Here is a 278,244-nt window from a genome sequence, read left to right as displayed (position 1 = left end):
TGCATGCGGAGACTGCTCTAAAACGCTCACATGCACATCGTACTCATTTGTTTACATCCTGTTAAAGGTGCTTAGGAAGCCTAAAAATATTTTCTGTTGGTTTGCTAAACAAAGGAAGGCGACAAAAATAAATGAACAAACAAATGTTACCCAATCATGTAAGCAGTACCATGCATCAAAAAGCCTTCACAAGCCTGCATGTAATCGTTTACAAGGATTCCGCGATATATTTGTGATAACGCGCGCATGGCAGAGCGTTCACTACAAGAAGTTCACAATTATGTCAGCCTCACATAGTATAAAATTGTGGTACGCTCCATGCTCGATATGCGGACATGAAAATGCTCGAGGTCTCGTTGGTTGTAAGCAATCAGCCGTAGTCACTTCTAGTGACTGTCTCGCATGGATCGCGAGGAAGTGACAACCGCTGAGCACAGCAGCCGTAACACAAATGCTTTATTCCGATTGTGGTCCACGAAAACCACGCTATTTGGAGCGAAGTTCAACAGTAGCACCAAGGCGGTGTGTAATACACGAACTGACGGTAAGCGTTGTCCGCTCGCACGGCTATGCACTGCACAATATGCAGTAGCGTTAGTCGTCTTTTTTTTTGTGACGTTTCGGTGGCGGGACAGCTTGTTCATGCGGCTATGTTGCGCACTTACCCTCGCAGATTTTCCAAGATCGAGACCTTTCTTTCTATATTTGCTGTCTAGCGCTGGCGAACATGTGTGCTGCGTTCGCCCGTTCGGAAAGGGTGGATGTCCAACGGGCGCGAACAGGGGCAGTACGTCCTAGTGCAGTTCGGTTCCGTAAAGCTCGCAAACGATCGCATCCCGCCCCTTTAACTGTTTGTCGCAATTCTCGCAATCCACAACAGAGCACGTATTTTCTCTTTCCACATTTCCACTGCTGCGTCGAGGCATACACGCCGGCGACTTACGAGGAAAGTAATGGCGCCGTGTTCTGAGCGCACCTGTGGCGCCATCTGGTCTCAAACAGAAGAACTGCGCGCTGTAAACGGTCTATTGTCACATAGTTTGACTTGCATACATCGAAAGGCCCAACTGCTTTTTTCTAGTGCCATACAAAGAAGGTGCTCATGTAACAGTGAGATTTTCAAGAAAGTGGATGCCTTGCTATGGCCTAGGTCTTTTCTGCTTTCTTGAAAAAGATAAGGTGGAACAGGGCTGATTTCACATCCCCAGCACTTACTGTGCCAGTCCTTGCAGATCCAATGTAAGGATCTCGGGTTGCTGTTCGTGCAACCGAAACAAGCTCCATTAAAGGTCACTGGCAGCCACACGAACACAGACTGATTGGACACTGGCACTGTTTTGTTTTGGAGGCAGGTATTCACAGCATTTGCTGCTCAGTGTGGTCAACTGCAGAGTGAAATTTGAAGTATTCTGACTCCTGGGATTGTCACTCTTTGTGCATTAAAGGAAGTCCTGCGTGTTGTTTTGAGCTGGTATTTTTTGTGATACCTTTGGAATGCATCGTTCCTTTGAGGCTTGGAAGAACAGACTAGCTGTGAGAGCTATTATTGGCGCATGCGCGGTACTGTTATGGCATGTAATGTTCTCATTAGCACCAGATAACATTAAGCTGCCAACTGCAAGCATTTCATGCTTGTGCATCTGCCATTAGCAACAAGAATGGCAATTCTTTCCTTGTGATTGCATGTTTCTGGCCGCTCTTTTCATAGTGTTCTTCCAGGAAGTGACCTCTGATTCCGAGCAGCAAAGTCACAGCGGCAGCTCAGGACCAGGACACCCTCGATGATCTCATGTTACGTGTGGCTTATGTCAATTTGCGCGACTTCCCCACACCTGGTCGTCATACTGTTCTTGTGGCCACTACTGTCATGTAAGTATTTTGTCGATATCCAAATTGTATGTCAAATAGGTACGCAGGAGAAGTCTGCAGGTATTCAGGGATAATCCATGGATATCCGGAATCGGTGCCTTCTTGATGTCCAGTATGTGCACGTGGGGTGTGGGTTTTCGGGAACACTGGATGTTTTTTCTGAAGCCAAAATTTTGCAGTTGGTGCTTGTAGTTTGAAAATATATTGGATCCTTTCGATCAAACTACATAAATGCATGTTCACTGTGCTGCTCTTTTTGAGTTCAGCCAGTATGGGGCGCAAACATATTTCAAACGTTTCTCATTGGCTGGCATGCCATATAGAGCTCACCCAGCAGAAGGCCTCATGGGCCTGCAAACAGTCTAAAGGTGGCAGTAGATAACTTGCACATTGCACCTGCTTTTAGCTCGCAAGCTGTGCTTAGTCCAGGTAAAGTGTTGCAGTTAATCAAGTTAATCAGAACTTCTCTTGAACAGCAGCTAGGTCATTGTGGACTAGGACAGCACATCAGAGGCCCTGAATGGAGCCTAGTCATTGCATGTTAAAGGACCATTGTTATTCTGTACTGAAATGAAGGCATTTCGAATTGGATGAACTTATTGAGTGCTGTTAATTTCATTCTTTGCTGTTTTCACTATGGATTGAATATTAGCACCGGGACAGAGGAAGATAAACACGTGATATTTCTCTAACTATGGCAGCAGTGCTATACAGCCACTGCCTTTTCTGCATTTAGCATTCTTCATTCTGGACCACAGTGGAGAGAAAATGGCAAAAAGACTAATTGTCACTTTCATGTGCGTCACAAGCGAAGTGGCTCATTCCAACACATATTAATGGAGTTCTAAAATACATTGAGCCAGCTTCACAGTAGTGTCAAATGCCCAAGTAAGGGTGAAGTACCTAAATTTTCATGCAGAAAATGCACATGTGGTCATGTGTTTTGTAACATAAATGGTGTTGACGCTGTTCCTTTGACTGCAGCACACACAGTTGTCAAGTGCTGGCAAAGACATTCAGCACTTTGTCTTCCTCTGACTGCTGGCCAGCAATGCTATTTCCTGATTAATGCACTATGTGGCAAAGCCAACTTAGTGACTTTTGAAAGGGGTCTATTCTAGAGCACATGCTGTATATATCTGCTTGTCTGTTTTGCGGTCAATACTGTAGTGAGGTGCAGTGCCGGAAGGGTGAACTCCGTGACACAAATCATGCACCTGCATGCACCCAACACACCTCTCTTATTGTGTTAATTCCTTTCATGTAATGCTGCACATTTTGTGCATTGTGTGGACCACTGGGAATAAGCTTTTCCTTCAGGGTAGCCTTGCTGCGTTCCATGAGATTATTGGCATGTTTCTCTGACGAGTTCTATCTGTACGAAGTGCGGACTCTTCTCATGGCATTGGTTCTAATTTTTTTTTATCGTTATTCCTCCCCCCTCCACCCCCCCCCCCCCCCGGTGCAGCAATGGAAAAGCTCAGGAGGTTCCACCTGTGGAGTCATGGGTAACCATTTTGAATGCTGAACTACCAAGCATCACCATTAATGGCACACCCAACCTGGCACGCGAGTACGAGCCTTTCAAGCAGGGCATCGAGTTGTTTCCCTCAGTCTTCATCTCGGTTGGCTGCGAGCATCCCACCACTACACAGGCCAGCACGGCTTCATCCTTCTCGAAGGTAGCAACAATGGAACTCTCTGCATCCTGAAGGCTGCTAAGGTATTCAGTCTTAAAGCCAGCTGCATGACTTATTGCATGCACAAGAAGAGGTCACTTTGCATTGGAATTTTTTACTGAAAGGAGTCGACATACAAGCACGTCTCAGGTGGCTGGCATGCAGCTAACACAGTACATGTGTAGCTTGTCCCTTGTAAAACATTGTCACTTATAAACAGTCTATAGGTCTTGCACACCCCATGTTTCAGAGAGAAGAGTGCCAGTTAAATAATGATTTTAGATTTTGTGTATTATTGCACCACTTGGCACAGTCATGTGCCTTCCATACCAACAAAACGGGCTGACATATCAGAGACTGCTGGTTAGGTGTCAACGAACCTGTCCAATTGGCAATCCTTTTTAACTTGACAAGCAAGTACCACACAGAATCAAGGTAAACACCGTAGCTACTGCCATGAACAAGTGCCTTTAGCACCACTGCATCTACTGCTTTCATATTTCTTCCCTGTATTAATTAACCTGACAGAACTCTTGACCAATAAACTTGACAGAACTCTTCACCTTTACTGAGACCAGTCGTGCAGAAGGATCAACTGAACACTATTAAGGGGGTCATAATATGGTCTACCAACAAGTCATGCTTTTACATTGCAGCTACTAGCCACGACATTATTATGCATACTTAAAAAAAAAGTAGAGCCCTACGTGCGCACCTACGTACACATTTCAGTCAGCTTTACATTCCGTGGTTTTTTACCTGTCGTTTAATGCTGTTTCTTTCGGCATCATTCTGTCCTGCATGCTTACCGGTTAGGTTCCCTGTTCTTTTCCGCCTTGGTAAGGAACCCTCCTATATAAGTACTTAAATAGATATAAAGCTCTTTCTGTTGTCTAATTTTCTCAGGTGCTCTTATAATATTTTACTTTGAGCTTCCCGTGCTTCGAATGATGTCCAGCCCGTATCCCCCTGTACTGCTTCATTAGTGGATTCGCCGTGGGCACCTAGCGCTAATCTTCCAAAATATCTCTGATTTGCGTCTAATCTCGACGTAACTTCTCCCCTCAAGCACAGAATCACATTTCCGAAAGGAAGACCTGGCGCCATTATTCCTTTCCAAATGCATACCTCTTAGTACTATGTTTGTTGTACATCCATAATGTTGTATCTTTCATTATCTCGGCATCCCTTAAGTCTTTAGCCCTAAGAGACTGCTCGTGCTTTTTTGTGCATATCTTTCCTTTGTTTATCCGAATCCCAATATATTTGTGTCAGGATGCTCAGTGTACTTTATGGCCTTGTATTAACCCAGCCAAAAAAACCATTGGGTTCCAATTGCAGATTGCCAATTGGAACAAATTGGATATTTTCAAATGTGCTTTCAACACCATTGGGGAATACCAATTGGAAAATACCATTTGGACCACTCCAATTGGCTGACACCAAATGGTCAGCTCCAATTGGGCATGCACCAAGGGGTCCACCCCAATTGAAAGACCTCATTTGGTCTGATCCAGTAGACATTTCTCGGCCAGTTTTAATCGAATGGTATGGAACTAGGTGGATTTTCTCCCAGGAGTTTAAGGCGATGTGCGTTTATTGCTAACATTTTTACATGGCAATTGAAATTATCATAATTCCAAGCCTTTTGGGAACTGAAGACAAACGAGCCTGCGATATCACACAGAAGGAACAGAGACACAGTCAGTATATATGCATAAGGCATACTTTTGCTCCAACTTAAATACCCTATTTATGAGGCACTGCTCCTGGAGCCAGTGGCACTTGTCCATTGAGCAAAGTTATTTCATTGATTAATGCCCGAAGTGACAGTTCAAATGGTTAAATTAATTCAGTAGATAAAGCAGCTCACATCTTTTTACTAAGACCTCATTATTTCCCAGTTTTGTGTTCATAGAGAGTAATATTCTGATCCCAATCAAGACAATCATTGGGTTCCAATTGGTTTTTTCCAGCTGGAATTTTTTTTTCCAATTTCCAATTCAATTTACACAGTTAGCTTTTATGGTTCCAGAATTTCTTGGCCCTTGTTTAGTTGCATCACGCACTCCAGCCAGCCAGCGGTCAGTGGACTGCTTTACTTTAGCCTGGATGAGGACCTACACTTTCTGTTTCTTTTGTTGATCAGATTTCCATTTTTGGTGTATTTCCTCTTGAGATAACTGTGCCTTCTTTGCTTCGCTGTGTTCCCTTGAAGCCACCCATCAATGTTCGATGGCCTCCTTAATTTCCTTATTCACCGATTCATAGCTTCCTCTTTCCTCTCCTGTGCATTGCTCCTTTTACTTGTTTCAATTTAGTACTGATGAGTAGTTTTAACTGATTATTAACACTCTTTTAACACTCTTCCCACTTCGAGTTACTGATCAATTCGCACTCGCCCTACCATAAGCTTGCCGTCCCGGTTAGCTCAATTGGTAGAGCGACTGCTCCGGTGTGGCGGTGGTTCCGGGTTCGAACCCCGGACCAGGACGAATTTTTCTTTAACTACGAAGTTTCTGAGAAAGCTGTACAGCTTTCCTTTGTAGCCGTATGGCTGCGCTTGGGTGGATGCCAATGAGTAATTACTCCCTTATTATTAACTGATTATAATCCCACTTTTTCATGAGGCATTTCTCACTTGCGTCTTCTCTGCCTGCTGCCATTAGTGCTATTTGTTTGTCATTTCATTTGTCTTTACTGCATTTCTCATTACAACAGATCTCCCAACTGCAGACTAATACAAGTAAGATCATTTCCCCAGAGTGTATTCCCCCTCTTCGTCAATTTCCATTTTTGCAAAATTGCTATAGATTCCGTGCTGTAGCTTCGCTGGCATAGCTCGTGTTCTGTTTCAGCTTCCTCTATGTGCTTCTACTTTTTCATATATATAATAATGGAGTGGGTAACACAAGACGATCACTACATGTGCCATGAATGATCGCCATGTCGTCCAAGGTCGCCATGTTACATGAGAGTAAGAACTTCTTTTGCTGGTTCACAGATCTGATATCATTTGACGTGCCTACTAAAATGAATATTATATTGGATGAGAAAGAGCGACTCATTTAATTTTCAAAGATGCATGCTAATGAAAATAACAGGGTGGCGTATATTTCTGTAACACGTCTTGCTGGCAGTTAGATTTAAGAGCCTTCTTAATCATTTTCCTCTGGTGAGAAGTGAAGGATAGCTAGGAATGTTAGCACCATTTTTTTGTCCTTTCAGAGAACATCAAACTTTGTGTGCAGACCAGTAGCTGTTCTGCACCCTTGCCAAACCTCTCTTCTGGCTAGAATTATAGAAATAAATATGAAATATTTGTCAGTTGACTTCAACATGACATAGCCCTTGTCCAGAATCATATTAATGAATGTCTTATAGGAAAGACACATCATAACAATCATCACTGTGAGTACCCAGGTAAAATCAGAACTGCCCGGATTTAAGTTGAAGCAATGTCACTTTTGGTTAAAGAGCCGTACCGTCCACCACTTCCAATCTGGGACTAACTGAAACTGGCTAAATTTGTTTCCCATATGTTTCTTAGCTTTGTGGTGCCCCAAACAAAATGCATATTTTTTTCTGCCTCGTCTCGCATGTCTAAAAAAATGTAAAAGATATACACATCTAGCAAACCATGAAATAACTAGCATAAAACATTGCCAAAAATTGTACCAAAAAACGAAATGATAAGTGTGGCTTGTAATTAGCTCTCTTAGATGTATAGGCTGTCACATTTGTACAAATCACAATAATACGAGTTAAACAAATATGATAACGAGATCACATAATTAGATCATAATTAGGCCGACTTTAAAAGGTGCTGAAACAATAAAAAAATTTGCCAAAAATATTTTGACGGAATAATATTTTTATTTGCGCCAGGAGAGCACTATTTAGAGCCATAAATCAGCAAAGTAGACGAATGGTTGAACAACGCCAACAGGGTCGAGAATAGCGTTTCACATTAGACCGCCCATTCATCTGGATCCCCCTCATGAATGACAGTATATACCATTTTTTGAAACATCCAGATTTTTTACTTGAGAAAACTCCCACCACACCTGCACTTGCAGACACATGACATGTCTCAGAATTAGTCACGTCAAGAAGTATAGTGCTGTCTGCCACTGTGGATACGAGGCGTGCCAGTTGCCATTGACTATTTGCTCCACAGCCACTGCACTTCTAGCTCATGTGTCCTTCGAGTCTACAGTTCTCACATGTAAAAGTGTGCTCACTGTGCTGCAGTTACTATAGTCGACGCTTGAGGGTCTGTTCTGCAGCGGCTCCTTAAACCAGACAATTTGTACCATAAACTAGCCTAAAGCTAAACACAAGCTATTTGGATAGTCTATGCAGTACACTTTTCTTCAAGATTTCCTCTCCCATGTCTCTTCAATTAATCCTGTTCTGCGCCAGCCGTGGCCACCTTATTCCCGCAAATTTCTTAATCTCATCTGCCCACCTAATTTTCTGCCGCCCCTGCTACGTTTGCCTTCTCTTGCAATCCACTCCGTTACCCTAAAGGACCAGCGGTTATCTTGCCTTTGCATTACATGCCCTGCCCAAACCCACTTCTTCCTCTTGATTTCAACTAAGATATCATTAACGCGCGTTTGTTCTCTCATCCACTCCGCCCTCTTCCGATCTCTTAACGTTAAACCTATCATTTTTCTTTCCATAGCTCGCTGCGTTGTCCTTAACTTAAGCTGAACCCTCTTTGTTAGCCTCCACATTTCTGCCCCATAGGTGCGTACCGGTAAGATACACCTGTTGTATACTTTTATCTTGAGAGATATTGGTAAACTGCCATTCATGAACTGAGATAACCTGCCATATGCGCTCCACCCCATTCTTATTCTTCTAGTTATTTCCCTCTCATGATCTGGATCAGCTGTCACTACCTGCCCTAAATAGACATATTCTCCTACTACCAGAACCTGGCTACCAACTGCGAACTGCTGTTTTTCTTTAACTACGAAGTTTCTGTGAAAGCTGTATAGCTTTCCTTTGTAGCCGTATGGCTGCGCTCGGGTGGATGTCAATGAGTAATTACTCCCTTATTACAAATCTACTCCACCTTGGGGGATTCCCCTAAACATTTGGTCAACACTGTTCCCACTTCGAGTTACTGATCAATTCGCTCTCGCCCTACCATAAGCTTGCCGTCCCGGTTACCTCAATTGGTAGAGTGACTGCTCCGGTGAAGTGGTTGTCCCGGGTTCGAACCGCGGACTAGGACGAATTTTTCTTTAATTACGAAGTTTCTGAGAAAGCTGTATAGCTTTCCTTTGTAGCCGTATGGCTGTGCTCGGGTGGACGTCAATGAGTAATTACTCCCTTATTACAAATCTACTCCACCTTGGGGGATTCCCCTAAACATTTGGTCAATGCTGTTCCCTTGCTAGGCTGTTGAACATTACTTTGGTTTTCTGCATATTAATTTTTAGCTCCACCGTTCTGCTCTGCCTGTCCAATTTATTGATCATGCTTTGCAGTTCATGTCCTGAGTGACTTAGCAAGGCAATGTCATCAGCGAATCGCAAATTACTTAGGTATTCTCCATTAACTCTTATCCCCAACTGTCCCCATTTCAGGCCCCGGAATACCTCCAGCAAACAGGCAGTGAATAGCATAGGCGAGATCGTGTCTCCCTGCCTGACACCTTTCCTTATTGGAATTTTATTGCTGACTTTATGGAGAACTATGGTAGCTGTGCAATCATTATAAATATCTTCCAATATTTTCATATAACACTCTTCTACGCCCTGATTTTGCAATGCCTGCATGACTGCTGAGGATTCTTCTGAGTCGAATACTTTCTCGTAATCAATGAACGCTATATATAGGGGCTGGTTATATTCTACGCATTTTTCTATCACCTGATTGATTGCGCGAATATGGTCCATTGTCGAGTATCCTTTACGAAAGCCTGCCTGCTCATTTGGTTGATTGAAGTCTAAGGTTGTCCTGACCCTATTAGCGATTACTTTATTAAATACCTTGTAGGCAACAGACAGTAAGCTAATTGGTCTGTAATTCTTCAAGTCCTTGGCATCTCCTTTCTTATGAATTAAGCTAATATTACCATTTTTCCAAGCTCTAGGTACGCTTGAGGTCACAAGGCATTGCGTATACAGGGTGGCTAGTTTTTCGAGCACAATCTCACCTCCATCCTTCAACAAATCTGCTGTTATCTGATCCTCACTAGCTGCTTTTCCCTTCTGCATTGTTCCCAAGGCTTTCTTTACTTCCTCCTTCGTTACTGGCGGGACGGCCCATTGCTGTGTTCCACTGCCTCTCTCAGTAACATTCTGATTGCAATCGCTACTGTACAGATTTGTGTAAAATTCTTTGGCTACTTTAACTATCTTATCCATATTTCTAATGACATTGCCCTCTTTGTCTCTTATTGCATGCATCTGGCTTTTACCTATGCCTAGTTTTCTCTTCGCTGCTTTTAGGCTACCTCCGCTCATTAGAGCATGCTCGATTTTCTCCATGTTAAACTTCCTGATGTCGGCTACCTTGCGCTTATTTATTAACTTCGACAGCTCTAATAGTTCTATTCTATCTATGGAGTTAGACGTCCTCATGCTTTGCCGTTTCTTAATCAGATCCTTAGTCTCCTGAGATAGCTTCCCAATATCCTGTCGAACCATCCTACAGCTACTTCTACAGCGCACTCCGTTATGATATCTGTGAGACGATTGTTCTTTATTTCAACATTAGAGTCGTCATCTTCAGTTAAACGGAAAATCTGTTCTGCAGCAAAATCCTGAATTCCTCTCCTTTCCCTCTTAATGCATGCTGACTCGTTAATAGACTTCCGCTTCACTAATTTCCTGCGCTGCCTTTGCAAATCTAAGCTAATGCGAGATCTTACCATTCTGTGGTCGCTACAACGGACATTTCCGAGGACCTCCACATCCTCTACGATGCCAGGCTGAGCGCACATTATGAAGACTATTTCATTTTTAGTCTCACCATTGGGGCTCTTCCACGTCCACTTCCTGTTGGCTCGTTTGCGAAAGAAGGTATTCTTGATCCGTAAAATCTATCTGCGAACTCTACTAATAACTCCCCCTGATATTCCTAGAACCTATGCCATAGTCACCTACCGCCTGGTCCCCAGCTTGCTTCTTGCCTACCTTCGCATTGAAGTCGCCAATCAGTATAGTGTACTGTGATTTTACTTTGGTCATCACCAATGTTAATTCCTGCAATAAATATGCTCTCACATGACAGGTTTAGTGCTTTGTGTACCTGTATGATTATCATTTTTAATTTGATATAGAACGAATTATCCATTACAAGCACATCATTTAAAACACACAGTTCAGCAAATGAGATGACATGTTGCACAACAAGAATGTCCAGCAACATCAGAAACAAGCGGCCATGAAAATAAGCCATTTTAATTTTCAAGTCACAATGTCAGCTCAAGTCCCTTCCTTGACACGTCTCAAAAACGGTCACGTCGAGAAGGTGCTGTCTGCCACTGCTGCTACGGTGCGTGCCAGTTGGCGTTCACTATTTGCTCCACAGCCACTGCGCTACTAGCTCATGTGTCCTTAGAGTCCACAGTTCTCACATGCAGAATTGTGCTCACTCTGCTACAGTTAATACAGCCGACGCTTGAAGGTCCATTCTGCAGCGGCACCTTAAACCAGACAATCCGGAGCATAAACTAGCGTAAATCTAAACACAACCTGTTTGGATCATATATGCAGTACACTTTGAGATTTGCAATAAAGTGTCTTAATAAGCATTCAATGCATTCAAAATCTATTGCAAGCTCAGTAAACTGTGCTACATTTGATATAAACTTGTGGCAACAAGAACCTTTGGTCACTAATTTGTAAATATTTGCAACAATTTCTAAAGAAAACAAAATGCTTTTAGTTTGTTACTGCAAAATAAGCAAAATATGATCCAAAGCTTACATCACAATTTTTGTTTGTTTTCAGAAAATAGTGGCCACCCTGTGACAACCTAAAAGTCTGGCAACATAAAAATAATAAACAAAGCTCGGTGTGTGCTTACAACCATTTTAATGTTTTGTAAAAAAGGAAGAAAAAACCACGATTGCCTACGACTACAATATTGGAGGTTACCAATGGAGTAAACCTACACCTTCTCCCTCACTTCAAATGTCAGGGGGCACCACAAACTAGATGAGGAGAAAAAGAAACTGTACTATATACAGAACGAGTAAATATTGGCAGAAAAGGTCAACTGAAATATAAAAACTGGTTGTAATTACAAGAAAAATGCATTCTCAGTAGAGAGATTGAGAGAAAAAATTTTGAGCAGAGTTTGAAGGGAATCTCCCAGAAGAAACCTCAACTGGCTCAACCACGCCGTGAGGGAAGCGATGGAGGAGAGAGTGAAGGTAAGTAAGAAAAATATACACAGTGGTGGATGACTGAATTTCGACCGTGTACCTTGCACTTTGGTTTCAGAAAACGAAATCTGCTTTCTGGAAATTTTAGAAAAACAAGCCCACTGCATAGATCAGGCATCGAAGATAACCTCTGCAAAATACTAGAGCCATTTTAGCTCTGAATAGCTGTAAAAATTCAATCAAATCTTGTGTGCTGTTTCTTTCGAGAAGCAGTTTATTCTACGGATTGTGCATTCAAGGTGGTGCTGCAGCCCGGACCGTCAAGCGTCAACTGTAGTAACTGTAGCAACGTGAGCACAGTCTTGCTTGCGAGAACTCCGGACTCGAAGGACACCTCAGCTAGAAGTGCGGTGGCTGTGGAGCAAAATGTCAATGGCAACTGGCACTCCCCGTAGCAGCAGTGGCAGACAGCACCATATTCTTTCACTTGACTATTTCTAAGACATGTCATGTGTCTGGCTGTGCACGGTTGGTGCATGTTTTCAGATGTAAAAATCTGTATGTTTGAAATAGTAGTGTATATTCTGTCATTTATGTGGGGGATCCAGAGGAATGGACGCTCTAATGCGAAATGCTACTCTCCTGTCCATTTGTTTTGTTCAACCAGTCATATGCCTTGCCGATTTGCGGCTCTAAATAGTGCTCTCCTGGAACTAGTGAAAATAATATCGTGTCAAAGTCTTTTTGCAAATTTTTTAATCATTCTAGACCCTTTGAAAGTTAGCATAATTATGAAGTAATTGTCTGATTTCGTTATCACTTTTGTTTCCTTCGTATTATTGACACTTGTATGAACGCGACAGCCTATACATCTAAGGGAGCCAGTTACGATCCGAACTTATCATTTTGTGTCTAGGTGCTATTTTTGGCAATGTATAACGGTAGTTTCGTTGTTTGCCAGTGTGTATTTCTTTTATATTATCTTAATCAAGCGGGTGGGGGAGGATGAAATATGACTTCTGGTTTGGTGCTGGTGAAAGCTAGGAAGCACGCAGGAAACAAGTCAAGCCTATTTCAGTTAGTTTCCGACTGGAAGTGGTGGAGGGTTCGGCTCGTAAACCAAGCATGACAATTGCTTCAACCTAAGAATCGGACAGTTGTGACTTTACTCGGGTACTCACAGTGATGATTGTTATGATGTGTCTTTTCTAAGAGACGTTCATTAATATGTTTCTCGATAAGGTCATCTGAAAGTCAACTGTAAAGAATTATTTCATAATTATTTTGAGAATTTTAGCAAAAACACAAGGTTATTGGCAAAGTTGCAGAATAGCTACTGCTTTGCACATAAAGTTTGATGTTCTCCAAGAGAACAAAATATTGCACTAACATAGCTATTCTACACTTGTCGTCAGAGGAAAACGATTAAGAAGGCTCTCTATTGTAACTGCCAGCAAGACAGGTGTTATGGACATATATGCTACCCCATTTTTTTGCTAGCATACATCTGTGAAAATTAAATGATTTGCTCTTTCTGAAGCAAATACAATAATCATTTTAGTAGGCACATCAAAAGATATCAGATCTGTGAAACAGCAAAAGAGGTTCTTATTCTCATGTTCTTCAAAATGCAGTGCACCTAAGTGCCGCGGACAACATGGCGGTTATCGGTGGCACTTGTAGCGAGTGTCTTGCGTTACCCTCTCCATTATTATCTATAGAAAATGTAGAAGCACACACAGGAAGCTGAAACATAGCGCGGGCTACGCCACTGAATTTTCTATGTAGGCCTCCCCCCTCCCCCTCATCATTTTTACTGAGTGTACTTCCATCGTTGAAGGATATCCAGCAGCGGTAGACATTACAGCAGTGTGAAGGCTTTGTTCAATTCAATTAAATGCTCTTTTACATTGCGCACCGTATTTGATACACAAATATTTCACCCTTGATGTAGACATCCAGAAAGGTCTTCGCTGATTAAGAAATGAAGCTAGGAGAGTTGGTAGTAATTCACCATAGAGCAGCAGTACAGAAATCGTGCATAAATGACCAAATAGCTTTGTTTTTCCTTCTGTGCGAGCTTTCGCATGGTTTCTGTTTTTTGTTTTGAAGTGAAACTTTCTGCCCATGGAAGACGCACTTACCCTTCTCCAAACATCACTTTAAGCCATCCCTTATGCCCTCCGCACCGTTTTCATGATACTGCATTTCTGTACAGAATCCCAAATAGCTGAGCACCTTGGCGTCAACTTGGACTTCTGTTCGAGGTTCTACCCGAGTTTTATCACGCGCCGATAAGCATAAACCAACAAATGTAATAACTCCTCGAAAGTTTCCCATAATATGCTCTGGTACAGTTGGAATCTGGCAAAAAACTGCGCTGCTTTGCCGTGCGCAGCACATGTTACCTTTTTCATTATATTTCTTTTTGTAGGTGCTCGTTTTAAGACACCCTTCAAACAGTAGAGAACTGCTTCTTGAATTATCATGGAACGATTCCTTCCTGATCTGCCTTTTCCAGTATCGATGTAGTTCTACGCTGTTCTTCTTCTTCATTGAATTAATCTAGATTTTACATTCTGTGGTTTTTTACCTGTCGTTTAATGCTGTTTCTTTTGGCATCGTTCTGTTCTGCACCGGTTAGGTTCCTTGTTGTTTTTTGCCTTTGAAAGGCAACCCTCCTATATAAGGAATTAAATATCTATAGAGCTCTGCACCTTTGGTGGACTAATTTTCTCAATTGTTCTTCATATAATATTTTACTTTGAGCTTTCCGTGCTTCGAGTGATATCCAACCCATATCCCCTGTACTGCTTCATGAGTGTTTCTCCCGTGGGCACCTAGTGCTTATCTTCCAACAGCTCTCTGATTTGCATCTAATCTCGACTTAACTTCTCCCCTTAAGCACAGAATCACATTTCCGAAAGGAAGACCCGATGCCATTATTCCTTTCCAAATCCATACATCTTAGTACCATATTTGTTGTACATCGATCCCAGTGAAAAAAAAACATTGGAACCAATTGGGAATTCCAATTGGTTACAACCGGATGCAACTTATCCCATGTGGAACCAATTGGACAGCCAACTGGTTCCAGTTGGACGCAGGACTTCAATTGGTTGGACCAATTGGATTACCCATTTGTTCCCGTGATTCCAATGGGAGATCACCTCCCAAATGGATAGTCCAAATGGTTTTGCAATTTTCAATTGGGCACACCAATTGGTTTTGAAGCTCCTAGGAAACTGGTGTCATATATTTCATTTGTGTCACCCAATTAGGGTTTAGTAGCAGGGAGCAAAGGGGAGTTTTTCTGAACAGTTTTTGCATTTTCAGAATTTGCCATATTCCCTTCATCTGGCTGGCAAAAAATCATCACATTTACATGTGAATTCCTGCAATAAATATATCTCACATGTCAGGTTTAGTGCTTTGTGTACCTGTATGATTATCATTTTTAATTTGATATAGAATGAATTATCCATTACAAGCACATCATTTAAAACACACAGTTCAGCAAATGAGATGACATGTTGCACAACAAGAATGTCCAGCAACATCAGAAACAAGTGGCCATGAAAATAAGCCATTTTAATTTTCAAGTCACAATGTCAGCTCAAGCCCCTTCCTTGACGCGTCTCAGAAACGGTCACGTCGAGAAGGTGCTGTCTGCCACTGCTGCTACGGTGCGTGCCAGTTGGCGTTCACTATTTGCTCCACAGCCACTGCGCTACTAGCTCATGTGTCCTTAGAGTCCACAGCTCTCACATGCAGAATTGTGCTCACTCTGCTGCAGTTAATACAGTCGACGCTTGACGCTCCATTCTGCAGCGGCACCTTAAACCAGACAATCCGGAGCATAAACTAACGTAAATCTAAACACAACCTATTTGGATCATCTATGCAGTACATTTTGAGATTTGCAATAAAGTGTTTTAATAAGCATTCAACGCATTCAACATTTATTGCAAGCTCAGGAAACTGTGCTAAATTTGATATAAACATCTGGCAACAAGAACCTTTGGTCACTAATTTCTAAATATTTGCAACTCTCTGTTAAGAAAACAAAATGCCTTTAATTTTTTACTGCAAAATAAGCAAAATATGATCCAAAGCTTAACATCACAATTTTTGTTTGTTTTCAGAAAATACTGGCCACCCTGGGACAATCTAAAAGTCTGGCAACATAAAAATAATAAATAAAGCTCGGTGTGTGCTTACAACCATTTTAATGTTTTGCAAAAAAAGGAAAAAAAACCACGATTGCCTATGACTACAATATTGGAGGTTACCTACAGAGTAAACCTACACCGTCTCCCTCACTTCAATGTCTGGGGCACCACAAACTAAAGTCCCTAGATCAGCTTTGCTAAGTAGCGACAAGTTCCTCCTCTTCTAACGCCCTTTCCCCTGCGGCTCGCGTCGTCCGCCATGTTCTTCCCAACGCGCTCCGGCGGCGCGGTCGTGTGCACTGGAACGGCGGACCTTGCAGAGTCGCGGCTTTGCTGTAAGGGGCAGTAAAGAATGTAGCAAATGAGCTTGGTATGAGGAGAAGGGAGACATGCCAGTAATGCACTCCGAATGTGATTTGTGTTGAGTTTTGTCGGAGACGGCGAGTGCGGTGAAACTGCAGTCGTGGTGCAGCGGCCAAGTTCGCGAGAGAACACGGACGTGCGCGCAGCTTTATATATGGCGTATTATTTTAAATACTATCAACAGTCACTCGCATATAGTAGAATTCATAACTGCGCCTGGAGAGTCACGCCCGAGCGGTGCGAACTTTTGTACCCGATAAATAGTGTAATTGCTCTTCCCTGTCCATTCTCGCTCACCCCTTGCCGAGCTCTCCCTTTTGCTTTTATTTCCGCCGGCCGCAGCTCGTTTGCGCAAGACATCAGGTAGGAATTGCCGCAACCGGAAGCATCTTTTTGTTTTTTATTGCAATGAAACTACTACCGCTACAGCACCTCTTATATGCTGCTGTTTCAACACAGCATCCCCACTACGTGGTTTTGAATAGTATGCCACAATGCACGATTACAGAAGCGTCACTCGCGCTCAGTCAAATTCACGTACTATCACGAAATAAAATTTGCCGTCGGTAGGGGAATCTGTTTCACGCTTTTCAAAAAGACTCTGATGCAGGGCCTTTCGAAGTGTGCATTGCACACAGATTTGTGCTACATGTGGCTCTAATTTGCATAAATCATAGTTCGAGGTGAACCTACAATATAACATAACCAGTATTGCCGAAGTTAGAGGTCAAAGAAAAACATGATGAAAAAATTCAAGGATTCACAACCAGTTTATTTCACACATAAAAAGATGCACATTAAAATTTTGCTGGTTTCAGTGGAAACCAGAGTGTATTGCAAGTTTACATATTTGGCTGCTGTTCTTTCGTATGGCCACCTTGCAAAGAACTTGTGGGACTCATTCCTGCCACGGTATTCAATTAATCAAGAAAGGCCTGATGCATTATGTGCCTTGCTTCAGCAGCTGAGAAGCTGCATTAAATGCCAAATAGCTGTTTTTATAACCCTGTTTCACTTAATGTCCTTTCTTAAGTTTTTCTAAAAAAGCAAAGCCATTTAGGGGCTTCAGTTTGGCCAACCTGGCTCAAGCTCTTACTGCAGTGCAGAAGCAGCACATGTAATTGTTAGGCAATGTTCCTGCTTGCAACATAATTATTTCACACATCACACAAGGTGGTGAAGGTCACATCAATGTTTATTTTTTTTAACAAATAAATACACCAAGAACAATTCTTTTGCTTAGAATACAGACCAAAACGACACCTCCAGTGGGCCAATTACACTGACCTGCTGCTTCCTGCTAGACAGTTTTTTAATGTGCACAAGTCCTAGACACATTAATGTTAATACCTACAACAAACATGAAATTAACTGCAGCTAGTAGTGCTATTCCATGCTGAAGAATTGTCCCAGTGCTGGGAGTTTCTTCTCAGTTCGGGTGCCTCACAAGGCCCGAATGGTTTGTGAAGCAACAGCTATCACGTTCCAAAGTAGAAAAAACAGTTCCCTATTGTCTTTCACTGCACTTTCGTCCTCAGCACCACACTTCACCACTTTCGCACATTGCCCTGCAGCAGTGGCTTAATGGTTATGGCACTTGGTTGCTGGCTCCATGATCGCAGATTTAATTTCAGCTGCAGCAGCCGCACTTTCATTGAGGCAAATGCAAGTGGTCAGTGTATTGTGTAACATCGGTGTACACCGAACCCCAGGTGGTGAACGTTTTTCCAGTCTACATATATGGTGTCCCTCATAGCTTGAGTCGCTTCATGACGTTGAACCCCACAAAGCAGAAACCATCTGCACACTGCATGGCTTTGCTAAATTTGCAATACCACTCAAGTTTCATCCAGTGAACTTGCTGTTGCTACATCTAAGCAATGGACTCCGCTGCTTTTGGCATCCCAATGCTTTTGCTGCCACACCTGGCAGACTGCTTCTCGGCAGAAATACGGCCATTCTCTTTCCTTAATAACAAGTACACCCGTGTGTGCAGAAAACAATGGAGCAGCTTGTTTGGAACGTTGTGGCACACAGGTATGCTGGTAGGCACAACTTTAAGCACCGCCTTCTTCACAGCAATAATACGTGCGCGATTCTGAAGAAGTGCTTCTCTGTTGCTCAGAAAAAATGCTTCCGTTGTTTTCAATAGCCTGAAAGCATCTTCTGTCAGGACAACCAGGGGCATACGTGCCATCTGGTCTCCTGTGTAGTAAGGCTTTCTTTTTTGTTCTGGATGTCATCAAACCAAACCACTTTTCCATTTGGTCAACAAACCAAGCAGTTGTGACTGCTGTCTCATCTAAGTGCCCCATTTCCACATGATACCGGAGCGCTGCAGCAGTACCATGATGGAAGAAGGTGTATGCTGGCGCCACTTTCATCTTGTCAAAGTGGCCTGGACTGATGCATGCTTTTTTGAGTCTTGGCGCTGCTTTAAAATCAGCCCCTGATTCAAGCTCTATCAGCTCTTCTATGGGTTTGCGACATACTTTATTTGCAGGAAGTTTGTTGGCCTCAACAATTTCATCTGGTAGATATATGTTCTGGCCTCTTGTGAGATGACTTCTCAAGTTTTTCAGCAGATGAGGCACATCTGCCATGAAATACAGGCGCCGTGCAGTATCCTGCGGATGATTTATATAACACTTCCGCTGAGTGCATTTGCCCACTGAAAGGCCAAAGCACCGCCATAGTGCCTGATTGCAGGGTCCATGTCGCCAACAATGGCATGCACTTTTATGCAGATGTTTTCACATGCTGCTATCACAGCTTCAAACTTCATTTTGATGGTAGGAGCATGAAAGCTGTTTTCAGTAAATTCATATGCGACTGTCTGCTTCCATCGTGTTGACAGCCCTCCAAGCATCATTACAAGGCCATGTGTTGCCACACAGTCTTCAGGAACTGTACCATTTGCAAATGGAACTGATGGCACACCGATGATTCGGCCGGTCAATGGGTCGAAATCCAGACAGACCTTTGGTGATTTGGAGCTCATCAATCATGAGTACGGCATGCCTCTCTTCCTCAGAAAGAAGACCGATCTGAAAAGTAACAATAGGAAGAATGTCTAGAAAGCCACTCACCGAACAAAGAAAGGGTACTAGAACCCATATACACATTTTCTGCGCATGGCTACAATAAAAGACTACTTTTAAATAATGACGGAAGCCAGCAGTCATCGAAACCAAGGAGCATAGGGGATGTTCTTTTTTTGGAATTGGTGGTGTTCATCAAAGGGAGGTCAATAAAATGGATATTTTTTAAATATCACTGATTACAAAGCAAAAGAAAAAAACACGTTGCCAGTGTGATCTGAACCCACAATCTTCGAATTCCACGTCCAGTGCTCTGCCAACTGGGCTACGGCAATGGCTGTCTAATCTTCTGCTTTCGGGGGAATTCATGTGTAGTGGCGGAAGTAGTACGCTTAGTATGACTGGTTTGGATCCCACCAGTGGCATGTGCTTGTTTTTTATTCTGGTTTGTAATCAATTATCTTTTCAAAAATAAAAAAGTAATCACCTTATTGGCCTTCCATTGATGAACATCACAAATTATTAAAAAATATATATCCCACTATGCTCCTTCGTTTTGGTAACTGTTGGCTTCCATCATAAATGTGATAACGAGCCCCTCTTTTCCGTTCCCTAATCTACTTTCATATAAGGTAAACATACACCTTTGAGCTAGTGAACATTCTCTGTAAACAATTTTTTTTTGTTTGCCAACCTTTATTTTCAGCAGGTCCATCATTTCCACAATGATCCCAGGCTTGAATTTGAAGCTTTCGATCCTTCGTTGTAAAGTCCGTTCTGTGGGAAGCGGGCTGGCCAGTTCCCGTACAACATCGTAGCCCCGCGATCCACAAGCCAACCTCAGTTTCAATGCCTTCACCACAGTATCGTTGCTCCATGTTGAGCCTTGCATCGTGCTCATCTGGAGGCTTCGAAGCTGGTCTTGATTGAAGTATTTGCTGATGCCTGCATGTCTACAGGACAATAATTGGGAATATAAGGCACAGCAAAGTCGGAGGTGTATCTATACGGATGGATGCTCAAAGAGGGCTTGAAACAAAAATCGCATGGCCTGCACTGTCAATTTTCACCATCAGCTTCCATCACTGCCATTTTGAGATCAAATGTGAATGTACAAAATAATAAAAACATTCTGCTTTTAGTGTGACAGCACTACTAGGCACATTTTCTGATTTTGGGCTTTATGAGGCATCCCACCTGCCCACTGGGTTGTGGGCAACCTGCTAGGTGTGCACACCTGGCATGACTTCACCTAGGCGAAGTCCTTCAAGGTAAAATACTTTCAGGGCAAACAACTTTAGGTCAAGGGCTAAGTCAAATGCCTTCAGCACATATGGACCTTAGGTGCCCACAGTAACTAGTGCTACTACATGATATTCCACCTTAGCCTTGCTAACCTGCCTGCTCATTTATTATTCAACACTGTACACGCATTAAATAGACAGTGAAGCTTTGTTTCGACACCAAAGTAGAATGGATAACAGGCATTTATATGGACAACTCACTTCGAACAGATATGAAATAATCAAGGCAACTGTAAAAATTACCACATATGAATTTTCACTTCTTTAAGTACAGACCTGAGTGTATCAGTGAAGGTTTTCCATGCAGGAGACATGCTGTGGTATTAAAGGACTATAGACACCTAATTTTGGTAGCATGCTTCCTGCAAATCATGGGTTATATATTAGAATAGATGGAACATCGTGTGGTGTTCACCTACGACCATTAAATAATTTATAGCCGAATTTTTACTCTCATGCTATTTTGGTTTTATGAACTGAACGATGGCTGTGACGTGTAGTTGACCTTTAGGTTGAGTGAGGTACAAAAAAATCTGCGATATAAACACTGCTACATAATTTCAATTCCCTACAACGCTCATACCAGCTTGCTTCAGGAGCTGGAATGACAACAAATGATATGTCAGCAATATATTCCTGCTTTTTTGCGCCTTATGTGATCTAAAGGTCAACTACATGCCACAGCCATCGTTCAGCAAGATGAAACCGCAACAGCATCAACAAGGAATTCAATCAAATTATTTATCGGTCGTATGCAAATGTTACACTGTGATTCGTGTATACGAATGTCTGATGCATCATTTGAAAGAAGAAAACATGCAAGGAAAACTTTTGTATTCCTTTAGCAATCTCCTTCCTTTTTTGTGCACTGATATTAATGTCTCCATTGGAATGATATTACCTTTCACAAGTTTCTGGTTCTGTCTTTCCAGTGTTCTTGCTCGCTTCTGACATCCAGCAAGCTTTCTTTTCAAGGTCTCCATCTCCTTCTGCACACTTTCAACCTGAGGGTCAGCATCATCTGAAACAGAATTAGAAATTGATCACCTTTACAACAGTCATTAATGCTTTAAAGCCCAACATTTCACACGAATGACAACTGAACATTTTTCTTCAATATTACCTCATTTGAAATCTTTCACATCTGTTCTGAGAATAGCTCCTCTGAACTTCATAACGTAGAAAGAGACGGCATGTCTCACTTTTTTATTAAGAAACATGAATGAGGAAGGTTGGCCAACTATTACAGAGTGGTAATAAATTTGAGCAGCAAATGAATGTTAAAATACAACATTGTACAGCTATAAATATATTATTCCTGTCACATCAAAAGAGGGTAAAAAGGAAGCTGAATATTGTGATCAACACAGTACAGCATTGGCTTCTGAGCGTGACTGGAACAAAAAAAAACACCCCAGTAGAATCGTCTTATTGTACAGTTGCGAATTTAGCCAACTTTTAGTGCCATATTATTGCTTCGTTATACACTGGCGATTACAATGGAAGTTGTCAGCTCATGGAGCAATGTGAAATACTGGGTGTCAAAGGGTTATATTTCATGTAAATTCAAAGATCATTATGTAAAAAGACAAACATTACTTGCAACACATTGCTGTGGAATTGATATTTGAGTGGGTCCTGTAAAGGTCATTAAATGTTTTTCATATTGATGCACAGACAGCTTGACTGCATGAGCCACATGGCAAGGGCTCTACATTGCAGATGTAATTTTAACAAAACTCATCAACACTAACCAAGTGTGCAGGAACAAATAGCCGTGGACGCCATTGTTGTGCTGCCAGGGGTATCCATACGTCGCCTCTTGCTTGGTGGCTGACTGATGCAGTTCTGCACGCATGCACCAGCGCTAGGCATCTCTTCTCTATCATCACATGCCTGCTTGTCACTAGATCCCGTGTGAATGTCAGTTTCTGCAAAGTAGAAATAAATTGCAGCCATTTGGGGTTAGCAGTTGTGGTGGTAGAATAGAGCTGGTTTCTGTGAAGAAAATAGCACTATGCAGTTATCTTACGCTGCAAAGCAGGCACATCCACTACTGATAACTGAGAAGAATGGCCGACCGAGGAAAATGTGCTTACTCATGGCAGGTTTCTTCTGGAATTTCAGAAGAGAACGGCTGACTGTACCTGCAAATAGTAGCAAGTTATGACTCTTCTACCCATTGCTGAGTCTTCCTATGTGAGGAAATGCACACTAAATGTAATAAGTATGCACCTTGCATTTGTGACGAAGACTTCTCAACTGTAAATGTTGCGTTTTCAGATGTACAGAGATCAGTACTGTCTTCCTGGGATGCTCAATTATAACACGCTGCACAGCCAGGGCATTAATGCTTGAATTCTCAAAGCCACATGGAGCCTCCTGTGATGTGTTTCCCTCTATACAAAAGAAAAAACATGTCATCACCAAGGCTGTCTCTTCATGTATGCAGAAGCTAGTGTTATAACTTTGGAAAAACCACACAACACGATACGGTGAAAGATTTAGAGTGCCAGATTTAAACTCACCGCCCTGGTCAATAGTGTCTTTCTGCTGAAGACCAGTAATGACAGCTAATTATAAACCAGTGCAAGACCGATATTCTTTGCTGTTTTCTAGTGAATTCAAGTTCAACAAACATTATTTTCAATACAGAACCCCCTGTATAGCATGAAGTTGATACTGACATAAAGAATGGCATACCTTCTGAGCATGACTGCAGGGAAGGTAGAACATATGATGGAGGTTCAGGAGCACGCTCAGCTGTAGAGCCTAGCTCAGAACAGCTGGGAATGTTTTCCAGTGCTACAAGGAAAGGCAAAATGCACTTCTAAGTTTGGGCATTCACATAAAACTATAGACTCATTAAGGAATGAAGCATTGAACTAAAAGTGTTTTGACGGGACACTGATAATGCACAGCTCTCTCACCTGATGCATTCGGCACGCCTTCAGCAGATGGCCCTGAAGAACAAGCAGCAGGGATAGCTGTGTGTCGGCAACAAACAGTGCAGTCTAGTTTAGGTCTTATGTAATGTTGGCCTTAGTCAATAAGGTAATGCAGAAGTCAGAATAAAAAAATGAAGAAATTCGGTAACATGCTAGGTGTCATTTTTCAAAACGCTTAACAATGAGGCCCCACTTACCCGAGGCGTGGACAGTACCACGAGGATGTGGTGGTTTGCGGGGCAGCTTTGCTGGCCGGTGAGAGAATATTGATGGGACAGCAGTGCATTTCAGTTTCTTTATGCCAAGCTTCCTCAGAATTATGGGCTCGAATTGGTCTTCAGTATAATGGAGCTGTAAAGAAGGGCAATCGTATTAGTAATATATATGAAAATAAAAAATACAAAAACCCAGCTGTGCAGGTGAACACGCTGAAGTCCCTTGATGGGTTTCTAGGACAGATTGGGAAGCTGATGTCTGCGGGTGGCTGGTAGGCACGAAATAATTACGGTGCTGCCTTTCGGATTATTTGTATGGCGGGAATATAATGAAAGGAATATTATGGGCAGTGGACGCTGAGACTGGCCGTTGGTTTCGCACAGCAATAAAATTCCTTTGTGCCCGCGTCACACAAACTTTTGGCACGTAGAGCACTTGCACAGCTAACACTCCAATAATTCACACATGCTATGCGCGAGAGCGAACACATGTAAATTCATCTAATTGGAGCGCAAGTTATGTACACACCGCCAATTTTTTAGCAGTATCGCGCAACCGTCGACCAGCCGTCGGCGCAGAGCGCGAATCAAGCGAGAATAAGCGCATTAGTTTCATATGAACAGATTCTCGCTCATTTTGCCGCTCTGCGCCGTCATCAGGCGCTGACAAGCAGGCTGGTTGACAGTCGCGCTATACTGTTAAAGAATTGGCTGGGCGTACAGCAGAACACTTCGCAAGAGGCAACGGTTTCAGTGCGCATTACTGAGCTAAAAGGTTTTGGCTACTTAATCTCAATGGACCAGCTGCAGTGGGTGCCGGAGTGGGGCTGTAGGCTGAAATACGCGTGCATACTTGCACTGACATGCATGTTTACGAAACGACAAAGGCGGACAGCAGCGCATAATCAAACAATCGGCAAACACAGTGCGAGCTGGGTGCTTTACCAATTCTTACACACCAGCCGAGGTTTGCTACTAGAGCATCGAATCTCAACGATAGAAAGCCGGAATTGAACTTACCTCACATAGCTTACTTGACTTCGTCGGATTGAAATTTTTTCTCCCACTCCTGTGGAGCCACGCTTTCTGTCGCGCAATGTCGTTTTTTGCAAGCGGCACTGAAAACAATGCCAGCGCTTTTCCTGACTGGGTTGAGAACCCGAAGGCGCAACAACCCGGCATTTCGGCTGCTGCTCGGGCACAAAAAAGTGCCTGAAAAACTCAGGTTACTTCCAGCGCACAGCGAAAGTTACTTCCAGCACACAGCGACAAATATAAAAAAGTCACCTCCGCTGAATGTCCGTCGCCAGCACAACTATACGAGTAGCGTGCAAGCGCCGTCGAACTATGCAGCCGGACGACTTAGGAAGAACATGGCGGAACGGAACCAGTTCCCAACCGGAAGTGGGCACTGTCCAATCGTGTGCGTCGGCGGCGCCGCAAACGTTTTCGGTACTTAGCTTTTTTTAGAAAAGCTCATACAGGGACTTTACCACAAACTAGACGAGGAGACTGCCTCTTTTGACCTCACAACAACAAACCAGAGTTTGGAAATCTTCGTGGCTATCTGCTAACAGTAGAATATCATGGAGAGGTTGCTCAAGAACCTGTTCGCTTAATCTGTGCGCCAGATTATAACCTAGATTACTTTCTTGTAGCATTCTTTCCATATTTTTTGCATAAAGCATAATCATTAGCAATGATGGAGCACAACCTTGCCTTAATTATTTACGTACCTCAACAGCTTTTCTTTAATACCTTTCCCTATCTTAAAAATTTTATTATCTCGCTGTATTTCCTGCAGGAAATCAGCTGCCTCGTTACTGATACCTTCATTTTTTAACACGTTTCAGCGGAGTTCTCTGCTCACATTGTCGTATGCACTGCTTATGTCCAAAAAGGCTGACTACACAGGTCTGTTTTCTGTCTTAGCTATATCTATGCCTTCGGTAAGCAGGAACAGCAGGCTATCATACAAGCGCCTTTTCCTTCTGAACCTGTTCTGAGGTTCTCCAAGTATCTTATGTAATTCTACCCATGAGTGCATTTTTATTTTCACCGCTTAGATTGCCATCTTGTATACTCCGGATGATGTCATAATCAGTGTGAAATATTTTATGCGCTACCTATCACCTTTTCCTTTATAAATAACATTCAGTTGTAATCGGTGTGAAATAATTTATTCGCATTATATCTCCTTTTCCTTTATAAATAACATTCATTTTTCCTGTTGCCAGCTGTGTGGACTTTGCTTATTTATTGGGACGGTCTCCAATGCTTTTAAAAATGTTTCCTTGCTTCTAGGGCCAAACTCATTCAGCTTGATTGGGATTTCGTATCCTACTTCGGATATGCATTTAGGAATACACGGTCTGCTCTGAAAGTAGTAGGACTGATTTCTTTTTCAAAATTTTATTCATGATAATAGTACAAATGATTAGAATTTTTCAAAGGAGCACCCTTCCGCATCTACACACTGCTGCCAATGAGTTTTCCAGCTTTCATACGCCTCCAGGAACGCCTGGACCGGAATGCTGTTTAGCTCCCTCATCACGGCCTGTTGAATCGCCTCTACCTATCCGTGATGCTTCTCCTTGAGCGTCGACTTTATTCTCGGAAATAGAAAAAAGTCTGGCAGGGTCAACTCGGGGCTCTAGGGGGGCGAGGCAGCGTTGCCACCTTGTACTAGGCAAGATACTACATTACGAGGAACCCTGTCTGGCTCGGCGCGTTGTCATGGTGCAGCCGCCATTTGTTGGCGATGGCTGGGCGGACACGAACAATGCATTTTCGCAGTCTTCTGAGGACTTCCACGTAAAAAACTGCATAAACTGTTTGTCCGGGTGGTACGAACTCTTTATGGGTGACTCCATGTCGATCAAAAAATCAAATGAGCATGGACTTTTCCTTGGATTTGCTCTTTCGTGCTTTCTTGGGGTTGGGGAAAAAGGGGTGGGCCATTCTGAGTTCTGCCACTTGCTCTCTGGGTCATATTCAAACACCCACATCTCGCCACAGGTCACTACGTTATCCACAAAATTGGGGTTCTCATTCGCGCGATGAAGAAAATCCTGGCAGATCACTTTCCGGCTGGCCTTTTATTCCTCTAACAACACTCGCGGCACCAACTTCACACACACTTTCCTCATGGTTAAGTTTTCTGTCAGGATCTCAAAAACTTGGGTTTGAGGAATGCTACAGTCATCTGCAATCATTCTGATACTCATCCTGCGATCACTGTTAGGTACATTTTTCATTGCGACACATTTTCGTTGGTCTTGCTGGTCGATGAGCGTCCGGAGTGGTCGTCGTCTTTCACTCTTTCCCTACCTTCTTGGAACAGCTTGTGCCAATCAAAAACACCTGATCTACCCATGGCAGCATCCCCGTAGGCCTGCTTAATCATGTCGTGAGTCTCTTGGTCCGTTTTACTAAGCTTTACACAAAATTTGATCGCGTATCGCTGATCCAGTAAACACTCCATGATTCTGCGTGACGAGGCGTTTCAACAGGGGTGCACAGTACAAGCGATCTGCTCTCTTCAACGGCCAAGAGCAGACTGCTGATTTTCTCCAGTGTTCCCAATATCCCCCTTCACCGATCCTGCACTCGCAGACAACCTTTCGTCTGCCCGTTCTCCCAGGAAAAAACAAGTCCTACTACTTTCAGAACAGACCCTGTATTTGCTTCCACATTTTCCTGTTAGTACTGGTCAGTTCTAAGCTGTTTTCTATTATGCTGTCCTGTGTTCCTCTCTCATTTGTGGAGATTACACTATCGTCGCTCTAAAATGACACAACTATAAATGATGTAATGTAGTTCGCAGCATTGTCTTCCTCTCAGAAATCTCCCTCAGCATCTTGAATCTGTTCCTGCTTTCTTTGATTCATTTATCACAGTTAGCTGTTATGGTTTCAGAATTTTCTTGGCCCTTGCTTAGTTGCATCATGCACTCCAGCCAGCCAGCGGTCAGTGGAGTCCTTTACTTTAGCCTGGACGAGGACCTGCACTTGCTGCTTCATTTGTTGATCAGATTCCCATTTTCGGTGTATTTCCTCTTGAGATAACTGCGCTTTCTTTGCTTCGCTGTGTTCCCTTGAAGCCACCCATCAATGTTCGATGGCCTCCTTAATTTCCTTATTCACTGTTTCATAGCTTCCTCTTTCCTCTCCTGTGCATTGCTCCTTTTACTTGTTTCATTTTAGTACTGATGAATAGCTTTAACTGATTATAATCCCACTTTTTCATGAGGCATTTCTCACTTGCATCTTCTCTGCCTGCTGCCATTAGTGCTATTTGTCATTTCATTTGTCTTAACTGCATTTCTCATTTGAACAGATCTCCCAACTGCAGACTAATACACGTAAGATCATTTCCCCAGAGTGTACTCCCCCTCTTTGTTAATTTCCTTTTTTGCAAGATTGATATAGATTCCGTGCTGTAGATTCGCTGGCGTAGCTCGTGTTCTGTTTTAGCTTCCTCTGTGTGCTTCTACTTTTTCATATATATAATAATGGAGTAGGTAACACAAGACGATCACTACATGTGCCATGAATGATCACCATGTCGTCCAAGGCACTAAAGTGCAGTGCATTTTGAAGGACATGAGGGTAAGAACTTCTTTTGCTGGTTCACAGATCTGATATCATTTGACGTGCCTACTAAAATGAATATTATATTGGATGAGAAAGAGCGACTCATTTAATTTTCAAAGATGCATGCTAATGAAAATAACAGGGTGGCGTATATTTCTGTAACACGTCTTGCTGGCAGTTAGATTTAAGAGCCTTCTTAATCATTTTCCTCTGGTGAGAAGTGAGGAATAGCTATGAATGTTAGCACCATTTTTTTGTCCTTTCAGAGAACATCAAACTTTGTGTGCAAACCAGTAGCTGTTCTACACCCTTGCCAAACCTCTCTTTTGGCTAGAATTATAGAAATAAATATGAAATATTTGTCAGTTGACTTCAACATGACATAGCCCTTGTCCAGAATCATATTAATGAATGTCTTATAGGAAAGACACATCATAACAATCATCACTGTGAGTACCCGGTTAAAATTAGAACTGCCCGGATTTAAGTTGAAGCAATGTCACTTTTGGTTAAAGAGCCGTACCGTCCACCACTTCCAATCTGGGACTAAATGAAACTGGCTAAATTTGTTTCCCACATGTTTCTTAGCTTTGTGGTGCCCCAAACCAAAATGCATATTTTTTTCCGCCTCGTCTCGCATGTCTAAAAAAATGTAAAAGATATACACACTGGCAAACCATGAAATAACTAGCACAAAACATTGCCAAAAATTGTACCAAAAACGAAATGATAAGTTTGTCTTGTAATTAGCTCTTTTAGATGTACAGGCTGTCACATTTGTACAAATCACAATAATAAGAGGGAAAGAAATATGAGAGCGACATCAGATAATCGGGTCATATTTAGGGCAACTATAAAACGTGCTCAAACAATAAAAAAATTTGCCAAAAATATTTTGACGCAATATTAATTATTTCTGCTTACACCAGGAGAGCACTGTACAGAGCCATATATCGAGAAGATAGACGAATGGTTGAACGATGCAAACAGAGACGAGAATAGCATTTCACATTAGACTGTCCATTCATCTGGATTTCCCACATGAATGACAGATTATACTACTTTTTGAAACATCCAGATTTTTTACTTGAGAAAATGCCCACCACCCCTGCAGTTGCACACACATGACATGTCTCAGAATTAGTCGCATCAAGAAGTATGGTGCTGTCTGCCACTGCTGCTACGGGGTGTGGCAGTTGGCACTATTTACTCCACAGCCATTGTTTTTCTAGCTCATGTGTCCTTCGAGTCCACAGTTCTCACATGCAAAAATGTGCTCACTGTGCTGCAGTTACTATAGTCGACGCTTGATGGTCCGTTCTGCAGTGGCACCTTTAACTACACAATTCGTAGCATAAGCTAGCATAAAGTTAAACACAACCTTTTTGGATAGCTCTATGCAGTGCACTTTTCTTCGTGATTTCCAACGAAGCGTCTTAAATAAGCATTCAACGCATTCGACATTTTATTGCAAGCTTGGGAAACTAGGCTAAATTTGATATAAACATCTGGCAACAAGTACCTTTGGTCACTAATTTCCAAATATTTGCAACAACTAGTAAACAAAATAATGTACCTTTAGTTTTTTACTGCAAAATAAGCAAAATATGATCCAAAGCTTACATCACAATTTTGTTTTTTTTCATAAAATACTGGCCACCCTGTGGCAATCTAAAAGTCTGGCAACATAAAAATAGTAAATAATGCTCGGTGTACGCTTACAACGATTTTAATGTTTTGTAAAAAAAGGAAAAAAAAACCACGATTGCCTACGACTACAATATTGGAGGTTACCAATGAAGTAAACCTACACCTTCTCCCTCACTTCAAATGTCAGGGGGCACCACAAACTAGATGAGGAGAAAAAGAAACTGTACTATATACAGAACGAGTAAATATTGGCAGAAAAGGGCCCTGAAATATAAAAAGTGGTTGTAATTATAAGAAAAATGCATTCTCAGTAGAGAGAGAAAAAAAAAATTTTTGAGTAGAGCTTCAAGGGAAGCCCCCAGAAGAAAACTCAATAGACCCTTTCGAAAATTCAGCGCCATCTGGTGTGTGGTGCGCAAACCGCGGTGCCTCCGCCATTACTTGGGCATACGCCTGCCGGTATGCGCTCGGGCCAGATTGAAAAGTACGCGCGCCCGGCGAAGCCACAACAAGCGCAATTTTATTGTTTCTGTGTCCTAGCCATGTTCCTTGACATTGGCTCTCTGCACCAAGCTATAGTCGCGATGCCGGCATGCTGCTGTGTGCCTTTCTGCAGCCAGCGCGGTGAAGAGACGCGCACGGAAACAAGCTGTGTTACCAGAGCACGGAGCGCATGGAGTAGCTGCATGCTTCTTTCGTCTCGTCCGTGACCTGTTCGTTTTCACATTAAAATAAATCATATAAGTATTGAAAGAGCAGCGAAAAGTTCCTTCTACCGTGTAGCCGCTCCGCTGTATAGTGAGCACAAAAAATAAAGGTGCCACCTTCGGCGCACTCGAGGACATGCATTCCGATGCTGGCGACTGTTTCGGCGCGTCACAAAATCAAAACGTAGCTCAAACGCGCTTGTTTTGGATTTTCAAGCATCCACATCCATTCGTAGAGAGTTCCGTGTGCGCGAAAAAGAGCACGACGATGCGGCGCGGCGAGGAGCGCCGTCGTTCTCTCCGTTGCGAACATGCAGCAAACGACGGCGACATAGGCGGAATGCAGCAGCAGCAGCTGTGTGTTTTCGTTCGGTCAGGGCCTGTGCACTCTGGCTAAGGCAGGAGACACATGTCCGGCAACACGTCCGTCGCGCCGCTTCCGAACTACCACACCACAGCAAGCAGGGACACACGCAGCGGCAAGCACTGCTGGCTCGCTCTACCCAAGCTCCGCCCACAACCGGTGTCGCACTTCGCCGCAGCGCAGCAGTGCCCGAGCGCTGCTTGGCTTGGTGTACAAATATTGCAAGAAAAGACGGCATCGCCTTGTTATCAGAAAGACTGCCAGCTATACTCGAGCGGCGACAAAGCATGCCAGCTGATGTTGCGGGCTTTGGGCAACGGCACCGCTCGCGGGCGCTCCGGGCGAAGAGCTCTGCGGCTGCCTGTCTGCCGTGGTCGTCGCTAGGCCTATAGCCTGCTTCGCATCGAAACGGCAGGGGCCGGCGCTTCGGAAGTCGCCTGCGCTATAATTGAAGGCCTATTCTTCACTCCGCTTTGCTGTCAACAGCATAATCTCACAATAAAATAATAATATGGTCAATTTCTACGGCGCCTTCAGCAGCGGAGCTAGCGGGCGCCAGTCGAGGCGGACCCCAGCGTCGGGCCAGCGGCAGCTTCGAGGCGGTTCTCGCAACAAATTCGCTCGTACCACAGTTGTCACTTTTACCAGCAACTCGGTATTGACCAATGACCCAGAAAAATGATATATTTTCTCATTTCCCTATCACAGGGTTTATTATTTACGTCGAGAACACTCATTAGCTCGTTTTTATGACGCCGGCAGGGGATCAAGGCTGGCCGGCCGGTAGGCTCAGCTTACTTCACGTTCGCACAAGAAAATACAAAACAGCCATGCTACCAGAAAGGATGCTTGCTAGATTCTAGCAACGACAGCATGCCTGTGCTAGAGTGGAGCTTTCGGCAACGACACCGCCTGCGGCAACGCCGGGCGACGAACTGCGCGCTGGTCCCCGACTGCCCTAGTCGTCGCTAGGCCTAGATCGCTGATCGAGCGCCCGTATCCGGATCCACACGCATTTCGCCCTGCAGTGCGCCTGCTCGTAGTCGAGTCCGGTCCAAGTGTTGTTAGCCCTCCTTTATCGACAGTAGATTCGACCTGCAGGGTGACACGGCAACGCGCACTGTCGACGGATCGCAGTGATACCGGCTTGTAGCTTCGCTGAGAGGTGCGGCCGGACGATAGGAGTCCAAAAGCCTTTCCGAAAATCCGCCCGGGATGACAGTCAGGTCCCTCGACCACTGCAAATTTTCCGCCATCGCTTTCACAAACGCAACCAGACATGCCACAAGGTGGAAACTAGTGCAAAGGCCGTGCAGAGCGCTATAGCTGCGCGTCTTCCAGCCAAAGGTGCCCAAAATATGGCGCACGACGCCGACGAAAGTTGCTGATGATGATGCCTGCCGAGTTGCCAGACTGAATTTTCTAAAGGGTCTATTGGCTTACACACTCCATGAGGGAAGAGATGGAGGAGGGAGTGAAAGAAAGTAAGAAAAAGATACACAGTAGTGAAGGACTCTGGATCGATTTCGACTGAGTACCTTGCCCTTTCGCTTCATAAAACAAAAACTTCTTTCTGGAAATTTAATAGAAACAATCCCACTGCATAGATCAGGCATCGAAGATAACCTCTGCAAAATACTAGAGCCATTCTAGCCCTGAACAGCTGTAAAAATTCAAATGAAATCTTGTGCACTGTTTCCTTTGGGAAGCAGTTTATTCTGCGGATTGTGCATTCAAGGTGGTGCTGCAGCCCGGACCATCAAGCGTCAACTGTAGTAACTGTAGCAATGTGAGCACAGTCTTGCTTGCGAGAACTCCGGACTCGAAGGAGACCTCAGCTAGAAGTGCGGTGGTTGTGGAACACAATGTCAATGCCACTGGCACTCCTCGTAGCAGCAGTGGCAGACAGCACCATACTCCTTCATCTGGCTATTTGTCAGACATGTCATGTGTCTGCCTGTGCACGAGTGGTGGGCGTTTTCTCAAGTAAAAATCTGGATGTTTGAAATAGTAGTATATTCTGTCATTAATGTGGGGGATCCAGATGAATGGATGGTCTAATGCGAAATGCTACTCTCGTCTCTGTTTGTGTTGTTCAACCAGTCATCTGCCTTGCTGATTTACGGCTCTAAATAGTGCTCTCCTGGAACTAGTGAAAATATTATCGTGCCAATATCTTTTTGGAAAATTTTTAATTTGTTCTAGCACCTTTGAAAGTCAGCCTAATTATCAAGTAATTATCTGGTCTCGTTATCATTTTTTGTTTTTGTTTCATTCATATTATTGTCACTGGTATGAATGTGACAGCCTATACATCTAAGGGAGCCAGTTACGAGCCAAACTTATAATTTTGTGTCTAGGTGCTATTTTTGGCAAGGTATATCGTTAGTTTCGTGGTTTGCCAGTGTGTATTTCTTTTACATTATTTTAATCAAGCGGGTGGGGGAGGATGAAATGTGCCTTCTGGTTTGGTGCAGCTGAAAGCTAGGAAGCATGCAGGAAACAAATCTAGCCTATTTCAGTTAGTTTCAGATTGGAAATGGTGGAGGGTTCGGCTCATAAACCAAGCGTGACAATTGCTTCAACCTAAGAATCGGGCAGTTGTGACTTTACTCGGGTACTCACAGTGATGATTGTTATGATGTGTCTTTTCTAAGAGACGTTCATTAATGTTTCTCGATAAAGCCATGCGGAAGTCAAAGACATGTGGAAGTCAAAGAATTATTTCATAATTATTTTCAGAATTTTACCCAAAACACAAGGTTATTGCCAAAGTTCCAGAGAAGCTACGGGTTTGCACATAAAGTTTGATGTTCTCGGAAAGAACGAAAAAATTGCGCTAACATTCATAGCTATCCTGCACTTCTTGTCAGAGGAAAACGATTAAGAAGGCTCTCTATTGTAACTGCCAGCAAGACATGTGTTATGGACATATATGCTACCCCGTTTTTTTTGCTAGCATGGATCTGTGAAAATTGCATGAGTTGCTCTTTCTGAAGCAACTATAATAATCATTTTAGTAGGCACATCAAATCATATCAGATCTGTTAAACAGCAAAACAAGTTCTTATTCTCATGTTCTTCAAAATGCTGTGTGCTTAAGTGCCTCGGACGACATGGCGGTTATCGGTGGCACTTGTAGCGAGTGTCTTGTGTTACCCTTTCCATTATTATCTATAGAAAATGTAGAAGCACACACAGGAAGCTGAAACATAGCGCGGGCTACACCACTGAATTTTCTATGCAGCCCTCTCCCCTCCCCCTCATCATTTTTACTGAGTGTACTTCCATCGTTGAAGGATATCCAGCAGCGGTAGACATTACAGCAGTGTGAAGGCTTTGTTCGATAAAATTAAATGCTCTTTTACATTGAGCACCGTATCTGATACACAAATATTTCACCCTTGATGTAGACATCCAGAAAGGTCTTCGCTGATTAAGAAATGAGGCTAGGAGAGTTGGTAGTAATTCACCATAGAGCAGAAGTACAGAAATCGTGCATAAATGACCAAATAGCTTTGTTTTTCCTTCTGTGCGAGCTTTCGCTTGGTTTCTGTTTTTTGTTTCGAAGTGAAGCTTTCTGCCCATGGAAGACGCACTTACCCTTCTCTAAATATCACTTTAAGCCATCCCTTATGCCCTCCGCACCGTTTTCATGATACTGCATTTCTGTACAGAATCACAAATGGCTGAGTGCCTTGGCGTCAACTTGGACTTCTGTTCGAGGTTCTACCCGGGTTTTATCACGCGCCGATAAGCATAAACGAACAAATGTAATAACTCCTCAAAAGTTCCGTATAATATGCTCCAGGACAGTTGGAATTTCGCAAACAACTGCTCTGCTTTACTGTGGGCAGCACATGTTACCTTCTTCATTATATTTCTTTTTGTAGGTGCTCGTTTTAAGACAGCCTTCAAAGAATAGAGAACTTCCTCTTGAATTATCATGGAACGATTCCTTCCTGATCTGCCTTTTCCAGTATTGATTTAGTTCTACGCTATTCTTCTTCTCCATTGAATTAATCTAGATTTTTTATTCCGTGGTTTTTTACCTTTTGTTTAATGCTGTTTCTTTCGGCATCATTCTGTCCTGCATACTTACCGGTTAGGTTCCCTGTTCTTTTCTAAAGCCTTGGTAAGTCAACCCTCCTTTATAAGTATTTAAATACATATATAGCTCTGCACCTTCTGTTGTTTAATTTTCTCAGGTGTTCTTCATATAATATTTTACTTTGAGCTTTCCGTGCCTCGAATGATGTCCAGCACGTATCCCACGTACTGCTTCATTAGTGTTTGTGCCGTGGGCACCTAGCGTTAATCTTCCAAAATATCTGATTTGCGTCTAATCTCGACTTAACTTCTCCCCTTAAGCAGAGAATCACATTTCCGAAAGGAAGACCCGGTGCTATTATTCCTTTCCAAATGCATACCTCTTAGTACTATGTTTGTTGTACATCCATAATGTTGTATCTTTCATTATCTCGGCATCCCTTAAGTCTTTAGCCCTAAGAGACTGCTCGTGCTTTTTTGTGCATATCTTTCCTTTGTTTATCCGAATCCCAATATATTTGTGTCAGGATGCTCAGTGTACTTTATGGCCTTGTCTTAACACAGTCGAAAAAAACCATTGGGTTCCAATTGCAGATTGCTAATTAGAACCAATTGGATATTTTAAAATGTGTTTTCAACACCATTGGGGAATACCAATTGGAAAATACCATTTGGACCACTCCAATTGGCCGACACCAAATGGTCAGCTCCAATTGGGCAGGCACCAAGGGCTCCACCCCAATTGAAAGACCTCATTTGGTCTGATCCAGTAGACATTTCTCGGCCAGTTTTATTCGAATGGTATAGAACTAGGTGGATTTTCTCCCAGGAGTTTAAGGCGATGTGCGTTTAGTGCTAACATTTTTACATGGCAATTGAAATTGTGATTACTCCAAGCCTTTAGGGAACTGAAGACAAACGAGCCTGCGGTATCTCATAGAAGGAACAGAGACACAGTCAGTATATATGCATGAGGCATACTTTTGCTCCAACTTAAATACCCCATTTATGAGGCACTGCTCCTGGAGCCAGTGGCGCTTGTCCATTGAGCAAAGTTATTTCATTGATTAATGCCCGCAGTGACAGTTCAAATTGTTAAATTAATGCAGTAGATAAAGCAGCTCACATCTTTTTACTGAGACCTCATTACTTCCCAGTTTTGTGTTCATAGAGAGGAATATTCTGATCCCAATCAAGACAATCATTGGTTTCCAATTGGTTTTTTTTTTCAACTGGAACTTTTCCAGCCGTGTATCTTCAACCAACTGGAGCACCGAGTTGGACCTTCCTGCTTGGCTCATTAGCAGTATATATAAGCTATGGACTGTTCATTTAGCACAAAGCACTAACTCTACTACCCGGCTAGTGAACTAGCCGATGGGTAATTGAGGAATCAACTCCTTTACACAATTTGACCTTTAGTTTGGAACACAGCTAGGGGACCAAATGGGCAGTCCAGCCGAAAGTGATGAAGCCAATGGAGTCCTGGGGACCAGTTGGATAATTCAGCTGAATTGGCAGAGCAGACTGAAAGCTCATCCCAGTCGAAAAAAATCATGGGGTACCAATTGGCCATGTCCAATTGGAACCAATTGGATATTTACAAATGTTTTCAACGCCATTGGAGAATACCAATTGGAAAATACCATTTGGAACACTCCAATTGGACGACACCAAATGGTCAGCTCCAATTGGGAAGGCACCAAGGGGTCCACACCAATTGAAAGGCCTCATTTGGTCTGATTCAGTAGACATTTCTCAGCCTACGTCATCACCGCACGCAGTTTGGTTAAAAGCAATGAGTCAATTCATTTCACATTCAGTTGCAGTTTGATTCGAATGGTATAGAACAAAGTGGATTTTCTCCCTGTAGTTTAAGACGCTGTGCGTTTAGTGCAAACATTTTTACATGGGAATTGAAATTGGGATAATTCCAAGCCTTTAGGGAACTGAAGATAAACAAGCCTGCAATATCACATAGAATGAGCACAGAAACAGTTAATATATATATGCACAGAGCATGCTTTTGTTCCAACTTATATACTCCATTCATGAGACACTGCTGCTGGAGCCAGTGACGCTTGTCCATTGAGCAAAGTTATTTCATTATTTCATGTCTGCAGTGACAGTTGAAATGATTAAATTAATTGAGTAGACAAAGCAGCTCACATCTTTTTACTAAGACCTCATTATTTCCCAGTTTCGTGTTCAGAGAGAGCAATATTCTGATCCCAATCAAGGCAATCATTGGCTTCCAATTGGTTTTTTCCAATTGGAAATTTTCCAGTCGTGCATCTTTAACAAACTGGAGCACCGAGTTGGACCTTCTTGCTCGGCTCACTAGCAATATGCTATGGACTGTTCATTTGGAGCAAGGCACTAACTCTATTACCTGGCTAGTGGACTACAGCCACCTGGTAATATAGGAATCAACTCTGCCTTTATACAATTTGACCATTAGTTTGGAACACAGCTAGGGAACCATCTGAGCAGTCCAACCGAAAGTGATGAAACTAATGGAGTCCCGGGGACCAGTTGGATAATTCAGCTTAAATGGCAAAGCTAATTGAAAGCAGAGACACCAAATTGGACTGGTCAGTTGAAATTAGGGAAACCAATTGGACTTCCCAATTGGATTCCCGAGTCCAGCTAAAGCTCAGAAACCAGTTTGACTCTCCAATTGGATTCCCGAGTCCAACTGGAAGTTCAGAAACCAATTGGACTCCCCAATTGGATTCCGGAGTCCAATTGGAAGTTTAGAAACCAATTGGACTCCCCAATTGGATTCCAGAGTCCAATTGGAAATTCAGAGGCCAAATGGGCTGTCCAATTGGAATTAGGTAAACCAATATGCCTATTGGAATTGGAATTAGGTAAACCAATTGGATTCCCCAATTAGTTTTCCTCAGTCCAATTGGGTCCATTTGGCTTCCAATTGAGTCCAGTTGGGTCCAATTGGAAATCTCAATAGGACCCAATGATTTTTTGACTGGGAAGAGACCAAAGTGGACTGGTCAGTTTGAATCAGGGAAACCAATTGGACTCCCCAATTGGATTCCTCTGTCCAGTTGAAAGTTCAGAAACCAGATGGACTCCCCAGTTGGATTCCCGAGTCCAATTGCAAGTTCAGAGGCGAATTGGGCTGTCCAATCGGAATTAGGGAAACTGGTTGGATTCCCAAAGTGGTCTTCCTCAGTCCAATTGGGTCCACTTGCGCCGAATTGGAAATCTCAATTGGACCCAATGATTGTTTTTGACTGGGTTGTAAATGCCTGATCATTCAAAGGAAAGTGCCACACCTGACTTTCTTGCGCCAAAACAGAAACTGTGCCTCTTTTGTCCTCACAGCAACTAACCAAAGTTTGGAAATCTTCCTGGCTATCTGCTAACAGTAGAATATCATGGAGAGGTTGCTCAAGAACCTGTTCGCCTAATCTGTGCAACACACTATAACCTAGATTACTCTCTTGTAGCATATTCTTTCCATATTTTTCACATAAGGCATAACCATTAGCAATGATGGAGCACAACCTTGCCTTAATTATTTACGTACCTCAACAGTTGTTCTTTTATCCCTTTCCTTGTATCTTTAACTTTATTATCTCGCTATATTTCCTGCAGGAAATCAGCTGCCTCATTACTGATACCTTTATTTTTTAACACGTTCCAGTGGAGTTCTCTGCTCACATGGTCGTACGCACTGCTTATGTCCAAAATGCTGACTACATTGGTCTGCTTTCTGTCTTAGCTATATCTATGCCTTCAGTAAGCAGGAACAGCAGGCTATCATACAAGTGCCTTTTCCTTCTGAACCTGTTCTGAGGTTCTCCTAGTATCTTATGACTTTCTACCCATGAGTGCATATTTAATTTCACCGCCTGGTTGCCATCTCGTATACTACGGATGATATCGTAATCAGTGTGAAATATTTTATGTGCATCCTATATCCTTTTCCTTTATAAATAACATTCTGTTATAATCGATGTGAAATATTTTATGCGCATCCTATCTCCTTTTCTTTTATAAATAACATTCATTTTTCCTGTCGCCAGCTGTGTGGACTTTGATTATTTGTTGGGATAGTCTCCAATGCTTTTAAATATGTTTCCTTGCCTCTAGTGCCAAACTCATTAAGCTTGATTGGGATTTCGTATCCTCCTTTGGATATGCATTTAGGAATATTTGCTTCCACCTTATTCCTATTAAGACTGGTCAGTTCTAAGCTGCTTTCTGTTATGCTGTCCTGTGTTCCTCTCTCATTTGGGGAGATTACACTATCATCGCTCCAAAATGACTCAACTATAAATGATGTAATGTAGTTCGCAGCGTTGTCTTCCTCTCAGAAATTTCCCTCAGCATCCTGAATCTGTTCCTGCCTTCTTTGATTCACTTTATAGAGTCAGCTGATGTGGTTCCAGAATTTTCTTGTCGCCTGTTTAGTTGCATCATGCACATCAGCCAGCCAGCGGTCAGTGGACTGCTTTATTTTAGCCTAGACAACGACCTACGCTTTCTGTTTTTTTTGTTGACCAGATTCCCATTTTTGTGTAGTTCCTCTTGAGATAACTATGCCTTCTGTGCTTTGCTGTCTTCCCTTGAAGCCACCCATCAATGTTCAAGGGCATCTTTAATTTCCTTATATACCTGTTCGTAGCTTCCTCTTCCCTCTCCTGTGGTTCGCCGCTTTTACTTGTTTCCTTATAGTACTGATGAGTAGTTTTAACTGATTATAATCCCACTTTTTCATGACACATTTCTCAATTGCTTCTTCTCTGCCTTCTGCTATTAGTGCTATTTGTTTGTCATTTATTTTGTCTTTTCTGCATTTCTCTTTTGAACAGGGCTCCGAACTGCAGACTAATACACGTAAGATCATTTCCTCAAAGTATATTCCCCTCTTCGTCAATTTCCATTTTCCAAGCTTGCTATAGATTCCGAGCTGTAGATTCGCTGACGTAGCTCACATTCTGTTTCAGCTTCCTCTGTGTGCTTCTACTTTTTCGTATATATATAATTGCGGAGTGGGTAACACAATACGCTTACTACAGGTGCCACGGATGATCGCCATGTCGTCTGAGGAACATAAGTGCAGTGTGTTTTCAATTACATGAGAATAAGAACTTCTTTTGCTGTTTCATGGGTGAGATATTTTTTGACGTGACTACTAAAAGGAATATTATATTTGCTTAAAGGAAAGAGCAACTCATTTAATTTTCAAAGATGCATGCTAGTGAAAATATGTGCGTGGTGCATATTTTTGTAACACCTGTCTTGCTGGGAGATATAATTAACAGCCTCCTTAATCATTTTTATCTCGTAAGTGTAGAATAGCTCTGAATGTTAGCCCCATTTTTTGTTGTTTCAGTGAACTTCAAACTTTATGTGCAAAGCAGTAGCTGATCTACAACCTTGCCAAACTTCCATTTTGGCTCAAATTCAAAAAATGTAGATGAAATAATTTTTGACGGATGACTTCCGCATGACGTAGCCCTTGTCGAGAAACATATTAATGAACGTGTCTCAGAAAAAACACATCATAACAATCATCACTGTGAGTACCCTAGTAAAGTCAGAACTGCCTGAATCCTAGGTTGAAGCAATTGTCACTCTTGGTTAATGAGCTGAACCCTCCACCACTTCCAATCTGGGACTAAGTGAAGCAAGCTAGATTTGTTTCCCCTGTGTGTCCTAGCTTTTCAGCTGCACCAAACCAAAAGGAATATTTCTTTCACCCCGTCGGCATGTCTAAAATTATTTAACAGAAATGCAAACTGGCAAACAACAAAACAACTACCGCAAAATACTGCCAAAAATAGCACCTAAAAAAAATGGTAAGTTTGGTTTGCAACTGGCTCTCTTAGATGTATAAGCTGTCGCATTTATATAAATGACAATAGTATGAAGGAAAAAAAAGATAAAAATATTAGGTAATTAGATCATAATTAGGCTGACTTTAGAAGGAGCTGAAACAATAAAAAAATTTGCCAAAATTATTTTCACAGAATATTTTCATTTGTGCCCGAAGAGCACTATTTAGAGCCATAAATCAGCAAAGTAGACGAATGGCTGAACAACGCAAACAGAGTCGAGAATAGTGTTTCACAATAGACTGCCCATTCATCTGGATCCCCTACATGAATGACAGTATATACCATTTTTTCAAACATCCAGATTTTTTACTTGAGAAAACGCCCACCGCTCCTCTGCTTGCAGACACGACACGTCTAAGAAACAGTCGCGTCAAGAAGATGCTGTCTGCCACTGCTGCTACGGTGCGTGCCAGTTGGCATTGACTATTTGTTCCACAGGCACCGCGCTTCTAGCTCGTGTGTCCTTCGAGTCCACAGTTCTCACATGCAAAATTGTGCTCACTCTGCTACAGTTAATACAGTCGACGCTTGATGGTCCATTCTGCAGCGGCACCTTAAACCAGACAATCCGGAGCATAAACTAGCGTAAATCTAAACACAACCTATTTGGATCATCTATGCAGTACACTTTGAGATTTGCAATAAAGTGTCTTAATAAGCATTCAACACATTCAACATTTATTGCAAGCTCAGGAAACTGTGCTAAATTTGATATAAAGATCTGGCAACAAGAGCCTTTGGTCACTAATTTATAAATATTTGCAACAATTTTTAAAGACAACAAAATGCTTTTAGTTTGTTACTGCAAAATAAGCAAAATATGATCCAAAGCTTACATCACAATTTTTGTTTGTTTTCAGAAAATAGTGGCCACCCTGTGACAACCTAAAAGTCTGGCAACATAAAAATAATAAATAAAGCTCGGTGTGTGCTTACAACCATTTTAATGTTTTGTAAAAAAAAGGAAGAAAAAAACCACGATTGCCTACGACTACAATATTGGAGGTTACCTACGGAGTAAACCTACAACTTCTCCCTCACTTCAAATGTCAGGGGCACCACAAACTAGATGAGGAGAAAAACAAACTGTACTATATACAGAACGGGTAAATATTGGCAGAAGAAGTCAACTGAAATGTAACAACTGGTTGTAATTACAAGAAATATGCATTCTCAGTAGAGAGATTGAGAGAAAAAATTTTGAGCCGAGTTTGAAGGGAATCTCTCAGAAGAAACCTCAACTGGCTCAACCACGCCGTGAGGGAAGCGATGGAGGAGAGAGTGAAAGAAAGTAAGAAAAATATACACAGTAGTGGATGACTGGATTTCGACCACGTACCTTGCACTTTGGTTTCAGAAAACGAAATCTGCTTTCTGGAAATTTTAGAAAAACAAGCCCACTGCATAGATCAGGCATCGAAGATAACCTCTGCAAAATACTAGAGCCATTCTAGCCCTGAACAGCTGTAAAAATTCCAATCAAATCTTGTGCGCTGTTTCCTTCGAGAAGCAGTTTATTCTACGGATTGTGCATTCAAGGTGGTGCTGCAGCCTGGACCGTCAAGCATCAACTGTAGTAACTGTAGCAACGTGAGCACAGTCTTGCTTGCGAGAACTCCGGACTCGAAGGAGACCTCAGCTAGAAGTGCGGTGGTTGTGGAACAAAATGTCAATGCCAACTGGCACTCCCCGTAGCAGCAGTGGCAGACAGCACCATATTCTTTCACTTGACTATTTCTAAGACATGTCATGTGTCTGGCTGTGCACGGTTGGTGCATGTTTTCAGATGTAAAAATCTGTATGTTTGAAATAGTAGTGTATATTCTGTCATTTATGTGGGGGATCCAGAGGAATGGACGCTCTAATGCGAAATGCTACTCTCCTGTCCATTTGTTTTGTTCAACCAGTCATATGCCTTGCCGATTTGCGGCTCTAAATAGTGCTCTCCTGGAACTAGTGAAAATAATATCGTGTCAAAGTCTTTTTGCAAATTTTTTAATCATTCTAGACCCTTTGAAAGTTAGCATAATTATGAAGTAATTGTCTGATTTCGTTATCACTTTTGTTTCCTTCGTATTATTGACACTTGTATGAATGCGACAGCCTATACATCTAAGGGAGCCAGTTACGATCCGAACTTATCATTTTGTGTCTAGGTGCTATTTTTGGCAACGTATAACGGTAGTTTCGTTGTTTGCCAGTGTGTATTTCTTTTACATTTTCTTAATCAAGCGGATGGGGGAGGATGAAATATGACTTCTGGTTTGGTGCTGCTGAAAGCTAGGAAGCACGCAGGAAACAAATCAAGCCTATTTCAGTTAGTTTTCGACTGGAAGTGGTGGAGGGTTCCGCTCGTAAACCAAGCATGACAATTGCTTCAACCTAAGAATCGGGCAGTTGTGACTTCACTCGGGTACTCGCAGTGATGATTGTTAAGATGTGTCTTTTCTAAGAGACGTTCATTAATATGTTTCTCGATAAGGTCGTGTGGAAGTCAACTGTAAAGAATTATTTCATAATTATTTTGAGAATTTTAGCAAAAACACAAGGTTATTGGCCAAGAGGCAGAATAGCTACTGCTTTGCACATAAAGTTTGATGTTCTCTGAGAGAACGAAAAAATTGCACTAACATTCATAGCTGTTCTACACTTGTCGTCAGAGGAAAACGATTAAGAAGGCTCTCTATTTTAACTGCCAGCAAGACAGGTGTTATAGACATATATGCTACCCCATTTTTTTGCTAGCATACATCTGCGAAAATTAAATGATTTGCTCTTTCTGAAGCAACTACAATAATCATTTTAGTAGGCACATCAAAAGATATCAGATGTGTGAAACAGCAAAAGAGGTTCTTATTCTCATGTTCTTCAAAATGCAGTGCACCTAATTGCCTCGGACGACATGGCTGTTATCGGTGGCACTTGTAGCGAGCGTCTTGTGTAATCCTCTCCATTATTATCTATAGAAAATGTAGAAGCACTGTGGGGTTTAGAGTAGGGGAGATAAACACGTATTCCCCGTTTAACCGCGGCTGACGTAGTTCAAAACCGCGCGGACCCCACCCCGTGGTCGTGTACGCTACCGAGCGCTCGCCGACCACGGCGGGCCTTGCTCTGCGGGAACAAAGGAACGACACACTGGCTGACACAAACAAGGCATTTATTGCTATAACAACAATAACGCCAGCTAGCAACCACCAAAATACACTGAGGAATCGAGGATGTCCGACTCACCAGCACGGCTACGAGCGAACGTTCGCCCACGCTAGGGCAAAGGGATAAACTCCGAGGCCGAGCGGGACGGGCTCGGCAGGAGCAAGTTCCAACCAAGAGGCGCGCGTCGACGAAGAGCGAAGCTGCGAGCGAAACGTCCGCTTGCTTCCCGGTCCCAGGGAGAAGAGACCCCGTTGCTCCCCTCGACCGCGCAGCAAAACACCATCCGTGGCGCTGGTGTCGCTGCGACACGAGCGCCCTTCCCTGTTAGTTAAAGTAACCAAACTGAGAAGAGCGCGTTTCATGGGAGCTAACTACAGGGAACTAGTGCGTTGAGGGAAAGCGAACGCAGGGGACGGAGGCGTCCCCACAGCACACAGAGGAAGCTGAAACATAGCGCGGGCTACGCCACAGATATTTCTATGTAGCCCTCCTCCCTCCCCCTCTTTATTTTTACTGAGTCTATTTCCATTGTTGGAGGATATCCAGCAGCGGTAGACATTACAGCAGTGTGAAGGCTTTGTTCGATTCAATTAAATTCTCTTTTACATTGCGCACCGTATTTGATACACAAATATTTCACCCTTGATGTAGACATCAAGAAAGGTCCTCACTGATTAAGAAAAGAAGCTAGGAGAGTTGGTAAGAATTCACCATAGAGCAGCAGTACACAAATCGTGCATAAATGACCAATTAGCTTTGTTTTTGCTTCTGTGCGAGCTTTCGCTTGGTTTCTGTTTTTTGTTTTGAAGTGAAGCTGCCTTCCAATGGAAGCTGTGCTTACCCTTCTCCAAACATCACTTTAAGCCATCCCTTATGCCCTCCACACTGTTTTCATGATCCTGCATTTCTGTACAGTATCACAAATGGCTGAGTGCCTTGGCGTCAACTTGGACTTCTGTTCGAGGTTCTTCCCAGGTTTTATTACATGCCGATAAGCATAAACCAACAAACGTAATAACTCCTCAAAAGTTCCCCATAATATGCTCCGGTACAGTTGGAATCTGGCAAAAAACTGCGCTGCTTTACCGTGCGTAGCACATGTTACCTTTTTCATTATATTTCTTTTTGTAGGTGCTCGTTTTAAGACACCCTTCAAACAGTAGAGAACTGCTTCTTGAATTATCATGGAACGATTCCTTCCTGATCTGCCTTTTCCAGTATCGATGTAGTTCTACGCTCTTCTTCTTCTCCATTGAATTAATCTAGTTTTTACATTCTGTGGTTTTTTGCCTGTTGTTTAATGCTGTTTCTTTCGGCATCGTTCTGTTCTGCATACTTATCGGTTAGGTTCCTTGTTGTTTTTTGCCTTGGAAAGGCAACCCTCCTATATAAGGAATTAAATATATATAGAGCTCTGCACCTTCGGTGGACTAATTTTCTCAAGTGTTCTTCATATAATATTTGACTTTGAGCTTCTGTGCTTTGAGTGATGTCCAACCCATATCCCCTGTACTGCTTCATGAGTGTTTCTTTCGTGGGCACCTAGTGCTAATCTTCCAACAGCTCTCTGATTTGAGTCTAATCTCGACTTAACTTCTCCCCTTAAGCACAGAATCACATTTCCGAAAGGAAGACCCGATGCCATTATTCCTTTCCAAATCCATACATCTTAGTACCATATTTGTTGTACATCGATCCCAGTGAAAAAAAAACATTGGAACCAATTGGGAATTCCAATTGGTTACAACCGGATGCAACTTATACCATGAGGAACCAATTGGACAGCCAACTGGTTCCAATTGGACGCTGGACTTCAATTGGGTGGGCCAATTGGATTACCCATTTGTTCCCGAGATTCCAATGGGATGTCGCCACCCAAATGGATATTCCAAATGGCTTTGCAATGTCCAATTGGGCAAACCGATTGGTTTTGAAGCTCCTAGGAAACTGGTGTCATATATTTCATTTGTGTCACCCAATTTAAGTTTAGTAGCAGGGAGAAAAGGTTCTGCCAGAATTGAGTTTTTCTGAAAAGTTTTTGCATTTTGAGAATTTGCCATATTCCCTTCATCTGGCTGGCAAAAAATCATCACAATTACATATTAATTCCTGCAATAAATATGCTCTCACATGTCATGTTTAGTGCTTTGTGTACCTGTATTATTATCATTTTTAATTTGATATAGAATGATTTATCCATTACAAGCACATCATTTAAAACACACAGTTCAGCAAATGAGATGACATGTTGCACAACAAGAATGTCCAGCAACATCAGAAACAAGTGGGCATGAAAATAAGCCATTTTAATTTTCAAGTCACAATGTCAGCTCAAGTCCCTTCCTTGACACGTCTCAGAAACGGTCACGTCGAGAAGGTGCTGTCTGCCACTGCTGCTACGGTGCGTGCCAGTTGGCGTTCACTATTTGCTCCACAGCCACCGCGCTACTAGTTCATGTGTCCTTAGAGTCCACAGTTCTCACATGCAGAATTGTGCTCACTCTGCTACAGTTAATACAGCCGACACTTGAAGGTCCATTCTGCAGCGGCACCTTAAACCAGACAATCCGGAGCATAAACTAGCGTAAATCTAAACACAACCTATTTGGATCATCTATGCACTGCACTTTTGAGATTTACAATAAAGTGTCTTAATAAGCATCCAACATTTATTGCAAGCTTAGTAAACTGTGCTAAATTTGATATAAACATCTGGCAACAAGAACTAATTCCACTAATTTCTAAATATTTGCAACTATCTGTTAAGAAAACAAAATGCCTTTAATTTTTTACTGAAAAATAAGCAAAATATGATCCAAAGCTTAACATCACAATTTTTGTTTGTTTTCAGAAAATACTGGCCACCCTGGGACAATCTAAAAATCTGGGAACATAAAAAAAATAAAGCTCGGTGTGTGCTTACAACCATTTTAATGTTTTGCAAAAAAAGGAAGAAAAACCACGATTGCCTATGACTACAATATTGGAGGTTACCTACGTAGTAAACCTACACCTTCTCCCTCACTTCAAATGTCAGGGGCACAGCAAACTAGACGAGGAGACTGCCTCTTTTGACCTCACAACAACAAACCAGAGTTTGGAAATCTTCGTGGCTATCTGCTAACAGTAGAATATCATGGAGAGGTTGCTCAAGTACCTCTTCGCCTAATCTGTGCGCCAGATTATAACCTAGATTACTTTCTTGTAGCATTCTTTTTATATTTTTCGCATAGAGCATAATCATTAGCAATGATAGAGCACAACCTTGCCTTAATTATTTATGTACCTCAACAGTTGTTCTTTTATCCCTTTCCCTATAATCACAATTTTATTATCTCGCTGTATTTCCTGCAGGAAATCAGCTGCCTCGTTACTGATACCTTCATTTTTTAACACGTTTCAGCGGAGTTCTCTGCTCACATTGTCGTATGCACTGCTTATGTCCAAAAAGGCTGACTACACAGGTCTGTTTTCTGTCTTAGCTATATCTATGCCTTCGGTAAGCAGGAACAGCAGGCTATCATACAAGCCCGTTGAACATGAACCTGAGTAATTTCTGAACTCGAAAAAAATAAAAACGAAAAATTAGCGTATAAGACGCACCCTTGTATAGGACGCTTCAGCAAGATTTTTGAAAAAAAGCCCCGTCTTATACACCGGAAAATACGGTAACCTTTGATGGCATTACAACTCTCCATGTTGAAATGGTATAGTTTTACAAGAACACAACTCAGTCCGCATACATTCTATTTTTTGCTAGAAGCACTGCCAGCAGCAAGGAGCGGAAAAGTGATTCTAAAGGCCTGTTAATGCAGCTGTGTGTGCATATTCAGTGCTTTTTGTGGGGTTGGATCGTTTCCAGTTGCATTACTCTGTAACCTGAAAATTATCTCTGTGCGCTGAAGTATGGTTGTTGCAATTTAACCAACAAGACCGTGGTTTTGTGTTTGTGCAAAAAGGCAATACCAGACTTCTCATGTATATATTACTGATGCATATGTTACCACTACTCTGATTCAGCAGATTATTTTTATGCTTGTGACAACAGACACACTAGACTCCATTACGTGTAATGGAGTCTAGTGTGTCTGTTAGCCAGTGCTGTTTTGTTGATCTGCTGTAGAGTTTAGCCCTTGTTAAATATTGTAACTTAATGTAATATATTTATATTTCCAATGCACTGTCGTGAGTAATATTTAACACTTATGGCAGGGTAGTATGTGGGGTTTCAAGGGGTAGAGCCCCCTAATTTTTTTACTGTTTTTGCTTTGGAATAATAAACATCGATCACTGCACTTAATTCGTGTCTCAGTAATAGTAACTGAATTTCTTCTCTTGATTTAGTTTTCAGTTTCAGTCGCCAAACAGTGGTAGTGATGTCACAAGTATGTAAGTGCGAGGTCATGTAGAACGAACAAAACCATTATACATCTGCTGCTTTGTCATTTCAATTCGCTCCCACTCTTGTGCTAGCCCGCTGCAGAAGCCGGAATGACAACAGGTGAGCGAACTGCCATTATAAATGTATGCTCCATGTGATGTCATATTTATGACATCACAACTGGCATTTAATTGCTGAAACTGAAACTACAAATAAAAAGAACAATGATGAATCATTCACAGAGTGCCAGCAAAGTTCATGTTGAGATCCACCCTCACGAATGTCTCAGGCGTCATTCCAAAGCAAAAACTGAAAAATAAGGTATGCCTACTTTTACTTTTGTAGTATCAAGTACTAAACTTAGTGGGGAACCTTCAGTCAGTACGCACAGAGAAGTGTCCAACCTTTTCAGATTTCTTTGCTAAGGTTGTTTGATTGAGTCACGACACAGATTTAACTGTGCTTTTATTATATGTAGTGTTAATCTGCTGAGGGTGCAGTTGGTCTTTAATAAATTATCTGAGCCTTCAAAACTTGTCTTGGTCATTAACTTAACACATGAAGTGACAAGGGCAACCTTGTAAAACAGGATAAATTTATTTTTCTTTCAGCATGTCATGTGAAATAATTACTCCATTTTTATTTACACATTATTAAGCAAAACAATTGTTTCAGTTCTTCCACTTGACGGCCTGAAAGAAGAAAAAAAGAGATTGAGCACATCACTGAGAGTACCTTCTAAAAATACAAGCATGACTGCCGAACTGCAATGCACTACAACATGAATGGTATTGTTTCATCCTTTACTGCCATTTTCTTTATAACCTTTATACTTGTTCAAGGTCACACATTAAAGCAAAGCAATTGCACACGCCCTACATTCTGTTGTGTATCATATCAGAATTTTGTATAGTGACAGTGGCATCGCATTACCAACAGGAACCCAAACAGGAAAGCTGGGGGGTTTCAACCATCACAAGAAAATGATCACGCTAATTTGAGGGCAACTTATGCTTGTGAAACAAAACACATTTAAGTGAGGAAAGAATGCCAACCAAGTTGAGATGACATGTTTCGGAACCTACACAGTTCATTCAATAGGTGTGACTATGGGTGAATTGCAGCTTGGCTTTTTAAGCCCACGCATAATCAACCGCCGGGTCACTAAACGTTAACTGTGAGAGTAGAAAGAGGGAGGGAAGTGTTCCGAGGGAGCCGTTAACATCCCTCCACGTTTGCTGAATGCGCCGTAATTGGCATTCTTTTTCCAGTTAAATTTACTTTCCCAAATAGAGAGTCCTCTGTCAACTGTTTTCCTTTTGAAAACGTCACATGCTAGAGGTAAGCTTACCGTGCCATTAAGGAGCCTTTCAATCTCAAAGTATGGAATGGAATGTGGTGGTAACTCACTCTTGTACCTAAGTAACTGCTGCCGGTCTCTAAGGTAAACTAATATCTGCAAAGAAAAGTGCACACAACAGGTGTCATCGATGTCAAACTCCTGATGAAGTGCAGAGAGTCTATAAAACTAATGCAGTTTTAATTATAGACTGTGTGATGCCGTTTTGCACATAACACGCGCAACGCTAAAGCGCATGCATGCTAACTCGCTAAAAAAATAGCTTTCCTAAACCTCTCAATACCACAGCAGTGGATTGACTTAATTATTTAAGCTGTTGGGCCCCTATGCCAGGAATTTCCAAACAGCACTGTGAAAAAAACAATGACCTGTCCTCACTTGTTCACGCGCAAGCGAGGCGGATCCGCCGCGCCGCTGCTGTTTCTCGCTTTTCCACACCGCGTCGCTGCTAGCGGCATACACAGATATAGTGAGAAAAGAGCATAAATTTACGCTGTCTACGTATCATTACTGGTTTAGCGAGTTGAAGCGATCATGTTACACGCAAGTCGTCCTATCTTTGGATGCATTATTCCAACATACACAACAACGCAATGGATAAAAATGGCACTTTTTAACAGCATAGCGCTGCTTTTCGCTTATTTCGCTCCTCTAGCCTTCGGTGGTTTCCTGGTTCTGCAAGTCAAACTTTGGTTCACCACTTGTGTTAGGCACATACACACACACAGTTGCCAACCTAAAGACAGCCTTTTGAAGCTGAAATCTAGAATTGGTGGCCAAAACTCACCTCAATGGCAACACTGCGGCACTTATGCAATTTTGCCAGTGTTAATCGTTTCTCTGCGTCGTCAACCATTTGGAGGTACTTCTCGAATACCTGATAAGAAAGAGAAAGGTGAGAGCGAATGGAAGGAAAAGGGTTCTGAATTGCTTCTAAATTTCACTGCACTTTACAGGGTGCACATGGTTACAAGGTCTTGTAAGTGCTCCAAGCCGCCCAAGGAACCAGCCATACAAAGGAGCTTTGTTGAAGCTCTTGTGAAAGGCTTGGAGCGAAGAGAGAGTTCAAAGAATGCTGGCAGTGAAAGCTAAAAGCGCTTCATGCTGGGCGAACTTCTAGACATGAGTGAATTTCAGTCCTCTAAGACAAGCTGAAATGCCAAAATGTGGGGCCACCATCACACATTTAGTATGCATTGTTGTGCGAAAGTCGCAACATTTGGGTCTCAAATCCAAGCTTTGTTTCAATGCCACAGTGCGATTTGCTGTTCACAACACGTGCGCCTCAAAACGTTAAGTTCTTTCTCTTTTATCACTTTTCTTTTTTTTCTCAAGCTATTTCAGTCTCCCTGAACTTTTGAGCAAGGCTGTGACCGTTTCAATACTGCACGTGACAAGTTTCTCAAACATTTGGAAGATGACAAGCCCACCTCAGGTGGTGCATGTGCCTTGGCCAGGATTTCAACAGATCTGTCGAAACCAATGCAGCAACGCATTTTTGACTTGACAAGCCAGGACTGCAAACGAACAAAAAAATATAAAAAAATATTTCAATAACATTCTCAGGTCACTTGCACTCCTTTAACCCTTTATAAGGTGCAAATTTTATGCATATTGTATGCATAAAAATTGTAAAATTGTACTTGGAATGACTATAGAAATTGAATGAAACCTTGTAAGTCGTTTCTACCACTGGTTTTATAAAAAATGGGGGCACACGTTTGTACTGAAGACTTCATAAAAATACCTCAAATGTGATGCGTATTCGTACCTCAGTCTCATCGACTTGTAAGACAACACATTAGAACTGAAAACTGTTTCAAGAGGTATAGTGAGTCAGTCGATGTATTTTTCTCGCCAGCATCGCCCGCATAGAACTGCACACCTTCTCTTGTTAAAAACACACAGAACACCAAGTAGGCCAATTAGCAAAAGATAAAAACACACTGAATGATTTGTTTGAGAGTTAGGCAGTATTGAGCACACAAAAATACGGCACCCAGATGTGCCAATGTCCTTTTCCTAGCACTTTAAGCAAGAGGGACAACAATTGTCCCGTTGTCATATAAAGGTTGTCATATAGGGACAGAAAATACAGAGAAGCATTCCTAATCCACAAATTTAAAACACTGCAACCAACAGGGATTAACGTGTCCAGAGGAAACCTGGAATCTCTCAGGTACATTCCAGGGTTAGCATAATTTTAAATTAACAAATGTCTTGCACGTGGTCAGACCATTTCCTAGAACCTCGCATAAGTATATTATCGCTCTTTGCGCCCTTCCCACGTCATATCTTCCACCACATTTCCGGCCTTCTCACCCTCTCCCTTTGTTCACGTTTTCCTTTTTTTTCTCCTAATCCCCTACTATCAGTTCTCGGAAACCATGACATTCCTGTTAGCCTCTCCGCCCCCACCTTTTGGCTTTCTCTGAACTTGAGCCATTTCCCCCCCCTGCCTTGTCCTTCCTTGGAAATGCCCCCCCCCCCCCCTTTCTTTCTCCTTCCAGTGCCAGCCTATTTTGTTTGCCTTGTTCTCATTTCCCTGTGCCACGCTGACCAATCCTCTTATCTGAGTTTTACAGGTCCACCCAGGGCCTCCCCCCCCCGTCGCAGCCCCTTCAAAGCCTTTGTTCATTACACACCCCCCGGATATAAGTTTTTCCACTATTGCAGCTTAACGCATCAAGATACACCTCCCTCCCCTTCCTGACACGCATCCCCTCTCACACCACTTTCCTTCCCCACCCCCGGGGCCTTCCTCCCGGAGCAAAGGCCCTATTTAATCCCTGCCAATGATGAACGCTTTGCTCAGACGAAGACAAGTCCCCTTGTTGAAACGTTGGCTCAAGCAACCTGAGGTTTTCCCCTCCCTTGTTCATTTTGTGATCGCCAAGGACCATCTACCACACCCTCTCTCTACCATGGACTCCAGTCAACGGAAGATGATGGAACAAGGTAAGCCTCTCCCCCTTCTTTCATTGGCACATGTTGCGTTGATAGGTGATAGTCAATACAAGCACATCCACAATCACTTTCCTCCTGGAGAACATGCACCATACATTAGGTTTGAGAGCGGCGCCAAAACCAATGACATAAGGAAACTGATAGCCGCAGCACCACAGAACATCACGCACTTCGTCATTCACTGCGGGAATAATGACCTGAAACACAGCAGTGCGGAACAGACCATTGAGGCCATGAATACACTGGTACACGAGGTCCATGCCATCAGACCAAACATGAAACTGCACCTGACAACCGTGCTTCCTAGGGTAGTCAACTTGCACCACAGACACATGCCACAATCCTGCCAACTCGCAGCTCACGCACAGGACTCATTTAAGCTCAACAATTTTTTGCTGGACATGGAACTTTACCAAAAATACGCTGAAATCATCCACCACGCTCAGATCCATCATGACCCTGAGGCACTCCTGGCCAGAGATGGACTTCACCCTAATTTTTTTGGCGTTCAAGTAATGGCAGACAACATAAAGTACTGGCTGAGAAACACATTTAAGCGGACGCTACAGCCCACTCATGCTCCCTCTCCCACTCTGGCTAACACTCAACAACAGACCACCCACAAAAGCGACAACACCCAGGAACGAACACAGCCTCCCCCCGCTAGGACCCAGGACACCTCCACACAGTTCACTCCAGAGACTCGCGACGCTGGCACACAGACGGTAACCGTGGATCCCACACCAGCGGAACAGCACGTAGGAATCCCACCGAAAGTAGCCACTAAACAGCAAAGCCACCACTTCACACAGGCGCCTACGTGATTAGTGACGCACACTAGCACCCAGATTTTCACCGATGCGGACCTCGACACCGATACCACCCTCAAACAGAAGTCCCCTAAGACCCGTCAAGAGGTCCACTCGGCACAAGCGCAGATGACTTACATCTGGCAGCACCAATCGCCCCGAACCCAAAAGACGAATTTTCCTGGTAGCCAGAAAACTAGCCACTAAACAAACTAACTACCGATTCCACCTACACACTTACAAAACCTACTTGCAGCACAGGACAATACCCAAAGGACTTCGAGTTAATGTTAGGTGCTCCCTCAGTGCGCTCAGGCCTGAACTCCTCGCTCGATGGGAAAAGCTATTTTATAAGAACATTGTCAAGAGCAGTTAAATTCCCTCGATGGTCAACTTAGTAAGATAGAACTAAATTCAGACGAAAGCCAGGCACTAGCAGATTTTGTAGCCAGAAAGGAACGCAAGCTGCACAAAAAACAACAGCGTAAACAAATTAGAGATAAATTTCCACTAGATATGAATACATCTGGGCAGTTTAACAACCGCCCGCCAATTTCGATACAGACAAAAGATACGCCTTTTCCGCCACAGGACACTGACAGCAACATTGTCGATATTTCCAAATCCCTAAGTTATAGCGACAAACAGATTCTGAAGCATGGCCTTACATTTTGTCCAACTAACAATAATTTTAATGAGTATGAACTTCACAGAGATCTCACAGAATTTGCGCGAAGATTGCGAATAAAGGAATTCTTTGCCGAAAAAACTAACACCCCGATTACTAACCTAGCTCTTTCCTGTAACACGTGGTCAACACGTGCTCACCCTACTGAAGTAACCAGCCTTAATTCCATCCCTCTCAAAGCTGAAAGCACATGGACGCCGGAAGCGCAGCAGAGTCCCGAATTAGACTTGTACATTAAATCTGTCTCGAAAGAAATTATAGACCAAACAAAGGAAGCTCGAAAACGCAGAAACGTTACCCCAACGGAACAGGCTACTCTGAACCACTTAGCTTCTAGAACCGATATAGTCATTAAGCCTGCAGACAAAGGAGGTAGCATAGTTATCCTACCGGTCGAAAAATACAAAAAAGAAGCTTTTAGGCCACTCAACAACCCTTGTCATTATAGGAAATTAGATTCAGATCCCACTTCAGAGTTCTGCAAATTGATTCTGAACAAACTGGCAAACTTATTATCAAGGAAACTAATCACGCAGTCCGACTACCACTTCTTAAATCCGCTAAACAAACAGGCAGGACGCTTTTACCTACTTCCCAAAATCCATAAGGTTTCCGCAGAAGACTTGTTTACCGCAGATATCCCCGGCAGACCTATCGTTTCAAACAATAACACGCCCACAGAGAACTTAACAATTTTCCTGAACAACTATCTTGCAGATATTCCCACCCACCTTCCTTCCTTTGTCAAGGATACACCGCACTTTCTCCGCATAATAGAGTCTCTGAATGATGCTTCCATTATCCCAGCAGATAGCATACTTGTCACACTTGACGTCGCCGCTTTGTACACAAATATTCCCATAAATGAAGGTATCGACGCACTCTCCAAAATTCTAACTCAAAGTCCTCACCCGCACGAAACTGAAGTGTACCTCACGCTACTTGAATTAAGTCCTCACCCACACGAAACTGAAGTGTACCTCACGCTACTTGAATTGGTACTAACACTCAACTACTTTGAATTCGATTTTTCTTACTGCCTTCAAGTATTTGGAACAAGCATGGGCACTCCCTTCGCACCCACCTACGCGAACATTTTTATGGGGCTACTAGAATCTAAACTTCTAAATTCATTTATAAAAAACCACTTATATACCTGCGTTACATAGACGACATTTTCATGATATGGGAGCATGGGGCTGAGACCCTGAAGGCATTCGTCACACATTTCAATTCAAGCCACTCCAGCATTAAATTCACCTTCAACTCCTCGAAAACGAAAGTCAATTTCCTTGACACCACTGTCTATTTAGAAAAAAAAGCAAGTTCAAAACCACACTTTACAGGAAGCCTACTGACTGACAGCAATACTTAGATTTCACTAGCCATCATCCAAGACACTGCAAACAAGGTATATTCGTAGGACAGGCAACGAGACTAAGAAGAATATGTAGCGATGACGACGACTACCTGAAACATTTCCACTCGCTAAAAAAACACACTAATCACCAGAAACCATCCACAGACAACCCTTAATAACGCGTTCCAACGAGCAACCACTTTGAAACAAGATGTAGTTCTTGAAAAACGAACAGAAGCTAACAGTCAACGACCTCCTGCACTTATAACGAAATACTCAAACGCGCTTCCAAACATAAACAATATCCTGCGGAAATACCACCCCATTTTAACTGGTAACGACCTTCTCAAGAAAATATTTCCCGACGCACCAAGGGTAACATACAGACGCAACACAAACCTGAAGGACATCCTGGTGCATGCTAGGCTCGGTAAGAAACCACCACCGACAGTAACTTCATGCTCTCGACCTAGATGCAAGACATGCAAACATTTACAAGGGACACTACGGTTAAAAGTACGGCAAGCGATTTCAGCTTCGATATAAAGACCAGTTTTGACTGCACATCGTCCAATATTATCTACATGCTCCAGTGCTCCTTCTGCCAGAAACAATATATCGGAGAAACCGGGAAACAATGAATGCCAGATTAAACGGGCACCGAGCTGACACAACATGGAATGAACAGAAGGCAGTGTCGACCCATTTTAATCAACGCCATCACAAATTCGACGAGCTCAAATTGTTCATTCTTCAGTCAGGCTTCAAATCGACTAGGGACAGAAAATATAGAGAAGCATTCCTAATCCACAAATTTAAAACACTGCAACCAACAGGGATTAACATGTCCAGAGGAAACCTGGAATCTCTCAGGTACATTCCAGGGTTAGCATAATTTTAAATTAACAAATGTCTTGCACGTGGTCAGACCATTTCCTAGAACCTCGCATAAGTAAATTATCGCTCTTTGCACCCTTCCCACGTCATGTCTTCCACCACATTTCCGGCCTTCTCACCCTCTCCCTTTGTTCATGTTTTCCTTTTTTTTCTCCTAATCCCCTACTATCAGTTCTCGGAAACCATGACATTCCTGTTACCCTCTCCGCCCCCACCTTTTGGCTTTCTCTGAACTTGAGCCATTTCCCCCCCCTGCCTTGTCCTTCCTTGGAAATGCCCCCCCCCCCTTTTTTTTCTCCTTCCAGTGCCAGCCTATTTTGTTTGCCTTGTTCTCATTTGCCTGTGCCACGCTGACTAATCCTCTTATCTGACCTTTACAGGTCCACCCAGCGCCTCCCCCCCGTCGCAGCCCCTTCAAAGCCTTTGTTCATTACACATCCCCCGGATACAAGTTTTTCCACTATTGCAGCATAACGAATCAAGATTCACCTCCCTCCCCTTCCTGACATGCATCCCCTCTCACACCGCTTTCCTTCCCCCACCCGGGGCCTTCCTCCTCGGAGCGAAGGCCCTATTTAATCTCTGCCAATGATGAACGCTTTGCTCAGACGAAGACAAGTCCCCTTGTAGAAACGTTGGCTCAAGCAACCTGAGGTTTTCCCCTCCCTTGTTCATTTTGTGATCGCCAAGGACCATCTACCACACCCTCTCTCTACCATGGACGCTAAATATACTTTGTCACACGACAAGCACAGTTACTACTATTCTCACCTTTCCCTGAAAAGGTTGTCAATTTCTTTCCAGTGTTTGATCTGTGCCAAAGCTGTCAGTGCAGTCCATACAAACTGTTTTTCAGTCAGCTGTAACAGAAAGGACAAAGGAGCTGCATTAGGATGAACACTAACAAACATGAACTTTTCACACACAAACGTTCTGTGCCATGCTGTAAGGCACTGTGTTGGGCGTCGCATGAGGCAAATGCGCAAATGAAAGTAATCGTGTCAAATGTGGCTGCAGATGGGACATGCCGATGTAGCAACAAAAAACTGCGCCCCAAAAGGGGAAAGGATATACTCACATTAAACAAAGCCTTCATCTGGGTCGGGCTCGCAATGTGGCTCTGCAATGTCATGACAAACATCACATTTGAGAGAAGAGTCAGCTAACTAAAAACTGCTAATCAGGTCTAGTTTTCTCCTCATGTTTACCTACATGTGAGTGTGCCTGGCAGTTTCGCAACTCTGAGATGGTCAACAAAAAAGCGAGTGACCACTCTGAGAATTACAAGCACTCTCAGCTCCAGCAACATGACACGAAAGGACCAAGGCTTATTGAGCAGTCAACTACAAATTCCAGACAAACTACTGTGCATAACTGAAGCCTACATTGAATAGTTCAGTTTGTATTGCTACTTGTTATCACTGACTGCACAGAGCTGTAAAGTCAGAAACATCTCATTTAGACGTACATTCCCATAACAAAATATGACGCTCTGCAATGCAAGTGGCTGCTATTATATAGTAGACACATCAGTATTTACAGACAATGTTTTCATGGCAGTGTGCTATGGGATTTGTTTTGCTCTGTTTCAGCACTAAGTGTGCATCGCTGAACAGGTTTCGAAGAGTTAGCTTAGCTACTCTAAGATGTAATGCAGGCTTTCAGTTTTAAACAGGCTTTTAATGCATAAGGTTCAAACATGTAGAAAACACCTAAACTGCGCCTGAAAAATGGGTAACTTACATTTGAGACATTGTAATGGTAGAGACAGCAGTAGTAAAGAGTTGTCACCAGGGATGACCCAACAACGGATGCTTTGCGAGGAAATTCTTGCATCAGTATGTTAAGACCTTCTTTTTCAGCTTTTGAGTCTTCCTCCTACAACAAAGGGCATAAGTAAAAGTTCAGCTATACTGTGCATGTATGAACATAAGAATTTTACAGGCAGTCTCGGCTGTTCTCAAGGAATGGTAGACGCACACATGTAGAACCCTAAAACACCTCCAATGCATTTTTTTTCTTAAAGAAATGTTTCTCATGTAATAAGGAATAAAACATATGCCTTTTCATGTCTGTGATTAGTTTCTCCACGTAATACTCCAGGGCACAGTATTGCTAAACGTTGGTAAAAAAAAAGGCATCTTGATTTTAGTTGGGAATACTGCTCAAAGTACACAACAGTAGTTAGTGCACAGGTCTTGCTTATCTCTATGATGAGCTGCATTTCAAGAAGCTTCAGTTCTTCCCTCACAACTTCTGCCTGCATTTCCAGTGAAGGGTCGGACTGGAAGTGGGATCTGCAGAGAATCAGCCCCTCAGCCAACATTCTGCCAATAGGTGAACTAAATAATATCGAACAGTGGCCTGTACCTGCTTGTAGCAAGACTGTAGGTTTCGAAGTTTCGTTGCAGCCTCTGGTGTTTCAACCGCAAGCCTGTACTTGACCATCGAAGAACAGAGGTTGGCTTTAAACGCCTCCATTTCAACAAAACATTGAGAAGGGCTTTGTGGAATGAGTAAACTACATACCACAGCATCTTCAGTTCTGTCAAGCTTACTGGTGGGGGAAAAAAAAGGAAAGACAATGCAGGCAATGAAGCACTCTTTATAAGATGGGCTCCAGGAGAAAACTTGACAGTGTGTAAATGTAGCAAAAGATGCCCAAAATTACACATCGACATTCGACACAGGCCTTACAATTGCCACTGTTACATGATATGGGACATTCTTTCACAGGTTCAAAGCAGAGAAATAAAAGAAAAGAATATAAAAATATGATGCATTTATGACTAAAATAAAAAAAATGTCATACACATGGCCCTGTCAACTGCTGCCTAAAGATGCATGGGCAACTTTGGTAGCCTCATTCCAGGCCTTAGGTGTTTATCTTAAAGATGCCTTCGAATTCAAAAATACAAGTTCAAAGTCTGAAAAAAAAGTATAAACACATAATGTAAGCTGGTTCCGGCTTCTACAATAGTTCTGGGTTCAGCACAGTGAAAATTCAAGCCAATCTGCAATCGCTCAATGAGCTTACTCGAAACGCTTCAACCACTGTGTATAAGACGCCAGCATTCTCACCCAAGAATGTCCATCAGCTGACTGTTGTCATATGCACTGCACGCAGATGACTGAGATAGTGAGACACGACCTTTGGCCTCTGCATCAGCTCTTGGTTGAAAAGGGATGGCTTCAGCGTTTGTTTCAGAAAAAGCAGAACCTGCACAACAATTAATGGACTCTAAGTTTTTAATGGACTTGCAGTTTCAAATAAGGTGCATATACACTGCTGTGAGGAAAAAAATTCTCGATGCACTATTTAGTCGAGAGATTCAGGCCAGCTCTTAAGAAAAACATTTTTGACATTTCCTGCCTAATTTTACAAATATAAAAAAAAAGCTGAGCTGCTTTTCTGCACAAGTAACCTGCAATCACAAAACTGATGAAATCATGAAATAAGTGATGTCGGCTGGTAATGCTAAACTACAGGTAACTAACATTGATTTATCTTCTGACCCGAAGAAGTTGCAACCACTAAAGTCCGCTGCACTGCAACTCAAGAATGAAGCTGCAAATTCCTCTAAAAAAAAGCCCTCTTACCAACGGCATCAGCCTTGAGTTGTACCGAACTATAGCTACCCCACAGAACCACCGTGTTTAACTCAGAATGACTCACAGCAATTATGGCATTTCCATCTTGGGTGCGCACAGCCTCATTCAAAAGTGGAATTTTGTCCTCTTTAGAACGATGCTTCCCAAGGAAATACGGCTGTGTGGAAGAAAAATAAAAAAGAAGAGAACCATTAACAACGTTGCTAGAAATTGCTATGGTACTACTCTATGCCGTGACAGTTATTTAGGCTCATTCATTGACATTACGGTGTGATTTCATAGTATGGATATATCAGTCAATGACCTCTGGCTTAAATTCAAGCATAGTATCCATAGCAGAATACAAAGAGACAACATCTTGAATTATGAACCAATACCTAATACACTGCCGTAACGAATTATGAAAATTTAAAAAAAAACACCGTCTTGTACACTTATCTGAGCAACATTCTCACATAAACACATTCATTTATATTGTGCTGTGTCGGTGCAAGTTAAAAACCTCAGGCGGTTGAAATTTCCGGAGCTCTTCACTTCAGCGTCCGTCATAGCCCAAGTTGTTTTGGGATTTTAAACCCCCATAAACTAAGCTTAACATTTATTTATGTGAATTTATTTATAAACACATTTATTTACATTCATTTGAAATTTACATTTCACATAAACACAGGAAGGGCCTTACATGACTATTGCACACTACTCGAGCATATATTATGCAGGTAGCATGGACATAAATTTATACCTGTCACTGGTGGATATCCATCATATATTGTTCGCTGCTCTCAAGCCCTTTAATGTAACTCTAATCTGTGTGCCTGTTAGGACCACACGGAGTACTCAATGTAGTCACACAATGTTTCAAATGTTGAGCTCAACGCCACTTGTTTTAAGAAATTTTTTCACACAGGAAGCTTCGTGAATATTGTGAGGGCACGATCTGTAAGAACTCGCACAAGTTAAGACGTTGCTGAAACTGTTACCGGGGCAGCCGCTTCACATGTAATGTGAGGCATCTGTGAAATACATTCATGGTACATCACCGGCAATCCTCAAGCCGTCTGCCCAATGTGTTCCACTTCTTGCATTTGACAGTTTGACACTGTTAAACGAGCAAAGGCGCTAGATTTCTGTTGTGTGTTTTCTTCTTTGTAATTATCCGTAATACATTCATTGGTCAGCATGTGGTATCCACCTAAAAGAGGTAAAGAATTTACAAATGAGTTTCTTCTCTCATGCTATTTCAGATTCGGCTTCATTAGCCAAACGATGGCTCTGACATCGAAGTTCAGTATAGATCATGTAAGGTATGTAAAATATACGGTACTTTGCTGTTTTAATTCATTACAATGCTAAAGCCAGCCTGCCTCAAATCCAGAATGACAACAAATGAAGATGCAGTGCCTACACCAGTTTTTTCATGCCTCCTATGGCATATACTGAACTTCCATGTCAAAGCCATTGCTTGGATGTTGAAAACCAAAACAGCATGAGAAAAAATTCAATTATAAATTATTTACCTCTCGTACGTGAATACCATACTATCCATGTGAATAAGGTATCCATGTTAACTAATGTCTTGCACATTATTACAGAAATGAAAACAACACAACTAAAATTTGGTGTCTATGCTCCTTGGGGGGGGGTATTGTTTGATATATTTATGCAATTTTTTATATAATAAAAATGAATTTACGACTACCCTCACAAAATTTCACTCTTATATCTCCACAAAAAATTTTATATTTGTTTTTTCTCTGAATCTTGTTAAAAAGCTGCAGATTTAAGAAAATGTGACAGAAGGCTGGTTCAACATTCATTGCATTCCTGTAGACATGCTACAGATTAAGACATCCTTTCAATTTTTTTGCAAAGCATAAATTTAGGCCTTACATTTCTGTGATTCAGTGTCTGTAGACATATCGAGTGAGAAGAAAATTTCATAGAAGAAATTTAAAGTTCAAAAACTTGAAGAATGTTGACCTACACTATGGTCTTCAGAGTACAATAAAACAAACGGGGTCAAAATAAATAAAAACAGCCATGATGAGATCTGCTCCACAAGGTGAATATCTAGGTAGAAAACCATAACGGAGGAAAACGCCCACTGTTCGAGCGTTTCCCCACCCAGCTGCTGAGGTTCAGCGAACAATTTTTTTAGGGTATGTCCCATTCAATTTGAGGAATGAAAATTTGGGACAGCATAAAAAAAAGATGCATTCACGCTGATACCGCAGTTTTATTAAAAATCAAATATTTCGCTATTGGAATTTCAAAGCCGCGTCCCCTCTTAAAAAGACACTGAGGACTAACTGAAGTTGGTCTGTACAATAGACTATCGCACTCTAACTACAAAAATGCTATTTTCACTGAAAACGAAGGCTTTATAACCTTCAAAAGGCCAAAAAGTTAAATAAAGATGGTGCCAAGCCCAACTGATTTCATAAGCAAAGTGCGGTGGGTCAAAAATATTTTGCACGTGGATCCCAAAGTCTAGGTTATACAGCCATTCACTTCAAAACAACAATGACAGAGTCCTTTTTCTGGTCTTGATGTTATTAGTTAATTTGAAATGAATTGTAGGAAAATCTTTAAAGCTAATTGTCTCAGCAATAAATGCGTCTTTTGCTGCCGAGCAACCATCAACCACCGAGTCAGAGAGTCGATTTTTACTATGAACAAAAATGGGATGGAGTCGTCCCCAGTTTCATCTAAACCAACACCAGAACCCAAAGAACTCATTACCTGGCCTATTACAATGTTCCTTACAGTTTCCTCAGGAGTGTTCACGCTTTTCAGACCCTTCGTGGGAACCTGCACAGAAAATTACAATGTTGATCGAGGCATAACGAATGCAAAAAATGACTTGCACTATCCAAACAGTCGCATAAATACTTACATCATGTCAAATCTTCAGTCTTTCAGCATGCTTTTGTATGTTTCCCAAGTCTGTATTCCTCAGATTCGAGCCAGATGCAAGTGGAGCAATACCTAATAATTAAAGGCGTAGACTTTAAATAAAGTTTTTTTTGCTGCGTACTATGCACACTTGAAGGCTGCGTTCTCATACCACAAACTTCTGCTGTGACCCGGTTCAGTTCATCAAAACCGAATTTCCTCTGTTCGTTGCTTAAAGACTGTGGCTTCTTGTTGAACTGTACGTTCCTTCTGCCATCGTCTTCCTGCATAGTTGCAAGGCAAGATTAGCAAGTCTAGGGGGCAAGGCTCGAGCATATTATGCTCCAGACAACCTATACTTACCACGTCATCTTCGAAGTTGAAGGCGACATGCTCGGATTGGTCCAGTAGTCATCATCGGCGCTTGATTCTTTCCTGCATTGATGGGAACAGTGTTTAGTGGGAGACCATTGAAAATCGTTGCAAAATAAAACTTACTTATTTTTAGGCTGCAGTGTCTGTTCTAGGCAGTCGTCAGTAGTGGATGACTTGAAAAAAGGATCAGGGCCAAAGTCTGCGTCTTGCTTGAGTTGTGCTGACAGCTAGCCGAGCCGCTTCTCGCTGCAGTTTCGTTTACGCGATTACCGTTAATCACACTGCGAGCAAAACAGCTATTAGCCATGCACTAATGCTAAAACAAAACAGGGCTAAAACGGTTCATGTCACAGAAACCATTTTCCTATCGCGTTTTTCAAAAAAATTACGCTAACGTGAATTTGGTGAGAACGGCAATGATCAGTTTCAGATCGTCAGCAGTTGCACCTTTCCACCGTGCGAACATGTCGTTTGCAATGCGATATCACTGCTGGTGCGTCATTGAAGTTCGAAAGGTAAGAGCAATAAGATCATGTCGTTAAAACTTTTCGATTGTCTAAACACTCAAGTGACATCACCAGAGACCGCGTATCCTGAAGCCAGAAGACGGGCATGTTCCCAGCCCGGTCGCTGTTCATCTTCGACGGCGAAGTGGACAGCCCGACAGAAGCTAATCCCGGTCAACTTGAGAGGTTCAACATTTTCTGATGAGCACGACACAACACGCTGTCCTTGATTTTTGCACGTTTATTGACGTAAGTGCAATGCGTCCTACAGCAAGTTCCGGTACGCTTTGTTTAGCGTTTAGCATTTCCAGCGAACCGATCAGGCCAATCAGTCTCTGCTTGGCTTGGCATCGACTCTGTCGTGGTCACAACATTGTTTCACTTTCGTTTCTCGGCAGCTGTACTTAGCAGCACGGAACTTGAACTCTGTATTTCTAATCGAACGTTATTGAACCCTTTACTGCCCTGTAATAGGAGGCATTGGCCAAAATTATGAAGGAATCAGACAAAAATTCAGACCTCCACATTGACTAATATAGCCGCATATTGAAGAAAACAGCACACATAAAAAACAAAAACACATTGACGTTTCGGCACCACTACAGGTGCCTTGTTCACAATGGAAATGAAAGGAGATGGGAAGCAACGGCCCATCTCGTTTCATTTTCATTGTGAACAAGGCACCCACAATGGTGCCGAAACGTCAATGTGTGTTTTTTTTTTGTTTTTCTTTTCCTCCGTGACCTCGCTCGGCGAGTGCTGTTTTCTTCAATATGCTGAATTTCCCTCGCCGGACGGGTTTCCGTCGAATCCTCAACTAAGATAGCCGCATTCAAGCGTGAATGTAAAAATTTTGCCGAAGGCGCAAAGACAGTGAATAATTTTTTAGATCAGCTTCGCTTGCAGCTGATCTCGGCCATCACTCGGCCAACGCCGCAGCTTTGTGTTGGAGTTTTTCCTTTTTCAGCAGTTTTTTTTCTTTATTGCATATGGAAAAATTGTTGAAAAAAGAAAAACTCGATCAAACTCCTGCCTGAAGTAGTCGGGCTGCATAATACGAGCCCGCCACGACCCCACATTTCACCGCGTATCTTGACGCATGTGTGTGCCTCCCGGAATGTTCGAGATGTCTTTCAACGCCTCAGTCTTTCTCCCCGCATGTCGAACTGCCAGCTCCTCGCACTGTGCTCAGCAAGCACTACAGTTTACGCAGCTGCACACAAAGGACGCCACAAATCCGTGACTTACGCGCCAGCGTGCGCTGCGCAAAGAGGATACCATTAGTCGGTGCGCTCACGAAATCGGAGCCCACACGCAAACGTAGTCCCCTCCGCATCAATCGCTCGTGAATTGTTGTGCGGAAGCGTGCTAAGAAGTCTCGTTGAAGCGAAAACTGGGCAACCGGCGTTGTTACTCAGAGACGTCACCAGAGCGGGAGAAATCCGATTGGCTGGAGGGACGTAAGGTGACCAGACCGGCGAATGCCCTCTGCTAAAGCTGTGACGTCACCAGACCAGACCTGGGACGAGGCTGAACGAATGTCTGCATTTAAGTACAGTTCGCCATAGGCATAGAGCCGGAGGCAAACCCGTCGCATGTTTCCGAGTGCATCGAGGATGGAAGGTACAACAGTGCTCTACAGCTTCTCATTACCACACATAACAGTGTCCCTTAGGTTTTTTCTCTTCAGAAGGATGACTCAGAGACTACGAACATTCTGCCCGGGAAAGCGCTGGCTGCTGAGAATATGTCGACACTGAACTTAGCATCCAAGCTCTACATGTTAAATAGTATGCAGTGTGCCAATGGCATCAGGGATTTGAGGCACTCAGCAGTAAAAGGTGAGGTTGCTGGACTTTGAAGAGAGCCGCCACATTTATACGCAGCGCATGTCAAGACTACATTCCGTCAAAACGTTTGAACCTACGGCGCCATGCGCAGTGTGCCCCACTCATTGATTACTGGCATGGGGTTTCGCAATGATTCGTACAGTCTATTGTGTTATTCCTTTGCTCGAGTGCGAAGTGCACTTTGAAATGCAAGACACTCACTGGTACCAGCAACCATACGTTTGGCTATTTGTTTAATAATTAATGTGTTAATGTAAGGAACTTACGTGAAATGTGCTGCTTTCTGCAAAAGATGCTCGCACAAGGAAGTGTGTGGATCTGAAGGAAAGATGCACATCTCAATGGAAAAAGACATAAAATGTTTATTGCAGAAATAAAAAGCGCGCAAGATAAAAACACCTGCAGAAATTAAGACGCCATAAATGAGAGAGGCAGGCTGAATTTTCAACCGATCAAGAAAGTCCTTTTGGTATTTACAAGTCCAGCTCACTGCTGAATGCATCTAGCAAAGTTCACAGGAATTCATCACACCAGTCGTATAAACACTGGTAGCATTCAGTTGCCTGCCCGTTGTTGGCGCCACAAATGTCCTTCATCCAGTCGACGAAGATGTCCTTGTTCTTCTTCAGGACCAGAAACTGACCGAGGACAACATAGGCCTGAAACAGCAATGGTGGTAATGGCACTTCCATTAGTTGGGATACTGTGGCTTTGACAGCAGTGCCTGAAAAACTTTCCCATTAAAGGGTGACTACAGGGGAATTTAGGGCATTTTCAGCTTACGATCGCATTATATTTCTCGGACCCCTACCCCCTACCCGCTGCAATAAAGTTTTATGAAATAATGACAAAAAAAGCCAAATATCAGGAAACGAAAATTTCGTTTTGACCAAAATAAAGATGTTCCGACAGACCAACAAATAATGTCCCAAGTACTTTTCGTGTGCACGTTGAGCAGCAAAAGTAGTGACTGTAAATGAGTGCTCCATTAATTATTTTTCTGAAATGACCAAAAATTACAGGGACACTTAAGCTTTGGCTTGAGGTTATGACATGACAGTGTGAATGGTTCTTTTAGTACCTCCTTCCAATTACACTCATTAGCATTCATCAGTAGGCATACTAGACCATGCGATACACCAAATGAGACAAGAGGTCTCCCTTCAACCAAATCGAATGAATGCGGCTCCTTGGCCTAGGGGTAGTGTGACTCACAACCCAGCTCGCAACCCCAATTTTCTTTTCAGCACAATTTACTTTATATCCTTATTTCAGTTGTTCTACAACCTTATAATAAATTAAACTCCAGTTTTAATCATTTTCATTGTACAGCTTAATGTGTGATGTCGCAACCCTCTCAACCAATCCTGAATTAGTGTATTAGTGTGACAACGCATGCAGCTTTTGCTCCGAACACTTGCTCCAACGCTGCCACGTTAAACACAAGCTCGAAATTGTTGCTTCACCAAATACAGAGCAGATATACCCAATATAAACATATACAAGGCTGTCCAAATCACTCCAATCGAGGCCAGGAAACAGGAAAATTTCAAATCATACTGCTCAAGACAAAACGCCAAATTTGATCAGCTGGCTTTCAGGGAGCAGCTCATTAAACAAATCTTCGGGTATGATAAGGTAAAAGAAGCCCACGCCCCCAGTCCTCCCATAGAATCCATTCGTCACCAACGAGAAGAAAAAAATTGAAAAAGAAGGAACTGCAAGCTCTGCTATCAGAGAACAAAGATCAAACGTTATGTGGAGTGCCTGTCATGTCTATTTCTGCTTCACATCTTCACCTGACTGCTTTTCCAGTGATAACCCCTGACTTCACCGACCATGGAAAGTGCAATAATTTTTCCTCAGAGCTGAAACTTGGAAGAATGACAGCTACAAACATATGCAACAGTTTTTATATTCCTGTTTTCCTCTAATCTAGTGCAGCCAGTAATTTTTTTTGCTGCACGTTTTTCACATTTTTGGCATATCTGACAAATAAATGTTCAAGTACCTTTGCACACACAACTAATAAGCTACAGTTTCATGCATTGCAATATGCACTGGGTTAGTCACTTCTTGCGAAAAAAAATTGTTTCAGTACACTCCAAATCGTGCATTTTTCCGCAGGTATTGAAGAGTTAAAGGAACTTCTGCAGCTAATGACGTGGTGATTCTACCTTTTCTCGACTGACCGATCCCCTTAGACTTGCTAGAGTGAAATCTCAGGGGGTGGCAGATGAATGGGGAATAACCCTGGCGTCATGAAAATCGGATTGACGCCATTAGCTGCAGGGTTTCCATTGCGAGGTACCTGCCGCTTCTTTCTTGAGTTGCGTCTGACTATAGCCTTCTCTAGCTTTAAAGCAACCCCCAAGATATTAGAGAACACGAACCAGCCTGATCCTGAGCTTTCTTAAACAAGAAACCAGAAAAGACTTGACACTAAGCCACAGGCAGCACACTCGGCAAGAAAATCTCCAAGAATTAACTCGCTGAGAACTGAAAGTACTTATACACAGCCCCCAACTGACGAACGCAAAGCGCTGCAAATGTGCTGCCACAACCAGAAGTGTTTCCCAATCCTACTGTTGAAGGAGCAATCGGACTCTGGCAAGCAACAAGAAGTGATAAAGCCACCAGAAGAACAATATGAGTGTGAGATCCTTGTTGCAGAAAACGCACCACACTGCGAAAAATGTGCAAATGAAGCCCCAGGCTCCTACTTTCCCCGAGGCAAAGTTTGAACCCTGAATTGCAAAACTGTACAGCAGTTGGTTTATGGGGTTTGATGTCTCAAAGCGACTCAGGCTATAAGAGACATCGACGTTGTAGTGAAGGGCTCCGGAAATTTTGACCACGGGTTCTTAAGCGTGCACTGACATCGCACAGAACACAGGCCTCTAGAGTTTCGCCTCCATCGAAATTCAACCGCCGCGGTCGGGATCGAACCCACGTCCTTCAGGTCAGCAGTTGAGGACCTTAACCACCGAGCCAACGCGGTGGACAAACTGTACAGAAGTGCCACAGAAGTAGATGTCTCACTTTATCAAAGCCGTTCTGTTCTAGACGCTTGCCAAGGACCTGTCCGATCCCAGCAAGGTCGGTGACTGCCTTTTCTCCTATTGGCTCAGAGGCGAAATTCCGGTGCTTTTGGGATGTGGACGACATGGCTGGATGTTCTGCATGAATAAAAAAAGAAAAAGCAAATGTCATTTTCTTGCGAGACCAGTGCGGCTACAAAGCACTACGATGGGCTAGACTCCTTTAAGGTTTACGATTCTAATGGATAACAAAGTGAGACAGCCAGTATGATTTCATGCAGAGATGAGGTCACCAAATGTGCAAGATTTGGAGACAGTCTGTTCTTAAAACTAATTTTGAAGTAGACGCTAACAGCCAGTTGCTTATTCACTGATTTCATGCAATTATTAATTCTTTAATGATTGCATCGACGCAATTTTGCCAGCAGCATTTTGTACACCAGTTTTTACACGCAAAATTACGTGCAGTGGTGAAAGAGAACTTAAAATGTGTGTCTTTTGAGGAAATAACCTTACTGACATCACGATTTCTGGTCATGAAGTCCAGATGCAGCTGATTCGCTTTAGGAGTCGCAGGAGCGGTTCGGGACAGCTATGACTCATTTTGTTCGTGAGTTATTCATGTTTGCCCCGTAACATTGCAAACTATCAACAACGTACTCGTTTTAATACACTCGGTGCCGTTCACACGCCGTAGCAGTCGTGCACGTCACGCCGTTAAAGACACACCTGTCGCCCATTTCGACCAGCTCGGCAAATGTTTTTCTTTCCCATATTAGGCGGCATCGTATATCGGTCATTGACTTTCAAGCATGGGGGCAGCAACGGCTTCAGCACGGCCCGCCCATTCAAACAAGTTCAGACAACATCACGCATGTGACCGTTCGTAATTCTCAATATTGTAACAAGGACAGGACCGGCACAGACCACAGTTTCAGCGAAGTTCAGCTCACAGCAGAGAACTCACAAGATGGCTGTCCGAACCACACACACACAGACTTCGTCTTCGTCCACCGACACATGCACACTTCGTCTTCATCGTCGGCGCGCTCCCATGAGCACGCGCCATTACCCCCTCCATCAAGGCGGCGGCCCGACGCCGGAAACGAACACGGACGGCAAAGGTAATGTTCGGTATAGATGGTGGAGGGCAGACAACACAGAGAGCTGTTAAGCTGGTAAAGCGGCGGGTTGCAGCCTGTCATGGTAGGGCTTCATGCGCACCACGTGGACAGTCTCAGTCGGATGGCGCCGACGTGGTAAGGAGGTTGTGTCCCGCGGAACAACTTCGTATGTGACATCACTTACACGACGAACCACCTCGTACGGACCGAAGTAGCGTCGGAGGAGCTTTTCGGAGAGTCCGCGGCGGCGCACAGGTGTCCATACCCACACAGAATCGCCGGGCTCGTACCGAACGTATCGGTGTCGGAGGTTGTAGCGACCAGCGTCGAGTTGTTGCTGATGTCGAATCCGGCACCTTGCGAGTTGGCGGGCTTCTTCAGCCCGCTGGACGAATGTGTCAACGTCAGCGTAGGGGCCGATGTCTCCGTCGTTGTGAGCAGCGGGGAGCATAGCATCCAGCATGGAGGAACTATCTTAATTTGGACGCGGCGAGATGGCGCAGGTAGCACGGACCCACTTTTTCCGCAGGCCTATCAACATCACAGCATGTAGCATGCAATCCCTTGCTCTATGATCGACTGATACTCTGCTGACAGCGCCATGCGCTTCGTTGCCCCGTTCCTCGCATCGAGGAGCGGCGCGCGCTGTAAACGGGCGCAAGACGGCCGTTTTGGCGTTACGTGTTATCTCGGCCCTTCAGTACGCGCGCGCGGCCACCACTTTGCAGTTTAGTCGACGGCGCGCGACACCGAGGCTGAAGTGAGCACGCCTGGATGAAGGCAGCACCTGGCGGTGTTGCCCGAACCAACTCAGCATCTTTCGGACAGTGATAACGGCAGGGTTGGAGCAAAGAGGGGGGCTCGGCGGCAGGCACTCTCGCTGCGCGCGGATAGCCAGAGGTGTCTTTGTTGTGCTGATAGGTGGCGCTTAGATGCAGCTTCTGCTACCTTGGCCGCCTTTCGCGTGCTCCGTATTATTCTGGCCGCACCTGTACATACGCTTTGGTTTTGTTTTTAAGGCGAAAGCCTTTAATGACTCATACTGTCGTTAGCAGACGCGTCGGCAGCCGTGTCGACAGACGCGTCGGCAGATTTGTCCACCTTTCGGCGTCACTGCTTAAAAAGAAACTGCGCCGAGGGTGGGAATCGAACCAGGGCCTTTGGCATTTGAAGAGGAGACGCTACCACTACCACTCCGCCACGAAGGCTCAAGGTTCCAGCATGAATAAAGGCGCATCTAGTGAATGCATAGGTTTCATAAATAAAATAAAAGGAATAAAGTGAAGGAAAGGAAAAGAAAAATAAGAAAATAAGCAAAAATAAAAGCAAAATAGAATAGGATATGAAAATAAAAAACAATAAAAACAAGATAGGAGCAAAAATAAAAATAATATGAAAAATAAAACGTAAATAAAAACAAACAGTGCGCCAGGAAACGCTTTCGCCTTGCAGCACTTTAGACAGCCAAAGTGCCCCTTGAATTTTTACATTACGGCCTTCGTACTACCTCCTTTTTGCTTCGCCAAGACGGCGTCTGCCAACGCGGCGCCTCGCGCAACTCCTGTCGCACTTGAACACGAAGCTAGCAGTACTAGCAGGGCGTCCGCTCGGCGGCGCCCCTAGTTTCCGCGGCTCGCCGATGCGACGCTGGCGTCGCGCTCCCAAACTTGATGCACCAATTGCTCCCAAGGGAGCACTCGCATTCCAATCGCAAAATGGGAGGTGGCGAAGCTACGGGCTCCGTACGCGATCCGACGGAGCGGTCCCGATCTGCCATTGAAATTCAGCAAAAGTCATTTTACAGAGAGGGCTGGCAAAGGTGCATATCAACCTGCACATACAGAAAACTATGGGACCAGCAAGGCAATGATTCATGGCACGTCCAGCTGTGGGCAGCCGGGAGCAATTGCAACGGTCAAGAATGAATAATTGCAGCCTTTCATTACAAAAGAAATACAGAGGAAAGAAACAAAAAAGGCTCTAAGGAGCGAGGGAAACATGGGGAGATCTCAATACTGTACATACAACAAAGGCAGTCTGTACCAAGTGGCTGAATGAACAGCTGAGCACACCATCTCAAGCCGTCCACTCACAACTGTCCACCGGTTCAATTTGATGGAAAACAAAAAATGAAATGTGTCGTGATAAAAACAGAAGAACGAAGACAGCCCCATTCTGCTGCAGTCAGGGGGTTTGTTTGGCCAGACGAGTGCGACCGCTTATAGAACCATACTTTTCATCTGTTTTTGCAAAAATATCTTGATGGTATATCCTTCCCTTTGCAAGGGAAAAATTTGCATATATGAAATATGTATATATATACAGGTATTTACACATGAAAAATGAGAGCTAAAACTGTACAGGGAGGTGTGAAACGCCGAGCAAGCAGCTCGCACCTATACAAACACGTGTTGCAGTCTGTTCAACTTGTACTGCGCACAATTCGATCCCTTTCACAATTTTTTCCACCAGCAGCCTATACAAACACATGTTGCAGCCTGTTCAACTTGTACTGCACACAATTCGATCCACTTCACAGTTTTTTCCCACCAGCAGAGAGTGCACTCAAGCACCTGGCTCCTTATTCCTTCGAGGCAAACAAGAACCTGCTGCGATTCGAAAGCCATCTGTTGCATGCGTAAGCCACCTTGAATACATCCTAATGTGCACATGTTACACTGGAGGTGCAAGATGGGCCACAAGCGAGATTTGCACGCTGGTCACACTACAGCTGCACAAAAACACCAGCAGGGCACAGCAGCCGCTGATACGAGAAGGTCATGGGAGCTCGGCACAAACTTAGACTGATGACTGACTTCCGGTGCATGCACAAATCAGATGCTCAGGTTTAAGAGGTGATAAAAAAAAAAGATTTCTTTTCCTTCCCAGAACTGCCTGCTGACTGATGCCTACAAATGTAGCCTGCCTGCATGGGCAAGTACTTCCAGTGAGAACAGGGGCTTTAGTTCCTTGCATTTACACGAAAATGTAAGAGAGTTCACAGAGTGTCAACCATGTCTCGCTCCAACATGCAAGCATTCCTTCCGATGATCAAAAGTGAGCGGTAGACTGGAGTTTGCAAAGATGACCTACATTGTTTTGCTGCCCTTATAAACAGCACATTTTTGTTCTTGACAAGGACACAGATGAAAGCTTGGCCAATGGAACTTGAAAGCTTGAGTAGGCTAAGACTTCATAACAATCCCAGTGGAAATGCCTTTCTTTTTGTTCACATTACAATCAATGAGTTTCCAACAGCACACAAACTACTCAACCTTAATATGCTTAATAAGCAGGGAATATTGCTTTTGGGTAAAATCTGGTTACACACGATTGTTGCACCCTAAACAGTTTTCATAAAAATTGGGTAAAACACTACTTCTAACAGAAAATGCATCTTCAAGCAAACACACTTGACGAACTGGTCGAAGCGCACTTCATTAGCCCCTCAGTTCTTGGGGTCAATAAAGTTGTTTCCTCTTCCCCCTACCTAGAGTGATACTTTCAGTTACTTGTTGATACCGCAATTACTGAAATAATTTATTTCCCAAAATAACTCAGAAATTTGGCGGGTGCATTCATTAGGTAGGGCAAAATATCTTTGACAAATTTTGAAGCGGTAAAAATGGGTCAGAAAGCAAGCTAGTAGAATAACCACATGTCTCACCCATTACAACTCGCCTAAGTAAAACAAAATAAACGCTTAAGCATGGCTGCTGTGCTCAAGAGCATTTTCAACAATTTTTCTTGTATCAAGCTCATAGAACTCGTGTAGCAGCCCATAATTCTGTCCTGAGAGAAAACAATTACAGTTCACTCTGGCACAACTCACTGCATTCAGATTTAAGCCCCACCACAATAAGTTGCTGCAGTCACTAATTTGGCAAATCTAACAGAGACCCTTTCTGGCCAGGCATGGTTTCTATTATTTCTTGGATTCCTTGTGAAACATTCTTTTTACTGTTCGTCCTGTAGTGTTATGTATAGTAGCACTGACATTCGATAGATTGTGCTCCACATTATTGCATAATTGTTTTATCGTCTAAAAAAGGGTGCCTGCTATCATTCACAATCATTATCAGCAGACAGTGCGGCCAAAGAGAGAGGCCAAGACCCCATTATTGACCAGGCATCTTAATAGCTACCTTGAGATGAGTCTTGGTTCAGAAACGAAGTGAAGACAGCAAAGGAAGTGCGAGAACCTAACTTTGCACTGAATCTGTGCTAGTCATTGCCACAGTACTGAGCCCCTGTTATTACATGGTGTGTAGCCCTTTTCTTTTTTCAGATCTAATAGATTCTCAGTGCAGGCAGGAAAAAGAGGCAGGGAAAGAACAACAAGAACCAATTTTCTTCAATATAGCTCAGTTTCTCAAGTAAAGAATCATTTTTGGATCCATCTGCAAAAGCATCCGGCCAGCTCAGCACAGTCAGTACCTGTCACGAAGAAATTTGCTATACCAAACATTACAACAAAACGCTGTGCACAGAACTTCTCCTCAGAGTGCTTGAAAAACAAGGAATAGGAATGAGTGCCATTTTTCAAAGCAAAGTTAATGCAATACCCTAAGAGTTAGTAGAGGCATGAAGAAAAATTGTCATCGCTTAAAGCAGATAAAAAGCTACAAAGTAAAAGTTTCTATCTTTAGTTTTTTGTAGTAAATAAAAGTCAGCATCGTCAAGTTGTAAACAGCCAAGACAATGTTCCTGACAGCAGTTTGTAAATCGGAACTAGCATGCAGTACTGGCAGAACTCGTTCACAAAAAAAGATTGCACAATCTTTAAAACCTTTGTGCTCCTGCTTAAGGTTATGTAGGAAGAAAAATCTGCCGCGTGAACGAACATTTCAATTCGGACAGTCTTGCGCTTGACAGCCTTCAAGTGTTACAGACAATAATGTCAGTTGCTGCTTTGAGAGTACAATGAAACACAGACAATAATGTCCATAACTTTTCTGTTGGCAGTGTTCACATTATAAGCAAATGAACTCAACAAATCACAATAAGCTGCATTACACCTATCATGAAGGGCAAGTGCATGCATGTCTCACAAGGATGATTTTTTAGACTTACACTGCACAAAACTGGACTTTAAACTAAATAATTACACACATGTAAACGTTGATCTCTTTGTCTCAGGCAGTGTTAAATAATAACCATGATTTGCCTCTAATTACTGTCATGTTCAAGCGATAACACTGAGGCATTTCTAACACGATTCTAAAAGAACACTTAGGACATTTCTGACCCATCTTGCACCTCATATAAGGCACGCCAATTACCTCTGTAACACAGCACAACAGAAAACCGATTCATAACTAAGCAGGAACTGCATACAAATTCACTAAGGAACATCAAGCCACGATTGTTACTCAATCATACCTCAGACGGAAGGCTTGCTGCCAAAATATTTTCTTTTTGCACAATGTATTGGCTCAAAGCCACAAGTGAAGTGCTTTAGTGAACTCCCAAGTATCTCTTCTTACTTCTGCAGCGCTCATAATGCACAAAAAAAGCTTATTTAAGCAGCCTAGAGTAAACCTGGAGCAGTCTCTTAACCCGACACTCACTTTGGCACAAAGATAACTTGCTTTCCAGGGTGGCCTGAAGAATGGAATTATTGCTTTGCTCAACAGGCATATGGGCTGCACTTTGACCACAGAAAGGTAGATCATTGCAACAAACATAACCAAAACGTCTGAGCTTATCCCAAGTTTAGTACAAAGCTGTCAAAGGCGCCATACTTCAATACATGATAGCTCAAGGCACGTGACATAGAAGCACAAAAGGCGAGGCACCAAGAATGCAGGTGTAAATCATGCAGTAATTTTTCCTAAAAGCAGCTGCTGTTTTGCCCTCTTTTTCTATTTTTATTACAGTGCTACTGGCTCAAATGTTGTAGAAAAGAAAAAACAGCTGATGGTAAACACTGCTAAAGCACACGACACAAGTGTGCATAGTGAAGTTAGATGCTGCACGGTTATGAAGTTGTACTGTGAAAATTTGCCACACAAAGCCGTACTATTGCTTTACAAATTCTAAGTATGGGGAAAGCTTGAAAATTAACCATAAGATATGCAACTCATCGCAAATGACCGTCGGAAGCGTCGCAAGTTTCCTGGGTGGACTGTCTGTCATTATGAAGACTGGACGATCGAAAAAAAAAAAATTGAGCTCTGCAAGTTTGACTTCTGCCTGAGTTTTCTGGAACACCATCGTTCTCCTCATTACTCTTCTACGTCCTCCCTTCCTGATTCTGGCTCCCCCTCTCCGCTAACGACATATTCAGAAATATTGCAACATTTGCGCCTTGAAAGGCAGACACTCCCGAGGCCCGCTAAGGGTCTCAGTAAATCAGAGGAATGTCACCTTCGCAGGCTACAAACTATGTCTTTCAATAACCCAGCTACGCTTCACGCCATTGAGCCCGAGTCCTTTTCTGCACAGTGCAAATTTTGTGGCCAGAAGGCAAACTTGTACCACATGGTATGGGCTTGTCAGAAAAATGACAGCATTGAGATCATAAATCAGCTAACGCGGGAGGGCTAGGAGGCGGCCCTGTCCAGCTCGGACCTCGAGGAACAACGAGCCCTCGTCGCCAGAGCACGGACAGCGGCTTTCACCAACGGCGTCCCGGACTAGGGACCCGATCAGCCTTCCCTTCAACTAAGGCTTTAATAAACGTTTTCATCATCATCACCCACATTACTTTTTTCCCTTTTCCAATAGCTCTTCAGATATCATTGCTTGAAGAAAACAGGGAAAGCAATTATGCAAACTCTATTGAGCCTCCTACATTCGCACTCAGCAACTGTGGTGCCTCGCTTCTTTTATCCTTTGTGCCATTGCCTTCTGTGTTCAACCATGTGACAGCCCTGAAACTCCTGTGAGCACGCAGCCATATGCTTTGTTATCCGACACTATTGAAGTGGCCTCCATGATGCGTAAGATTTGACGACGTCCGCCGAGCGGCCCGTGGCCACGACCGCCCGCGGTCCAGCTGGTCGCTGCGGCCAGAGTTTGCTGCCACATGCCCGGAACGGCCATCACGGAGGCCACCGCTGCGCAGATCCGCCATCTCCTCTCCGGCGAAAGAAGGCCAAACAGGCTCTGGTCCTCACTAGACATGGAACGAACGAAGAGAAAAACGGAAGAGATCCGCGACACAGGTCACTTGCGCTCCACCTGCAGGATGTGCACCACGTGTGTCCGTCCCTCGGGCGGCTGGCCGTCGGCGCCCGACTTGACCGACTCGTGGGCGCCCACCTGGAGGGCCTCGCCCCAGATCTGGGTGATCTTGTCGATGGGATTTCGGCACCCTTTGCAGCGGCACTGGGCGCAGCTGGAGCCGGCCACGTAGCACGGGCACCGCTGACCGCAGCACGTCAGATTGCCCGGGTTGATGCTCGCCGCGCCGCACCGGCAGCCCCGGCGCCCCCCGGACGACACCGGTGGCCGCGGGTAGTGCAGAACCGTGGCCGGCGCCGCCGCCGATGTGGTGCCGTTGTACTCTGACGTGTCCGAGCCGTTGCTGCCCAGGTCCATTCCTGCACATAACACGTCGAACGTCAGTTGGCAATTCGGCCTGGACAATTCGCGCATCTATGGCTGTTGTTTCAATTCTTTCGCCTATTCAGCAGCTGCTTCCGCGCGCGAAACGGACGTGGCTGCAGGAAAGCCTACAGCCCCACCTCGATGGACACTTCCGAGGCGTACACGCGAAGCGCCTGCGCGCCCAGCACGCGCCGCGACGGGCGTCGAAAAGTGGCATGCACCTCCATGTTCCTGGTGCTGGCTCGCTCCCCTTCGCGAGCCGACTGAAAGAATGTCAAGCCGTGAACAGAATATGCTTGGGGAGCGTCAAGGATTCGAAGAAAACTTGGGGGGAATCTGAAAGAACTTCAAGCAGTGAAGAAAAGAGTCCCCGAGAGCCCCGCGGTCCTCCCATTGTTGTAAACCGGACCCCGCTTCCGACGCGCGCGAGCGCCGTGCTAGACAGTGGCATTTAGCATATGGTGTCTTCGGCTGACGGCACTCGTGGAGTTTTCTACGCACTCGTGCGGTGCCCCACGTTCGGCTGGATGCCACTCGTGCAGTGCCGTACATTCGGGTGGGACGAGCACGACACCCGTGCGCGCCACCGCGGAGACCGACGGTGGAGCGCGGTGCAATCCCGTCGTGCAGCGCGCGCTAGCAGACGACGCTGTTCACGCTCGTTGGTTGACCCAGCATCGACGAAGAGGAAAAACGGACGAAGCATTACAAGTGGGCACATTTTAAAGAAATGTTGAATATTATAGCCGCTGCAATACATTTATTCGCGCTGCAATCACGCAGCCACCGGCCGGCGAGCCATGTGCCTTCCTCATAACGGAAGAGCTCTCGCACAGTGGCCGCGAATCTTACGCACAACGAGGCTTACGCATACCGTCGACCGCGTGCTTAAGCGCAATGGTTAACTCATGCAGGATGTTTGTTCAACAATCGCACAAGGCTAGTTGAACCAGTCCAGAAACTTAGCGCAAGTTTCGGGAATGTGGAATAAAGAAGAGCCGATTGGCGCCGAATGTCCTCCGATGAAAACAATGAAAGCGCAGACTGCCGGCGACAAACCGATAGTGGTGAAAAGAGCGGTTTCCAGCTCCGATTATGCGCCAGCCGGCCCCCTTTCTCACCTTGCGAAGAGCCATGGTGCCGAGCTTCATTGGTTGAGAGCGCGTAAGTATGATCACCAGACATCGCCTTTCTTGCTAACAGTCACGGCCACGTGCATAAGCAAAGAGGGGTCCTAACCAAGTCTTGGGGTGTATTCTGCCGGTGTCGCCTTTTGCGACATGTCGCATATGGGCGGGGGCCTAAAAAAGTGCTTACAGGTGCTCGAAGAAACGGAAAAAGCCGCCGGCACTTTCGTCTGCGGTGCATTCATTCACTCCGAGAAGCGACAATTTACCACTGCTGATTCACTAGCAGCAGTAGTTTCGTATCTTTTATAGCAAGAATATTTGCCATCACATGACGTCTAATGTTCAAAAAAACATTTGCAAATTTAATATAAACTCGCTTTACTTCATTTAAGTCTATAAAACACCGCGAAAAAGCTCCAAATCTATTTTGTTTCGTTCCGGACGGTTGTGCTAGGTTTCGGCTGCGTTTCGGGCAGTTGCAGACGGTAGCAGTGTAGCTGGAGGTGCCATTAGGCTTGCGCGCTCCAGAATCGAGAGCGTATCTAAAAAACTAGGCTGAATTGCAGCTTAAACTTTATCGTCGAAGCAAGGTAAGTCATAGCGAAAAGTAACAACACCAGTAGTTGCCGGTAAACATGCCGACCGGAATCGCAAGGACTGCTGAATTGGCTGAAGCGGGCGGCTCTCGCTTGAAAGGACGTCGCCATGTTTTCACGCCAAGGGCGCAAAAGCCGCAACTGCCGATTGCGTTCGTACGCTAACGGTAGCCCGTCGCCCGCGCGAATCGCTTCAGCGCATTCCGTTGTTCGACTAAGCGTAGTAAATTGGGGCACGTCACGACGACGTAGCAGGAAGGCGGATCCGTGTTGTCACGCCGCCGTCACCGCGGCTCGAGCCAATCAGCGAAGTGCGACTGCGACATGTCGCAAAAGGCGACACCGGGAGAATACCACCCTTGGTCCTAACCCAAGCGCCAATGTCACGTGGATAGATGAATGGATGGATGGATGAATGGAAGCGACCCCTTCGAAAAATTGCCGCTGCCTGAGGCACCTGAGGTTCCTCGCGCTGGTCCATCTCTTCGTCTAGTTCACGGCGCCGCCACCCTGCGGTGGCGGCGCCGCGATCTAATCGAAGATGGCGTAGCTCTATGGAAAATGGAACGGCGCGCGGAGCCGCGTCGTTTGCTGTGCTGGTTCTCCGGCACATTCATACGCTGTCGTCAGAGTTTTGCTGCAAAAATACATCTTAAGAGCGCTGTTACGTGGATGCTTGCAAGCTAACAAAATAGAAGATCAGCTAAGTGCCACTGCGTGAGTTTTCTGGGGCCAGCGATACAAAAGGAGCACGGGAAGAGGAGGCTTCCTTGCTGTAGGGGAAGGAGACCATGACAGCCCTAGCAATTGTCAGGCACCCAGCCTGTATATCTCAAAAGATGACTCGCGTGGACTATAATGGCCTATGCAGAAACAAAGACTTAAAGAAACATCTCTGAGCAGAGACTCATTAACAGGTACATTTAAAGAGCGAAGGGTTTTCTGCACGACAACGTCTTAATTGAAGGCCTTGTTGTGGCATACGTGTGTGGTTATATGGTGCTTTGTTAGCCACAAACAAGGGGGGTGTGATAAAATGATATAATTCGAACTCCATTTTATCATGATTTTTTTTAGCGCTTCGGCTGACATGTGCAGTCCCTGTCGATCGAATGGAATCATACAAAACGAATCACGTATCATGGCGGCCTCAGATTCTTTATGTCTTTCATCCACTGCTTATGAAAAAACTGTGAGCACAAGGCGCAGTCAATTGCTCTGAGAAGACATGACACGCCAAAAGGTTATAACTTTTCATCTGAACATACAATCAGAAATATTTGCTCATTTAAAATAACACCCGGATAATCAAATTTATGAGCACGACAGAACGCAAAAGGGAGCAGCTTTATCCATAAAATTTTAGGCGACAGTGAATGGAAAACTTTTCCAGCTTGCTTTCTGCGAAGCAACATGATAAATTTAAAATCACTGGGTCATGCTCACGTGATCTAGTTTTGTCATGCGCCAGTTGTCTTTAATGTCGATATTATCGATTTTAAATTCTCTGAGAAGTCCGCATCGACTGTCCGTAGCTCTGTTTTCACACCGGCCGTTTTCAAACGCGATGAGGATTTCTCTCTCGTTTATTAATTGACACCCTCGAGAAGACAGACTGTCTGGCTCGCACAAGGTAGTCACTATCGGCAAAAAGCGCGTCTGTTGTGACATTTTGAAACAAGCGCGATTACACATACGCACATGGAGATTTAACTCTTTCCCTACCATGGGGAGAATGACCATTTTCTGAAGGTTTCAGTACATTTTTTTTTCTGTAAAAACTACTGCATTCAGTATTGATTGCAATACCTAAAAACAGAGCTGAATAAAGGTGCTTTCTATTAATATACGTTTAACTCTTTCCCCACCGCGCCCATTGAGCATCCTTAGCCCGCTAACGATAATTTCATGTCCCGATTTCAGAACCTTCCGCGTTGCTAATGACCGCGCGGCAGATGTAGTTTGTAGGCCAGGAACCAAAGTTTTGTTTCCGATGTAGTTTTCTTTTGTCCCGCGAGGGGGCACTTTCTAACGTGCTGCGAAGAAATGAAGATATTCTAGTACACTATAACGCGGACCTGCGCTCATTGCCCGCCATGTTGCCCGCAGATGACGCCTTCGCCGCTCGACTTCGGAGCCTTCCGTTTTGCTTACAGGCACGATGCGCATCGGGCTTGTTGCCGGAGAACTGAAGTTTTGTTTGCGATATAGTTTTTTTTTTTTGCCCCTACAAAACGGCATTTTTTGAAACCACTCCGAAGATGCGGTACCATCGAAGTCGCTTGGTAGCCTCCGCATGCGCGGCACGCACTCTAAGACATAGCAAATCTCAGGACTCCGTTTCGTCTGCGAGTGATTTAATCGACGTCCTGCGCCACAACCAGCCTGAAAATGTTGCAAGGTGCTGAAGATGATTCAGTTTTCACATCAGTGGTGATGGAAACCAGCCTGAAACACAGGCGACCGCACTCCGATGCACAACTATAGGGTTTTCAGTTATTGTTTTGTAGCAACAATACCATTCAAAATAGAAATGATTTTTTTTTGCAGAGAGTGGCCAGTATAATAACAAACAATTTTGCATATTTCAGAAAATTTTTAACATTTTTTCTTTTTAAATACAAGCGTGTTTTTGCAAGTTTCGTAGAATTTTTTCTAAAATCTCGTTTTTAGCAACTAAAATTTTTTGTTGCAACATGGAATTTGTTGTTTAAACGTATATTAATAGGAAGCACCTTTATTCAGCTCTGTTTTTGGGTATTGCAATCAATATTGAATGCAAGTTTTTACAGAAAAAAAAAATTACTGAAACCTTCAGAAAATGGTCATTTTCTCCATGGTAGGGAAAGAGTTAAACAAATTGCATGTTGCAACAAAAAATTTTATTTGCTAAGAACGAGACTTAAGAAAAAAATTCAACAAAACTTGCAAAACCGCGCTTGTATATTAAAAGAAAAAAATGTTAAAAATTTTCTGAAATATTCAAAATGTTTGTTTGTCTATTGGCCACTCTCTGCAAAAAAAAAATCATTTCTATCTTGAATAGTATTGTTGCCACAGAAGAATAACTGGAAACCCTATCATTGTGCATCAGAGCGCGGCCGCCTGTGTTTCAGGCTGGTTTCCATCATCACCGATGTGAAAACTGAATCATCTTCAGCACCTTGCAACATTTTCAGGCTCGTTGTTGCACAGGACGTCGATTAAATCACTCGCAGACGAAACAGAGTCCTGAGATTTGCTATGTCTTAGAGTGCGTGCCGCGCATGCGGAGGCTACCAAGCGACTTCGATGGTACCGCATCTTCGGAGTGGTTTCAAAAAATGCTGTTTTGTAGGGGTAAAAAAAAACTACATCGAAAACAAAACTTCAGTTCTCCGGCTACAAGCCAGATGCGCATCGTGCCTGTAAGCAACGCGGAAGGCTCTGAAGTCGAGCGGCGAAGACGTCATCTGCGGGCAACATGGCGGGCAATGAGCGCAAGTCCACGTCTTCATTTCTTCGCAGCGCGTTAAAAAGTGTCCCCTCGCGAGACAAAAGAAAACTACATCGGAAACAAAACTTTGGTTTCTGGCCTACAAACTACATCTGCAGCGTAGTCATCAGCAACGTAGAAGGTTTTGAAATCGGGGCATGAAATTATCGTTAGCGGGCTAACGATGCGCAATGGTCGCGGTAGGGAAAGAGTTAAACGTATGTTGTCAACTAAGCTTTATATTTATCACGCCCCGTTTCAACCAAATGTTCGCTACTGCCACCTAAATTTGGAAGCGATACTCTGACTGACATTAACAAACCATTAGTGTTACAGAAAAATAAATTAGGAGCGATGGCTAATGTTTCACATCTATCGTCCTCAACACAGCTATTTTCTCGATATCATGTCCAAAGTGTTCTTAGGTTAATGATTATTATCAGTTTACAAGATTCAAATTCGTCGCAAAGTTTTCTTACATATCTAACCTCACTGAAAACCCAGCACATCTCCTAACACGCCATCATGAGTATTTGGTACATACCACGACCAGACACAAATTACGGCCTCCTAGCACTAAGGTATGCGCAAGCTAAGCAGGAAACGATTAACTTCAGTTCTCTTTCTACTTCACAAAGTGAAAAAAGGCATCACACACCGATCGTGACACAACTCGTTCGATCGCTAATCAATCCTGAGCTCATATTGCAATGACAATCCTGGAAAGCATTGCTGAGAGCCGGTCAATTGACACATGCAGAAACAAGCTGGCATGTTGTCTGTACAACTTTAAAAAAATTCTAAAAGTGCCCACGTGAATGAAAAGAAAGTGGTAGCTAAGTACTTCGTAAAAGGCCACACACCCCACCTTCAGGGTAAACATAACATGATGTGGTAGTTGGTAAACTGGCTTACACCTCCCGGATGGCTTCTGTTAAAGGCTGGGAAAGAATACTTCATACATTCAGGGAAACAGGATACACTGACCATGTATAGTGGTTATCTGAAGCAGAAGTTATAGAAATATATTTACAGGGCGAAAGCTATGTTGTCGCAGAATACAATGCATTACAAAATAAGCATTTAAATGTGTGAGGGGCATATACGCATACGTCCTCCCGTATACCTTTACAGTTACGTTAGACTATTTTCTGACCAGCAAAAAAATGAAAGACTGTAACAGTGATTCTCGATCCCAAAACAGCAGACAAAAATGAGCATTGTCTGCATCACTCGTGATACATAAAATTTCGGAGCACGCTATCTGTTGCTTATTAGCAATATCTTCAGCAGCAAAGTAAAGGTTATTTCAATAAAAGTATAGTTTTCAAACTGCCAAGGTTCTCTTTAAGCATACCCTATGTTAAAATGACTTCGTCATTAACCTAAGTTGCTTGAAGACCTTTCCCTAGGCTATGCCTACTTTAATGCTTCATACAAGGGGTCTAGAATGGCTGAATGCAATTAAGCAGACAAATGTCTTCTTTTGTGGCCTCATCTTGCAAAACAATGCACCGAAATGATAATCCTGTTTGAGGCCTTACATGAAAACTCATGCTCTTAATGCAATGAAAACAGCAACTTTATAAATAAATTAGTATTTAGTACAGGTTTGTGCTTTTCCATGTGTTTCACTGCCGTCAATGTAAGGAAACTACAGCAGCTGTAATCTGACTCCATTCAGGATGACAGGAACGTATGTGGCCTCATTAAAGAGGAGAAGGAGGCACTCTTTCATAAACGCTGTAAATGCTGGCCCGTAGCATACCTGGCTGGCCATTTTAGATGAGGCTAAGGATCAAATGACACATGCACAAAAAAGTCAGTTGCATAAACATGTGCATGTAGCATTTTAACCACATCACATAATTGAACTCACTGTGCTGCTTTGCTTGACAGACGGTAGGATACAAGCACAAATGAAATACTGACACATATCGACTCGTAATGGAGAACGAGTATGGCTGACAATAAAAACTATTAGTGCAGTCCTATTAACATTGGCAAATAAACCACCCTTGAGCACACAGACGGTTGTTCTGGAGGGTCTGAATGTTGGCATTGATTGTAATGTACTATCGCGCTCAATATGAGTTGCAACGCGCGGTCATCGACCAGGGCTCGTTCCGTGGTGTGCCTCCTCCAAACAGTCGCTCGGAATTCTGGGAGAAACTGCTGTTCCAGGAAACAACAGCACCCCCGCTCAGGAAAAAGTTTCTCCCAGAATTCCGAGCGACTGTTTGGAGGAGGCACACCACGGAACGAGCCCCGGTCGATGACCGCGCGTTGCAACTCATATTGAGCGCGATAGTACCTGACCACATAGTAATCAATGAAGACTAGTCAAATGAAACATTGAAAGGAAGGTCATCAATGAATGTAAGAAAAACTGAAAGCTCAAGTACACTACCATTTGGACTGCCTGAGATTCCAAAAAAAGAAAGGCAGGATGAGTAAGAGTTAGCATGGGCCAACTGCTAATAGCCAGCTAGGATCACTTAAATCCAGCTCACAACAGTGGGACGCAAGGCATTTTTCTATAAAGGATTTTATCGCAAGCTTTCTCAAGGAGACCAAGGTGCAAGTGAATGTCACGAAGAATGACAAGCTGGCTATCCCAGGAATGCTTTTCAAAAAACGTGCAGATTTGAAAGGAACAATGTAATAGGCCACAACAATCTAGCCTTGTGAGAGCACATACTGTTTTTCATGATTAGGGACCCATGCTAGCCATAGATACGGTGCAATGATTTGGGGCTTGTGACAATATCAGGACTAAAAAATTTACCATAGTATGCAGCCATGCCTCAATAATATCCACCGTGTAATATGACGATTTGAATTATGAACAGTCTTTCTGGGGACGAAACTTTTTGAAAGCATACATGCCTTGTTACCATGGAAACCTGCTGTTTGGACAATGGACATGGTGAAAATGCACAAACACCACTGCGACCCGCATATTTCTGTTGTGTAATATGCACTCTAATGCAAACATCTGAACTGTGGTAACCAGATACTATTACACAGCGCAAGGACTGTTACAAGTGTTTGGTGACAAATACAGAATGAATCATATGGCTGCCACACCCTGGAATTGCCATCATACCACTTGTAGCATAGTGTGCAGTTTTTTGTTAAACCTTCAACTGCCAGGCATACCGACTCTCTCTGCTTGCACTTTCTGATTGATAAAGCGCTTCCCTTTCTGGTGTCCAAATCATTGGCGCTGCAAGGCTCGGTGACATTTCCTGGTGCACTTTGTTCACTGCACAAATTGAACTAAGCCACTTGCTTGCAATATAACCTTTCTGTTATAATCTCACAGATGCCTGCTTACAACATTGTTAGTTTTTTTTAAACAGAGCATGTGGCATGAAAAAAAAAATACTACTCGAGTTCCAAGCATGTCTGGCAGAAGGAGAACTTAGCAGAGGTGCAAAGCAGGGAATCAGCAAATACAATCCAAGCAGTAAGGAAATGGCTCCAAATTAAATCTGGTCTCAGCCTCGATATGTCGATGGCTGCACCGGCAATGCCAGACTTTCAGAAATAGCTCAATGTCAGCATTGCAAAACCAACCACAGTGCAATACCGCATAGCAAATTGTGAAAAATCAAAATAAACCTTGTTAACGTGGTTTGAAAATATGCACAAAAATGGCCTTGTCGCAGCCATGTGACAAATATGCACAGATAAGTGTCCCAACAAACCGATAGCCAAGCATTGTTGCACTGATATATTAAAATGTAAAAACGAAAATAAGAAGACTGTCGGTTTGTCGACAACAATGGTTCCTGCTCTAAAAACCAGATGGCACCACTAAGTCAAAGTTATCATTACGTCTCAGTTTGCATGCGCTGAACTAAATGCGCTGATGTAACCCAGGTTAGGGGCTCCACCTAGTATTCAGAGGGGAAGGAGCCAATAGGGCCCTACCCCAATCATCTCTCAGTAACTATTGAACGGATGATATATGTTTTTCACCACCACCACACTGTACTGCGCCCGGCGGTGCTTAAGCATTTCAACACATTCTGACACCTTCCACATGGTTTGGGCATGACAATCAAACCCATCTATCGCCCCCAACCCCAACACTACGACAGAGGACTGATGGACGGCCCTGCTTGGCTGTCAAGACCTCAAGGCACAAACAGGCGGCGTTGCTCGCCAATGGTGCGTCTGAATACGGGCGCCACCAAGTATTGTAAGGGGAAGGGGCCAATTGGGCCCTACCCCAATCACCTCTCTGTAACTATTTAATGGCAAGATAAATATTTTTCACCACCATCACCAAAGTGAAAATTCCTGCAAAACACAATGACTGAAATATTGCTTAGGTGCAGGCTCTCTTATTTTATTTTTTCACCGTCGGCCTACAACAGCCCCCCCAAATATTTCTGGCTATGCCACTGATGTGCATTGATGACATATGCATCTAAAGGCTTCAAGGATGTCTCACAGAAGCTCGTGCAGCTTACCTAGGAAGCATTGCATAACTACTGTTCGACACCAATAAAGCAGAGTTGTCGAGCAGCTCAGCGACAGAAGTGCAGTGCAAACAACAACAAATATGAAATCAGATGCTGATTCAGCGTGTACAGTTTCTATCCCGCCTATCATGGCTTGCAGAGCCCTTCAAGACCGCTGTATTTTACCAGCGGCCATGGCAACCACGATAACGCACTTAATATTGCAAGCATTTGTCTAAAATCCAACTTTACTCCATGCTGCTAAGCAAAAGATAAATTTTAATCACACCAGTTTACTGAAAATGTTTTTCATTTTTGATCACGATTCGCTATTATGAAAAACTGTGTGTACAGTTCTGATCCAGAACCAAAGTGCTGATATAAATAAGGCACAATTGCATATGGGTTGCCTGTTATGAGAAGTACAAGCATCTGCTGGTCTTTTTTCTTTTTGGCATTGCATCAAATGAAATGCTCATGAAAAAGAGCTGCCCTAGTCAGCACATATTAGAGATTTTTGAATTGTGAAACACCCTTGAATGAGTTGCGACAATGATGCAGGGGATCATATGATCATATGCAGAAGAAGTTAGCAATTCAATTTGCCAAGCAAATATTCATTGCAGATATAGGCCCACAAGCCGGCAGAAAATAAAAAGAAAGGCACCCCAGATGCTATGCACACCGACGCATTCACACAGATTACACAGTGTCGCCGGCACACCATCGTAATCCATCCACTCATAGTCGCAAAATGCCCTTTAAGGAGCGTAACACCGCACGCAGAATGGTGGAGACGCTTCTGTAGTACCGGCAGAGAACAGCTCAAGGGCCGTGCAGCCGAGGTCATCTCGCATACGTGAAACACAGGTCAAGTCGCACTCACGGCAGTTCTCTAACGCAGTACACACGAATCACAATCAATGTCAGTGATGGCTACGCCGCAGGAACAACGACTTGCGCTCACGATCACTGCAACCGCTGCAACGAATGCGTCTAGCAGCATGCTCGAAGTTCTTTTCGTCACGTCGCACTCACGGCAGCTCTCACAGCACAGAATCTACCATACAGCTCGAAGTTCATTTCAGCATTCGGAAAACAAGGCGTGTGGAGTGAGCTTTCCAAAACAAACAACAATACTTGCAGGCTGACACAAAATTACTCCTCCCGATCGCAATCACTTCCCCTACACACACACACTTGCCACTATGCTGTGAAGCTTGAAGAAATTCACCCTGGGGAGCTAGCTGCTTCTCGCTGCAAGTTCGTGAAGATCTTCACGCGAATAAAGAACACTTGTAACTATCACAAACGGCACCAAATATACACTTTGCGACACCGGCACTGTGTAGGAGATCTTGCGGGAACCTTAGCGTAGATTTGAAGGCTGCTAAGTCAACTCAGTGTAGACGGCGACAAAACAACTTGGGTGGAAACTGTCGCTTGCCGCTGTTGCGCACGGCGAAGTTCAAAGCCACCTACTAAGCAGCGGCCTGGTTTCCCACTCCCCTTCGCAGGCAGGTAAAATTGAGGGAGGCGCGGCCTGTCACATCACGGGACAGCAGCTAATAGCTGTTTGGTTTGGTTGGTTTATTAGGGTGTAACGTCCAAAAGCGACTCAGGCTATGAGGGACGCCGTAGTGAAGGGCTCCGGAAATTTCGACCACCTGGGGTTCTTTAACGCGCACTGACATCGCACAGCACACGGGCCTCTAGAATTTCGCCTCCTTCGAAATTCGGCCGCCGCGGCCGGGATCGAACCCGCGTCTTCCGGGCCAGCAGCCGAGAGCCGTAACCACTGAGCCACCGCGGCGGAGGCCAATAGCTGTGATGCGACCATCCCGACCATCCCCTCGTGCGCCCAACCACGGCCGGCCTCGAGGCGCGCGCTCGAGAGAGCCAGATCGCGCGCGTCGAGATCGGCCGTAGCCACGGAGATAGAAGGCGTGCCGTAGCTTTGGTGGTACGCCCGAGCCACGGTGGCCCGGGCGGATGCGTTCGTGCACCCCATTTATGGACCCTATTGTTCGGGTCGTGCGCACGGTCGCAACGACGCAACCGCATGCGGTTCAAATACGATCGTACAGCGGTTCACGACGACGGGCTTCGTACGATCGTTTTTTTGGGCGGATTCTGCAAGCGTGCGAACCGCACGCTTTCAGCCTCCGCCCGGGCGTGGGGCGGAACAGGGTTGTACGATCTTCTTCTTGGGGTTCTTGGTGATAGTGAGTTATATAGAAAAGGGGAACGCGGCGCGTTCGACATAGGGAATCACTTAGCAGCTTGCAGACGAGCCGGATGGTTCGAGCGATTGGCGCTCCCGGCAGTGCCTCCCGTCTAATCGCTACTTGCGGTAGAAATTGCCCGTATTAATTGCGGCGTATTCGAGACATATCCGTTGCGTCAACGTTTCTTTGCTACGGGATTTTCGTCGAAGGTAAAATAAAATCATGGTCGGCTGTGATGGCAAGGATCTCGGTTCAGCCGACCATGACGGCCGCAAACCAATTCGCGACAAAAACTTCGCAACATCGAAAGCGAGTGTGATCATCTGAAGCGATGTCGTGGGAAACGATACGTATTTGGATCGTTTCTACCCAAGAGACTGAAAAACTCGTCACATCGCAATCGAGTACTCCTCCTCGTTGAACGCTACGTTCTCACAACGGTCTGTAATTTCTGCCCCCAAGTAACAGAACGCTGCCTGCTCTGAAAGTTACACTGCCTCGACGAATTCAGAACGACAACGCGATTCTTACTGCGAATTTTCGATCGGGCCAAGCTGCAGTGCAGGGTGCTAACAGCCATCCATAATTAGAACTGGGATAACCACATTTTCTAAATAGTTAAGATTATATAATTAAAATTTTTAGTCGGTTATTCAAAATAGCATACTCTAGTTTTCTGAATTGCCGAAAGAAAAAAATAATTGCGCTTGCAGCCTTTCCCAAGCATTTGCACAGTAGTTGTCACTGCAATATGTAAATGGCCTTCTCTCCTATACTGACTGTTGCTGCAAAATAATGCTTGAATTGTGCATGCATTAAACATTTACAGTTCAGCAAAACATTGCAGTCAAACACAAATACTAATGTACATGAGAAATTATGATGTTTCCAACTATTTGGAACAGGTAATTTACAGTTCAGCAAAACATTGCAGTCAAACACAAATACTAATGTACATGAGAAATTATGATGTTTCCAACTATTTGGAACAGGTAAAATCAGTTGTAATTAAAGCAGTTCTGCATTCCACAAAACAGTGACAATGCAACAATAGGGATTTATTTCTTGTCGTGTTTTTCAGGCCATTATTAAAGCCAAAATAGAAATAGCACTGCGTAGCTGCGGTTTTTGACGTGGCCTATCCACGGTTATGCAACTACTACACATTACTAATGATCTCATGGCAGCTCTGGATTGGGGTGGGCAAACTGATATACTGTTCCTCGACTTCGAAAAGGCGTTTGACCGAGTCTGTCACAAAAGGTTATTGTTTAAGCTAAAAAGTGTATTGCAAAATGAACAAACTTTGAACTGGCTTGATTGTTACTTATCCAATCGACAACAGTATGTCTGCATTGAAAACCCGCATTCTTCATCTGCCCCTGTATTATCCGGAGTAGCACAAGGTTCTGTCCTTGGACCTCTTCTTTTTCTGATCTATTTAAATGACCTGTCTTTAGATTCCTCTGTACAATGCCGGTTCTTCGCCGATGACTGCATCGTGTACCAGGTTATCGGATCTGTGCAAGATCAAACTGTGCCATGTTATTACCTCTCTGCAATTAACAGTTGGTGCCAATCCTGGTGTATGAACCTAAATGTCTCTAAATGTACCCATATGATGGTCACAAGAAAGAAAAAACCGTTAATATATACTTACAAAATTCACAATGCAGATGTCAAGCGGGTTGACAACTTCAAATATCTGGGCGTTATAATTGACTCCAAATTAACATGGAACGCACAAGTTGAATATGTTGTGACGGTGTCACTAAAAAAGCTGTGGTTATTAAAGCACCGCATCAGGCACTGCACTAGTGCGACAAAACTTGCAGCATTCACGAAACTCGTTAGGCCAATTCTTGATTACGCTGACACTGTTTGGGACCCTCATACTAAGAAAAACATCAAACACATTGAAGGGGTACGAAAGAAAGCACTTCGATTCCTTTTTAACACTTACCATAGAGGTATCTCTGTTACAGACCTGAGAACATGAGCTGGGCTCCCGTCGCTAGAAATGTGTTGTAAACTACATCGCCTACAAATGATGTACAGTATTGTCAACCACCATGCCAAAATAAATTTTCATATTTACATGCGCTTCAACGAATCCAGGAAAACGAGAGGCAAGCACAGCAAAACAATTGTAATGCCGCAGGTTAAAACTAACACCTACCGTTCATAATTCTTTCCTCGAACCATAGCCGAGTGGAACGCCTTACCCTATGAGGTTGCTGACATGCCCACTGTTGAATCTTTTGTTACGGCCGCGTCACCTTACCTATGATGCAGCAAGTATTTCTTTACAACGCTTCTTGCTTTGCCGTCCGTCTTTCAAAGTGTATTTCTTCTTTCTTTTTTCTATTTTGTGATTGTGCGCATTCCTTTGTGGCTGATTGTCAATAGCATGTTTTCTTTCTTTGCCGCTGTTAAACCCTGCTTAGCAATTTTTCAAGAACAATGTATCCACTCCTGCTTTGACTGCCAAGAGGCAGTTGGCAGTATTTGATAAATAAAAAAAAATAAAATAAAAAGGGGCATAGGCGTGCATCATTGGGCTAAAGTGCACGGCTTTGTTCTGCACAGTGACAGTGGGCCATATCAGGTTGGCCTCTAGCATTCCTTCCTGAGCTCATATTGCGGTTGCACAAGCCAGAATGCAGCATTGAAAACAAGTATGGGAAGTTCTGTTGAATGCCATGTCACTGTTGCCATGTACAAAACAAGCTGGTGTATACTCTGTGCAACTCCAAAGCATTCTCAAATGTTGCCGTGAATGCAAAACAAAATGGGCGCCTTTGTATTGCATAAAAGTCTATAGATGCCATTCTCATTAATATAAATATGAGATGAGGAAGCCAGTAAACTGGATTACAGGTACGTAGAGGGAATGCAAGAACCAATTTGCAGGGTTTACATGGCTCCTGGCTTAGGCTGAGGAAGAATACTTTGTATAGTCAGAGAAACAGGATGCGATGGCCATATTGTCGGGTTATCTCGAGCAAACATTAACACCTCAAGCAGAGTTTTCAAAATTGGATTTCCAGTACCAAAGCTATGATGTCGCACAATAAAATGAAACTAAAAATAAGCCTTTTAAGTATGTGACGCGCATATATGCATATTTTCTCTGACACAGCTTTAAAGCAACCGTTAAGAGTTATTTTCACTCATCAGTAAAATGTAGAATGACTGAATGCAAAGCTAACCAGTTCCCAAGCTAGCAAGAAAAAGTGAGCATTGCTGTTACCTGATGTTCATACCACTTAACATACGTTGAATTTTAGGGTGTGCTATTAGTTGTTGACCATCAACATCTTTAGCAAAATGTACCTATTTCACTGCTAGTCTGGTTTAAAAGAAAGAAATTAACTGAGGCATCGACAGGCATCAGAAATTTAGAAAAGACAAATTCCAAGTTAGGCCAAAGAATGTCAAAGAAAAACAGAAAAGCAGTGGTGGCTTGTGTCGTTTCTGGTATCTCTTTTCTGCAACTTGGGGTAGACGGCTTTTGTGTTTAAGATGAACCAACAGCCCTGTTAACACTATCCAGAATATATAAAAGTAATTTGCATAAGCATGCATGCATTGTAGCATTCTCATAAAGCCGCGTTATGAAGTGGATGTGTTGTGTTGCTTAGCTGAAGAGAAGCACCAAGGAAAGTCTGACACAGACAGGCACAATAATGCACGCTTAGCTTTTCAGTGAACGAGTTTAGCTGGCTGTGCCTAGTTTGTGCACAGTGCAAGCTAGCCTAAACGCAACTGTACGCCGTCCGACAAAACTACTGTGTAAATCTGCCCCCATATTACTTGGAATAGATGGTGAGGAAAGCTCTTACACATAAGAGAGCATTGTATTGAGCTGAGCAAGTGACTAAGCACTTCAGCAGAACAATTTATTTTAACATTTATTATACATAAACACTACTAAATGACTATACTTGAGTGGTGAGCTGACATGACATGCTAAGTTGGAACTTGCGGAGTTTGTAATTTACTGATATGAAGTAATTAACCATTAGAATCCAAGCGTAGCCATATGGCTACAAACTCTTTGTAGTCTAAGGGCTGCACTTGGGTGGATGCTATTGAGTAATTACTCCCTTATTACAAATCTTATTTCAAAGGCAGAGCAGAACGGTGGGGCTAAGAATTAACATGCAGAAAACCAAAGTAATATTCAACAGCCTAGCAAGGGAACAGCAGTTCGCAATTGGTAGCGAGGTGCTGGAAGTAGTAAGAGAATATGTCTACTTAGGCCAGGTAGTGACCGCAGATCCGGATCATGAGAGGGAAATAACTAGAAGAATAAGAGTGGGGTGGAGCGCATATGGCAGGTTCTCTCAGATCATGAATGGTAGTTTACCAATATCCCTGAAGAGAAAAGTATACAACATCTGTATCCTACCGGTACTCGCCTATGGGGCAGAAACGTGGAGGCTAACAAAGAGGGTTCAGCTTAAGTTAAGAACAACGCAGCGAGCTATGGAAAGGAAAATGACAGGTGTAACGTTAAGAGATCGGAAGAGGGCGGAGTGGGTGAGGGAACAAACACGGGTTAATGATATCCTAGTTGAAATCAAGAGGAAGAAATGGGCTTGGGCAGGGCATGTAATGCGAAGGCAAGATAACCGCTGATCCTTAAGGGTAACGGAGTGGATTCCAAGAGAAAGCAAACGTAGCAGGGGACGGCAGAAAGTTAGGTGGGCGGATGAGATTAAGAAGTTTGCGGGGATACAGTGGCGGCAACTGACAAAGGACAGGGTTAATTGGAGAGACATGGGAGAGGCCTTTGCCCTGCAGTGGGTGTAGTCAGGCTGATGATGATGATGACAAATCTTCTTGGGGAATTTACCTAAATCAGTGCATGAACACTATCATTTACTGCATGGATTTCTGTAGTTACTAGCTCAAAGGACAAGAGGTTAGTAAGCCATGTGAGGTGGAAGGCCATTCCAACCTTTCGTGGCAAAAACAGAAATGGATTTTGAAATGCAGTGGCATGAGCTAACTGAGGAACAACAGTGCTTGCGCAGCTAGTGCAGAAGGGACCATGAGTCGGAACAGATTAGTTGGTTGAGTGACGGTAAAGAGTTAAAAAAGCCTGCAGTTTCTGCACAATATGAAGAAATTTGAAGATTCACCTTAAGTGCTGTGACACAGGAGCTTCAACAATAGTCTGAGAGAATAAAACAAGCAGCTCAGGTCCAAACTCAATGCAGGATTGTAGTTTGTGCCATGTGCCACTAGAATACCTACCGTATTTTCCGGTGTATAAGACGCGGCTTTTTTTCGAAAATCTTGCTGGTGCGTCCTATACAAGGGTGCGTCTTATATGCGAATTTTTCATCTTTTTTTTTGCGAGTTCATCGATTACTCCGGTTCATGCTCAAGCTTTTTTCACCTACCAATATCACTACCAATAACGCGGTTGTAACACGGTTAATACTTCAATACCGGGACCGCCGTGCCCGACATTCTAGGTGATCTTTATCATGAAACGGCGGGGATGACAACTTCCGGGATCACAAACGCGCGGCTGCTTCGGAGGCCCCAAGCAAAAGTAATGAGAAGCCCCAAAAGATGGTGACAATCGCGCTTCTCGCCATTGTCAAGACAAGCCGGCGTTCTTTTTTAGTCACCCTTTGCAACTTTTTTTGCTCCGTGTAAGTAGTGCATGTTTCAGCCGAGTTGCTTCCAGAAATGGGTGAACCTTTTGATAGCGCATCTGAAGATGAAGAGTTCGAAGGTTTCAAGTAGAAATAAAGAGTTGTTATGGACATATGGGGAGCTGTATCGTTTTTTCTTTCTTTTTTGCTAAAACGTGGACGGGTATGGCGTGAGTGTTGCCTTTTTCGATCACTTAGCGTTGCTTAAGAATTGCTCACAAGTACGGTGCATTTCGCGATAGTCGCGCAAGCGTGTTTAATTAAGCCTCACTAGCCTAACTGGGTAAACTGGGGTGCGTCTTATACACGGGTGCGTCTTATATATGAACTTTTTCGGTGACAGCTTGCATATATGGCAGGTGCGTCTTATACAAGGGTGCGTCTTATACACCGGAAAATACGGTAAGCTGATGCCACACAGGGGATTTGAACGCAAGTAACTTGGCAGACGGTGATACTAAGGACACGTCATGGAGTAAATATCCCAGGTTGTGGGTGAGTGTATAAGGATTATTAGGAGAGTACTGGAACCAGCATACACTCAATGTACCTTTTTCGAAAGTATAAGTTGCCAAAATGTAATGCTGACAATAAAAAAGTATTGGTGAATTCCTAATAACAGTAGCAAACAGGCCGTTCTACAGCACGCAAAATGTTGTTTTGGAGAACTGAAATGCTGGTATTGATAGCAAGATGGCAGACCCCATATAGCTGTGAGTGGAGGCATGTGATAAAACACTGAAGGGAAGGTAATAAAAAGCCGAGACTGAAAGGAAATGCCTTGGGGGATGTCTAAGATTGCAGGAAAAGGCAGGATGCATAAGAAAGGGCAAGGGAAATCTGCCGACGGCTGGCTGTTTAAGCTTGGATCCAGTTTAGAGCTATCGGATGCAAGTTAAAGCACGAGAAAACCAGCCTTACGCAAAAAAGGGAATCGCGTGCTTTTTCAAAGCGAAGAAAAAAGCATCCAGGGGGATGTTGCAGTCAAGGGTGCATGTCGTGAAGAATGAGAGCAAGTTGGCCATTGCAGAAATGTTTTCTAAAAGCTTGCCGATTTGGATGAAACAACTTAATGGATCAAAACAACCTAGCAGGCAAGAGTACGAAATGTGTTTGGTGATTTGCAGCGCATGCCAATGGCACAAATAGGGCCATAGGTGCCAGGTGATGAAGGGTAACAAACATAGAGAGGCCAAGCTATGATGAGGCAGGAAATTATCTGCACAGCATGCACTAGATATATGTATACTCTGCTTCCTGTCCTGTTGCTGCTTTCTGTAAATTTCATAGAACTTGATCCAAGTGTACTGTCTGGTGAACCGGTGGCAAGTTGGCATGTCGAAATTGTGCTACGGGATGACGACAGAGCAGGAATTGCTACCCTGTGCAGTGTTGTTGTTCCTGTCGTCTTCATTCCTAACGTAGCTTTACCAGCTCCACAGGGCTCATTTTGCAGTCTGCTGTTTAAAAGTGGTGGCAGGTAAAGCTAATCGTTGTTGTTGCTGTGCCATACAACACATCCCCAGCAAACCACAAACCTCCTAGAGATCTCCAAATTAAGTCTAAACGTCTACATACCAAGGTATAATCTCTGAGACGTCTTATTTACCAACCTTTTTTTGTGGAAAAGGTGGAGACATACCCACGAAATTATATCTGCCTTAACCTAGACTCCTTGTAAATATTACTTGTCACGTCCCGGGAATGTGAGATATAATTTAAGAATTCCACATTTTTCAATCATTTGATATTTTGTGTTGCCTTACCGCATTTAAAGTTGGAAATTGCTGTTGACTACAAATTGGAGGAATGACCAGCACTGCCTGTGTTTTTGTGTGTGCTTTCGTGCTTACTTTACGGCAACGTTATCCTACCTAAAAAGAAAAAAATATTGGAAGTAGTGAAGACAAATCTGAATGCACATCCATCAGGTTTCTGACTGAACTGTACGCAATTAGTTTAAAGTGCCAGTCACTTTTGGTCAGGATTCGCATTGTTATTTCATTACTATTCTTACTTTCAATTTATACCTTGCGCTGCAGCCAGTGAAATCTATTTCAGCTTAAGACGTGAGGCCACGCTGAAAAACTTTTTTTAATCAGTAGCCAGGACTATAATAGCCATTTTTTTCTGATTAAGCATGTTTTAATCAGCTTATCCAACTATTTAAAGTACAAAAATTGGTTCAACTCAATTTTTGGGAGATAATTTTTCTCAAAAATATGTTAAATCTGCTAGTTGCACTAGCAATGATAAATACTTACTGGAATGCTCAACTGAGGAAAGCTTTGGCATTCATGCAGCTGAATGTGTGGCCTCACATTTCTTGACAAAAAACTTCTTGAGCCCCACTTTTTATCATCACCAGCCAATTTCCAATTCTGGCCAAAAACTTCTCCAGTTAACCCTGTCAGGTGCCAGTGGCGGCCACCTTATCCCAGCAGACTTCCGAACCTCATCTGCCCACCTGACCTGATCCTCTCTGCTGTGCTTTCTTTCTCTCTGAATCCCGTTACCCGTAATGATAACAGGTTATTTTGCTTTGATGTTACATGCGCTGCCTATATGCCTGTTTTGTTATTTCGACTATGATGTTTTTAGCTTAAGTTTATTTAATAGCATCGTATTTGAAATAACAAAGCCGAGATGGGTAAAGGAACAAACGCAACTCCGTTTTTTCGTAAAGCATGGGTTGCAAGCACCCAGGCTCTACGTGCTGCATTGCAAAGATATAAGGTTTTCATCATACTGTCCCTCGGGCATTTCTTCCCGTGGGAGTCTGCTGGCATTGTGAACATAACGCTCTTTGCATTATAATGTTCTTGTAACATAATGCTCTTTGCATTGTGGTAGCATTATCATAGTATGCTATAGCAAAAGCCTCTAGACAAGAGATGACCCAAGAAACAGTACAATGAGGGCGTCAATAATTTTTTTCAATGCAGAATCTTTCAGCTATTACAACTGCAGTATTTAAGACTAATCTTCAACTGGAAATTGACCTGGGAGTAACTGGTTTCAAATGTAAGTAACATGCCAGTTGGGAGCCAAATGGTTCCAGTTTGCCAGCAACTGGGAAACATCGTTTCCCAGTTGAGAGCCAAGTGGCAGGAGGGACTGCAAACCAACTGGGAAGTAAGTGACAGAAGCCAACAGCCACAGAAACCAAGGGGCACAGGGGATTTTTTTTTTAATTTATTTATTTAATTTCAAGTGTTGATCAATTTAGAATATTACTGAATATGTTATCGCTCAATGCTAATTCATTAGAAAAGCAGAAGAAAAAACCACATGCCGCCGGTAGGATCCGAACCCACGACCTCCGAATTACGCGTCCGGTGCTCTACCTCTGAGCTACGGCGACGGCTGTCAAGTCTTCTGCTATCGGGGGTATCGGGGGTATGTTTACAAGTAACCTAAGTGGTTCTGTTTGTGGGTCAAGTGAGAAGCAAAAATTCCCAATTGAGGGCCAACTGGGCAGAACTAGTAGTGGGTAAAAACCAAATGGAAAGTTTCTTGCTGCTTGGAGGGACGACAAGAAGGAAATAAATGGTGCTGCGGCTCAGAACATCTCAGTCATTAGGCGCAGAAATGAATGTACTGTGAAATTATATTGAAGCTGGCTTATCGGTGAACATCAATCCGATCGCACTGTGTGCACTGCATGCGAAAATACCCATAGACACTCTCCTGGCGAATAACGCCACTTCCCTCAAAACTCTGCATTGCGTGTTTAGCATGGGTTGCTAAACACGCAAAGCAGCGAATGTATCGTGTGCCCACGTTATTAGCAATGCTATTTTTTTTCTTTTTATCAAGCCTGCTCTTTCTTTCTGCAGCCCGTTGTGACAAACGTTTCGGGCAGGGTAACATTCTAATTATTTATTTATAATTGCCTAACCATCGAAACGAGCTTCTATTTCTGAGACCGTGATTACCGAGATATGCCGCGGACTGGTGGCGGTGCGGAAAGCTTGGTGAAATTGTCTGCACCACCATCGTGCTGAAGTTCGTATCATATTTATCAATAACAGCGCAAACTGCACATGGCAATTACAGCTGTGAAAAAGTAATACGTTACAATTTAAAAATCATTAACTTATTTTTCGTGCCACAGCAAGCAGACTACTAAGTATAAAAAAGTGACGATACAAAGCATGGGTCAGTTTTGCACACTCCGCATGAGCTAGGTCAGCCATGCCGGCAATGGTTGAGCGCACAGCGTCTGCGATTTCTCATAGTGTTCCGTGGGAACGTTGTGTTCGGAGAACCTCGACACAGAATTAATTATTCGCTTACTATTGCCGGTAAGATTGTTCAACAGTTCTTTCCTTGATCGAGCTGAAGGAAGAGAGTTTGTTTGCTTTTACTACTCAGAGAAGTAAACCTGTCGGTATGAATTAGGACTACAAGTTGTTTTCACCGGCTGGAATCGTGACCTTTCCAGGTACGCACTTAGTTCGCTCATTGAAGTGTATTTTATGCTATTTTTGCATTCATAATGAAAAAATTCTAATGCACTTATCGGCACGTTACATTTTGAGCTCACTCGTTTGGCTGTGTTGCCAAACTCGCTGTGCATTGAAACAAAGGATTGTGATGTATGCAACTGACCTCTACTACTGAAATGTGGGCATGCGTTCGGATGGTGTGCTGAAGTGCATGTGGAAGCACATTCCGCTCAGCACGACTGCTTTTTAGTGTCGCAAGGACATTGTTTGATGCGTCAGACTTGCGTCGGTAAAATGGCATAAATTACTGGGCTTGTCTGTAGTGGTTGCTCTGCTATTCTCTTGTTTGTCACCTATAAAAATGAACAATTATGCTTTGTTTTGCAGCAATCCTGACCTATTGGGCTCGGCAGAAGAGTTTTGATGCCTCCGCAACTATAAACCTGACGATTATACCCAATGAGAAGATTCAAGGTTCAGTGAAAGCGGCGAGCGCAATAAAGCACTGACGCACTGAGAAGTCGTCTGCACTGTTTTGGGCTCCCGTGATGGCCATGTACTCGCTTACTGAAATGTATTTGAGCAAGCTACAGTGCTTGGACTTCCTGACGCCTCCATAGGGAAGTCAGTGACTGGGATGCAGTAGGTCCCCATTACATCTGGAACTGCAACAGCTGCCAGCTGAATCTGGGATTGCAACGGGTACAGCTGCATCTGGGATTGCAACAGGTCCCAGTTACATCTGGGATTTCAACTGGTTCCAGTTGCAACTGGTTTAAGGAACAAATTTCCAGTAGCAACAACTGGAAATGTGTTCCTTAAACCAGATGGACTGGAATGAGTTAGAAACATTTCACGTGGGATATTGGTCAATGTGTAGACATATTCTCTTTATATAGATATCTAGACAACGGAGACTGGGTGTACTTACACCATGCACAAATATCTCGTAATCCTGCTGGATGTCGGCACGACGCACTATACCTCGGACTGGACACTAATTTTGGTGTTGTAAGTACGTAGATATTTGGTAAATGGTACTAAAATGGATGTCTGGTGGAGGTGTCCAATGTCCAGAGTAAATATCTCGTTGATGTCCATGTGACGTTTGATGGTTTACTGGGTCCTTCTAATCACCTTCATAATTTGCGAAGACAAATGTACCTCATTAGTCACATAGTTAATAACACAGATTAATTGCTTGTGTTAACACCAGAACTAAAAAATTAACTATAATTTCATACATACAGCCATGCCTAGACCATTAGCACAAGCCCTCTTAATATGGGCTCAAATTATTGACAGTTTTTCGAGGCAAAAAACTTTTTCAATGCACCTACACTTGGTTAACATCGAAACTCACTGATCAGAGTGGACAAAGCAAAAATGCATGCAGCTCATTGTTGCATGTGTCCTTGTCACACTATTACGCAGAGTGGAAAGACACTTGTATTTGAGGAAATAAATAAAACACTGACTGAATCATATACCTTTCTTACACACTAGAAATGCCATCACACTGCCTGCCCCACTGTCTGAACAGAATTTTATGTTAACCGGTGAACTACCAGGCACACCGACTTCTCCAGCTCACACACTTTCTGGTTTCCCTTTCTGGTGTAAAAATCATTGTCAGGATTGGGAGGATCACATTCTGGAGTAGACTGCTCATTGCACAAAATGAATTAGGCTGCTTAAAAATAAAAGAACAGAGCCGCTTGCTTACATCACAATCCCACAAATGCCTACCCGCAGCCCACAATGCTAGGTTAGCACTTTTTAAACAGAGTACACCGCAGAAGAAAAGAAAAATGCAGTGCTCCTGTTTCGGGCATGGGCGGCGGGCAAGAACAGAACTAGGCAGCGGTGCAAAGCGGGGAGTCTGCTAATGCAAGTAGCAACAGCCATTTCATTCAATCCTAGGAGTAAGGAGCAAGCACCAAGACGCAGAAGGAAGACGACGTTGCTGTTGTCGCCGCAGAAAACAGCCCGACGGCCGTGCAGCCAAGCTAGCGTCACGTTGCACACACGGCAATTCTCAAGCACAGTTCCCGCACGAATCGCGATCGAAATGTCAATGAATGCCACAGAAACAACGTCGTGTGATCGCTCCAGTCGCGATCACTGCAACCACCGCAACGCGTGCGACTAGCTGCACAACGGCATTCGGAAAGCATGGCGCGCGTAGCGAGTTTTCGCAGGTGCACATTTCGCTGCCTTGACTTGTAAAAGCACTCGCTCTGGTCGCAATCACTTTCACTACGCGGACACTTGTCACTGTGCTGTGCAGCTCATGCACGCATAGGAAATTCACCGTAAGCAGCTGTTACTCGCCGCTGTCCGTGATGATCCTCGCAGGAACGCTTGCAACAACCACAAACAGCTCCGTATAAACACCTCGCGACATCGCCAACGCGCAGGTCTTGCGTCGGTTTCAAGAGGCGCTGTCAACTCCATCAGCGTCGATGACTACAGAATTCAACTCGGGGAACTGTCGCTGCGCGCTGCTACACGCGGAGAAGTTCGCAGTCGCTTTGAACACGCGTAATATCAATATGTTTCGCAGCATAGCTGCCACCACCTCGCTGCCAGATTCAATCGGTGGGCGGCCCCGGCAGAAGCGGAGTCGGGGCTGAGACGCCGCGTAAAAGCAGCCAATCCGGCCGGATCCGTACACGCGCATAAATGCCGCATTTGTTTTTCCAGTCCCGGACCACTTGCTGACAGGTCTCGGCTTCCGCTCTGACAGAAAACAGCGTCATGGTCACATGACCTACTTGCCATAGGCTGCTTGCGAACTCGCCGCCAGAGCCGGGCTCCCCTTCAGTTACCGTACCGGGAAGCTGTCATCTGCTAGCAGACGACGCAAGCCACGGCCATCACGACGCCGAAGCAACGCCGTGCGCTCGATCATGATACTGAGTCGATTTGAAGACCTTACTGTCAGCTTGGCGTAGGTACATTACAGAACTCAGCTTCGGAGGTAAGCTCGCCGCTACTGCTTGCGGCGAAGTTCGCACAAAGCCCAACTCGTTGCGGATAGGCAGATAGACGAAAGCCTTCGCAAAAATGTTAACAAGCGCTATAGCTGCTCCAGTATACAAGTGGTTCACCTGCGATGCTTTCAGGTAAGCGTACAGACAGCATGTCGCAAAACAAGCGAACGAGAACCTCTTGGCGACACGAGCAAACAATACGCGTTCGCAGCTTCGAACGCGCGTCCGTGTGCGGTGGATTTCAAGAAAATAAACGAAGATGCAAGAACAAAAAGTCTTACGATGGCTCAGAGAGCAGCTACGGAGCTCATGTGAAGGTTTAACGCACGATATCATCCTCCAGGAACACGAAAAGTACGCAAAATGCACACGGAATGGCTGCCAGCGAGCCGCGCAGCTGTCGTCTGCTGCCTTTCCCCACCTTGCCTTTCCCGCAGCCCCAAGTAGCCCGCGGACTGCCATAGGCGAAAAACGAACGCGTTGCCATGGCGACGCAGGCAGGTGGGCGGAGCTTTCGGGCTCAGGAGCACAGACCTTTGGGCTGCTTTCGGGCTGCCTGAGAAAAACAAATACCGGACTCGAGTCCGCAAGTCGTCCCAGACAGTCCGGGACTGAAAAACAAATGCAGCCAATTTGACCAACTTTCCCGCTTCCGGTCGCCTACTGTCTGGTCTGTGCGGTCCGTCGTCTGCATGCCGTGCAGAAGGCGCAAAGAGAACGACGATTGTTGAGGGCGCTCAATTCATCTGTCCGCCCACTGTTATCATCATCATCCTATATTTCGGCCCTGCACAGTTTTATTTCAAAATTAGTAATGAAAACAGCCATAATAACTTTTTCTCACCAGCAGAAGAAAAACGAAAGGTTCATAAGTGCATGCATGCGCGCGTTAGATCGGTGTCGTTTTTCATTATCGAGATAGCGCTTTAGTTTTGCGCTGAACGCGCTTTTTATTACATTGCAAGCGAGCGACCCTCACCCGGCCCCTTTCTTTTACATCGGCGCCGAGCTCAATGAATGTAACTACGGGCATTTATGATAGAAGTGCTATCTTATAATAAAATTATAAATTAGAATTTTGTTATGAATTAAAATGTTTTAAATTATAATAGTGGATGAGGCCATTTGTCCCATGGATGGATGGATAGGAGCGCTCCCTTTGAAACGGGTTGGTAGCAATTGCCACCATGCTCAGCTTTTCTTTCTTTAGCGCCACGCGGCGAAAGGGATGAACTAGGACATGCATGCTAGGGCCGCCTGGATTGGCTGCGTGTTGCTGAAGCACCGTTATCTGCGCTAATATCCCTCAAACTTCGCAAAGTTTACCGAGTTTGAGGGGCTTTAATAGACAGTTTTAGTATAGCGTTTGCGTTTTTTGCGTACGCAACACGCAAGATGTTTGCGTACGCTAAATTCAAAGCGCGAACAACTTTTAGGTGAGCGTTTGCGAACCGTTCCGCAATAGGCGCTAAGTAGACATACAACATCCAGGTTCAGCCCCGTTTGGGTAAGTACTTAACGCCACCACACGTCGAAAAAAAAAAATTGAGGTCGTTTTGATCCAAACCAAGCCAAACAACTTCTGAGAAGTGCCAAAAATGGCCGTTGCCATGACGACAGTGTACACAACCTGTCGTTCGGCTTACGGGCTTGAAAACAGACTGCTATCTCAAAAGTACCGGCAAGTTATCGCACATAGCATTGCGTCCCAGTGAAACGACAGAAAGCGGAAGCGAATACCACCATTTATTGCCAGTTGAGCGCCGAATAACTCAACGACGAGGTATTTTAGAACCGAAGCGGGCAAACAGGGCGCCGCCATGTTGTCTCCGCAAGCCCCGCAAAGACGCTACGCTATTTCCAGAAAATTGCGTGTGTACGCTAAACGCTAAGCTTCTTTTAGCGTTCTGCGCATGCGCATTCTACATGCGCTATTTTATTGCGTACGCAAAGGTTTTGCGTAAGCTATACTAAAACTGTCTAATATGTGCTGGTCGACAGCCCAGGCCCTGCGACGGAGGAGAGCGCTAAGGAGATCCATTCGAACGCATCACGTGCGCCGTATTTCGACCAGTCGAGTACGACGTTGCTCGTCAAGTCACGGCCGCTCGATGAAAGCGCACTAGGTCAAGGTCAACGACCAGTCAAAGGTCAAGAAAATCAGCGCGCTACGAACCACCAACTCCGCTCTATTCCTGTCTGCGCGTTTCACCTGAGTGTTCATCTAGGCAGGGGATTTCCACACTTCGCGAAAATTTTGAAACCTATCATGGCTTTCGTTATAAATTGAAGGAATAGTAGAATACTCCTCTTCGGCAGACTGGATGAGGAGCTGGCAAAAGACTGATTACGTTCCGAGGCCGCCTCGCTTGGCCGTTCATTCGCCACATGCCCGAACGACGACGCACCTCAACCCCCCCCCCCCCCTTTTTTTTCCTGTGTTGTTACCGACTGCGAACGGCACCAGTCACTTTAATCCAGCCAATTTCAATGCCGCCATGTATCAAATTTTCTCTTAACTTGCTTTCAGGCCATCCCTCATGGATAAACCTCGTACCCTACGGTCTTTAATGGATTGGAAATAAATAAATGCTGTCGTTTCGAAACTTGCGAATGCTGGTCTGAACTGTGGTAAACGCGCGAATTTGAACGGTAATTAACCCCTTCCCCCGGCATACTTAGCATCGCCACGCACAACTGCAGAGCAAGCACTGAGCCAGTATTAACGCGAAACTGGACTTCAATCCTTCATTTAACATCTCCTGGGTTCCATTCCCTCATTCTCAACTTATGCCTCATGGCACACTTCTCGAATAGGGAAAAAAAAACAAAAAAAAAAAACGCGGCTGCCTTCCACAAAGGCACCTTCGCACAAATCAGCTAAGTCGCTTCACTTAGCCAGCTCCGTGGACGCTTTGCTTTCGCTTCATTTTGTTTTTTTAGGTTTCCGTGAATAGTTTGATTCGCAGATAAAATAGCCGCAAAATAAGCCCGCAGAAACAAAAATACGCGCAGACTATTTGCTGGATTACTACGTATTACTCCGCCGATGGCAGAGCGGCAAGCCGGCACGGGACTGGGTGAAAGGCACTCCACGCGTTGGTCAACTCCGCCCACCGTACGGGGAGAATTAAAAAAAAAAACAAAGGCGGGAGCCGGACGTTAATTCGATTTAATTAGGGAAATCGGCCACACAGGGCAATGCACCGAAGTTTTTAAGAATGCTCGGAACGTATAGATCGAGTTCCCGCGGCAAAAAGACGAGTTCAGATTCCTCTTCACTGCACCTTTAACTCAAAAATTAAAGAAAGAAAAGAAGCAACTGGTTGCGCATGCGTACATGCAGTGAGTACAACGGTCTTCCTCACGCCGAGCGATCTGTGAAACAACGCAGCAGCCGCGGCAGCCCCGATGACGCTACCACCGTCTTCGCTTCTCATCAGATCGATCTGCCCACGGCACACCGAATCCCAGATCTCGAGGATGAACCTCGCATAACTTGACACGACGGCACGGATTCAGGCCTACAAGCTCTAAATAGACTCTCATGTCCGCGGACGGAAAAGGGAGGGCGCTTTTTTCGCATTGGGATCTGCTGTTTTCATCCGCCGTGTGACTGAGTCCATCACTCGGACGGCCCCCTGACTTGGCGTGACGTCACGGATTCGGCCGTGACCTAATCCGTCGTGTGAGCCCACCTTCAGGTACCGCCTTCCGCGGCTATTAGCAGTACTTCTATCCCAAACAATCCCTTTGCTTTGGTGCTCTCTCGTATCTCTCCTCCTCGGTGCCCCCTCCCGTCCTCTTTCCCGCTCTCAGCAGCAGTCGCGTGAGGAGCACCCCAAACGACCTCACAAGGCGGCCGCGTACAGAGGCGAAGACTCATATATTGCACGTCTTGCGCTTTCAGCAGCATGCCCTCATGTTTACCCCGGAGAAAAGTGCAGGAGCTGAGAAGTTTTCGCGGGAAACTGTGTAAAGGAGCTACGCTGCTTCGCGACAGCGACGCTCGTGCTGTGAGAACGATCCGTGAATGGCCGGTAATTTGGATTAATGAACGCCCATCTATCGCAAACCGACCAACTTATGGGCACGGGCCCGTCGTTGACAGCGTCACCAAAGCTCAGGATTTTGCAGTACCGTCCAGACGTTACAGACGGAGTCCCGTGTACCGATGTGTCATATGGTGGGAACAGGAATTCGTCCAACATTTAGGTCTGGCGAAGGCCCACGCTCGCACAGACCGCATCGTATGTGAACGCGCCGCAAAAGGCTTCCTCCGCCATGGTGACTAACTCTGGCTGAAAGGGCCTCTGGCCAGTGTGGTACGCGGGTCATATAGGACTACGAGCGTCACTCGCCGGTGACTCACGTACATCTGCTTTCATATATGGTGGAAGAAGAGTGGATTCGCGAAGAGTGGTACAGCGCCTAGAAGAGCATGCCTAGTCTGAGCGCCCAGTACTCAGCCGACGGCTGCAAGTATACAGTTCACGTACAGCCAGGGACAAAAGTCTGCGGGATGCGTATTGGCAGGAAAAAATTTAATGCGGGGAAGTCAAGCATTGCAGATCACTGAAACGCACAGGAACATACGGAGATATGCGTGCTCTATCTGCTATAAAAATACGAACTGCCTGTGTACTGAGGCGGCGCTGAAATAAACTTTTTCCCTCAAATCCGCATCCCGCAAACTTTTGTCCATGAATGTGCCATTTTAAAAGACGGCAAGAATAAGAGGCAGATGATCCACGAAGACAAGTCTCGATCAAGGAAGCTCCTTTTGAAAGTTAGGAGGGAAAGCGAATTGGTGTTTACTTTCTTAGTAAAAAACAACAACAAAAGGAAACAAAAAATTTCAAGGCCTTAGTGGTCTTGTTGATTTTTGTTTATGCCATTGTACTTATTACAAGTTACACATTATTGTTTTTTTTTTAATTTCGCAGCTTCTCCGTCAACCCTTCGCAGGTATCGGCTTTCTTCGCTGGAAGGCTGTTAAAGCTACAGACAGGAAACGTTTTACGCGCAAGATGCTCCCGATCTGCTGCCGCGGGCTGCATTCCTTCCACTCGGCGCCAGGAAATCACCGAGACAAAAAGGAAAAGTAAAGCAGGCGGAGTGGGCCCGACTTGCTTTCGCGCGAATCTCTCGCACATTCTCGCCCAATGCAGGAGCCATCGCCGGTCGTGCAACGGAAGAGGATGCAACGGGACCTCGTCGGTAAATGCCACCGCGTTCTCAGTCTGCACCCCCTCCCTGCCGAAGGCTATCGTTTGACGTATCAGAGGAAAACAAAAAGAAAGGGAAGTGTAACCACGTAGCAGGCACAGATTCAGGTGGGAGCGGAATCGCGGACAGCTCAGACTAGGAGACCGGCGCGCTGCGACACCGCTGTGTACCATTCGCGCAGAGCAGCCCGCACAAGATTGCAGCGTTGACGAATGAAATCGCCAGAAACGATCGTCGCGCGCGCGCTGTACAACTATGCAACGAACGATGAGACGTATTTGGCTGCGTACCAGTTTTTCGTGACTGGCAGTTCGAGTGCCGCCGTTCCATGCCTAGCTCTATTTCCTGTCACGGGACAGGTCACATCATCATCATCACCACCACCACCGTGATAACTGCTATCAGATGGAGGATGTGCTCGGTTTCTGTCGTCAAGATAGGTTGGTATACCACCCTGCCTGCACTTTAGCCGTAAAAAAAATCTCAACGAAGGTAGCAAGCCTCAAAAGTGACACTGCAACGGTTCTCGAAGGCGGCGAATACTGACCCGCCCAAGAATATTCCAACAAGAATCCTTAAAGGGGCTCTGAAACACCTTCAGAGGAGAGATTACCACCTTCGCTCGTCGTGAGCCAAACGATGCACTTCTGCACGCAGCAGAGAACCCACAACCGCGGGCCATTGTGCTAAGGTGCAATGGGCCAAGGTGCCACTGTGCTAGCGCACCTTCATCGCATTTAGTTTAACGTCGTAAATCGTTCATCATGATTTCTTCACGGTGGGGTTGTAATGCTAACGCATTAAAATTTAAACTACAAATTTAGCAGGTCCAGTCAAATTCTACGAGGTGGTCTACTCATAGCAATGACTACGTATTATTTCAACGAAAAACCAAGACTGCCGCCTTATTTCCTTAAGGGGTGACGCGGCTTTCAAATCACGAAAATCTCGAAAAAAAATCGATTTTTAGAAAACACCAGATTTCGTGTCTATAAGGTGTATTTAGTTATATCCCGAAAATAGCCCAGAACTGACTTTGAAAAATGTTTTTGCGACCACAGGTAGCAAAAAAACTGGCTGGAATCTGCGTGAACATGTCAGTTTCCTCGAAAGTGTTATTTTTTTAAATTGGACTACCATGCTTGCAGAAAGCTTAACATGACAATGGCTTCGTGGATTTTTATGCGGTTTATTGCATTATGTTCCTTGGTATATTCTGCATGTACTGACTTTCATTTCATTCAAAGTAGCCTATTTGTCATTAGGACGCGGTAATCTGTTGAGGATGACTTTTAGGAATAGGTAACCACTAAATAAAAAAGACAAACCCTTTGCAGGCAAGAAGGCGATCCGGCGCGTATCAGCGCCCTACACCGTCTGAGAAATTCAAGGCACAGTAGTGAAGTAAAACTCGCAGGATTTCGGGCGTCTCCATGACGATTTTAACTGGTGAAGAATCTTCCGCGGCGGCACCGATCTTGTTTTAAGTCCGAAAACACTATTGGCTTCATAACCTGGAAAATCCAGGTCACGTGATGCGGGAAATTGCGGGAAATAAACGATATAAAGAAATAAAATAAACAATGCCACGACTGGGTTTCGAACCCGCGGAGGCGCAAACAGATCAGCCTCGCTGGCCACTGCACGAGAGCACTACGTTATCACCGCAGCCGATCACTCCCCGTGTTAAACTGCAACACCATGCCGCGCTGTGCATGCACGTAGTCGGCTTTATCAATCATCAGCTTCCAACTGTGCGCAGCCGCCGCGGTGAGACAGTGGTTACGGCGCTCGGCTGCCGACCCGAAAGACGCGGGTTCGACCCCGGTCGCGGCGGTCGCATTTCGATGAAGGCAAAATGCTATAGAGGCCCGTGTACTGTGCGGTGTCAGTGCAAGTCAAAGAAACCCAGGTGTTCGAAATTTTTCGCAGCCCTTCACTTCGGCGTCTCTCACAGCCTGAATCGCTTAGGGACGTTAAACCCCATATACAAATCCAAACCATCTGTCTGTAAGTCACGAACGGAAAGGAGACGCCCTTTCAATCGCGCTTTCAAGTACGCGGCGTTGGTGTCCACCTGCGAAAACCCGCTTTCGCACCATATTTCTTGGTTAGAAATGCTAAACCGCCAGCAATTTTTTTTTAGTAAAAATCGATTGTTTGCATTATTTGGCTCTGCTTAACATTTGCTCGGCAGCAAAGAACGCATTTACTGCTCAGAAAATTTTCCCGCCACTCGATTCAAACTCGTGACGTCTACACCATAAACGACTCCGTGATCACCGTTTTGAAATTGAATGGCGGGGTATCCCAGCCTCAGAGATCCACGTCTAAAATCTTTGCGGCGCTCGCAGTTTATTTGCTGGAACAGTCGGTGGTGGCGACACCTGTATTTAATTTTTTGGCCTCTCCTGGCTTACAGAAGCTCCGTTTTCGGTGAAAGTGGAGTCTTTGGCGTCAGAACGCGGTGATCCATCGAAGCAGGCCAACTTCAATGTCTCCTCAGTGTCCCTTTAAAGGAGAACTGCACAGGCTTTAGGATTCGACGGGTTTAAAGGGTTCGAAAGTGTAAATCTTGCACGTAAAGCACGAGAAGTCCTTTTGGGCTAGCATTTGAATTGCTAACGCAATCGCCGAATAAAATCGCGACGTCCTTTACGATTCTCCGCAGCGCAGAGCGCCAAGTGGCGGGCGCATAATGACGCCATCTACGGTACCGGTACATTTCCAACGCATAAACGCCTGCTTCGAAGGAAGAGAACCACCTCCACTGAAAGCAACGCCCGGCGAACGTCCATGACATCATGGAACGACGTTCCACACCGTCCATGACGTCAAACCGAGTTTCTCCGCACTTCCATAGTGCTGTGAGGAGAAGCTTAAATTTTCTCCTAAAATTTATTCGTCGATTACGCCACCATTTGAAATGGTAGCTTTAAAAAATTTCGCATGCTTTACCTGCAGCCAATATAAATTGGAATCCTTGAATATCGCGGAATTCTCAAAGAACGACACAGTTTACCTTTAAATAACGCATGGCAGTGCAAGAAAGCCATCCAAGCTTCGTTCGTAGGAAAAGAGGGCGCCATCAGTCACGCCTGTTCCCTTGTTTCGCCCAGCATGACCCAACAACGTGGGACACACCACACTGCAGTTCCCACTGAAAACGCCGTAGAAAAGCTGCAGCGGTTTTAGTGCAAAAACCTTCATACGGTTACCAACACAGACCAAGAATATTGTCTAGATCTTCCATGCCTAGCAACGGCGACGCAATGTTAAGGTAAAAAGAAATAAAATACCCACGACTGGGAGTCGAACTCGCGGCGGCGCGAACAGGTCAGCTTCGCAGGGCACTGCGCGAGTGCACTGATGATAATGTGATGGCTGATTTTTTTGCTAAGTCTGTCCTTTGTGGATCTGTGGTACCATTCATTTCAAACACTGTGCATTTGGCAACCCACTTTCAATGTTTCTTGCAACTTCACTCCTTGCGTCATGAGCCTCTACTTGCTACAGCGGATTTTCAGCATTTGGCATTCCCTTAGAGTGCGCGCTTGTGCAGTTCACAGCAATTCAAGGTGTTCATGACACTTTCGCGGTGCAGAATACCGCAACTAAAATTTTATTTGTGCCGATCGGGGTTCTCTCTGTCGAACTATTATGAACCATGTGGCGAAATTGAATCACTTGATCACTTTCTCTTCTCCTGTCGGCAATTTGCTTCAATGCGAAAAGCTTATCTGCAGATTCCCCTCGCTCGATTTAGGGCTTCCTCTTTCTATTCTGGTTCTTCTCTCCTTTGGGGCAAGTGCCAGGACATATGTCCTAAATCAGTGTGCGATTATTTTCATAACTTCGCGATTGCGTCGGGAACACTCCTTTGTTATTTATGATTTTTAAAATTATTTTCTTTAACACAAAATTCAACCACGTCTACCTTAAATGAGTCAATGTTTCACAACTCTTTGAATGTGCGAGGCACCTTGGCCAAACCCTCCTCTGGGTGTGTACCACTCCAACAGAGGACAACAATAACAACAACCAGGAGCGAAGACCCGTGTCTTCACAGGTCACTTCGCACTGAATGCAATGCCACGCTGCTTGTGCGAAGCACGCAACAACCACACTAGCGTGTGCGCACACAACACTCAAGTTGTCACCGAGTCGGGTAACCGGCAAAATGAACCCCAGCAGAGGTGCCCGTTATATGCGCAAAATGCGACGTGTAGCTTTAAGCGCTGGTCAGAAAGTACAAAACGTCCACAGCGAAGTACCAAAATAAAGCCAAAGCATTGTTTTCGCAGCACATCAATCGAGATTCTATTTTGATTTGCAAGAGTGAAGTAACCACCATAACGAGAGTAATCCATACAAAGCGTGTCCGTTAGTGCCTACTACTCGAAGTATCGCACTTGATTACACTCTTCAGTACGGTACGATCCACATTGCAGCGACAAGCACTGCACAATTTAAACAGCCCGCCACACGTGATGGTTGCGCCATCTGGCGACAAGTTCAGTAAACGCGCAAAGCGCGGGGCAGTAACCCGCGCCGCCGTACGAGAGGACGCGAAAGCTTAGGCACTCAAACCAACCAGCCCTGGAAACAGCGGGGGCAGTACTATTCAAACTATTTGTCTCCCACCACCGTAAACTACACGCAAACCTGCATGAACTCCAAAGCGATTAAAAATAAACAACGTGGTGGCTCCCCAAGCATGCACGTGCAGGGAAACGCATGTACGCAATGCTCGTCAGTCTGTCAACTGGAAACGGGGAAAACCGTTACAACTACACGAGTTGCTGAACCTCAGTCAAAACTCACAATGCGACAACAGCTCAGTTTAACGGTCTCAACTGCACCTCAGTTCATGCACAAGTGTGTCTGCGTTTCTTGCAAAGGCGGCAGACACGAATGCGTGCAAGGTTACTGTCAATGAACAGCGATACCTGCTGCGAAACTGCACGCGGGAATGAATGCTAAGCTCTCTCCGTACGCGCATTTGTGAGCACTGGTAAACAAAACAGGTTGGTTCGATACGAAAACACCTACCTGGAGGTACTTTTATCAACTTGTACGGCGCAGAATTAGCACGGTCGTGCGCTAGTGCCATCACATCTCCGTTGAGTAGCGCGACGCGACGCGTCCTGTCACCATTGACACTTTTTGTCACTGCGGCCGCCGCCACGGCTGATGTCCGATTCACAACACGTGCTGCTTGAGGTGGTACTGTTGTTGATGATGCTGCAACCCCTGCTGAGGCTAATGAGGAAGAAAACGATGATGAAGCTGCCAAGGAAGGCACTGCCGACGAGGTTGATGGTGTGCTCGTCGAGGTGGGCTCTGCATGCCGATAGTTATCCGCTAAGCGGGACCCTTCGACCACAATGTCCCTAAAAGTGATGTTCGTACCCCCATTTAAGCTCCCCCACTTCCTCTGAAAGCTCGGAGTACTCAAATATCGGCATATCTTCTTGTAGCACTGCAACACGATACGGAGATGCAGGTTCTCAGTGAAACCGGCGGTACTACTGTTGCAGTCTGCACACGGCGAATTCAACCGCATCGTCTGGCCGACACACATCTTGCACACTGTGTGCCGACACTTTGAAGAAGTGGACGACATGGGGACAACGAGTAGGCTGGAACACACACAACACGCTAGCGCCTGCCGAAGCAGGGACAGCAGGCGATATATGTCAGCCCAGGCACCGTGGTCTTCGGGGTCCGATTCGAACACTTTTCGGGTTACCTCTAGGTAGAGATTCAGAGCGCTCATTATTCACAATGCGGGCTGGCGCTGAAGGTCCTCCTCAGCCCGCACAACATGAAAAATACACTTTTCATGCGCATTCGCGCTCGACTCCGATCATGTTTTGTTTGTGGCGAGCGCGATGTCGCTGCCGCTTCGGCTGGCGGTTTCGCTTTGAGGCATGGCGAGTCAGCTGTTAGCGGAGCAGTGGCGCCGAATTTGACGGTCATTGCTCCTTATTCGGTTCCCATAACTGCTTCTAACAAAGCTGTTTTCGAATTAAATATTTCCAGTCTCATTTACGCAGAAAATATTTTGGTTGTTTTGGCATTTATTGCTTGAAATGATCGCATCAACATACGATCGTGATATGGAGGTAATTGTTAAAAAAATAGCGTTATATATAATTGGTGAAAATTTTTGTTTTATTATCTTAAAATGAATATCACCTAAACAAAGATTACAAAAACCGCTGTTCATGTCGTTGCATATTACGAAACCCGAAGATGTAGACAAGTAGTAGACACTATGCAAGTTGGCCGAGGTGAGCAATGAACTTAAGAATAAAAAAAGAACTTTGCGCAAAAACACTACACTAGGCACTATAGACCTATCAAAAGAAGCCATCTGTTTTATGAAATCGCGTGTCTGTGTGTGCATGGTTTTTCTTTGTGCGCTGCAATAAACAGCCTAATTAACTAATTAATCAATCGCGCGTTTATTTACAGTCGTGGTGTGAAAATGTTGCGGAATAGGCTTAGAAGCACCAATCTGAAACATTTTCGCTCAAACAGGGTTCACTTAGCTCTCATTTTCGGTAAAAGAAAAAGAGAAAAACCAGTGATAATTCATCTGCGCACAGCGATTGCAGCGGCCTCTAGCGGATACGGAAAGAACTCACTTACCTCATCTCAAGCGAGCTTTTCAAGACAAAATATTGCTTTCATATTGGCCTCATTACACAACTTTATTTCTTAGAATTCGTAAACGACGTGTCCCGAATGCGAGACTGGGTGCCATTGGTTCATCTCCATATGCGTCAGCAGGTGCCAGCGCTTCACTCAGTCTCGGCACGAACCGAAAGCATCATCTGTGAGAGCAGGCCAGCGATGAGGCCGACTGAATCGTTTCGGTCTGAGTTTGAGACAGCAGCGTCCGGTTTTGTTGTCACATGGTTTTTCTTTTATTAATTTTCCCTAAATTTTGTTTCCCCGCACAAAAAAAAAACAAAAGAAAAAACCGAAGGAGAAAATAAAACCAGGCAAAACCTTTTGTCATGAGAACGGTTCAGTTTAAACAGTTGATTTCTACAAAAGTCTGTTCAGTTCAATGAATGGGTAAAAATACGCGGCGCGGCTGCTGGTACTTATTAAATAAAAAAAACTACCACGGCTAAGGTACATAAAATTTTCGGCGCCATCTCCCAATGTGGCAAATGACCACTAATTATCTGTTTACAGTCATTTCTTTCTTTCTTTCTTTCTTTCTTTCTTCCTTTCTTTCTTTCTTTCTTTCTCTCTTTCCTTCTTTCTTTCTTTCTTTCTTTCTTTCGTTCTTTCTTTCTTCCTCCTTTCTTTCGTTACTGCGGTGTAGCGGTTATATACGGTGCTAATAAGGCGCGGGCTCAGTATCCGCGTTCTCGGGGCTTGCTTTAGGAAGGTAGAATGGAGAAGTCATTCCGGAGTGATCCACACAGAGCCCCTTGCGGCTTTAAATCCAGGCCGATTCTGATAAGAGTGCAAGGATTTAACTGAACAGTTAACTCAAGTCTTAGTAGATGGAAGTGAAAGGAGAGAACTGAACAATGAACTTATGTGAACGCTCTGAAATTTAAATATCAGTTTCCACGTGGAACCCTCCAGCGCCGCCTTGACTCTCACAGGGCGAGAAGGAAAGGGGGGCGGTGGAGACGACGCCCCAACCCCTCCAACCTTGTGCGTTAAGATTAGTTTTCTGACCGAAACACTCCAAGCGCTATAAAAAATTAAAAGCGTCCTTCTACAACAGATGTAACGCAGCTACACATAGCTTATTGGCTGCAAGAGGAAAGTATACAACAGTTACATCTTTCAAGCACTCACTTATGGCGTTGAAGCTTTGAGGCCAGTGAAAAGGCTTTAAATAAAGTTGACGGCAGCACGGAGAGATGTATGGAAAGAAAAATGATAGGTGTATTTTTCAGTGTTTGAGTGATTGCTGTGACCCTGCCTGTTATTATGTAAAAACAAGTTTATCTCGTCAGGAAGAGAAATGTATTTAATTTCGAGCGGCACGCTTTTTTAATGGCCATACTAATTGTTGGTACGGGTGGATTGAGCAACAATGGAGTGCTTAGAGCTGTTACCTTGTTCGACTTCTCTGCCTGCGCGAAGTTTTTTTTGGAAAAGCTAAAGCACCAAAAAGAGGACAGATCCTGCATCGTTTGAATGAAATGTTAATACCGGTAAATGGAGGCTGCTTTCGGCTCCACTGGGTAATTATCTAGAACTAGTGGTGTGAGAATGACAAAAAAAAACAAGAAAAAAAACTGGAGGGGACACTTAAGCTCCGCCTTAAGGGTATGACGCCATAGCATTAATAGGTTAATGGCCATATGAGCGGAATTGGTCATTCTCTAATCAACATTCATAGATCGATGCAAGAGGGTTCACCAGTGGCAGTGTCCATAGGAAATACATGGGAACTTTCAGAAGCTATACCATGTCTAAACATGGCTCGATTTTCATGAGGTTTGTGGCAGCGTTTTCGTCTTTAGTGAATAGAGGAAATGTTGCGGACAGATTTTGTTGTTTAAGTTTCATTTTTTTACTAATTAGACGCAAAGTTCCAGAAAAATGGTGCTTTTAGATATGTCAAACCTTCATGTCATCTTGGGAAAAAACTAAGCCAAATATCAAAATTTCGTCCGCAACATTTCCTCCCTTTTTCTTTCTTGATTGTTAGGCCGCAATTTTTATCCATATCGAACCTAGTGTTTGTATTTTACAGGCTCTGAAAGTTGTGTATGTATTTTCTGCGGGGATTTGAATTTCGCGCTAAAATTTTACTAGTGCGACGTGGCTCCACCTGGCAACAAACTATTTTGTCGCTACTACACTCTACCACCAACTTCTTGCTTGTCTGTGTTCGTGCGCACAGTTTTTTTTAGAACCTGGACGAACTTGATTTCTTTCTTTCCTTTTTTCTTGCTTGGGCTGTATTTCGAAAGGATTCTGCTTTTCTTTTTCTCTCGAGCTTGTGGTGCGAAAAGGAAGCCGGATGCAAGGCCACACCCAAAAGCAGCTCCCCCCCCCCACCCACCCCTCCCACAGCACACACAGTAAGGCATTGTTCGCACCAAAGCCCAAGTGAGTCGAGTTATGGGGTCAAAAACCGGCTACTTTGTTCACGTAAACGCGCCGAGTCGAGTCAAGAGATCGGGGTTGACTCAACTCCACCCTGCTCCAATGTGCTTGTAAACGCTGCCGGGCCGAAAAAACGGAGGGGAGAGAATAATGCAAACTTGTTTTTCACTTGCGCTGTCGCACCTCTGAAGCAGCGGTGGTGTGCCTCAATCTTGGCAGTGTTGTAGGCGTTACCGAAAAAAAGTAACTAAATACGTTACTCGTTACACTAAAAAAAAAACGCGTTACCGCCCTACGTTACCCACAAAAAAAGGTAACGCGTTACCGTTACCGAAAAAAAAGTATCGCACGTTACTTTGCCGTTACTCCATGGCAATAAATTTTATTGAGTGCATCTTCGCTGTAAGAACTCAAGATAATAATTTTATAAAGTTCACACTTCATTTAGTTCCAACTTCACAAAGGAAACAGCTGAACTCAACAAATTTACAGTAATTTTGGTGTGCTTCTGCTTACGAAATTACGCGGAAATTGTGTAGCAATAAAGACATGCTTACATGTCATAGTTCCGGAAAAAATCTATTAGCGCACATAAACATTTTTTTTTACTTGAACCTGCATAATTATCGCGAAAATGCGAGTGTTTACGTCAAGGTGTTCAAGGTCAGCTTCGCTCGCTTAGGAACTCAATAACCTGAAACGTAGCCGCAGTTGCAGATAGAAACAGCAGGTTGACTGCAATCCCCTTTTCTGTGCTGTACCATTGTACTCCTTCGACGGCTCTCTTGGGGCCATCTTGAAGTAAACTGGCGACATTCATGAGTTTGCTCAGAAGAGGGAATGCGAGTGTGTCGCGTGGGAACGAGATCTTTTGGCTGGAAAACAAGCTTACGCAGAAACTGACTTACAGATTTCTACAAATGGTTCATTGGTGGCTCGGCATGCGTCCACTCTTTAGAGAGTTGTGGATGTGAGGGGTTTGGGGGTGAAGACAAGTGTGTGACTGCGTGTTCGTGCTTTTTTATTTTAGTTGAGTGCGTCGTCAAGGGCAGGTGTGCGAGCCGCAACAATGGTCGTCGAGAACACCGGTACATTTTATCTATTTGCAACATCATTTTCGGGGGACAATTGAAATAAAAAAGTAACTAGTAACGTGACACCTCACGTTACCGAAAAATGTTAACGTAAGTACGTGACCCGTTACAGTTCCGAAATGGTAACTAGTACGTTACTAAGTTACCGAAAAAAGTAACGCGTTACCGGTAACGCCGTTACTTGTAACGCGCGCGTTACCGACAACACTGAATCTTGGATGCTACCACTGCTCGCTCGTAATGCGGTGCTCGACGCTTGGTGTCACTGCTTATGAACCGGTCTCGACTAGCTAAAATCGAGTTCATGTAAATATGCGTCGGTCGAGTTGACTTCCCTCAGCCCGACCACCGCCTCAACCTGGCGTTACTGGTTCATGTAAACAGAGCTAAGCAAGCACTCGCTTATGCAATGCCAAAGTTAGCGTTCAGTCACCATGCATAGCTACAGGACGCTCTCGGTGCTTTTGCAAACCATACTTCTCGTCCTTTCATCCAATTTTGATTTGCTTGGTGACTTGTTGGTGCTGAGAAGCGGAAGATGGGTGTTCGGCGCTGGGAAACCTCGTACGAGACTATATAGGCAAAGTAAGCTACAGGCTGTCACTACAACCGAGGACATGATTCTGTAGCTATGTAAGGAAGGCTACGCGGGAATGGGAAGAAAACCAGTCATAAGGCATTGTGCTAGGAGGTCCTTTCTTTTCTTTTATTTAGCCACTGACCCCACAGATGTTCAACACAATGGAACCTTTTCCAGGTAATGTCCTGGGGATGCAGCAAGCCTCCCTTCTGCCATTTTAACCGACCACACCTGTCTGCTCAGGCGAAACCAGTCACCCGGAACCCAAATCGGAAACGCTAGATTGGTGGGTTCCTGGGAAATGGTCCATTGTATGACCCCCACATCCTTCTGTGCTCAATGGCTTCAGAGGGGTTAACTTTTTTGTGCTTCGGTCCCCGGAACCTTGGCCGCATACCTACAGAAAGTTCTGGGCTCTACTTTTTGTAGGCGGAAGAACGAATACTTTCGTGTCGCGGTGTAGTTTACACACCTGGAGGGGCAATAGAATTTCCCTCCTTTTTGGGGTACTCAGGTGCTGCCATCTATCGACAGAAAAAGTTCAAATCTGAGTTGCCTTCTAGCTGGTGAGCCCTCTTAACAGACCTGGCGCAGTGGTACAGTGGTTGAGCGATGCGCCACTGCACTGGCAGGTGGCTGTTTCGAGCACGGCCATATGAAGGGCTTTTGAGACCCATGTTGCGACCAATCATTCATTTAACTGCCACCTGCCACGTTGGGCAGTCTGTTCACAGCCTGTTGGGTAGGTCGTTACTTGTCACAGTGGACAAGTCGTGATGACGTCACAAGTTTACGTTACCTATATAGCTGGCGTCACATTCCATATGCGTGCTCCGGCCGCGCCTGCTCCGAGGCTTCAAACGGTCGCCGACGCCGGACAACTTTTTCCGACGTGGGAATACTAACGCTCTCCCAGTAAAACGACGCTTATCAGAGACTCGTTATAGGTTCCGGCATAAATGAAAACAAAAGCATATTTGGTACATTTGTGGATCGTAATTACTTCCCTTCTTTTTTTTTTTTTTTAGCTGCAGTTAGTATAGTTGTTCAGTTTTCAGTGGCCAGATTCACCCGTCATCACGAAAACGAGACCCAGAGGAGTTTAGGTTCTGGGTTCCCAGACCACCTTGGCCCAGACCTCTGTGGGTCATTGTTTCCGTCATGACCTGTAATTTTGAACGACGAAAACTAAAGAACTACCTATTGCAGTTCAAAGTATTGTTGCGCACTTACCAAAATATGCCCGACCACAACTGTGCCAAATATTCTTACGTTTTGTCAGACAGACTGGAAGCTATTGAGCCAGTAATATGCGTTATTTTTGCAAATTTTCTAAGTTTTCAGGGCGCCGGTTCTAAATAACTGTTCATTGTAGTCAGAAAGCGCTCTCTATTTACCGGAACATTCCATTTAAACGCTCCAGAAGCAGCCCAATTTTTCCTGCAGTATATTAAAAAAAAAATTTCATGCGAGCTGCGAAGTCGAATCAAATATTGTTTCGGCCATTTTGTTTTTTGCTCACTCCTCTCTTACCGAAAATAATTGTTATTAGTAACGTCTATCGCCCAAAAGTAAACACATTACTCTTTCTGCGGAGTTTAGACTTGATTTTCTATCTTAAGCGAGGGGGCTACAGCAATCGCGCAAACAGCGAAAAATGGGCAGAGGCCACTAAAGCGTGGGATGCCAGCCTTGGGTAGTGAACAAACGCGAGTTAATGACATCCTATTTGAAATCAAGTAGTAATGAGCATGGACAAAGCATGTAATGCGAAAGGAAACTAACCGATGGCACATCAGGATAACGGAGTGGATTCTAGGAGAGGGCGTGCATGGCAGCGGACGTCAGAAAGTCAGGTGGGCAGATGCGATTAGGACATTTGCGGAGACAACATGGTAGCAGCTGGCAATGGTCTTTGTCCTGTAGTGACCGTATTTAGGCTGCTTCTGCTGCTGATGGTGATAATTGAAGTCTTCGGCTGTTTTAAACTTTCTTCGAATGATCTAGTACAGCCGCATCCGAACAAAAAAATACAAGGTCGATTGACAGATCTCGCTTCGCGAGCAGGCTTACACCACTGAAGCAGGCTCTTCGGGGATATATTGTAGTCTGATCACACCTTACCTTGCGCTTAAGTACGCATTTAATTCCACACGCTAGCCCGCAAATGTCCCATTTTGTGTCGCACATCTCCTCCGTACCATTTCACATAGGAATATACTTCAATCCGTCTGAGGTATCCCACAATACAACACCCCTTCCGTCCCATCGGAAAGCCAAAGTGATGGCTGAAAGCGTTACATGATGGCCAGGGCCAGACCGATAGCTGCGGCAAATGGGGTTCGGAACTAAGGGCAGCACAAACTACCTTCGTCCTTTAAACCTCAATGAACAGCAAAGGTTTTTTTTTTTCTCTCTCTCTCTCACATTCAGTTTTGAAAAGAACTTCCCGTCTTTTTAAAAATTTCCCTGCATTAAACATATATGCATTTCGTAAATATCTCTTCTTTCGCTCCAGTACCGCTCACTTTTTTTTTTCAACACATTTAGGCTCTGTCACCCGTCAGAAGGAGAACCATCATGACTGGGACTCGTTCTTTGCAACAATTATGACAAAACAGCTGATGGAAAGATACTTCGAGTACGCCTTCTTGAAGGGAAAGTGAGGAATTTCCTGGAGGATAACTGCTTTGCCCCTCCCCACCTCCAGCGTAGCTGTTGTCACGTGTTTAGGGGATAACGCGCAACTGTGCCAAGCTGCTGCTCGCCAGGTTCATGCAGGAAATAAGGCTTGCAATACAGGTTTTCAGTGCTGCACCCAACTGGTGTTTCGTTAGTACAACCATTTCGTCATGGCGGAGGGGTTTGTTCTTTGAAGAGAACGTGGCTTCCAGGTATTTTCAACGGGTCTATACGTAACATCTGGCCAGTCGCCCCATGTGTTAGCTCGTTTCTCCTCTCTTCGGCACAATCCACAGTAGGGCAGCCCAGCCGGTCGTGTTAAGACAACATCCGCACGGGATCAAGAGTAGCAGCAGAGACTGTTCGTGCTTCATTTTCATGCTACAGTCTTATGCCGCCTACGGAGAATTATGGCATTGTAAAAACGCGACTTCAACCCGACCAGTGTTGAAAGAGCCGCGAATGGAAAAAGCTTCAAAGCCGTCGAAAAGGCTTGGATTCACTGACAAGCCCGTGGAGCCTACCGTGCTTGACTGAACAACATCGGGAATATTCTTTTTTTTTTCTTTCGCAGTTTTTAATCGCTTTGCTTGTAAGACCCGACGGCGATTGCAGACCGCATTTATTTAAGACGAAAGCGTTTAAACGCGTTACATCCAGCGCATGGGGTGACTCATCGACGAGCCCAGCTGTCAAAAGGTGACGTCATCTTCGTCGAGAGGCATGGGCGTCCGGAGGGGGGGGGGGCAAGGGGGGGCGGCTGCACCCCCCTGGAAAATCACTCACTCGAACCGTGAGTGATGGCCGCACGCCAGGGGCGGTGGTGCGCTCAGCCAAAAGGGTAAAAGCAGCCCCGCTTCCACGCTTTGGGTCACATCTGCGAAATGCCGCGTCCGGGAGCACGTCGTTCCACCGTTTTCAAACCACGCCATCGTTAGCTCTACTGAAGGGCGACCTGCTGCAGAAATACAGCGGCACCGGCGAGCATGTGTTTCGAGCCGTCTTGAGATGGGTGTCTAGAGAGATAGCGACACGGAGGCAGACAGTGCACGGGGCATCTTGTTTTCGCCTATCGTTATGCCGGTCACCGATGAATTCTTCAGGAGGGAAGGACAAATCAGCCGTGTCCACCCCCGCTTTGTCGGGCTGCTCAGGGGCAAGCGGGCGATGAGTTGGCGCCGCCGCCGCTCGCTCTCTCCTCCGATCCACGGGAGAGTGCAGTTCGGTAGAAGCGCCGCTTTCAGAATCTCCGGCAAAGGGGATTAGCTGCTTTTGTTCACGGCGACGCAGTCTCCAGAGGCGCCCCCACACCAGCGTTCTTTGCGTCTTCTGCGAAAACCAGCGCCTTTGGTCAACGCAGCCCGATGGCGCCTGCCTGGCTCGCCTGTCACCTCTGGCTGGGCCTCAAATCACAACAGCGCCCATGTACTGTGCGTGTCAGTGCATGGTAAAGAGACCCAGGTGGTCGACATTATCCGGAACTCTGTACTACTCCGTCCCTCATAGCCTGAGTCGTTTTGGGGCTCTGAACCCCATAAAAACACAAAAACAATTTTTCCGACCGGAGTGGCGAGTGTCCCTTCCCCTCGGAAGTTGCGCGGCGTTCCTTTCACCCCCAAAGTGCGCATTCGGGGATACTGCGGCAAGTGCGCGCCTCTGTGTTTGTGCTTCGGTGTTTTTAGTGCCCGGTTGTCAGCGAAGCTGACAACAACCAAGACAGCGGACGAGAAAACGACGAGCGGCGAGCAGTGTGTGTGCGGTTGTTCGACTGTGCGGATGCGCGAGCAAGATGGAGCGAGGTGTATGAAGCTGCGAGCGTGCATTTATCATGTAAATAAGTTTTCGTTGTATATATAGTCATCTTTTGTTTTCAACGTACGCGTTCAACAGTTTTTCCAATCAATGTGTATGATGAGTGTGCACCGAGAGCGTGTAATGAAGCACAGAAGTGAATTCATCACACGTCTAATTACGCAATTCGCCCAGAAAAATCCGAGGCGCCTACAGTTGCTGTTCAAGGAAGACTGACTGAGTGACTGTAGTTGCGTGTTTGTGAACATGTTGTGCTGTGTGCTGGTCATCAATCCAGGTGAGTCGAGAACCCGTATGCAGCAAGACTGAGCACTCTTCTCCACGAAGTGATAGTATCTTTTTGCATTTTTTATTAATTTTAATTGTTTCTTCGTTGATAAACTCCAATGTACCTCTCCTAGCCGCGCTTTAATTTGCTGTTTGTAATTTCTCTTTCATGTGTGCATTTTGCTTAATTTTTATTTATATATAAATAAATAAATTTACTCCGCAAATAGTGCCTGTTTGCTACGAACATACCCCCCCCCCCTTTGGCGCCAACAACCAACGGGGCCCCCCCCTGCAAAAAATTCTGCGGACGCCCTTGTCGAGAGGTGGAGCTGTCGGCACGGCGGCGTCGAGCGCTGCTCCGTCGTCAGTCGGTGTGCGGCAGCTAGTGGAGGAGGATGGCTCCCAAGCGGGGCAGCCGTAACAAACATAGGCAGTCATTGGCAGTCGAAGTAGCGCGACAAAGGCTTTCGCCTAGCGCTCTTTAGGTTGTCAAAGTGCCCCCATAGATTTTCGTCGCTCCTCGAGGCCGAAGACCCTCGGTTAATGAATTAAACGAACTTTTAGGCGCACTCTCTGCAGATTTTCATTTGACTATAGGTGTTCAGCACGGCTAGTGATTTTGCCACCTCTTCTGCATGTCGACGCCGAAGCCATGAAATCATCTTGCAGGATCTGCGTGGAAAGTCAGAAAGGTGTGCGGAAAAAACAAACAAACAAAAACACGTTATCAGGAAATGAGACGCATTAGCTGTCTCACTTCTTGGTGGGCACCTCAACCACGCCGTGAGGGAAGCAAGGAAGGTGAGAGTGAAAGAAGAAAGAGGTGCCCCAGTGGAGCGGCCCGGAATAATTACGACCGCCTGGGAGTCTTTAACGAGCACTTACATTGTATTGCACTTACATTGTTGTGTTGTTTTTCCACTCCTGTAAAGACCCTTACTTGGGTTGACAGTATGAATAAACAACAACAAATAAAGCACGCAGGAGGCTTTTGCGTTTCACGTGCATCGAAACGCGGCCGGATTCGAACCCAGGCACACCGGCTCAAGGTGTGCGAAATGCTGGAATAAATGGTCCGGTACGTGCAATTTATATGCTCTCAGTGCCCCCGCACGCGTCAGCAGCTTTAGGGAAACGCTCTTTCAAAACATTGTCGCAAAAAGCCTTTTTACTTCATCAGTTTACGCTGAGAAGTCTTACACACTGTTAGAACGGACGGTGGTAGCCGCACAGGGCATTACCCCCTTACCTTGACACCAGTGGGCGCCGAACGCGCCGAACGTCGGGACGGTCGCGGTGGGGACGGAGATGGGGTTGTCAGGAGGCAGTTTGTGTTAGGAGTGTGTGAGTGGTTGTGGTCTTTCCGTGGTCGGTGATGTAGTGTGCCGCCTTTTCTCACCCATGTAATAAATGGTGGTTGTTGTGTTGTAGAAAAAGAATGTGTGTGGTGGCGAGTGATTAAAACGCCGAACGGATAACTCCGTTACTACACTAATTTCTGGCTCCGAAACCCGGGAGAACGATTCTGCAACATCAACGGACCACCAAGATCGGCTCCTCGAAAGACATAGAGATCTCGAAGAGAAAGAGGAAGGCCCTGCGAACTCAAGCAACGCGTCTGGTTGGTGAGGCAGAAGCATTGCTGAAGTCTACCGCACCGAACGCCGAGGATCTGGAGGTAATTATCGAACGTCTTCAATTGACTCAACGTCAACTGAACGATGTAGACGCCGCGATCGAGCTTTTGATCACCGAACAGGAAGCCGACGCAGAGTTTGCAACCATCATCGAATACGGCGACAAGATCGTGACTTCTCTAGCCAACTGAAGTCTGCAGCGAAACGCAGCACAAAAGGAACGAACGCGGAAGGAACTAAATCAAACGAAGATCGAAGCCCAACGACAGGAACGACTGCCAAGACAAGACTCAAATTGGAACTCCTGAAATTTAACGGCGAAAGAAGGAATTGGCAGCCATTTTGGGAGCTATTTGAAACATCGATCCACAAGAATTCGGACCTATCACCAGCAGAGAAATTTCAGTATTTGCGATCTGCACTGACAGGAGACGGAGCATCTGCCATCGAGGGGTTGCAACTGACGGCGGAGTGCTACAACCACGCCATTGACATCCTCAAACAGCGATTCGCAAATCAAGCCATCCTCATACAGGACTAGATGGAGGGTCTGATGGCTGCCGCACAGGTGTCATCGACAGGCAGTGCCCACACTCTGCGGCGCTGGTATGACAGCCTTCAGGCTCAAATGCGAGGCCTTAAGGCGTTGGGTGTGGGCGAAGAATCGTACTGCGCAATGCTTTACCCTCTTGTGCTCCGAGCGCTTCCGACCGACCTGAACCTGCTGTACAACAGGATGATGGCTTCGAAGGACGCAGAGGGCTCCAGCAACGGCAACGCCTCAAACACCGACACTAGCTCCGACAAAAGAACCGACACTAGCTCCGACAATAGCTCCGCACTTATGTAATTTCTTCGGATCGAAGTTGAGTGCCGAGAAAGGGCGGACAATGAGCAACCCAACGACGCAACTGGTAAGTCCATGTCCCGTAATCAGGCGCATGAACTGGTGAAGAGTGCAGCATATCCTGGCAAGCCTCGACACTCGTAGGCGGCAGCCTTGCATGGCACAAGGAAGGGCGTAGTATGCTTCCTGTTCAAGTCAGAACAGCATGCAACGGAGAACTGCACCACCGCAAGGGAGCTGTCGGAGAAGAAGCGCATGTTACGGGAGCACGGCCGATGTTTCCGATGTACGCGACCAAAAAATACGGCAAGGATGTGCAAGAGCATGACATCTTGCAGCAAGTGTCGCGTCAGGCATGCCTCAACGATGTGTGACCCGAGCTTCATTCCCAACCGGCGAGACGCTCGACCGCATGAGAGTCAGAAGGGCATAAACGAAAGCGCTAGTCCAGTCAGCCTGCAAGCAACGCAGTGTGGCGCGACACCGGCAGTTCTGCTCCAAACTGTGACAGCATGGGCCGAGAGTCAGAAGAAGAGAAAACTGGCTAGAATCATGTTTGACACTGGTAGCCAGCGCTCCTTTATTACCGAACTGCTGTCAAAGGAGCTGAACTGCAATCTGCTCGGTACCGAAATCCTAACAGTCGGCTTGTTTGGAGCCGGTAAAGAAGAACGTACCTTTCGAAGGGTTCGGCTGACTTTGCGAAGCAGGCGAAACAACCGAAGGTACGAGATCGACGCTCTCGAAACACCGACTATCTGTGAACAGGATCTCCCAAGCCTAGACGAAAGTATCTTGGAAGAATTAGACCACCTTGGCTGCAGTTTAGGCGATGACCTGAACGAGCTAAAACACCGCTCAGTTAGTATTGTTATCGGATCGGACCATTACTGGGGAGCGGTGACAGGCCGAATACATCGCCTAAGGGGCAGCCTGACCGCGTCAGAGACAATGTTCGGATGGGCGGTGCAGGGAAAGAGCAGTTCGTATTCTCCGGTAATGAGTTTCGCCCAGGTTATCGTTCTGCAAGCCACAGTTGAAGAAAATGACACAGCAGATGTTCCCAGAGAGTTCTGGGAGCTGGAGAGCTTGGGAATTATCCACACACTGGCAAAAAACACAAGCGAGAACGAAGTAGGACGAGGGTTAGATAATATACGAAAAGAGCCCCATCGTCCTGCCGAAGAACCATCGGTATTCCACTCTCCTGGCGATCGACGCACACCGACAGATGCGCTGCACACCGGAGCAAGCGACACACTCGTGCAACTTGCACCGACGTCACATCCGGTGGCCGTCGGCTGCGAGTCGGCCATGCTGCCGAACCACCGCCAGACAGCCTCTAGCTTTCCGCTGCCTATGTTAGCTTGCAACGTGTCGGTTCTCGTCCATCCGTAGATTCGGTATGGTTTTGTGTGTCACCCTTGGCTGCTACGACCGTAGCGACAGCTCCAGGCGAAAGAAGAAGCCGTTTAACACGAATTTCATCCGCATTCGTAAGATAATCGTAGGCATGCAAGTGCGAGCGCTCCATGACTCAGTACGAATCTGCGCGAACTGTGGCTGGCTCGCATTAAGCGCGACGATTTGGAACCCGTCAACCCAAGTTTACTTGTGTGCGGAGTGCACTTTGTGACAGGTAAGAGGCTTGTGTCGTCAACTGAATGTTTACGAAAACGTGGGAAGCAATGGTTACACTCTTGAATGTTGCTGATTTGATTGACGCCATCCAGTTTGTCTGACAACTCTGACAACACAAACCCAGACTGGGTCCCGTGTCGCTGCATCCTAGCTACAGCACTAGGCAAGCCGGTTCGGATCGCCACGACCGCAGCGAGCAATGACGGCAGAGAAAGCGGCGTGCCGAGGCCGAGCTTTTCGTCTCGTTGCTTGCGCATCGCAGACAGACTTCTCACCCACCTGCTGTAGAAATCATTGTGTGCCTCCATTGATTCAAAGGCTTTCATTTCTTCTAACTTCACAAAGCTGGAAAGAGTACACGATATCCCCCGTGGGCCACTTCAAGGAACACATCAACGCACATCGTCGCGTCGACTCCCCGTCGCAGCGTGTACGGATCTGTATCGTCGCAAATTTTCACTTTGTCTGCGTATCGTACGCGCGCCGATCGAATAAATTCAGACCGGTAGCCAGCACTGAACGGTTCATTCGACTGTGGAGTAGGCATCGCGCCCGAAAGATAAGAAAATAATCCAAAGTGTCCGAGGAGTGGCCAGGCATCGCATGGCGGACGGGCGGCTCCGTACACTGGTCAGAGGGCGCCACGGAGCAGCGCCGCGCGCAGCGCCGCCGTGGCACAATACGCGTTACTGAGCCGGCGGGGGCGGGAGGACGCGAGCAACCCACTTACTCTTTTCCCCTTCATGTGCTCAGCCAGCGTCCCCGTACGTGCGTTGCATGCACGATCTTCACGATCCTCTGCAATGTCGCAGGTGGTTTTAGCTGGCTTTAGGACCATTAAGGGTACAGAGAAATATTTTCATCCAGCCTCTCTGACAAGCGGGAAGAAATTGTACGAGGCTGGACATGTTTCCCATGTGTCGGAAGTTGACGGCGTGAACGTGCGGGCGAAGTGCCGCTCTCAGCAAGGGAAGCAAGTTTACGACGTTTCTTTGCACGTAAGTAAAGTTGTGGCATTTTTAACGTAGTAGTAGCCACTGCTGTAATACGGACCCCGCTCGCTGTCGGCGGTGCACGTTTTATATCGTTCGTAGCATATAGATACGCGAACCGCTTTCCAAATCTCTGTGAGGCTTGTTTTAGCAACATTATCACGTGCACGAATAAATAAGCTACATCTCTTCTCAGGAATATAATTGCCTTAAATAGTGGAGTTTTTCACGTCTCTTAGGAGGATTTTGAAAGGCATTGCGCGGTGGGAACGTAATTAATAATAATTTGCGTGCATCGCATGCGAACGTTCTCGTGTTATTGGTGACCAATTTGGGGGTCATAGTTTGTGTCAACTGTTACATTTACATTGTGTTCGCCGCAGATAAACAAGGATGACCGCGAACTGCAAGCCGGACATTGCGGTTGCAGGTACGGCGCTGCAGGGTCCTGCAAACACTGCGCGGCGGTCGCGCTGCACATCAACACCCACGAAGAAATCTCCTGCACATCTGAGAGGCAGAAGTGGGGAAGGCCAGCCAAAAAGTCCCGTGTGGACGATAAAGCATCTATTGAAGATCTTTTTGGTGGTAAGCACTGCGTTTCATTGCTGAAGTAATGGAAGTTAAATGTACCTATTTTTATTAATATATTGCCAGGCATTTTGGCATTAGTTATGAAACTTATTTCTTGTTACTATGTGATTTTCAGTCTGTTTTCAGAAAGCATGCCCCAGCCTTATTTCAATTAGTTCACCTGCATATTTTCTTACAGCTAACAAGCATCCACATGTTGGTGGCGGAGAGCCTCCCAAACCGTTGCACCCAAGCTTTCTGATAAAGCACTTCCCTGACATTCAGTGCCCAATGTCCCGAATTCTGAAAGCACAAAATGAAAGTCCTGAAAGTGCCTGCAAAACAGTCTTGCAACGTATCGTAAAAAAAGTGATACTTGAAAAAGAAATCAAACAACTCGGGAGTGTTTTGCACGAACCAAAAGAGGCTCTGCACTCTTTAATGGTAGCCGGAGAATTCCCAAAAATATCCATTAAAAAAAAAGAGTTCGAGCAAGAAATGACGGCACAAGTGGCAGTGTACTACACCAAAAACATCAAATGCACAAGTGCCCTGCACCTGTGTGCCCTGACAAAGGGGCAGGCTAATAATCACAGGTAGGTGCTTCACCTCCTTGTTCGTACGTCACCTTGGAGAGTTGCAATGTAACGTATCCCCTAATTATCCTGTTAAAATTTCTAACAGGTGGCACAGAGAAAGAAGACTGAGAATAACTTGTTCGCAAGCGCACAGCATACTGAGAACAAGGAAGTCTCCCCAAGACCTCTTGAAGACTATTCTAAATCGTCGAGGATTTTGGTCCGAGGCCACATCATATGGTACGTCTTCCAACATCACACCATCGCACATTGGGCTGACTGAGAGTTACTTTTCAGGCATGAAAATGGAGCCAGTGGCACGCAAGAGCTTTGAGGAGAAAGTATGTGCAGATGTGTTAGAGGTAAGTTACATATGTTAAACCTGCTTGACTTAAAAATTTGTGATTGCACATTTGGTAGCCTCAGTGCTTACATATCTGCGCACGACCATTGCACTTTTAAGTCTGCATTTGCATTATTTGTGTCAACTGTATACTGGTGGGACTTACGCTTCAAAAAAGTACTCTTTCTTTTTCCAGACTGGACTTGTCGTCCATACAGCCCAGCCATGGCTTTGTGGAAGCCCTGACGGGCTTTTTGAAACTGCAAAGGGCGTTTGCCTTGTAGAGATCAAGTGCCCATTTTCACGACGGGACAGTGATATCATTGACGTGGAGCAGGAGCTCACATTTGTGCCGTACATTAAGTACAGGAATGGCAGACTGACGCTCCTTGCAAGCCACAGATATTACACACAGGTGCAACTTCTGATGTATGTGTGTAATCTTGATGAATGTTTTTTTTTTGTTTTTTCACAAAGACAAAGCATCACCGTCATTGTGGAGAAGGACAACAACTTCCTGTGTTCAGCTGTGCGAGCCTTGGAAGACTTTTACTTCACCTGGCTGCTCCCCGCCCTTGTAAAGTCTACAAGAGTCTGATAAATTTTCTTTTGAATAAAGAGATGTGTGGACATGAGAATATAGTATGGGTCTGCTGATTGTAGACGGCGCAGCACTTCAAACCTCACTGTTCGGAGCTTATAATAGGCGGCTGGAGATTTGCCAAGACGCAACAGACATGAAATGCATCGCTCATCACTGCAATCAGCTCTGTGGGTATGCGTGTGTTGAGGATGTTGAACATCTTTATGCGCTGGATAATTCTCTCCACATGAATTCGCACCTGTGCAATTTGGTACGTCTCATGCACCTCACTCTCAGCAAATTGGTCCTGACCCTGTAAAAATGGGGGCATCACTAATATGGCCCGTACCTCTTCAAGGCCTGCCTTTATACCTGGAAAGCCCTTATCGGCCATCACAACATCGCCTGGTTGCACTAGGTCTAGAAACCCAGAATCTACAGTAATAAAGGAATCCGAACACCTGCCTCCGTACGCCTTTGAGCAGAAGCAGACTGCACCACATGGTGTGATTCCAACTAGGAATTTCAGAGTATATCCTCCTTTGTAGTGTGAATAGAGCACACGCTGTTGCTGTACAGTGTACGGCTGTTCCGTACGGACTTCTGTACAATCAATTATCATTGAGCAGTCCTGGTAGTGAACTTTAAAGCAATTTGGCATTGTCTGCCTAATGACATGATCAGGAGGGCGATATATCCACTTCTGCGTGGCAATGCTAAGTGTTTTAAAACACTTTTAAAATGACGGGAGACTGTGTTCCTGGATACGCAGAAAAGCACTGCAAGAGATGAGTAAGTGATCCCAAGCTTAAGCTTCATCAAAAACAGCACAAGCCTATCGGTTATTGGCACATCACAAGTTCGCTCAGCAGAATGGGGCATTATGCTCAGCAGGAGGGCAAATACATCGGAAGACACGCCGCACAGATCCTTCATGGCAGCTGCACATGCTTGGACACTGTCGTATCCCGTGAAGCAAGCTGTCCTGCTGTCTCTACCAGACTGGCGGGAAACAACTTGAGGCTTGCACTGTACTTCCATGTCACAAACAATTTTGTGGTTAACTTGAGTGCACGCCTCACTGCCTCGCGCCGAACATAGGAACACGGAAAATGTGCCGGAACATCTTGCAATGTCGTCGGTTTGGCAAGACTGCATAGAAAAGCAAAAATAGGTATTAGTCATAATACTGGACAGTTTAGTCACCTGCACTGCCATGAGATGCAAAACATAAACTAGAGGTTAAACACTTTAATTCACAGTAATGAGAGCAGGCAATAAACTGCTGAAATTTCACACTTAAACTCTGTATGTAACAAGTACACAGAGACTGCTTTGCATCAAAATAAAGAATGGCAAAGTCATTGTTCAATGCCCATCTCGATTGCTTACCTTGTCGTTTTGCGCTGCGTCAACAGCCATGCAAAGCACCTCCAAGTTGGATGGCTCTTGATTCAGGGGATCCGTTTCAGAGGTGTCTTCATCAGTGCTTGATGCCGTGCCTTTTTCGCAAACAGTGGGAGATGCCTGCTTAGGCACTGCTGAGGCTGACGATGCCCTAGCTTTCCTCCTCTTATGCAACCTGAAGCATATGAAACATTTGGAAATTTAAATTCTCCTTGTGGTCCTTCTTCTGAACGTTACATAATGCAAATTACCAACTGCGTTGAATTTTGCTCCCTAATTGAACTTAGAATTGACCACAGTGGTTCAAATATTGCATTTTTATATGTGGTTCACAACGCAAAGAAGACATTTCATACCTTTCATATCGTGCAAGCTGCTTCGTCGCATCGACGTGGCTGACCCTGTACGCATCCGGGAATATGGTTGGGTAGTACCCTGGATGCGATGCGATCGTACTCTTCTCTCCGTTGACGAAATGCTTAGAGCATATTCTCGTCCTCTCATTCGGCACCCACTCGGAACCGTCGGCCTGGCTGAAAAAGACAGAGCATAGCTTACACTACAAAATCCTCAACCGACACAGGACAGAGGCAGACAACACATGCATAATGCTTCCCCAACTGGCCTGCAATTTTACAGAACGCAAGTTGTTTACGCTACGGAAAAGTGGTCTGCGCACACCACGTAAACACCACATTAAAGTTCTACCGGCACGCTCTATCATGTGTTTGCCACACTTTTCATCATTTGCCGGACCCAAGATAGCTTTTAGACACATGAGCCAACCGCAATCCTAGCGAATGTGCATGCACGATAACTTCTTCCGCACCCGACCGGGTGCGCCGTTCGAGTGTTCCTAGGCAAGTACAGCACATGTGAGGAAGTTTGTACTTACGTAGGCGCGACTCAAGAAGTACAGTCGAAAAAATGCATCGCGGACAAACGGCATAGAAAGTTAAGTGCGGCGATATATCCGTGATGAGAATGGCACGTATGCGTAGGTACATACGCACGAGGTTCAAACAAAATATCCGCAAACTTCACCGCCCGAAGCGCGGCGAGGCGTCCACAGTTAGCAAGTAGCACTCGAGATATGAAACTGTTAAACGTACTACGTTGAAAAGACGCTAAATGTTAAATGCGACAAAGAACTTACTTGATTCTCCGCACTGCCGTGATCCACTTCTTTCGTCGATCTCTTTCGTACGGCCTGCCTGGAAATCTGTACAGCTTAATGCCAAACTGTCCTTCGTGGCTATGGCAATCCTTCACGCAGCAATAGCGACAACTGCTTTTTCTTTTCGCATTTCTTTTGTCGAGTCCATCGCCACTACTACTGCTTGCCATCGTTGCAACGCGACTGAAAGCGTGCAGCTGAGCGCGGCGCTTCCGTTCAGCCGGCCCGGAGACTCACTGCAGCTGCGCTAGGTGGCGCAAGGGTCGTGAGCAAACTTGACTGTACGGAGCCTATAAAACGATGCGCTAATGTCCTGCGGTGGAAGGTGTTGCCATCGGTTGAAATTGAAGACCAGAGTTGGTCTTGCCAAGATGCCTTTCTCGACCTTTCATTAGCTGCCACCTGCCACGGTGGTCAGTTTTCTCAGAATCCGGCGGGCAGATTCTCATGACGCCACAAGGTGGTGACCAATGTGGCCCACCTGAGTTGCTTCTGCGGTCATTTTTCGCTGAAAAAGATGACGAAAAGGAGGCCGGATTTTCTGCAGAACGCATTCCAAGGCGACTTAGCCTTCCCAAGGCTGTTTAGTCGGCGGCTCTCCGGTACCCGTAGCGTCACCCAACTCGGGCCTTCGCCGCTCGCGGCTAGACGATCTCTATTGCCCCCCTCGTCAACGGCGCCCTGACGCGTTCCGTCCGGCAGTGCTTAATCCTCAGGAATTCTGCAGACTTTTCGAACGAGACGTTCGTCGCGAGCTTGTGTCTCGGCTGGTGTCTGTTGAGACGAGGGGATTAAGACAAGGGGGGGGGGGTGTCGTCGTGTGGCGGCTCTTCAGCCCCAAGCTGCCACCACTCCTTTGCCTAGCCGACGCGAATCAGCCCCAAAGGGCGATGGACGCCCGAGCGGCCCGGCGCCTGCGCGCGCGCGCGCGCGCATCGTTCCAAGAAATGTCATTCTTCGCTTCGAGCGCACCCCTCCGTCCCGTCGCGGAGGGGGGGGGGGGGGGGGGGGTCCACTAAGACGGCAGCGGCGGGGTGCTGAGAAAGAACGACCGGCCCCAATGACCCCACGTGCACTACCGATACCTTACAACCAGCGTGAATATTTAGGAATTATGCAACTAATGAGGTGAACCATTTGAAGGAGAAGAGCATCGTTCGCCATTTATTTTTCAACAAAAAAATCGCACAAAATTGTAGTGCAAATAAAATGAAAAAAAAAAAATGTTTCTAATTCTTTTCTTTTTTTTAATATACGGAGGTCCGTCCGCAAAACACCAACCTGAGGAAAATGGATATGCTTAGAGGCAAGGCGTCGTCATTGCGGAGCCACTGCAGCGTGCCCTGCTGCTGCGTAGCCGGCGGCGGCTGCTCTGGATGAGCGTCGGCGTCCTCTGCCGTACGTGTAGTGGCGAGCATTTCTTCACTCGTCAAGCACGGGCTCTCAATGGCAAAGCGGTGCAGAAGGCCCTCGGGAAAAGATCTCAAGGTCTCCATCCCTCTGCAAGCACGATCTTGCTGCAGAAGTTATCTCCCGCAGCCGACTGCCGAGACACCGGATCAGACGTGCGGCTGCGCTGCGATGCTACATGGAGTCAATCGCGTCTTCCAAGCGCGGGCATTTCCAGGCGAGTACACACGAGCCACGCGCACACTGTCGAGCGTTGAAACAAATTTGGGCGGCTGAAGCGAACGGCACCGCTCACACAAGCACTGCCGAAGACACACACGCCATTCGTGTTTAAGGCGTCTGCGACTGCCTGCATGGTGGACAGCCCTTTTTAATACCCGCAACACCTTGAATTAGCCTTTCTCTTTACCGGCTTTTTTTTACCCGCGTGCGTGCGTGTGTGCGTGCGTGTGTGCGTGCGTGCGTGCGTGTGTGTGTGTGTGTGCGTGTGTGTGTGTGTGTGTGTGTGTGTGTGTGTGTGTGTGTGTGTGTGTGTGTGTGTGTGTGTGTGTGTGTGTGTGTGTGTGTGTGTGTGTGTGATCCCACCATTTTCATGCCTCCTTGCAAGTAAACTGCGGCGGCTCGGAGCCCAGTTAGCTTAGCCTTCAGGCGATAAAAATTAGCCGCGTATTATGAGAAATCTTTGTATGTATTCGTTCGGCAATTATTTCTCGTAAACTGGAACTTGGGCACTCAGTTCCAGGATTTCTTGCGTGTCACTGCACTGCAGTGAGGCGATATGGGCGACTGAGTTATCAGGTCCGGCAACGCTTTAGCACTGGTTAGCAGCATCTATTTTTCAAAGTCTGTGCTCGCATAAGATTCCTCGTCATCAAAGGCTTATGGCTTATGGGGGTTTAACGTCTCATAGCAACTTAGGCTATGAGGGACGCCGTAGTGAAGGACTCCGGAAATTTCGATCACGTGGGGTTCTTTAACGGTCACTGACATCGCATCGTACACGGACCTCTAGGATTTCGCTTCCATCGAAATTCGACCGCCACGGCCGGTATCGAACCCGCGTCTTTCGGGTCAGCTGCCGGGCGCCATAACCACTGAGCAACCGCGGCCGCCTCCTCTTCAAAGATATAATTTAACCTTTCCGTTTTGTTTTTTCGTACCGTATCTTTTTATGATAAAGCGGTGATGCCGCACAGAAACATGCGACAACTTAAAAGGCATCTCCAGCGTTTTTTGTACCTGCTTCCCTTAGTCTCTCAGCTTGTTCACTGAAGCTCTTGTTAATCATATGGTCACACGGTTTTGATAACGTCGACGACAAAAATAAAATAATTCACAATTCGCCAGATTACGTGGCTCGGAAATCACAAGTTGATATCTTGGAACGCGCACCATGGAGGTTTACCATTCACCCTGCAGTTCAGACCTGGGCTCCACGGATTTTATGTCCTTCATAACCCGAAGAAATTTCGGCGCGGGCGGCGATTTCCTTATGGTATTGCTGTCAAAGGATTGGTAACAGGCTCCCTGCGGCAACGAAAAGTTTCCTTCCGTTGTGATGGCAACCGCAACGGCGAAGTGGAATTAATTTGTTAATGTCAAGAGCATTGCATTGATATGCAGTAAGCTGTAATTATCTCCGCAAACTTTGCTTCCATATTACGGTAGTAAATTTCGTAATTGAACTCTCCGCTGATTACCCTCATCAAGAACGAATGGATGGGGAGGGGGGAGGGGGCACTTGGTAAACGAATTCACTTACTCGGAGTGTGTATGGCAGAAAAAAAAATCTTTTTTAAATGCGAAAACACCCTGCCACGGTGGCTCACTGGCTTTGGCGTTCGGCTGCTGATCTCAAGGTCGCGGGTTCGATATCGTTCGTGGCGGCTGCATTTCGATGAAGCCGAAATACAAAAACGCCCTTGCGGTGTGCGATGTTATAGTGCCATGTGTACCCTTTTGTAGCTTCGGTACGTTAGGCCTCACAAAACTTTTTCGGCGCTTTAAACCACCATTGTTTTACACTTTTTATAAAATCCCGCACAACAGAATTTTCAATACCTTGTGTTCGGCGCATGATAGCCTTAGATGCTTATGCGACACTAAACACAACACAACGCAAAGATGCAGATTGTTTTTCACGTTGTTGCATTTGATGTCAAGTAGTTTTTCGTAGTTTTCAAAGTACAGCATGCCTCCCCCCCCCCCCTCTAATGGTGGTAGAAATATTTACAGGTCGTGTGAAAAGGCGCTGTTAGGCAATAAATTCCCACTGAGTTATGAATGTGACGAAGTACTATGCGAAACAATGCTTGGCCTCTTTGAGGTCAATGCCTTTTTTGAGGTGTATCCGCAGGCAAGTTATTTCGACGAAAAGTGCGTTCTCGGACTGTAGCTACAGAAGGCTGCGAGTTTCGGAATTTAACTCTTCAGTTCATTCCGAGCTAAATAAGGCGCTTCGGGAAGCGCAGCGTGCCCGCCACGGTCACTGCTCCCGCCCATCCTCCTCCTCTGCTGGAGCTGCACCCCCTTGAGCTTTGCACCCGGCTGCGCACCTCACCCCCGTCGTGACGCCGCTGGGCACATGGTCTGCAACGCGGCACCGCAACACTACTGGGGCAAGGTACAGCTAAGCACAACGCCACCTCGCCTTCTTACTGTTGATAACAGCGGTGCGGGTGCGGGCTAGTTTGTGATCGGTAGTAAACGTAAACTGCGGTAAACACAGGTAAGAAAGACGACGAAGCTCGTAAAAAGGGCGCATCATGCAGACCAGCCTTTCGAATGTCCTTGCAAAGTTTTGCCTCACTTGATTAACGAATGTGTCTCAAGGCAGATTAGAAGTCGAGCGGCTATACCAACAATCTGCTTTGTGCTGTAGCTGAGGGCATCTTCAAAAAACAGAAGGTTGACAGTGACAGCGTGATCAAAGAAAAACCAGAAAAAAAGGGTTGTAGCCTTGCCATACAACCATTCTTTGTCTCACAATATCATCAAGATAACATGGAGAGTGAACGTAAAAGTCGTCCTGTCAGCACCTCAAAAACTAAGCACGCTTTGCAGGCTGACGAGCCCTTCGGAAAGTGAAAATGTAGGCTGTGAGACACGACATGCCAACAAGTATGTTTACTACGTGTGTTGAGGGTATCGTCTATGAGGTACCGTTGTCATGCGGCTGTTTCTCCGTGGGCCAGAGCGGACGATTTGAGTACGAACGTCTGCGAGAGCATGCCAACAGTGTGCGTGAGATGCGTGGAACACTTTCAGTTCATTGCCGCGACTGTGACTTCGAGGGTGGCAGCCACTGTGCTCGGGATTTCGCACATTGTGTGTTGACAGCCATCGGAATCTATGGAGATGGACAGGACATAGAGTGGCTGCGTAAGTGCACCATCAGTCGCATTTCCGAAAAAAAGTAGGTTATGTATCTCAGAATAAACTACGAGAATGACTTTCATTTCGCATTGTACGCTATTTGTGATGGTGTCTTTTTTGTTACCTTTTCATGTCGCTATATATTCTTACCTCTCTTTGTAATAAAATTTAGTTGGAAGTTTGCGCTCGTCCGTCGTCTTTCTTACGTCCATGTGTTTACCGCGCTTTACGTTTACTCAGCAAGTATCCTGTGGAAGCAGCCAGCTTGACGCAATGAACCACCACACAGAGACACGGAGAGGACACATACGTCATGTGGTTCCAATTACCGTGCTTTGCCCCACCGGAGTGCGGCCGTCTTCGACCAGTTAAGATCGAGCAGGAAAGGGCCCAATTTCCGGTGTCTCCTCAGGTGCCGAGCGCCGCCGCGGCGATCAGGGTCTCGTTCCCGGTGGTTCTCCTTTGGCGTGCCTCCTCGCGCGTCGGGTGATGACGAACAGTTGTCGGCAACACAAGGGCCGCCACGAGTGCCGAGAGATTATCACATGCGATCCTACCGCAGTCTGCGCTGCTTCGATGGCATCCTCCTCACCCTCAAACACGTGACGGGGGCGTGTCCACAAGGGAGGGGAAGTGTTGGGCGCAAAAGTGAACGTTTCAGGCCGCCGTCAGCGAGTGCGGCCGACTCTCCGCTCTTGGCGGTGTACGTAAATAAACCCAGTCGTGTTCTTTCACCATCACACAACTCCTTCACTCAGCGGCCCTACTTTCCTGGTGTAAAGAGCGTCATTTTGACCAAGATTTTGTCGAGCCGCTACACCGAAACCCCCATCCAACACTGTTGCCAGGCGGTGAGATGAACCGGGTAACAAGGTGCAGCATCTGCGGGTGAGTGTTGGTTTTTGGTTTGCATCCTCGAGGCTTCAAATTCTGCGTTGATGTTTTAACTGCTGGTTGATAGGATGTCTGTAGCACAGGGGTACAGTAGCTCAGAATCACGATGAGCGAGCAAGACCAGCATGCAGCGACCACAGACATGACGAGGTTGTCGAGGGCAGGGCTGTTGTTCTTGTGCGATGAGTTGCGCGTCGCTCTAGATAAAAAGTATTATTCAGGTAATCAAGAATCCTTGAACGGAGTAAGAGGATGATTGTGAGATTGCTTGGGAAAATGTGCAACGTTGGGTAAATGACCAGGACAGAGAAAGGTAAGACGCAGAAGTGAAGCGGCTTAAACTCCAGCTTGAGATGCAGCGAAGGGCAGCCCACACCGGGAAAGGCAAAATCTTGGAGAAATGGAGTGAGGCTACTTCTCAGATTATATCCACAAAGTCTGTGACTGTAGGCGAGTTGGTTAATTGCGACACCACGAGGGAAGCGGCAGAGAACGCGTCCGACCGGTAGGTGCTCCAAGGAAAGCCGCAGTATCCGAGGCCGTGTTCGAGCTAGGCAGCCGCAATGCCGATAGAGAGCATTCAGAGAAGGGGCCTACGCGACCCGACTGCGAGGATTCCCCTCCGAGGAAGGTAGGAGTGGCAACGGAGACCGTAAGTCGGGTAATTAAGAGTGAAGCCCTTTCAATTGAATTGCTACAGGCGTCGAACCTACAAGCCCGCGAAAAGGGAGATTTCTCCAAAGGTGCAGGTTTCAGAAGAGAAACAAAGCGGAACCGTTCAGTCTGTGTGAGTCAAGGCAGCTGCGAGTCAAGGCGTCACTAGAGCATCAGTGAAACAGAAAGCGGTGTGGCTACTTCAGCGAGCTGGCTTTTGAAGACTCATGACGGCTGATAAGCAGGCGAGGCGGAAGAGAATTACCTTCAGTGGAGCAAACGGCACAACTCGCGGGAAGCTGAAGGTCCGTCTGTCAGCTGTGTGGAGCTGGAAATGCTGCGAAGCCAAAGTGGCTAGTTTTGAACCGGATGAAGGTTTCCGAGGTGCGATGGAAGAACTAGAAGCTAGTTCTGATCTGGGGACACACGCTCAGCAGTCTATGCGCAGAATAGGAAAACGGAGAAAGGCGAAGGGCAAACAGAGAAATCGATTCATTTGTGCTCACAGCTGTTGATGTGAGCAAAGAGCGGAAGGCGGTAGAACCCGAAGTTTTCCCGCGGTGCGCAACTGTAACTCGCGGACAGGGTTCCTGGCCAGGCGACAGGCACTGGTGCTTCAAAAGCTGACCGCAATGGCAGGAAATTAAAAACGAATTTTCCAGGCATGCATGTCAGAAGCCCATGAAAATCCGTCAGTTCGCGAGAAGAATCAAATTGCGCTGTCCTGGGTCAAAGACGGCAAGAGAAAAGGCAAATCGCTGTGCGAGCTTCCTTGCCCGTGACTTGAGGGGGAACTATCGTGGATATATGCGGATTCCCCGAACACTCCAGGAGAGAAAGACGCGTGTGCGGGATTTTTCTTGGGAAGCAGCCAGACAGGCGCACAGCCGAAGAGTCGGGACTCGAAGCGATAGGGGGAGCGGGACAGTACTTGTTGCAGCCTGTTGTCGACAGCAATTATGGGCTTTGCAAGCGCTACCAAAGACCTCTCCTCTTGTCGAAAGGGCGGAAAGACGCTAGCGAAGGCAAAGAGTGGGTTGGCTTCCTCTCCCTAAGCCCCTGTAGCTGAAAAGGTGGTTAGTCCGCGGCCCCGACGCGCGCGGCTGAAAAGGCCATTGTTTGAGCGCGGCAGAGGGAAATCACCTTTGTCATAGATCGTGCCTGTACTTTTGTTTGCTTTTGTTTCTCACTTTCGACGCAGGAAGTTTACATGCATGGGCGTGTCAAACTTCGTGGAGATACCAATGGCATGTTGCTGAGTAAAGGCGAAAGTTGGGCGAGTTGGTGGACGTTCATGATTAAAAAGTAGAGCGAAGGAATCATTAAAGTAAGATAGGACGACGCAGACAAGCGTTATCTTAGCGCGGGCGTGCGTTGCCCTGTCCGTCTCTATTTCTTTCAGTATTACAGAAATCTTAAAATTGGAAAGGCAATTAAAAACGGACTAATGAAGATACGTTGATTAAACTGCGCACACTGCACTACTATATTTTCCTCCCCAAATGGTGAAAATATTGATGCTGCGCGCTCCGATAAGCGACAGATATTTGTGCCCAAAATAACTAAGTTTTGATGTATTTAAAAGGCCGCCGATCACAAAAATTCAACGAGTGCACATGCCGAAATGTAAAGTAACAGAATAATGTCTATTCTACGTGTAGTCCAAACGAAACTGTCCTAATTTATGTAGTTTCTTCAGAAAAGTTCTCTGAAGTAGGTCATGTTGAAGAAACTACCGAATTGGTCATCTGCAATGCCACGTCTTGCGCAGTTGTTAATGCAGTTACGCTCCAGCGGTGTGCATCAATTGACAGTGCACATTGAGCTTCCAGACGATGCCTACACTGCGCTGTTTGAACAAGAGCATCGCGCACAATGCTCGCGCGAACAATGCCTAAAAGGCAGCATTCGCGCTGCCGGAGTGGTACCCCCGCTTGCGGCACTGTAGGTGAGGCCTCGCGAAAAGAAAAAAAAAGAGAAGTGCCTGTATTTGAAAGTGGTCTGAACAGTTTTCTTCTAAGGGATCTCATTTGCGTACTCACATTTATCGCCGCGCAAATAGTTTGTTGATCGTGTTGTTCTGAGATTAAGCGAGCGAAACGAGGCTGTCGAAGTATGTGGACAATTGCTGTAGCAATGCTATGTATAGATGGTTTTTACGAGTTGCGGAACTCAGACAATCAGTTTAAGGAAGAATTGTGCCAGTATGCGAATGAGTATGGCTTCACAAAAGAAACTCTAGCCTCCAAGGGCGCGGACACATGGTTGGGAGGTCAAGCAGCAGAGACAGTGATGATGATGGACGACGGAAAAGCAGCCAAGGCTTCGAGGCACGCGGGCGGAGCGGCCGCCTACGAGGGAAGCGCCTTGACGCTTTTGCTGTGGGACCGCGTTATAGGCCTGCGCATGTTTTTTGCATTCACTAAGTTGTGTTTTAAGCCTGAAATGCTTTTAGCTCCCGTTGTCGGCATTGTGGTGACGTCACGCCGAGACCGAGAGCCATCATCCGGGCACTGAAATCCACTCATCCGGGCACTGAATTCCACTCATCCGGGCTCTGAAACGACAACATCCGGGCACCGTACGAGACTTAACGAGATTCAACGAGACTCTCTAAGCCCTCCTACGGGACAAGCGTTTGCGGGTAGGTAGGCTGGAAACGCTGATTGGTCAAAAAAATATGACGTCATACGCGTGACGTCATAGGTCACGTGATATTTAATGACGTCATGTCCGGTTGGGGACAGGCATGTTTTCCCTAGATTTCTCCCAGCCACCGCTCGTCAGCGGACGGGGCTGCTCGCGAGGAGCCGAGAGGCGAGGAGGCAGCGTGCACTGCAGCGTTGCCTCCTCGGCGTGTCCCCGTCATGTCTTTCGACCCGCCGCGGTGGCTCAGTGGCTATGGCGCTCGGCCGCTGATCCGAAAGACGCGGGTTCGATCCAGGTCGGGGTGGTCGAATTTCGATGGAGGCTAAATTCTAGAGGCCCGTGTACTGTGCGATGTCAGTGCACGTTAAAGAACCCCAGGTGGTCGAAATTTCCGAACCCTTTCACTACGGCGTCCCTCATAGCCTGAGTCGTTTTGCGACGTTAAAACCCCAATAAACCATAAACCCATGTTCTTCAGTGCGCGCGCGAGATTAAAAAGCGCACCTGTCGCGCTGCGCTCTCACACTGCATGCCTGCTTCCGTGCATTTCTTGCGGACTCCTTTCAGTCATACTTAGCTATACTATTGACCAAAAGGCTTCTTAAACAGTTATTTCAAGTTTTATTGCTATGTATAAAGAATATGTTTGTAGCAGGTGCGTGAGCCCGAACAAAAGAAAACTGTTTTTATTCCCCTTCAGTATTCCTGCTTATCGAGACTTGAGCATTTATATGTTGCAGTACAACTTTTTTCAGGCATCACAACTGATGTTTCGATGTGTTTGGTACATATTCATCTTCAGACATTTCATGTCTGTTGGGTAAAAAAAAATATACGAAATAATACTTGACTGCATCAATTGTGACTGAGCCTCTAGCTGTTGCACAGAAGTCTGTAATTGACTTCATTGTAGCTTCGTACTTGCACCATTTAAACTCTGCACATAGCTCTTTTTTCACAAAAGGAAATGTGATTAGGTTTCTGAATAGAGCTGTGCACGGGCCGCAATTTCGAACCCGCGCCCTGCCCCGAGCTTAACCTACCGACAGGAAGCCCGGCCCGACACTGAAGGACCCTGAGCACGCTCGTGCTCGGCCCGACCTGCAAAGCGGCGACGACACAAAAAGTGAATTTCAGGAAAATGAGTTTATTTCAATGACATTCAAATTTTGACCTCGCATTCCAGATCACAGTTTGGGATTATACACAAGACACAACGCATAAAGGTATAGATTTATCACTCTAAATATGCAAGTTGTTCATTGATGATGGCTTGATCTAAACAAGAGCGGCGCTCTTTCATTACGAATCCTGCGGCGCTGAAATTTTTCTCGCTGCTTGAATTGGTGGCCGCAACGGCTAATACTTTCATAGCAAGAAGAGAAACTCTTGAACTACGAAGGGGAATGACAGACGTGGTGTCGTAAGCCATGGATGGCGTGCCACGACAGGAAGACTTTTTGACTTGTCAGAGGATAAGCGAGCAAATAAGCGACATGGCGGCGCTATCCTGCGAATGCCGATGTGGCCGCGACGTCCCTGCTTCTACTATTCACGGGAAGGCACGGTGCTGTGTTCACTTCGCTGACAAGCGATTACGGCGAAACGCAGCACTGCGCCAGAATAGTACGAGCTGAGCCGTAGTGGAGGCGCCAGTGACATTCTTCTAATGCCATTCATGTGGTGGGGGCCCCCCCTTTGCTCTCGCCCGCGACTATTGTCCGTCTCCCCGGCCGGAACCGGAGAGAGTGGCTCCTGCCGGGTAGGCGGACAAGAGAGAAGGCTGCCGGCTCTGCGGTGCGCTGCGAGTGGCGAGTGGAAGAATTTAACCTTTTCCCGATGTGCTGCTGCAGCGCGACTCCGTGACCCCGTGACCTCGCGTGCGCCGTACGCAGCCCTGCCTCCGCTTCCCAGAACCATACTTTCTGCTTACAAGGCGCCCAAAACTGGTTGCTTTGCCGCAACTTTGGTACTTGCTAGAACGAAAAATGCGTGTCCAGCCCCAGCTAGCTTTTTTTTTTAGCGTTTGTACTATCCTCCCGTCCTTGTACATTCCCTCCTGGATGGTCTAGACACAAATCACTTCCTGCTGTGCATGCAAGACGCCCAGCGCACCACAGCCATATTCGCACTTCCACATATATGATACATGCTTTGCCCAACTTAGAGCCCTGGGCGTTTGGTTGTGAGTAACACCGTATGGCGCGTAATGCATTCCCATCAGGAAGAATTAAAATATGAGAAAATTCATCGCAAGATATATTTCCTTGTATTCTCCAAGTAAATTACTTCTATACTAACTCCTCCCTTCTGAAGTGACCAAAAGATAAAACAACTCAGCGTGTGAAAAAGGTGAATGCAAAAATACACTACTTTTGTCCAAAATTCACAGGAAGTGCACTTAAATTGCCACAAGTGCATGGCCAATTGAGGAAAAAAAACAAGGGCAAAGGACGGAGACGCACAACAGGAACACAGGACGACGCTGTGTTCTGTGTTCCTGTATTCTGTGTTCCCAGTTCTGTATCCCCGTCTTTTGCGCTGGTTTTCTTTCTACAATCGTGAACCAATTAACTCGCCCAGCTCTCCACTCTACTGGACCAATAATGCATCAAGCTTCACAGTGCATTAGTGTTATATCTTACGCTACATATTTTCGAATTGTTTTTGCTGCAAAACAGGTATAAGAGGTCGGCATACACGTCTTTCATTTGCTTAGGAAGAAAGCAGCGCAGTCAAGAAAGTTGCTCCCTCCTGCCAGTGAAAATTTAAAAAATGCGGTTTTTTCAGCGCCAGTATAAAATCTGCTGCTGACGGCATGTTGAAATTTTCGTTAATGCACCGTAATAATCATCTCATGAAGCCCCAGCTCTTGTGGCCCAGGACGAAGAGTACGATGATTTATGCAATATTTGAAGTGCATTTTTGAACCAAGTTCTTATTGCTCTAAGTTCTCCTAAGCAAATAAAACTGGAAATTGCGATAATTTTGATAATGCTTTATGGAGCTAACACTACCAGGACGTGGTAAATAAACAAAAAATAAATTCTTTGATAAAGGCCTGTACGCTGCACTTGTGCTGCTCATTTATTTCATGCTGTCCATTTTCTCAGTGCAGTGTCTTCTTTGATAGGCATATTTCTGGCTCATTACATACTTTGCTTCGGTTCACAATTCTTCTTTTAGATATATTTCATCCACTTTCCTGCCATGATCTCTATTCAAACGTAATTTGTGTAGTTTTGCTCTGTCCGGTCTCCTGCAATGTTCTAGTATATACGAATGATGTGAAGACCTGTTTCAAGCTGTTGCACTATAATTCAGTCTAACCTCCTCGATCACGATCACCTAAGCCTTTCCTTATCTGTTGCCATACTTTTTTATGGAAACACTTAAAAACAAAGCACCATGATCTATTTCAGTATTGTTTTATTTGCCGATCTAATTTTTTCGAAGATAACATGGAATCCCAACTCCCCTTTAATGTCCCCGTTCTCGTCTCGAAGTCGCGAATTTTAAGATGTGCGCTCAGTATTCTCGTTAGTGCATTTGTGCTCACAAGGGACTATAACAGCCAACGCAGCGAATACGCTAGATTTAATCCTGACAAATCGATCTGTCATAGTCTCACCTATTACATACCTGCCAGGCATCAGCGACCACTAGCTAATGCACTCTGACATTAATCTAGCCACTCCGAACGCTAACAAAAAGAAAAAAATAATAATACGAGACTACAACGGAGCAAATTTTCAGGCGATAAATAATGAACTATTTTTTTTATCGATGCTTTCCCATAGCTTTGGTGTCCGCAGCATTCAAACCAACTGGAGCATGTTCACAGCTATAGTCACCCAACTCACAGAACAATACACTCCTGAACGCACTGCTACCACCCACTCAATAGCTCCCTGGTGTAATAATAACATTAAACGTTTATCTAACAAAAAGAAAGCCTCTACCGCATCATAAAGTTCTCGCCAACTAGTGAGTGATCGGACTTCGTATTCAGCGGCTTCCAACATGTATGTTCAGGCGCTCAAAAGCGCTAAAAGCACTTCCACTCACATGTAACCACCAATGTCAAAAATTCTGGCGGGTCATTAATCCTTCCACCGGTGATAGTTTTGCGTTATCTGACCCGTTAGGCGACCCCATACCTTCCGACGTTTGCGTCACGATTCTTAACCGCGCAATCACTGACAACTTTACACCCATATCTGATGTATACATATGCCTACAACTCACCACTTCAACTATGTTTTTATGCCACCTATAACTGTTGCTCCTACTGGTGTGAATAAGCTTATTGATGGACTCAGTGTTCATTGCGCTCCGGGTTATGACTGCGTTACTTAAAAAGCACTGCAGCTTATTCGCCCATTATACTAACCAAACTTTTCCAGCATTGACCAGTCAACGCTGCTACTGAGTGGAAGATCGGAAAGGTGGTTACAGTCTACAAATCCGGTAGCAAAGCATCCCCTATTAATTATCGTCCCATATCCCTTACCAATACTTCACCCAAAATGTTCAAACATATAATATTCACCAACCTTGTTAACTTCCTTTCATTGAACAACTTTTTTATGTGAGCGCAACATGGTTTTCGGAAACCTTACTCTTGCGAAACACAGTTAATATAGTTTACGCATGCATTGCACTGTATTCTAGATCTATCATCACTAACTGACTGTATATTTCTGAATTTTTCAAAGGCTTTCGACGATGTATGTCACAACCTTTTGGCTCACAAACTAAAACATCTGGATATTGACTGTAACTTATTGAAATGGATTGAATGTCTACTTAATCGCTCACAATTAGTTTTTGCTAACGGTTATAACACCTGTTTTACAGAGGTGTCTTCCGGAGTTCCACAATGTTCAGTTCTTGGACCCTAGCTACTGTTCCTGATTTAACATTAATGATCCCCGCTCTCTTATGGATTCTCATATTCACCTATTCGCTGATGTTTGCGTCATTTTTAGAGAAATAACCAACACTAACAACCTTACATTACTTCAGTCAGTGGCGGTCACAGAGAGTGGTTTTAGGGGGAGCGGACAGACTGCTGTATATAAAAAAAGAAAAAATAGAAATAACTATTTTTATTTTATTTGCACAAACATTTTTTTTGCGCTTTGTTATTAAAAAATAAATGGCGAAAGGTATAGACGTTATACCATTACTCAATCTTTGAATGTTAACGTTTACGCGAACAATATTCATTTCGATACCAGGGGAAACGAGTCGAAGTCTGAGATATCCCGCCACGACATGTCCACTAAGGTCAAAGCACCTGCCCGGACTTTCCACCAGTGGGGTTAGCGGCCTTCATTTCTCAGTTCTGGGAAGTGGCTTTGTTCCGTCCTCAGTCCCCTCCTTCAAGGCGGCTGGTCGGCGCTTCTTGTCAAGCCAGAAAGGGATGGTCCCCTCGCTGGCGTCGCTGTGTCCCATGGTGGGATAAAGACATGAATAGGTGGCTCCCTTCCCCCCCTCCCCCGCCGACGAGGTTGCTGGCCACCGCAACCGCAGGTGAATGGCACCGCCGGCGGCATGGCAAGACAACGGTGGCGTCAAGGCAGGAACACGATTCCTCGACAATCACAACGAATTGTGCTCGTACTATAACTATCAACGTGTAGAACGTGGATTTGTGTGAAATAAGACAGCCGCTAACAAGGTGAACCTACAAAGCAGGGGACTACTTGACGAGACCGCCACTGACTTCAGTGCGAAGAATGGTGAATGCAGCTATATATGAACAAATGCAAAGTCATGCGTGTATCTAGAAAAACTTCCGTCCCACCTCACTACTACACCGATAACATTTCGTTGAAATAAGCCTCATCATATAAGTGCATCGGCGTCCACATTACTTATATCTTAGCTGGTCTCTTCATACCGAGAACGTAATTGAAAATGCTAATCGCATGCTTTGCTACTTACGTCGCAACTTCTTTAACGTTCCTTCCAATTTGAAACTATTGCTTTATCAAACACTAATACGATAAAAACTCGAGCATGCAACACGTGTATGGCACCCTGCTCATGCCAACTTCATTAATGATCTTGAGCTGGTGCAAAATAACTCTGTGCGTTTAATCCTTATTAACTACAACCGCACAGCGAGTATAACTACTGTGAAGTCTAATATCTGCCTCCCATAACTGACATCGCGTAGAAAATTGTTTCGTATCACCCTGTTCCACAAGCTGTACCATCATCCCGCTCTTCGTGATCACCTCATTCCCCATACAATTTCTGTATCCCGCCGCATTGATCATGATCACAAAGTCGGAAGTATGTCATGCAACAGAAAATGCTGCTCGCGGTCATTCCTGCCGCGAACCTCATGAGACTGGAACCACCTTCCAGCAGAAGTTGCCGGCACTGAAAATTATGAGCAGTTCCGCGTAGCACTAGCTAACATTGTATATTCAGGCGCTGTTTAATATTCATGTAATCAACTGTATTTTTCTCTCAGTTTTCGTATATTTACCATTCCCCCTGTGTAATGCCACTGGCCTTGAGGGGTAACATAAATAAATGAACAAACAGAGTAATATGCAAGCCTCTTACACAACATTCACTAATATTTCTTTCTTACTGTAATAACGATTTGTAGACAGCCTAAAGACTCATATTTCACTGACGTGAAGGTTCATTTTTCACAGTCACAGTTCCATACTGTAGAGCGCAGGATAGCGCTTGTGCTGCATCGTTCTTCTTCTGTGTGTGTCATTGTAGGCGCTATTGTTTATTTTCTCAAGTACTATGCACCATGTACCCCAAACTGAAGTTCTTCTAAATCTTCTTTGATATTAGCAGTTGCAAATTCAAGCCTTCTGCAGGATTTGAAGGAGGCCCAAGGAGCCGAGGACTAATTTTATGCATATGTAAATGTAAACAGCTAATCTATCTGTACTATTGTAACTTGCATTCTCTTTTTTGCTTTATGCGCTGTTCTTATATTTCGTGCCATAGTGCTGAATGTCGTAATTTTTGTATGTATTATAGTGTAAATTGATACTATATGTCTGCTTTCAAAGTGTTTTCCTTTTCTTTACTGTAATGCGCGATTGTAATGTTTATCTCTTATATTGTTTGGTGTACTTTCCATGTTCTTTTAAAGTACCAACTTTTTTTTCCTACGTTCAAAACTGTCATCTAATGGTCCCCTGGGCCTTGTCAAGCTGTGTGCACAGCTTTTAGCCTAGGGTGACCAGCCAGATTTTTCTGGTAAATAAAGTGCATTGACTGATTTATTAATTCATTGATATGCAACTTACAAATGATTGGAAATGAGGGGAACATGTGCACACGGCGGAAAGCGCGTGGTCTCCCAGGAAACACTGAGGTGGCCCGAGAAGGGCCTTTAGTAAGGACGACATCCGTTTTGTGCCTCTTCACTAAGCAGCGACGACACTGCGTGCGCAGTCCTCGTTTTGCCCGAGCTGTCGAAGCAATCCTTGGTAAAAAAAACACGAGGGAACAAAGTCGTGCTGTGTATGCAGATGCGATCGCCTCGTGGTTCCATTCACGGCGAACAATCATCCGGCAAGCCCGGCTTTTTCGACGGATTCAGGAAACGACTGAAAAGAACAAAAGTAAGGAGCGAAGAAAGGTACACTGCTTACAGGTTAGAACACAAAAAAACAAAGCTAGGCGCTGAACTCGGTTAACCCATTCAACGAGGCGTGGCGTGAGCTTTAAATCCGATTTCGACAAGGCGTGAGAAGTCGCTAAAGAGGCAAAGGCACACTGCACTGGGTGAATGATATAGCTAGACTAAGCGCAAGTCATAACTTCTCTAAAGTCACACTGCACTCGTTTAACCCTGCAACGAGGCCTAGCGCGGGTTCTGATGTCTGGCGCCGATTTCGACAAAGAGAGGGAACACGGCCTCGAGATTGGATGCCCGCAATCTCCCAGGAAGCAATGAAGCGGCCCTGAAAAGGGCCGTTTGGAGCAGCTCTTCAACGTCAACCTACAGCGGCGTGGCGGCGAGCAGTAGGCCCAGCGTCCGCGGCGAACAATGACATCGGCTTCCGAGAAGCATATCCAGGGAACGATGCTGCAAAAAAAAAAGTTTCGTTACAAGCACCGAAATTTGGTGAGCCCTCAATGCACGAGAAAACTTGCGACAATGTAGTTCAGTCCTTACCTCGGGGTTGAGAATGCGCACGCCCGACAAGCGCGTCAGCGTAGCTGTCAAACGGCGGTCCTCAAAGCGCGCCTGATGCGGATCCTTGTAGTGCCGCGGCAAAAACTTTAAATACGAGCACGACACTAGCCACGTGCTCCTGGCGAAACGACGAAAGCCGCAAGCAAAAACTGCACAGAAATTTCAGCTAGCTGTCGCCGACGAGCGCACCACGCACGAACGCCATAGCTGCACACGCCTCGAAACGAGCGTGTGCGCCGAGGAATGGATCACGAAACGAATGCCCGCTCACCACGCACGCGCGGCGCGGCGGGTGCACCTAGCGATTCCCCAGGCGCTCTAGGGAGAGGTCGAGAAAGGCGCGCAGACGCCACGTCCGGTTGAGAACGAGGGCGAAGTCAAAAAACGTCACGGAGAAGCGCATCTCATCGACCAATCAGCGTTTCCAGCCTGCCTACCCGCAAACGCTTCTCCTACGGGACCGGCATACAAGCGCCGGTTGCTCTCCAAACGAGTCACAAAAAATAACTGCTGCCAGTGTCTTCTCAATGTTTATGAAGATATCAGTCGAGCTGTGCATTTGATAATGCACGGAATTATAATTTCCGATTTCTAATAACGTGTGGAAAAAGCACATACATGCCACAATACACTTCGTTGTCATACGTGATCTGTTAGGGGCTTTGAGAGAAGGCCGCTTAGAGAAAGAGGGGAGCTCCAGGCCGAGAAGGGGTTTCGGCGGAAAACTTTTGCTCCCTCCCCAAGGATGGCGCTGCGGTCCCACACTCACGCATGTAAAAGACCAGCCACTTGGCCTTCAAGCCCTTTCCCCCCCCCCTCTGGCAGGCAGAAGTATACACGCTCGCGGAGTATTCGAACGCGCTGCATATACATTCTTGTCAGGCCTGCGTCTCGTCGTGTCCACGTACGCTTCAGCATCATCCTGGATTTCAATGCCGCCACCGTCACAGCTGCTTAAGCCGAGCAATGGAGCCTATGTTAGGCCCGTAAACATTTCATGCTTACTCTACTCTCGGTTACGGGAGAGGCGCAATTTTTTAAAAATCATTTGCGAGCTGGGATATGACGACTATTCGGTTTATTCTCGTCAGTAAGATGTATCAAACTTTGCTAGTACACGCAGCACCGTATGATCATTTCTGCCGCTATTCTTATATTAGGGTCCCACGACGATATATATATATATATATATATATACCGTGTTCTGCAACTTTATCGGCACAGGTTTGAAAAATTCTCCCGCCACAACCGTTGGCTCGTTTGTGGTGAAACCGCGCACAAAGCTTCCTTATTGTTGTCCGTTTTAAGGCTTAGTAAGTATAAAAGTGGTACTTACTAGGTTTGGTCACGCGAGATGCGAAACAAGAAGCATCCGTGTTGAGATCGAGCCGCCGTCATCGAATTTCTGCCGAAAGATACTTGTGGCGTCATCTGGCATCGCTGAAGGAAAGCGCCGCGAAAGCAGACGGCAGAAATACGACGAGACAATGGAGAACATATCTTTTATTGGTAAATCACCGTCAAGTCATTTAATTTGTTTACGATAGTTTTCAAAATGCGTTGGCCGAAAAATATTTCACACGCTTAAGCAGACGACATGGCCCGAACGACGCATTCAAAGCAAGCCGCCGCGCTCGTTGCAGCATTCGCCTCGGCGCTTCTGTCGCGGCGCTTTCCTTCAGCGATGCCAGATGGCGCCACAAGTATCTTTCGGCAGAAATTCGATGACGGCGGCTCGATCTCAACACGGGTGCTTCTTGTTTCGCATCTCGCGTGACCAAACCTAGTAAGTACCACTTTTATACTTACTATGCCTTAAAACGGACAACAATAAGGAAGCTTTGTGCGCGGTTTCACCACAAACGAGCCAACGGTTGTGGCGGGAGAATTTTTCAAACCTGTGCCGATAAATTTGCAGAACATGGTATATATATATATATATGCGTGACACGAGGCATCCTGGCAGCGTCGGCCTTTGTTCTTTCTTGCTGAGCAGCAGAGAACAGGCTAAAAACTCCGCTACAACGTGACGGTAAATTGCACATGACAGGATTTTCAATTGAATACTCAGTACCAGTAAAAGAACTCGGAACCTAAGCTTTTTTGGAACGCCACCAAATAAGAAAACCATGCTCCACGTTGTCAAGGAAGATACATCTGCAGAGGTTAACTGCAGGAAACGTTTATTTACAGTATGCGCACAATTTCAGTAGCCTGTGCGCTTTATTGCACTTATCCCCACGTAATATTTCGCGATCGCTTGAATACATAGCATATAGCTCCCGCTTTTCTTTGCCGCCGCATGTCCAAATTTAAGAATGTTTTCAGCGAACTGAGAACTGCTCGCGAGCTATACTCTGTTCTGCCTTTCTGAAACCCCGTCATTGCATTTTGAGTGAGTCGTGCTAACAGAGCGCATTGTTTACATTTTGTCGAAAACAAATCCGGCTGCAAAATGAAAACGCTCCTTTTCTGCTACCGAAACATGCAGCTACAGTCGGCCTTACAGGCACGCTGTTACCTGGTTATGTTTATGATGCATGTTCACAGAAAGGAAATGAGGCTCCGCTATAGTTATATCGTAGCACAAGCCACGGAGTTTAGCGAACGATGAAAACATACAGAATATCTCAACTGTTGCTTGGCAATACTCCGAATCTCTTTTGCGTAAATCTATAATAGGAATATTTTTCTCTCCTTCTATGGAGAACCATGCAATGCCGTAAATGAATATACATGGTTTTCGATTCCCTTTAATGCATTGTCGGCGAACCTCTCCCGGCAAGTACTGCAGTTCCTGACGTTTGTAGTAATCTATCCGGATATGTGTGCCAGCACATCTAACCTCAATGTATGTGTTAAGAAATTCCTCGTTTATATTATTCTGCGCTATCGATGCGATATACCGCATCAGAAAATTCGTACATACATTACACATGACTTGAAGAGTTTGCACAAAACTTGCGAATGTTGAGTCTGCACTATTTGCAGCTCACCTTTACTGCTCCCCATTGCGGTCTGAGCCATTGCTATCAATTCGCCTACAATCAGTGCGTGCTATAAGGTATCAGCAGTGTAAATAAAGTGTTCGAAATCTGTCCCTTCCATTGAAAGCGACAATAGGTGTCTTATACTCTTTCTAGTTTCGTGAGAGGGATCTCTCTTAAGTTGCTTTTAACGCCAAAAAATGTAAAAGAATATATCCGTCTCATCGTTCGTGATGAAGTACAGCAACCCTCCACCTTTTTTTCTTTATTACGTAACTCCGCCTCTTGCGAACATGCACGCGAAGGCAGGAATCGAGAAACCATTCGAGAAATGGTTGAGGATGTTTCATTTTCCAAGAGACCCAGCCCCGCAAAAAACTTGTGTGTCTGGTCCGGGTCAAGCGCGAGAAGTGGTGACCGACCAACTCGCCGCGTGTTTGCAGCGCAAACGCCGCATGTTGGTTCAATGCTATGTTTATGCGATTTGTAAATATTGTATGTGGGTATGTAACTGTCGTCCAGTGTTAGTATTGGTCACATGTCTTATCTGCCCTATTAGTCTTGCTGGGTGTAAAAAAAGAGGGCGCCTGAGAGAATAACATAGCAATTAAGTTGTCATCCTGTGCAAGTTGGCAATTCCCTTCTGAATGCTTGTTTGCGTTCGAGATTTCACAGTACAATGTTAAAGCTCGGTAATGCGTGCGATAGGCGCTTCCGCCCCTTTTTTTTGTTTAAAGCTCATTGCTTTTACAAAGCGCTAGCCGGCGAACCGCGGTCGGCGTCCAAACGTTGCATCAGGGCAAAAAGCGTGAAGGGAAGCACGGACAGATAAGCTGTGGTAATTAATGTGCAATTGGCTTGTAGAGGAACCAATTTGGATTAATTCTCTCGTTAATATATTGTTCTGTGAAGATTCAGATGCTCATTCGAGAAATTCGCCTGCTATTTTTACTACGATGTTCTTTGTGTGGTGTCTTCAACGTTATCATTTTCTTGCCTCAGACGCACCGCTAATTTCAGTCTCAAATTCGCCTGCTGGCGTTGCGTGCGCAGCGTGTCTCCGGACGGTCGTTATATCCGGCGACATCTTCCCTGCGTTTGACCCCGGACGCGCTTGAACAATAAACTGCATGGCGCCAGGAATAACCGGGTGTCGCTGGCCAAGGCTCACTACAGGTCCGGAGGTTGACAGCCTGGTCGCCATCTGTAAGCATTCAATTGGTCGGGCACACCCTTTGGCAAGAGTGGCAGTGGCGCCGGCCAGAGAAGAAAAGGCAGGATTCGGTGGGAAAATGCGGGGGAAGACGGGGAATGCAGCAGTCGCCAGCGCCGAGAGGAAGGCGAAGGAAGCGCTCCAGCTTGGAAAGACGGATGGCCTCAATGGATTTAAAAAAAAATGAGAAAAATCCAGTCGGTTTTGGTGCCGAGAAAAGCCCGAGACAACAGTCTGTCCACCGGCGAACGAACAAGGTTCACTCCGCAGCCCTCCGTTCCTTTTGTCGAATCCGGCGCCAACGCAGCAGCATGTAAGCTTCGACACCACTACCTCTGCATCATGTACTCGCCAATATGTAATTCTTGAATATATCTGTTTTGTTCCAGCTAAGTGAAACGGAGTCTCTGTGCCTCTCCGTCCCGTGTGGACCCGCGCAGTGTGTGGGGTCGCCACAATAAGCACACCACAGCATTTACAAACGACGAGCCCGGTGGCATCGCACCTATTCAGATTTCCCGAATAATATTTGTTATATCCTCAGAACGCGCGATTCTTCATGACAGCCTCGTTTCTTTTTGCTTTCTTCTTAACTTCCTCCTTTTGGCCTTGCATCTAGTCTCTGCTATCATTAATACACATTTCAATATATTTGTACGCCTCTAACTCTAAGGTCGGTAGCGTAATCGTACCAGGCTCATCATTATAAACCATGACTCCAGATTTTTCAGCGTTTAATTTCAGTCCTAGAGCCTCCGGCTCTTTTCCGCAAGGGTCTACCAAGTTTTGAAGGCCTCTCGCTCAATCTGTTAGAAGAACGATGTCATTTTTATGTGTCCATCCCGGTACGACTTGTCACCAGTTGGCCCCTTCGCCACCACGACCCAGTAGAACCTAATCCGCTTGTTTCTATCCTGTCTTAACTCGTTTTTCAACTGCAAATCTTTCAGCAGCTTCCATTTCCTGACAATTCACAGCTAGGTTGTTCTTCTAATTTTCTTGTAATGAACAAATTGTTTCACAGCCCACACTTACTTTTCAAAAATTTGCCTAACAGGGGCGTGGTTTACGAGGTCTGTTAGAAAAGTATGGATTTGAAACAAGCGCGCTTGCATCAGCCGACCTTGAACCTTCGTGCGCATGCACGAATTTTTTCCCGCCTGCCGAGAGTGCCAGTCGCTGGGGCGCAGTGTGTGAGTGAGGCAGTGCGCAGTGCTCTCGTCGGTTTTTAATTGCAAGGAAAATTGCGGTGCGACAGCAGCCGCTCTACTGCATCAAATCTTGCCAGAAACTGGGCGACAACCAAGTGGAAACCATTCGGAATATTCAGACGGCTTTCGGTGACGATGCTATGAGCAGCACACAGATTAAGCAGTGGTACAACTGGTTTAAAGACAGCCGCACATCAGTGGAGAGCGAGCCACGCTCCGATCGACCATCAACATGCCGAAATGACCAGGTCATTGCCGAAGTGAACGCTGTGGTGATGCGGGACCCTCGTGTGACTGTCCGAGAAATTGCGGAAGAGGTGGACATTAGCAATTTTTCTGCACATTCCATTATCACCGAAAATTTGGCCATGGAGAGAGTTGCGGCGAAATTCGTGCCGAAGCTGCTCACGATGGAGCAAAAGCAGCTTTGTGTTGAAGTCTCACATGACATACTGGATTCCACAAACAGTGACCCCGACTCCACCAACACCATAATCACTGGTGACGAGTCTTGGGTGTACGGGTACGACCCGGAAACCAAATCCCAGTCGTCACAGTGGAAGCATTCCACGTCACCAAGACCAAAGATGGCCTGCCAAATGCACAGCAACGTCAAAATGATGCTGACTGCTTTCTTTGACTCCCGCTGTGTGGCACACCACGAGTACGCACCCCACAGGGTCAAACAATGACCAAAGAGTACTACAGGGATGTCCTCCGTCGCCAACGTGATGCTGTGCGGCGCACGAGACCGGAGCTGAGGTTCACAGGAAATTGGAGTATCCATCACGACAATGCTCCTGCACATTCCTCGCACTTGGTTCAGACTTTTTTGGCGAAAAACCAGACTCCTGTAGTTCAGAAGACTCCTTACTCTCCTGATATGGCCCTTTGCGATTTCTGGCTGTTTTCCAAAATCAAGAGGCCATTGAAAGGAGCGCGATTTCAGACAAGAGAGGACATTATGGCTGCAACGACCGCTGAGATAAACTCCATTCCGAAAGGGGCCTTTTCGGAATACTTCTAACAATGGCAGCACCGCTGGGAGAAGTGTGTGGAGTCCCAAGGAGACTACTTTGAAGATTAGTAGGTTTCCAACACTCCAGTTATGCCAGTTTTTTTTCTTCGGTCAAAGGTCGGATACTTTTCTAACAGACCTGGTACATTGCCGTAAGCCCCTTTTATGCCCAAAAACGCCATCCGCAATGGTCGTTCTTCACTTGCAGCAATTTCGATGCATTGGGTGACGGCGAACAAGTTGTCTTCTAAACTTGTCTGAACTCAATCTGCAGTTCTACCAAAAGCACATCTCCAGTCCAACCTTGCAGCTGATCCTTGATTACTTGCATTGTTATTCGATACAGTACCGATGTCGCCGTTAGAAGCCTATAGTACTTAATGCGATCTGTTCAACCTTTGCCTTTGCACGTCAAGTCCGTTCTACTCTCTCGCCAGCTTGCTGGGATTTCCTTAGTTCTCAATACGTAACTAAAAGCAGCATACGAAGTTTTTCTTGTTTTTTTACCAAGCAACGGAATTATAGGCTCATTGGTATTTGGTCCAAACCTGTTGCTGTCTGCAAAAGGACCATTTTCTCCGCTTTTTCCCGCTATATCCGGCCTGTCTTCGTCAAAAACCTTCCCTTGGTAGCGCCCTGCATCAGGCTGCGTACCGCTGATGCCACCACACGCTTTAGAAGCCTCTGATAAGTGTTTACAAATCAATTGCAGGGCTGCTTCATTTTCCATTAACTTACCCTCGTCATCCTGTATATGGCAACGCGTTTCCTTCGAACTGGTAGCTAGTGCCTTCAGGTTGTTCCAAAGCTTTCTCAGTGCCTGCTTATCTCTTTTTCTATCTGCCATCCACTTATCGGTTGTAGCCTTAGTCTTTTCCTAGGCTTGGGCATACCTTTTTGTTCTTCTACTCCACCCATTTCTCTTGAATTTCGGGCAAGGGTCTATTTTCTTGTTTTGCTTTCTGATGTGCCCTGTTAGCTGCTTGGCGGCTTGATATTGCATCTTTAATATCCGCGTCCCACCAACATTTGGGTTTCTTTTTGCCTCTCCACCTGTTTATCTTAAGTGCCAAATCTATCTCTCTTAATTACCTTTAGAATTTCACCATATTTCCATGATCTATATGAGCTCTTTCGAATGCACTTTTCTTCCGCTCGTGATATGGTCCTAAATAACGGTCATTCATAGACCGAATTCCGTGCTGCATGTCATGTTTTCGCGCATCAGCTTCATCCTTTCCTGCATACCCGATCATTACGATAAACCTTTTATCGCCGCTCCCAACACAATTCCTCGTCTATTTTCTTTACATCAGCCTTTCATATAAATCTCCCGTCATTCGTCCTCCTAACAAGCACAAGCCCCGTGATGGGGCAAATATAACTTGGCAATCGGGCCGTCTTTACTACCACAGAAGCTAAGGAAAGTGGCCTGCGCCTTCGTGTGGTTTGCCATTTTTTAAAAGATATATGTGTCCTGTTTTGAGCGGATGTTAGAAAAAATGCGTGATTTGAAAAAGAACCTCAGATGATCTTGCCTGGCGCCAGTCATGAAGAATTGTGCGAAACTGACTGGCGATGCACCATCCAGGTTTGGCACAGCATCCGCAAACAGCCAGGCAACGAAAACAACCGTCAATCGAGGTTGTAAATCACACAAAATGGCGGGCTCAACAAATAAGCTTGTCGACTTAGGCGCGTATTGTGCCTATGCAGAGAAACCTTTTCTTTTCGACAGAAAACAGCAAAATGGTGTGAAAGAGCGCGTCTATGCGTTTACTTCGGCCTTCAAACGGCTTGCGGTAGTTTAATAAAAGCGACGGGCGCTGGAAAAACACGTGAGGGAGATCTTGGGACACTGGGTGCTTCGCTCAGGTAAAGCGCGGCTATAAAAGGGGAAACAAGGCCGCAGTCATCCTCAGACCTTCACAGCGCCAGTTGCCCCTATCTGGGCTGCTTTCTAGACATGCAAGACGCTGGACCGCCGTAGTCTACGACGTACAACGGAAGGTCACCTACTTGATCCTTGTACCTTAAGGCCGAGTCACACCGCGGAAACAGTCGGCCAACCCGTCCGACAAAACAGTGTTTTCGTTGGGTTGGCGATCCTGTCACACCGCGTCAACACGAACAGAGGGGAAACGTGTCGCTGTCTCCCGCCAGCCTGTGTTGGCCACATGTGCGCCGCTTGTTCAGAAACTCTCTGTCACACCAGGAAAACTACATCAATCGCGTTCCCCGGCGCTTCTCTGCTCTTGCTCGCGCACTCCACTCCGTGCGTGCGCACAGCCGCGGAAACTGGGGACACTTGCCTTGCCGTAGGTACTGGAAGTTTTGCAGAACATCGGACGAACTATGACAGTGCGCGGCGGCTGAGGTGCAGCCTTGCTCGATTCTGACTCGGACGACGAGCCGCCACCACAGGGAAACCGCGCTGTTTGATCGACTGGATGCGAAGGGCGCCCGAGCAAAGCGTTTCCGAAAACCTCATACGAGGGAATTAAACACGGGCTACACGCGTCTACTTTCTGTGCCCTGTGTCTACTTTTACGAATTTCGTATTTTGCGCTGCTGTTCCACAATGCATTATCAACCCGGCCGGTCACTATAAATCACGCCATAATCTCGGCAGATTCATCGAGTTTATTCCACACTGTCAGAGTACTTACAAAACCTAAAATTGTACGCATCATTCTTGCAATCAAATGGGAGCCCAGTAAAGTTATTCTGATTGCTATCTCAAAGAAAAAAATGCAGCACTGCTTTCTTGTTCATCTCAAATTCAAAAATAGCAGGACAGGTAACTCGCGCTAACCTGTGAAATACGGTCCCAACTAGCGATCTCTTGAAACACAGATTCCTTCAGATCACATCGTTCATATTTTGGGTCTGTTATATCCCATGGAAAGCGCCTCTCTTCAATCATCGCGATCAGGTCACTTTCCCGGCGGCATGTTCACGCGAGCAACTGGCACACTCGTATGCCGGCTCCTGCTCGGGTGGTTCTCGCGCACAAACCCGTCAAGAAACTGTTGGAGCTCACGGCCGAGGCAGTCCCTGGAGCAAGACATTCCTTTTGGCTCCCTACAGAGCCGCGTTCGTCAGAAGTGTACGCTTGCTCACAAGAATGCGACGGAGATCGAACGTGCTTCTCCACGGCGACCGCATCCGACAGCCGACGGTGGCCACAGCAGCCTTCCCGCCCGCGTGCAAGACGCCGTACCGTAGCAGACGACATTACCACGAAAGGAAACGCTCTTTTTTTACTTTGAAAACGACGTTTCCAAGCACGAAAGGCACAAAACCGGTGAATCACCGCGTTGTGCTTTATTTGGTTGGTTCGGTGTCTCCGGGAAATCAGCCCGGCCGGCTAACAACGCCAACCGGGTCCACGAACGCTGTTTATTGTTCCGGTTCCCGGAAGCTGTCATACCGAGGCAACACCCCAGCAACCTGTCTCGTTTCCCTGCCGTTCGTGCAGTGTGCATAGAGTTTCTTACTATTACCTAGAGGGAAAGCTGGCGGCGCTGCGCTTCAGCCACCATGGACGCTCAAAGCATCATGGGGCGGTGAGCTACTTGTTGCGAGACAGTCGTAATTTTTCAGGAACACGGAGTGTCATTACTAAGATGTTTACTAAGGCCGCCGCGGTGGCTCAGTGGCTATGGTGCTCGGCTGCTGACCCGAAAGACGCGGGTTCGATCCCGGCCGCGGCGGCTGGTATTTCTTTGGAGGAGAAATTCTAGAGGCCCGTGTACTGTGCGATGTCAGTGCACGTTAAAGAACCCCAGGTGGTCGAAATTTCCGGAGCCCTTCACTACGGCGTCTCTCATAGCCTCAGTCGCTTTGGGACGTTAAACCCCATGAACCAAACCAAACCTAAGATGTTTCATTCCAAAAACGCTGTTCGTGTATGCGCAGACGACTTTCGCGCGAACGCAGTGTGCAAAAACCATAGTAGTGAAAACGCGATGACACACGACGCCAATAAAAGGCTCTACTCTTCCGAAATGCCATTAAAAAAAACCTCTTAAAGTATCTAAGCAACAACATTTTTTTTTGAAAACATATTTACTTTTGAAAGTGCGCCTATTAATTACGAAATATTTGTTTTTGTAGTGTTCATCACTTGGCCAACAGGAAAGCTAGTCATCTCTTATTTTGGGCAAACTTTGCACTTAAATGCTTTTCTGCTCATTTGTTGCAATCATTAAACAAGATATTGAATGTTAGGACATTCGTAGTTATCGAACAGCTTTATTTTTCTATTATATTTTGGCCAAAAGTTGCAGTTCCGCAACAAGTAGCTCACCGCCCCATGATGCTTTGAGCGCCCATGGTGGCTGAAGTGGTCTCGAGGGGTCGCCATGCAAACTCCCATAGACGGGCCGCCAGCTTTCCCTCTAGGTAATAGTAAGAAACTCTATGGCAGTGTGACATGAAGTTGTGGGTTGAGTTGGTTAGCCGACTTGTTCACGGCTCGCTTGCGAACGTGTTTGGTTTGGTTTGGTTTATGGGGTTTAACGTCCCAAAGCGACTAAGGCTGTGAGAGACGCCGTAGTGGAGGGCTCCGGAAATTTCGACCACCTGGGGTTCTTTAACGTGCACTGACATCGCACAGCACACGGGCCTCTAGAATTTATCCTCCAAAGAAATTCAACCGCCGCGGCCGGGATCGAACCCGTGTCTTTCGGGTCAGCAGCCGAGCACCATAACCACTGAGCCACCGCGGCGGCGAACGTGTTTGGTTCATGTCGTTGTTGTGTTTCCGTAGTGTGACTCGGCCTTCACGGCTGCTTTGAAGGTGCCGCAGGGCTGGACAACTTCTACGTATGTTTTCAGTCGCAGTTCCGTCGGGTCGAGTTTTAAAGGCGGTCTAAGTATCTTGAACAGTTGTCTTGATATTACAGACACCGTAGCGCCTGTGTCTAACTCCATTTGCAAAGGTACACCTTGAATTTCGACGTCGACGGTGATGGGACGCCGGGTTTTTTGAGACAGCGTCTGGACGTTACCAGTGTCGTCACTTTCAAGAGTGCGTATCCACTTCCTTGAACTCATTGGCTTCTGCTTGGGACCACGCCAGGCACGCTGAACGTGGCCTTTCTTTCCGCAGTTCGCGCACTTATCTGCAGATTTCTTTTATGCGCACAGAAAGACGACACAATAAGACAAGGTAGACAGGACGGAGCGCAAACTTTCAACTGTTTTATTCCGGAAAAAGTACATGACATTTATACCAAAATCTCAATTACTTTTTATGGAATGAAACAGTTGAAAGTATGCGCTCCGTCCTGTCTACCTTGTCTTATTGTGTCGTCTTTCTGTGCGCATAAAAGAAATCTGAGTATGAACCAACTAGCCCCACAACGCATATTACTGGATCACTTATCAGCGATATACGGACAGGCGCGGGAAAAATGCTTGTGAGAGCCGCAGAGATAACACTCGAAAGAATGCTCTCTTTTGTCTGTGTCTTCAGCGCTCATTTTGTGGAAGTAATCGACAGCTTCTCTAGCGTGCGCTTCCTGAGCATGCGCTTCCGCTGCTGCGCTTCCACTGCTGACATAACGAGCGCTGCATGACGCATTGCGTGCGGATTCGGGCGGCAGCCAGGCACGGCTGGTCGCCCCGAGGGGTAGAAGTGCCATTTAAAAAAAAACATATTGTAAATGATCGGCTCATTTTTGAAGCCTTTTACGTGGTATGAACACTCGGGGGCCTGTACTCTATAATACACATCCAGCAATATTGGACAATAATTTTGAAAATTGGAAAACTGTAAGGGACTGTAATGGAAATACTGAAGGTTATACTCCGATGTGCAGCAAAAGCTTTCTTTTAAACTGTTTCCATAGCTGGCATCGAGCAGTTAGAACTGCCGTAGAAAACCAATGGGGAACGCTTTTGCCAATAACAAAAACGCTAATAGAAAAAAAATGCAAGCCTGCCGACGGGAGATTGGTGAATATATTGATTGTTACAGTGAAATCTTAAAATACATGAAAAAATTGAGTTCATAAACTGGCTCCCGTTGAAAATACTGTTGTCCAGAATTGCTGGGTGTGCTCAAGCACCCTTTTCAGGGACCCTTCAAAGTGCAGCTGAAGTTTTTAGAAATTTACTAGCTTTAAACAGGTAAATGTGTGGTTCTGGTGAAAACTTTATTTGGAACAGGAGAGTTTGGGACACGTAGGTCCTTGGGGCCCCGCAAGGCGCCACTGCACTCAAATGTTCATGTCCCGGAGGCTCATGACGCTGGCAGCCCGGCCTGCGGCGATGGCTTGCTTGGCCGCGGGTCCTCGGAGCGAAGTAGGTTGGTTTGGTTTATGGCGTTTAACGTCCCAATGCGACTCAGGCTATGAGAGACGCCGTAGTAGAGAGCTTCGGAAATTTCGACCACCTGGGGTTCTTTAACGTGCACTGACATCGCACAGTTCACGGGCCTCAAGGATTTCTCCTCGAAAGAAATTCTGTAGTAGAACTTTTTGACGGGTTAGTTGGTACATCGTCTTGAAAGAATTCTTTCATTCTTTCAAGACGAAGATAGGCAAACACAAATACGACGAGCTTTATTCGCCACTGAGAGGAAAAGAAGATAGGCAAGTATTTTACTTATCTCCTTTTGCCTCTCAGTGGCGAATAAAACTCGTCGCATTTGTGTTTGTCACCTTTGGCCATTTCATAGCTCACAATGCCCGGTGCGTTCGTTGCAATTTGTAGCGTCACGCTTGCAGACTGGCTCGCGCGAACGCCGCAACCACCGTTGACATATCGGCCTGCTGGAGCATTGAGGTCGTCGCGCCTTGCCAGCAGCTGATTTCGTTCACTCAAGCCACGGTTGAGAGGAGCACAATCGTGGTGCGAGAATTGATTGTAAAACATTTTATTCGCCGGAAAGAGCTTGGTAAGAGGTCGCGTTAAGTGGTCGAGAGTATGCAGCCCTCGACGACTTTGTCAGCCCACTCCACCGCCAAACCTTGCATTCTGGGGTCAGAGCTAGCCAGCACGGCATCCCACCGCTCGAGAGAAGGAGCTGTAACTAGATCACCCGGAGGTGGCTCTATTTTGCAGTCCCGCAGGATGTGATCGTAGGTGGCACGTTGGCCACAGTGTTTGCGGTTTGGGTTGGAAAGATCGGGAAAAATGAGCGCGAGGAGTGATGGGGTGCGTATCGATCTCGTCTGTCGACGACTCCACGTAGCCTCTTGTTCTTTAGTAAGTGTTTTGCCTGGAGGGGGGAAAATTCTCCTCTCTAGTTTAAAATGATGGTGAGATCATGATATGTGATCATGGAGTCCTTCGCGAAATTCAGGAAGCCAGACTCATCCACTGCTCGGTCGCCAAAACCTCGGGCTTTATTGTGGGCTGCCTCCTTCCCCGGATTCCCCGAATGGGCTGGGACCCATATCAGTTCGGAATAATTTGGTGAGAATTTGGTTGCGTTAAGGATTTTAAGAGAGGTGTTTGTAATTCGGCCTTTTGCGAAATTATTGATACCCATTTTGGAGTCACTGAGTATGATGCTGTCTTGGGTATGCGCTAGGGCGAGGGCTATAGCCGCCTCTTCTGCCGTTTCAGAGGATTTCGTTTTGACTGTTGCCGAGACGATGAGGTCACCATTCTCATTCACAGCCACAATTGCAAATGCATTCGTACGTTTGTATTCTGCCGCATCTACATAAAGTGTTCCAGCGCACTGTCTGTATCTATTATGCAAGGCTTTGACTCGTGCTTGTCTTCTACCCTCATGGTGTAAGGGGTGCATGTTTTTGGGGAGGGGTTTGATTAATAGGGCCGTCCTATAGACGCGGGGTGAGTCTACTTTGGCATCTGTATTCGTAGGTTGAAAGTTAATTCCAAGCCTGGTAAGAATACTCCTACCAGTTCTGGAATTGGCTAATCTCGCTGTTTGAGCCATTAAAATGGGCTTCTTTCATTGTAGGTGTTATGTATTCCTAACCTCATAAGCCTTTCGGTTGAGGCATTTAGTGGGAGTCCTAACGCAGCTTTGTAGGCCTGCCGTATCATGCTATCCAATTTGCCTTTTTCTGCTTTCACAAATTTGAGATAAGGGGTGGCATAGAGCATCCTGCTTAGCGCAAAGGCCTGCACTAGTTGGCATAAATATCTTTCCCTCACCCCTTGTCTTCGATTAGCTATGCGGCGGATTAATCGCGTCGTCGCTTCTACCGCGCGTTTTAGCTGAGTGAGTGTGTCAGTATTCTTTCCATTTGTTTGTAAATACAACCCCAGTATTTTGATGGTTTGTACCTCTTTGACGGATCGTCCATTGACATAGACGTTTATTTGCGGGGGGGGGGGAGTCGTAGTACTCCTACTTCTTCGTTTATGGCGGATCACGAAGAGTTCAGATTTTTGCTCTGAACAAGTGAGGCCGGATTCCCATGCGCATGTCTCAATGATGTCCACTGCTTCTTGGAGTGTGTCTTCTATGTAGCCTTCGCATACTCTGGTTACCCAAAGTGTGATGTCATCTGCATAGAACGTGTGATGTAGGTCTGGTATTTGTGCCAATTGAAATTTCATTTGTGCCTGTTGAATTTGTGCCTGTTGAAATTTCACACGCAAGATTCATGACAGCTATACCGATATCAAGAATGTACGCATAGCAAACGATGCACCAGCTCTACGAGCTCGCCCGAATCAAGATGGAAACAGGAAGTTGTGGGCACGGTGTTGCCAGACCACCAAGCAATTTCGCGTATCGTCTATTCCTGAGCCCAATTGGTCTTACCCATTGCATCCAATAGACGATATGCGAAATGAGCAGCGCCATCTCTCGGCGCTCCGAGAACTAAGTCCTCCATGTTGGTACAGTACAGAAAACGAAACGGCTGCCCAGCGTTGGGTGAAAATGGCTGCGCTTCCTTTGAAAAGTAAAATTCCGATGCAGTGTTGCGCTACCCTCACCACTAGGAAAAGACACTACGATGTGTGCCAGAACTAGGTGCGTTCCAGCTTTTCGCTTTTCTATTTTTTACTCCGTCCCAACGTTTTAGTAACACAAAACGCCATGCGAGGTATCATGTGTCAGCACGCGGATCAGTGCGCAGCTTTCGCTTTCTGCGCTGATTTTTGACAAATCTCTCGAGGTGATTTGCGTTTAAATTAAGATAGGGACCACAGCCTTTGTTGCCTCTGATCAAAATTAGTAGCTGATTTTGTGCACTTATCAACTCTCCGGTCGGGCGTGAATATATATAGACGCATACTTGAACAACGTAATAGAGAAGGTAATTTTTTTGAGCGGGCCAATCGCTCGTGCCGTGCCGAAATAAGTTCACTCGAAGAACCATATGCCGATTACTGCTTAGTTTGCTACGTGTTCAGTTAAGTTTTTCCCGTGTTCAATTAGTTTTAGAAGGGCGAGCAAACTCTCTGGACCATACTCATATGTTATGCGCGTTAAGGAGTCTTTGTGAAGCAATACACTCTACGTATAAAAACTGAGGTGCGAATGCTTTATTTCTTGAGGATTCATATACCTTCGATATCTGCGGCGGCGAATCTCTAAAAAAAAGAAGCGAATAATATAGCTACTTTATTATGAAGGAAGGACGCATTTCTAAGCTAGAAAGTACGTGCAACAGTGTGCTGAAAACGATTGGGCCATCAGATTTTATTATCGTTGTGGCAAGCTCCAACAGCTTGCTTTGCAACAAAGCCATTTGTCCAAGTTTGGGAGTAAGCTAATTAAGTTTCGGAAGCAACCGAACATGCTAATTTCGCCCCTGCACACACAACTTTACCAGCGTATCGAGTCCGTGCATGCACCTACAGCTGTAGCATCTTTCTCTAATCAAGCCGCCGCGGTGGCTCAGTGCTTATCTGAAAAAAAAAGCTGCGTCTTTGCTTACAATATTTTGAATTATATGTGCATGCCTACTTTCCTCTTGTTAATGTCGACTGACTGACTGCGTCTTTAGCAGGACGCAGTTTCAACGAATTGTGTCGAAAATCAAACGACGCCGGGCTCTGAAACGGTGGCGTTGAAAACCGCGCATGCGCATTGCACATTACAGTAAACGAATCGAATTACGCAGCTGGTCGAGGGTCTTGTGTGATTATACTGCAATGCACGAAGCTCCTGGCGTCGGCGCGAACGAAAGTTCGCACTGTCACAGAAGTTTGTCAACACACGTGCGCACTCAGCGCAAACTAACCGCTCGCTACCCTACCAGATGAATTCGCGTCCACCTGGGAATAAAATAGCCATGATAATGCGTGATGCTTGAACTGGTGCTTTAATGCGAGCATTAAAACGAATACAGCACACGGTCACGGTTCGACTTTCCAATCCACTTTCGAGTGCCGATTATTGCGATCATCAGCGCCAGACTTCAAGCGAAGCTGAGGACACGGTAGGAGTAAGCTGGCGGTTATTGAAAGCACCTACATTTGGTCAAAGATCAGCTGTGAAAACAATCCAGCAGCTGAAGCTTGCCTGTTGAAATTCCACTGGAAAGAAGAAAGTACGCATAGCAAACGATGCACCAGCTCGACGAGCTCGACCGAGCAAAGATGGAAACCGGAAGTTGTGGGCGCGGTGTTGCCAGACCACCAAGCAATTTCGCATATCGTCTATTGGTCCACCGAACTGCACCCAATTTATCCAATGAATGTTTGCATGTTTGACGAAAAAGGTAGAACTAATATAGTACTTACAATAAGAGCTATCAGCAGCTTAGCCTAATAAATTCAGGGGGCACTTTGACTGTCTAAAGTGCGTAGAGGCGAAAGCGTTTTCCGCACCACTTTGACTGCTTCTGTGGCACAGGTGGTGCCACATGTAATTGAGTACTAATTACTAAGTGATGACAAACCACTAATTAATGGTTAATTACTGATTAATTCCTGACTACTAATTAACTGCTAATTAATGACGCTTAAGCTTCGCTTTTAGGAGTGGAACGCGACAGCGTGTTGTAGCGCTGCCAGGGAGTCCACGGAACGCCACCACCCCTTCGGCGCGATGCCTTGCCGTTTGAAGGCAACGGTTTTTGAGGAAAGGAAATGGCGCAGTAATTCTGTGTCATCTCGGTGGACACCTTAACCGCATCGTAGAGGAAGGGAGGAAGTGGGAGTGAAAGAAGAAAGACAAAGAGGGCCCGTAATGAAGAAAATGAAAATTGTATTTGAGGAAAGGAAATTGCTCAGTAACTGTCTCACATATCTCGGTGGACACCCGTCAAAATTCAGGGGGGGGGGTGCACTTTTTTGACCTAAAGTGCGGTCACTGATGTGTGGTTAAGATGTTAAGCTTCGCCTCTAAAAGTGGAACGCGACAGCGTCTTGCAACGCTGCCACGGAGTCCATAGAACGCCATCGCTCATTCGGTTCTGCGCCTCGCTCGTCGGTAAATTGGTTTTTGAGGAAAGGAAATGTATCTGTCTCTCATATCTCGGTGGACACCTACACCTCGCCGGAAGGGAAGGGAGGAGGATGGCAGTGAGCGAAGACACCGTATTCACTAGACGCGCTTTTGTTCATTCCAAACCACCAAACCATCGAGCTGGCATGGCGGAGTGGATAGCATGCTCGTCTCGCACTCCGAAGACCGGGGTTCGATTTCCGAGCTCGACCAATTTCCTACTCGGTTTTATTTATTTATATGGCCTGACTAGAAAAGTTAATTAGGCTAATTGGGTAATTAAACAATTAACTAAGCTCAGTCCCACTTACTTGGAGCATCACTATATGATCCCTTCAATTGGTCGCATGGTTACTAGCCAAAGTACAGTTGGCCCCGTTTGAAATTGGCGCACTGTGACGTCACGACCGTTTCGACCAACGGAAAAGCGTGACATTTCTGTCGACAACTGCTGCTTACAATGATGAGACATTAAAGGCTTTCGCCTTAATAAATTGTACTCATCATCTACACCACCACTAGAGCTGAAATTAAATTAAATATCTGTGCTCAGTGGGCAAGCGCCACCGGCCCCAGCATGAGAGCCTAATAAATTGGGTATATAAGTTGGAGCAGAAGTGTGTTCTCTGGATGTACAGTCAGGCCGGAATGAAACGCGAACACGCATATGTCATACATTTCTGCTTTGCAGCGAGATATTCCTTTACAACCTATTTTCAATTATGCATTTCAGTAGGCCCTTTACCCAGGCACATGAATCAGGCTAGTTGTACACATCAGCTGAAAGTAGGCAGGCAAAATATTTTGTTTTCTTGACATGCTCTGTTCGCGTTTCATTCCGGCCTGACTGTACATATTGAGCTGATGTATGCTACTAGTGCCTGAATGTGCAGTGTTGCTTATGTGTGATGCATGTGTGTCTGTTGGCTTTGATTTCCATAAAAGCATGTTAATTTCAATTCCGTAGAAAAATGTTGATTGGCACTAGGCAGAGTGTCTCCCCACAGTCCTCATAAATCAGTTTTCCTTTTGCACATTACAATGTGTTAGGTTGTAGAAATATTCATCCAAGATCCTAGAGCATATTATTCAAACATTTAGCTACCTTTCTCTATGAATGTAACATATTTTGTGAATATTTTCTGGGTCAAATTACTGCCTGGCCTAATGGGTCCAATTCGCTAGTCCAGTTGGATCCAATTGGTCGGGGGCTAAAAACACAACTGGAACCAATTGGTTCCAATTGGGAAATCCAATTGGAAGCAATGGGAATGTCCATTTAGTTCCAACTCGAATGTCCAATTAGTTCCAATGGTTTTTTTCGACTGGGCAGCTACTGGTTTGCACATAGCTTTAAGTTCTCTTAAAGAACAAAAAATCGCCCTAACATTCATACGTATTCTACACTTCTCGCCAGAGGAAAAGGACTAAGAAGGACCTTTATTGTAACTACCATCAAGACAGGTGTTACTGACATATGCGCTACCCCGTATTTTAAGGCGGATGCGTTTGATGCCTCATCGTTGTAAGCAGGAGTTGTCGACAGAAATGTCACGCTTTTCAATTGGTCGCGACGTCATAATGTGCAAATTTCAAACGAGGCCAATTGTACTTTGGCTAGTAACCGTCCAACCAATTAAAGGGATGGTATAGTGATGCTCCAAGTAAAATAAATAAATAAATAAATCTGAGTAGGAAATTGTTCGAGTTGGGGAATCGAACTAGGGTCTCCGGAGTGCGAGACGAGCACGCTAACCACTCCGCTTTGCCAGCTCGTTGGTATGGAATGAACAAAGGTACGTCTAGTGAGTATGGTGACTTCACTATCTACCATCTTCCTCCCTCCCTTATGGCAAGGTTCAGGTTTCCGCCGAGATATGCGAGACAGATACATTTCCTTTCCTCAAAAACCAATAAACCAACAAGCATGGCGTAGAGCCGAACAGGCGGTGGCGTTCTGTGGACTCCCTGGGAGCATTGCAAGACACTGTCGAGTTCCACTCTTAGAGGCGAAATTTTATGTATTGACCACAAATCAGTGACACAAGCAGCAACACCGTGCTTAAGGCTTTTGCCTCACCATACTTTATGTCAACAAAGCGTCCCCCTCAATTTTTTCGCTAGTGTACATCTGTGGAAATTAATTTAGGTGCTCTTTCTCAAGCGTCTATAGTAATTAATTTAGTGGGCACGTCAAATGATATCAGATCTATTTATCAGCAAATGAAGTTCTTATTTTCACGTTGTTCAAAACGCATTGCACTAAAGTGCCTTGGACGGCATGGCGATCATCCGTGGCGCTTGTAGTGAGCGTCTTGTGTTACCCACTCCGCCATTATCTATAGAAAAAGTACAAGCACACAGGAAGCTGGAAGAGAACCTGGGCTTTGCCAGCGATTTTTCCCTTTAGCCTCCCTCGCCCTTTTTACTGAGTGTACTGCCATTGCCAGAGGATTTGCAGCAGCGGTAAAGTTAAAACAGTGTGAAGGCCTTGTTCACTTCATTTAAAAAGCTCTTTTGCATTGTACACCTTATTTGATACACAAATGTTTCACCCTTGATGTAGACATGGAGAAAAGGCCTTGGTGATTAATAAAAGAAAGTAGGAGAGTAGCTAAGAATTTGCCATAGAGCAGCAGTGCAGAAATTGCACATAAATGAGCAATTAGCTTTGTTTCTTACTTTTGTGTGAGCTTTCAATTGGTTTCTGCTTTTTCTTTTGAAGTGAAGATGTCTGCTCGTGGAAGGTGCGCTTACCCTTCTCCAAAAATCACTTGAAGTCATCCCTTATGCCTTCCACACCGTTTTAATCACCTGCTTTTCTGTACCTAACCACAAATGGCTGAGCACCTTGGCATCAACTTGGACTTGTGTTCGAGGTTCTACCCAGGTCTCATCAGGTGCTGATAAGCATAAGCCAACAAATGTAATAACTCCTCAAAATGTCCTCATAATATCCTCCGGGACAGTTGGAATCTCACAGAAAACTGCTCTGCATTGCTGCGTGCAGCACATGTGACCTTCTTCATTATATTTCTTTTTGTAGCTGCTCGTTCTAAGACACCCTGCAAAGAATAGGGAACTGCCTTTTGAATTATCATAGAATGATTCCTTCCTGATCTGCCTTTTACAGTATCGATGTAGTTCTATGCTATGGTTCTTTTCTATTCAATTAATCTAGTTTTTACAATCTGCGGATTTTACATCTCGTTTAATGCTGTTTATTTCTGCGTCCTTGCACCCTGGATACTTACAGGTTAGGTTCTTAGTTCTTTTCTACCTTTGTGAGTCAACCCTCTTTGCTTTTATTCTCGACTTAACTTCTGCCCTTAAGCACAGAATCGCATTTCCTAAAGTAAATCCCAGCGCCATTATTCCTTTCAAAATTCATACCTCCTAGTATTACTTTTGTTGTACACCTATAATGCCCTATGTTTCATTATATCGCAACTCTTAAACCTTTTGGCCCAACAGACTACTCGTGCTTTTTCGTGCGTGTCTGTCACTTGTTTATCCATATCCCAAGATATTTGTGTCTGGACTTTCAGTGTACTTTATGGCCTTATCTTGTAAATGAATCACTTGTATCATTGGAAAGCGCCACACCTGAATTATTTGTGCGAAAACTCAAACCATGCCTCTTTTTTCTCCACGACAAGTAACCAGAGTTTGGAAATCTTCATGTCTATGTGCTAACAGTAATATCATCTGCATACATTAAACCATGGATTCGTTGTTCAAGAACCTTTTCGTCTAAACTGTACAGCAGATTATAACCTAGATTACTCTCTTGTAGCCTTCTTTCCATCTTTATCACATAAAGCATAATGAGTAGCAATGATAGAGCAGAACCTTGCCTTAATTGCATACGTACCTCAACAGTTGTTCTTTTACTCCTTTTGCTGTAATTTCAACTTTATTATCACGCTATATTTCCTGCAGGAAATCAATTGCCTCTTTACACATACCTTCATCTTTTAACGTGTTCCAGTGGAGTTCCCTGTTCACATAGTCGTATGCACTGCTTATGTCAAAAAAGGCTGACTACATATGTCGGTTTTCTGTCTTAGCTATATCTATGCATTCTGTAAGCAGGAACAGGCTGTCATACAAGCGGCTTTTCCTTCTGAACCCGTTCGGGGGTTCTCCGTGTATCTTATGACTTTCTACCCATGTCTGCATATTTAATTTCATTGCCTGCATTACCGTCTTGTATACTGCAGATGATGTCGTAATCGATGTGAAGTATTTTAGGCGCATCCTTTCTCCTTCTCATTTTCGAATATCATAAATTTTTCCTATCGCGAGCTATGTGGAGTTTGCTTACTTGTTGTGACTGTCTCCAATGCTTTTAACAAAGTTTCCTTGCTTCTTGGACCAAACTCATTCAGCTTGATTGCGATTTCATTTCTCCCTTCGGATATGAATTTAAGAAAATTTGCTTCCACCTTTTTTCCGTTAGTACTGGTCATTTATAACCTGCTTTTTATTATGCTGTCCTGTGTTTCTCTCTCATTTGGGGAGATTTCAGTATTGTCACTCCTAAATGACTCAACTATAACTGATGTAATGTAGATTGCAGTGTTGTCTTGATCTAAGCAAATTCCCTCACCATGCTGAATCTGTTCCTGCTTTCCTTGATTCATTTTACACAGTTAGCTGATATGGTTCCAGAATTTTCTTGGCCCTTGTTTAGTTGCATCATGCACTCCAGCCAGCCAGCGGTCAGTGGAGTCCTTTACTTTAGCCTGGACGAGGACCTGCACTTGCTGCTTCATTTGTTGATCAGATTCCCATTTTCGGTGTATTTCCTCTTGAGATAACTGTGCCTTCTTTGCTTCGCTGTGTTCCCTTGAAGCCACCCATCAATGTTCGATGGCCTCCTTAATTTCCTTATTCACTGGTTCATTGCTTCCTCTCTCCTCTCCTGTGCGTTACCCTTTTTACTTGTTTCATTTTAGTACTGATGAATAGTTTTAACTGATTATAATCCCACTTTATCATGAGGCATTTCTCAATTGCTTCTTCTATGCCTGCTGCCGTTAGCACTATTTGTTTGTCATTTTTTTGTCTTTGCTGCATTTCTCATTTGAACAGATCTCCCAACTGCAGACTAATCAACGTAAGGTCATTTCCCCAGAGTGTACTCCCCCTCTTCGTCAATTTCCATTTTTGCAAGCTTGCTACAGATTCCGTGCTATAGATTCGCTGGCGTAGCTCGTGTTCTGTTTCAGCTTCCGCTGTGTGCTTCTACTTTTTCATATATATAATAGCAAAGTGGGTAACACAAGACACTCACTACATTGCCACGGATGATCGCCATGTCGTCCATTTTGAAGAACATGAGAATAAGAACTTCTTTTGCTGCTTCACAGATCTGATATCATTTGACATGTGTACTAAACTGAATATTATATTAGCTTGAGAAAGAGTGACTCATTTAATTTTCAAAGATGCATGCTAATGAAAATAAGGGGATGGTGCATATTTCTGTAACACATTTTGCTGGCAGTTAGATTTAAGAGCCTTCTTAATCATTTTCCTCTGGTGGGAAGTGAGGAATAGCTATGAATGTTAGCACCATTCTTTTGTTCTTTCAGAGACCATCAAACCTGTGTGCAAACCAGTAGTTCTTCTGCACCCTTGCCAAACTTCTCTTCTGGCTAGAATTATAGAAATAAATATGAAATATTAGGCACTTGACTTCAGCACCCCAGTCAAAAAAAAACCATTGGAACCAAGTGGATTTCCAATGGGTTCAAATTGGTTCCAATTGGACGAGTTCAGTTTCCAATTGGTTCCAATTTGAATGGTGTTCCAATTGGATGGTCTAAATGGACTATCCAATTGGACCATTTCAGCTTCCAATCGGTGAGCCCAATCGGTCTTACCCATTGCATCCAAATGGTCCACCGAACTGCACCCAATTTATCCAATGAATGCTTGCATGTTTGACGAAAAAGGTAGAACTAATATGGTACTTAATAAATAAGGGCTATCAGCAGCGTAGCCTAATAAATTGTACTAATCACCTACACCACCACTGGAGCTGAAATTAAATTAAATATGTGCGCTCAGTGGGCAAGCGCCACCAGCCCCAGCATGAGAGCCTAATAAATTGGGTATATAAGTTGGAGCAGAAGTGTGTTCTCTGGATGTACATATTGAGCTAATGTATGCTACTAGTGCCTGAATGTGCAGTGTTGCTTCTGTGTGATGCATGTGTGTCTGTTGGCTTTGATTTCCATTTCAATTCCGTAGAAAAATGTTGATTGCCACGAGGCAGAGTGTCTCCCCACAGTGCTCATAAATCAGTTTTCCTTTTGCATATTACAATGTGTTAAGTTGTAGAAATATTCATCCAAGATCCTAGAGCATATTATTCAAACATTTAGCCATCTTTCTCAATGAACATAACATATTTTGTGATTATTTTCTGGGTCAAATAACGGCCTGGCCTAATGGGTCCAATTAGCTAGTCCAGTTTGATCCAATTGGTCGGGGGCTAAAAACAACTGGAACCAATTGGTTCCAATTGGGAAATCCAATTGGAAGCAATGGGAATGTCCATTCAGTTCCAACTGGAATGTCCAATTGGTTCCAATGTTTTTTTTTTACTCGGATGACATAGACCTTGTCCAGATTCATATTAATGAATGCCTTATAGGAAAGACACATCATAACATTCATCACTGTGAGTACCCGTGTAAAGTCAGAACTGCCCGATCTTAGGTTGAAGCAATGTCACTCTTGGTTAAAGAGCCGTACCTTCCACCATTTCCAATCTGGGACTAACTGAAACTGGCTAGATTTGTTTCCCTCATGTTTCTTAGCTTTGTGGTGCCCCAAACCGAAAGGCTTATTTTTTCTTCCTCGTCTGCATGTCTAAAAAAAATGTAAAAGATATACACACTGTCAAACCATGAAATAACTAGAAAAACACGAGGCAAGCTCATCTTTTGCCTAGCTGCTACTGCTTTGAGCACTGTGCATACAATGCATACAAGTTATACTTTCCACATTTCTATACATAGCTGGGCATCAGCAGCTGAGGTGCGAACCATTAGGGACATCTGCCTGTACACAGACTGGTGGTTCTTCTTTTGACTAGTCTCGCGGAGCACAAAGTACACGACTGCAAAATGGCTACAGGCTCTCTTCTGCATTGATGGGAAGCAACATCGATTTTACATTCTGAAGCTACTGAACGTTCAAGAGATGACACAAAACAAAGCATTTTTTTGCACATTTTTTCCATCTACGTAATCCAGCATTGGGAAATCAAATACAGAAATCCTTAACATTCAGAGCTGCAAGTTATGTGTAAATGGCACGTAATGTGCCACACCACCATGCAAGATGTGAAATGCAATGCAGTGCAGGTACAGTGCATAACTAAGCATGGTTAATTTTGTTTGTGAGCAAAGTTCTTATTGCATCCATCAAAGCTGGAGTAAGTGGATGCCTCTCACTGCTGGAATAGCTGCTATGTCACTTGCCCATGCAGGATATTGTCACACATTAACAGAGGTTTTCAGCCACTGTGTCTCAATGCATGCTTGTTGGGGCATATTCTGTACATGCAGAAAGACTACACAGTAGTACTGAAAATTCAACAAATTGCTATTGCAGTTGCATTTTTGCATTACAGCTGAACTAAAATTAACTAACTTGAGAGAGTTGTTAAGCATGCTAGCTTCTGCAGTAAGTCTTCCATAAAGCATAGCAAATATTCAACAAAAGCAGTTAAGCTTACAAGAACATGAAAAGACTGTGCCCCCTGCTAAGGTTGTAAAACATTGGTAAGTACGCAGACTTTTGAGGTTTGGAGCGACACGTGGGCAATGAGGGACACCATAGTAGAGGGCTCCGGATTAATTGAAGCTACCAAGGGTCCTTTAACATGCGCTGACATTGCACAGCACAAGGGCGCTTTTCACGCTTCGCCTCCATCGAAACGCGTCCGCGCGTCCAGGATCGGGTCCTCCGACTCAGTAGCCTAGCGCCCTAACCACTAGGCCACTGCGGCATGTATAGAAAGAGTACTAAAAGTCCTCCGAGGATTTGTATGGTTCAAGCAGTTCAAGCTCTTTGCCGTCGCAGCCACAGTGCACTAGTATGTAATAGACTGCGGTTGTTGGTAGTTCATATATTCACCTCTTGGAAATGCAGAACCTCTAGGAAATATGTATCCTAAACTATATTAGAGAACAATGTAACAGCCACACAGTAACAGTAGCAAGAGGCGAACCTTTAAGCGAGTGAATGAAGCATCCTAAACTCAGCACAAACAGACAACGCATGCTGTAGCGTTCGCACTTACAACGCTTTTTGTGCCCTTAATTCAAATATGGCACATCGAGTGTGGGCATAATAATGCACGTAGAGCATAGAGACCTTTTTTATGACTTCATTAACGCTTATAAACATATTAAGAGCCGAATTTTAGCTTGACAATTCCGCATTGCAAGCAAAGCGCCGTGCACGCGCATCTTGCCGAACGACCCGCAAGTCCGAGTACCCAGCATGTCTTGCGACTCGTTCAGATTAGACACCACCTATTGCTGAATGACCCGCAAGTCGGGAGTACCCAGCGTGCCTTGCAAGCAATGTCAAGCTGTGTTGCATTCTTTCATTCCTTGAATTTTTCTTGCCCAGTTATCAAGGCTTGTTCTCAAATTTTCATCACCTTCACCATGCAAATGCTTGAAGAAGCATGTCTTGCTTATTCTGTGCTCCAGGCACTATCTGGAGCCCCTGGATTGGGAGGCAAGCAGTAACCACATTTTCAAAGTGACGGCCTTCGACTATAGCAAGAAACAGAGCCATCCGGTCAATGTCACCACCACGGTCAACAGGGTCTGCAAGGTTGGATGGAAAGGTAAATTCAGCTATAGATATTAAGAGTGCGTGTATCCTTCTTCAGCTTTCTTAACATTAACTTACAACATGTGTGGCATGTGCTCAAAGTTGGATGGAAGGGTAAACTCAACTATAGATATTAAGAGTGCATGTATCCTTCTTTAGCTTTCTTAACATTAACTTAAACATCTGTGGCACGTGCTGCAGTGTCTGCGGAATAATGTAGATGGAGTGCACTGCACACCACAGCAACCAGTGCAGGTCTCAGCAGACGGTACCAAAGCTGCTAACGTGTATGGTTTAAGCCAGAAATTACTGATTACCATCCACCTGAGTACAGGTTTATGGCTACAAAGGGAAACCATACACACACTTAAATGCATGCATGCATACAGACACACATTTTGGAATGTCACTGCGGCAAAATTTGCTGCTGACCTGCTGAAGTAGCTGTACATCCTTAAAAAAAGTTAGCCAAATGTTTTGGTGCATATGTGTCAATATTACATCAGCCACAACAATTGACATGTGGAAATCCTTTATTCCTTTTTTCTGTTTGTCTTCTGAAGTACCAGATGCTGCCATCACATGCAACTAACTGACTTGGGTTGGCTGAAAGCTTTTGTGAAAAAGCATCTTCACAGTGTTAATTTCCCCTTCTTTGTGCTCTTGTTTATCGGTGCCTGTAGACTAGGAAGAGTGCCGATGTTACAGCTATAATGGTCGTAGTGGCTTCTGCACTAGCTGCAACACAGTGGCGTGTTTTGTGCTTGCAGCATGGAGGAGCATGTGGAGTACACACCAGGCTCCGGTCGCCGGGCCCTGTTCCCGGATGCCCTGCTGGAGCTGGGTGAAGGGGCCTGTGCACCCGAACAGCTGTCGGCTCGTCTGACTCCGGCCACCCGCCACGTGGGCAAGGGTTGTGACTGGAACACCTACTCAGTCGATTCTCAAAGGAAGCTCTACGGTAGCATGCCTGTCGCAAGTTGCACACTTTTCATCATTTTCCAGTGACCATTAACCTCAGTGTCATGGTTCCTGCACAAAATATCATGGCTTGGTTGCTTTCATAATGGTGCAATGGAACTTTATAGTTCCTTCTGATGTTTTGGACAAATTTGTTGGCTCTTTGGGATTTTTTCACTGAATGGTTAGATTTCATCCTAACATCTTCAGGCTGCCTAGTGCACCAAGATGTGTACAAATTAATTATTAATGTCTCTCAGTTTCTGCTTTACAAGCTTTCTTCAGACTGTGCCCAGAGGAATCGCACTGAGCATTCTCCTTCTTTGCCACATACATGGAAGCCGAGTGGACGCAAGTTCTGCTGACGGACGAAGGTCGTGAGATTGACCAGGTCTATGAATTGATGGTGCCAGAAATGCTGTGGTCATTCCCGACTGTACTGTGTTGCACACCCTAACCAATGTTTTCACTGTGGACTTCTGGATATGTCCCCGCGCACCCACAGCCCACAACGCCAGCCACCTCAAAGAGCATGTCCTGTGCAGCTCTGATGGCCACCGTAAGTGCGCTGTCACATCCACTTAGTCCAAGTTGCTTCCCTGCGTCTCACTAAATGCTTATTGCATGCTCTTGAATATGTACATTTTTGGAAAAAAAAATCAGCTTCAACTATATCTTGTTATGAAAACTTTTCTACCTAGCAGCATCATTCACGGACAGGACATCAGCATGATTGTACGAGATGTGAGCAGAAGGGTGCAAAGTGGACATATACTTTTGGGTGAAATGACCTGCCAAAATGAATGTGATATTTCCAAAGATGGTTCTATGTAACTATTAAGGTGCTACCTTGGTACAACTCTTCTTCGGTATGAAGAAAGACAGGTCATGCAACCGAAAACAGCTCATGCATTTAAGCATTTACCTCTCCTTATTATGTCCTTTCCTCTGTGCTATCTTCCCTTGAATAAGAGTGACCAATTGGCTTGCGACTCTACCTGTCTAGCAAAATTGTCATTGTGGCATCAACATGTTGTAGTGACCTCATCAAGAAGTTGAAAATAGGTGTTTTGCTAATTGGTATTCTTTTCTTACAATTCATTCACATTCATCAGACCTGTAGTCTGATTCAGTAGGGTGTTTACAGTGCATAGTTGGTCAGGCAAAAGGGCATTCAGCTTGGTATGCTAAGCCCCATATTCCTCCACTTTGCCCAAGTTGTTTACATACTTAAGCACACACATGAAAGTGTTTCAGGGAATAGAAATAGCACTCAGCTACTATTACAAAAGAGGCATTGTATCTGCTGCTTCCGTTTTCCTTGGGCCTCATGCATTTCATGATCACTCGGCCTCATTGCGTTACGTTGAGAACAATATGAAAAAAGAAAATGAGCTCTCCTCATTGAGCTTTCATGTGTGTGGCTAATATTCATGCAGGTATGAGCCAGCATCACCCAGTGCTCTTCATCCACAACTGCAGGCTTATCCTGCTGCTGCACCGAGAGCCCACCCAGGAGCAGGCCAACAAGTTCACACCAGCTGAGTGGCTTTGGAAGACACCCGAGGTGTGCTGCGACAGGTGGCACCATTATGCGTTCTTCGTCAACGTCCTTGAGGCTAGCATCCTTGGCTGCAATCTGCACTACACAATCCATGTACCATCCCTTTAGCTGTGCGTTGCATTGTGGGGGTCAAGTGTGCTGATAAGCACATCAAGTACCTGGTCATGGAATATAGAAATGTGCCTATAATTGGGAGTAGATGTTCCATGTAGATACAGTATCTCCTACTGGGTAGGGCACACAAACAGATCAGTCCAGGGGAAGATGATAAGCTGGCAGTTAATTAGTTCAGACTGGTTTATTGCAGTATTCTTAGAACAATTAGTGCAATAGTGAACAGCACTAATTCCAAATGCACTCACTCTAAAGAACGGTTTAAATAAAGCTGGTACATGTAGATTGCTTGGTACCCAGCTAGCACTGAGTGAAGGAGCGCTTATCATTACTAGAAACATTGCATTTAGTATCAAATGTCTTGAGTTTGAACTAAACAGTGCCCAATTAGCCCTTAACGAGTTCAGAATGAACATGGTACAGCTTGATCTACTGTAGCTTTGGATGTTATGCGGACATTCCACAGATGTCTGTGGTCAGTTGGGTTTTGTGGACAAGCATTCTTTGGGTATTTCAGTGGGACATGGCTCATGCCTTTTAATTCCTGAACTAGTTCTGGCATTTGGGTTTTCCTACACTTCCTTTCTGAATGGCAGTATCATTTTGGTTCTGTGTGATGCAGGCTTCACTCTGTGTCGACAGACGGCCCTTTAAGGTGACGGCTAACAACCCAGAAATTGTAGACTACTGGCCTCTTCACCAGACCAAGAACATCAACACCACATTTGCTGTAGGAGCCTGCTGGCAAGGTATGCTGCCTGTTTTACACTGACGACCTTAGCGGCTTCCAACAGCATCTACTGTAAAGAACATGTCATGTGCTCCCACAGAAGGAAATAAAACTTCTCTACAACTTGCTGTAGATTTCCCTGCATGAGCTGAAGTGTAAGGATATAAACAAAGAAAAAGTTACCTGAAATAACGTGAGGTATAACAATATACTACAGATTGGTTTGGTAGAATTTTTTGCTGCTTTGTTCTATGTCAGTAAACTAGGAGCAGTCATACTACTGCTGGCCTTTTGCTAACATGCCGTTTGTGTATGCGTTGAGGTAGCGTTGCATGTTTCATTTCGGTGCTCTGCAACCTTAAAACTCAGCATTCACTTTACATCTCTGGCTTAAGAGCTGACTCATTAATTTTTTATTATATTGAATTCTTGACAGATCAAGAGGTCTAAATAAGCTTACTTATGGTAGGTAGTATGTTGTTAATGACATCCTAGTCGAAATCAAGAGAGAGAAAAGGGCTTGGGCAGAGCATGCAATGCAAAGGCACGATAACTGATGGTCCTTAAGGGTATTCGAGTAGATTCTAAGAGAAGGGAAGCGCAGCAGGGGGTGGCAGAAAATTAGGTCGGCAGATAAGATTAAGAAGTTCGCGTGGAAAAGATGGACACAGCTTGCTGGCACAGGACAGGACTAATTCGAGAGGTATGGGAGAGAGGCCTTTGTCTTGCAGTGGGCATAGTCAGGCTGATGATGATGGCAATGATGTTGTTGTTACCATTCTGACAAAATACAGACACATCTAAAGCTTGCTAATCTGGCATGCTTCCTAAAGTTGTATCCTGAGAAATATTTTCCTCTAGGCCGGAACTAAAATAAGGTTCTGCGCATTGACCCATTTAGTATGTTTAGTGGGACCAGAAGTCACTACAGGTTGGTGAGTGTTTTCAAATCTTTGGTGCAAAATTAGTGATAAGCAGCGCCACTGTTTTCTAATCCCATGATGTAAAGCCAGCTCTGCTTCCTAAATTCAGCTGGTCATGCAGAGCCTAGCCACATGCATGCCTTGGTGTGCCTTTGAAGCGTGCTGTAGGTCACTGAACAGGCAGAATACAGCAGCCACTACGTTCACTTCACGCACATGCAGCCAAGAACAACAAGATGGCATTCCATTTCCGCAGCTATTGATGGGCCTGTATGTGTTGAGGGAGCGTACGGAATCTCCTGATGTGCTCTCCTTCCTGCATCGCTGCAAGGAATGGCTTGACATTCCCCCTGCTGATTCACAGGCTGCAGGAATGGCAAGTGGCAGATATTTATGTGGCCTCTTTATTGCTGTCAGCACCATGAATTCTACCAGTAAATAGAGTTGGTTTCCATGGCCTGTGGCAGACGGTGTGTCCTATGCTCAGTGATCTGGCTTCATGGCAGATGTCTTCCTTGCTGTGTATCGGGGACTCAGATCTGGATGTCGTTAGAGAAGGTATTGTCACATAGTTTGACTTGCATACATCGAAAGGCCCAACTGCTTTTTTCTAGTGCCATACAAAGAAGGTGCTCATGTAACAGTGAGATTTTCAAGAAAGTGGATGCCTTGCTATGGCCTAGGTCTTTTCTGCTTTCTTGAAAAAGATAAGGTGGAACAGGGCTGATTTCACATCCCCAGCACTTACTGTGCCAGTCCTTGCAGATCCAATGTAAGGATCTCGGGTTGCTGTTCGTGCAACCGAAACAAGCTCCATTAAAGGTCACTGGCAGCCACACGAACACAGACTGATTGGACACTGGCACTGTTTTGTTTTGGAGGCAGGTATTCACAGCATTTGCTGCTCAGTGTGGTCAACTGCAGAGTGAAATTTGAAGTATTCTGACTCCTGGGATTGTCACTCTTTGTGCATTAAAGGAAGTCCTGCGTGTTGGTTTGAGCTGGTATTTTTTGTGATACCTTTGGAATGCATCGTTCCTTTGAGGCTTGGAAGAACAGACTAGCTGTGAGAGCTATTATTGGCGCATGCGCGGTACTGTTATGGCATGTAATGTTCTCATTAGCACCAGATAACATTAAGCTGCCAACTGCAAGCATTTCATGCTTGTGCATCTGCCATTAGCAACAAGAATGGCAATTCTTTCCTTGTGATTGCATGTTTCTGGCCGCTCTTTTCATAGTGTTCTTCCAGGAAGTGACCTCTGATTCCGAGCAGCAAAGTCACAGCGGCAGCTCAGGACCAGGACACCCTCGATGATCTCATGTTACGTGTGGCTTATGTCAATTTGCGCGACTTCCCCACACCTGGTCGTCATACTGTTCTTGTGGCCACTACTGACATGTAAGTATTTTGTCGATATCCAAATTGTATGTCAAATAGGTACGCAGGAGAAGTCTGCAGGTATTCAGGGATAATCCATGGATATCCGGAATCGGTGCCTTCTTGATGTCCAGTATGTGCACGTGGGGTGTGGGTTTTCGGGAACACTGGATGTTTTTTCTGAAGCCAAAATTTTGCAGTTGGTGCTTGTAGTTTGAAAATATATTGGATCCTTTCGATCAAACTACATAAATGCATGTTCACTGTGCTGCTCTTTTTGAGTTCAGCCAGTATGGGGCGCAAACATATTTCAAACGTTTCTCATTGGCTGGCATGCCATATAGAGCTCACCCAGCAGAAGGCCTCATGGGCCTGCAAACAGTCTAAAGGTGGCAGTAGATAACTTGCACATTGCACCTGCTTTTAGCTCGCAAGCTGTGCTTAGTCCAGGTAAAGTGTTGCAGTTAATCAAGTTAATCAGAACTTCTCTTGAACAGCAGCTAGGTCATTGTGGACTAGGACAGCACATCAGAGGCCCTGAATGGAGCCTAGTCATTGCATGTTAAAGGACCATTGTTATTCTGTACTGAAATGAAGGCATTTCGAATTGGATGAACTTATTGAGTGCTGTTAATTTCATTCTTTGCTGTTTTCACTATGGATTGAATATTAGCACCGGGACAGAGGAAGATAAACACGTGATATTTCTCTAACTATGGCAGCAGTGCTATACAGCCACTGCCTTTTCTGCATTTAGCATTCTTCATTCTGGACCACAGTGGAGAGAAAATGGCAAAAAGACTAATTGTCACTTTCATGTGCGTCACAAGCGAAGTGGCTCATTCCAACACATATTAATGGAGTTCTAAAATACATTGAGCCAGCTTCACAGTAGTGTCAAATGCCCAAGTAAGGGTGAAGTACCTAAATTTTCATGCAGAAAATGCACATGTGGTCATGTGTTTTGTAACATAAATGGTGTTGACGCTGTTCCTTTGACTGCAGCACACACAGTTGTCAAGTGCTGGCAAAGACATTCAGCACTTTGTCTTCCTCTGACTGCTGGCCAGCAATGCTATTTCCTGATTAATGCACTATGTGGCAAAGCCAACTTAGTGACTTTTGAAAGGGGTCTATTCTAGAGCACATGCTGTATATATCTGCTTGTCTGTTTTGCGGTCAATACTGTAGTGAGGTGCAGTGCCGGAAGGGTGAACTCCGTGACACAAATCATGCACCTGCATGCACCCAACACACCTCTCTTATTGTGTTAATTCCTTTCATGTAATGCTGCACATTTTGTGCATTGTGTGGACCACTGGGAATAAGCTTTTCCTTCAGGGTAGCCTTGCTGCGTTCCATGAGATTATTGGCATGTTTCTCTGACGAGTTCTATCTGTACGAAGTGCGGACTCTTCTCATGGCATTGGTTCTAATTTTTTTTTATCGTTATTCCTCCCCCCTCCACCCCCCCCCCCCCCGGTGCAGCAATGGAAAAGCTCAGGAGGTTCCACCTGTGGAGTCATGGGTAACCATTTTGAATGCTGAACTACCAAGCATCACCATTAATGGCACACCCAACCTGGCACGCGAGTACGAGCCTTTCAAGCAGGGCATCGAGTTGTTTCCCTCAGTCTTCATCTCGGTTGGCTGCGAGCATCCCACCACTACACAGGCCAGCACGGCTTCATCCTTCTCGAAGGTAGCAACAATGGAACTCTCTGCATCCTGAAGGCTGCTAAGGTATTCAGTCTTAAAGCCAGCTGCATGACTTATTGCATGCACAAGAAGAGGTCACTTTGCATTGGAATTTTTTACTGAAAGGAGTCGACATACAAGCACGTCTCAGGTGGCTGGCATGCAGCTAACACAGTACATGTGTAGCTTGTCCCTTGTAAAACATTGTCACTTATAAACAGTCTATAGGTCTTGCACACCCCATGTTTCAGAGAGAAGAGTGCCAGTTAAATAATGATTTTAGATTTTGTGTATTATTGCACCACTTGGCACAGTCATGTGCCTTCCATACCAACAAAACGGGCTGACATATCAGAGACTGCTGGTTAGGTGTCAACGAACCTGTCCAATTGGCAATCCTTTTTAACTTGACAAGCAAGTACCACACAGAATCAAGGTAAACACCGTAGCTACTGCCATGAACAAGTGCCTTTAGCACCACTGCATCTACTGCTTTCATATTTCTTCCCTGTATTAATTAACCTGACAGAACTCTTGACCAATAAACTTGACAGAACTCTTCACCTTTACTGAGACCAGTCGTGCAGAAGGATCAACTGAACACTATTAAGGGGGTCATAATATGGTCTACCAACAAGTCATGCTTTTACATTGCAGCTACTAGCCACGACATTATTATGCATACTTAAAAAAAAAGTAGAGCCCTACGTGCGCACCTACGTACACATTTCAGTCAGCTTTACATTCCGTGGTTTTTTACCTGTCGTTTAATGCTGTTTCTTTCGGCATCATTCTGTCCTGCATGCTTACCGGTTAGGTTCCCTGTTCTTTTCCGCCTTGGTAAGGAACCCTCCTATATAAGTACTTAAATAGATATAAAGCTCTTTCTGTTGTCTAATTTTCTCAGGTGCTCTTATAATATTTTACTTTGAGCTTCCCGTGCTTCGAATGATGTCCAGCCCGTATCCCCCTGTACTGCTTCATTAGTGGATTCGCCGTGGGCACCTAGCGCTAATCTTCCAAAATATCTCTGATTTGCGTCTAATCTCGACGTAACTTCTCCCCTCAAGCACAGAATCACATTTCCGAAAGGAAGACCTGGCGCCATTATTCCTTTCCAAATGCATACCTCTTAGTACTATGTTTGTTGTACATCCATAATGTTGTATCTTTCATTATCTCGGCATCCCTTAAGTCTTTAGCCCTAAGAGACTGCTCGTGCTTTTTTGTGCATATCTTTCCTTTGTTTATCCGAATCCCAATATATTTGTGTCAGGATGCTCAGTGTACTTTATGGCCTTGTATTAACCCAGCCAAAAAAACCATTGGGTTCCAATTGCAGATTGCCAATTGGAACAAATTGGATATTTTCAAATGTGCTTTCAACACCATTGGGGAATACCAATTGGAAAATACCATTTGGACCACTCCAATTGGCTGACACCAAATGGTCAGCTCCAATTGGGCATGCACCAAGGGGTCCACCCCAATTGAAAGACCTCATTTGGTCTGATCCAGTAGACATTTCTCGGCCAGTTTTAATCGAATGGTATGGAACTAGGTGGATTTTCTCCCAGGAGTTTAAGGCGATGTGCGTTTATTGCTAACATTTTTACATGGCAATTGAAATTATCATAATTCCAAGCCTTTTGGGAACTGAAGACAAACGAGCCTGCGATATCACACAGAAGGAACAGAGACACAGTCAGTATATATGCATAAGGCATACTTTTGCTCCAACTTAAATACCCTATTTATGAGGCACTGCTCCTGGAGCCAGTGGCACTTGTCCATTGAGCAAAGTTATTTCATTGATTAATGCCCGAAGTGACAGTTCAAATGGTTAAATTAATTCAGTAGATAAAGCAGCTCACAACTTTTTACTAAGACCTCATTATTTCCCAGTTTTGTGTTCATAGAGAGTAATATTCTGATCCCAATCAAGACAATCATTGGGTTCCAATTGGTTTTTTCCAGCTGGAATTTTTTTTTCCAATTTCCAATTCAATTTACACAGTTAGCTTTTATGGTTCCAGAATTTCTTGGCCCTTGTTTAGTTGCATCACGCACTCCAGCCAGCCAGCGGTCAGTGGACTGCTTTACTTTAGCCTGGATGAGGACCTACACTTTCTGTTTCTTTTGTTGATCAGATTTCCATTTTTGGTGTATTTCCTCTTGAGATAACTGTGCCTTCTTTGCTTCGCTGTGTTCCCTTGAAGCCACCCATCAATGTTCGATGGCCTCCTTAATTTCCTTATTCACCGATTCATAGCTTCCTCTTTCCTCTCCTGTGCATTGCTCCTTTTACTTGTTTCAATTTAGTACTGATGAGTAGTTTTAACTGATTATTAACACTCTTTTAACACTCTTCCCACTTCGAGTTACTGATCAATTCGCACTCGCCCTACCATAAGCTTGCCGTCCCGGTTAGCTCAATTGGTAGAGCGACTGCTCCGGTGTGGCGGTGGTTCCGGGTTCGAACCCCGGACCAGGACGAATTTTTCTTTAACTACGAAGTTTCTGAGAAAGCTGTACAGCTTTCCTTTGTAGCCGTATGGCTGCGCTTGGGTGGATGCCAATGAGTAATTACTCCCTTATTACAAATCTACTCCACCTTGGGGGATTCCCCTAAACATTTGACCAACACTCTTCCCACTTCGAGTTACTGATCAATTCGCACTCGCCCTACCATAAGCTTGCCGTCCCGGTTAGCTCAATTGGTAGAGCGACTGCTCCGGTGTGGCGGTGGTTCCGGGTTCGAACCCCGGACCAGGACGAATTTTTCTTTAACTACGAAGTTTCTGAGAAAGCTGTACAGCTTTCCTTTGTAGCCGTATGGCTGCGCTTGGGTGGATGCCAATGAGTAATTACTCCCTTATTACAAATCTACTCCACCTTGGGGGATTCCCCTAAACATTTGACCAACACTCTTCCCACTTCGAGTTACTGATCAATTCGCACTCGCCCTACCATAAGCTTGCCGTCCCGGTTAGCTCAATTGGTAGAGCGACTGCTCCGGTGTGGCGGTGGTTCCGGGTTCGAACCCCGGACCAGGCCGAATTTTTCTTTAACTATGAAGTTTCTGAGAAAGCTGTACAGCTTTCCTTTGTAGCCGTATGGCTGCGCTTGGGTGGATGCCAATGAGTAATTACTCCCTTATTATTAACTGATTATAATCCCACTTTTTCATGAGGCATTTCTCACTTGCGTCTTCTCTGCCTGCTGCCATTAGTGCTATTTGTTTGTCATTTCATTTGTCTTTACTGCATTTCTCATTACAACAGATCTCCCAACTGCAGACTAATACAAGTAAGATCATTTCCCCAGAGTGTATTCCCCCTCTTCGTCAATTTCCATTTTTGCAAAATTGCTATAGATTCCGTGCTGTAGCTTCGCTGGCATAGCTCGTGTTCTGTTTCAGCTTCCTCTATGTGCTTCTACTTTTTCATATATATAATAATGGAGTGGGTAACACAAGACGATCACTACATGTGCCATGAATGATCGCCATGTCGTCCAAGGTCGCCATGTTACATGAGAGTAAGAACTTCTTTTGCTGGTTCACAGATCTGATATCATTTGACGTGCCTACTAAAATGAATATTATATTGGATGAGAAAGAGCGACTCATTTAATTTTCAAAGATGCATGCTAATGAAAATAACAGGGTGGCGTATATTTCTGTAACACGTCTTGCTGGCAGTTAGATTTAAGAGCCTTCTTAATCATTTTCCTCTGGTGAGAAGTGAAGGATAGCTAGGAATGTTAGCACCATTTTTTTGTCCTTTCAGAGAACATCAAACTTTGTGTGCAGACCAGTAGCTGTTCTGCACCCTTGCCAAACCTCTCTTCTGGCTAGAATTATAGAAATAAATATGAAATATTTGTCAGTTGGCTTCAACATGACATAGCCCTTGTCCAGAATCATATTAATGAATGTCTTATAGGAAAGACACATCATAACAATCATCACTGTGAGTACCCAGGTAAAATCAGAACTGCCCGGATTTAAGTTGAAGCAATGTCACTTTTGGTTAAAGAGCCGTACCGTCCACCACTTCCAATCTGGGACTAACTGAAACTGGCTAAATTTGTTTCCCATATGTTTCTTAGCTTTGTGGTGCCCCAAACAAAATGCATATTTTTTTCTGCCTCGTCTCGCATGTCTAAAAAAATGTAAAAGATATACACATCTAGCAAACCATGAAATAACTAGCATAAAACATTGCCAAAAATTGTACCAAAAAACGAAATGATAAGTGTGGCTTGTAATTAGCTCTCTTAGATGTATAGGCTGTCACATTTGTACAAATCACAATAATACGAGTTAAACAAATATGATAACGAGATCACATAATTAGATCATAATTAGGCCGACTTTAAAAGGTGCTGAAACAATAAAAAAATTTGCCAAAAATATTTTGACGGAATAATATTTTTATTTGCGCCAGGAGAGCACTATTTAGAGCCATAAATCAGCAAAGTAGACGAATGGTTGAACAACGCCAACAGGGTCGAGAATAGCGTTTCACATTAGACCGCCCATTCATCTGGATCCCCCTCATGAATGACAGTATATACCATTTTTTGAAACATCCAGATTTTTTACTTGAGAAAACTCCCACCACACCTGCACTTGCAGACACATGACATGTCTCAGAATTAGTCACGTCAAGAAGTATAGTGCTGTCTGCCACTGTGGATACGAGGCGTGCCAGTTGCCATTGACTATTTGCTCCACAGCCACTGCACTTCTAGCTCATGTGTCCTTCGAGTCTACAGTTCTCACATGTAAAAGTGTGCTCACTGTGCTGCAGTTACTATAGTCGACGCTTGAGGGTCTGTTCTGCAGCGGCTCCTTAAACCAGACAATTTGTACCATAAACTAGCCTAAAGCTAAACACAAGCTATTTGGATAGTCTATGCAGTACACTTTTCTTCAAGATTTCCTCTCCCATGTCTCTTCAATTAATCCTGTTCTGCGCCAGCCGTGGCCACCTTATTCCCGCAAATTTCTTAATCTCATCTGCCCACCTAATTTTCTGCCGCCCCTGCTACGTTTGCCTTCTCTTGCAATCCACTCCGTTACCCTAAAGGACCAGCGGTTATCTTGCCTTTGCATTACATGCCCTGCCCAAACCCACTTCTTCCTCTTGATTTCAACTAAGATATCATTAACGCGCGTTTGTTCTCTCATCCACTCCGCCCTCTTCCGATCTCTTAACGTTAAACCTATCATTTTTCTTTCCATAGCTCGCTGCGTTGTCCTTAACTTAAGCTGAACCCTCTTTGTTAGCCTCCACATTTCTGCCCCATAGGTGCGTACCGGTAAGATACACCTGTTGTATACTTTTATCTTGAGAGATATTGGTAAACTGCCATTCATGAACTGAGATAACCTGCCATATGCGCTCCACCCCATTCTTATTCTTCTAGTTATTTCCCTCTCATGATCTGGATCAGCTGTCACTACCTGCCCTAAATAGACATATTCTCCTACTACCAGCACCTAGCTACCAACTGCGAACTGCTGTTTTTCTTTAACTACGAAGTTTCTGAGAAAGCTGTATAGCTTTCCTTTGTAGCCGTATGGCTGCGCTCGGGTGGATGTCAATGAGTAATTACTCCCTTATTACAAATCTACTCCACCTTGGGGGATTCCCCTAAACATTTGGTCAACACTGTTCCCACTTCGAGTTACTGATCAATTCGCTCTCGCCCTACCATAAGCTTGCCGTCCCGGTTACCTCAATTGGTAGAGTGACTGCTCCGGTGAAGTGGTTGTCCCGGGTTCGAACCGCGGACTAGGACGAATTTTTCTTTAATTACGAAGTTTCTGAGAAAGCTGTATAGCTTTCCTTTGTAGCCGTATGGCTGTGCTCGGGTGGACGTCAATGAGTAATTACTCCCTTATTACAAATCTACTCCACCTTGGGGGATTCCCCTAAACATTTGGTCAATGCTGTTCCCTTGCTAGGCTGTTGAACATTACTTTGGTTTTCTGCATATTAATTTTTAGCTCCACCGTTCTGCTCTGCCTGTCCAATTTATTGATCATGCTTTGCAGTTCATGTCCTGAGTGACTTAGCAAGGCAATGTCATCAGCGAATCGCAAATTACTTAGGTATTCTCCATTAACTCTTATCCCCAACTGTCCCCATTTCAGGCCCCGGAATACCTCCAGCAAACAGGCAGTGAATAGCATAGGCGAGATCGTGTCTCCCTGCCTGACACCTTTCCTTATTGGAATTTTATTGCTGACTTTATGGAGAACTATGGTAGCTGTGCAATCATTATAAATATCTTCCAATATTTTCATATAACACTCTTCTACGCCCTGATTTTGCAATGCCTGCATGACTGCTGAGGATTCTTCTGAGTCGAATACTTTCTCGTAATCAATGAACGCTATATATAGGGGCTGGTTATATTCTACGCATTTTTCTATCACCTGATTGATTGCGCGAATATGGTCCATTGTCGAGTATCCTTTACGAAAGCCTGCCTGCTCATTTGGTTGATTGAAGTCTAAGGTTGTCCTGACCCTATTAGCGATTACTTTATTAAATACCTTGTAGGCAACAGACAGTAAGCTAATTGGTCTGTAATTCTTCAAGTCCTTGGCATCTCCTTTCTTATGAATTAAGCTAATATTACCATTTTTCCAAGCTCTAGGTACGCTTGAGGTCACAAGGCATTGCGTATACAGGGTGGCTAGTTTTTCGAGCACAATCTCACCTCCATCCTTCAACAAATCTGCTGTTATCTGATCCTCACTAGCTGCTTTTCCCTTCTGCATTGTTCCCAAGGCTTTCTTTACTTCCTCCTTCGTTACTGGCGGGATGGCCCATTGCTGTGTTCCACTGCCTCTCTCAGTAACATTCTGATTGCAATCGCTACTGTACAGATTTGTGTAAAATTCTTTGGCTACTTTAACTATCTTATCCATATTTCTAATGACATTGCCCTCTTTGTCTCTTATTGCATGCATCTGGCTTTTACCTATGCCTAGTTTTCTCTTCGCTGCTTTTAGGCTACCTCCGCTCATTAGAGCATGCTCGATTTTCTCCATGTTAAACTTCCTGATGTCGGCTACCTTGCGCTTATTTATTAACTTCGACAGCTCTAATAGTTCTATTCTATCTATGGAGTTAGACGTCCTCATGCTTTGCCGTTTCTTAATCAGATCCTTAGTCTCCTGAGATAGCTTCCCAATATCCTGTCGAACCATCCTACAGCTACTTCTACAGCGCACTCCGTTATGATATCTGTGAGACGATTGTTCTTTATTTCAACATTAGAGTCGTCATCTTCAGTTAAACGGAAAATCTGTTCTGCAGCAAAATCCTGAATTCCTCTCCTTTCCCTCTTAATGCATGCTGACTCGTTAATAGACTTCCGCTTCACTAATTTCCTGCGCTGCCTTTGCAAATCTAAGCTAATGCGAGATCTTACCATTCTGTGGTCGCTACAACGGACATTTCCGAGGACCTCCACATCCTCTACGATGCCAGGCTGAGCGCACATTATGAAGACTATTTCATTTTTAGTCTCACCATTGGGGCTCTTCCACGTCCACTTCCTGTTGGCTCGTTTGCGAAAGAAGGTATTCTTGATCCGTAAAATCTATCTGCGAACTCTACTAATAACTCCCCCTGATATTCCTAGAACCTATGCCATAGTCACCTACCGCCTGGTCCCCAGCTTGCTTCTTGCCTACCTTCGCATTGAAGTCGCCAATCAGTATAGTGTACTGTGATTTTACTTTGGTCATCACCAATGTTAATTCCTGCAATAAATATGCTCTCACATGACAGGTTTAGTGCTTTGTGTACCTGTATGATTATCATTTTTAATTTGATATAGAACGAATTATCCATTACAAGCACATCATTTAAAACACACAGTTCAGCAAATGAGATGACATGTTGCACAACAAGAATGTCCAGCAACATCAGAAACAAGCGGCCATGAAAATAAGCCATTTTAATTTTCAAGTCACAATGTCAGCTCAAGTCCCTTCCTTGACACGTCTCAAAAACGGTCACGTCGAGAAGGTGCTGTCTGCCACTGCTGCTACGGTGCGTGCCAGTTGGCGTTCACTATTTGCTCCACAGCCACTGCGCTACTAGCTCATGTGTCCTTAGAGTCCACAGTTCTCACATGCAGAATTGTGCTCACTCTGCTACAGTTAATACAGCCGACGCTTGAAGGTCCATTCTGCAGCGGCACCTTAAACCAGACAATCCGGAGCATAAACTAGCGTAAATCTAAACACAACCTGTTTGGATCATATATGCAGTACACTTTGAGATTTGCAATAAAGTGTCTTAATAAGCATTCAATGCATTCAAAATCTATTGCAAGCTCAGTAAACTGTGCTACATTTGATATAAACTTGTGGCAACAAGAACCTTTGGTCACTAATTTGTAAATATTTGCAACAATTTCTAAAGAAAACAAAATGCTTTTAGTTTGTTACTGCAAAATAAGCAAAATATGATCCAAAGCTTACATCACAATTTTTGTTTGTTTTCAGAAAATAGTGGCCACCCTGTGACAACCTAAAAGTCTGGCAACATAAAAATAATAAACAAAGCTCGGTGTGTGCTTACAACCATTTTAATGTTTTGTAAAAAAGGAAGAAAAAACCACGATTGCCTACGACTACAATATTGGAGGTTACCAATGCAGTAAACCTACACCTTCTCCCTCACTTCAAATGTCAGGGGGCACCACAAACTAGATGAGGAGAAAAAGAAACTGTACTATATACAGAACGAGTAAATATTGGCAGAAAAGGTCAACTGAAATATAAAAACTGGTTGTAATTACAAGAAAAATGCATTCTCAGTAGAGAGATTGAGAGAAAAAATTTTGAGCAGAGTTTGAAGGGAATCTCCCAGAAGAAACCTCAACTGGCTCAACCACGCCGTGAGGGAAGCGATGGAGGAGAGAGTGAAGGTAAGTAAGAAAAATATACACAGTGGTGGATGACTGAATTTCGACCGTGTACCTTGCACTTTGGTTTCAGAAAACGAAATCTGCTTTCTGGAAATTTTAGAAAAACAAGCCCACTGCATAGATCAGGCATCGAAGATAACCTCTGCAAAATACTAGAGCCATTTTAGCTCTGAATAGCTGTAAAAATTCAATCAAATCTTGTGTGCTGTTTCTTTCGAGAAGCAGTTTATTCTACGGATTGTGCATTCAAGGTAGTGCTGCAGCCCGGACCGTCAAGCGTCAACTGTAGTAACTGTAGCAACGTGAGCACAGTCTTGCTTGCGAGAACTCCGGACTCGAAGGACACCTCAGCTAGAAGTGCGGTGGCTGTGGAGAAAAATGTCAATGGCAACTGGCACTCCCCGTAGCAGCAGTGGCAGACAGCACCATACTCTTTCACTTGACTATTTCTACGACATGTCATGTGTCTGCCTGTGCACGGTTGGTGCGCGTTTTCTGATGTAAAAATCTGGATGTTTGAAATAGTAGTATATTCTGTCATTTATGTGGGGGATCTAATGCAAAATGCTACCCTCGTCTCTGTTTGTGTCGTTCAGCCAGTCATCTGCCTTGCCGATTTACATTTATAAATAGTGCTCTCCTGGAACTAGTGAAAATAATATCGTGCCAAAATCTTTTTGGCAAATTTTTTAATTGTTCTAGCCCCTTTGAAAGTTAGCCTAATTATGAAGTAATTATCTGATCTCGTTATCATTTTTTGTTTCCTTCGTATTATGGTCACTTGTATGAATGCGACAGCCTATACATCTAAGGGAGGCAGTTACGATCCGAACTTATCATTTTGTGTCTAGGTGCTATTTTTGGCAATGTATAACGGTAGTTTCGTTGTTTGCCAGTGTGTATTTCTTTTATATTATCTTAATCAAGCGGGTGGGGGAGGATGAAATATGACTTCTGGTTTGGTGCTGGTGAAAGCTAGGAAGCACGCAGGAAACAAGTCAAGCCTATTTCAGTTAGTTTCCGACTGGAAGTGGTGGAGGGTTCGGCTCGTAAACCAAGCATGACAATTGCTTCAACCTAAGAATCGGACAGTTGTGACTTTACTCGGGTACTCACAGTGATGATTGTTATGATGTGTCTTTTCTAAGAGACGTTCATTAATATGTTTCTCGATAAGGTCATCTGAAAGTCAACTGTAAAGAATTATTTCATAATTATTTTGAGAATTTTAGCAAAAACACAAGGTTATTGGCAAAGTTGCAGAATAGCTACTGCTTTGCACATAAAGTTTGATGTTCTCCAAGAGAACAAAATATTGCACTAACATAGCTATTCTACACTTGTCGTCAGAGGAAAACGATTAAGAAGGCTCTCTATTGTAACTGCCAGCAAGACAGGTGTTATGGACATATATGCTACCCCATTTTTTTGCTAGCATACATCTGTGAAAATTAAATGATTTGCTCTTTCTGAAGCAAATACAATAATCATTTTAGTAGGCACATCAAAAGATATCAGATCTGTGAAACAGCAAAAGAGGTTCTTATTCTCATGTTCTTCAAAATGCAGTGCACCTAAGTGCCGCGGACAACATGGCGGTTATCGGTGGCACTTGTAGCGAGTGTCTTGCGTTACCCTCTCCATTATTATCTATAGAAAATGTAGAAGCACACACAGGAAGCTGAAACATAGCGCGGGCTACGCCACTGAATTTTCTATGTAGGCCTCCCCCCTCCCCCTCATCATTTTTACTGAGTGTACTTCCATCGTTGAAGGATATCCAGCAGCGGTAGACATTACAGCAGTGTGAAGGCTTTGTTCAATTCAATTAAATGCTCTTTTACATTGCGCACCGTATTTGATACACAAATATTTCACCCTTGATGTAGACATCCAGAAAGGTCTTCGCTGATTAAGAAATGAAGCTAGGAGAGTTGGTAGTAATTCACCATAGAGCAGCAGTACAGAAATCGTGCATAAATGACCAAATAGCTTTGTTTTTCCTTCTGTGCGAGCTTTCGCATGGTTTCTGTTTTTTGTTTTGAAGTGAAACTTTCTGCCCATGGAAGACGCACTTACCCTTCTCCAAACATCACTTTAAGCCATCCCTTATGCCCTCCGCACCGTTTTCATGATACTGCATTTCTGTACAGAATCCCAAATAGCTGAGCACCTTGGCGTCAACTTGGACTTCTGTTCGAGGTTCTACCCGAGTTTTATCACGCGCCGATAAGCATAAACCAACAAATGTAATAACTCCTCGAAAGTTTCCCATAATATGCTCCGGTACAGTTGGAATCTGGCAAAAAACTGCGCTGCTTTGCCGTGCGCAGCACATGTTACCTTTTTCATTATATTTCTTTTTGTAGGTGCTCGTTTTAAGACACCCTTCAAACAGTAGAGAACTGCTTCTTGAATTATCATGGAACGATTCCTTCCTGATCTGCCTTTTCCAGTATCGATGTAGTTCTACGCTGTTCTTCTTCTTCATTGAATTAATCTAGATTTTACATTCTGTGTTTTTTACCTGTCGTTTAATGCTGTTTCTTTTGGCATCGTTCTGTTCTGCACCGGTTAGGTTCCTTGTTGTTTTTTGCCTTTGAAAGGCAACCCTCCTATATAAGGAATTAAATATCTATAGAGCTCTGCACCTTTGGTGGACTAATTTTCTCAATTGTTCTTCATATAATATTTTACTTTGAGCTTTCCGTGCTTCGAGTGATATCCAACCCATATCCCCTGTACTGCTTCATGAGTGTTTCTCCCGTGGGCACCTAGTGCTTATCTTCCAACAGCTCTCTGATTTGCATCTAATCTCGACTTAACTTCTCCCCTTAAGCACAGAATCACATTTCCGAAAGGAAGACCCGATGCCATTATTCCTTTCCAAATCCATACATCTTAGTACCATATTTGTTGTACATCGATCCCAGTGAAAAAAAAACATTGGAACCAATTGGGAATTCCAATTGGTTACAACCGGATGCAACTTATCCCATGTGGAACCAATTGGACAGCCAACTGGTTCCAGTTGGACGCAGGACTTCAATTGGTTGGACCAATTGGATTACCCATTTGTTCCCGTGATTCCAATGGGAGATCACCTCCCAAATGGATAGTCCAAATGGTTTTGCAATTTCCAATTGGGCACACCAATTGGTTTTGAAGCTCCTAGGAAACTGGTGTCATATATTTCATTTGTGTCACCCAATTAGGGTTTAGTAGCAGGGAGCAAAGGGGAGTTTTTCTGAACAGTTTTTGCATTTTCAGAATTTGCCATATTCCCTTCATCTGGCTGGCAAAAAATCATCACATTTACATGTGAATTCCTGCAATAAATATATCTCACATGTCAGGTTTAGTGCTTTGTGTACCTGTATGATTATCATTTTTAATTTGATATAGAATGAATTATCCATTACAAGCACATCATTTAAAACACACAGTTCAGCAAATGAGATGACATGTTGCACAACAAGAATGTCCAGCAACATCAGAAACAAGTGGCCATGAAAATAAGCCATTTTAATTTTCAAGTCACAATGTCAGCTCAAGCCCCTTCCTTGACGCGTCTCAGAAACGGTCACGTCGAGAAGGTGCTGTCTGCCACTGCTGCTACGGTGCGTGCCAGTTGGCGTTCACTATTTGCTCCACAGCCACTGCGCTACTAGCTCATGTGTCCTTAGAGTCCACAGCTCTCACATGCAGAATTGTGCTCACTCTGCTGCAGTTAATACAGTCGACGCTTGACGCTCCATTCTGCAGCGGCACCTTAAACCAGACAATCCGGAGCATAAACTAACGTAAATCTAAACACAACCTATTTGGATCATCTATGCAGTACATTTTGAGATTTGCAATAAAGTGTTTTAATAAGCATTCAACGCATTCAACATTTATTGCAAGCTCAGGAAACTGTGCTAAATTTGATATAAACATCTGGCAACAAGAACCTTTGGTCACTAATTTCTAAATATTTGCAACTCTCTGTTAAGAAAACAAAATGCCTTTAATTTTTTACTGCAAAATAAGCAAAATATGATCCAAAGCTTAACATCACAATTTTTGTTTGTTTTCAGAAAATACTGGCCACCCTGGGACAATCTAAAAGTCTGGCAACATAAAAATAATAAATAAAGCTCGGTGTGTGCTTACAACCATTTTAATGTTTTGCAAAAAAAGGAAAAAAAACCACGATTGCCTATGACTAAAATATTGGAGGTTACCTACAGAGTAAACCTACACCGTCTCCCTCACTTCAATGTCTGGGGCACCACAAACTAAAGTCCCTAGATCAGCTTTGCTAAGTAGCGACAAGTTCCTCCTCTTCTAACGCCCTTTCCCCTGCGGCTCGCGTCGTCCGCCATGTTCTTCCCAACGCGCTCCGGCGGCGCGGTCGTGTGCACTGGAACGGCGGACCTTGCAGAGTCGCGGCTTTGCTGTAAGGGGCAGTAAAGAATGTAGCAAATGAGCTTGGTATGAGGAGAAGGGAGACATGCCAGTAATGCACTCCGAATGTGATTTGTGTTGAGTTTTGTCGGAGACGGCGAGTGCGGTGAAACTGCAGTCGTGGTGCAGCGGCCAAGTTCGCGAGAGAACACGGACGTGCGCGCAGCTTTATATATGGCGTATTATTTTAAATACTATCAACAGTCACTCGCATATAGTAGAATTCATAACTGCGCCTGGAGAGTCACGCCCGAGCGGTGCGAACTTTTGTACCCGATAAATAGTGTAATTGCTCTTCCCTGTCCATTCTCGCTCACCCCTTGCCGAGCTCTCCCTTTTGCTTTTATTTCCGCCGGCCGCAGCTCGTTTGCGCAAGACATCAGGTAGGAATTGCCGCAACCGGAAGCATCTTTTTGTTTTTTATTGCAATGAAACTACTACCGCTACAGCACCTCTTATATGCTGCTGTTTCAACACAGCATCCCCACTACGTGGTTTTGAATAGTATGCCACAATGCACGATTACAGAAGCGTCACTCGCGCTCAGTCAAATTCACGTACTATCACGAAATAAAATTTGCCGTCGGTAGGGGAATCTGTTTCACGCTTTTCAAAAAGACTCTGATGCAGGGCCTTTCGAAGTGTGCATTGCACACAGATTTGTGCTACATGTGGCTCTAATTTGCATAAATCATAGTTCGAGGTGAACCTACAATATAACATAACCAGTATTGCCGAAGTTAGAGGTCAAAGAAAAACATGATGAAAAAATTCAAGGATTCACAACCAGTTTATTTCACACATAAAAAGATGCACATTAAAATTTTGCTGGTTTCAGTGGAAACCAGAGTGTATTGCAAGTTTACATATTTGGCTGCTGTTCTTTCGTATGGCCACCTTGCGAAGAACTTGTGGGACTCATTCCTGCCACGGTATTCAATTAATCAAGAAAGGCCTGATGCATTATGTGCCTTGCTTCAGCAGCTGAGAAGCTGCATTAAATGCCAAATAGCTGTTTTTATAACCCTGTTTCACTTAATGTCCTTTCTTAAGTTTTTCTAAAAAAGCAAAGCCATTTAGGGGCTTCAGTTTGGCCAACCTGGCTCAAGCTCTTACTGCAGTGCAGAAGCAGCACATGTAATTGTTAGGCAATGTTCCTGCTTGCAACATAATTATTTCACACATCACACAAGGTGGTGAAGGTCACATCAATGTTTATTTTTTTTAACAAATAAATACACCAAGAACAATTCTTTTGCTTAGAATACAGACCAAAACGACACCTCCAGTGGGCCAATTACACTGACCTGCTGCTTCCTGCTAGACAGTTTTTTAATGTGCACAAGTCCTAGACACATTAATGTTAATACCTACAACAAACATGAAATTAACTGCAGCTAGTAGTGCTATTCCATGCTGAAGAATTGTCCCAGTGCTGGGAGTTTCTTCTCAGTTCGGGTGCCTCACAAGGCCCGAATGGTTTGTGAAGCAACAGCTATCACGTTCCAAAGTAGAAAAAACAGTTCCCTATTGTCTTTCACTGCACTTTCGTCCTCAGCACCACACTTCACCACTTTCGCACATTGCCCTGCAGCAGTGGCTTAATGGTTATGGCACTTGGTTGCTGGCTCCATGATCGCAGATTTAATTTCAGCTGCAGCAGCCGCACTTTCATTGAGGCAAATGCAAGTGGTCAGTGTATTGTGTAACATCGGTGTACACCGAACCCCAGGTGGTGAACGTTTTTCCAGTCTACATATATGGTGTCCCTCATAGCTTGAGTCGCTTCATGACGTTGAACCCCACAAAGCAGAAACCATCTGCACACTGCATGGCTTTGCTAAATTTGCAATACCACTCAAGTTTCATCCAGTGAACTTGCTGTTGCTACATCTAAGCAATGGACTCCGCTGCTTTTGGCATCCCAATGCTTTTGCTGCCACACCTGGCAGACTGCTTCTCGGCAGAAATACGGCCATTCTCTTTCCTTAATAACAAGTACACCCGTGTGTGCAGAAAACAATGGAGCAGCTTGTTTGGAACGTTGTGGCACACAGGTATGCTGGTAGGCACAACTTTAAGCACCGCCTTCTTCACAGCAATAATACGTGCGCGATTCTGAAGAAGTGCTTCTCTGTTGCTCAGAAAAAATGCTTCCGTTGTTTTCAATAGCCTGAAAGCATCTTCTGTCAGGACAACCAGGGGCATACGTGCCATCTGGTCTCCTGTGTAGTAAGGCTTTCTTTTTTGTTCTGGATGTCATCAAACCAAACCACTTTTCCATTTGGTCAACAAACCAAGCAGTTGTGACTGCTGTCTCATCTAAGTGCCCCATTTCCACATGATACCGGAGCGCTGCAGCAGTACCATGATGGAAGAAGGTGTATGCTGGCGCCACTTTCATCTTGTCAAAGTGGCCTGGACTGATGCATGCTTTTTTGAGTCTTGGCGCTGCTTTAAAATCAGCCCCTGATTCAAGCTCTATCAGCTCTTCTATGGGTTTGCGACATACTTTATTTGCTGGAAGTTTGTTGGCCTCAACAATTTCATCTGGTAGATATATGTTCTGGCCTCTTGTGAGATGACTTCTCAAGTTTTTCAGCAGATGAGGCACATCTGCCATGAAATACAGGCGCCGTGCAGTATCCTGCGGATGATTTATATAACACTTCCGCTGAGTGCATTTGCCCACTGAAAGGCCAAAGCACCGCCATAGTGCCTGATTGCAGGGTCCATGTCGCCAACAATGGCATGCACTTTTATGCAGATGTTTTCACATGCTGCTATCACAGCTTCAAACTTCATTTTGATGGTAGGAGCATGAAAGCTGTTTTCAGTAAATTCATATGCGACTATCTGCTTCCATCGTGTTGACAGCCCTCCAAGCATCATTACAAGGCCATGTGTTGCCACACAGTCTTCAGGAACTGTACCATTCGCAAATGGAACTGATGGCACACCGATGATCCGGCCGGTCAATGGGTCGAAATCCAGACAGACCTTTGGTGATTTGGAGCTCATCAATCATGAGTACGGCATGCCTCTCTTCCTCAGAAAGAAGACCGATCTGAAAAGTAACAATAGGAAGAATGTCTAGAAAGCCACTCACCGAACAAAGAAAGGGTACTAGAACCCATATACACATTTTCTGCGCATGGCTACAATAAAAGACTACTTTTAAATAATGACGGAAGCCAGCAGTCATCGAAACCAAGGAGCATAGGGGATGTTCTTTTTTTGGAATTGGTGGTGTTCATCAAAGGGAGGTCAATAAAATGGATATTTTTTAAATATCACTGATTACAAAGCAAAAGAAAAAAACACGTTGCCAGTGTGATCTGAACCCACAATCTTCGAATTCCACGTCCAGTGCTCTGCCAACTGGGCTACGGCAATGGCTGTCTAATCTTCTGCTTTCGGGGGAATTCATGTGTAGTGGCAGAAGTAGTACGCTTAGTATGACTGGTTTGGATCCCACCAGTGGCATGTGCTTGTTTTTTATTCTGGTTTGTAATCAATTATCTTTTCAAAAATAAAAAAGTAATCACCTTATTGGCCTTCCATTGATGAACATCACAAATTATTAAAAAATATATATCCCACTATGCTCCTTCGTTTTGGTAACTGTTGGCTTCCATCATAAATGTGATAACGAGCCCCTCTTTTCCGTTCCCTAATCTACTTTCATATAAGGTAAACATACACCTTTGAGCTAGTGAACATTCTCTGTAAACAATTTTTTTTTGTTTGCCAACCTTTATTTTCAGCAGGTCCATCATTTCCACAATGATCCCAGGCTTGAATTTGAAGCTTTCGATCCTTCGTTGTAAAGTCCGTTCTGTGGGAAGCGGGCTGGCCAGTTCCCGTACAACATCGTAGCCCCGCGATCCACAAGCCAACCTCAGTTTCAATGCCTTCACCACAGTATCGTTGCTCCATGTTGAGCCTTGCATCGTGCTCATCTGGAGGCTTCGAAGCTGGTCTTGATTGAAGTATTTGCTGATGCCTGCATGTCTACAGGACAATAATTGGGAATATAAGGCACAGCAAAGTCGGAGGTGTATCTATACGGATGGATGCTCAAAGAGGGCTTGAAACAAAAATCGCATGGCCTGCACTGTCAATTTTCACCATCAGCTTCCATCACTGCCATTTTGAGATCAAATGTGAATGTACAAAATAATAAAAACATTCTGCTGTTAGTGTGACAGCACTACTAGGCACATTTTCTGATTTTGGGCTTTATGAGGCATCCCACCTGCCCACTGGGTTGTGGGCAACCTGCTAGGTGTGCACACCTGGCATGACTTCACCTAGGCGAAGTCCTTCAAGGTAAAATACTTTCAGGGCAAACAACTTTAGGTCAAGGGCTAAGTCAAATGCCTTCAGCACATATGGACCTTAGGTGCCCACAGTAACTAGTGCTACTACATGATATTCCACCTTAGCCTTGCTAACCTGCCTGCTCATTTATTATTCAACACTGTACACGCATTAAATAGACAGTGAAGCTTTGTTTCGACACCAAAGTAGAATGGATAACAGGCATTTATATGGACAACTCACTTCGAACAGATATGAAATAATCAAGGCAACTGTAAAAATTACCACATATGAATTTTCACTTCTTTAAGTACAGACCTGAGTGTATCAGTGAAGGTTTTCCATGCAGGAGACATGCTGTGGTATTAAAGGACTATAGACACCTAATTTTGGTAGCATGCTTCCTGCAAATCATGGGTTATATATTAGAATAGATGGAACATCGTGTGGTGTTCACCTACGACCATTAAATAATTTATAGCCGAATTTTTACTCTCATGCTATTTTGGTTTTATGAACTGAACGATGGCTGTGACGTGTAGTTGACCTTTAGGTTGAGTGAGGTACAAAAAAATCTGCGATATAAACACTGCTACATAATTTCAATTCCCTACAACGCTCATACCAGCTTGCTTCAGGAGCTGGAATGACAACAAATGATATGTCAGCAATATATTCCTGCTTTTTTGCGCCTTATGTGATCTAAAGGTCAACTACATGCCACAGCCATCGTTCAGCAAGATGAAACCGCAACAGCATCAACAAGGAATTCAATCAAATTATTTATCGGTCGTATGCAAATGTTACACTGTGATTCGTGTATACGAATGTCTGATGCATCATTTGAAAGAAGAAAACATGCAAGGAAAACTTTTGTATTCCTTTAGCAATCTCCTTCCTTTTTTGTGCACTGATATTAATGTCTCCATTGGAATGATATTACCTTTCACAAGTTTCTGGTTCTGTCTTTCCAGTGTTCTTGCTCGCTTCTGACATCCAGCAAGCTTTCTTTTCAAGGTCTCCATCTCCTTCTGCACACTTTCAACCTGAGGGTCAGCATCATCTGAAACAGAATTAGAAATTGATCACCTTTACAACAGTCATTAATGCTTTAAAGCCCAACATTTCACACGAATGACAACTGAACATTTTTCTTCAATATTACCTCATTTGAAATCTTTCACATCTGTTCTGAGAATAGCTCCTCTGAACTTCATAACGTAGAAAGTGACGGCATGTCTCACTTTTTTATTAAGAAACATGAATGAGGAAGGTTGGCCAACTATTACAGAGTGGTAATAAATTTGAGCAGCAAATGAATGTTAAAATACAACATTGTACAGCTATAAATATATTGTTCCTGTCACATCAAAAGAGGGTAAAAAGGAAGCTGAATATTGTGATCAACACAGTACAGCATTGGCTTCTGAGCGTGACTGGAACAAAAAAAAACACCCCAGTAGAATCGTCTTATTGTACAGTTGCGAATTTAGCCAACTTTTAGTGCCATATTATTGCTTCGTTATACACTGGCGATTACAATGGAAGTTGTCAGCTCATGGAGCAATGTGAAATACTGGGTGTCAAAGGGTTATATTTCATGTAAATTCAAAGATCATTATGTAAAAAGACAAACATTACTTGCAACACATTGCTGTGGAATTGATATTTGAGTGGGTCCTGTAAAGGTCATTAAATGTTTTTCATATTGATGCACAGACAGCTTGACTGCATGAGCCACATGGCAAGGGCTCTACATTGCAGATGTAATTTTAACAAAACTCATCAACACTAACCAAGTGTGCAGGAACAAATAGCCGTGGACGCCATTGTTGTGCTGCCAGGGGTATCCATACGTCGCCTCTTGCTTGGTGGCTGACTGATGCAGTTCTGCACGCATGCACCAGCGCTAGGCATCTCTTCTCTATCATCACATGCCTGCTTGTCACTAGATCCCGTGTGAATGTCAGTTTCTGCAAAGTAGAAATAAATTGCAGCCATTTGGGGTTAGCAGTTGTGGTGGTAGAATAGAGCTGGTTTCTGTGAAGAAAATAGCACTATGCAGTTATCTTACGCTGCAAAGCAGGCACATCCACTACTGATAACTGAGAAGAATGGCCGACCGAGGAAAATGTGCTTACTCATGGCAGGTTTCTTCTGGAATTTCAGAAGAGAACGGCTGACTGTACCTGCAAATAGTAGCAAGTTATGACTCTTCTACCCATTGCTGAGTCTTCCTATGTGAGGAAATGCACACTAAATGTAATAAGTATGCACCTTGCATTTGTGACGAAGACTTCTCAACTGTAAATGTTGCGTTTTCAGATGTACAGAGATCAGTACTGTCTTCCTGGGATGCTCAATTATAACACGCTGCACAGCCAGGGCATTAATGCTTGAATTCTCAAAGCCACATGGAGCCTCCTGTGATGTGTTTCCCTCTATACAAAAGAAAAAACATGTCATCACCAAGGCTGTCTCTTCATGTATGCAGAAGCTAGTGTTATAACTTTGGAAAAACCACACAACACGATACGGTGAAAGATTTAGAGTGCCAGATTTAAACTCACCGCCCTGGTCAATAGTGTCTTTCTGCTGAAGACCAGTAATGACAGCTAATTATAAACCAGTGCAAGACCGATATTCTTTGCTGTTTTCTAGTGAATTCAAGTTCAACAAACATTATTTTCAATACAGAACCCCCTGTATAGCATGAAGTTGATACTGACATAAAGAATGGCATACCTTCTGAGCATGACTGCAGGGAAGGTAGAACATATGATGGAGGTTCAGGAGCACGCTCAGCTGTAGAGCCTAGCTCAGAACAGCTGGGAATGTTTTCCAGTGCTACAAGGAAAGGCAAAATGCACTTCTAAGTTTGGGCATTCACATAAAACTATAGACTCATTAAGGAATGAAGCATTGAACTAAAAGTGTTTTGACGGGACACTGATAATGCACAGCTCTCTCACCTGATGCATTCGGCACGCCTTCAGCAGATGGCCCTGAAGAACAAGCAGCAGGGATAGCTGTGTGTCGGCAACAAACAGTGCAGTCTAGTTTAGGTCTTATGTAATGTTGGCCTTAGTCAATAAGGTAATGCAGAAGTCAGAATAAAAAAATGAAGAAATTCGGTAACATGCTAGGTGTCATTTTTCAAAACGCTTAACAATGAGGCCCCACTTACCCGAGGCGTGGACAGTACCACGAGGATGTGGTGGTTTGCGGGGCAGCTTTGCTGGCCGGTGAGAGAATATTGATGGGACAGCAGTGCATTTCAGTTTCTTTATGCCAAGCTTCCTCAGAATTATGGGCTCGAATTGGTCTTCAGTATAATGGAGCTGTAAAGAAGGGCAATCGTATTAGTAATATATATGAAAATAAAAAATACAAAAACCCAGCTGTGCAGGTGAACACGCTGAAGTCCCTTGATGGGTTTCTAGGACAGATTGGGAAGCTGATGTCTGCGGGTGGCTGGTAGGCACGAAATAATTACGGTGCTGCCTTTCGGATTATTTGTATGGCGGGAATATAATGAAAGGAATATTATGGGCAGTGGACGCTGAGACTGGCCGTTGGTTTCGCACAGCAATAAAATTCCTTTGTGCCCGCGTCACACAAACTTTTGGCACGTAGAGCACTTGCACAGCTAACACTCCAATAATTCACACATGCTATGCGCGAGAGCGAACACATGTAAATTCATCTAATTGGAGCGCAAGTTATGTACACACCGCCAATTTTTTAGCAGTATCGCGCAACCGTCGACCAGCCGTCGGCGCAGAGCGCGAATCAAGCGAGAATAAGCGCATTAGTTTCATATGAACAGATTCTCGCTCATTTTGCCGCTCTGCGCCGTCATCAGGCGCTGACAAGCAGGCTGGTTGACAGTCGCGCTATACTGTTAAAGAATTGGCTGGGCGTACAGCAGAACACTTCGCAAGAGGCAACGGTTTCAGTGCGCATTACTGAGCTAAAAGGTTTTGGCTACTTAATCTCAATGGACCAGCTGCAGTGGGTGCCGGAGTGGGGCTGTAGGCTGAAATACGCGTGCATACTTGCACTGACATGCATGTTTACGAAACGACAAAGGCGGACAGCAGCGCATAATCAAACAATCGGCAAACACAGTGCGAGCTGGGTGCTTTACCAATTCTTACACACCAGCCGAGGTTTGCTACTAGAGCATCGAATCTCAACGATAGAAAGCCGGAATTGAACTTACCTCACATAGCTTACTTGACTTCGTCGGATTGAAATTTTTTCTCCCACTCCTGTGGAGCCACGCTTTCTGTCGCGCAATGTCGTTTTTTGCAAGCGGCACTGAAAACAATGCCAGCGCTTTTCCTGACTGGGTTGAGAACCCGAAGGCGCAACAACCCGGCATTTCGGCTGCTGCTCGGGCACAAAAAAGTGCCTGAAAAACTCAGGTTACTTCCAGCGCACAGCGAAAGTTACTTCCAGCACACAGCGACAAATATAAAAAAGTCACCTCCGCTGAATGTCCGTCGCCAGCACAACTATACGAGTAGCGTGCAAGCGCCGTCGAACTATGCAGCCGGACGACTTAGGAAGAACATGGCGGAACGGAACCAGTTCCCAACCGGAAGTGGGCACTGTCCAATCGTGTGCGTCGGCGGCGCCGCAAACGTTTTCGGTACTTAGCTTTTTTTAGAAAAGCTCATACAGGGACTTTACCACAAACTAGACGAGGAGACTGCCTCTTTTGACCTCACAACAACAAACCAGAGTTTGGAAATCTTCGTGGCTATCTGCTAACAGTAGAATATCATGGAGAGGTTGCTCAAGAACCTGTTCGCTTAATCTGTGCGCCAGATTATAACCTAGATTACTTTCTTGTAGCATTCTTTCCATATTTTTTGCATAAAGCATAATCATTAGCAATGATGGAGCACAACCTTGCCTTAATTATTTACGTACCTCAACAGCTTTTCTTTAATACCTTTCCCTATCTTAAAAATTTTATTATCTCGCTGTATTTCCTGCAGGAAATCAGCTGCCTCGTTACTGATACCTTCATTTTTTAACACGTTTCAGCGGAGTTCTCTGCTCACATTGTCGTATGCACTGCTTATGTCCAAAAAGGCTGACTACACAGGTCTGTTTTCTGTCTTAGCTATATCTATGCCTTCGGTAAGCAGGAACAGCAGGCTATCATACAAGCGCCTTTTCCTTCTGAACCTGTTCTGAGGTTCTCCAAGTATCTTATGTAATTCTACCCATGAGTGCATTTTTATTTTCACCGCTTAGATTGCCATCTTGTATACTCCGGATGATGTCATAATCAGTGTGAAATATTTTATGCGCTAGCTATCACCTTTTCCTTTATAAATAACATTCAGTTGTAATCGGTGTGAAATAATTTATTCGCATTATATCTCCTTTTCCTTTATAAATAACATTCATTTTTCCTGTTGCCAGCTGTGTGGACTGCTTATTTATTGGGACGGTCTCCAATGCTTTTAAAAATGTTTCCTTGCTTCTAGGGCCAAACTCATTCAGCTTGATTGGGATTTCGTATCCTACTTCGGATATGCATTTAGGAATACACGGTCTGCTCTGAAAGTAGTAGGACTGATTTCTTTTTCAAAATTTTATTCATGATAATAGTACAAATGATTAGAATTTTTCAAAGGAGCACCCTTCCGCATCTACACACTGCTGCCAATGAGTTTTCCAGCTTTCATACACCTCCAGGAACGCCTGGACCGGAATGCTGTTTAGCTCCCTCATCACGGCCTGTTGAATCGCCTCTACCTATCCGTGATGCTTCTCCTTGAGCGTCGACTTTATTCTCGGAAATAGAAAAAAGTCTGGCAGGGTCAACTCGGGGCTCTAGGGGGGCGAGGCAGCGTTGCCACCTTGTACTAGGCAAGATACTACATTACGAGGAACCCTGTCTGGCTCGGCGCGTTGTCATGGTGCAGCCGCCATTTGTTGGCGATGGCTGGGCGGACACGAACAATGCATTTTCGCAGTCTTCTGAGGACTTCCACGTAAAAAACTGCATAAACTGTTTGTCCAGGTGGTACGAACTCTTTATGGGTGACTCCATGTCGATCAAAAAATCAAATGAGCATGGACTTTTCCTTGGATTTGCTCTTTCGTGCTTTCTTGGGGTTGGGGAAAAAGGGGTGGGCCATTCTGAGTTCTGCCACTTGCTCTCTGGGTCATATTCAAACACCCACATCTCGCCACAGGTCACTACGTTATCCACAAAATTGGGGTTCTCATTCGCGCGATGAAGAAAATCCTGGCAGATCACTTTCCGGCTGGCCTTTTATTCCTCTAACAACACTCGCGGCACCAACTTCACACACACTTTCCTCATGGTTAAGTTTTCTGTCAGGATCTCAAAAACTTGGGTTTGAGGAATGCTACAGTCATCTGCAATCATTCTGATACTCATCCTGCGATCACTGTTAGGTACATTTTTCATTGCGACACATTTTCGTTGGTCTTGCTGGTCGATGAGCGTCCGGAGTGGTCGTCGTCTTTCACTCTTTCCCTACCTTCTTGGAACAGCTTGTGCCAATCAAAAACACCTGATCTACCCATGGCAGCATCCCCGTAGGCCTGCTTAATCATGTCGTGAGTCTCTTGGTCCGTTTTACTAAGCTTTACACAAAATTTGATCGCGTATCGCTGATCCAGTAAACACTCCATGATTCTGCGTGACGAGGCGTTTCAACAGGGGTGCACAGTACAAGCGATCTGCTCTCTTCAACGGCCAAGAGCAGACTGCTGATTTTCTCCAGTGTTCCCAATATCCCCCTTCACCGATCCTGCACTCGCAGACAACCTTTCGTCTGCCCGTTCTCCCAGGAAAAAACAAGTCCTACTACTTTCAGAACAGACCCTGTATTTGCTTCCACAATTTCCTGTTAGTACTGGTCAGTTCTAAGCTGTTTTCTATTATGCTGTCCTGTGTTCCTCTCTCATTTGTGGAGATTACACTATCGTCGCTCTAAAATGACACAACTATAAATGATGTAATGTAGTTCGCAGCATTGTCTTCCTCTCAGAAATCTCCCTCAGCATCTTGAATCTGTTCCTGCTTTCTTTGATTCATTTATCACAGTTAGCTGTTATGGTTTCAGAATTTTCTTGGCCCTTGCTTAGTTGCATCATGCACTCCAGCCAGCCAGCGGTCAGTGGAGTCCTTTACTTTAGCCTGGACGAGGACCTGCACTTGCTGCTTCATTTGTTGATCAGATTCCCATTTTCGGTGTATTTCCTCTTGAGATAACTGCGCTTTCTTTGCTTCGCTGTGTTCCCTTGAAGCCACACATCAATGTTCGATGGCCTCCTTAATTTCCTTATTCACTGTTTCATAGCTTCCTCTTTCCTCTCCTGTGCATTGCTCCTTTTACTTGTTTCATTTTAGTACTGATGAATAGCTTTAACTGATTATAATCCCACTTTTTCATGAGGCATTTCTCACTTGCATCTTCTCTGCCTGCTGCCATTAGTGCTATTTGTTTGTCATTTCATTTGTCTTAACTGCATTTCTCATTTGAACAGATCTCCCAACTGCAGACTAATACACGTAAGATCATTTCCCCAGAGTGTACTCCCCCTCTTTGTTAATTTCCTTTTTTGCAAGATTGATATAGATTCCGTGCTGTAGATTCGCTGGCGTAGCTCGTGTTCTGTTTTAGCTTCCTCTGTGTGCTTCTACTTTTTCATATATATAATAATGGAGTAGGTAACACAAGACGATCACTACATGTGCCATGAATGATCACCATGTCGTCCAAGGCACTAAAGTGCAGTGCATTTTGAAGGACATGAGGGTAAGAACTTCTTTTGCTGGTTCACAGATCTGATATCATTTGACGTGCCTACTAAAATGAATATTATATTGGATGAGAAAGAGCGACTCATTTAATTTTCAAAGATGCATGCTAATGAAAATAACAGGGTGGCGTATATTTCTGTAACACGTCTTGCTGGCAGTTAGATTTAAGAGCCTTCTTAATCATTTTCCTCTGGTGAGAAGTGAGGAATAGCTATGAATGTTAGCACCATTTTTTTGTCCTTTCAGAGAACATCAAACTTTGTGTGCAAACCAGTAGCTGTTCTACACCCTTGCCAAACCTCTCTTTTGGCTAGAATTATAGAAATAAATATGAAATATTTGTCAGTTGACTTCAACATGACATAGCCCTTGTCCAGAATCATATTAATGAATGTCTTATAGGAAAGACACATCATAACAATCATCACTGTGAGTACCCAGTTAAAATTAGAACTGCCCGGATTTAAGTTGAAGCAATGTCACTTTTGGTTAAAGAGCCGTACCGTCCACCACTTCCAATCTGGGACTAAATGAAACTGGCTAAATTTGTTTCCCACATGTTTCTTAGCTTTGTGGTGCCCCAAACCAAAATGCATATTTTTTTCCGCCTCGTCTCGCATGTCTAAAAAAATGTAAAAGATATACACACTGGCAAACCATGAAATAACTAGCACAAAACATTGCCAAAAATTGTACCAAAAACGAAATGATAAGTTTGTCTTGTAATTAGCTCTTTTAGATGTACAGGCTGTCACATTTGTACAAATCACAATAATAAGAGGGAAAGAAATATGAGAGCGACATCAGATAATCGGGTCATATTTAGGGCAACTATAAAACGTGCTCAAACAATAAAAAAATTTGCCAAAAATATTTTGACGCAATATTAATTATTTCTGCTTACACCAGGAGAGCACTGTACAGAGCCATATATCGAGAAGATAGACGAATGGTTGAACGATGCAAACAGAGACGAGAATAGCATTTCACATTAGACTGTCCATTCATCTGGATTTCCCACATGAATGACAGATTATACTACTTTTTGAAACATCCAGATTTTTTACTTGAGAAAATGCCCACCACCCCTGCAGTTGCACACACATGACATGTCTCAGAATTAGTCGCATCAAGAAGTATGGTGCTGTCTGCCACTGCTGCTACGGGGTGTGGCAGTTGGCACTATTTACTCCACAGCCATTGTTTTTCTAGCTCATGTGTCCTTCGAGTCCACAGTTCTCACATGCAAAAATGTGCTCACTGTGCTGCAGTTACTATAGTCGACGCTTGATGGTCCGTTCTGCAGTGGCACCTTTAACTAGACAATTCGTAGCATAAGCTAGCATAAAGTTAAACACAACCTTTTTGGATAGCTCTATGCAGTGCACTTTTCTTCGTGATTTCCAACGAAGCGTCTTAAATAAGCATTCAACGCATTCGACATTTTATTGCAAGCTTGGGAAACTAGGCTAAATTTGATATAAACATCTGGCAACAAGTACCTTTGGTCACTAATTTCCAAATATTTGCAACAACTAGTAAACAAAATAATGTACCTTTAGTTTTTTACTGCAAAATAAGCAAAATATGATCCAAAGCTTACATCACAATTTTGTTTTTTTTTCATAAAATACTGGCCACCCTGTGGCAATCTAAAAGTCTGGCAACATAAAAATAGTAAATAATGCTCGGTGTACGCTTACAACGATTTTAATGTTTTGTAAAAAAAAGGAAAAAAAAACCACGATTGCCTACGACTACAATATTGGAGGTTACCAATGCAGTAAACCTACACCTTCTCCCTCACTTCAAATGTCAGGGGGCACCACAAACTAGATGAGGAGAAAAAGAAACTGTACTATATACAGAACGAGTAAATATTGGCAGAAAAGGGCCCTGAAATATAAAAAGTGGTTGTAATTATAAGAAAAATGCATTCTCAGTAGAGAGAGAAAAAAAAAAATTTTTGAGTAGAGCTTCAAGGGAAGCCCCCAGAAGAAAACTCAATTGGCTTACACACTCCATGAGGGAAGAGATGGAGGAGGGAGTGAAAGAAAGTAAGAAAAAGATACACAGTAGTGAAGGACTCTGGATCGATTTCGACTGAGTACCTTGCCCTTTCGCTTCATAAAACAAAAACTTCTTTCTGGAAATTTAATAGAAACAATCCCACTGCATAGATCAGGCATCGAAGATAACCTCTGCAAAATACTAGAGCCATTCTAGCCCTGAACAGCTGTAAAAATTCAAATGAAATCTTGTGCACTGTTTCCTTTGGGAAGCAGTTTATTCTGCGGATTGTGCATTCAAGGTGGTGCTGCAGCCCGGACCATCAAGCGTCAACTGTAGTAACTGTAGCAATGTGAGCACAGTCTTGCTTGCGAGAACTCCGGACTCGAAGGAGACCTCAGCTAGAAGTGCGGTGGTTGTGGAACACAATGTCAATGCCACTGGCACTCCTCGTAGCAGCAGTGGCAGACAGCACCATACTCCTTCATCTGGCTATTTGTCAGACATGTCATGTGTCTGCCTGTGCACGAGTGGTGGGCGTTTTCTCAAGTAAAAATCTGGATGTTTGAAATAGTAGTATATTCTGTCATTAATGTGGGGGATCCAGATGAATGGATGGTCTAATGCGAAATGCTACTCTCGTCTCTGTTTGTGTTGTTCAACCAGTCATCTGCCTTGCTGATTTACGGCTCTAAATAGTGCTCTCCTGGAACTAGTGAAAATATTATCGTGCCAATATCTTTTTGGAAAATTTTTAATTTGTTCTAGCACCTTTGAAAGTCAGCCTAATTATCAAGTAATTATCTGGTCTCGTTATCATTTTTTGTTTTTGTTTCATTCATATTATTGTCACTGGTATGAATGTGACAGCCTATACATCTAAGGGAGCCAGTTACGAGCCAAACTTATAATTTTGTGTCTAGGTGCTATTTTTGGCAAGGTATATCGTTAGTTTCGTGGTTTGCCAGTGTGTATTTCTTTTACATTATTTTAATCAAGCGGGTGGGGGAGGATGAAATGTGCCTTCTGGTTTGGTGCAGCTGAAAGCTAGGAAGCATGCAGGAAACAAATCTAGCCTATTTCAGTTAGTTTCAGATTGGAAATGGTGGAGGGTTCGGCTCATAAACCAAGCGTGACAATTGCTTCAACATAAGAATCGGCAGTTGTGACTTTACTCGGGTACTCACAGTGATGATTGTTATGATGTGTCTTTTCTAAGAGACGTTCATTAATGTTTCTCGATAAAGCCATGCGGAAGTCAAAGACATGTGGAAGTCAAAGAATTATTTCATAATTATTTTCAGAATTTTACCCAAAACACAAGGTTATTGCCAAAGTTCCAGAGAAGCTACGGGTTTGCACATAAAGTTTGATGTTCTCGGAAAGAACGAAAAAATTGCGCTAACATTCATAGCTATCCTGCACTTCTTGTCAGAGGAAAACGATTAAGAAGGCTCTCTATTGTAACTGCCAGCAAGACATGTGTTATGGACATATATGCTACCCCGTTTTTTTTGCTAGCATGGATCTGTGAAAATTGCATGAGTTGCTCTTTCTGAAGCAACTATAATAATCATTTTAGTAGGCACATCAAATCATATCAGATCTGTTAAACAGCAAAACAAGTTCTTATTCTCATGTTCTTCAAAATGCTGTGTGCTTAAGTGCCTCGGACGACATGGCGGTTATCGGTGGCACTTGTAGCGAGTGTCTTGTGTTACCCTTTCCATTATTATCTATAGAAAATGTAGAAGCACACACAGGAAGCTGAAACATAGCGCGGGCTACACCACTGAATTTTCTATGCAGCCCTCTCCCCTCCCCCTCATCATTTTTACTGAGTGTACTTCCATCGTTGAAGGATATCCAGCAGCGGTAGACATTACAGCAGTGTGAAGGCTTTGTTCGATAAAATTAAATGCTCTTTTACATTGAGCACCGTATTTGATACACAAATATTTCACCCTTGATGTAGACATCCAGAAAGGTCTTCGCTGATTAAGAAATGAGGCTAGGAGAGTTGGTAGTAATTCACCATAGAGCAGAAGTACAGAAATCGTGCATAAATGACCAAATAGCTTTGTTTTTCCTTCTGTGCGAGCTTTCGCTTGGTTTCTGTTTTTTGTTTCGAAGTGAAGCTTTCTGCCCATGGAAGACGCACTTACCCTTCTCTAAATATCACTTTAAGCCATCCCTTATGCCCTCCGCACCGTTTTCATGATACTGCATTTCTGTACAGAATCACAAATGGCTGAGTGCCTTGGCGTCAACTTGGACTTCTGTTCGAGGTTCTACCCGGGTTTTATCACGCGCCGATAAGCATAAACGAACAAATGTAATAACTCCTCAAAAGTTCCGTATAATATGCTCCAGGACAGTTGGAATTTCGCAAACAACTGCTCTGCTTTACTGTGGGCAGCACATGTTACCTTCTTCATTATATTTCTTTTTGTAGGTGCTCGTTTTAAGACAGCCTTCAAAGAATAGAGAACTTCCTCTTGAATTATCATGGAACGATTCCTTCCTGATCTGCCTTTTCCAGTATTGATTTAGTTCTACGCTATTCTTCTTCTCCATTGAATTAATCTAGATTTTTTATTCCGTGGTTTTTTACCTTTTGTTTAATGCTGTTTCTTTCGGCATCATTCTGTCCTGCATACTTACCGGTTAGGTTCCCTGTTCTTTTCTAAAGCCTTGGTAAGTCAACCCTCCTTTATAAGTATTTAAATACATATATAGCTCTGCACCTTCTGTTGTTTAATTTTCTCAGGTGTTCTTCATATAATATTTTACTTTGAGCTTTCCGTGCCTCGAATGATGTCCAGCACGTATCCCACGTACTGCTTCATTAGTGTTTGTGCCGTGGGCACCTAGCGTTAATCTTCCAAAATATCTGATTTGCGTCTAATCTCGACTTAACTTCTCCCCTTAAGCAGAGAATCACATTTCCGAAAGGAAGACCCGGTGCTATTATTCCTTTCCAAATGCATACCTCTTAGTACTATGTTTGTTGTACATCCATAATGTTGTATCTTTCATTATCTCGGCATCCCTTAAGTCTTTAGCCCTAAGAGACTGCTCGTGCTTTTTTGTGCATATCTTTCCTTTGTTTATCCGAATCCCAATATATTTGTGTCAGGATGCTCAGTGTACTTTATGGCCTTGTCTTAACACAGTCGAAAAAAACCATTGGGTTCCAATTGCAGATTGCTAATTAGAACCAATTGGATATTTTAAAATGTGTTTTCAACACCATTGGGGAATACCAATTGGAAAATACCATTTGGACCACTCCAATTGGCCGACACCAAATGGTCAGCTCCAATTGGGCAGGCACCAAGGGCTCCACCCCAATTGAAAGACCTCATTTGGTCTGATCCAGTAGACATTTCTCGGCCAGTTTTATTCGAATGGTATAGAACTAGGTGGATTTTCTCCCAGGAGTTTAAGGCGATGTGCGTTTAGTGCTAACATTTTTACATGGCAATTGAAATTGTGATTACTCCAAGCCTTTAGGGAACTGAAGACAAACGAGCCTGCGGTATCTCATAGAAGGAACAGAGACACAGTCAGTATATATGCATGAGGCATACTTTTGCTCCAACTTAAATACCCCATTTATGAGGCACTGCTCCTGGAGCCAGTGGCGCTTGTCCATTGAGCAAAGTTATTTCATTGATTAATGCCCGCAGTGACAGTTCAAATTGTTAAATTAATGCAGTAGATAAAGCAGCTCACATCTTTTTACTGAGACCTCATTACTTCCCAGTTTTGTGTTCATAGAGAGGAATATTCTGATCCCAATCAAGACAATCATTGGTTTCCAATTGGTTTTTTTTTTCAACTGGAACTTTTCCAGCCGTGTATCTTCAACCAACTGGAGCACCGAGTTGGACCTTCCTGCTTGGCTCATTAGCAGTACATATAAGCTATGGACTGTTCATTTAGCACAAAGCACTAACTCTACTACCCGGCTAGTGAACTAGCCGATGGGTAATTGAGGAATCAACTCCTTTACACAATTTGACCTTTAGTTTGGAACACAGCTAGGGGACCAAATGGGCAGTCCAGCCGAAAGTGATGAAGCCAATGGAGTCCTGGGGACCAGTTGGATAATTCAGCTGAATTGGCAGAGCAGACTGAAAGCTCATCCCAGTCGAAAAAAATCATGGGGTACCAATTGGCCATGTCCAATTGGAACCAATTGGATATTTACAAATGTTTTCAACGCCATTGGAGAATACCAATTGGAAAATACCATTTGGAACACTCCAATTGGACGACACCAAATGGTCAGCTCCAATTGGGAAGGCACCAAGGGGTCCACACCAATTGAAAGGCCTCATTTGGTCTGATTCAGTAGACATTTCTCAGCCTACGTCATCACCGCACGCAGTTTGGTTAAAAGCAATGAGTCAATTCATTTCACATTCAGTTGCAGTTTGATTCGAATGGTATAGAACAAAGTGGATTTTCTCCCTGTAGTTTAAGACGCTGTGCGTTTAGTGCTAACATTTTTACATGGGAATTGAAATTGGGATAATTCCAAGCCTTTAGGGAACTGAAGATAAACAAGCCTGCAATATCACATAGAATGAGCACAGAAACAGTTAATATATATATGCACAGAGCATGCTTTTGTTCCAACTTATATACTCCATTCATGAGACACTGCTGCTGGAGCCAGTGACGCTTGTCCATTGAGCAAAGTTATTTCATTATTTCATGTCTGCAGTGACAGTTGAAATGATTAAATTAATTGAGTAGACAAAGCAGCTCACATCTTTTTACTAAGACCTCATTATTTCCCAGTTTCGTGTTCAGAGAGAGCAATATTCTGATCCCAATCAAGGCATTGGCTTCCAATTGGTTTTTTCCAATTGGAAATTTTCCAGTCGTGCATCTTTAACAAACTGGAGCACCGAGTTGGACCTTCTTGCTCGGCTCACTAGCAATATGCTATGGACTGTTCATTTGGAGCAAGGCACTAACTCTATTACCTGGCTAGTGGACTACAGCCACCTGGTAATATAGGAATCAACTCTGCCTTTATACAATTTGACCATTAGTTTGGAACACAGCTAGGGAACCATCTGAGCAGTCCAACCGAAAGTGATGAAACTAATGGAGTCCCGGGGACCAGTTGGATAATTCAGCTTAAATGGCAAAGCTAATTGAAAGCAGAGACACCAAATTGGACTGGTCAGTTGAAATTAGGGAAACCAATTGGACTTCCCAATTGGATTCCCGAGTCCAGCTAAAGCTCAGAAACCAGTTTGACTCTCCAATTGGATTCCCGAGTCCAACTGGAAGTTCAGAAACCAATTGGACTCCCCAATTGGATTCCGGAGTCCAATTGGAAGTTTAGAAACCAATTGGACTCCCCAATTGGATTCCAGAGTCCAATTGGAAATTCAGAGGCCAAATGGGCTGTCCAATTGGAATTAGGTAAACCAATATGCCTATTGGAATTGGAATTAGGTAAACCAATTGGATTCCCCAATTAGTTTTCCTCAGTCCAATTGGGTCCATTTGGCTTCCAATTGAGTCCAGTTGGGTCCAATTGGAAATCTCAATAGGACCCAATGGTTTTTTGACTGGGAAGAGACCAAAGTGGACTGGTCAGTTTGAATCAGGGAAACCAATTGGACTCCCCAATTGGATTCCTCTGTCCAGTTGAAAGTTCAGAAACCAGATGGACTCCCCAGTTGGATTCCCGAGTCCAATTGCAAGTTCAGAGGCGAATTGGGCTGTCCAATCGGAATTAGGGAAACTGGTTGGATTCCCAAAGTGGTCTTCCTCAGTCCAATTGGGTCCACTTGCGCCGAATTGGAAATCTCAATTGGACCCAATGATTGTTTTTGACTGGGTTGTAAATGCCTGATCATTCAAAGGAAAGTGCCACACCTGACTTTCTTGCGCCAAAACAGAAACTGTGCCTCTTTTGTCCTCACAGCAACTAACCAAAGTTTGGAAATCTTCCTGGCTATCTGCTAACAGTAGAATATCATGGAGAGGTTGCTCAAGAACCTGTTCGCCTAATCTGTGCAACACACTATAACCTAGATTACTCTCTTGTAGCATATTCTTTCCATATTTTTCACATAAGGCATAACCATTAGCAATGATGGAGCACAACCTTGCCTTAATTATTTACGTACCTCAACAGTTGTTCTTTTATCCCTTTCCTTGTATCTTTAACTTTATTATCTCGCTATATTTCCTGCAGGAAATCAGCTGCCTCATTACTGATACCTTTATTTTTTAACACGTTCCAGTGGAGTTCTCTGCTCACATGGTCGTACGCACTGCTTATGTCCAAAATGCTGACTACATTGGTCTGCTTTCTGTCTTAGCTATATCTATGCCTTCAGTAAGCAGGAACAGCAGGCTATCATACAAGTGCCTTTTCCTTCTGAACCTGTTCTGAGGTTCTCCTAGTATCTTATGACTTTCTACCCATGAGTGCATATTTAATTTCACCGCCTGGTTGCCATCTCGTATACTACGGATGATATCGTAATCAGTGTGAAATATTTTATGTGCATCCTATATCCTTTTCCTTTATAAATAACATTCTGTTATAATCGATGTGAAATATTTTATGCGCATCCTATCTCCTTTTCTTTTATAAATAACATTCATTTTTCCTGTCGCCAGCTGTGTGGACTTTGATTATTTGTTGGGATAGTCTCCAATGCTTTTAAATATGTTTCCTTGCCTCTAGTGCCAAACTCATTAAGCTTGATTGGGATTTCGTATCCTCCTTTGGATATGCATTTAGGAATATTTGCTTCCACCTTATTCCTATTAAGACTGGTCAGTTCTAAGCTGCTTTCTGTTATGCTGTCCTGTGTTCCTCTCTCATTTGGGGAGATTACACTATCATCGCTCCAAAATGACTCAACTATAAATGATGTAATGTAGTTCGCAGCGTTGTCTTCCTCTCAGAAATTTCCCTCAGCATCCTGAATCTGTTCCTGCCTTCTTTGATTCACTTTATAGAGTCAGCTGATGTGGTTCCAGAATTTTCTTGTCGCCTGTTTAGTTGCATCATGCACATCAGCCAGCCAGCGGTCAGTGGACTGCTTTATTTTAGCCTAGACAACGACCTACGCTTTCTGTTTTTTTTGTTGACCAGATTCCCATTTTTGTGTAGTTCCTCTTGAGATAACTATGCCTTCTGTGCTTTGCTGTCTTCCCTTGAAGCCACCCATCAATGTTCAAGGGCATCTTTAATTTCCTTATATACCTGTTCGTAGCTTCCTCTTCCCTCTCCTGTGGTTCGCCGCTTTTACTTGTTTCCTTATAGTACTGATGAGTAGTTTTAACTGATTATAATCCCACTTTTTCATGACACATTTCTCAATTGCTTCTTCTCTGCCTTCTGCTATTAGTGCTATTTGTTTGTCATTTATTTTGTCTTTTCTGCATTTCTCTTTTGAACAGGGCTCCGAACTGCAGACTAATACACGTAAGATCATTTCCTCAAAGTATATTCCCCTCTTCGTCAATTTCCATTTTCCAAGCTTGCTATAGATTCCGAGCTGTAGATTCGCTGACGTAGCTCACATTCTGTTTCAGCTTCCTCTGTGTGCTTCTACTTTTTCGTATATATATAATTGCGGAGTGGGTAACACAATACGCTTACTACAGGTGCCACGGATGATCGCCATGTCGTCTGAGGAACATAAGTGCAGTGTGTTTTCAATTACATGAGAATAAGAACTTCTTTTGCTGTTTCATGGGTGAGATATTTTTTGACGTGACTACTAAAAGGAATATTATATTTGCTTAAAGGAAAGAGCAACTCATTTAATTTTCAAAGATGCATGCTAGTGAAAATATGTGCGTGGTGCATATTTTTGTAACACCTGTCTTGCTGGGAGATATAATTAACAGCCTCCTTAATCATTTTTATCTCGTAAGTGTAGAATAGCTCTGAATGTTAGCCCCATTTTTTGTTGTTTCAGTGAACTTCAAACTTTATGTGCAAAGCAGTAGCTGATCTACAACCTTGCCAAACTTCCATTTTGGCTCAAATTCAAAAAATGTAGATGAAATAATTTTTGACGGATGACTTCCGCATGACGTAGCCCTTGTCGAGAAACATATTAATGAACGTGTCTCAGAAAAAACACATCATAACAATCATCACTGTGAGTACCCTAGTAAAGTCAGAACTGCCTGAATCCTAGGTTGAAGCAATTGTCACTCTTGGTTAATGAGCTGAACCCTCCACCACTTCCAATCTGGGACTAAGTGAAGCAAGCTAGATTTGTTTCCCCTGTGTGTCCTAGCTTTTCAGCTGCACCAAACCAAAAGGAATATTTCTTTCACCCCGTCGGCATGTCTAAAATTATTTAACAGAAATGCAAACTGGCAAACAACAAAACAACTACCGCAAAATACTGCCAAAAATAGCACCTAAAAAAAATGGTAAGTTTGGTTTGCAACTGGCTCTCTTAGATGTATAAGCTGTCGCATTTATATAAATGACAATAGTATGAAGGAAAAAAAAAAGATAAAAATATTAGGTAATTAGATCATAATTAGGCTGACTTTAGAAGGAGCTGAAACAATAAAAAAATTTGCCAAAATTATTTTCACAGAATATTTTCATTTGTGCCCGAAGAGCACTATTTAGAGCCATAAATCAGCAAAGTAGACGAATGGCTGAACAACGCAAACAGAGTCGAGAATAGTGTTTCACAATAGACTGCCCATTCATCTGGATCCCCTACATGAATGACAGTATATACCATTTTTTCAAACATCCAGATTTTTTACTTGAGAAAACGCCCACCGCTCCTCTGCTTGCAGACACATGACACGTCTAAGAAACAGTCGCGTCAAGAAGATGCTGTCTGCCACTGCTGCTACGGTGCGTGCCAGTTGGCATTGACTATTTGTTCCACAGGCACCGCGCTTCTAGCTCATGTGTTCTTCGAGTCCACAGTTCTCACATGCAAAATTGTGCTCACTCTGCTACAGTTAATACAGTCGACGCTTGATGGTCCATTCTGCAGCGGCACCTTAAACCAGACAATCCGGAGCATAAACTAGCGTAAATCTAAACACAACCTATTTGGATCATCTATGCAGTACACTTTGAGATTTGCAATAAAGTGTCTTAATAAGCATTCAACACATTCAACATTTATTGCAAGCTCAGGAAACTGTGCTAAATTTGATATAAAGATCTGGCAACAAGAGCCTTTGGTCACTAATTTATAAATATTTGCAACAATTTTTAAAGACAACAAAATGCTTTTAGTTTGTTACTGCAAAATAAGCAAAATATGATCCAAAGCTTACATCACAATTTTTGTTTGTTTTCAGAAAATAGTGGCCACCCTGTGACAACCTAAAAGTCTGGCAACATAAAAATAATAAATAAAGCTCGGTGTGTGCTTACAACCATTTTAATGTTTTGTAAAAAAAAGGAAGAAAAAAACCACGATTGCCTACGACTACAATATTGGAGGTTACCTACGGAGTAAACCTACAACTTCTCCCTCACTTCAAATGTCAGGGGCACCACAAACTAGATGAGGAGAAAAACAAACTGTACTATATACAGAACGGGTAAATATTGGCAGAAGAAGTCAACTGAAATGTAACAACTGGTTGTAATTACAAGAAATATGCATTCTCAGTAGAGAGATTGAGAGAAAAAATTTTGAGCCGAGTTTGAAGGGAATCTCTCAGAAGAAACCTCAACTGGCTCAACCACGCCGTGAGGGAAGCGATGGAGGAGAGAGTGAAAGAAAGTAAGAAAAATATACACAGTAGTGGATGACTGGATTTCGACCACGTACCTTGCACTTTGGTTTCAGAAAACGAAATCTGCTTTCTGGAAATTTTAGAAAAACAAGCCCACTGCATAGATCAGGCATCGAAGATAACCTCTGCAAAATACTAGAGCCATTCTAGCCCTGAACAGCTGTAAAAATTCCAATCAAATCTTGTGCGCTGTTTCCTTCGAGAAGCAGTTTATTCTACGGATTGTGCATTCAAGGTGGTGCTGCAGCCTGGACCGTCAAGCATCAACTGTAGTAACTGTAGCAACGTGAGCACAGTCTTGCTTGCGAGAACTCCGGACTCGAAGGAGACCTCAGCTAGAAGTGCGGTGGTTGTGGAACAAAATGTCAATGCCAACTGGCACTCCCCGTAGCAGCAGTGGCAGACAGCACCATATTCTTTCACTTGACTATTTCTAAGACATGTCATGTGTCTGCCTGTGCACGGTTGGTGCATGTTTTCAGATGTAAAAATCTGTATGTTTGAAATAGTAGTGTATATTCTGTCATTTATGTGGGGGATCCAGAGGAATGGACGCTCTAATGTGAAATGCTACTCTCCTGTCCATTTGTTTTGTTCAACCAGTCATATGCCTTGCCGATTTGCGGCTCTAAATAGTGCTCTCCTGGAACTAGTGAAAATAATATCGTGTCAAAGTCTTTTTGCAAATTTTTTAATCATTCTAGACCCTTTGAAAGTTAGCATAATTATGAAGTAATTGTCTGATTTCGTTATCACTTTTGTTTCCTTCGTATTATTGACACTTGTATGAATGCGACAGCCTATACATCTAAGGGAGCCAGTTACGATCCGAACTTATCATTTTGTGTCTAGGTGCTATTTTTGGCAACGTATAACGGTAGTTTCGTTGTTTGCCAGTGTGTATTTCTTTTACATTTTCTTAATCAAGCGGATGGGGGAGGATGAAATATGACTTCTGGTTTGGTGCTGCTGAAAGCTAGGAAGCACGCAGGAAACAAATCAAGCCTATTTCAGTTAGTTTTCGACTGGAAGTGGTGGAGGGTTCCGCTCGTAAACCAAGCATGACAATTGCTTCAACCTAAGAATCGGGCAGTTGTGACTTCACTCGGGTACTCGCAGTGATGATTGTTAAGATGTGTCTTTTCTAAGAGACGTTCATTAATATGTTTCTCGATAAGGTCGTGTGGAAGTCAACTGTAAAGAATTATTTCATAATTATTTTGAGAATTTTAGCAAAAACACAAGGTTATTGGCCAAGAGGCAGAATAGCTACTGCTTTGCACATAAAGTTTGATGTTCTCTGAGAGAACGAAAAAATTGCACTAACATTCATAGCTGTTCTACACTTGTCGTCAGAGGAAAACGATTAAGAAGGCTCTCTATTTTAACTGCCAGCAAGACAGGTGTTATAGACATATATGCTACCCCATTTTTTTGCTAGCATACATCTGCGAAAATTAAATGATTTGCTCTTTCTGAAGCAACTACAATAATCATTTTAGTAGGCACATCAGAAGATATCAGATGTGTGAAACAGCAAAAGAGGTTCTTATTCTCATGTTCTTCAAAATGCAGTGCACCTAATTGCCTCGGACGACATGGCTGTTATCGGTGGCACTTGTAGCGAGTGTCTTGTGTAATCCTCTCCATTATTATCTATAGAAAATGTAGAAGCACTGTGGGGTTTAGAGTAGGGGAGATAAACACGTATTCCCCGTTTAACCGCGGCTGACGTAGTTCAAAACCGCGCGGACCCCACCCCGTGGTCGTGTACGCTACCGAGCGCTCGCCGACCACGGCGGGCCTTGCTCTGCGGGAACAAAGGAACGACACACTGGCTGACACAAACAAGGCATTTATTGCTATAACAACAATAACGCCAGCTAGCAACCACCAAAATACACTGAGGAATCGAGGATGTCCGACTCACCAGCACGGCTACGAGCGAACGTTCGCCCACGCTAGGGCAAAGGGATAAACTCCGAGGCCGAGCGGGACGGGCTCGGCAGGAGCAAGTTCCAACCAAGAGGCGCGCGTCGACGAAGAGCGAAGCTGCGAGCGAAACGTCCGCTTGCTTCCCGGTCCCAGGGAGAAGAGACCCCGTTGCTCCCCTCGACCGCGCAGCAAAACACCATCCGTGGCGCTGGTGTCGCTGCGACACGAGCGCCCTTCCCTGTTAGTTAAAGTAACCAAACTGAGAAGAGCGCGTTTCATGGGAGCTAACTACAGGGAACTAGTGCGTTGAGGGAAAGCGAACGCAGGGGACGGAGGCGTCCCCACAGCACACAGAGGAAGCTGAAACATAGCGCGGGCTACGCCACAGATATTTCTATGTAGCCCTCCTCCCTCCCCCTCTTTATTTTTACTGAGTCTATTTCCATTGTTGGAGGATATCCAGCAGCGGTAGACATTACAGCAGTGTGAAGGCTTTGTTCGATTCAATTAAATTCTCTTTTACATTGCGCACCGTATTTGATACACAAATATTTCACCCTTGATGTAGACATCAAGAAAGGTCCTCACTGATTAAGAAAAGAAGCTAGGAGAGTTGGTAAGAATTCACCATAGAGCAGCAGTACACAAATCGTGCATAAATGACCAATTAGCTTTGTTTTTGCTTCTGTGCGAGCTTTCGCTTGGTTTCTGTTTTTTGTTTTGAAGTGAAGCTGCCTTCCAATGGAAGCTGTGCTTACCCTTCTCCAAACATCACTTTAAGCCATCCCTTATGCCCTCCACACTGTTTTCATGATCCTGCATTTCTGTACAGTATCACAAATGGCTGAGTGCCTTGGCGTCAACTTGGACTTCTGTTCGAGGTTCTTCCCAGGTTTTATTACATGCCGATAAGCATAAACCAACAAACGTAATAACTCCTCAAAAGTTCCCCATAATATGCTCCGGTACAGTTGGAATCTGGCAAAAAACTGCGCTGCTTTACCGTGCGTAGCACATGTTACCTTTTTCATTATATTTCTTTTTGTAGGTGCTCGTTTTAAGACACCCTTCAAACAGTAGAGAACTGCTTCTTGAATTATCATGGAACGATTCCTTCCTGATCTGCCTTTTCCAGTATCGATGTAGTTCTACGCTCTTCTTCTTCTCCATTGAATTAATCTAGTTTTTACATTCTGTGGTTTTTTGCCTGTTGTTTAATGCTGTTTCTTTCGGCATCGTTCTGTTCTGCATACTTATCGGTTAGGTTCCTTGTTGTTTTTTGCCTTGGAAAGGCAACCCTCCTATATAAGGAATTAAATATATATAGAGCTCTGCACCTTCGGTGGACTAATTTTCTCAAGTGTTCTTCATATAATATTTGACTTTGAGCTTCTGTGCTTTGAGTGATGTCCAACCCATATCCCCTGTACTGCTTCATGAGTGTTTCTTTCGTGGGCACCTAGTGCTAATCTTCCAACAGCTCTCTGATTTGAGTCTAATCTCGACTTAACTTCTCCCCTTAAGCACAGAATCACATTTCCGAAAGGAAGACCCGATGCCATTATTCCTTTCCAAATCCATACATCTTAGTACCATATTTGTTGTACATCGATCCCAGTGAAAAAAAAACATTGGAACCAATTGGGAATTCCAATTGGTTACAACCGGATGCAACTTATACCATGAGGAACCAATTGGACAGCCAACTGGTTCCAATTGGACGCTGGACTTCAATTGGGTGGGCCAATTGGATTACCCATTTGTTCCCGAGATTCCAATGGGATGTCGCCACCCAAATGGATATTCCAAATGGCTTTGCAATGTCCAATTGGGCAAACCGATTGGTTTTGAAGCTCCTAGGAAACTGGTGTCATATATTTCATTTGTGTCACCCAATTTAAGTTTAGTAGCAGGGAGAAAAGGTTCTGCCAGAATTGAGTTTTTCTGAAAAGTTTTTGCATTTTGAGAATTTGCCATATTCCCTTCATCTGGCTGGCAAAAAATCATCACAATTACATATTAATTCCTGCAATAAATATGCTCTCACATGTCATGTTTAGTGCTTTGTGTACCTGTATTATTATCATTTTTAATTTGATATAGAATGATTTATCCATTACAAGCACATCATTTAAAACACACAGTTCAGCAAATGAGATGACATGTTGCACAACAAGAATGTCCAGCAACATCAGAAACAAGTGGGCATGAAAATAAGCCATTTTAATTTTCAAGTCACAATGTCAGCTCAAGTCCCTTCCTTGACACGTCTCAGAAACGGTCACGTCGAGAAGGTGCTGTCTGCCACTGCTGCTACGGTGCGTGCCAGTTGGCGTTCACTATTTGCTCCACAGCCACCGCGCTACTAGTTCATGTGTCCTTAGAGTCCACAGTTCTCACATGCAGAATTGTGCTCACTCTGCTACAGTTAATACAGCCGACACTTGAAGGTCCATTCTGCAGCGGCACCTTAAACCAGACAATCCGGAGCATAAACTAGCGTAAATCTAAACACAACCTATTTGGATCATCTATGCACTGCACTTTTGAGATTTACAATAAAGTGTCTTAATAAGCATCCAACATTTATTGCAAGCTTAGTAAACTGTGCTAAATTTGATATAAACATCTGGCAACAAGAACTAATTCCACTAATTTCTAAATATTTGCAACTATCTGTTAAGAAAACAAAATGCCTTTAATTTTTTACTGCAAAATAAGCAAAATATGATCCAAAGCTTAACATCACAATTTTTGTTTGTTTTCAGAAAATACTGGCCACCCTGGGACAATCTAAAAATCTGGGAACATAAAAAAAATAAAGCTCGGTGTGTGCTTACAACCATTTTAATGTTTTGCAAAAAAAGGAAGAAAAACCACGATTGCCTATGACTACAATATTGGAGGTTACCTACGTAGTAAACCTACACCTTCTCCCTCACTTCAAATGTCAGGGGCACAGCAAACTAGACGAGGAGACTGCCTCTTTTGACCTCACAACAACAAACCAGAGTTTGGAAATCTTCGTGGCTATCTGCTAACAGTAGAATATCATGGAGAGGTTGCTCAAGTACCTCTTCGCCTAATCTGTGCGCCAGATTATAACCTAGATTACTTTCTTGTAGCATTCTTTTTATATTTTTCGCATAGAGCATAATCATTAGCAATGATAGAGCACAACCTTGCCTTAATTATTTATGTACCTCAACAGTTGTTCTTTTATCCCTTTCCCTATAATCACAATTTTATTATCTCGCTGTATTTCCTGCAGGAAATCAGCTGCCTCGTTACTGATACCTTCATTTTTTAACACGTTTCAGCGGAGTTCTCTGCTCACATTGTCGTATGCACTGCTTATGTCCAAAAAGGCTGACTACACAGGTCTGTTTTCTGTCTTAGCTATATCTATGCCTTCGGTAAGCAGGAACAGCAGGCTATCATACAAGCCCGTTGAACATGAACCTGAGTAATTTCTGAACTCGAAAAAAATAAAAACGAAAAATTAGCGTATAAGACGCACCCTTGTATAGGACGCTTCAGCAAGATTTTTGAAAAAAAGCCCCGTCTTATACACCGGAAAATACGGTAACCTTTGATGGCATTACAACTCTCCATGTTGAAATGGTATAGTTTTACAAGAACACAACTCAGTCCGCATACATTCTATTTTTTGCTAGAAGCACTGCCAGCAGCAAGGAGCGGAAAAGTGATTCTAAAGGCCTGTTAATGCAGCTGTGTGTGCATATTCAGTGCTTTTTGTGGGGTTGGATCGTTTCCAGTTGCATTACTCTGTAACCTGAAAATTATCTCTGTGCGCTGAAGTATGGTTGTTGCAATTTAACCAACAAGACCGTGGTTTTGTGTTTGTGCAAAAAGGCAATACCAGACTTCTCATGTATATATTACTGATGCATATGTTACCACTACTCTGATTCAGCAGATTATTTTTATGCTTGTGACAACAGACACACTAGACTCCATTACGTGTAATGGAGTCTAGTGTGTCTGTTAGCCAGTGCTGTTTTGTTGATCTGCTGTAGAGTTTAGCCCTTGTTAAATATTGTAACTTAATGTAATATATTTATATTTCCACTGCACTGTCGTGAGTAATATTTAACACTTATGGCAGGGTAGTATGTGGGGTTTCAAGGGGTAGAGCCCCCTAATTTTTTTACTGTTTTTGCTTTGGAATAATAAACATCGATCACTGCACTTAATTCGTGTCTCAGTAATAGTAACTGAATTTCTTCTCTTGATTTAGTTTTCAGTTTCAGTCGCCAAACAGTGGTAGTGATGTCACAAGTATGTAAGTGCGAGGTCATGTAGAACGAACAAAACCATTATACATCTGCTGCTTTGTCATTTCAATTCGCTCCCACTCTTGTGCTAGCCCGCTGCAGAAGCCGGAATGACAACAGGTGAGCGAACTGCCATTATAAATGTATGCTCCATGTGATGTCATATTTATGACATCACAACTGGCATTTAATTGCTGAAACTGAAACTACAAATAAAAAGAACAATGATGAATCATTCACAGAGTGCCAGCAAAGTTCATGTTGAGATCCACCCTCACGAATGTCTCAGGCGTCATTCCAAAGCAAAAACTGAAAAATAAGGTATGCCTACTTTTACTTTTGTAGTATCAAGTACTAAACTTAGTGGGGAACCTTCAGTCAGTACGCACAGAGAAGTGTCCAACCTTTTCAGATTTCTTTGCTAAGGTTGTTTGATTGAGTCACGACACAGATTTAACTGTGCTTTTATTATATGTAGTGTTAATCTGCTGAGGGTGCAGTTGGTCTTTAATAAATTATCTGAGCCTTCAAAACTTGTCTTGGTCATTAACTTAACACATGAAGTGACAAGGGCAACCTTGTAAAACAGGATAAATTTATTTTTCTTTCAGCATGTCATGTGAAATAATTACTCCATTTTTATTTACACATTATTAAGCAAAACAATTGTTTCAGTTCTTCCACTTGACGGCCTGAAAGAAGAAAAAAAGAGATTGAGCACATCACTGAGAGTACCTTCTAAAAATACAAGCATGACTGCCGAACTGCAATGCACTACAACATGAATGGTATTGTTTCATCCTTTACTGCCATTTTCTTTATAACCTTTATACTTGTTCAAGGTCACACATTAAAGCAAAGCAATTGCACACGCCCTACATTCTGTTGTGTATCATATCAGAATTTTGTATAGTGACAGTGGCATCGCATTACCAACAGGAACCCAAACAGGAAAGCTGGGGGGTTTCAACCATCACAAGAAAATGATCACGCTAATTTGAGGGCAACTTATGCTTGTGAAACAAAACACATTTAAGTGAGGAAAGAATGCCAACCAAGTTGAGATGACATGTTTCGGAACCTACACAGTTCATTCAATAGGTGTGACTATGGGTGAATTGCAGCTTGGCTTTTTAAGCCCACGCATAATCAACCGCCGGGTCACTAAACGTTAACTGTGAGAGTAGAAAGAGGGAGGGAAGTGTTCCGAGGGAGCCGTTAACATCCCTCCACGTTTGCTGAATGCGCCGTAATTGGCATTCTTTTTCCAGTTAAATTTACTTTCCCAAATAGAGAGTCCTCTGTCAACTGTTTTCCTTTTGAAAACGTCACATGCTAGAGGTAAGCTTACCGTGCCATTAAGGAGCCTTTCAATCTCAAAGTATGGAATGGAATGTGGTGGTAACTCACTCTTGTACCTAAGTAACTGCTGCCGGTCTCTAAGGTAAACTAATATCTGCAAAGAAAAGTGCACACAACAGGTGTCATCGATGTCAAACTCCTGATGAAGTGCAGAGAGTCTATAAAACTAATGCAGTTTTAATTATAGACTGTGTGATGCCGTTTTGCACATAACACGCGCAACGCTAAAGCGCATGCATGCTAACTCGCTAAAAAAATAGCTTTCCTAAACCTCTCAATACCACAGCAGTGGATTGACTTAATTATTTAAGCTGTTGGGCCCCTATGCCAGGAATTTCCAAACAGCACTGTGAAAAAAACAATGACCTGTCCTCACTTGTTCACGCGCAAGCGAGGCGGATCCGCCGCGCCGCTGCTGTTTCTCGCTTTTCCACACCGCGTCGCTGCTAGCGGCATACACAGATATAGTGAGAAAAGAGCATAAATTTACGCTGTCTACGTATCATTACTGGTTTAGCGAGTTGAAGCGATCATGTTACACGCAAGTCGTCCTATCTTTGGATGCATTATTCCAACATACACAACAACGCAATGGATAAAAATGGCACTTTTTAACAGCATAGCGCTGCTTTTCGCTTATTTCGCTCCTCTAGCCTTCGGTGGTTTCCTGGTTCTGCAAGTCAAACTTTGGTTCACCACTTGTGTTAGGCACATACACACACACAGTTGCCAACCTAAAGACAGCCTTTTGAAGCTGAAATCTAGAATTGGTGGCCAAAACTCACCTCAATGGCAACACTGCGGCACTTATGCAATTTTGCCAGTGTTAATCGTTTCTCTGCGTCGTCAACCATTTGGAGGTACTTCTCGAATACCTGATAAGAAAGAGAAAGGTGAGAGCGAATGGAAGGAAAAGGGTTCTGAATTGCTTCTAAATTTCACTGCACTTTACAGGGTGCACATGGTTACAAGGTCTTGTAAGTGCTCCAAGCCGCCCAAGGAACCAGCCATACAAAGGAGCTTTGTTGAAGCTCTTGTGAAAGGCTTGGAGCGAAGAGAGAGTTCAAAGAATGCTGGCAGTGAAAGCTAAAAGCGCTTCATGCTGGGCGAACTTCTAGACATGAGTGAATTTCAGTCCTCTAAGACAAGCTGAAATGCCAAAATGTGGGGCCACCATCACACATTTAGTATGCATTGTTGTGCGAAAGTCGCAACATTTGGGTCTCAAATCCAAGCTTTGTTTCAATGCCACAGTGCGATTTGCTGTTCACAACACGTGCGCCTCAAAACGTTAAGTTCTTTCTCTTTTATCACTTTTCTTTTTTTTCTCAAGCTATTTCAGTCTCCCTGAACTTTTGAGCAAGGCTGTGACCGTTTCAATACTGCACGTGACAAGTTTCTCAAACATTTGGAAGATGACAAGCCCACCTCAGGTGGTGCATGTGCCTTGGCCAGGATTTCAACAGATCTGTCGAAACCAATGCAGCAACGCATTTTTGACTTGACAAGCCAGGACTGCAAACGAACAAAAAAATATAAAAAAATATTTCAATAACATTCTCAGGTCACTTGCACTCCTTTAACCCTTTATAAGGTGCAAATTTTATGCATATTGTATGCATAAAAATTGTAAAATTGTACTTGGAATGACTATAGAAATTGAATGAAACCTTGTAAGTCGTTTCTACCACTGGTTTTATAAAAAATGGGGGCACACGTTTGTACTGAAGACTTCATAAAAATACCTCAAATGTGATGCGTATTCGTACCTCAGTCTCATCGACTTGTAAGACAACAGATTAGAACTGAAAACTGTTTCAAGAGGTATAGTGAGTCAGTCGATGTATTTTTCTCGCCAGCATCGCCCGCATAGAACTGCACACCTTCTCTTGTTAAAAACACACAGAACACCAAGTAGGCCAATTAGCAAAAGATAAAAACACACTGAATGATTTGTTTGAGAGTTAGGCAGTATTGAGCACACAAAAATACGGCACCCAGATGTGCCAATGTCCTTTTCCTAGCACTTTAAGCAAGAGGGACAACAATTGTCCCGTTGTCATATAAAGGTTGTCATATAGGGACAGAAAATACAGAGAAGCATTCCTAATCCACAAATTTAAAACACTGCAACCAACAGGGATTAACGTGTCCAGAGGAAACCTGGAATCTCTCAGGTACATTCCAGGGTTAGCATAATTTTAAATTAACAAATGTCTTGCACGTGGTCAGACCATTTCCTAGAACCTCGCATAAGTATATTATCGCTCTTTGCGCCCTTCCCACGTCATATCTTCCACCACATTTCCGGCCTTCTCACCCTCTCCCTTTGTTCACGTTTTCCTTTTTTTTCTCCTAATCCCCTACTATCAGTTCTCGGAAACCATGACATTCCTGTTAGCCTCTCCGCCCCCACCTTTTGGCTTTCTCTGAACTTGAGCCATTTCCCCCCCCTGCCTTGTCCTTCCTTGGAAATGCCCCCCCCCCCCCCCCTTTCTTTCTCCTTCCAGTGCCAGCCTATTTTGTTTGCCTTGTTCTCATTTCCCTGTGCCACGCTGACCAATCCTCTTATCTGAGTTTTACAGGTCCACCCAGGGCCTCCCCCCCCCCGTCGCAGCCCCTTCAAAGCCTTTGTTCATTACACACCCCCCGGATATAAGTTTTTCCACTATTGCAGCTTAACGCATCAAGATACACCTCCCTCCCCTTCCTGACACGCATCCCCTCTCACACCACTTTCCTTCCCCACCCCCGGGGCCTTCCTCCCGGAGCAAAGGCCCTATTTAATCCCTGCCAATGATGAACGCTTTGCTCAGACGAAGACAAGTCCCCTTGTTGAAACGTTGGCTCAAGCAACCTGAGGTTTTCCCCTCCCTTGTTCATTTTGTGATCGCCAAGGACCATCTACCACACCCTCTCTCTACCATGGACTCCAGTCAACGGAAGATGATGGAACAAGGTAAGCCTCTCCCCCTTCTTTCATTGGCACATGTTGCGTTGATAGGTGATAGTCAATACAAGCACATCCACAATCACTTTCCTCCTGGAGAACATGCACCATACATTAGGTTTGAGAGCGGCGCCAAAACCAATGACATAAGGAAACTGATAGCCGCAGCACCACAGAACATCACGCACTTCGTCATTCACTGCGGGAATAATGACCTGAAACACAGCAGTGCGGAACAGACCATTGAGGCCATGAATACACTGGTACACGAGGTCCATGCCATCAGACCAAACATGAAACTGCACCTGACAACCGTGCTTCCTAGGGTAGTCAACTTGCACCACAGACACATGCCACAATCCTGCCAACTCGCAGCTCACGCACAGGACTCATTTAAGCTCAACAATTTTTTGCTGGACATGGAACTTTACCAAAAATACGCTGAAATCATCCACCACGCTCAGATCCATCATGACCCTGAGGCACTCCTGGCCAGAGATGGACTTCACCCTAATTTTTTTGGCGTTCAAGTAATGGCAGACAACATAAAGTACTGGCTGAGAAACACATTTAAGCGGACGCTACAGCCCACTCATGCTCCCTCTCCCACTCTGGCTAACACTCAACAACAGACCACCCACAAAAGCGACAACACCCAGGAACGAACACAGCCTCCCCCCGCTAGGACCCAGGACACCTCCACACAGTTCACTCCAGAGACTCGCGACGCTGGCACACAGACGGTAACCGTGGATCCCACACCAGCGGAACAGCACGTAGGAATCCCACCGAAAGTAGCCACTAAACAGCAAAGCCACCACTTCACACAGGCGCCTACGTGATTAGTGACGCACACTAGCACCCAGATTTTCACCGATGCGGACCTCGACACCGATACCACCCTCAAACAGAAGTCCCCTAAGACCCGTCAAGAGGTCCACTCGGCACAAGCGCAGATGACTTACATCTGGCAGCACCAATCGCCCCGAACCCAAAAGACGAATTTTCCTGGTAGCCAGAAAACTAGCCACTAAACAAACTAACTACCGATTCCACCTACACACTTACAAAACCTACTTGCAGCACAGGACAATACCCAAAGGACTTCGAGTTAATGTTAGGTGCTCCCTCAGTGCGCTCAGGCCTGAACTCCTCGCTCGATGGGAAAAGCTATTTTATAAGAACATTGTCAAGAGCAGTTAAATTCCCTCGATGGTCAACTTAGTAAGATAGAACTAAATTCAGACGAAAGCCAGACACTAGCAGATTTTGTAGCCAGAAAGGAACGCAAGCTGCACAAAAAACAACAGCGTAAACAAATTAGAGATAAATTTCCACTAGATATGAATACATCTGGGCAGTTTAACAACCGCCCGCCAATTTCGATACAGACAAAAGATACGCCTTTTCCGCCACAGGACACTGACAGCAACATTGTCGATATTTCCAAATCCCTAAGTTATAGCGACAAACAGATTCTGAAGCATGGCCTTACATTTTGTCCAACTAACAATAATTTTAATGAGTATGAACTTCACAGAGATCTCACAGAATTTGCGCGAAGATTGCGAATAAAGGAATTCTTTGCCGAAAAAACTAACACCCCGATTACTAACCTAGCTCTTTCCTGTAACACGTGGTCAACACGTGCTCACCCTACTGAAGTAACCAGCCTTAATTCCATCCCTCTCAAAGCTGAAAGCACATGGACGCCGGAAGCGCAGCAGAGTCCCGAATTAGACTTGTACATTAAATCTGTCTCGAAAGAAATTATAGACCAAACAAAGGAAGCTCGAAAACGCAGAAACGTTACCCCAACGGAACAGGCTACTCTGAACCACTTAGCTTCTAGAACCGATATAGTCATTAAGCCTGCAGACAAAGGAGGTAGCATAGTTATCCTACCGGTCGAAAAATACAAAAAAGAAGCTTTTAGGCCACTCAACAACCCTTGTCATTATAGGAAATTAGATTCAGATCCCACTTCAGAGTTCTGCAAATTGATTCTGAACAAACTGGCAAACTTATTATCAAGGAAACTAATCACGCAGTCCGACTACCACTTCTTAAATCCGCTAAACAAACAGGCAGGACGCTTTTACCTACTTCCCAAAATCCATAAGGTTTCCGCAGAAGACTTGTTTACCGCAGATATCCCCGGCAGACCTATCGTTTCAAACAATAACACGCCCACAGAGAACTTAACAATTTTCCTGAACAACTATCTTGCAGATATTCCCACCCACCTTCCTTCCTTTGTCAAGGATACACCGCACTTTCTCCGCATAATAGAGTCTCTGAATGATGCTTCCATTATCCCAGCAGATAGCATACTTGTCACACTTGACGTCGCCGCTTTGTACACAAATATTCCCATAAATGAAGGTATCGACGCACTCTCCAAAATTCTAACTCAAAGTCCTCACCCGCACGAAACTGAAGTGTACCTCACGCTACTTGAATTAAGTCCTCACCCACACGAAACTGAAGTGTACCTCACGCTACTTGAATTGGTACTAACACTCAACTACTTTGAATTCGATTTTTCTTACTGCCTTCAAGTATTTGGAACAAGCATGGGCACTCCCTTCGCACCCACCTACGCGAACATTTTTATGGGGCTACTAGAATCTAAACTTCTAAATTCATTTATAAAAAACCACTTATATACCTGCGTTACATAGACGACATTTTCATGATATGGGAGCATGGGGCTGAGACCCTGAAGGCATTCGTCACACATTTCAATTCAAGCCACTCCAGCATTAAATTCACCTTCAACTCCTCGAAAACGAAAGTCAATTTCCTTGACACCACTGTCTATTTAGAAAAAAAAGCAAGTTCAAAACCACACTTTACAGGAAGCCTACTGACTGACAGCAATACTTAGATTTCACTAGCCATCATCCAAGACACTGCAAACAAGGTATATTCGTAGGACAGGCAACGAGACTAAGAAGAATATGTAGCGATGACGACGACTACCTGAAACATTTCCACTCGCTAAAAAAACACACTAATCACCAGAAACCATCCACAGACAACCCTTAATAACGCGTTCCAACGAGCAACCACTTTGAAACAAGATGTAGTTCTTGAAAAACGAACAGAAGCTAACAGTCAACGACCTCCTGCACTTATAACGAAATACTCAAACGCGCTTCCAAACATAAACAATATCCTGCGGAAATACCACCCCATTTTAACTGGTAACGACCTTCTCAAGAAAATATTTCCCGACGCACCAAGGGTAACATACAGACGCAACACAAACCTGAAGGACATCCTGGTGCATGCTAGGCTCGGTAAGAAACCACCACCGACAGTAACTTCATGCTCTCGACCTAGATGCAAGACATGCAAACATTTACAAGGGACACTACGGTTAAAAGTACGGCAAGCGATTTCAGCTTCGATATAAAGACCAGTTTTGACTGCACATCGTCCAATATTATCTACATGCTCCAGTGCTCCTTCTGCCAGAAACAATATATCGGAGAAACCGGGAAACAATGAATGCCAGATTAAACGGGCACCGAGCTGACACAACACGGAATGAACAGAAGGCAGTGTCGACCCATTTTAATCAACGCCATCACAAATTCGACGAGCTCAAATTGTTCATTCTTCAGTCAGGCTTCAAATCGACTAGGGACAGAAAATATAGAGAAGCATTCCTAATCCACAAATTTAAAACACTGCAACCAACAGGGATTAACATGTCCAGAGGAAACCTGGAATCTCTCAGGTACATTCCAGGGTTAGCATAATTTTAAATTAACAAATGTCTTGCACGTGGTCAGACCATTTCCTAGAACCTCGCATAAGTAAATTATCGCTCTTTGCACCCTTCCCACGTCATGTCTTCCACCACATTTCCGGCCTTCTCACCCTCTCCCTTTGTTCATGTTTTCCTTTTTTTTTCTCCTAATCCCCTACTATCAGTTCTCGGAAACCATGACATTCCTGTTACCCTCTCCGCCCCCACCTTTTGGCTTTCTCTGAACTTGAGCCATTTCCCCCCCCCTGCCTTGTCCTTCCTTGGAAATGCCCCCCCCCCCCCCCCCTTTTTTTCTCCTTCCAGTGCCAGCCTATTTTGTTTGCCTTGTTCTCATTTGCCTGTGCCACGCTGACTAATCCTCTTATCTGACCTTTACAGGTCCACCCAGCGCCTCCCCCCCGTCGCAGCCCCTTCAAAGCCTTTGTTCATTACACATCCCCCGGATACAAGTTTTTCCACTATTGCAGCATAACGCATCAAGATACACCTCCCTCCCCTTCCTGACACGCATCCCCTCTCACACCGCTTTCCTTCCCCCACCCGGGGCCTTCCTCCTCGGAGCGAAGGCCCTATTTAATCTCTGCCAATGATGAACGCTTTGCACAGACGAAGACAAGTCCCCTTGTAGAAACGTTGGCTCAAGCAACCTGAGGTTTTCCCCTCCCTTGTTCATTTTGTGATCGCCAAGGACCATCTACCACACCCTCTCTCTACCATGGACGCTAAATATACTTTGTCACACGACAAGCACAGTTACTACTATTCTCACCTTTCCCTGAAAAGGTTGTCAATTTCTTTCCAGTGTTTGATCTGTGCCAAAGCTGTCAGTGCAGTCCATACAAACTGTTTTTCAGTCAGCTGTAACAGAAAGGACAAAGGAGCTGCATTAGGATGAACACTAACAAACATGAACTTTTCACACACAAACGTTCTGTGCCATGCTGTAAGGCACTGTGTTGGGCGTCGCATGAGGCAAATGCGCAAATGAAAGTAATCGTGTCAAATGTGGCTGCAGATGGGACATGCCGATGTAGCAACAAAAAACTGCGCCCCAAAAGGGGAAAGGATATACTCACATTAAACAAAGCCTTCATCTGGGTCGGGCTCGCAATGTGGCTCTGCAATGTCATGACAAACATCACATTTGAGAGAAGAGTCAGCTAACTAAAAACTGCTAATCAGGTCTAGTTTTCTCCTCATGTTTACCTACATGTGAGTGTACCTGGCAGTTTCGCAACTCTGAGATGGTCAACAAAAAAGCGAGTGACCACTCTGAGAATTACAAGCACTCTCAGCTCCAGCAACATGACACGAAAGGACCAAGGCTTATTGAGCAGTCAACTACAAATTCCAGACAAACTACTGTGCATAACTGAAGCCTACATTGAATAGTTCAGTTTGTATTGCTACTTGTTATCACTGACTGCACAGAGCTGTAAAGTCAGAAACATCTCATTTAGACGTACATTCCCATAACAAAATATGACGCTCTGCAATGCAAGTGGCTGCTATTATATAGTAGACACATCAGTATTTACAGACAATGTTTTCATGGCAGTGTGCTATGGGATTTGTTTTGCTCTGTTTCAGCACTAAGTGTGCATCGCTGAACAGGTTTCGAAGAGTTAGCTTAGCTACTCTAAGATGTAATGCAGGCTTTCAGTTTTAAACAGGCTTTTAATGCATAAGGTTCAAACATGTAGAAAACACCTAAACTGCGCCTGAAAAATGGGTAACTTACATTTGAGACATTGTAATGGTAGAGACAGCAGTAGTAAAGAGTTGTCACCAGGGATGACCCAACAACGAATGCTTTGAGAGGAAATTCTTGCATCAGTATGTTAAGACCTTCTTTTTCAGCTTTTGAGTCTTCCTCCTACAACAAAGGGCATAAGTAAAAGTTCAGCTATACTGTGCATGTATGAACATAAGAATTTTACAGGCAGTCTCGGCTGTTCTCAAGGAATGGTAGACGCACACATGTAGAACCCTAAAACACCTCCAATGCATTTTTTTTCTTAAAGAAATGTTTCTCATGTAATAAGGAATAAAACATATGCCTTTTCATGTCTGTGATTAGTTTCTCCACGTAATACTCCAGGGCACAGTATTGCTAAACGTTGGTAAAAAAAAAGGCATCTTGATTTTAGTTGGGAATACTGCTCAAAGTACACAACAGTAGTTAGTGCACAGGTCTTGCTTATCTCTATGATGAGCTGCATTTCAAGAAGCTTCAGTTCTTCCCTCACAACTTCTGCCTGCATTTCCAGTGAAGGGTCGGACTGGAAGTGGGATCTGCAGAGAATCAGCCCCTCAGCCAACATTCTGCCAATAGGTGAACTAAATAGTATCGAACAGTGGCCTGTACCTGCTTGTAGCAAGACTGTAGGTTTCGAAGTTTCGTTGCAGCCTCTGGTGTTTCAACCGCAAGCCTGTACTTGACCATCGAAGAACAGAGGTTGGCTTTAAGCGCCTCCATTTCAACAAAACATTGAGAAGGGCTTTGTGGAATGAGTAAACTACATACCACAGCATCTTCAGTTCTGTCAAGCTTACTGGTGGGGGAAAAAAAAGGAAAGACAATGCAGGCAATGAAGCACTCTTTATAAGATGGGCTCCAGGAGAAAACTTGACAGTGTGTAAATGTAGCAAAAGATGCCCAAAATTACACATCGACATTCGACACAGGCCTTACAATTGCCACTGTTACATGATATGGGACATTCTTTCACAGGTTCAAAGCAGAGAAATAAAAGAAAAGAATATAAAAATATGATGCATTTATGACTAAAATAAAAAAAATGTCATACACATGGCCCTGTCAACTGCTGCCTAAAGATGCATGGGCAACTTTGGTAGCCTCATTCCAGGCCTTAGGTGTTTATCTTAAAGATGCCTTCGAATTCAAAAATACAAGTTCAAAGTCTGAAAAAAAAGTATAAACACATAATGTAAGCTGGTTCCGGCTTCTACAATAGTTCTGGGTTCAGCACAGTGAAAATTCAAGCCAATCTGCAATCGCTCAATGAGCTTACTCGAAACGCTTCAACCACTGTGTATAAGACGCCAGCATTCTCACCCAAGAATGTCCATCAGCTGACTGTTGTCATATGCACTGCACGCAGATGACTGAGATAGTGAGACACGACCTTTGGCCTCTGCATCAGCTCTTGGTTGAAAAGGGATGGCTTCAGCGTTTGTTTCAGAAAAAGCAGAACCTGCACAACAATTAATGGACTCTAAGTTTTTAATGGACTTGCAGTTTCAAATAAGGTGCATATACACTGCTGTGAGGAAAAAAATTCTCGATGCACTATTTAGTCGAGAGATTCAGGCCAGCTCTTAAGAAAAACATTTTTGACATTTCCTGCCTAATTTTACAAATATAAAAAAAAAGCTGAGCTGCTTTTCTGCACAAGTAACCTGCAATCACAAAACTGATGAAATCATGAAATAAGTGATGTCGGCTGGTAATGCTAAACTACAGGTAACTAACATTGATTTATCTTCTGACCCGAAGAAGTTGCAACCACTAAAGTCCGCTGCACTGCAACTCAAGAATGAAGCTGCAAATTCCTCTAAAAAAAAGCCCTCTTACCAACGGCATCAGCCTTGAGTTGTACCGAACTATAGCTACCCCACAGAACCACCGTGTTTAACTCAGAATGACTCACAGCAATTATGGCATTTCCATCTTGGGTGCGCACAGCCTCATTCAAAAGTGGAATTTTGTCCTCTTTAGAACGATGCTTCCCAAGGAAATACGGCTGTGTGGAAGAAAAATAAAAAAGAAGAGAACCATTAACAACGTTGCTAGAAATTGCTATGGTACTACTCTATGCCGTGACAGTTATTTAGGCTCATTCATTGACATTACGGTGTGATTTCATAGTATGGATATATCAGTCAATGACCTCTGGCTTAAATTCAAGCATAGTATCCATAGCAGAATACAAAGAGACAACATCTTGAATTATGAACCAATACCTAATACACTGCCGTAACGAATTATGAAAATTTAAAAAAAAACACCGTCTTGTACACTTATCTGAGCAACATTCTCACATAAACACATTCATTTATATTGTGCTGTGTCGGTGCAAGTTAAAAACCTCAGGCGGTTGAAATTTCCGGAGCTCTTCACTTCAGCGTCCGTCATAGCCCAAGTTGTTTTGGGATTTTAAACCCCCATAAACTAAGCTTAACATTTATTTATGTGAATTTATTTATAAACACATTTATTTACATTCATTTGAAATTTACATTTCACATAAACACAGGAAGGGCCTTACATGACTATTGCACACTACTCGAGCATATATTATGCAGGTAGCATGGACATAAATTTATACCTGTCACTGGTGGATATCCATCATATATTGTTCGCTGCTCTCAAGCCCTTTAATGTAACTCTAATCTGTGTGCCTGTTAGGACCACACGGAGTACTCAATGTAGTCACACAATGTTTCAAATGTTGAGCTCAACGCCACTTGTTTTAAGAAATTTTTTCACACAGGAAGCTTCGTGAATACTGTGAGGGCACGATCTCTAAGAACTCACACAAGGTAAGACGTTGCTGAAACTGTTACCGGGGCAGCCGCTTCACATGTAATGTGAGGCATCTGTGAAATACATTCATGGTACATCACCGGCAATCCTCAAGCCGTCTGCCCAATGTGTTCCACATCTTGCATTTGACAGTTTGACACTGTTAAACGAGCAAAGGCGCTAGATTTCTGTTGTGTGTTTTCTTCTTTGTAATTATCCGTAATACATTCATTGGTCAGCATGTGGTATCCACCTAAAAGAGGTAAAGAATTTACAAATGAGTTTCTTCTCTCATGCTATTTCAGATTCGGCTTCATTAGCCAAACGATGGCTCTGACATCGAAGTTCAGTATAGATCATGTAAGGTATGTAAAATATACGGTACTTTGCTGTTTTAATTCATTACAATGCTAAAGCCAGCCTGCCTCAAATCCAGAATGACAACAAATGAAGATGCAGTGCCTACACCAGTTTTTTCATGCCTCCTATGGCATATACTGAACTTCCATGTCAAAGCCATTGCTTGGATGTTGAAAACCAAAACAGCATGAGAAAAAATTCAATTATAAATTATTTACCTCTCGTACGTGAATACCATACTATCCATGTGAATAAGGTATCCATGTTAACTAATGTCTTGCACATTATTACAGAAATGAAAACAACACAACTAAAATTTGGTGTCTATGCTCCTTGGGGGGGGGGGGTATTGTTTGATATATTTATGCAATTTTTTATATAATAAAAATGAATTTACGACTACCCTCACAAAATTTCACTCTTATATCTCCACAAAAAATTTTATATTTGTTTTTTCTCTGAATCTTGTTAAAAAGCTGCAGATTTAAGAAAATGTGACAGAAGGCTGGTTCAACATTCATTGCATTCCTGTAGACATGCTACAGATTAAGACATCCTTTCAATTTTTTTGCAAAGCATAAATTTAGGCCTTACATTTCTGTGATTCAGTGTCTGTAGACATATCGAGTGAGAAGAAAATTTCATAGAAGAAATTTAAAGTTCAAAAACTTGAAGAATGTTGACCTACACTATGGTCTTCAGAGTACAATAAAACAAACGGGGTCAAAATAAATAAAAACAGCCATGATGAGATCTGCTCCACAAGGTGAATATCTAGGTAGAAAACCATAACGGAGGAAAACGCCCACTGTTCGAGCGTTTCCCCACCCAGCTGCTGAGGTTCAGCGAACAATTTTTTTAGGGTATGTCCCATTCAATTTGAGGAATGAAAATTTGGGACAGCATAAAAAAAAGATGCATTCACGCTGATACCGCAGTTTTATTAAAAATCAAATATTTCGCTATTGGAATTTCAAAGCCGCGTCCCCTCTTAAAAAGACACTGAGGACTAACTGAAGTTGGTCTGTACAATAGACTATCGCACTCTAACTACAAAAATGCTATTTTCACTGAAAACGAAGGCTTTATAACCTTCAAAAGGCCAAAAAGTTAAATAAAGATGGTGCCAAGCCCAACTGATTTCATAAGCAAAGTGCGGTGGGTCAAAAATATTTTGCACGTGGATCCCAAAGTCTAGGTTATACAGCCATTCACTTCAAAACAACAATGACAGAGTCCTTTTTCTGGTCTTGATGTTATTAGTTAATTTGAAATGAATTGTAGGAAAATCTTTAAAGCTAATTGTCTCAGCAATAAATGCGTCTTTTGCTGCCGAGCAACCATCAACCACCGAGTCAGAGAGTCGATTTTTACTATGAACAAAAATGGGATGGAGTCGTCCCCAGTTTCATCTAAACCAACACCAGAACCCAAAGAACTCATTACCTGGCCTATTACAATGTTCCTTACAGTTTCCTCAGGAGTGTTCACGCTTTTCAGACCCTTCGTGGGAACCTGCACAGAAAATTACAATGTTGATCGAGGCATAACGAATGCAAAAAATGACTTGCACTATCCAAACAGTCGCATAAATACTTACATCATGTCAAATCTTCAGTCTTTCAGCATGCTTTTGTATGTTTCCCAAGTCTGTATTCCTCAGATTCGAGCCAGATGCAAGTGGAGCAATACCTAATAATTAAAGGCGTAGACTTTAAATAAAGTTTTTTTTGCTGCGTACTATGCACACTTGAAGGCTGCGTTCTCATACCACAAACTTCTGCTGTGACCCGGTTCAGTTCATCAAAACCGAATTTCCTCTGTTCGTTGCTTAAAGACTGTGGCTTCTTGTTGAACTGTACGTTCCTTCTGCCATCGTCTTCCTGCATAGTTGCAAGGCAAGATTAGCAAGTCTAGGGGGCAAGGCTCGAGCATATTATGCTCCAGACAACCTATACTTACCACGTCATCTTCGAAGTTGAAGGCGACATGCTCGGATTGGTCCAGTAGTCATCATCGGCGCTTGATTCTTTCCTGCATTGATGGGAACAGTGTTTAGTGGGAGACCATTGAAAATCGTTGCAAAATAAAACTTACTTATTTTTAGGCTGCAGTGTCTGTTCTAGGCAGTCGTCAGTAGTGGATGACTTGAAAAAAGGATCAGGGCCAAAGTCTGCGTCTTGCTTGAGTTGTGCTGACAGCTAGCCGAGCCGCTTCTCGCTGCAGTTTCGTTTACGCGATTACCGTTAATCACACTGCGAGCAAAACAGCTATTAGTCATGCACTAATGCTAAAACAAAACAGGGCTAAAACGGTTCATGTCACAGAAACCATTTTCCTATCGCGTTTTTCAAAAAAATTACGCTAACGTGAATTTGGTGAGAACGGCAATGATCAGTTTCAGATCGTCAGCAGTTGCACCTTTCCACCGTGCGAACATGTCGTTTGCAATGCGATATCACTGCTGGTGCGTCATTGAAGTTCGAAAGGTAAGAGCAATAAGATTATGTCGTTAAAACTTTTCGATTGTCTAAACACTCAAGTGACATCACCAGAGACCGCGTATCCTGAAGCCAGAAGACGGGCATGTTCCCAGCCCGGTCGCTGTTCATCTTCGACGGCGAAGTGGACAGCCCGACAGAAGCTAATCCCGGTCAACTTGAGAGGTTCAACATTTTCTGATGAGCACGACACAACACGCTGTCCTTGATTTTTGCACGTTTATTGACGTAAGTGCAATGCGTCCTACAGCAAGTTCCGGTACGCTTTGTTTAGCGTTTAGCATTTCCAGCGAACCGATCAGGCCAATCAGTCTCTGCTTGGCTTGGCATCGACTCTGTCGTGGTCACAACATTGTTTCACTTTCGTTTCTCGGCAGCTGTACTTAGCAGCACGGAACTTGAACTCTGTATTTCTAATCGAACGTTATTGAACCCTTTACTGCCCTGTAATAGGAGGCATTGGCCAAAATTATGAAGGAATCAGACAAAAATTCAGACCTCCACATTGACTAATATAGCCGCATATTGAAGAAAACAGCACACATAAAAAACAAAAACACATTGACGTTTCGGCACCACTACAGGTGCCTTGTTCACAATGGAAATTAAAGGAGATGGGAAGCAACGGCCCATCTCGTTTCATTTTCATTGTGAACAAGGCACCCACAATGGTGCCGAAACGTCAATGTGTGTTTTTTTTGTTTTTCTTTTCCTCTGTGACCTCGCTCGGCGAGTGCTGTTTTCTTCAATATGCTGAATTTCCCTCGCCGGACGGGTTTCCGTCGAATCCTCAACTAAGATAGCCGCATTCAAGCGTGAATGTAAAAATTTTGCCGAAGGCGCAAAGACAGTGAATAATTTTTTAGATCAGCTTCGCTTGCAGCTGATCTCGGCCATCACTCGGCCAACGCCGCAGCTTTGTGTTGGAGTTTTTCCTTTTTCAGCAGTTTTTTTTCTTTATTGCATATGGAAAAATTGTTGAAAAAAGAAAAACTCGATCAAACTCCTGCCTGAAGTAGTCAGGCTGCATAATACGAGCCCGCCACGACCCCACATTTCACCGCGTATCTTGACGCATGTGTGTGCCTCCCGGAATGTTCGAGATGTCTTTCAACGCCTCAGTCTTTCTCCCCGCATGTCGAACTGCCAGCTCCTCGCACTGTGCTCAGCAAGCACTACAGTTTACGCAGCTGCACACAAAGGACGCCACAAATCCGTGACTTACGCGCCAGCGTGCGCTGCGCAAAGAGGATACCATTAGTCGGTGCGCTCACGAAATCGGAGCCCACACGCAAACGTAGTCCCCTCCGCATCAATCGCTCGTGAATTGTTGTGCGGAAGCGTGCTAAGAAGTCTCGTTGAAGCGAAAACTGGGCAACCGGCGTTGTTACTCAGAGACGTCACCAGAGCGGGAGAAATCCGATTGGCTGGAGGGACGTAAGGTGACCAGACCGGCGAATGCCCTCTGCTAAAGCTGTGACGTCACCAGACCAGACCTGGGACGAGGCTGAACGAATGTCTGCATTTCAGTACAGTTCGCCATAGGCATAGAGCCGGAGGCAAACCCGTCGCATGTTTCCGAGTGCATCGAGGATGGAAGGTACAACAGTGCTCTACAGCTTCTCATTACCACACATAACAGTGTCCCTTAGGTTTTTTCTCTTCAGAAGGATGACTCAGAGACTACGAACATTCTGCCCGGGAAAGCGCTGGCTGCTGAGAATATGTCGACACTGAACTTAGCATCCAAGCTCTACATGTTAAATAGTATGCAGTGTGCCAATGGCATCAGGGATTTGAGGCACTCAGCAGTAAAAGGTGAGGTTGCTGGACTTTGAAGAGAGCCGCCACATTTATACGCAGCGCATGTCAAGACTACATTCCGTCAAAACGTTTGAACCTACGGCGCCATGCGCAGTGTGCCCCACTCATTGATTACTGGCATGGGGTTTCGCAATGATTCGTACAGTCTATTGTGTTATTCCTTTGCTCGAGTGCGAAGTGCACTTTGAAATGCAAGACACTCACTGGTACCAGCAACCATACGTTTGGCTATTTGTTTAATAATTAATGTGTTAATGTAAGGAACTTACGTGAAATGTGCTGCTTTCTGCAAAAGATGCTCGCACAAGGAAGTGTGTGGATCTGAAGGAAAGATGCACATCTCAATGGAAAAAGACATAAAATGTTTATTGCAGAAATAAAAAGCGCGCAAGATAAAAACACCTGCAGAAATTAAGACGCCATAAATGAGAGAGGCAGGCTGAATTTTCAACCGATCAAGAAAGTCCTTTTGGTATTTACAAGTCCAGCTCACTGCTGAATGCATCTAGCAAAGTTCACAGGAATTCATCACACCAGTCGTATAAACACTGGTAGCATTCAGTTGCCTGCCCGTTGTTGGCGCCACAAATGTCCTTCATCCAGTCGACGAAGATGTCCTTGTTCTTCTTCAGGACCAGAAACTGACCGAGGACAACATAGGCCTGAAACAGCAATGGTGGTAATGGCACTTCCATTAGTTGGGATACTGTGGCTTTGACAGCAGTGCCTGAAAAACTTTCCCATTAAAGGGTGACTACAGGGGAATTTAGGGCATTTTCAGCTTACGATCGCATTATATTTCTCGGACCCCTACCCCCTACCCGCTGCAATAAAGTTTTATGAAATAATGACAAAAAAAGCCAAATATCAGGAAACGAAAATTTCGTTTTGACCAAAATAAAGATGTTCCGACAGACCAACAAATAATGTCCCAAGTACTTTTCGTGTGCACGTTGAGCAGCAAAAGTAGTGACTGTAAATGAGTGCTCCATTAATTATTTTTCTGAAATGACCAAAAATTACAGGGACACTTAAGCTTTGGCTTGAGGTTATGACATGACAGTGTGAATGGTTCTTTTAGTACCTCCTTCCAATTACACTCATTAGCATTCATCAGTAGGCATACTAGACCATGCGATACACCAAATGAGACAAGAGGTCTCCCTTCAACCAAATCGAATGAATGCGGCTCCTTGGCCTAGGGGTAGTGTGACTCACAACCCAGCTCGCAACCCCAATTTTCTTTTCAGCACAATTTACTTTATATCCTTATTTCAGTTGTTCTACAACCTTATAATAAATTAAACTCCAGTTTTAATCATTTTCATTGTACAGCTTAATGTGTGATGTCGCAACCCTCTCAACCAATCCTGAATTAGTGTATTAGTGTGACAACGCATGCAGCTTTTGCTCCGAACACTTGCTCCAACGCTGCCACGTTAAACACAAGCTCGAAATTGTTGCTTCACCAAATACAGAGCAGATATACCCAATATAAACATATACAAGGCTGTCCAAATCACTCCAATCGAGGCCAGGAAACAGGAAAATTTCAAATCATACTGCTCAAGACAAAACGCCAAATTTGATCAGCTGGCTTTCAGGGAGCAGCTCATTAAACAAATCTTCGGGTATGATAAGGTAAAAGAAGCCCACGCCCCCAGTCCTCCCATAGAATCCATTCGTCACCAACGAGAAGAAAAAAATTGAAAAAGAAGGAACTGCAAGCTCTGCTATCAGAGAACAAAGATCAAACGTTATGTGGAGTGCCTGTCATGTCTATTTCTGCTTCACATCTTCACCTGACTGCTTTTCCAGTGATAACCCCTGACTTCACCGACCATGGAAAGTGCAATAATTTTTCCTCAGAGCTGAAACTTGGAAGAATGACAGCTACAAACATATGCAACAGTTTTTATATTCCTGTTTTCCTCTAATCTAGTGCAGCCAGTAATTTTTTTTGCTGCACGTTTTTCACATTTTTGGCATATCTGACAAATAAATGTTCAAGTACCTTTGCACACACAACTAATAAGCTACAGTTTCATGCATTGCAATATGCACTGGGTTAGTCACTTCTTGCGAAAAAAAATTGTTTCAGTACACTCCAAATCATGCATTTTTCCGCAGGTATTGAAGAGTTAAAGGAACTTCTCCAGCTAATGACGTGGTGATTCTACCTTTTCTCGACTGACCGATCCCCTTAGACTTGCTAGAGTGAAATCTCAGGGGGTGGCAGATGAATGGGGAATAACCCTGGCGTCATGAAAATCGGATTGACGCCATTAGCTGCAGGGTTTCCATTGCGAGGTACCTGCCGCTTCTTTCTTGAGTTGCGTCTGACTATAGCCTTCTCTAGCTTTAAAGCAACCCCCAAGATATTAGAGAACACGAACCAGCCTGATCCTGAGCTTTCTTAAACAAGAAACCAGAAAAGACTTGACACTAAGCCACAGGCAGCACACTCGGCAAGAAAATCTCCAAGAATTAACTCGCTGAGAACTGAAAGTACTTATACACAGCCCCCAACTGACGAACGCAAAACGCTGCAAATGTGCTGCCACAACCAGAAGTGTTTCCCAATCCTACTGTTGAAGGAGCAATCGGACTCTGGCAAGCAACAAGAAGTGATAAAGCCACCAGAAGAACAATATGAGTGTGAGATCCTTGTTGCAGAAAACGCACCACACTGCGAAAAATGTGCAAATGAAGCCCCAGGCTCCTACTTTCCCCGAGGCAAAGTTTGAACCCTGAATTGCAAAACTGTACAGCAGTTGGTTTATGGGGTTTGATGTCTCAAAGCGACTCAGGCTATAAGAGACATCGACGTTGTAGTGAAGGGCTCCGGAAATTTTGACCACGGGTTCTTAAGCGTGCACTGACATCGCACAGAACACAGGCCTCTAGAGTTTCGCCTCCATCGAAATTCAACCGCCGCGGTCGGGATCGAACCCACGTCCTTCAGGTCAGCAGTTGAGGACCTTAACCACCGAGCCAACGCGGTGGACAAACTGTACAGAAGTGCCACAGAAGTAGATGTCTCACTTTATCAAAGCCGTTCTGTTCTAGACGCTTGCCAAGGACCTGTCCGATCCCAGCAAGGTCGGTGACTGCCTTTTCTCCTATTGGCTCAGAGGCGAAATTCCGGTGCTTTTGGGATGTGGACGACATGGCTGGATGTTCTGCATGAATAAAAAAAGAAAAAGCAAATGTCATTTTCTTGCGAGACCAGTGCGGCTACAAAGCACTACGATGGGCTAGACTCCTTTAAGGTTTACGATTCTAATGGATAACAAAGTGAGACAGCCAGTATGATTTCATGCAGAGATGAGGTCACCAAATGTGCAAGATTTGGAGACAGTCTGTTCTTAAAACTAATTTTGAAGTAGACGCTAACAGCCAGTTGCTTATTCACTGATTTCATGCAATTATTAATTCTTTAATGATTGCATCGACGCAATTTTGCCAGCAGCATTTTGTACACCAGTTTTTACACACAAAATTACGTGCAGTGGTGAAAGAGAACTTAAAATGTGTGTCTTTTGAGGAAATAACCTTACTGACATCACGATTTCTGGTCATGAAGTCCAGATGCAGCTGATTCGCTTTAGGAGTCGCAGGAGCGGTTCGGGACAGCTATGACTCATTTTGTTCGTGAGTTATTCATGTTTGCCCCGTAACATTGCAAACTATCAACAACGTACTCGTTTTAATACACTCGGTGCCGTTCACACGCCGTAGCAGTCGTGCACGTCACGCCGTTAAAGACACACCTGTCGCCCATTTCGACCAGCTCGGCAAATGTTTTTCTTTCCCATATTAGGCGGCATCGTATATCGGCCATTGACTTTCAAGCATGGGGGCAGCAACGGCTTCAGCACGGCCCGCCCATTCAAACAAGTTCAGACAACATCACGCATGTGACCGTTCGTAATTCTCAATATTGTAACAAGGACAGGACCGGCACAGACCACAGTTTCAGCGAAGTTCAGCTCACAGCAGAGAACTCACAAGATGGCTGTCCGAACCACACACACACAGACTTCGTCTTCGTCCACCGACACATGCACACTTCGTCTTCATCGTCGGCGCGCTCCCATGAGCACGCGCCATTACCCCCTCCATCAAGGCGGCGGCCCGACGCCGGAAACGAACACGGACGGCAAAGGTAATGTTCGGTATAGATGGTGGAGGGCAGAGAACACAGAGAGCTGTTAAGCTGGTAAAGCGGCGGGTTGCAGCCTGTCATGGTAGGGCTTCATGCGCACCACGTGGACAGTCTCAGTCGGATAGCGCCGACGTGGTAAGGAGGTTGTGTCCCGCGGAACAACTTCGTATGTGACATCACTTACACGACGAACCACCTCGTACGGACCGAAGTAGCGTCGGAGGAGCTTTTCGGAGAGTCCGCGGCGGCGCACAGGTGTCCATACCCACACAGAATCGCCGGGCTCGTACCGAACGTATCGGTGTCGGAGGTTGTAGCGACCAGCGTCGAGTTGTTGCTGATGTCGAATCCGGCACCTTGCGAGTTGGCGGGCTTCTTCAGCCCGCTGGACGAATGTGTCAACGTCAGCGTAGGGGCCGATGTCTCCGTCGTTGTGAGCAGCGGGGAGCATAGCATCCAGCATGGTAGTGACACACCGTCCGTAGACCAGCTGGAAAGGTGTAAGACGGGTGGTCTCCTGTTCTGCCGTATTGTAGGCGAAGGTTGCATAAGGAAGAACTTCATCCCACGTGCGATGCTTGACGTCGACATACATAGCAAGCATATCTGCAAGCGTCCGGTTGAGGCGTTCAGTCAAGCCATTTGTTTGGGGATGATAGGCCGTTGTCTTCCGGTGACTGGTGTGGGTAAGTTCGAAGAGAGATTGCATTAATGCCGCCGTAAAGGCGGTTCCACGGTCTGTGATGACGACTGATGGCGCACCGTGACGCAAGACGATGGATGTCATAAAAAACTGAGCCACTTCTGCAGCACTAGCATGGGGGAGCGCCTGTGTCTTGGCGTACCGCGTTAAGTAGTCCGTCACCACAACAATCCATTTGTTCCCAGAAGAAGACAATGGGAATGGGCCCAGCAAGTCCATGCCCACTTGTTGGAAAGGTGTTGTAGGCGGTGGGTTGGGCTGGAGAAGCCCTGCGGGTTTAACTGGTGGTGTCTTTCGTCGCTGGCAGTCACGGCAGGTCCTCACATATTGCTGAACTGATGAGAGCACTTTGGCCAGTAATACTTCGCCCGAATGCGGGCAAACGTCCGCGTAACACCCAAATGACCAGCTGATGGCTCGTCGTGGCAGGCGTGCAAGATTTCTGGACGGAGTTCGGATGGCACAACCAGAAGAAAGGTTTCAGTGTTATGCGCGAAGTTCCTCTTGTAAAGGACGCCATCTCGGAGACTGTAGAAACCCAAACCCCGAACGAAAAGCCGCGGAACAGCGACGTTAAGGCCCTCCAGATGCTCGATGAGCGGACGCAACTCTGAGTCAGCCCGTTGACGCCGGGCCATATCGGACGACGTGACGAGAGCAAGAAACGGGAAGTCGTCCTCCGTTTCGGCCGGAGCATCGTCGGCAGGTGCACGTGACAAACAATCGGCGTCATTGTGATTACGGCCGGACCTGTACAATATTGTGAACCGCCAACTCTCGATGTAACGCAATGACAATACAATCAGAAATTCCTGTGCAAGGCCGAGGAACTGACACACACACACACGTTGCGAGACCTCTTTTACCACGACGAAAGGGCTATTCTACTTCTAAACGTTGTATATTTATCCGAAGTAGCGTAACAAATGACCAGACGCTGACAAAAGTTCAAAGTCGACCGTTCACTAAGTTGAAAAACCGTTACTACCGGACAACCGCAGAACATCATTAGCCGGGATGCATGCGTAGCAAACAAAGCAAGCCAGTAACCGCAGTGTACACGCCTTACCTGACTGGTCCCGAAGTCTGAAATACTTTGGGATGTCCTCTTAGCAGTTTTTAGCGGACGCACACACGCAACGCCTTTCACCAGTAGCACCGGGCTGGGCTACCCGGAAGTAAATCAAAGCAATTCAAAACGTTTTTGAATACATCAACGGATGAAATCAGCAGCCAAAGTTGCGAATCTGAAACTCTCGATAGCAATGCATTAAAGTTCAATCAACTTCTAATGATAGAACTATTTAAAACCTGTTTTATTTAAATACATAATTAAAATATTTTAATTAAAAACAATAAGAAACGGTGGGATGCGGCACTTAATAAAGTGCATTTCTTCTTCTTACTCTCGTTGACGCGCGCTCATTCACAGTCACAATGGCGGACTGCATGTGCGCGGTTGGAAAAACCGCAACCTCCCAAGACTAGAGTTTTCTAGTACACTCTACCAAGACACACTCTACCAAGACACACATATTTCTCCTTTGAGCTATGCACGTAGGAGTCTCGCCCCTTTTCCTGTCTGATCTCGTGTTTGCGGGTGATCGTTCTGATTGAGTACAAGCGGTCCAGACCCGTCAACGGTGCGCATTCCGGCCTAATTTCAAGCGGTCGCAACCCCGCGCTTGGTGACACCTTGATCAACGTGGCCCACATCAGCAGTCCTCGACCAAGCGCTGTGACTACCACGTACTCGTCCCACAGACAAGGAGAGCCAGAGTTTGCATTCCTTACGTCTCCTGAGTGGCAAATCCAAGCAGCATGTCGCAGACAACCAAGATCAAGCACGTGACCAAGGAGGTTCTCGAAGAGTACGTGCTTCCCAAGGAGAACCAACAGATTGTCCGGGTTAGTACCGCGTGTTCCGTATTTATCTGTCCCTGTTACGAAAAATTCCGCTGCGCAGTCTACTGAACTATATGGGCTGAAAACGCCGACTACAAGGTATCTTTTGATGGTCTTCGTGTTTCGATGAGTAATTTAACATCTAAAATTGCCTGCATTTTCAGGAATCGGCGAAAAACTGCATTCAGCTGCGGCAGAACTTTCGTCCAGGCGGGCGAGCAAAGAAGCGAGTGTGACAGACTGCGCCATCTGGCGAGCGGTGTTAATTTCAAGGAGCAGACGACACGCACATCCGAAGAAACCGCGCGAGGTGCGCATTCTCGCCCCAAGCCGTGATATCGGTTGCCTCACCGCTCGCCAGATGGCGCAGCCTGTCAAAGTGGCTTCTTTGCTCTCCTGGACGAAAAGTTCTGCCGCAGCCGAATGCAGTTTTTCGCCGATTCCTGAAAATGCAGGCAAGTTTAGATGTTAAATTACACATCGAAAGACGAAGACCATCATAGGCTACCTTGTAGTCGGCGTTTGAGCCCATATAGTCCAGTACTTTGCGCACGAGAATTTTTTCTAACACGCACAGATAAATACGGCACAGGCGGTATATTTGCCCCTCGTTGGCTCGTTCATTGAACCGTTTAGGAGTTAGAAGGGTTCGCACGTAATGTTACTCGAGTTTACTTCAGTTGCATGTGTAGCAGGTGGGGAATTCCACTCTGCTGATGTTTTGGGAACGAAGGAATATTGATAGCATGTAGTGCAGTTCCTACTTCACACAGATGTCCAGTACGCGACGGAGCATTTAAACCTGCACGATAGCAGCAGTAATGAAGAACTGTTGGAGTTCATCCAATTCTGTCGTTTTTCAGCGAGTCGGTTGTTCGCGCACATGCTCGTTTAGAAGCCATTCTCGCTGTTTTCCTGTTCGCCGGACTTTAGTCACCATTATCTGACAATATAGCAAATGTTACGCTGTCATTTCTGGAGGAGGGGAAGGATGATGAGAAAGGTTGATCAAAAACTATACTGCTCTTGTCCGCTTGAGTGCAGCCCTCAGTCAAGTCTACGGCGTGCAAGCAGTTCATGGTGTTGTCAGAACGTTGAGACTTTTGCCAAAACGTGTGCAATTTAGTCATAAACTGCTGCCATGTCATCGTTGCAAGGTTCCGGGATGCTACGCTATTTCGTAGCCTGGTGACGCCGGTGGTCCTTACGCTCTTCATTGCTATAAGTCTATTGGGTAGCAGTTTCATGCTTGTGCGGCAAGGGAAGTTGGGGACACTCGTCATAATCTCATTGGAGAGCAGAAAACTGGTTGGGGGTCGGCAGAGAGGATGTATTCACATCCTGAGTAAACTGCTTAGAGTTCCTACGTCGAATATTTGCTGTTGCCTTCTCCTGCGTTGGGCAAGTGGAAGATGCCGTGGTCGTCAGTTCCGCAGATGCCACATCGGTAAGCCGCTGCCACTCCAGATGCAGGTTCCTGTTGAGTTGTCAAAGGGCATGATCTACGCATGTGGCCAGGTCGGAAGCAACTGTAGCAACAGAGTACAGTGCGTTTATATGGCCAAGCCTCTAAAATGCTCCCATAGTAGTACAACCAGGCTGATGGTGTTGGTGGACCCTGCAACATGACGATGAGAGAACGCCCATTTCCCTTATAGCGTGCTTGGATCACTTGGCGGGTGGCACCGTAAAGCTCACGCTGAAGGGTGGGCTGTTCCTCGTTAATACGGCATTGCTGACAATACAAAGTTGTAAGTCGTATCCGTCAACCACGTATACCTGCACCGGCACAAAGACTTCGCTGGTAATTGTACTGCACTGTAGAGTTCGCGAACGTTTCAACGCAGGGAAGTTCAGGAGCCACAAAGCAGTGATGCTGGACTTCCTTCTGGCCGTAAAGCCGCGAACGCCTTTCGTTCCGAAACACGCATCCAGGTTCGAATGCAGAATCCTGTTCGGAATATCTATATGGCTCCTCGTTGCCAAAGATTGACAGTCGCTTTGTAGCTCGCCGAGCAGTGGGCAGACACAACTGGGCGGTCTAGTGTTAGGCAGGAATGCTTCCCTTGTGAGAGCAAGAAAGCAATGCAGACGAAAGAGAACGGAGGGCAGGCGCAGGCGCCGCAGCTTATCAAACAAGAGCACAATTTCGGAAGTCTGGCCCATGATCAGGAGGTAGTTCTACAGCCGGGAATGCCATTGAACCAAGCGGTGCCAGCGAGGATACCGTCGCCAGCATCTCATCGGAGGCACTAGGCCGAACCTCGGCGCGCAGTTCAGTTCCAGGCTGTGTGCCGCGCCTTCTCGAAGAGTATTCTATTTTTGCTGGCTTGGCGCGCTTTCACCAGTCAATCCCGATATATTGCTCACCATGCGCACAAATTAAACAGCTGGTCACGCCTCTCTTTCCGCGAACGGCAAGACCCACGCGCTCGCCCAAGCAGCAACCTTCCAGGCGCTGTCGAGGAGGAGGGAGCAGCCAAAGAGGGTACGTTCGCAGCTCTGCACACTTGCACTGACATCACAGAATAATACAGCACAGAAACAGCAACACTGCCGCCATAGCACCCAAAACTGACTAAGGTCGAAGCAGTGGCATGGCGTCAACTTTAGAATAACACGTATCCTAACCTATATCACAAACACTTGTTCTTCCCCACCCTCAAACCGGACAAATGCACAGGCTGCCAAAAACACCGACCTACACTGCCGACCTACACTATTAGATTTGGGCCCGCGCGTCGCCACCCCGCGGTGTCCCACCCACAACCTCAGCCACTTCCCCTTGGCACGATGCCCTGTCAGGCACGCAGCCAACCGAGCAGCACCGGCTCATCAAGCCTGTCAAGAAAACAGCGGTGGCTAACCGCGTCGGCTGAGAGGCCTTCTTGAGACCTGCGTGACCGGTATGAATCCGCAAGGCCAGCGAAGCTGTTCCGGCGGGACCGTGAGATCGTGGCAGCACACATAACCCTTGACTGAGGGCTGCACTCAAGCGGACAAGCGCAGTATAGTTTTTGATCAACCTTTCTGATCCTCCTTCCCCTCCTCCAGAAGTGACAGCGTAACATTTGATATATTGTCACATAATGGTGACTAAAGTCCGGCGAACAGGAAAACAGCGAGAATGGCTTCTAAACGAAACTTTCTATTTGGGCTGACTTGCGCCCTCATAGAACTGAATCACTCGGTGGTGGCGTAGCAACAAACGTGCTCGATGGTCGTCGAACAGAATGCCCGACGCTCTCTGCCGTGCTCTCTTTAAAGCTGATAGCGAACTTCCGAGATAAAACTTGGAAAGCACCGACCTGATAGTCCAGCTCCCATAGCTGGCGATGAAGCCTGTGCGGGCCGAAATAGCGGCGCAAAAGTTTTTCACTCAATCCGCGCTGGCTAATGGGCGTCCAAACCAAGACTCGGTCTCCTGGCTTGTATTCTGCATTGTGTCTTCGCAGGTTGTAGCGTCTGGAGTCGGTCTGCTGCTGGTCTTTGGTCCGTAATCGGCAAGTCTTCGGGCTTCTGCGCGTTGAAGGCAGGCGGCGACGACGTCGTTATCTTCTTCGGTAACGTTGGGCAGCATGGCGTCGTGCGTGGTTGGGACCTCCCTGCCATGGAGGAGCCGAAAAGGAGTCATCTGGGTGGTCTCCTGCACTCCGGTGTTGTAGGCGGAGACAATGTAAGGCAGAATGACGTCCCAGGTCTTGTGTTCGGCATCGACATACGTAGCGGGCATATCAGCGATTGCTTTGTTCAGGCGATCGGTCATTCCGTTGGTCTGAGGATGGCATGCAGTTGTCCTCAGGTGGCTGGTTTGGCTGTAAAGCACGATGGCTTACGTCAGTTCCGCCGTGAATGCTGCTCCTCTGCCCGTGATGAGCAAATCGGGGGCGCCGTGTCACAAAAGAATGCACTGTACAAAAAATCTGGCGACTTCAGCTGCTGATCCATTCTATAGGGCTTTTGCCTTGGCGTAGCGGGTCAGGTAGTCGGTCGTTATAATAACCCACTTATTTCCAGACGTTTACTTCGGAAAGGGGCCAAGAAAGTGCATGCCGATCTGCTTAAAGGGCCTTGATGGGATTTCAGTGGGGTTCAAAGATCCTGCTGGTCAGGTTGGAGGGGTCTTTCGTCTTTGACAATCTCGGCAGCTTTTCACATAATATGCGACATCGGCAGACAGTCGGAGCCAGTAATACTTGTCTTGAATGCGGCGGAGGGTGCGAGAAACAACGAGATGGCCAGCTGTCGGCTCATCGTGTGAAACCTGACCTGTGAAGTTTTGTTCGCTGCAATGTTCTTCACGAAGACATCGTTCTGTACACAGAACGAAGAAAATCCTCGCCTGAATGAGGCAGGGAGTCAAGGAACCTTGCCTTCCAAGTGCTCAATTTGACATTTTAAGTCATGGTCCAAGCGCTGCTGCTGTGCTGCAGCTGATGGGTCCCCGGAAAGCGTCCTCATGGTCTTCAGGCGGCGATGCATCTGCAGGGGCACGTGAGAGGCAGTTGACGTCATAGTATTGCGTCCGGACTTGCATCCGAACCCCTGGAGGCGCAGGCTGCACTGATCGAGGCGCACGGAGGGGTCCTTCAAACTGGCAAGCCAGCACAGTGCGTGGTGATCCCTGACCACCTTGAAGGGTCGTCCATACAGGTAGGGGCGGAATTTCGATCTAGCCCAAATAATGGCAAGACACTCCTTCTCAGTTGTCGACTAGTTATCATCTGTCTCGGACAGGGAACGGCTAACGACGCGTTTACGTCTTCCAGTCCGACAGTTTTTTGAACGAGGACAGCGTCTAGGCCCACGCTGGTTGCGCCGGCAAGAATTTCAGTCTGGGCGTTTTCAGCGAAGCGCGCGAGGATTGGTGGGGCCAATAAACGACGCTGAAGTTCCTCGAAGATTTCTATTTGCAGCGCTTCCCTTTAAATGCCACATATGCATTTTTCAGGCGGGTCAGAAGCTCGGCGATGCGCGAAAAGTTCTTGACAAATCGTCGGTAATAAGTGCGCAGTCTGAGGAATCTGCGCACAGCTTTCTTATCGGCCGGCGGTGGAAATAGTGCGATAGCAGTAGTTTTCAGCGGGTCTGGCGCACTCCCTCCTTCCTTACTATGGGGCCTAGAAAGAGCAGCTGTTCATAGGCAAAGTGGCACTTCACTGCTTTCAATGTTAATCCGGACTACTTGATTGCGCCTAATGCTGGTCGAAGCCTTTTCAGGTGCTCTTCAAAGTTCTAGGCGAAAACATATATAGACATCATCTAAATACACGGGACAAATTTGCCACTTCAGGCTTGCCAGCACTGCATCCATTACTGATTAAAACGTCGCTGGTGCGGAAGAGAATTCAAATGGCATCTCCTTGATCTCCAACAGGCCATCCGGAGTGATGAATGCGGTCTTCTCGCGATCTCCTTCATCGTCCTCAATTTGCCAGTAGCCGCTCTTCATGTCCATCGATTAGAAATACTTGGCGTTGCACAGGCGATCCAGCGTGTCATCGATGCGAGGAACAGGGTAGACGCCATTCTTTGTTATGTTGTTCAAGCGGAGGTAATAGACGCAGAATCGAGGTGCGCCGTCTTTCTTTCTCACTAGAATAAACCGGTGCCGCCCAGGGGCTCTTTGAAGGCTGGATAACATCGTCGCGAAGCATTTCTTCCACTTCGTCCCGGATGGCTTGCCGTTCTCGCGGCGACGCACGGTAGGGTCTTTGGCGGAGAGGTCGTACGTACTGGTCGGTCATAATGCGATGCTTGGTAATCGGCGTTTGTCGGACCTTGAGCGATGACGAAAAAACAATCACTTTTGCTTCGCAGCAGATTGTGGATCTGGTCTTGTCTGTTACGGGGCAGGGCTGGTTTTATGTCGAAAATGGGCGTGTTCTCTTGGTCAGGCGAATCTTCTGCGAATGGGTCGTAGAGGGCGAAGGAGTCTCGTACGTCGAATATGTCGTCGAACAAAGCAATCGTCGTACCTCTGTTAACGTGCCGGTATTCTTTGCCAAGTTAGTAAGCAGTACTTCGGCTCGGCTTTTGCGGAAATGCGCTAGGCCTTTTGTGATGCCGTCGGTCCAGAAGCAATTGCATGTTCCCCTCGATGATGGCTTTAGTGTTATGCGCTTCCGTGGCGCCTACGGTGACGATGAAGCTTGAGCGGGGTGGGGCACTCACTTGTTCCTCCAGGACACTAAGTGCAACGTGATGTTCTAGAGTTCTATTCGAAGGGGTGGCCTCATGCGTAGAAAGCGTGATCGGCTTGGAACGCAGGTCGATGATCGCCTGATGCGCATTATGGAAATCGTTGCCCAAGGTCACATCGCGGGAACATTGTCGTAGCACAACAAAGGTCGTGGAATAGGTATGTCCGTTCACAGTCACTCGCGCTGTGCATTGTCCTGATGGCGTAATGCGTTGGCCCCCTCCGGTGCGAATTTCGGGGCCGTCCCAAGCGGTGCTACTTTCCTCAGCTGCGCAGCGAATGTCCCATTCATCTCCGAATAATCGGCTCCTGTGTCGACTAGAGCGGTGACTTTCCGGCCGTCGATAACCACTTCTAAGTCGGATGTCCTGACTCCGGCGTTGGACTTCGTCCTCGGCGTCGGATCACAGCTTCGTCGGGTATGTGAATCGTCGATGGGGCCTGTGGTCGTAGCTTTTCTTGGTGGCGGCGTCGTTTTGAAGGCGTTTAGCGCCGTCGTCGTGGTTGCTATTGTATGAGGCGTCGGCGTGGTGTGTGCGGCGTCTTCATTACCGCGGTCGCTGCGGTATATTCTTTGTTTCCTTGGCAAGCAACCTGACTTCCACAGGTTGCTTGGTTTAGTTTCCTCTATTTGGGCTAGGGGACCTTCATCGGAGAGCTGCGGCAGAGATGCAGCCCGGTAATGCAAAACGTGTGGTGGACGGTGACGTGAAGTGGGAGAGACGGCTGGACGACATGCACTCCCCTTTTCTCAGGTCATCGTTGATTTCTCGTGGTAGCTGGGCGGGGAGCGGTCGTGGCGCGTCGATGGCGAAACCCTGCAGGCCGATGCATCTGTACGGGCAGTGGCGAAATATGCGCCCGGCGTGGCCACAATGGAAACACAGTGGGCGGTTTTCGGGCGTCCTCCACTTGTCGAATTTCCTAAAGCTGTTGCGACGCTCGCACGGTGGGCGAGCGGGAGCTAGGGGCCGTCGTTCTTGTAGAGCTCGTTCCCGTCAAAGAGGGCTTAGGGGGTCTCATCGGGGAGAAGGACTGAGTAGTGCGGCGGCGTAGGTGATGCCTTCAGGTTTCGTTGATGTCGTCGGTGACGGGTAGCCAAGTGCATGCGGCACTTCTTCACGGATGATGTCCGTAAGCGACGCCACCTGAGTCTGCGGCGTATGCTGTGTTGAGGAAGGCAGCATCCGGCGAAGTTCTTGGCGAATAATTTCGCGTATAAGATCTCCCAGGTTATCCCCGCTTGCAGGGGTATCTTCTGGGGGCTTGCCGTCAGCACTTGAAGTGGTATATTTTATTGACGGGTCCGGGCGTCAAGGGTCTTTTCGATGGTGGAAGCATCAACTACAAACTCGGCGACGTTTTTTGCAGGATCCCGGATCATACCGGCGAACAGTTGCTCCTTTACACCGCGCATAAGAAAGGTGAGCTTCTTTTCTTCAGTCATGTCTGGGTTCCACCGCCTGAAAAGGCGTTGCGTTTCTTCCACATCCGCAGCCACGGTCTCGTTTGAGTGCTAAATTCTTGACTCTAGCGGGACCTCCGCTCTTTCCTTCCGTACCGCGGTAGTGAGCGTACCCAGTAGCCGCTTCTTGAAGAACGCCCAGGTCGTGAGGCAAGATTCTTGGTTTTCAAACCACGCTCTTCCAGGGTCGTCCGATGCAAAATAAGATTTGGAAGCTTAGCGCTGTCGTCCCAGGCCTGTAGCGCTGCCACACGGTCGTACAGGGTCAATCAAGCTTAGCGGGGACACGGCTCCTCGTGGCTGCGCACACGCGAAGCACTGTTCCTACCAAGCCGGTGGCAAACCCGTGCAAAGGGGTGGATGACACGAAGCACTACGTCGAGGTCGTTCTCTTCGTGCGCCACTCTGCATTGATTCATGAACAGTTTAGATGCAATGGCACTCCGCAGGTACGTGGCCACGCGCAGCCGTGTTGCCTCTAAGTGTCATTGACCCTGTACAAATCCAGCCAGTCTTCTACATCTTCATGTTGTTCTCCACGGAAAGTCGGTGGCTCACGAGGCTGGCGAAGCACAATGGTCGTTGGCTGGGCACCCGGCTCTATCGTGAGGGGAATAGCAGGTCAACACCTCTAACAAATGTCACGTAGTGGTGACTGTAGTTCGGTGAAGAGGAAATCAGCGAGAATGGCTTATAAACGAAACCCTTTATTTGGGCTGGCTTGCGCCCGCAAAGAACTGAATCATTCGTCGGCGGCGTAGCAACAAGGCGGTTGTCGAACGGAATGCCCGCCGCTCTCGGCCGTGCTCTCGTTAATGCTGATAGCGAATTTTCGAGATAAAACTTGGCAAGCACGAGAGCATTCTGGAGCAACGTAGAATCGGCTCCGCCTCGATGCGATCAATCTAGATAAATCTAGGCGCGTCTTGCATAACAAACAAAGCGATAATCAGGCGCACCGGCAGCTTTCCAAAATGAACTAACAAGCACAACAAATATTGGCGGCAATATGCCATGGTGCCAGACGGCGACTGGACGTCCGAAGCCTCCTCGAACGGTGACTGTGCAGTTATTTTGCTATACGGAGCATATTTACGCGGCACGCGAGATTTTCAGAACAGCGATGTCGTTGCTGTTGTTTTCGTCAAAACAATGGCGCGTACTCACGGCGGGGAATGGCCAAGACGCAGGCGGCGACTGACAGTTGCTCCAATATGAAAAAATGAAATAAAAAATTATAAAGGTAATGATAAAAACAACATTAATAATAACTGTAATAACAACAAAAATAAGTAAATAAATAAGAGTAATTGAGATTTGTGGACTGAAATAAACTAATCAAACATTTTCAACAAAACTAGTCGTTGGGCTAGTTCGTAAGCCATTCTTTTAGAGGAACCAGCGCAAAAAGGACAACGGACAAGGAAGAAGAAGGACGACACCGACAGAGAGCGCCTCGGTTCATGTCGTCCTTCGTCTTTCTTGTCCGTTGTACTTTTTGCGCTGGTTCCTCTGTAATGAAACACTGTGAGATCAGTGATTGAAAAAGGGAACGGGGCTAAGCTTGCCATGTTTAGGAAGATTTGGTTGCAGATAAATTTTGAACATGAGAAAGAGCTTAGGACGGCAGCCGTTTCGTGTCTGAAAGGAAAGTTTGAATGGCGAAGAGCAGATTCCAGTTACTGTGCCCAATGGAGGAAGCACCAAGAGACAGAACAACCCCAGTTGATAGACTCAGACCAAACTGCAGTAACGGGTGCTTCGCAGGCGCCTCCTTAATGAGGAGAAACAGCGGCAGGTCAAACAGAAGCGATCTTAGTTTAGATTTCAGCGCAGGGCGGGCATGATGGGGAGACCGCCAGACCAGATCTATTATAGTAAAAGTTTAATTGAAGCACGCGACAACTTAGGCGCATGAAAGGAACCTCACGCGTGTGCGATCGCCACCCTTTACTGCCCCACGGATAAAGGGGATGGCGGAAGTCGGGAAAGGGGGTCAGTGCTGATGGTGGAAATTCTTTCAAGTGCAGATGCCTGCGATACCTGGCCACACTAATGCATGCGCTGGGGTGGAATGAGAGATACGACTGGGCCTTGAAGAGATTCCTTCGCAGAGGTATCAGCAACCTGATTCAAATGGATTCCTCTGAGCCCAGGCACCCCAACCAGCCGTAACGAACACACGTGGAGTGGAATCAAGCAGTTGAGCAAGCGAAGTGCCTGAGATCCTGTAGACGGGGCGAGAGATGAAGACAGGGATAATGAATTTGTCATAATTATGACAGAAGACAAAGCTCTGGTTAATTTACGCAAGACCAGGACTACTGCTCGAAATTCGGCCAAATAAATGGAAGTGTAATCAGGTAGGCTGAGTTAGAATGACCAATCAAGGCAGGGGGAGAAAATATCAACACCGGCCTTTCCTTCACATTGTGAGGCGTCAGTGGCAATGAACACATGGAGAGTTAAAGCGCATCAAGTAATCCAGTGATAAACCACTGAGCAAATGGAAAGGCATTAACTTAGGAAGTTTTGGAAATGTGACATCGAGGGCAGTCTGAATAGATGAAGAAATGGCGGAGGCCGCCGTAGTGGATCAGTGGTAATGGTGCTCGGCTGCTGACCCGAAAGGCGCGGGTTCGATCCCGGCCGCGGCGGTCGAATTTCGATGGAGTTGAAATTGTTGAGGCCCATGTAGTGTGCGATGTCAGTGCACGTTAAAGAACCACAGGTGGCCGAATTTCCGGAGCCCTTCACTACGGCGTCTCTCATAGCCTGAGTCGTTTTGGGACGTTAAACCCCGTAAACCAACCAAACCAAACCAAAATGCGGACAGCTAATGGGTCAAGGAGAGATTGCAGAAAGCAAATCTGTGGAGTATAGAAACGAGACAAGCTTTCGTTGAAAAATGGCCTAGGCTGACGAAGGAAGATCAAATTTGAGGCAGGAATCGACGAATTACACATTTTTAAAAGTTTGAACTGTTAAAGCCAAACTCTTAAAGGAAATGATGGAGTACGTGCTTGCAGGCACAAAACGGAATTGGACACGAATATTTGAAGGCCCAGAGAGAGGCGCAACACCTCCCGCTCCACGAGAAGCAGGAGGCGAAGTTGATATGCAGGCGCACCAGAAAATAAGACACAGCCGAACTCTAAGACTGGGAGGACATAACTTTTATAAATCATAAGATGCGAGCGTTTTCTCATGCCGGAACGAACGTTGCTAAGCCTGCGCAGCATGCCGAGTGCTCGGACTCCTTTCGCAGTGATTTGCTCTATATGTGCCCACCAGGGAAGTGAAGGATCATAAATTACTTCGAGGTATTTGATACTTTGCACTTGAGGAATTGCAAGGTTTCGATAAACACTAGAGATATTAACTGCATAATTGAGCGGAAAAAACAATAAAGCACATTTATCGACATTAAAGAACAGAATAATCTCCCTTAATGAGTGGTCCAGGAAATTGAGGTAAAACTTTAAGGACTGGTACAAACAGTAAATGCCATTCGCGGAAGCGAGAAAGGCGATGTCATCAGCGTACACATAGGATGACACTTCATGAGTGCAGGAAATACTGCTAAGTAAGATGTTGAAAAGTAGAGGGGAGTGGACCGAACCTTGGGGCACTCCTCTCGCTTGTCGAAATCTGCTTGAGGAAACACTGTTCTGGACGCAGTAAAATTCTGTAAGCCAAAAATTCAGAAACCCATGCCACAAAGCATCTCGGAAGTCCTGTTGCCTGTAATCTTTGCAGGAGCATCTAGTGTTGAACGCTATGAAGCTTTAGACACATCTGGAGAAACAAGTGCTGCGTATTGCTTTCTCCGACGAGCTAACTTTATGCGGCTCTTCAGGTCGGTATGGGCCCACCGAACAGAGTATCCTGGCCTGAAACCAGTTTAGCAAGTGTTCAACAACCCATTCTCGGAAACGAAAGTCATTATTCGACAATGGAACACCCTATCAGTTAGTTTTACGGGATTCGAAGTTAAAAAATGGGCCTTATGTTGTCTAACACATAATCGTCGCCCTGCTTTTTAAGCAAAGGAATAACCTTTGCTGGACATCACTCATTTAGAATCTATGAAGCAAACAAGGGAAGGGGAATGAGGGGCTCGTTATAAATATGAGAGAAGCCAACAGCCACAGAAACCAAAGGACACAGGGGATTTTTTTTAATTAATTTATTTATTTTGTGATGTTGATCAATTTAGAATATTACTGAATATGTCATCGCTTAAAGCTAATTGATTAAAAAAGCAGAAGAAGAAACAACCACATGCCGCCGGTGGGATCTGAACCCACGACCTCCCAATCTATGGCCCTTTATAAGAGAGTTATTTATAAGCGCCAGTAAGCCAGCGGGAAATTCCTCGAAAAAAATTTTATTATCGAAGAATTGACACCATCAGGGCCGGGAGCCGCGGGTGGAAGGTGGGATACAGTTTTCGAGAGCACAGTGACGGTGACCTCCTCGAAATCGTGCCATGTGACAAGAAATCTCGGAAGAGAAGGAAGAAGAGCCGTAAACCGATGCTCAAGTCCTCTGCCTATCCCTTCTAAAGACTGAGCAAGTTATGCCGGTGTCTGGACTAGGGAGACTGCGCTCATGGTGGTCGGAATTAGTTTCCTGGATTTTAGGTAATTAAATAAAGCACACCTATTACCAGTTTTAAAAGAATTGGTAGTGTTGGTTATCACACAGCTCTTTTGCACGAGATACGGGACGCTTAAACGTAGCTACAATGAACTTATAACCGATCTAGTTTTTGGGGCAGTGATTGTGGAGAAGTTTCTTCCAAGCAGCCTTTCGGCTCCTATTACCTTGAGTGCACTCTGCGTTCCACCAAAGGCATGGCGATGTTCCCTTATTTCCCTGGACGAAGAACTCAGATTTTTGATGACCTTTGTCCAAAATTGAACAAATGCGGATGGCATTATCTTCACTGTTGGAGTGATACAATTCTTGAAGCTCTGCTTTGAGAACATTTTTCAAGCTGTCATAATTTATGAATGTACGCCGTGTACCGGTAAGAGGGTTGAACTGGTACATAACTTGGAAAGTAATCAGAAAGTGATCACTATTGGACGCACAGTTAATTGGCGCCCAAGAGGAAACAGTTATCCCGGGGGAGGAAAATGCCAGGCCTAAGGCTGAGCCGAGGCTGACCTCGGACAAATGTGGGGAGGCCCGAATTTAGACAGATGAGTTGATTTTCACAAGCCCAGTCCCACAAGCGTGAACCGCAGCGATCTGTTCGAAACCCCCACGAAACATGATACGAGTTAGTCTCCAACAATTAAAACTTGTGTCTTGCAACTAGATAAAAACGAGTCTAGAAGGCGAATGTCATGAACACCTCTAGGAAAATATAGATTAGCAAGAGTGAGTGGTTGATATCCAGGAAGATTCAGATCAACAGCCTGAATTTCGCACTGCCTCTTCATATATTAAAATGACTCAGTAGCCCTGCGAAAATATTTTATGGATACGAACAATAGCAGGCCACCACCTGTTAACGGGCGGTCTAGCCTGAAAGAGCGATAATTTTTTAAATGGTACCTACAATGTTTAGTGAGCCACGTTTCCTGAAGAGCAATTACGTGTGGATTTAATTTATTGTTCAAACAAACTAAAACTTTTGAAGCCAGAAAAATTGACCGGCACTTCAACTGCAACACCTTCAACAACCCTATTTTGCCGAAAGTGCCACAGCGGCGACAGCCTAATCCAAAATACTGCTTTTGGGTATGGATTTAGGTTGATTCTTTTTTGTCTTCGTCAGAGGGCAAGACTGAACAGCAACACCTAACCAAGACGCACTGCGCGATTGCGCCCGCATCTCAGGCTCCATGTCAACGCACTCTACAGATCAGATTTCTGTCGCAATGGGTTCTGGATAATCGATTGGGGGAATAGACAATGGCTCTGACTGAGTTCGACACAGTGGATTGGAAGCCACTGGCACAGAAGGTTGGGAAGGTGCAACCAATCGTGAAGAGACTGTGTCAAAAAGAGGAGCAGTTGAGGTTTGCAACAAAGCGGACATCTCGGATGCCATGACCTGTTAAATACACGCAGAGAGATTTTCGAGTTTACTATCCATGGCACTCACCATTGCTTTCTCCACGGCCGCAGCAATCGCTTGCGACAAAGAGGCATCCGCTGTGGTTGCATGCCGCGCTGCCACACTTGCATAGCTAGATGCCCTATCTTTGATGACTGCAAAAGCCCCGCGTCTTGATCACCTGCGCTTGTCAATCAACTCTAGCATCTAAACTTCTTCAGCCCACACTGGGCAGTCGGAATGGATTGTTGAGTGTCCACCACCACAGAAACAGCACTTCTCGTGTTGAGAAGAACACCCAGCGGGGTCGTGGCTCTCTCCACACGCACAGCAACGGAAACTCGATTTACAGGCCTCTGCACTATAGCCAAACCTGCAGCAGGTGCGGCATTGTAGGGGCCATGATGCAAATTTATCAACACGGAAAATCAAAGGATGGACATGTCAGCCCCGCAAATGTAGCCATAACTGTCTCCGTTGGTATCTTTGTCCCGTCCACCATACGACTGCACCAGTGAATGGCAGCCGAAGTTAGTTTCCATAGGGTCTCAGACGCGCTTAGCCGTAGGTCTACGCCAAGGACTAACCCTTTAGAACGCGCCAGATAAGGAGGTATGAACACGCTCACCGGGTGATTGGCAAAGGAAGAACACTTGAGTAGGTCAGCCACGCATGCGTGGTCTGGCGATCTGCAAACTATCCCTCCACAGCCGAGCTACCGGACGTCAGTGATCCTCATGAAATGAGAGGTGGTCGACTGAAGAGCTGCTTGTATATCATCTGGGTTATTTAGCTTGATGGAGCCCCCATCAGCGCGAACGAATAAAACCGGAATACTGCTTACTCCGCCCCGGAAGAAACAATGAAGTGGCAAGGCATCTAGGGAGAGACAAGCCGACCAGGAGGAATTCCCCTTGCCTGGAGAGCTTGCGGACGTTAGCCAAAGATTCCGCGTTCAGTCAACCAGAAAAATAGGAGAAGAACGCAGGAAACCAAACAGAAATTGGAGAAATAACGTAGCACTGCTTGGTATACTTAGCCGCAACCCAACAAAGAGCACAGAGCAGCGGCAGCTAGACAGCGGCTTTGCTAATCCCCATGGCGGAGCGGGAGATGTGATGATGATGATATCATCAGGCTTAATGGCACACACCCATGGCGGCCGATTGGCCAGTGTGCATAGCAGATGATCCTAGGTCAAGGCACCTTAGCAAGAGAACACTTCGCTTTCCTTTCGGCGACTTTTGTTCTTTGAGCTGCAGAGCGAAGTCCCTGCGCATATACTGGCCGGTTCTCTTTTGTGCTGTTGACATTTTGCGGGGTCGTTTGAAAGAGCCGTTTTTAGTAATTTGTTTCGGTTCCGAGGATGCTGGTTATGTCCAAGTTAATTCTGTGGTCTCTGTCTTCTGAATGCTCAGCTACAGGATTTCGCTCCCTTGCGCAGCTGCGGACTTCATTTTTATGTTCTCTTATTCTTTCTTTATGATTTCTGGTTTCACCTATGTTGCTTGCTTCGCAGTCGGCGCAAGGAATTTTTTAATGGCTTGGGCTCTTTCTCTCTTGGGCTCGTCTTTGTAAACAGTGTTTGTAGGCTTGTGCAAGAGAGACCTATTTTGCAGTTTCACATATTTTGCTGGTGGCGTTAGTTGTACGTGCGTTGATTTCTCGGCTCATGTTATTGTGTTTATGGAGGCAAATAGTTTTTCGAAAAAATCTTTTTGCGTAGCCGTTCATGGTAAGTTCGTTGAATGTCTTGAGTCGTTCTTTTCTCCTCTGGAATTCTGTGCTGCAGTATGTCTCAACTCCTCTGAACAACGTCTTCACAACTGATCCTTTATGGACTGCCGTGAGGTCTGAACCGAAGTGCATGAGTGAGTTGTTTTGCGGTATACGAAAAATTGAAGGACGCCTTGTTTTAGCGATAGGATGACGTCCAAAAACGAGAGGCAGTTTTCTTTTTACACTTCAATTTTGAATTTAATATACTGGTTCTACGGAGTTTAATTAGGTAAAAAATTTGAAATTTAAGATCTCTCGATGACAGCGAAGTAGTCCTCGACTTACCTGAGGACAATCGTAGGCTATGGGTAGAATGAAACCGAAAACTTCGCTCGGATCCCCAAAAAAGCCAGTCTCCAGGTTACGCACGAGCCTACAAACACTGTTGCTCTTTGCCTACTTGTTCTCAGTGACCGGCCACGGTGAGAACGAGCCCAAGGCATTATTCACAAACTTTCTTGCGCCGACTGCACGCAAGATAGGCGAAACCAAAAATCTAAGAGAGAGTTCGACAACATAAAAACTTCAAGAACACATAACGAGCTAGTTGGTTTTCCATCACACGCAAACAGCGCAAACTTCACGAGGACGCAGAAAGTGGAGATGAGACACAGGCGCTGACTAACAACTGAAATTTTATTTTATTTTAAGGAAGGAGGATTCGCAGTTTTACCGGAAGGAGACTTGATGACCAAGGCCTTCGAAGCCATAGGATCGTCCTTCGATGAATGCGACAACGTGTCCTTGAAGAAGGTAAAGAACCGGGCCAGCAAACTGTGTGAACGCCTAAACTTGCAAAAATTATGTAATGCAATGGAGAACTGCAACTGCTTGTGCTTAGATATGTTCTTGTCTGTTAAAACTCATAAGATAGATCATCCTTTCCGTGTCATTGTTTCTGAGACAGGGACTTGGCAGAAATCTGTTGCCTCATTTTTACAGAAGCAACTAAAGCTAAAAACTGTTGACGACCCATTTTTGTTAAAGAACGCCGATCCTGTGGTTAACTTTTTAAAAGACAACTCCGATAAGGCGTTCGTAGGCTTTTCTATTGACATTAAGGACTTATACTATGCCATCCCTCATGGCGACTTGATCACTTGCATCAAGGATTATATTGACCAGCATGGATCTGTAAAAATTCCAGAACGAGAGTTGCATTTCAACTTCCGGCTTTCTCGAGCTACTTTCTGTGTACTTAAGGTCCACATTCGCAGAATGGATTGGCTCACTTTTTCTTCAAAAAAATGGCATTTGTATGGGTTCTTCAATTGCTCCGGTACTCAGTGATCTTTACTTAGCTATGAAGGACAGAGCGTCACACAGCCTTTTTTATTGTAGCAATGTTAAGCGGATCTTCCGGTTTGTCGACGAATATCTTGTCATCCTAGACTGCGAACATCAGGCCCTCCCAATCGAAGCTTCAAAGGTTCTTTGCAATTTTTCCAGCATACTGAGCCCTTTGTTTGCCACCCACGAACTGCCTTCTAATGGTTTATTACGTTTTTCAGAATTAAAACTCTATTTTGACAACAATCATGTGTGCTGGGCCTTTGAGCCTCGAGCCAAAAAACCCCTTCTGCCCTTTGATTCAGCTCACTCGAGGTTAGTTAAGCGCAGTATTGTTAACTCTTGCTTCTATAACGCAGTCAAAAAATCATGCAATCATAAGCTTGAAGATAGTTTTTTAAACCAGACGCGCCGACTTGTGTGGGCTGGTTACCCTCTCCCGCTCTTGTCATCGGTGGCCGAGGCCATGTTGACAAAAAAAGAACCACGTCAAAGGGACAGGGATAAGAAGATCGCGGTGATCCCTTTCTTACACGGGATTTCACATTCCTTGAAAAAGATCGGGAAAAAGTAGGAGTAGATGTAGTATTTACAGCCCCAGATCGTCTGTCAAGCCTGTGCAAGCGTGTAAATCAGATGGATCACCGGTACGTTGGCTGAACCACGAATCATCGTGATCGGTTTGTTTCCTGTGCTCAAGGCGTAATCTACTCAATTGCCTTGTCTTCTGGTCATGCTTGCGTAGGACAAACCGGCAGATGCCTTCACAAAAGACTGTCAGAACACAAATACAATGTTAGCACACGCATCTCAGGCCATCTAGGTGTTGACTGCCGCGATTGAAAATGCACTCCTCATTGGAGTTACACGAGCGTGCTGAGCAGGTGCAGTGATCAAATCATGCGAGAGATAATTGAAGCGAAAAAAATCGGAAGCCTAAAAGACCGCTGTGTCAGCACCCCATCCGTAGCACTTCTGGATAAGGAATTTCGTTTCCTTGCGACCGCTCAGCATTCATGATTCCCTGCTCGTTTCCTGTTGCGATTGTCTATTTCATGTCTTACCCTTCTTGTTGTTTTTGATGTCTTGTGTATGTTTACTGATGTGTCAGAGCAATAAAATTTCTGTTGTTAGTCAGCGCCTGTGTCTCGTCTCCCCTTTCTGCGTCCTCGTGAAGTTTGCGCTGTTTTCGTGTAACATAAAAACGACATCCACAACTCCGAAAATGATCACAGTCCTGTAGCCGAACAACCCGAAGACTGAGACCACAAAATCAACTTCGACGAAACAAAACTAGCATCTTTGGAACCAAACAAAAAAGAACGAACATACTCTTTTTTCAGATGCTGTCACGTTGAAACGACCCTGAACAGCATCAACAGCACATAGGGATACTTGTCCGCAGTATATGCCCAGGGACTTCGCTCTGCCGTTCAAAGAAGAAAAGTCGCATAGTCCGACTGCTTGCCCTCTTCCGCTTGTCTACCCCCTCCCCACCTTTGAACTTTTCGCATCACCGCTTTCCTTCTTTCGACCTCTTGCTCCGCTCCATGCATACTTAAAGGACAACTGAAGAGGTTTTATAATTCGACAAGTTGAAAGGGGCCGAATGTGTGAAATATTCAGTTAAAGCCTGGGAAATGGTTTTGCTGCAGCATTTGAAATGTTTTGGCGTAATCGCCGAATAAAGAGGCGTTGCACCGAGACTTCTCTGCAGGGCGCAGCGACGTAAGGAGGCCCCGATAATGACGTCACGTACGACGGCGGTGCGTTTCCAGTGAAGAAACGGTTGTTTCATGGAAGAAAACCAAGGCCATCGGAGGCGAAGCTCAGAAAGCGTTGTTTGGCGGCATCGGATGACGAGGACGTTGGGCGATAATGACGTCACTACGAATTTCTTCGCAATTCTCCGACACAGTATAGCCTCGTTTACACGAACCTGACAGCGGCGGGTCGAGTCAGGGAATCGAGTTGAGCAAGGTCAGCCCATATCGACGACCGCGTGTTTTTATGAACTCGATTTTAGCGAGTCGAGACCGCTTCAACTGCAGCAACACCAAGCCTAGAGCGGCATAGCGTGAGAGGGCAGTGGCAGCCTCCAAGATTGCTGCTTGGAGCGCTGTGTCGGAGGCGCTGAGGCGCAAGCGAAGAACAGGTTCGCATTTATAACATCCCCTTCCACTAACCCGACTTTTCGACAACATCCGGTTTACATGCTATCTCCCATTTGGTTCGAGCGAGTCAACCACCGCCTGCAGTGTAGTTGACTGGACTCTCTCCCTCGACTCCCGGACCCGACTCTAGGGTGTTTACATGAACACAGTGACCGGGTGTTTACATGAACACAGTGACCAGTGAATCGGCGTCGCCGATTCCTTCTGCTGCCTGCGTTTCGTGCTGAGGCATACGGAGCGTCGGTTTTCTAAATACTAAGCCACGGCCAGGCCGCGGCGTGGTTTGTCACAAGTGACGAGCCTTATCGCACTCACAACAGTGCAGAAAAACATGCGAATCGACGCAATATGCAGGCTAGAAAGGTGCGCCGCCACAGCCACGGCTCACTACTGACCCAACCTGGTACTACCCAGCCAACTTCTCCTTGCCGCCACCAGGCGCCGCCACGTTACCTGAAACTCCAGCGCAAGAGGCCTATGGCACAGTGGGGCGAAGGGCTTTAGGCGAGAAACATGAACAATCTCGGCACCTCGGCAACGACGGTCATTAACAGGATGGACAGGGGCAACGCGATAGTTCGCTTGGGACGTTTGTTCGAGTACAGTGTACGGACCAATATAACGGCTCAAGAATTTTTCACACAATCCTGGGGTGCGCACTGGAGTCCACTGCAGGTACCTCATCACGAGGAAAAAAAGATGGCACGGTGGGAGAAATCATAGGAGCTTTTCCGGGAGGCTTGGGAGGCGTCGGTATTCTGGCGGGCAGTGGTACGGCAGTAGGTAAGAGGAGAAGTAAACTCTTCGTGAGAGAGTCTGCAAGAGGCTGAGGGGGCGGAGAAGAAAGACGCTTCGAGGGTGAAGGTAGGTAGACGTCCACACACAAGGAAAAATGGGGAGAAGCTGGTGGTTCTTTGAACTCCAGTATTGTATGCAAAGCTAACGAAGCGAAGCATGGTGTCTCAGTTGGTATGGTCAGGCTGGGTGTACGTGGCTAGCATATCGGACAGCATGCGATGAAAGCGCTCTCTGAGCCCATTGGTCTGAGGGTGATAGGCTGAAGAGGTTTTGTGCACGGTTCTGGAGTCGTGAAGAACTTCGGCAAGGATGGTGGAGAGGAAGGACTTGCCGCGGTCACTAATAAGGACATGAGGAGCTCCATGGCGGAGAAGGATGGCGTTCAAGAAGAAATGGGAGATCTCTGAAGCAGAGCCGGAAGGAAAAGGGGCCGTTTCAGCGTATCTGGTTAAGTGGTCGATGGCAGTGACGATCCAACGGTTGCCCGTTGGCGTTAATGGTAAGGGACAGTAGAGGTCAATCCCAACGACTTCAAAAGGTGAGAAAGGACAGGGGAGAGGCTATAGAAGGCCCGCAGGGGCAGCCGTACTCCGCTTGCGGCGTTGGCAAGAGATGCAAGACGTAATATATTTTACAACACCGGTTGAGAGGCCAGGCCAAAAGAAACGGCGCTTGATGCGGTCATAAGTTTTCTGAAAGCCTCAGTGGCCAGCCATGGGGTCATCGTGAAAGGCCTGCAAAACTTCTCGGCGAAGAGAACGGGGTACGACACGCACCCATGAGTGACCAAAGGGGCTGTAATTGTGCCAAAGAAAGATGTTGTCAACTAGCTTGAAAGAGTTAAGTTGGCGACGTAGGCGGGCATTCGGTGGCCGCGTAGCACCGCTCAGACGGTCGATAAGAGTCCGGCAGCAAGGGTCGGCCCGCTGCGCTGAGTCTAGATTGCAAAGACTGGGAGCGGGCAAACGTGCGATGGGCGGGGAAAATGCAAAACTTCAGCCAGTTTGTCTCGATTAGGCTTTACACCCTGCTGACTAAAGACGTGACCGAGGCCCTTGATAGAAGTGGAAGCAAAGAAACATTTCTTGGTGTTTAACTGAAGGCCGGCCTCAGAAAGTGCGCTTAATACTTCATCGAGGAGAACAAGGTGCTCCGAAAAGGTCGAAGAAAAAATGTCTATGTCATCGAGGTATCATAGACACGTTTTCCACATCAGGCTTCGGAGAACGGTGTCGATCATGCGCTCGAACGTTGCCGGAGCATTGCAAAGGCCGAACAGCATAACGTTGAATTAGTATAAACCATCGGGAGTGGCGAAAGGTGTTTTTTCCTTGTCGGCCTCATGCATCGGTATTTGCCAGTATCCGGATCTTAGGTCGCGGGCGTCGTCAATCCGAGTCAGTGGATAAACATCTTTTCTAGTGATCATGCTCACGGCGCGGTAGTCAACACAAAAGCGTACTAAAACATCCTTCTTTTGAACCAGCCCAACAGACGAAGACCAAGGACTCGAAGAAGGGCGTATGATGTGACGCTTGAGCATGTCGGCTACGTTATCTTGAATAACTCTGAGCTCGCTAGAAGGCACACGATACGGGCGACGGCGAATGATGCCCGAACCATCTGTGTAGATGCGATGCTGAGCTGCGGTGGTTTGGCTCGAGGTTGCTGTCTGGGTATCAATGGAAGCGGCATGCTTGGTAAATTGGTCAAGACGGCAAGCAATTCATCTTTTTGAGCCGGGGTGGGACCGGGGCTGATAGCAGCTGAAATAGGTGCAGAGGCAGAAGGAGGGTTTGAAATAGCGAAGCTAGGTGGGGCAGAGGAAAAAACGGTTACAGTTTGAGTTGTATCTAAAGAAGCGATGGCTGTGCCTTGACGCAGAAGAATTGGTTCCGGCGTAGTGTTGAAGGCAGTCAGAAGTCAAGACCCATTGGTGAAGCGGAGCAGGGACGCGAAGAGAAGTATGCCCCTTGAGAAAAGACGGGGGCTTGGAGCGACGAAAACGTCCCCAGCGTTGACGTGGGCATAAACAACAGAGAGGACATCTTCACAGCCGGGGTAGAGTACATAATCAGCGGTGGTAACAAAGTGATGAGAAGGCAGGACAGAAACGGCAGAAAGGTCGGTTTCAGTAGCTTGTAGAGCAGGGGGACAGCAGGTAATTACAGCTTGCGCAGAGTGGAGAAGTCCCAGCCGAGGATGAGGGGATAAGCACAGGAGGGAAGCAGAACAAATTCTATGTAGTGCAGGATGCCGTCGATAGTGACGCGTGCTGTACACAATAAGGAAGGACGCATTGATTCACCATTGGCAGCACGGAGAGAAGGACCACTGTAAGACGTGCACGCTTTGCGAAGACGAGAATATAAAGCAGAACTAATTACAGAAATGGCGGCGCCCGTATCGACCAATGCTTCTACTACATTGCCTTCAATATCAACAGTTAACATGTTCGATGGCTGTGCAGGAGGAATTGAGAGGTCGGCGTGCGGTGCAGTTTTAACTCCGGAAACTGCACAATTTAATTTTCCCTGTGGCCAGTGGTCTGAGAGGATGGTGGACGTAGAGGCGACGAGGAGCGGCGGAAAGGCGATGGGGAGCGGCGGCGCGACGACCTGACGTTGGAGGAGTGGTCCGGAGAGGTACACAAGAGGTACACAAATTTCCATTCAGTGAGACCCTCTGGGTCTAGTGTTTTACTTGATTATGGGACAAGCATAGGCGGTGCCAATTATAGGGCCTGAAAGATTGATGTATAAAGAAGGAGACCAGGAGATCGCGATTTTTGGTAGCTTTTTTTTGTGATGGACGTTGTACTTTGCGTGCATTCTTTTTTTTTTCAGGTCTGTTCACGCTTCCGTCTTGAGCCAAGATTCTTCAATTGTTTTTTTGCTGTCCCGCCACAGCGCTTCCGAATACACCTGATTTTACTAACTGCTCAGTGTTGAGTAAAGCGTTATAAGCACGTGGTGGTCGAAAAGACGAAGCAGAAGTAACTAGAGCCGGTCGTGGTCTGGGCCCCTGCGCTGCTTTTTTCTTCTAGCCGCCTACTACATTCTGGACGCACCGTCGGAAAGAAGAGGAAATATCGCAACTGTTTCTAGCAGCTGCACTCTCCGATTGCTGGTTCCTGCATTCAAGGTCCCATTTATATGGCTATTGAAACGAGGACGCCGACGAGGGAGCCTGCCTACAATGATCTCGCAGAACCTGCCGATGCACCGCCCCCCGTGGGACACCGTCGTCGTCCGGACCGAAGCCAGCCATGGGGCGTCCCATGGCCCCGCTCATCCACTGCAGCCGTGCACACGGAGCACTCGGCGCTTGCCACGCCCAGCCACATCAAGCACGAATTCCACAGAGGCGCACAACGCAGGGAGCAGCGCCCTTACGGACCCGCTCCCAGCCGGGCGCTGCCGTCCACCGTGTCTCCAGCCACGAAAACGGTGAGGACATTTTGCGCTTGAAGCGGTTGACGTACGCATATAGACTGCATATTTTCAACGCAAATTAAAACGAAAAAAATTGTCCAGCCAGCGCGCCTCGAGACAGGTAGCTGGTAGTATAAGGTCAGACAAAACCGAAACTCTGCCCATCGCCATGAGTTAAACGCCGTCACATGCCAACTGCTATCATGTGAGTGACAGTTCCATCCTCTCTGTTTAACTTTTTCTGAAAATTATTCCCATATTGGCGGCACGATGGTTCTCACCGCGGCTGAATAAGCTGTGATCTTGGTGTGCCCAGCTGTACGGTAAATACCTTGAGTTCCTTCAAGTCAACGTGTATATTTCACTGAAGTCACCATGAAGGCATCTTTTTAGTGATTGGTTCGAGCAGGAGGCTGCTGCAGCTCTAGGGCTCAGACGCACACCTCCCGCTTAGTAGGAGAACGGGATAACCACTCAGCCATCGTGGAGAGCTAGCCATGCGTCATAATTTTCGAAAAATTATAATTCATCGCACTGCCCAAGAGTTGCAGTTGTGCGCACGCACACAAGCGGTCGAAATCGAGTTGCAGTTTCGAGAAAAAGCTTTAATATTTTTTTACCTTTGACGCCGAGGGACCTATGCACGTTTCAAGGAAACGAAGAATGAGCTTTTCTGGTTCGATGCTTAGGCTATTTCGGGAAAGTTTGAAAATATTTCCCACAGGCTACGGTGACTACTGCGGTCGCTTCTACAGGTAGAGGGAGGTTGGCATTCTCTTCTGGTGCCCTCTTCGGGGCTGAGTGCTCAGAGCCAGGGAAAGGGGTGAGGGTGTGGAGGGAGGAAGAGGGTCCCCAGGCAGGCCTCCCGGTTGGTTAGCAGGGAGGTCTTGTGTGGATAGGGCTAGGAGTAATGAAGTACCGAGTGTGTGTCACTTCACCCTGTAGTGCTTGATCGAAATGGCAGCCGCTAGAGCATCTAACATTCAACACATACGCAAGTATTGCCAAATTTTGTCCTTGGGTTCACTGCTGTTTTTTTACTTCACCTTCTGCAACACTAATGACATGAAACTAACCGTCATTGCGTCATACTCACAGATTGTTCAACATTCTCCTCAAAAAATCTGGCTTTCTATCAGTTTACAAGGTAGGATTTCAGAATTTTGAAGCGCCCTTAATCTTGAAACGCTTGCTTAATACAAGTTGTTCACGCTTCATAGGTGCATAAACCGATGTACAGTTCAAGTATAATGCATGGTCGAGCGGAGTTTCTACAATTCTGTGCGCGTTAGGAGGCTATAGACAAATATATTTATATCCTTGTCAGGACAGGAACTACTGTGCTATGTTTGAAATGCCAGTAGATTTTTGTTTTCCAATAGCATTCATGTGGTCGCCGCATATAGAGTGGCTTATAGCGAGCATCACTGAACATGTTGAAGGTTAGAAATCGACCTTTCTGTCCCGTTCTCTATCGCGTTGGCCGGTAGTTCATGTGTCAGCCTTATTATCAGGCAGTTAGTGTGTCTAGCGTATTTATTTTCGTCATAAAATCGTCAGCATGCACATAGACAACGTCAGGCACATGCTGCGCCTTCCTCTCACAGCACCAGATGAAAAATCACCGTCGGTGGAACATTGCTCTGATAAACACTGTAAGAGGTTCACAGCGCCTCCCAAGGAATTTTAACACACTTAGTGGCCTCCCGGACTCGGGCTCATTGCGCAATGAAGGACAATAACAGTCACTCTGCAAACATTGTCGCGTGCTTCGCGAGTGTAGTTAATGGCTGAACAGCACCGTCTGTGAGCCTTCATTTTTGTTTTCACTGCTATAGCCATTTGCTGACTGTGTACGTTCGGCACCTTGCACAAACCTACACAGCTAAGCTTATGGGAGTCTGTTTGTACAGCCCTGTTAGAAATGGTTGGATTTCCTCCGCCACTCCGTACTTCCTTTTCCGCTCAATAAAGCCCTGTAGCGAACAGTATGTCAATGTTCATTTTGTTTGTACGTTCGAGTTTTATGAGGAAAAAAAACTTCAGAGCGATCAAGTGAGGCAGATAGGTTTGCTCCGCTCACTCCCGCGATGCAATACTACTTGAGTGCCCGGGCTAGTTTGTCTATAGACAAGCGTCCTGTTTGTAAACAAAGGTGGCGCTGCGGTCGGCAGCGACACGGGGTGTAGGCAAAAACGTAGCATGCCTACACCGCGCCAAGCGATGCTGCCTTCCAAACCAACTCGCGTGCGCGCATATTTCAAAGCGTGCACGTCGCTTGTGGTTAGAAACATTTCTGTTGGTGACCGGAGAGCAGTTCAGCACTTTTTCAACCTGTTCGCCAGACGGAATTATCTGGCGAAGCGCTGCATAGGCTTCCTTCTGAGCTCCTATGTTTGGCAGCAACGGCGCGGCTACGACGGTCGACTAGGTTGACTTATTAAATGAAACCGAGAAAGCACGAGGTATACAGGTCTGCAGTCTCAACATCTGGGGCGATACAGCATACCCGATCTCTAAGTGCAAGAAGGACGACGGGATGCACGACGCGAGGTAAGTTTTTTTATGACGAACCTTGTGATGTGCCTGCTCTCGTCCAACCACTTCAGTGCGGAGAACGCCGAAAACTACTGGACACTGAAGCCATGCAGTTACTTTAAATGAGTCATGCAAATGCGATCTTCACTGGGAATGTCTGAAAAAATGCTTTTTTATTCGCTTGGCTTTAAGAGAGGTGCACAGGCGACTGGATAGAAGTTTACCTCGAGCTGCAATGAAGTTA

At 44.9% G+C, this 278,244-nt stretch overlaps 5 protein-coding genes and 5 pseudogenes across 13 annotated transcripts; 2 read left to right on the top strand and 8 right to left on the bottom strand.

Annotated features, from left to right (window-relative positions):
* Positions 1 to 3,349: 3,349 nt before the first annotated feature.
* On the bottom strand, positions 3,350 to 28,231 carry LOC149356046 (uncharacterized; annotated as a pseudogene).
* Positions 28,232 to 49,295: 21,064 nt separating this feature from the next.
* Positions 49,296 to 65,783, bottom strand: LOC149356045 (spermatogenesis-defective protein 39 homolog; annotated as a pseudogene). The gene is made up of 19 exons (XR_016289357.1): positions 65,706 to 65,783; positions 63,804 to 63,907; positions 63,669 to 63,740; positions 63,478 to 63,589; positions 63,307 to 63,398; positions 63,153 to 63,221; positions 60,475 to 60,567; positions 59,880 to 60,018; positions 59,331 to 59,355; positions 59,173 to 59,273; positions 58,978 to 59,095; positions 58,542 to 58,676; positions 57,877 to 57,918; positions 57,570 to 57,658; positions 53,332 to 53,347; positions 51,508 to 51,594; positions 50,865 to 50,954; positions 50,069 to 50,173; positions 49,296 to 49,409 (listed from the first exon to the last, which is right to left on the bottom strand). The product of XR_016289357.1 is annotated as a spermatogenesis-defective protein 39 homolog (transcript).
* On the bottom strand, positions 63,524 to 77,520 carry LOC149356044 (barrier-to-autointegration factor-like). 2 transcript variants are annotated; one of them, XM_089584087.1, is made up of 6 exons: positions 77,387 to 77,520; positions 69,079 to 69,215; positions 66,303 to 66,695; positions 63,804 to 63,926; positions 63,669 to 63,740; positions 63,524 to 63,589 (listed from the first exon to the last, which is right to left on the bottom strand). In XM_089584087.1, exons 2-3 carry the CDS (start codon positions 69,202 to 69,204, stop codon positions 66,549 to 66,551), a joined length of 273 nt encoding a protein of 90 aa, XP_089440213.1. In that variant the 5' UTR covers positions 69,205 to 69,215; positions 77,387 to 77,520; the 3' UTR covers positions 63,524 to 63,589; positions 63,669 to 63,740; positions 63,804 to 63,926; positions 66,303 to 66,548. The 2 variants fall into 2 exon arrangements, with proteins under 2 accessions (XP_089440213.1, XP_089440212.1); XM_089584086.1 differs by lacking the exon at positions 77,387 to 77,520 and adding an exon at positions 75,772 to 75,853.
* Positions 72,119 to 113,905, bottom strand: LOC149356043 (uncharacterized). The gene is made up of 2 exons (XM_089584085.1): positions 113,063 to 113,905; positions 72,119 to 77,748 (listed from the first exon to the last, which is right to left on the bottom strand). The coding sequence occupies exons 1-2, from the start codon at positions 113,787 to 113,789 to the stop codon at positions 77,372 to 77,374; spliced, it is 1,104 nt and encodes a 367-aa protein (XP_089440211.1). The 5' UTR covers positions 113,790 to 113,905; the 3' UTR covers positions 72,119 to 77,371.
* Positions 113,906 to 128,301: 14,396 nt separating this feature from the next.
* On the bottom strand, positions 128,302 to 133,600 carry LOC149356041 (uncharacterized; annotated as a pseudogene). The gene is made up of 4 exons (XR_016291614.1): positions 133,302 to 133,600; positions 132,502 to 132,678; positions 132,131 to 132,320; positions 128,302 to 131,890 (listed from the first exon to the last, which is right to left on the bottom strand). The product of XR_016291614.1 is annotated as an uncharacterized LOC149356041 (transcript).
* On the top strand, positions 128,382 to 130,804 carry LOC149356042 (uncharacterized). Its single transcript, XM_089584084.1, has 6 exons — positions 128,382 to 128,667; positions 129,045 to 129,249; positions 129,434 to 129,830; positions 129,919 to 130,052; positions 130,110 to 130,174; positions 130,352 to 130,804. Exons 1-6 carry the CDS (start codon positions 128,413 to 128,415, stop codon positions 130,751 to 130,753), a joined length of 1,458 nt encoding a protein of 485 aa, XP_089440210.1. The 5' UTR covers positions 128,382 to 128,412; the 3' UTR covers positions 130,754 to 130,804.
* A 5,186-nt stretch (positions 133,601 to 138,786) lies between the features above and the next one.
* On the top strand, positions 138,787 to 182,857 carry LOC149356040 (calsyntenin-1-like). 6 transcript variants are annotated; one of them, XR_016291612.1, is made up of 7 exons: positions 138,787 to 138,995; positions 177,061 to 177,200; positions 177,958 to 178,148; positions 179,587 to 179,804; positions 180,448 to 180,574; positions 181,735 to 181,854; positions 182,720 to 182,844. XR_016291612.1 is itself a non-coding variant. In XM_089584083.1 (6 exons), the coding sequence occupies exons 2-6, from the start codon at positions 177,193 to 177,195 to the stop codon at positions 182,794 to 182,796; spliced, it is 531 nt and encodes a 176-aa protein (XP_089440209.1). In that variant the 5' UTR covers positions 138,787 to 138,995; positions 177,061 to 177,192; the 3' UTR covers positions 182,797 to 182,857. The 6 variants fall into 6 exon arrangements, 4 of the variants coding, with proteins under 4 accessions (XP_089440209.1, XP_089440206.1, XP_089440207.1 ...); XR_016291613.1 differs by having other exon boundaries at positions 181,701 to 181,854; positions 182,720 to 182,749; XM_089584083.1 differs by lacking the exon at positions 181,735 to 181,854 and having other exon boundaries at positions 179,587 to 179,714; positions 182,720 to 182,857.
* A 1,502-nt stretch (positions 182,858 to 184,359) lies between these two features.
* On the bottom strand, positions 184,360 to 209,783 carry LOC149356039 (uncharacterized; annotated as a pseudogene).
* An 18,939-nt stretch (positions 209,784 to 228,722) lies between these two features.
* LOC149356038 (spermatogenesis-defective protein 39 homolog) lies at positions 228,723 to 243,758 on the bottom strand (annotated as a pseudogene).
* A 1,988-nt stretch (positions 243,759 to 245,746) lies between these two features.
* On the bottom strand, positions 245,747 to 248,757 carry LOC149356037 (barrier-to-autointegration factor-like). The gene is made up of 2 exons (XM_089577732.1): positions 248,517 to 248,757; positions 245,747 to 246,133 (listed from the first exon to the last, which is right to left on the bottom strand). The coding sequence occupies exons 1-2, from the start codon at positions 248,685 to 248,687 to the stop codon at positions 245,987 to 245,989; spliced, it is 318 nt and encodes a 105-aa protein (XP_089433858.1). The 5' UTR covers positions 248,688 to 248,757; the 3' UTR covers positions 245,747 to 245,986.
* Positions 248,758 to 278,244: the final 29,487 nt, after the last annotated feature.

Source organism: Amblyomma mixtum, chromosome 3 (genome assembly GCF_055824585.1).
Source record: "Amblyomma mixtum isolate Tamu chromosome 3, ASM5582458v1, whole genome shotgun sequence".
Lineage (NCBI taxonomy): Eukaryota > Metazoa > Arthropoda > Arachnida > Ixodida > Ixodidae > Amblyomma > Amblyomma mixtum.
Note: the sequence above shows the minus strand (reverse complement) of the source record. Positions and strands in the feature narration are given on the sequence as shown.

Bases quoted from the DNA above. Each gene is read 5' to 3' on its own strand.
- LOC149356037 (XM_089577732.1), bottom strand. From the start codon at position 248,687: ATGACATTTGCTTTTTCTTTTTTTATTCATGCAGAACATCCAGCCATG. The intron at 246,134-248,516 runs GTGAGACATCTA...TTGCTGTTTCAG, and splicing joins AACAGAACGGCTTTGATAAA to GCCTATGTTGTCCTCGGTCA.
- LOC149356044 (XM_089584086.1), bottom strand. From the start codon at position 75,841: ATGCCTGTTGAGCAAAGCAATAATTCCATTCTTCAGGCCACCCTGGAA. The intron at 69,216-75,771 runs GTGAGTGTCGGG...TTATTCATGCAG, and splicing joins CAAGTTATCTTTGTGCCAAA to AACATCCAGCCATGTCGTCC. The intron at 66,696-69,078 runs GTGAGACATCTA...TTGCTGTTTCAG, and splicing joins AACAGAACGGCTTTGATAAA to GCCTATGTTGTCCTCGGTCA.
- LOC149356040 (XM_089584080.1), top strand. The intron at 178,149-179,586 runs GTAGCATGCCTG...ATATTCATGCAG, and splicing joins TTCTCAAAGGAAGCTCTACG to GTATGAGCCAGCATCACCCA. The intron at 179,805-180,447 runs GTACCATCCCTT...TGTGTGATGCAG, and splicing joins ATCTGCACTACACAATCCAT to GCTTCACTCTGTGTCGACAG.
- LOC149356042 (XM_089584084.1), top strand. From the start codon at position 128,413: ATGTGCTCAGCCAGCGTCCCCGTACGTGCGTTGCATGCACGATCTTCA. The intron at 129,250-129,433 runs GTAAGCACTGCG...ATTTTCTTACAG, and splicing joins TATTGAAGATCTTTTTGGTG to CTAACAAGCATCCACATGTT. The intron at 130,175-130,351 runs GTAAGTTACATA...TTCTTTTTCCAG, and splicing joins TATGTGCAGATGTGTTAGAG to ACTGGACTTGTCGTCCATAC.
- LOC149356043 (XM_089584085.1), bottom strand. From the start codon at position 113,789: ATGAGCGCTCTGAATCTCTACCTAGAGGTAACCCGAAAAGTGTTCGAA. The intron at 77,749-113,062 runs GTAGGTGTTTTC...TGTTATGTGCAG, and splicing joins GTTGATAAAAGTACCTCCAG to GAATGGACCTGGGCAGCAAC.